This window comes from Pipistrellus kuhlii, unplaced genomic scaffold, assembly GCF_014108245.1.
Source record: "Pipistrellus kuhlii isolate mPipKuh1 unplaced genomic scaffold, mPipKuh1.p scaffold_m20_p_3, whole genome shotgun sequence".
Classification (NCBI taxonomy): domain Eukaryota; kingdom Metazoa; phylum Chordata; class Mammalia; order Chiroptera; family Vespertilionidae; genus Pipistrellus; species Pipistrellus kuhlii.
Window position 1 is genome coordinate 168684364 of NW_023425529.1, and position 288358 is coordinate 168972721.

Consider the following 288358-nt stretch of genomic DNA (forward strand, 5'->3'; position numbering starts at 1 on the left):
CTACATACTAGAGGTGGGGCTTAGTTTGATTGCAATGATTGTCTTCTTTTCAGTATACATACCTCACAAAAGATATGGGAAAATGTGATGATGTTTAAGAAATACTTTAGTTTTTAGATAATCTGTGTACCTGCCCTTTTTATGCTGTTTTCTGGGAGAGATATTGGAAGGATCAACCTGTGGGGTCTCCCTCTGGATTGTCCATTGTAGGCAATAACCCTCCATCCACCTCTACTCCAAAGACCTCTAACCTCTATTCAGATACTGCCCTGGCCATCCCCTTATGTCAAGCCAGAGTATGACATAAAATCTCTCTGGAGGCTCCAGGAGAGAACCTATTCCTGGCCTCTTCCAAGCTCTGATTGTTTGTCAGCATTCCTTGGCTTGTGCTGCATGTTGACATTTCTTTCTCTTCCATGCATCTGTCTCAAAACTTCCTCTGCCTCCCACCTAGAACAATACATACGACTACATTTAGATCCACCAACCAGAAACAGGGAAAACTTTTTCTCTCAAGATCCTCAATGTAATCAAATCTTTTGCCCTGTAAAGACATATTCTCTAGTTCTGAGGCTTAGGAAGTAGTGGGAGCCACCATTGGGCCACTACACCATCTCTGCTTTAGCATTATTTCTACCATCTGCCATCAATCCTCATAGTGTGGAATGTCTGTTCTTTCTTGAGCCATATTGAGTATAAGATTTATGATCTTCTATCCCAAGAATTATCTTCTAACTCTCTAACTCCAGATGCAATGAAGTACATGCGTGGCTGACAGTGATGGCCACCCTTTACTGTCTTAGTTTTCTTTCTTCCTTCCTTCCTTCCTTCCTTCCTTCCTTCCTTCCTTCCTTCCTTCCTTCCTTCCTTCCTTCCTCTTTCTTTCTCTTTCTTTCTTTCTTTCTTTCTTTCTTTCTTTCTTTCTTTCTTTCTTTCTTTCTTTTCTCTCTCTTCTTTCTTTCTTTCTTTCTTTCTTTCTTTCTTTCTTCTTCTTCTTCTTCTTCTTCCTCTTCCTCTTCCTCTTCCTCTTCCTCTTCCTCTTCTTCTTCTTCTTCTCTTCTTCTCTTCTTCTTCTTCTTCTTCTTCTTCTTCTCTCTCTCTCTCTCTCTCTCTCTCTCTCTCTCTCTCTCTCTCTCTCTCTTTAATTTCTTCAAGCCAGGAGATCAGAGCCCAAGGTCCCTTATCCAATGGGCTGAGATGTACTGTATCTTCCCTATCTGCTCCATCATCCATGCTTTCCCTGCCAGAGCCCTGACAACCTCCCACAGCAACACTATTCAGGCAATATAAAGTACTGCAGTGCTAATCCAAAACATTCCTTGGTCCCAGATGAGGAACATCAAGGAAGATTAAGAAAAGAAGCAACTAGTAAATTAAGGAACATTTCCATCTTCTATAAAACCATTAATTTCCCTGAACTAAAATTCATTAGAAAATAATGTGAGAAAAAAATGTTCACGTAGAGCTTCCAAATCATAGAAAACAAAAAAAATCCTAGTTGGTGAAGAATTATTATTCTAGGAAGAAGTTCTCTTAGGTCAGGAATCAAGGAAAAGCATAACTCATCAACAATAATTTAGATCTAGGAGCCATGAAACTTGGATTCTAATCCTAATTCTCTCACTAGCAAGTTATGCATCTGGGGAAAGTTACTTTATCTTTCTGGACCTCAGGTGACTCATCTATAAAGTGGGGTTAATAGCATCAGCTTTGTTTGTCTTACAGAGTAACTGTGAGGTTCAAATGAAATGGCAGTTGTCATAATACTTTGGAAAGCTTGAAAGCATCACATATAATGTGTGCCTTTCTTCTAGTACACAAACAGGAGCTTGAGCTTATGAAGCAAGACCAATATACAGCAATATTAACCTTGGCTTTCCTGCTGCCTCTCATGCTACTTTCCAGTAAGTCACTGGATTTAGAGTCTGTAGATATGGTTTTGAGTCACATCCTTAGTCTTATTGTGTATAGAAGATTGCAGATAAATATTACTATACTTGAACCTCAGTTTCTTTATGAGTAAAATGGGGATTCTTGTTTCTATTGAATTTAATCACATGAAATCATGTATTGAAAAAACGACTTTTTGCAATTACAAAGCACTATACAAATTGAAGTTCATGCTGTTAAGGTGATCAAAGACCCATGGCCCTTCTCTTCTGATGCTAAACAATTGACTAAAGACCTCTCACTCAACCTGACTCTAGGAGCTTATGGGTGGTTAGATAGCCTCCTTAACTCAGTGTGACAGTGGATGACACAGGAACAGAGAAGGCCAGAGATAGCGATTTGTTTTCTTTTGTGCATCTCATCAACTAAAGTAATATATTAGTCAGGATTGGATAACTGTTGTAATAAACAACAAATTGCCATTGACATAATACAACTAAGGAATACATGTCACTCATTTCACTGTCCAAAGCAGGGTGGTGGAAGAGGGCAGGGACCGTGATCTATGCAGTCATTCAGGCTCCAGGTTACTTTCATCCTGCCATCTCCTAAGCTTTAGTATCTTGTTCTTCATTTTATTCATCCAGCCTGTTAATGAGCAAAAGGAGAGTCTAGAGGACTATGTGGGAGGTTTTAGAGCCCAGTCCTAGAAATGCTGTACATCACTTTTACCTATACTCTGTTGGCCAGAACTCAACTACATGCCTCAACCTAACTTTAAAGCAAGTAGGAAATGTAGCCCTGAGGTCTACCCAGTATGAAAGGGAGAAATACATATGCTGTGAGTCTCAGCAATCTCTGCCAAAGTGGAAGCCTTTGGGTTGATTTAGAGGCATTCGAATTAGGATCAATTTTTTTTGGTCCATAGCCAAAGACAATGGACTAAATCTAAAAGATATTAGGCATTACTCAAAGAAAGTATAGTGTATGTGTGCACACATACACACATGCACACTTAATATCTAATGGATGGGTGAGGCTTTTAGTATTTATGTGAAAGTTGCTTAAAATTTAAATATATTTTTAACAAAACCAGAGGAAGCTGTAGAGTATCTCAGTTAAGGTATAAAACTTGGAGTCAGATAGCCTGGGTGCAAATCCCAACTCATCATTAGCTAGCTGAATAACTTTGACAAAATTACTTAATCTAGTGGTTTTCAACACTTATTAAAATGCATACACTCATATACGCACATACAATATATACACATAATACATGTACATATATATATGATGCATATATATGTTGTATACATGTAGACTTATAGAATCAATTTAATTGATTTTATACCTAGTAATGAGTCATGACTCAGTTTGAAATCACTGACTTAACCTCCTTTTTGTTCCAACTTTTATTTTTTTAATTTTTTTCTTGTTTAAAGTATTACATATAGTAGTACATATATCTACTCCCCCACCATTGAGCTTCCCCTAACTTCCTCTATCCTCTCTTATTAGTCTCAGTTTCTTCAATTGAGCTTGCCTTACGCATTGAACAAATTCTCATAAAGAATTTCATTTATTGAACATTTAATACATATTAGAAATTATTATTAACATAATTATGTCATTTAAAAACTATAGTTTGCCAAAATTCATATCACTAGTAAGAAAAAGTAGAGACATAATTTATTTAAGCAAGGAATTGTTGGCCCCTTTCCATGTTAGTACAATAGAAACATTTAATCCTTCTCTCCTCTGTACATTCAGTCAAATAGGAAATATGTATTTAGTATAAAATATGTACCAGACATTCTGATAGCACTGGGACTAGAAGGATGACTAAATCATGGCAAAGGTTCTTACACAGCTTGAATATCTAGACCTGTGCTGTGCAATGCACTGGCCACTTGCCATCTGTAGCTATTTGCATTTCCATTTAAATCAATTAAAAATAAATAAAATTTCAAATTTATTTCCCAAGTCACGCTAGTCAACCACAACATGTAGCTAGTGGCTGCCGTATTTGACAGCACAGATATGGAACATTTTCATCACCACCGAAAGTTCTGAAGTGTGATCAAAGAGCCTTGGTAGAATGGATATCTACTTTTCAAATTTGGAGAATGAAGAAAAAGACAACACATGTGAAATATGAGTCATAGCACATATTTTATTCATAGCACTTATGAAAACATATAATTACTGTATGTTTTTATTTGAACCATTATTTAGGTGTTTGTTTTGTAATCTCTTGGACTGGATTATCAGCTTCATGAGATCATGGAAACATGCTCTAAACATGAGACCATGGTAGGCTTTTTCTTTTCTGCATATGCAGTGCCTACCTGGTAGCATCATCCCTGACTTTATGCCACACTAGTCCTTGATAGTAACAATGCTATGGTCCAGGTGTACAGTGTTCTTCTTTGCCCACTCACATTCTGAAATCTGAGAATGGATAAGAAAAATCTTAGAAGGGGTGAGCTGGGATTGAATAGTAAATGGATGTAGGCAAATCTGGAGAAAGAGGATATTATGGGATATGAAATTAATATGTCATTAACAATCTCAATCAGAAATTAGGAAGTAGTAGTGTCATTGTACATCAATGAGACTGTGCTTGGTCAAGTTATAAGAGACAGGTTCAGTTTGCCTGCAATTGTTAGTGGTGGGAACACATTCTTCCTGACCATGTCCTCTTAGATTTGTGAATAAAATTATGCACAAAACTATTGCACAATAACTATTCAATAACTAGTTGTTTAATGAATGGTAGAATTCAGATGGCTTTGAATTAAACTATATGTATAAAACCCAGGAAGGTAAGCGCAGAACAAAGATTTCACATGTCTTGATATAGATGGGAGAACTTAGTCTTATATTACCAGCATGCTTTTTAAAGAAGGTTAGGACTCTGAAGTCCTTCTCAACTATCAATACTTCTAACATTTATTATGAACATTTGTTTCAGGGAGAACGGGATTTTGAGTTCCGACTGAGGAATTTAGGACACACCCCTTTCCTGTTGAATAGAGGAAGTGACAAGGCTTTAGTTGTGTATAAACAAGGCCTAATCATCTCCAGTATATTCTGGGGGATTATGCCCAATTTCTCTGAGGGTTGAATGAGAGTATAGATAGGAGTGAAAGGGAGTGGTTCCAAAGATAAACTCTGACTCCTTTCACTCTCAAGAGCCAGTTACTTGGTGTTTGTATGTCTGGTGATACCTCTACAAGAAGTTCAATGAAAGTGCTGGCATTTCATATTTATAACTGACTCTCTTCATCTAGACTCCCTCTGGGACTCAGGCAAGCAAACTATCTCTCATCCTTCATGATCCAATTCAATTTCCAGACTCTCCTTCCATGATGACTCAACTGACTATGCCCACACAAGATGTCCTCTCTCTCCTTTGACATCTTAGCATTTGTTGCCACTTTGTGACAGCTCTTGCCTGGTTGAACTGTATTGGCCAGCCTAGGCTACTCATGAAGGACATTGTAATAAACAGAAAAGTGGCCCCTAATGATGTCTAGGTCCTATTCCCTGGAACCTGTGGATAAGTTACTTTATATGGTAAAGGGGCATTTGTGGATGTGATTATGATAAAGATGGTGAGATGGTCAGATTGTCCTGGTTTATCTATGTGGGCCCAATGTAATCCCAAGGGTCTTTCTAAGAGAAAGTCTAGAAGGTCAAGTCAGGAGAGAAGATGGGACAATGGAAATAGAAGATGGAATGATGAGCTTTAAAGGTGGATCAAAGGGCCATGAGCCAAGGAACACAGTCTGTAAAAGCTGGAAAAGGCAATGGAATGAGTTTTCTAGAACCTCCAGCAGGAGATTCTATTGACACTTTCATTTTAGCCATAAGACTCATTTTGTACTTCTAACATCCTGATATGTAAGATTAAAAAATGTGTGTTGTTTTAAGCCATTCAATTTGCAGCAATTTGCTATAGCAATAATAGGAAACAGATACAGACACGCTCAGCAAACACATGTATGTCCGGATTAAGGCCTTGTGGGAATTCTTCAGGCTGATAGAATTTTGAACCTATTTGAAAAACAATGGAACAACCATGAAATTTTCATGCAATCTATAAGGAAAGTGTGGTTATATACAGAAAGCCCTGGAGGCTAACTATGAATGCAGTCCCAGTGTGCTCTAAAACTAGACAGAGACTTAGGTCTTAGCTCTGCTCCTAGCTCGAGGGGAGGACTTTGCAGTTTGAAGCAGTTTACAAAGAAAATCTATGTAGCTGCTACAAATCTGGGAAGAGGATATAGTTAATAATTCAGCTTAAAGTGGGTGCAGCCTGTCACTGTCATTGAGTGGCCTGTCCCAGCCTAACAGAGCAATTCTCCTTTCCTGCTGGACCCTCTCCAGGACTTTGGTGAAGGCAAGGCTGTTATCCCTGTGGAAGTCAAAAGCCTGAAGTGGTGAAGAAATCCAGTTCTGTCTGGCTCCCAGTTGGGATGCTGGTTGTTAAGCAGATTTCCTCTAAGCCAAAGAAGCACAACTCTGCCAGGGAAATCAAATTAAAACAGGAAGGTGGAGAAATGATCTTCATTAAAAGCATACCTGTCACACTATTTCTTCAAGCCAATTTGGCACAGTACCTTGCTTCTACGGCTTTTAATAGGTGTGAACTGATGTTTTATTTAACTGTCCACCTTCTCCTGGCTCCTGATGCTGCCTAGAAAAATAAGTTTTAAAATTTATTTCTGATTTAGCTGGCCATGAATCCAGGCTATTCCCAGGGCTATAGCCTCAGGAAAACATTAAAAAAATTATTTTTTTCAGAATTCAGAATTTCATTCACCTTTGAATCACATGTGGAACTGTCTGAACTCCATCTTTACTCTTTTTTTTGGGGGGGGGCGTGGTGTATTTTTAATTTGTAATAATCTTGATTTTTTTCTCCCCAAATAATCAATTAAAACATTTTTACTTTTGGAGCTAATTTGCATAATTTATATTTTTCAATAATATCTTTATTTTCATCCATTTTCCAACTTTACTGGTGTAGTATTACGTGAAGTTTTTTTTTTGTGTAAAAATATATTTTAATTTTTATTAAGTCTCTGAATTTGCCCTCTTTATCTTGCCTAGTATTGTATATTTGTGTTTCCTTTTTTATTTCTTAAAGATAAGTTAGTAGATTCATGTTTTGCTGTTTAGAGTTTATAAAACCCAAATTTATTAAATTTTGGTTTTATCCATGTGAATTTATTTCATATGTCTTTCTTAAAATACTTATTCTTCTTTCTGAATTAATACTAATAATTTATACCAGTTTCTGGTAAGTAATGATATTGTTTAAGGCTATGAATCAGGCTTTGAACACAATTTTGTTTGCATTCAGTAAGTTTGAAAGCAAAGGATTTTTATTGTTATTTATTTTTATAATTATAATTTTGACATTCTCTTTGACATGAGTCAAATGACTTAAAACAACACTAATTCTATTAGAGTTTGAAATATTTCAGTTCATAAATTATTTGTACTTCTGTCCTTTACATCTCATTTTGCTGCATTATGGTAAAAAAAGGTGTTAAGTGATCTTTGCAATTCATTTAAACTTCATTCACATTTTATATGATAAACTTTAAAAAATGTATCATTTGAACATAAAAAGTAGGTATATTTCTATTTATTAGGTATGGAGTTTTAAATATAGAATCCAAAATGAAATAATGTGCATTATAACTTTTTTGACTATATTATCTAGAATAGATATGTTTTATTTAAAACACTAAAGTCTTTTTTTTTATTGAATTTATTGGGGTGACACTGGTTAACAAAATTATACAGGTATCAGGTGCACAATTCACAGCACATCATCTGTACTCTGTATTGTTTTTTCACCACCCCAAGTTAAGTATCCACTCATCTATAGTTGATTTTGAACTGTTTAAGTTTCCTACTTCTAGTGTGTTTCAGTAAAAATTTTATTGCATTTTAAACAGATTTTCATTTTATATAATTTAATTTTATTCTACTTGACACATAAAGTTAGAGGTTAAATACACATTCATTGAGTGTTATGTCTTTATCATTAAAATAAGACCCTCTGTCCTATTTAATTCTTTAATTTTGAATTGAATTTTGCAAGACATAGTTTTAAAAACCCTGGTTCCTTCTGGTTTAGTTGCATGTGGTTTTTATTTTACTTTTAAATTATTTGCTATATATTTGCACATCATTTTAGCTTCAGCCTTAATAAATACCTAATTTATAAGTATGTTTTTTGAAGATTGAAGTTATGTCTTTTTTAAATCCCTAGTTCTTTGAATAGGTAAGTTATCAACTTATATTTATGCTTACAAAATATATATTTGATATTATTCTGTTATCTTATATTTTAGTTTTTGTATACCTTTTTCTCTTCTCTCTTTTTAAGTTAGATAATTTTTATTTAAAAGTAATTTCCTGTTACCTTACATGTATCTTTTGTTATATGTTTATGTCCCTTGTGGATCAGTTTCTTGAGAACTTCAGGCTATTTCTTCTGGTTGTGAATATGTTTAACTAATGTGTCAAAAGTTATTGTTATTACTTAAACTGAAAAACTAGATAAAAATATTAATTTATTTTTTCTATTAAATATATAGAAGTTAGGTTTGTTATCTGGGTTTTGTTGTTATATTTCTGTGTGGCTCTCTTAATAAAAATATTGCTTCATTAAATTATTGTCATACTTTAGTTATTATTTTTTATATTACATACCTTGTTCTTGAAGAACTAGATATCTACAATCTTTTTCTTCAATATAATTAGCAAAATTGCTTGAGACAAACTTTTTGTTAATATACTCTAAACGTTCAGCATTGGCTTTTCCCAAATATTTTTTATTATGACCTTTTTGTATTTTGAATAATTTCTCAGATTCTACTCTCAGGTAGGTTTTTCTGAGAATGCTATGCTTCAATCTTTAGTTTGTCTTTTTGTTGCTTTAAGGTGAGTCTGATTTTTTTCCATTGTAAGTTACTTTTGTCTGCTTGTAGTATTTTTTTTCTTTATTTTTGAAATTGAGAAGATTCTTTAGGATCTGTCTTAAAGTTTATGATAAATTATGGCAAATTTTTTCAGTCTGTACATTGAGAATCTTCATTAACTTTAGTTCCAACTGAGTTGAACATTTTCTTCCATTATGTATTTGAATACAGTTTCTATTCCACTTGTTTTGTTTTATTCTTCAGTTCCACTTACCACCTGTATGCTTGTTTTATGCCAATTTTGCATAAATATTTCTGGTTTTTAGTATTTTGTGATTTTTCTCTATAGTTTAGTAAAACACTGAAATCTTCTAATTACCCCTTCATTCAATTTGTTTAGAGTCTATTTTCTTTAATTTTCTTAAGAGTGTGATGCAATCTAAACTTTTTTCTTATATTTTTATTAAGTTTTATACTAGAGGATGAATTTCATTGAAAAGTTATTTCTATTTTCTGAATATATATTTATTGTTACAGGATTTTTACATGGATCTTAGGTATGTTTGTTTAATTTGTTTTCCTATTCGTTTTTTAATGAGTGAAACTCTTTCTGGACTTGCTATTTGCTGGACTGAAGTGACTTCTTCCTGTTTCTATTTTCAGTTTACTTGTATTCCATTTTAATCCCCCCTTTCAACTTCACTGAAGGCCTGATTAATGGATTGAAATAATTAGTTTAGTTGTTCAGTAGTCTAAGCGGGAGGAACTCAAGCCATGGGTAGCTAAAGAGTTTGGTGTGCAAATACAGTCACTCTGAAGTGTTAGAAACAACTGTATCATGGCTGGTTCCTCTTAAAACCATGTTCCTCCAATTAGGAAGGGTGTGTCTTTGTCACCAAGTCAGCATAGAACATTTTTCTCTTGTTTAGGAGGGGGGAAAGTGGCATTATTATGTAATCTTCTATCACAACCTTTGGGTTTATAAGGTACATTTGACCTCAGTCAGGAAAGAAAATCAGAATAGGGTGTCCGTTTTTTTTACAGCCTGTCCATATACTTAATCTTCATGTTAATAATTTGGGGATTAGAGTCTTTAAAAATAAACTCAATCTGGATAAAGGACTTAAACATAAGACAGGAATCCATAAAAATCTTAGAAGAATCCATAGGCAGCAAAATAGCAGACATATGTCGTAGCAATATCTTTACCAACACAGCTCCTAGGGCAATGGAAACTAAGGAGAATATAAACAAATGGGACTACGTAAAAATGAAAAGATTCTGCTAGCAAAAGAAACCATCAACAAAACAATAAGAAAGCCCACTGCATGGAAGAACATATTTGCTAATGTTATATCCCATAAGGGCCTAATCTCCAAAATTTATGGGGAACTCATACATCTTAAGACAAATGATCCAATAAAAAAAAATGGGCAAAGAGACTTCTCAAAAGTGGACATACAGAAGGTCAAGAGACATGAAAACATGCTCTAGGTTACTAATCATCTGAGAGATGCAAATCAAAACGACAATGAGGTACCAGCTTACATGTGTCAGAATGGCTATCATCAACAAATGAACAAATGACAAGTGCTGGCTAGGATGTGGAGAAAAAGGAACCCTCTAGCACTGCTGGTGGGAATGCAAACTGGTGCAGCCACTGCAGAAAATAGTATGGAGTTTCCCCAAAATATTCAAAATGGAAATTCCATTTGACCCTGTAATCCCACTCCTAGGAATATATCCCAAGAAACCAGAAACACCAGTCAGAAAGGACATATGCACCCCTATGTTCATAACAGCACAATTTACAATAGCTAAGATTTGGAAATAGCCTAAATGCCCATCAGCAGATGAGTGGATTAAAAAAAACTTTGGTACATCTACACAAAGGAATACTATGATGCTGTAAAAAAAGAAAGGACTCTTACCATTTCCAACAGCATGGATGAACATGGAGAATATTATGTTAAGTGAAATAGGTCAATCAGAGATTGACCTCACTCATTTGTGGAATATAATAAACAACATAAACTGATGAACAAAAATAGATACAGAGACAAAGAAGCACAAATAGACTGTCAAACTTCAGTGGGAAGAAGTTGGGGAGTAAGAGATCAACCAAAGGACTTATGTACATACATATAAGCATAACCAATAGACACAGACTAGGGGGGTGAGGGTAGGTGCTGGGGGTTGGGGGTCAATGGTAGGAGGTCAATGGGGGAAAAAGAAGACATGTAATACTATATATAATACTTTAAACAATAAAAATAAATAAATTATTATTATATAGAATTTCTTCATCTTTTCACAATATTGCATAGATTTCTTGGGAAGTGGGGGGTGGGTTTTCAGCCTTCGATGACTCATTTTAATTTGGACCACATTATATCTGACACATATTTCTCAGAGTTTAATGAATAAAGAAAGGATCATTCCCTTGGTTTGGCATAATATAGTATTTTTTTGTATTTTGATTCGTTTTGGATCTTTCAGGCAGTATATAGGGATGTTTATAAACCTTCACTTACCTTACAATCCTCCCCCTACATTCTTTATGGGATTCTGCTCACTACTTTGATGAGCATCTATTAACACAGTAATTTCTAATGCTGTCTCTCTTCCCTTATCTAACCTCATGCCTCTTTCTTTTCCCAGAATTACAGCTACCTCCCTTCTGAGTTTTGCATATCATACAAGACCCTAATAAAGTCTTAACCAACTATGTAAAATCTTTCTTAATATCACATTCAATAGTAATTTCTCACTCTGCTACATTTTACATCATCATCATCATCATCATCATCATCATCATCATCATCATCGTTATATGTAGCATTTGGTACCTAAAACATACAAAGATATAATATTTGTCCATTTGTTTTATACTGTATCTTTTCCTCAGTTTTATTTTAATTCAACATAATACTTTGCACACTATATGTTGCCATGTATTTTCAGTGGTTTATCACAAATAGTTTTAAGCAGGAAAAAGCAAAACTATCTTTTCAGATCCTTCCCCAATAATGACCCCCGTCCAACCCTTTCCTTTCCTAGTCTGACCACCTGGATTAGTCTAGAGTTTACAAAATAGTTTTTGTTTCTCTAAAGATTATTTGGTTTTAAAATTTCTCTGAAATCTCAATTTTAAAAGTCATCAGTCGGTCAAGTGTTTAAATATCTCCCCCAGCAATGTAAACAGTGAATCAAATTACCTATTCACTTGGGAGCTCTTTAATTCCTTCTATCCCTTCATAACTCCTTTGCTTTTTATTGTTCTCACTCATTTTATCCCCATGGCAAAAAAAGTTAAATGAGTCAAAAAAAAAAATGAAGCTGATTAGGACAGATGAACAGAGCTCAGGGAACTATCTTTTAAGCCCATCAAGTCTTTAAAACAGATCAATTTCATTTTCCATAGACAGCCTGGCACCTGAGGTATGGATAAATTTAAAACCTCATCAGTTATTACTTTCTGGCTGAGCTTTAGGTTTCTATTGCCAAACAAACTAATAGAAAAGAATAAGGAAGATGCAAGTTTTTTTTTTTTTTTTTTAAAGAGTATTAATAATTTCCTGATTTTCTATACCTCCTTCAAAGATCTCTTAGCAAATCATTTTCAGGAGGTCACTCACACACATGAGAGAGAGAGAGAGAGAGAGAGAGAGCGCGAGAGAGAGAGAGAGAGAGAGAGAGAAAACCAACTTCTCATTGAATATTCACTGACCCAATGGGTCAGGATGGTCAGGATGAGTCTTTAAGATTGCTGCTGCCTTGGGGTCCCTGTGGAAACATTCAGGTACTTGCTATTCTTCCTGGGCAGAAAATCTTTAGGAATTTATATTCAGCCACTTTTATCTCTGTGTGTCCCTGCCAAAGGCCTGCATTAGGGCCTGGCACTTTTTCAAAAATAGGATGCATGTGCTTTGAGTCCTTTTTTTCACAAGAGGGAGGAGACAAAGAGAATGAGACCACAAACTGGTGGTATTCACAGGTGAAGGTAAGGCCTGGATCTTTTGCCTGGGCAGTCAGCAGAGAATCTCAAAGCCTTATTGATGATAAACCTCAGGCTCAATGTCAACCATTCAACTCTTAGAGACTGCCTATATGTTGGGCACAATGCTGGATGTTTCAGGTACTCACATTGGCTGGAGGAGAAAGGATAAACTCAACTAGAGTATGCAGATAGCATATACAAAGTAAGGTCCCATAAAAGTCATGTACAGGGTAGGGTAAAAGTAGTCTGCAGTTACTTCTATAAAAAATAATACAATTCTATATAATAAAAAAACTAATTTGCAAATTAACTGAGCTGTGGAATGACTGGTCGCTAAGATGCTCATTGACCATCAGGGTGCAGAAGCTCAATGCAGGAGCTGACCTACTGTGGTCAGTCAGAAGACCTGAGCCGGGGTCACAGCTGGTGAGCACAGTCGTGGTGGTGGTTGTGGGACCCTCTCCCACCTCTGCTGCAGTTCTTAGCCATCAATTGGACATCCCCTGAGGGCTCCCAAACTTCCAAGAGGGTGCAGGATGGGCTTAGGGACCTCCCCCACTCCTCTGAGTACATGAATTTTGTGCACCAGGCCTCTAGTAATCCTACCTAATAAAAGAGTAATATGCAAATTAACCATCACTTCGCTGAAGCCACACCACACGCCATGCCCAGCAGCCAATCAGAACAACTATGCAAATTAATCCCAACCAAAATGGCTGCAGCCACAGAGAGCAGTTGAGAGGCTTGGGTTTCCCCGGCAATGGAAGCCAACCTTTCCACACACCCTGGCTGGCCTAGGCCTCCACTTAAGGATACAAAGTTTCAATTATAGAAGATAAATCCCAAGAAAAATGGTGGCAGCCACAGAGCTGGAGCGAGCAGGCTAGGGTTTCCCCTGGCAATGGAGGAAGCCAAGCTTTCCACCTGCTCTGGTTGGCCTAGGCCTCCACTCAAGGCTACAAAGTTTCAATTGTAGAAGATAAATAATTCCAGATACCAGGGCCTTTGCTTGGGTCACCAGGGGGCGTGGCTGGCCTGCATATCACCACAGGCCCTTTGTCCAGGCTGCCCCACACCCCAAGGGAATCCCCACCCTGATCCAGGACACCCTTCAGGGCAAACTAGCTGGGCCCCACCCATGTACCAGGCCTCTATCCTATCTAATAAAAGAGTAGTATGTAGATTGACCATCACTCCAACACAAGATGGCTGCCCCCATGTGGACATAAGATTGCCACCACAAGATGGTCAGCAGGGGAGGGCAGTTGGGAGGAACCAGGCCTGAAAGGAGGGCAGTTGAGAGGGACCAGGCTGCAAGGAAGGGCAGTTGGAGGCAATCAACCCTGTAGGGGAGGGCGGTTAGGGGTGGCCAGGCCAGCAGAGGAGAGAAGTTGGGGGCAAACAGGCTGGCAGGGGAGCAGTTTGACACCAATCAGACTGGCATGGAGTGGTTAGGGGGTGATTAGGCTGGCAGGCAGAAGCAGTTAGGGGCAATCAGAAGGAAGGCAGGTGAGCAATTGGGAGCCAGTAGTCCTGGATTGTGAGAGTCCTGAATATGTGATCGGATCTAAATAGGCAGTTTAACAACCCTCGAGGGGTTCCAGATTGGAGAGGTACAGGCTGGACTGAGGGACCACCTCCCCTCCCTCCACACACACCCCATGCATGAATTTCATTCACTGGGCCTTTAGTTAATAACAAAACAAGAATAAACTCTGTTCATGTACTCACAACTATAAACCTAATTTTGCTCCACTCCATATATGTAATCATTAGTAAATTTATGTTCTGAGGTGGGAAACATGTAAAATAAATAGAAAATAAGTCCCCAGTGATAAAGTAAGTCACTTCACCTAACCAGAGAATGTGGTTGTCCCTCTTGATCAATGGCTGGAATTCTCTGCCTTGGCATCCCTGGAAACCGCACAAATGGAAAAGGTAATGATTAGGAGGCTCTGAAGAGATGACAAGGAAAGTGGGAGATCCCAGGTAATTGATTTCATGGGTCTGTGGGAGAGGGAAAGATGGTTATGATTATTCCACAGTTAGCATTCTATCTTCCCGGGGAAACTTGAGTCGAATATCCCAGACATGCCATGGACCAGCAATTCCAGTGAGGGTGTAGATGATTTGTCAGAAGTAAGGAAAAAGTCAGATTTTGGCAATTTGGAGCAATGAAGCATGGTCTCTGCTAATCCTAAAAAGGTTTCTTGACCAGGTCAGGGCACATTTATACCTGGATCTCTTGAACAATAGCATCTGGTTTTTGTTATGTGGCAAAATATCCTTGAACACTAGAATAACTCCTCTGAAGGAAGCATAGTAAGTGGGTTAAAGGTGCTGACTTATAGTGTTCCCACCTCCATGGCTTGATGTCATTATTATTTGCCAATCCTACTGTATATTGCCCACTTCATCATTAATACTCATAGTCTCTTACTTTTCCCTCTTTCCTTTTATTCCTGTTTTGTACATTTGCTCTGAGCAGTAATTCTCAAGTATGGTTCCCAGATCAGCAGCAGCAGCATCACCTGGGAACTTATTAAAATATGAATTATCTAGACCTTATATAGAACTATTGAATAAGAAACACTGGGTCATATTCTCAACAATCTGGATATAATAAGTCCTCCAGGTGATTCCGATGCCTGCTAAAGACTGAAAACCACTGATTAGAGTTGGATTTGTCCTAGGCAGTAGCAGAAAGTAGCTCTCAAGAAAGGTAGTACATTTGAAAGAGAGGTGAGTGAATATTTATCAATAAAGTCTTCTTGATGCTCCCTGTGGTGGAGAGAGCCTGTCACCTTACAAATATTTCTTTTAATTAAACCTTTCACTAGGCATATTGCCCCCTGACTAAAGACTACATTTCCTGAGACTACATGGCAAGCATGGCCATGTATCTCAGTTTTAACCAATGGACTGCAAGTGGATTGGTCATGTGGAAGAGGTTATGCTTTTCCAACTATTTCCCAGTGGCAGTGAAATAAATGTGGTGGCCAGAATTATTGCAATTCTCTTGGACTAAGTTGACAAAGACTATATCAGGTTTGATTTCATCCATATGATTTTGGAATCATTATACAAGTCTTGGACTTATCTACCTCCAACTTACGTGAGTGAGAAATAAACTTCTACCTTATTTGAATTACTCTTTTCCCTCTTACTTACAGACAAACCTAATTCTAAATAATGCCATTTTTAGTGAATTTTTGTACTTCTACATTCCGAATCCTTAAGAAGAGGAGGTGATTGCATATCACTTGTCCAGTTGTATCATAGGAATTCAGAGCATTTGGCAGAAAACTGCCTAATTCATCCTCAGTTTAGATTTAGCTTATTGACTGCTAAATGAAGCAGTGTATGAAAGGTAAAAAATAATTTTCTCATAGGTTACTTTTTACTCTGCAATGCAGCACAAGCTGCCTTGATACTATGGGAATATTTAGTCTCTCAAAAAAGGGGTGAGAGCACTGGCCTGTTTTTCTCAGCAGTTAGAGCATTGGCCCAAGGACCTAAGGGTCTTGGGTTTGATTCCTAGTCAAGAGCATTACATTGGTTGTAGGTTCTATCCCCAGTGGGAGGTAATCAGTTGATGCATCTGTTTCACATTGATCCTCCTCTGTCTCTTCACCTCTCCTTCCTCTCTCTCTATAAAGATCAATGGAAAAAATATTCTCAGGTGACTATAAAAAAAGAGAGAGATTAAAATTGTTCTATCTCTTTTATAAACAAATTGAGCCTTGGGACAATGAAGTCACTTTCTTTAGATCATGTAATTGTACTGTGGGCTCCTTGGGGTTAAGGATTGTGTCTTATGCGTTGCATGCCTATAAAAATTGCTTGAGATATAGTAAATCTTCAATAAATTTTGTTAGATGAGTTAATTAAATGATAGATGCCTAAGACTAAATTTAGGTGCCCAATCTCTCAATGGATCTATTTTAGTGAGGTAAATTAAGTGGAGATTTTCAGTTATTTTTCTGAACTGAGTTTTAGACTTAATTTCAAGTAAAGGGGCAGGGGAGAAAGAAGTAATAGTGAATGTAGAATTTCCAAAAGGGATACATAATAATTTTATCATCATGACAATTTAAGAGTTCTTTACAGCTTTAGTTTTGCCCATAGTAAAGCTCTGGTAATTGAGGTGATTCAAAAAAATTTGGTCTAAATTTTATTTTTTTTCAGCCAGACTCTACTCTTTGATTGCTTACTGTGGATCATGTTAAGAAGAAGCATATTAATGATATTAGTCTCATATTTAACTCCAAACCTGCCCCATTGTGAAGCTCTGTCATTGACTTATTTCTTCCACCATTCCTCTCAAAGGTGAATTTTTCTTTACTTATAGATGCCATCATGGATATGACACCTTGCCAAGTTTGTGAGCTCAAGTCTTTAGTTCTAATTGCCTTTTGATGAGGAATTTAATCTTCCTAGATCTCATTCTCCTCATCTTTAATGTGTCAACAACACATTCAGAGCATTGGTAGAAATACAAAATGAAAAATATATTTTTAATTATCCACTGGATATTTTTAAATTTCCTTAATGTCAGAAAAAAACAAAAAAACAGAGTTTCCATGTTTAACAATTTCGTGCCCTTCTTCTTAAGGATTTGTCACTAATTTCTACTCCCACCACCACTGCTCACTTTAAATAATGCTTAAGTCTAAACTTATAGGCTGAATCATTTTTAAATACCAAAAAAGAAGAGTTGAGAAAATAAGCATAAAGAGTAAAATGCAATAAACTTGTATGATATACAAATGTCCATACATTTTTAGTGATCACTAGCTGCTAGGTAGTGTAACATATTGGCTGTTGAACCACATCGATAAGTAAAAGTCTTTGATTTTATGGAGCTTACAGTCTGGGTGCCTCCTTAACTCATTTCCAACTTGTACTTTGTGGGAGAGATCATCTTTCCCCTACTTTTCTAGAAACAAAGTAAAAGTAGAGACTTAAGAGAATAAGGGCTAGAGAAAAGAAATGTCCTTTCTAGGTAGTTTAAGACTGGTTTGAGTCTCCTTTCCAAACTCTTTCACAGACAGTTGGCATTAAGAAAGTCTACCGAAGGGTTCTGAGCCGTTCCCTATTTTTATAAATGTCATGCTAGAACTTGGCCAAAAGTAGAACTAAAGGTTATTTCTATTATATCTTGTACTGAGCTCACCATATAAACCAGTGTGATGAATTCAGTTTTATCACTCATAACAGAATGGAATCCATTTCTACTTTGCTGCTTGTTCTCTAGTTTACAACATAGTACTGGGATAAAATTAATTTGCCACATAGCAGTAGTATTCTCTCATCGAGTTATCATGAGTAAGGAAACATAAGAATTCAGAGACTTCTCCATCTAATCTTGGAAGGAAAGGTTAGTATCTAGGTATTCCACAGAATCCCTGAAAGTCCTCAGTTTATCATGGGGCTTTCATTTAGATGATATGAATTTAGGGAGTCCCTATGAAGTTAACCTCTTGTGAGGGAAACTGGGATATATAGACTGGCCATACTCAACTGTTCCCCAAATCTTACACTCTTACAATCTTACACTATTAGTGATACTAGGCCTTGAGAAATAAAAGATGCCATTCCTTGTATTCTTGATCCCTTCAGGTCTTTCCTTCTCCAAAAGCATTATTATCACCACAGGGCACTAGGGTACATAATGACTAATGCTAATTGAGTGGGCTATGAAGACTCTGAGGGAGTGAATGGGGTCCTTACTTGAGATGACTATGGAAGGATATAGTGGAGCTGAAAATGGAAGCCAGGGGATGAGTGGGATCATGAGAGAAAGGAAGCAGAAACCAAACTTCTCACAAGGTGCTGGGCTGTAACACTTGGAAGAATACCTGACTTTGCTTAAGCCTTGTTATCATCATTGGGTATTAGGTCTAAAGCTCTACTTTGAATATGTGTATTATGACTCCTATTCCCCGTTCCTGTAATGACAGATCTGTCAGCTGCTGTGGATGTTGGCAGGCAGGGTATGCAAGGTGAAGAGACCTTTCATCAGGAGGGTACACCCCTGGGATTCTTACACTCACTTCCCCAAGCATAAAACTTTTCCCATCAGCACACTTTCTTCTCTTCCCCACCTTGTCTACCACACCCCTCTCCTACCCAATGGCTCACTTCCACATCCTGAATGAATGCTTCTTTTCAGCAAGGGGATTTTTCCACCTGGTTGACTTGATGAAAGTTTTATGACTTGACATTATGTGAAAAAGAAGAAAGTGAGGTCAGTGTGTGTGTGTGTGTGTGTGTGTGTGTGTGTGTGTGTGTGTGTGTGTGTTTACAGGGGCAGAGGTTGCAGCAGCTAAAAAGAGCTGCTGAAAACTTTATTACAAACTAAGAGACGTTAGAAGCAATAAATCACTCATGTGTCTGTCATGAGGCAACAGAAAACAGGCTGGCTTTCAGGAAGAATTGGACACACGTGCACCTCCTCTACTAACAGTCAAGCCTGAAATTCTTGTGGACCTTTTCCTTTTTCTATTTCTCTCTTTCCTTAACCCAAACAATAAATAAAATCACTAAAAAAAAAAAGTGTGGAATAAAAGCAAAAGGCATTAGTTGCGTGGGAGGTGGGGCTTTTAGTTTTCCCTTGCCTGCTGTGAGAAGGTTGAGAAATTAGGCATCTGACCCAAGCTTCCTGAGTCAATGTATGTTTTTCAATTTGTGTGTGTGCATGCCTGCATGTATGTGCACATGTGAGCTTATTGTTCTTGAGTCTTCTTCATTTTTTCTCTTAATGGGAAAGTTGAAGATACTTTGCCATTACATCATTGCAGGTCCCTTCCAAAGAACACCAGGCTTTTTCACCACCTTCACTCAGATCTTGAAACTATCCATAGCAATAATAAAGAGAGTACCACACAATTTTTTTTCATACTCACTTTCTCACTCCTTGTCACAAATTCATCTATTTGCTTTGGTCTTCAGGAGAAATCAATCCCAAGAAAGATTTACTCAACCATCTCAACATAAGGACCATCAGTTATGTTCAACATGCCTCTGTTCTTCATTTTCCACAAAACTTCTAAGCCTCCATGGGTATTCTTGGTACCAAGACTCTCATCCCATAGAGCTCTGTACATAGCTAACCCATCAGTTTAACTAAATAAGGAGGACATTAGACTGAGCATTAGCAGCCCATGTAAGAAAACAAAAAAACCTAAGGCTGAAATTCCTCAGGGTTAAGAAATCAAAACCTAAGAAATCACAAACAGCCAACTAGGCTTTTTTAAATAAGGCAAATTCTTAAGCTAGAGCCAATCAAATGACTCCCTTTTTTTTTGCTTCCACATCTTCCTTTTAATATCATTCCTCTGTAGTGCCTGTCTGAGGAGCACTCTGAACCACTTCTGGTTTGGTGCTGCTCAATTCAAATAGATTTTTGCTTAAATCAACTAACATTTTTAAATGCTTCAGTTTATCTTTTAACACACATCAGGCTTTTTTTTCCCCCCTTCTCAATTCCTTCAAATCCTTCCCTAGTGTTGTTTGTCATCTTCAAAATGGTATATGTTCAGATTCTGCTTTCCTCATTTTCCTATTCTAGTTTAAGCCTGCTGCTTATAGGATGCTGACCTCTTGCTGTGCTCTCCAGTGGAGGCTTTCTCTCTCAGCACAGCCTTGGAGCAGAGTACTGCCACCTTTCCCATCTTCCAAGCTTCCAGGCTTTTGCTTTCACCTGCTCTTAGAAGCACACACCATCCTCCAGCCAGTTTCAAACTGTGCTTCTGGGGTTCCCATTTTCTTTTTAAAAAAAAATACATTTTATTGATTTTTTGCAGAGAGTTAGAAACATCATTGAAAGAGGAACATTGATCAGCTGCCTGCTGCACACCTCCTACCGTGCCTGCAACCAAGATACATGCCCTTGACCAGAATAGAACCTGGGACCTTTCAGTCCACAGTCCGATACTCTATCAACTGAGCCAAACCAGTTATGGTGGGGCCTCCCGTTTTCAATTAGTAAAGATTGAACATTGTTTCCTCCCTTCCTTTTCCCTGCTGTGACATGTTCTCCCCTCTCCCAGACTTTCTTTGTTTTCATGCTTGGTGACCTCAACATTAAGGTAAGAAAATCCTTCGAATACCCTGGACTCTGAGTTTCTTACCCTTCTTCTCAATACATAATGCACTTCTTCATTTTAGCCACACATTCCTTTGGTCAGAGCATAGTCTTTATCATTACCAATAATAACAGTACCACCACCACCCCTCACCCCCGCAAAAAAAAAAAAAATCTTGATTTCTAGCATTGATCACCACTTCCTAATATTTCTGCTCATTTTTTCTAAGCAACTTAACTCCAACAAATCTTTGGGATTACAAGGATTGCCAATTTATCAATGCTAGTTAAGTTTTCACTATTCTTTACTCCATCCACACTAACCTCAATTGTATTCTTTACCCAGCTTAGATTCCAAGCTCCATCACTACAATTACTTTTTTGCATACACCCCAAACACCCTGGCCTTCTCTCCTTTCATAATATTAACCTGGTAAAACCCCAGTCCTGAGTAAGTCCCACTTTCTGTCTATGCTAAGTACTGGGTTTTGTTTGTTTGTTTGTTTTGACATGAAATAGGCCTCATATTTTTTGGTTAATGATCTGTAAAAGGAGAGGAAATATGAAGCTGTTACAGGTTTAGGAAGCAAAGAGTGGCCTTCCTAATTGGCTTCTCTCAGACATCTTTAAAGGCATGGAAACCTCAGGAAAAGACCCTCCTTTGGTTTAAAGGGCTACTAGAGCCTAACAGTAAAAAATAATTATAATTGAGAGATAAGACAATATTTGGACAAAATGTTGGACTAATACAATATTTTTAAGGAACAATTTAATCTTTTTTATGATTCAAAAATTCATGCTTACTAAGAAAAACAAAAAAATAAAAATAGAGAGAAAATGCCAAAAATCATCCATAATTTCATCCAAAGATACCCATAGTGTTTCTACAATGTGTCTTTATATATGACCATAACACTTATAAATATAATATTTTATGCATGTTACAATTGGAATTATTCTGTGTCAGCATCATAAAGACTGACTAGTTTGTTTCACCAACTTTCTGATGCCTTCCTGAGACATTAAAAAAGGTAAATCACTCCTTGGTGGCCCAGGGTGAGTGATTCCTCATGGCACAATTTTAAAGGCTGCAATAGGGTTTGGTTCGGAACTCTAAAACTTAAAAACACCATTTGAGCTCTCATGACCAGAACATTATTGACCTAGCCAAATCCATGGAGAGAGAACTTCAAAAAGAAAATTTTTCAGAGTCAGGAATAAAGCTGAAGTTTCTAGAAAATGGTTTCTTTGCCTTTTGAAATCTGATTATTATTATTACTAATTACCAACCCCAAACTAACCCTATAATTATTATTACAATTACAAAATGTATATACTGCTTTAAAGTTAGGGGAAGTGTGACTTAAAGAGGCTTGATTACAAGGTCTGATTAAGTGCCAAGTACAAAGCTAGATTTTGACCAGTTCTTTTGTCTACAGAGCCAGTGCTGCTTCTGCTATAGCCTGCTACAATGGCTTATCATATGACAACTTCCAAATTCCATCTTCCATTTTATCTCATTTAATTCTTGCAGAAGTTTTTTAAATTATGCATTACTTAGCCTGAGTTCTGTCTTTAAACTTATCTGAGAAGACATGCTTTGCAGGTATAAGGCTAAGTCAATAACCTTCCATTTCTTAACAAGGAAAGCCCCTCCCTTCCAGTATTATAAAAAAAAATGTGCATAGGAAATATGCATTATCTCCTAAAATTAGGTAGGTAAGGAAGTTAGTGCACTCCTTTCAATGTCTATCCTTGGCTCTCTGCCAACTCTTCTATTCTCCAACACAGCCATTTAGAGAGAAATCCCTGGAACAGCTCTCATAACAAAAATCTCCACCATCATTTCACTCCCGGCTTCCCTGGCCCTGTAATTATCAGAATTGCCAAATTGCAAATCAAAGCTTTTCACAATCCACAAACAAGCCTCTCTCCCCTCCTCTACCTGGTCAGGGTGCTGTGTTCCTCATTAGCTGCGCCTGTGTTCACTCTGTTCCTGGTCTCTGGGGCGCTGCTCTCTGGGATGCATTTTGCAACATAAGCTATTCTCCTGCTCTGCGAAGCAAAGCAAAGAATTAAAGACAAGCCTGAAATTAGAGCTATCACAGCACTGGGATTCAGAGAATCATAAAATCATAGATTTATTTTAGTTGGAAGGAACCATAAAGATTACTTCAACCTGCTGATTTTACATGATGGGGAAATAGGTGAGGGTTGGAAGAAGGAGAGTATGGAGAGGAGCTTAGAATCAGAGATGCCCAATACTGCCAGTGATACTAAGTTGAAGACCATGGAGTGGGTGGTGGCTGATAGGAAGAATAAAGATCAACGTATTACATTTTAGAGTTTTCTAGCTGAAGTCTGGATCATTAGTTGTTACTGAAGGTTCTGTGACTGTAAGAGCCAAACATTTTAGAACCAGAACCCAGGCCACTTCCTTCCTTGCCCATCTGAATTTTGGGGAGGGTCGGGTCGGAATTCAGTCCATAACATTCCTTTCTCCTCCTCCTCCTCCTCCTCCTCCTCCTCCTCCTCCTCCTCCTCCTCCTCCTCCTTCTCCTTCTTCTTCTTTTTTAATTGTGTAGAGGGAAAAATTGGGCCTTAGAAAGGTTCAAGAATTGATTCTGAACATATGGCAAATTCAGCCAAAGCCTATACCCTCTGTTGGTCCATACCTGTCCTCAAAGCTCCTGTGTTTTAAGAGATCACACTCTAATAAGGGATGATTGATGTATTAGCAACTACTATTGATTATGCAAAATGCAATCATGTGTGTAATGCTGAAATGGGTAATGCCTCCCTACACAGGGACTAGGATGCTAGAGTGACCATTTCTGCCTCAGAAAGCCACATGTCCAAGGTGCTCCTGAAAGTCCTAGCCACTGTGTTCCCTTGCTCCATAGAAAGGCAGTATGTAGTGATGGAAAGAAAACTGAACTAGAAAACCAAATATACATGTCCTGGTCAAAACAAGCCTATGACAGCACTTTCTAGAGATGGGTTCCTCAAGACTGGCCAAGAGGAACAAGTGGCCCTCAGTCACCAGCTGCAGGCGGTGCAATCGAACCTGGGCTTGCTGAAAGGCCCCTGATTCCACAGAGAGCCTGGTTTCAGGAACTTGTTCTCAGATTTCGCTTTCTTTGGGGTAATGAGCTTCAACATGGCACTTGCTAACACTAACAAATGAGGCCAGTTGCAGCTCCACTGTGGTTCCCCTCTCAATAGTGGGTTGACAGGGAGAACAATGCATTTGTTTGGGGCTGTAGAGTCTTTGGGGAGGATCTGTCATCATTGTGGTGAGTGTCAAAGGGGTTTCGGGCTTCCTGTGACTGGCAGAATAAGGAAAAGAGAAAAGCAAGTTCAAACCTGAAGACTCTTTGAGCTTCAACAGGAGCAAACTTTGTTCTACTTAAAGAGCCTTTTCATTTTAACAGTTGCATACTTCCAATTAGTGGTGTGGGTTTTTTTTGTTTTTCTTGAAGGGTAGTTACACTATACAACACTATACATTCCTTACTATGAAATGGAGGAAGGGTATCTGCCTTCTATATATTTTCACACATTTACTCTAAAATAGAGCAATTGTTCTTTCCTTCCTTTCTTGTTGCTATTTTCTAGGCTAAAGGTGGCCTTGTGCCTTTTGTAAGATCATTTCGGCTCTCTGGAAGGCAATAAGCAGAACATGCTGACTGCCAAGCCTTTGGTAAACCTGCTCTTCTAGTAGCGGGTGACCAGGTGGGAGGGCTGGCAGGGGTCTCAATAATTAGGAAATTTACCCTGAAGCCTTGAAAGGAAGCTACTGACATCAACAGTTCTATTTCTCAAAAGATAGGCTCTTGATGGCATATGCAGAGCTGTAGAAAACACCCGAGGAGGCAGAGACACATTCAGGTGAAATTTCAACTTCCAATAGTTTACCTCTTGGCCACCCCTGGGGGAGGCACAGGGAACTTTTCTGATAGCAAGCCTTTTGCTCATAGGGCCTCTGTTTCCAGGTGATGCTCTGAGGGGATTGTGATATCAATATGCGTGAGTTGGGTATTATGTCACGGTTCTTGCTTTCAGACACCATTTCTGCCAGGTTCCAATATGACCTACTTTTTTGCAAGTCCATTAACTTGAGTGTCTCACAATTTCTATCCAGTTGGATGTGATGGCACCTGCTTATAACTCAGGGATGCATTTTTAAAAGGATGAAATTTAGAGGAAACAAAAAAAGACCCTGTGAAGTCATTTAAATTAACTCCACACCTTTCCTTCCATCTCCTTTATGAGGTCACTATCCAAAATGAGTTTTATTTTTCTTCCAAATTTGTTGGAAAGAAACTTCAATATCCATAAATCAGAGATTCTGCACTATGGAAAAGAGAAAAACAAAACACACACACACACACACACACACACACACACACACACAGTGAAGATTTATGAGAAAGAACTTGTAAAAACTAAAAAGGAAAAAAGTCTTCTTTGTGATCCAGCTCCTGCATTTGACGCAGGATTTTCTTGGGTGACACTTGACCTGCATTGGCTAATTTAATCCAATGATTATTTATCTGAGAAGCCCTAAAAATGAAGGATGTTGTGTTTGTATTAATCCATGAAAGAGATTGTTTGACCACATTTTATCTCTTCTGATAAAAGAGCAGATTAAAATCCCTCTCATTTTCTTCTGTCCACCTCACCAAACATCAGGCTATCTAAGAAGCATTTTAACATTTTGAAAACTATAAATCATGAATCTTCCTTCCTCAAGTTATTGAAACACTGGCTAAAGGGTCTTTGTTTACCCCTTACTTTTCTGAAAGAGTGTTCAATTAGGAAGTCAAGAAATTGGTTCTGCCACCAACTATCATGGATGCATTAATTAACACTGTTTTTAAGACCTTTCACCACAAAAATTCCATTAATGCCCTTTTCTGACTAGTGCAATCCAACTCCTCTTTTTTGCTTAATTCTAGTTCCATCTCTTTCATGAAGTTGTCCAGGGGCTATGCTCCCAAAGCCCCTTTGTTTTGTTTGTTCCTTCTCTTTGATGTGTCCTGTTTTTCCACTGCACTATTTTCTATTATTTTTTAAATTATTTATTTATTTTTAGTCCTCATCTGAGGATATTTTTCCATTGATTTTTAGGGAGAGTGGAAGAGAGAGGGAAAGACAGAATCATTCATGTGAGAGAAAAGTATTGAGTGGTTGCCTCCTGCATGACCTTTGACCAGGGCTTGGTCCAGGGAGGATCCTGCAACCAAGGCACGTGCCCTTGACCAGAATTGAATCCAGTATCCATCTATCCCAAGGGATAATAAGCCCATTGGCCACTTGCATCTAATGAATATGTCTGGGAGTGAGGTACTTCATGACTGATCCTATGAGATACTAGAGGCTGGTTGCACGAAGATTCATGCAATAGGCCTTCCTTCCCCTGGCTGCTGGCACCAGTTTTCCTCTGGCACCCAAGACCCAGGCCTTTGCCCTGGCCCCTGCCTTCAGTCTTCACTCCAGCTGGAGCACCACTTCTGTAGCTCCCTCCCTGCCCCCTTTCCCCAGCTGACTCCCTCATAGCAGGCATCCTGCCCTGCCTGGCCACTCTATGCCTACATGCCTGCTTCCCAGAGGCCCTAAGTAGCTGGGGAGCAGGGTTGCCACCATCTTTGTCAAGTTAATTTGCATACTCACTTCTGATTGGCTGGTGAATATCATGGAGTGACAGTCAATTTTGCATGTTTGTCTTTTATTGGTATAGATGGGTCTGAGGCTCCCAGGCCAGTGTCACTGCAGCTCTTCATCTTTATCCATCTGTCGGCCAAACAACAGCAACATCATTCTCTATTGCAGCATCACCCTATTGGTTCTCACTTACAACAATTGATTGAAAAATGACTTTATAAGCAATCTATGACTCAGAAGGATGAGTGTCTTGGAAACAACTGGTTGTGCCAATTGAGGGCCACAACCAAATTTGAATGTGAAAGGGAATTCCATAGAATCTTGCAAAAAAGTCCAAGCATAGGAATGATACAGGAATGCATGATAACTCAGAGGTGGACACAAGAAGGAGTTATCCAGGCTCTCACTTATCTCAATAAGTGAAACGTTTGGGCACCATCTATAAGGGATTCCTAATCAATAGCCTGGGAGAGTTCTGAAAAAAAATAAGACGTTTGTAATGCTTTTGGAACAGCTGCCTTCTCATGTGTCTGAATGGCCATGTGGTCCTCAACTTTAGTGTCCTTTTATGGATCCTGGAACTTGCTGTTCTCAGGGTTGGGTGGTGTCCCTGGAAACAGTGGACACTTTGACTTCTGTGCTGTGAGTCTACAATGAGGCCATATTCTTCTATAAAAAACCATAACGGTATTTGGCTAAGTTGTGACTTATGTAGAGTCCTATAAAACAGGAGTGACAAACTTTTTCTATAAATGTCTAGATAGTAAATAACTGAGGCTCATGGGCCTCTCAGTCTCAATCATAAATATTCAACTCTGCTGGTGTAGCAGAAAAGCAACCACAGATTACATAAAAACAAACGAGTTTGAAAAAGTTTATTTATAAACACTGGCAGGTAAACTTCATAAAATAACCATATGTCCTAACATATTCTTCTTTTGAGTTTTTTGAAGAATTTTAAAAAAGAAAAACCATTCTTTGCTAGTTGACCAAACAAAAATTAGAAAGCTGACCAGAGTAAGCCACAGGCTATAGTTGTCCAACCCCTGCTATAGAAGAAAACTATTTACTGTGGAAATCTGTCCTCCAAACACTGGGTGCCTATTTGAGCAGTCATCCTGACAGCCAAATTAGGGCATCTTTTCAAATCAGTGGGACTAAATGAATGAGAGCAGGCCCCTCTTACTGTCTAGAATGCAGTGTGTGGACACTGGTGTTGTTTCAGGTACCAGCTTCCTGCACGGAAAACACTGTCCTGCCATTAATAATCTTGGAGGAACACCTTGAAACTTGACTCCTGGAGGGCACATTGCAAATTGGCTCTAATGGCTTTTATTTCTCATTCTTGTCACCTCAGATCTAATCAGCTGTTTTGTCATTTTTAATTCCTATTTGGCAGGATCCTCCAACTTCCCTAGCCTTTTAGATAAAGGCCCAGAGGAGAACTAGGCACAGAAGCTTTTAGGGCTGAGGAGTGGGTCAGTGAGATGAGGGCTTAGTAGATCATGACCTGAAATGTTGGCCAATTCAGGAAAACCAGGAGAAGCTCTAAATCCCCGAAGAACCCCTCTCCCCGCCTCCCCCCCCCCCCCACACACACACACACTCCTACCCTCCACCTCCTTTCTGGGCTTCACTCATGTCCTGGAATTGCTTTCTCTGGGGGAAGATCTTTCACTCCTCTATTAGAAATGAGGTCCAAACTTTGTATCATTCTGTGTTGTTCAGGAAAGAAGGTGAAGGTCTGAAAGAGAGGCCTCTCAAATAGGCAACTATTTCTTAAGTAGAGCAACTGAGCTCTGGTCTAGCTCCAGGGGGACATCACACCCATTGGGCCCTGCCACCCTTGTCTATGGCTCGACCTTCCTCAGCAGGCAGTAAGGAATTGTAGATAATAAAAAATAATTCATTCAATAAAAATAAAATTCTAATTAAACACACAATAATTACAAATAGAAAAACCTAAGAAAATCTAAGTATTTTTTGTGTTTGCACAATGCTGAGCATACCTATATTAGCACATCTGATATTTACTATAGCTATGAATATTTTTGCTTTTGTTTTGTAAGTCAGAAAAGGAAGCTCAAAAGGCAAATAATTTAACATAGTTCACTGGTAAGGAAAGAGCAATTTACAAGTGAAATATGTCTTGCTCTCAGAATCTTAACTACTCATTAAATGGCTGTGCATCTTGGCCAAATTCTTTTACCTTTCTGAGTCTCTCAGCTCTGAAATGAAGCTTAAGGTTAAAAATCTATAAGCTCACTTCAATATCAAATTCTGATTCAACTTTTTTCACCCCTCCCTTTACAGAAGGGGGAAAAATAAACACATAAGTATGTACAGTAACTAAGTTAAAAAAAAACAAAACAACCCAAAACTAAAATTTCACAGAACATTTTTGAGTCAATATTTATTTAGTACAATCTATTATATGTCCTTTGTTATAAATCTATGATACTATCAAGAAATAATAAATTATTAGTGCCCATATTCTGCTAGACTTGGTAAAGGAACATTTTGGGGACCTGCTCTGATCTTTGCTTTCAAAAAGCTCCTAAACTATCTTGAAGGCAGATATAAATTAGAGCAAAAAGCTTCGCAATCAAAAATTTAAGATTCTGAATTATTTAAAAAAGCATTCTGCTTATTACATTGTATTAATTAAGACAGAAAAATAGTTGCTAGCAAGATTTTTCAGCAGCAGTTAGAGCTCTGGGCAGTTTGGAGTTTAGTTGGAACTTGTTTGATTCATCTTTGAAATGAGGGGTATATCTGTCTAATTCTGAAAACTAGAGTAGCCAATTAACTAAAGCTCCCATTCCTGGAGTGTTCCAATATTGAGTGTCAGACAGAGGACAGGACAGAGCTGGGATGATAAAATCCAAACCCCTTCCCTGAACACTTCCTGTATAAGCGATCAGAGTGATTTTTCCCCCCCAGCCAATTAAATACCAAAATCTAGGATCTCTCCCAGCAGGGTCATGAAGGGTATGAGGAAGGTGAGATCTCTAAATCAAACCCAGTGATGCTAGCCAATCAGTTCCCAGAGAGGACCCACCACCAATCGTCCCACAGGACAAAAGCTGCAGCATTAAAAACAAAGTCCAAAGGATCTCCTTTCCTGTCTTACAGACTCTAGCAGTGACCTGCTCTCAACTTCATTTATATGCCTCATTTGGGTCTTTCAAATATTGAATTTTTAAAATATTCATTGGAAGGAAGCCACTTGGGGACCTTTAAGTTGGGGTTCACAAATGATCCATGCCCAGATGCCTTTATTGCAGGATGGAAATATAGACTTTTTTCCCTCTCCTGGTTTCCCTCCACCTAAGTATCTCTTTATTCATTACTTTAATTACTGAATCATAAATTTCTTTAGGGGGTTACTTAGAAAGAAAATTAGCATCAAAGCTTGGCAGTAAATTCGGGGGCTTTTAGAGACAGTCCAAGCTGTTTCACCTGTGATTAATTAGATGATTTTCCCCTCCTTTAAGTGCCAGAAGGCTGTTGAGGTCTTTAAGCAGTTACATGACTGCTGGCAGTGCTGCGATTATGATTGATGCTTGCGTCTGGAGTCTGAGGCTACAGACTTGCTTTCGTTGGTGTGCGTGTGTGTGTGTGTGTGTGTGTGTGTGTGTGTGAGAGAGAGAGAGAGAGAGAGAGAGAGAGAGAGAGAGAGAGAGAGAGAGAGAGAGAGAGAGAGAGAGAGAGAGAGCGCACTTGAAAAAATGCCAAGGGTTTCAGAAACACAATGCAGTGCTTCTTTAATATTCTTGAGAGTACAAGTCTAGGATCTCCTATCAAAATATCTCGACAATTTCAGAAATGTTGGTTCAGCAGGCCTCTCCTTCCCCATTAGTCACTGCAGTCCTTTGTGGAGTCTCTGCCTAAGCTCTTTATGGCATGCAGGAAGGAATGCATATTTCAACAATCCTCTTGCCATATGTAAAGCAGAGCATTCACACCTGTTTTACCATTCTGCTCTAGTGAAAATCAGGAGGAAGAGAATGCAGTTTCTTTAGGTGACTCATTGAGTATAAAATTATCCCCAAACTCTGGCATAAACTCAAACCTTTTGGTATATTTGGAAAAAAGTTAGTACTTGCAGTCACAATAAATATGCTATCAAGTGTGCAACACAGAAATGTGGTGATTTATTGTAAGTGCAAGGTTATCATTGTTTCTTTTTTTATTTTATATTTTTAATGGAAGGTCATAAACAATTCATTTGAAATGCTATTAGAACAAATCCTATATAATAAAAGCCTAATATGCTAAGTGTTTGGTCATCCGGTCATCTGTACCAATCAAAGCATAATATGCTAATGATATACTAAGGCTGCTCAACTGCTCACTATAATGTGCACTGACCATCAGGGGGTAGGCACTCCAATTGGTAGATTAGCTTGCTGCTGGGGTCTAGCCAATCGGGACTGAGCAAGAAAGGCTGGATATGCCTTGGAGCCCTCCCGTGGTCCCTCCCTGGCTGGCCAACCTCCTGAATCCCTCTCTGGCCTCAATCATGCACCACACCCTCTTGCAATCTGGGTTGAGGAAACCCTACCCCTGAGCGCACGAATTTTGTGCATCAGGCCTCTAGTCTATCTACACTACTAAAAAAGAAACATGCAAATTGACTGTACCTCCGCTACTGCCCACCAGCCAATCAGAGTGAGTATGCAAATTAACAAAGATGGAAGTGGCCAAGGAGCTGGAGCAAGCAGGAGGCTTGGATTACCCCTAACGATGGACAAAACCAAACTTCCCACCTGCCCTGGCCATTCCTGGCCTCCACTCAAGGCTACAAAGTTTCAACTATAGAAGATAAATAAATCCCCAAAAATATGGCAGTGGCCACAGATCTGGAGCAAGCAGGAGGTTTGGGTTTCCTCTGGTGATGGAGGAAGCCAAGCCTCCAGCCAGCCTTGGCCTCTGCTCAAGGCGGTGCTGGAAAAGAAGAAGAAGAAGAAGAAGAAGAAGAAGAAGAAGAAGAAGAAGAAGAAGAAGAAGGAGGAGGAGGAGGAGGAGGAGGAGGAGGAGGAGAAAAGGGGCAGTTGGGTGTGATTGGGCTGGTGGGGGGGCTTTTGGGGGTGAGGGCAGTTGGGGACAAGCTGGTAGACAGGCATAGTGGTTAGGGGCAATCAGGAAGGCAGGCAGGCAGGTGAGTGGTTAGGAGACAGCAGTCCTGGAATGTGAAAGGGATGTCCGACTGCCAGTTTAGGCCTGATCCTTATAAACTGGCAGTAGGACATGACTGCTTTCAAGGGGTCCCAGATTGGAGAAGGTGCACAAATTTTGTGCACCAGTTCACTAGTGTATATATAAAAACGTAAGCAACCATCCAACTGGTAGCTATAATGTGCACTGATCACCAGGGTACAGATGCTTAATACAGGAGCTGCTGAGTGACAGCAACTTTGCAGAGTGTCTTCTCACACTCTGGGACCCCTCCCAGAGGATGTTGGACTGCTGGTTTTGGCCCAATCCCCGCAGTTTGAGGAACCCCACCTGCTGGAGGGACCCCACTCACTCCTCAGATGCCCCTGGAGCCTGAATGCCACCCCAGGTGTGTCTAGCTGGGGAGATACTGCAGGAGATTGGGTCCGGGCATGTCTGACCCATCTCACCCAGTCTTGCCCCACCAACCACCTTCTAATTAATTACCTTTCAATGTGTACAAATCCATGCACTTGGCCTCTACTAAAATGTAATTGTAGAAATAATTCTTATTTTACTTTAAAATAGTATAATCCCATATTTATTTTTAATTGAATGTATTGGGGTAGTATTGGTTAATAAAGTTACACAGGTTTTAGGTATACAATTTTATAATACCTTATCTGTATACTGTATTGTGTCTTTACCATCCCAAGTCAAGTCTCCTTTTATCACCATTTATCCCCTCTTTCTCTTCTACCTTCCCCTACCCCCCTTTTCTTGGACAATAATCATTACCATTGTTTCTTTATTTACCATGAGAATGAGGAAGGGAAGGGATCCTTCAAATCATTTGACTCAGTCAAGGTGTCAGAGCATTCAAGGTTTTTGTCAGGGGTTTTCTAGAGCCTGTATAAACTTAAACATTCCTATCCCTAGAACTGAGATCATTATTATGGAACGTATATTTCTCCATCTTTCCACAAGATCCATGACAACATTTAAACAGCAAATTAAATATCTGGTACTAACCTGCCCTCTGAGGCCTAACAAATATTAGTCACATGGGTTGGTTACTGAGATTTCTGTGTAGAGCAGGAGTTGGCCAACTCTCTATGCAAAGAGCTGGAGGTAATAATTTAAGCTTGCAGATCACAAGATCTCCATCACAACTCCTCAACCCAACTATCATAATGTGAAAGCAGAACAATCAAGAGGCAAATGAATGAACACACTGTGTTCTCATAAAATGTGTTTGCTTAACCCTTGCCTGGAGGGCTGCTTCTAAAACTTTAATGGGCAAGTGGAACACCTTGGGATCTTGGCCAAAAGCTAATTCTGATGCAGTGACTCAGAGGTGAGCCTGAGATCTGCATTCCTAACACCATACTAGATGGTGATGGTGTTGCTGGTCTGAGGAGCTCACTTTGAGTAGCAGTGTCTCCTTGAAGTATATCCTTCCTTTCTATGTCCCAGGCATTCTAAAAACACCAAATCTCAGAGAGCAGAAATGGGCCCTTAGTTCATTAGAAGTTTTGCTGCAGGGCTAGTATTAGGTGCATATCCTTCAAATCTAAAATCTTCAAACATTTCTACAGTGTTCCAGCTCTTGGAAGAACCCAGATTTCTCTCTCCTGAACATCAGCTTCCTTTTGTCACCTTTAAGATCTGTTGTTTAAGGTCTCACATTCATAAATGGACAGATGGCTTGGGCTGTGGTGCAGCTGCACACACAACTCATTGCAGTCATTCATACCAGGTCCACTGCCCAACTGCCAGAATCTTCCTGATCCCGGCGTGTGGGGCTCTAATGGCCATGCAAAGGGCAGTCTGGCCCCTGAATAATTGTCTGCAATGCAAGAGCTAATGTAGGTTGAGAGACCAATTAACTGAGCTTGTTTCTACTAACACTGCATCTGAACATCTATTATGCTAAACAACATGTATTAAGACATTTCCCTGCCACTATCATTTGCTATGGGACACCTCAAGACAGGGCAGGGAGGAGCTGATTTTCATTGTCTGTTTGAAGGGTTTCTCTCTGTCTGTAAGTACAGAGGACTGGAAATTTGGAGCTCAATTTTAGAACTAGAGAAATGACAATGCAGGGATGCATCTGACACTAACTAGTTACCTGCCCTGGATCTTGGTTCTTCAGGCAATAGGGTTTACAATCTAAGAAGCCAGAGAGTATTCCAGGCGAGGGATGCTGGTAATCCTTGTATATGACATGTCCATTCCGGAAAAAAAAAAAGGAAAACATTGAGCACTGAGATGATCAAAGGATACTTTCATTAAAACTGGGGGAGAGATTAATAACTAGAAGCTTTTGGGAGGAGGCAGATAGTTGTATTTTCTTATACAAGTTTAGTTAGTTTTGAATTCTATTTCTCCATTACTTCATCACAAGCTTCTTTCTTAAAATGTACTTCTTTTTTTTTTAAAAAAAATATGTATTTTATTGATTTTTTTACAGAGAGGAAGAGAGAGGGATAGAGAGTTAGAAACATCAGTAAGAGAGAATCATTGATCAGCTGCCTCTTGCACACCCCCTATTGGGGATGTGCCCGCAACCAAGGTACATGCCCTTCACCAGAATTGAACTTGGTACCTTTCAGTCCGCAGGCAGACATTCTATCCACTTAGCCAAACTGGTTTCGGCTAAAATCTACTTCTTGATTTTTATGTCAACACTTTGGTCTTAAAGTGGCCCAACTTATTTTATTGTATTCTGATTATGCAGCTCTTATGTACTGAAAATGCTGTGTAATCCAATTAAATGTGTAGAGTTTATAGTTTAGCTGGGAAGATTGGATGAATTAGGGTATCTACTGATTATTCAATCATTTTTCCAGCCAAAAAAGATTTGTTAATCACCCATTCTACTTTAGGCACACTGCTAGGCTAGAAGCTCTTTTCCTATCTTATCTAGGTTTATTGCTAGATGAAAAGAAAGGTAATCAAATGAGCAATAGTAATGCATTGTGATATATGCTATTGTATCTGTGATTAGAGGCCCAGTGCATGAAATTCGTGCAGGGGTGGGGGGAGGGGTCCTTCAGCCTGGCCTGCACCCTCTTGCAATCCAGGACCATTGGCTCCTAACCACTTGCCTGCCTGCCTGATTACCCCTAACCACCTCTGCCTGCCTGCCTGACTGCCCCAACTGCCTCTGCCTTGGCCCCTGCACTCGGGACCTAGGTTTCCCTCCTCTGGCCAGCCACAGGCAACTGAAACCTGGGATTCTCTCCCTTTGGCCAGCTGCAGGCATCCAGGACCCAGGCTGGCTTCACCAGGGCTGACCACAAGCACTCAGGACATCAGGTGGAGCCACCCTGGCTTTGTCAGGAAGGATATTCAGAATGATGTCCAGAAGATGTCTGGTCTATCTGGTCTAATTAGCATATTACTCTTTTATTAGTATAATAAGTACAGATAGATGCTAAGTGGAAGGGACATAAAATATTCCAGAAATAACAATAAAATTATGCCTGTGTATAAAAGTGTTAAAATGTAATATTGGTTTATAATGGAGTGTTAAGTACTCTTTCATTCCCAATGGTTCTTATTTTGAACTTCCAACACTATCCTCAACTCTTCCGACCTTCAAGAACAAAATCTGAGAACATGAGGTTTAAGCTCTCTCAATTTCTAGCGACTAAAATCTATTTATATTTGCAATTATTCCCACCTCCATCCTTCATATCTTATAGAAAGAACTATTATTTCTGTTCATAAGGTCATTCCTTTCACTTGTGCTCTTGACTGACCCTCCTGTCTCATCTGAGACTTGATTGCATCTGTGATTCTCTTTCTCTTTCACAAATTGGAAACTTCATCTTGATTGGTTCCTTCTGCACAGAATAAAATTTGATCAAGTCTGTTGTCCATTTTATAAATAAAGTCCTCCCTTAATCCTGTATCTCCTTGTGCCTTTTCTTGCTTTCCAAGCTTTGAATTCATGTTTTTTTTCACTTGTTTTATGCTATTTCCATCTTCTAATCACTGTTCTTCAAATACCTGCAGTCCCTAAATTCCCAGAAACTGATCCATCAAAAGGCCCTAACAATCCTCAGCTAAACATAATGCATACTTTGTTTTTGATTTCCCCTTTCTTGATCTTAACCTAATATTTTACTCTAAAGGCTATCCAATACTCTAACTCTTCTGTCTCTTTGCTTCTCCACCACTTAACTAACCGAACTTCTCCTGTCCTCTGTTGACTCTTATTTGCATGTGCCTTAAATGTTGTTTATTCCGTAGTCCTCTTCTCACTTTATACCACCCCTAAGTAATCCCTTCTTATCACCTGCTGTCACTTACTGCCATCTGCTGACTTTCAAAATGCATTCAAGTCAACTCCGCTCCTATGACCTTCAGCCCTATTTACCTGCCTCTCAGACATCTCAGCTTGCTCTAAACATAAGTTGTAAAAGTTCCTCCTGAATCTGATAATCCTTCTGTTTTGGTGAAACCTGTATGTTATCACCTAGTATCTTTTTTTTTTTTTTTTTTTTTTTTTTACCCTGACACCCAATCAATCAGTAACTCCTGTGATCTATATATCTTTAACATGCATCATAATTGTTTCTCCATTCCCACAGTTCTGAATTCAAGCCTCATAATTTTCATTTGGACAAGGGCAATTAGATTACTATCTGATTTCTTTGCCTCTGATTTTATCTCTTATTTTATACCCTTCAAGTCTATCCAACACATTGTGGGCAGGGTTACCTTTCTAAAATATAAATCTGATTAAAAACAAAAGCACACACAAACCTCCTGTGGCTGGCTATGGCCTGCAGTGGCTGTCAAACTACAAAGAAGAGGTTCAGCTGAGCCATCTAAGCAGCACCAGGGAAGAGGGTAATTAAGGTCTTTGAGTTTTATATTCCTTCTTTTTGCACCCCCTGCACCTCACCCATATTGTGTTGGTAAATGTTTAACAAAAAGATCTTAAAAATAAAAATAAAAATGAAAAAAAAAAACACTCAAAAACATTATTTGTAGACTTTGCTGGTTTCTATGGTGCAAATATTCCCACTATAGCCAATTTCAAGCTAGTAACATCACTGGAATTTGGAAGAAATGTTCATAGTTGACTCTCACAAGACCACAGCTATTGCTCTCTTTCTTTATACTGGGTATTTCTATGGTGGGGGACAGGTGAAAAATGCTATTTTTGGTCCATTGTGGGGAAGGCTTCTGACAAGCCTGACCTGGAGTCAGCAGAGCCCCTAATGAGCACAGGACTTGCTGTAGACTGTGCTGAACTTCAGGGAGAGGCAATGCCAATCATAAGCTGTATACAAATTGATGAGATGGCTTGATCTGTAAAAATGGTTGAGGTGGAATTGATGCTGATAACAGCCCTATGGGATTGTGTGTGCAAATACCCACTTTTCCACTCAGAGGCCACGGAGGCTCAGTAAAGGGCTGCCCTTGCTCCTGGGTGACCCACCACCACACTGATACCAAGCAGCTGGCCTACCTGGGGGCCACACTCCCATATGACACTACTTTGTTCTCCAAACCATTTTCTTAGCTGTGACCAAATAGATTACTCCTTTCTGCACAAGAATGTTTGTCATTGTCAACATCAAAAAACATTCCTGCTCAGCTCTGGCAGCACCTGCCTTATTGATTGGGTGCCTTCTGAATATTTCATCCACACAAAGCATTTAAACTTGTCTGACTTCAAAAGTAAGGTAAGCAGAGCCACCAAGCAATATAGCACACATCTAATATGATTATTTCTCTTCTTCTTGGTAATAATAGAATTATGCAAAAGCAGCCTTGACCCTGATTTTCTCTTCAGAATCAAATTTTTGCTCTCTGGAACTCATAACTCCTCACCCTCAGCCCATTCCCATGGCTTTGTAGTCTCATTCAGCCCTGCCACACTCTTTTATGTACCACCTTTCAAATCCAAGAGTTTCTTACCTATAAAGTGCTTCAAACTAATGAAAAATGTGACCAGACTCACATAGTAGATTAAAAAAAAACTAAGGATAAATTTCCCATCTTCAACTATTAATTATTTCTGAAATGTTTATTGATTATCTCCAATGTGACTGTAATCAGCTGAGGTAACTACATTTAATCGAATGAGTGAGACATCATCCATGCCCCAGGATTCTCCCATTTCTCATTGTCCTCTAGTTGTTTGGATCTTGGGAGGAGTTGGGCTCTGCCACTGGCTCTAGTCATAGGGATCAGTAATGGTTAATAGTCAGAGACCAAAATGGAGCCCTGGATGTGAAAGTCCAGAACAAAACAACTTTCCAAAACCAATACTCTTCTGGCCATATGACATTTCACATACTATCAAAAATATTGGTGATGAGATTAGTAAACACAGGGGAGATGTAAGGGCTGAAGATATCAATTTACATGTGTTTTAGATAGCACTGCTACTTTGATCTATGATTTCAAATGCCAGTAGTAGTAAACTCAGTACTGATAATTTTGTAAAGGGACAAGTCTATTTCAGTGTGTGTTAATTTGTGGACTTGCACTGAAGGAGACTTCTATATCAAATCCTTAACTATACAGGCTCCCTAAGAGTCAGAGTTACTTCTCCTCTTCTGATCAAGCCTCTGGTCCCCTCAGCAAAAGCCCAGGGCTTATTGAGTATGCGTTTTCTAGATTTACTATCAAAGTAAAACTTACTTTGAGGCTATTTGAGGAGCCAGGACAACAGAAACTCAGTCAGCTGAGACTGTAGCTGTCTGCTTTGTATTTTATGAGAATAAAGGTGACTGTCAGGCACTACAAAGCAACTACTGCCATCTCTCAACTATCTGTGCATTTTATTCCCATTTGTCAGGTAGAAGCAGATTGTAATCATTACTTTGTGCACCACTGTGCTAGCTGGATTTCATATCCCATCATCTGACACTGAATCAGCTTGTTTGTAGGCTCTTTCCTTAGAGCAGATTCAAGCACCGAAAACACAGGTAAAACCCATGTGTAAAATTGATCGACCACTCAGGAGAACTGTTGAACTATTAAGGTGATTGGCCTTTGCTGTTCAAAAATAATGGCACAGTTCCTGCTGTGATGGAAGACAGGCAGACACAGGGTGACACATGGGCTTAGCCTTTTCCTGGTTGCAATGGCTCTAGTTTAATCCTCCATTCCCAGTCCCACTGAGGTCACTGTGGAAAGCCCCACAACCTGGAAAGTCCCTGAGGAGATCTATGCAATAGGAATAGGAAGTCTAATTTCTTTGGTTCTATAAGATATCATTTTAAGTCATCTTTTAAGAAAAGTAAAAGAAAGGATACAAGAAGGAGAGAGTTATATACATACAGGCCTCTAAAAGCAAATAAACAATGTTATAGTATAGACTGAATGTGCTCCTTTTACACAATAACAGCATCCAATCTGATTTTCTAAGCCACTATACCACTATCTCTGCCAAAGAAGCCATCCATAAGAATGCCAGTGCACATGCCAAGAGTCCTTTTTCCTTCTTAACTCCCCCAACCTGTCACTCCTCAAAATGCCAGATGGTTTTGAAGTTCAAGAATAATTGAGTTCATTGGCATCCACCTCCATCATCTCTATGCCATACTTCCACCTGACCCCTGCATAGAATTGCTTTTGGCCAGAGTTTATCAAAGTTAATCATGAAAACATCTCATTTGCTTTCTAGCCAAAATAAGCTAGAACTTTTGTTTCTGCCATTATAGTTGACAGGTGTTCTGGGAGGGTCCTTTCACTGAAAGAAAAATATACCCTGCATTGGAAATGTGTTTTGAGGCATTGCTGGCTACACAAAAGGTGCAGGGATTCTCTATGGATTATAACTGAAGACAGAGAAACAAACAAACAAACAAACAAAAATTCATATACTATGGCCAGAGATGCAGCAGGTTGTCAGGCTCCAGTAGTGGACAGCTTGCAGTGATGCAGTTTGCCTAGGGGCTGATGACTATTATAAAGTTATTACTCAGAGACATTTAATAAGTGTTTCCACAGACCAAGATCAACAATACGCTTAAAATAAAATATCAGCAAGCCTATAGAATGCAGGCAAGTATAAAAGTCAGCAGAAAAAAAACATAAAAATTAGATTTCTAAGAACAGAAATATTGAAATCATCAGGCATTTTAGATATAAAATGCTAACAAAAATGAAAGGATCACAAAGATGCCCATTCAAAAAGATGCCCACTCTCACCACTTCTATTCAACATAGTATTGGAAGTTGTAGCCAGAGCAACTAGAAAGAAAAGGCATCCAAGTTAGAAAGAATGAATAGGTTATCTTTGTTTGCTTATGACATACGGTCCTATTTATAATAGCATCAAAAACAATAAAATACTCAGAAATAATTTTAACCAAAGAGTTGAAAGACTTGAAGGCTGAAATTATCAAACAATGTAAACTTTTGAAAGCTGTTTCTCTAATATCAGGAACAAGACAAGAATGCCTGCTCTTTACTCTTATTCAACATAGTATTGGATGTCCAAGCCAGAGCATTTCGATAAGTAAAAAAAGTAGAAGCATCCAAATGGGAAATAAAGAGTAAAATAGTTTATGTATGTTGATGACATGATCTTATATGTAGGAATCCCTAAAGACTCCACTGAAAAAACAATTAGAACCAAATTCAGTAAATGTATCCATCTTGGCACCCAATTTTTCTTTCTCCAATTTTCATTTCTCTGCAAGAGTTAAGCCTCTTTTATTAAGCATCCAGGTTTTAGAAGTCTTTACACAATGCAGAAATTAGTGAGGAGCAAAACATGAATGAAGACAGAGCCTCTGTTCCCTCCACACATCTTTTAACCACCATGATTACCAATCCACCATGAGGCATTTGACATCAACATTTTTCCTCACAAAGGATGTGGACAATAAGAATGAGAAAGCCTGAAGAATCCCATCCAGTAGGGTAATTGTCAGTCAAGAATCCATGTGCACTTCACAAACAGCATGGTTGGCCCTTCGAGAGACAGATTCTGGAAACTGAAACATCTCATGTAAACCTTTGAGAGTCACTTTTGCTTTGATATATTTCCGAAGGTGGAGATAAGTGCAGAAAAATGTACATGAAGCTAATAACTGATAGGCTATTTGAAAAGCTTTGCCATGTTCAGATTCAGAACAGATTTCCTTGGAGATGGGCACATCATTTTGATTTGCCTGTATTGGACCCTGGTCCAGGCTCAATGGTGGTTTGCTTTGTGTTCCAGCTGGCATTGCCTGGTGTGGCCAGCAGCATGCTGACATGGTCATCCCTGATGTCTGGGGATTTGTTGACCAGAGTCAAGACTTCCAAGTAGGGCACAGAAGGGTCCTTAGTTTAATAACTTCTGAAATGTGATAATTTTGCCACCATACAAGTCCATATCTTTGCCAAATCCAGAAGCCAGCTTCTGGAACAGGGAGGAGATGCTCAGCCTTCCTGACCCTCTCTCAGCACTGTCTTTGTGTTCCCTGAGAACATAGAATGAGATATGCTTCTGCATGAGGACCTGCGGGTACTCCACCACCACTGGCCATCATCCTCTTTCCATATGGTATTTTGATTTTGGCAAAACCATTGAAATATTCTTCCATGGTGACATAGATCATGTCTATAGCATCTGAGCCTACCAGCCTCTTCTTTGGCTTTAGCTCATTGAAATGTTGCTTCAGATCAAGAGCTCCTCTAGCAGGCTGCTGCAGCCTCTTTTGTAATGATGTCTCAAGTACCACCCATGTGTGGTTGCTCAGAGATACACCTTCTTGCATTTCATTTTTAATTACAAACTTTTTAAACTGACTAGATTCTGGCAGTTGCTGATGATTGCTTTTATATCCTGCCAGTTCTCAGGTGTTCTTCTTTATACAGCTGAGCCTCATCTTTGTATCTGTTTAGCTGGGAACACAGACTAGTGCCTTTGTTTCCAAATCTTCACATATTTGAGCTGCAACTTGAAGAATCTGTTCAAACATCTGAAGAGTGATGCCAGAGATTGTTGAGTGCTGTTACTCACTTTGGTCAGCTCCAGGCTCAGTTTCTTCTACCTGGTCTTTCCGGTCTGTTTCTAATGCTTTCCGCAGCCAGGCAATGAAGTTTGAAGTGAGAGTTGACATATACATGGGGAGCAGCTCAGAGACCGTGTTTGAAGAAAGCAAAACCTGAAGGGCATTCATGTCCACTTCCAGACACAGCTTCACATTTCCCACAATTTCTGTGCTTGGGTAGATATTTCAGACCTACAAAAACAGGCTTATAATTGCATTTGCTTCTAGATCTTCCAACTTGAGCTCCTGTATCTCTATACTAGGGCCTTGTGGTACATGTTCAGGTGGTTTCTGAAAACTTCTTAATAGGGAGAAAAACACTTAACCATCAGGTTTTTGGCAAAGATGAGATCATCCAGGATACTCTTACTTATGATTCCCAGGTGGCAGACAAACCATATCTTGTCAGACTCCTTGGTGTCTGCCTGTGTGCCCTCAATTCTAGTCAAGGTTCTGTCAAAAATGGCGAATATTCTCTCCTTTAATTTTTAGGCCTACTGGAAGGAACAAAGCTAGTTTTCTCTTTTTGGTCAAGTATACTGCCTGCAAGTGTTTCCAATTTCTTGAGCATGGTAATAATCATAGTTACTCTAAAGTCTTTACTTTATATCTGGATCATCTGTGGGCTGTATCTGTCTTCTAGATGCTTAGTTTTTGTAATTTGAGTCTCTCTGTTATTCACAGTAATTATTTACTTATTTATTAAAAAAAAAAAGAGTAAAGGAGACTATCAACATTGCCATATATCAGAAATTTAAAGAAAGCGAGGCTTGCTGGCCCATCTGAAGGCTAATTTAGGTTGCTAGAGAAAAGCATAACTTAAGACAGAGATAAGAATGATTCCAACCAGTTTATTGAATGCTGGATGATGTGCAGGGAAAGTATAGCAATTCTGTATAATACTAATTTCTGGAAGACAGAATTTATTTTTTAGTTATTAGGAATTACAATAGGAATTGATCACCTTGATTCAATCAGAAAATGGGAGCATTAAAACTGATTTCAAGGCTCAGTGAGAACTGTTTTAGTTCTAGTTTGAAGTAATCCTAAAGTAGGACCTTTCAAAACTCTCACTAAAAACAAAGCTTGCTCACCTGGGCCCACTCCCCTTGCCAGGCCCTGAGTGCCAGTTTCCACCTCCCTAGCCCTTGGAGGTTAGCAAAAGCCCTGCTTGGCTTTCCAGCTCCATAGCGAATCTTTCCTCCTTAGCTTCTCAGCCTCTCATGTTGAGAGTCTGAGGAATAAACAATTCCCTCTGGGTAAAAAGCAGCACAGAAAGTTATGCTCACAGTTTTCAAATCTCTTTCCTCCCAAACATAGTCCCCTAGATTCCAAGATGCCTTGATAACTTTCAACTCCATTTCCCCACTCCCAGCCCCATGAGACCGCTGAAAGCTCTTAGCCTTAAAATTCAACTTGATCTCTTGTTTAGTACCACTTACTACAGTAATTGGCAAATGCCTTGAGGGAAAAACTGTGTAGAATGGTGGACTCACCGCAGTGTTATTCTTTTCTCTTGGATCACAGCCTTTCAGTTCTTAATGTTGTTCTATGATGACTTCAAACAGGTATTAAAATTTCTTTTTATCCAGTTATAGTTTTTTTCCTTGCCACAAGGCTTGGTCTGCTACAACTACTCCATTGTTGCTCTAAACAAAAATGGAAAAAGCGTATTATTTTTATGTAAAAATAGGATTTTTTAATTTATCTGAAAATTAAAAACAAACTTGGCAACACTGGGTCCACATTCTTACATGGACATAATGGCTGGAGGGAAGTAGCCTCTGGCCTTTTAATTTCAAGGATATGTTCTCCAGTGTTCTTTTATTATTTGAATCACTCAGGAATTCCCGAGATTAAAAAAAAAAAAAAAAAAAGAAGGTCCCTAATCATGCTTTGGGTAATGCTGACATCTAATTGTGCTGTATTAAAGGAGAGCTAAAAGGAATGTGAGAATGCATAGTCAGAAAAGTAACAGGAAGATGAGAGAGTGTTATTTCCTGGAAGTCAAGGGAAGAAGTCGTTTTAGGGTGGCGATCCACTGGCCTGAATCCTGCTGAGATCTCTAGTCAGGCTCTACTGCGTGATTTCCATGTACCCACGACCAGAGAGAATATTTTTAGCAGAAATGAGGGCTAAAAGCCAGGTTGAGATGGCTTAAGTATCGCATCAGAGATGTGGGAAGAAGGCAGTGAATGTAGACAATGAGTGAAAAAGTCTGACTGTGGCAGGAAGGCAGGAGAAGGAGTGGTGTCAGGGGAAAGAGTGGGTTTGAGTGATATTTAAGATACCTCCTTCTTAGTGCATTCGCTGACCTTTCCTGGCAAACTTGCATGATGAAATACTGCAGAGATATTTTCTTGAAGACAAGACAGAGTGAAAGACAGCCAGCATTTTCACATCTCTCAAAAGAAAGTAGCAAGTCTTGCTGGGCTATCTGTAGGCTAATTTGAGTTGCTGGAGAAAAGAGTAAATGAAGGCAGAGAAAGGGCTGACTTCAACCATTCACTGGAGCAGAGGAGTCACCACCGCACGTTGTCAGAAGTTCTCCAACAGTCTGAGACAGCAGCACAGATTCTGCTTCATTTTTCCTCTTCAAAAACAAAAGGGATGCTGGGACACATCTCTCCCCGCCAACCCTAGCTACAGGGATCTGTTAATTGGCTCTCCAGTACAATTACAGAAGCAGCCTCCCTGATGATAATTGTAAATGACTGAGAAGATCAGGTTTACCTTGTGGTGTCCCCGGAGGCAGCAGTTAGTTTAGTCTGAATTTAGCGTCAGCTGCCCAGGTTCCTTTCTTCTCACGCAGGGGCTGACTCATTCTGTATTCTTTCAAACCCAATTAGGGTGAGGGCCTTTCCCCCATTTCTCCCTCCCATCCCCTGCAGCCCTCACAACTCTTCCTGGCTCCCCTCCACCTCACTTTCCAGCACTCCCTGAGCATGCCAGCCCAGATCTGAAGTTAGAACCCAGAGCTGAAATCAGGTGGCTTTTAAAGGTTGGGCTCTTTTGTTTTCTTGGCCTGGAAGAATCAACTCCTGGCTTTCAGTTGTAAGTTACTGTTCCTCCAGGAAACTATGCACCTTCACTGAACTCAAGCTCCCTTCACTGCTTAATAGCTTGAAGGTACTTACTAGCCTGAGGATTTGATAGTTAGACATGTTCCCATGTATCAGTGGTCTTAAATAGAAGTTAACAGGCCAAAGAGTTAAATGGAGAAGGTTAAAACCAAACCTCTGGCTCTTTCATTTTCCAGAATACACACTATGTCTGTGTGTGTATTTATATATGTACTAGTGGCCCATTGCAGGAAGATTCCAGCTTTGGTTGCTACCCTGCCTGCTTCCCTTCCTTTTCTGCCACCCAGCCCTCACCAGCTTCTGCTTGCTTCTCCGCAGCTTCACTCCCTTCTGCAGCGCTTGGCTTCTTTCTACAGAATCTACACTGTCTTCAGTCTTCCCTCTGGCCTGGATATGCAAATTAATCGCCATCTTGGTTGGGTTAATTTGCATATCCACCCTGATTGGCTGTTGGGAGGGGCTTGAGGATATAGGGAAGGTGTGGTCAATTTGCATGTTTCTCTTTTATTAGGTAGGATGCATATGTATGTATGCTATATATGTACATGTGTAACATAATGGTTATACATTACATATTTTGTGTATACCTAAACAAGTTATCTAATAGAGGGTATTTTTGCTCTTTCTCAAAATAACAAATGGTTAGCTATTGAGTAGAGCCCACTGTGGATTTGTGTTCTGGTTTCCTGTTTCAGAGAGTGCACTGGGATATGTATACCAAGGAGGATGTGAAATCTCTTTAGCTTTATGTTAGTTTACTCTATGACCATTATTTCCTAAATTTGCTAACTTGATTTTTTTTATTAATTTTTTATCTGTGCCCACATATGTATATAAAGGTTACAAATTAATTTCTTTGTACTGATTTTATGTATAGTTCACATTTTTATTGTGGTCAAAACATACCAAAATTTATCATCTTAATCATTTGAAGTGTATCATATTATACTTGTGTTTACTATATACACATTGTTGTATAACAGATCTCAGATCTTTAAAATTTTTTCATCTTGTAACATTAAAACTCTATATTGAACAACTCCTTTTTTCCTCTCCCAGGCCCCTGACAAATCATCATTCTCCTTTTTGTTTGTAAGAGTTTGATACTGGAGATTTGACTACCTCATAGAAGTGGAATTTTCAGTGCTTCTCTTTTTGTCCCTAGCTTGTTTCAGTTAGCACAGTGATCTTCAACCAGTTTGCCATAAAAGTTTTTAAAACATGCAATACTTGACTCTAGTCAGGGACACTGACCTCTTTTCCCTTAGATTGTCTTATAAAAATGACATTTCTTTAAAAAAAAAAATGACAATAGCCAACACAACAATAGCTGTCTGCTGTGAATAAATCAAAATTATAGGTTTTTTATTTTGTCACATTGACAAAAAAAAATCTATTTTTGGTGTGTCACAACATTTTAGTAATTGTTTTATGTGTGCCATGAGATGAAAACGATTGAAATTGCTGAGTTAGCATAATGTCCTTCAGGTTCATCCATGCTATATCATATAAAAGAATTTCCTTAGTTTTTAAGGCTGAATAATAGTTCATTGTATGTATATATTTTGATTTTGACTTGCATTTTCTTAATGATTGGTGATGCTGTCTTTTCTTATGCTTCTTAGCCATTTGTAAATTCAAGTCATTTGCAAATTCAAGATAATTTTCTAATGGGATTGTTTGGGTTTCTTTGTTGTTGAGTCATAGAAGTAGTCTCACTTAACAGATTTTTGCTTTTGTTGTCTGTGCTTTTGGCACCATATCCAAGAAATCATTGCCAAATCTAATGTCATAAAGTTTTTCCTCTATGTTTTTTCCTATGAGTTTTATAATTTTAAGACTTATACTTAGGTCTTTACTCTATTTTAAGTTAATTTTTGTATATGATATAAGGTATAGGTCCCATTCCATTTTTTGCATGTGTATGTCCAGTGTTTTCACCACCAGTTGTTGAAGAAGTATGCCACAGATTTTTCATATATATAGTCTTTTCATTATCATTTAGATCTCAAAAGTTTTTAATACCCATTTTGAAGTTTTAAATTGACCATGATTGATTAAGGTTTTTTGTTGTTGCTTTATTTCTAATTAGTGAATTTTATTTGTTGAGATCTGAGTATTCGTTACAAATGTTGACATGTATTGCAATGTGCTTGGTAGTATATCATTGGTTCATAGAGAATGGCCTTGTTAATGACTTCATAGATAATTAAAAATGTGTGTGTCTGTGCTAATAAAAAATGTCGACTTGCTACCTGTTAGATTATTTATTACCATCTACCTATAATATTAATCTCCATTAGGTCAAGCTAGTTAAAATTATATAGTTCATACTAGATTACATAAGTACCAATACTTTCTTCTTGATTTTCATTTTTTTAGAAAAGTATATTGAAATTCTTCCCTGTAATTGCAGATTTACCAATTTCTTTTTGTAATTTTTTCAGTTTTAGTTTTATACATTTTAAGGTCTTATAATAGACATAAAGTTCCAGAACTGTTATATTGTTTGCTAGCTAAAGATTAGTATTTTGTTTACAAAATGAAATTATTTTCCTCAGTAATGATTTCTGCTATAAAGTATTCTTTATTTGATACTAATAGTGCCAATACTTTTGGTCTGTTTTTCTGGTATATCTCTCTTATTTTCTTCCAATTTCATATTTTCTGAATTAGTATCATTTATTATATAAACAGCATATGATTGTTTTTAAATCTATTCTGAAAATCTTTATCCTTTATCCAACAAAATTGATCCATTTACATTTATTTAATATCTTATATACTTGTACTTATTAACCTTTGCTTTCTTTTTATATGCAATTCTTTCAATTTTCTCTCCTAAAAATAGTGTGATTTTTTATAAATTGAATCATCATTTTTTTAATTTCATTTTTTGTCCTTTTGCTACTTAGTTTTTATCAACTGATTTCAGTCATGTATTCTTCCTTTTCTCTTTAGAATTTATTCTTCAAAAAGTTTTATATGCTACAGTTATTATCTCTGCTTTTCTCCTGAATACTGCTTTCATCTTACAATAATTGTATTCAATCACATCTCTTTCATAATTCCTATATATTTTTTACCAATTAGTTCCAACATAGTCTTAACTCTTTTAAAATTACTACCATTACTATTATCGCAAATGATATTTGTTTATATTTACCTTATATTTATTTATTTATTGTTTAAAGTTTTACGTATGTCTCCTTTTTCCCTGCTTGATTCCCTCCCCACCCAGCCATTTCCATTCCAGGGAAGCCCCCACCACCCCAGGGTCTGTGTCCATTGGTTAGCAATTAGCTAAGTGAAATAAGCCAGTCGAAGAACGATAAATATCACATGATCTCGCTCATATGTGGAATGTAATGATCAACATAATTTGATCAACAAGAATAGATCCAAAGACATATGGCCGGGGGGCGGGGGCAGAGAAGTGGGGAAGGGGGTGGTGGCAGTTAGAGACCAACCAATGGACTTGTATGCATGCATATTAGCCAATTACTTTTTATTGCTCCTAATATATTTGTCCATCTTTTGGGATTCATTCTCTTCTTATTGAAGTATACTTTTTCTAATTCTTTTATAAAGGTCTCTAAGTATTCTTAGTCGAAACAGTTTTGATGGTCATTTTCAGGGGTGTCGAACTCAATCAGAGAAGGGGCCAAAATCTAAAATCCAGCCTAAATCGCGGGCCGAATGGTTTACTGAACAGTCATAAACTGACAATGTTAACCAGAAATGTGAATTTAAAATGAGTGGAACAATCTTTTCCTTAACAGTGCTGTTAACCAACTCACACGCTATCAAGCAAAACAGTAATATTGGTATCAAGCAAAACAGTAATATTAGAATGTACCTAAAATGCTCATTGTTTTGTTTTCTGGCTAGATGTCTGACACCGTTTTCCCCGGATCAATGAGACAATGTTCGGTTTTATTTCTTGGGCTGTAGCAACCCGCAAAACAGCATGGAGGTTGTCATCGGTAATGCGTGATCTGTGCTTGTTTTTGTTCAGATTCATTATTGAAAACATCTGTTCACAAAGATAGGTGCTCCCGAACATGGATAGAATACGGGCAGCATGAAGTCGGAGCTCTGCCATTGAGTCAGGGGGCAGTAGAGGGTAGAAGTCCTCAATTTCAACATCCTGAAACCTTGATTTCAGGCCACTGTCAGACTGAAGCTCGATTATCTCCATCTGAAGGTGATGGGGCACATTGTTGACATCAACTGTAAAAGGATTGGCAAAGATGTCAAAGCCTGAGTGCTGTGTTCTAAAGTCAGAGAAGCGCCGCTCAAATTCACTTAGTAAACGGCTAACTTTGGTAGCCAGCCGACTGCAAGGAAAAGTACCAGAAATAGTGGTTGAGATACTCAAACAAACGAAAAAATGGGCAAGATTGTCCTGTTCCAGTTGGGACTTCCATAGTTGAAGTTTACGCTGGAATGCTGTGATCATGTCAGACATCTTCGTGATGACTTGTTTGCGTCCCTGCAGCTTCAGATTCAGTTGGGCGAGATGCTCGCATATGTCACACATCATAGCAAAATCACATAGCCAGGCGGGATCCGACAGTTCAGGCAAGGGCTTTCCTTTACTTTCCATGAAAAGAGCAATTTGTTCTCTGAGCTCAAAAAATCTTTTGAGGACTGCGCTCTTGCTCAGCCATCTTACTTCTGTTTGGTATGGCATGTCTCCATGCTCTGCACCCACCTCCTGTAAAAACTGCTGGAACTGGCGATGATGCAGGCCACGTGCCCGTATAAAGTTAATAGTTTTAATGACTGTGGTCATTATGTCATTCATGTCCAGAACTTTTCCACACATAGCCTCTTGGTGGATAATGCAATGATAAGTAATCAAGGGTGTGTGGCAGTGACTTTTTTGCATTCTTTCCTTCATTAGTCCAACCAAGCCTTTCTTTTCTCCGCACATTGAAGGTGCGCCATCGGTAGTTAGCCCCACCAACTTTTCCCAGGGTAATTTAAAATTATTTATAGATTTCTCCACAGCCTCAAATATATCTCTACCAGTCGTCGTCCCATGAATGGCAGCTACATTCAAAAGTTCCTCAGTGACAGAGAGGTCGGTCTTCATAGCACGTATAAAGATGGACAGCTGCGCTGTATCAGTGTTGTCTGTGCTTTCATCGATAGCAAGTGAAAAAGCAAGATAACTGCATGCCTGTTAGGCCAGCTGTGATGATAGATTTCCTGAGGGTTCTTGAACTCTATCTGCAATGGTGTTTCTTGACAAACTGACATTTTGAAAACTCTGTATCTGGTCTGGGCATACTTGCTCACACACTTTTAGCATGCATTGCTTCAAAAAGGCACCCTCTGAAAAACACCTTGAAGTACGGGCAATTTCTTCAGCCACTATAAAGCTTGCTTTCACTGCAGCATCATTTTTCGCTGTAGCCTTTGTAAACATTTGCTGCTGTGATTGTAGTTTGCCTTTTAGTTCTTTAACAATTTTATGCTTTTCTTCCAAAGTATATTTGCCATACTTAACATTATGTTTGGTGTCAAAATGACGACGTATATTGTACTCTTTCATCACCGACACTGTCTCATAATACAATATACACACTGGTTTGCCCTCTCTAAGCACAAACATGTATTCATTTTCCCATTTGTCATTAAATTGTCTGCCTTCACCGTCAACTTTTCTTTTCCTGGACATTTTGGGATCAATATTGGCAGTAAAAGATGTAATTTATTGGAAATCTGCGTTAGAAGGAAAAAGTTGAAAACTGCACAGGGATAGCTTGATTTGGCAGATGGAGTGGAGAAAAAAAAAGTCAGTCAATAAATGCCTGGCTGGGTACAGATAGCAGATTCTGTTGCGATTTTTATGCCTGCACTTTATGCCAGGAACTGGCAGCTTCTGCTGTGTATTTTTTTTGCCCGCACACTCACTCTCTCCTCCGCTCTGCCACCCGCACAACCACATTGGATGCCGGACTATAGGTCACGCCTCCTGAATCTCAAGTGACTTGTTATCTATGCGCATGCGTAATAGATAGCAAGTATGGGGGCCAGCAAGGAGGCTGGCGAGATCACAAGCCTCCTATGTCACCGCGCGTCATTGTGATGGAACGCAGCGGAGTGCAGTGATGACAGCGCGGTGCGGGCCACATTGCAAGGCCTGGCGGGCCGGATTTGGCCAGCGGGCCTTGTGTTTGACATGTGTGATTTAGATAGTGCAATACTCATATTTTTACATCTGTTATTTTCCCCTCAGAATTGTTATGTTATTGGCCCATTATCTTCTACCTCCCCCCAGAGTTTCTCAATGGCAATCCCTTGGTAGAAAACCTACTTTTCTTTCTAAGTATGGATATGTCTGCATGTAGATTTAATTTTCCTGACCTCAAATCACTATACTTCTTATATCTTAGGATTCTTGTATTTTACAAATTCTAAAAATCTTAAGACTTTTTTTTTTTTGGGGGGGGGCATCTTCTTATCTCCCCACATAAAAATAGAGTTATTATTTATTTGTTGGACTTTTTCTTTCTTTCCTCCATGTCTTTTAACATCTCTTTTATATTTTCCATGTGTTTATTTCTCCATTTTACTTTTTAAGTAATTTCTGTAGATTTATCTATTTCTGATTTATTTTTCAACTTCTAAATTACATGTATAATTTAATAAACCATTTCTAGAAGTGAATCTTTTTCAACTCTGCCTGCTAATTTTTAATAGTATCCTTTACTTTCAGTATGCCTTCTACTCATATTTTTGAAATTTTTAAATCATTAACCATTTTTTAATGTATAAATTTTATGGTCTTTTCCAGATTGTTCTACTATCCAAAATTTGGGATCATACTAACCCTCTTGTCCAATTTGTCTGCTGAATCTATCTCACTTAAAAAGATAATTTTCTCATCTCATTTCTAACCTTTTATGAGCTTATTGTCAGTTTTTAAAAAGTATTAAATTCACTGCCCCCCAACCCAGGGAGTCCTGTTGGTCATGAGTGTAGAATTCTTTTCTGCTCAGTATTATTTATTTCTACCAGTTACCTCAAGGGGCCTATTAGTCTGGAACCAGATATTTCTCAGTTTTAAATTTCTGCCATGTAAGATATGAATTTGGATACTACAACTGCATATGATATTAGCTTAGAGCTTCAATTTCTCATGATAGGTGTTTTTTATTGGTTTGTTTGTCTATCTGTATCCCTAAGATAAATTTTCATATTCCTTTCTTGGACAAGTAGGGTGAGTGTGTTTATTAGCACTTATGCAGATGGACTGAACCTTCCCAGGTGATGGTTAAATTGGGTCTCAGTTCTCATCTATATGTCCCGGCTCCAAATGGTATAATCTCAGCCAATTATTGAACATTTCTCTATATGAATCCTATAGCTCTCACAAATACATTTTTTTTTTTTAAATATGAACTCCCTCTTGCTTCTGGCTACTTGAATTCACTTTGTCATTCTGCTGAAATCCTAACAGCCAGAGTGATCTTAAAAAGTATTAATGACAGCACATCATTCCATTATTTAAAACTATTAGAGAGTTTCTTATTGTGCTTAGAATAGAATATAATCTGTTTCTCTTGGTCTACAGAATCTTTCTTAATCAGGTCATGCCTATGTTTCCAACATCGTCACATGTAACTCTTCCTCTGGCTTATTCACTATGCTCTAACCACACTGGCTTTCTTTCTTTCCTTGAACAGTTTGAGTTCCCTTTTCCTATTATAAAAACAGTTTTTCTACAAGATCCCACCCTTCAATGGCCCCTGACCACCACATTTTCTATCACATCATATTCATTTTCTTCACAGAACTTGACACAATCTGTACTTTTGTTAATTTATTCATTTGTTTTATGAATGAATGCATGCTCCATGAAGAAAGCAACTTCATCTTGGAAATTCCTCTAACTCAGAATCTAACACCATGGCTGATACACAGTAGGTAGTGAGTACATTAATATATGTTCAATAAATGAAGAAGATGGAAGTTATGTTAAAATATTCTAGTTCAAATTCTTTCATTTATAAAATGTAAAAATTAGCTGGTAAAATAGCTGAGAAAGATTTGAGAATTTGCTCATGATCACAAATGTTTGAAGTGATACCTAAACCAAGTACTCAGCCAATCATTGAACAGTTCTTTCTGGTGACCACTCCACTGGGGATAGAAGAGCTATATTAGGAATTTGGGAAGACAATGGAGAACACAGGGTGATCCATCACCTCCATCACACTTAAATGATGTTTTGTGGAATATATACATATTAATTTCTTTGGAAAGGAAGAATATAGCTTTTATCCAATTTTCAAAAGGGTCAGCAGTCTTTAAGATAACTGCTGACCCACATATTGTTTACAAACTTCAAGTTGCTTGCATGTTTTCTCTTGTCTTCATATCATTTCTTCTATTAATAAGAATTGAACAATTGGTATGAATTAAGTATCCACTATATTGTCAAAGGATCTAGTTTTATTACTTGTATCAAAATGTTGCCAACTATAGGTAAAGGGCTTGGCTCTGAAGCTATAAAATCACTTGGCACATAAGTCTAGGAGTACTCTGCCAATTTTATTTATCCATAGTGGCAGTATGAGAGCCCAAACATTGGCTATGGTTGCATATACCTCAATATTTCTTTAGCCATGTTTCAAATACCCATTCCAATAAATACTGAAGAATAAATAATTTATTATTCTAATTAATTTGCTCTGTTGGAAATGAAATCATTTGTGGGATAAGATTTTACTCTGGGGAACTGAGTGAGACTGGGATGCTGAACAGATCAGTCAATATCTGTACAGAGATAGATTTTTGGATTTTGAATACACACAGGGCTCCTCCATACTTTTTCAGAAATATTTTGTTTCTGTTAAACCAGCTATGTGTATAAAATGGCCCAGGGAATGGGGAGAAAGAATATTGTTTATGCAGGAGATGAAAGTAGCATACCTTCCAAGGCCATGAGCCATTCCCCCTTCCTTCCATGAAGACAAGTCCTCCACTCAGAGGCACCTCACTCCTCAGCCATCAATAGTGGGAGAGAGTGGCAAAGTTGAACCCAGTACCCACTTTCTTCTGGAAATCAGGATGTGAGATCTGGACACAGGACAGTTTAATTTCCCATACACTTATAACTTTACTTATAAATTTGAAAATGCAGAATGTATTTTGCCATTTCTATGTAAAAAGAGAATGAAGAAGAAGACAGGTAAGCTTAAAAAAGAAAAAACAATATTTCCTTGGTTTCTGAAAACTTCCCTTACAATTGTTCTTTTATCCCACATAGATTAGGCTGATTTCATTATAACATTAGCTAAATAAAAATTTTATTTCCTGTAAATAATTTTTGTTTGTTTTATTTCTTTTATTTGTATGGTTGGAGACATAATATGTATAAGTACTGGAGTAAAAAAAAAAGTTTTGCATGCTGATTTGATCACTTACTTGTTAAATGCAATAATTTAGAAATACTAATGATTGTTTATCTGAAATTCAAATTTAATTGGGTATACTTTACCTGGCGACTTTATTTGTGACATAGTTTCTTTCTTTGTAAAATCTATCCTATCTAATAAAGGAGGAATATGCAAATTGACCATTGTGCTATAACAAGATGGCTGCACCCAAAGAGGAGGCAAGGATTCCATAACACAGGTGACTACACCCACAGCAAAGGCAGAAATCCTGTAACACAAGATGGCCATGCCCACAGCAGAGGCTGAGTTTCTGCAAAGAGCCTAAACGAGCCATCAGCAGGGACCTGAGGCTGCATGGCTCTGGGCTGGGGCAGGGGACCTAAGGCTGTGCTCTCTGCCTGGTGGGGCTGGACAAGGGACCTTAGGGCACACCCCCTACCCAGTGGGACTTGCCAGGGGACCTCAGGCCACAGACCCCACCCCAGCGCAGGGCCAGAGGACCTGAGGCCATGAGCCCACTATGTGGGGCTTTATAGGGGACCTCAGACCATATTTCCTGGCCCGGGCTGGGAGATCTCAGGTTGTACACCTCGCCCTGGTGCCAGGCCAGGTAACCTGAGGCCATGCTCCCCACCCGGTAGGGCTTGATATGGGTGGGGCTGGCAGGGTCTGTATCTAGCCCAATAGGGGTGGGGCCGGCCACATCTGGATCTTGCACAATTTTGAGGTGCATGTGTGTGAGTGGGGACTTGACTCTGGTTCCTGTGGCATGCCTGAGACTCTGACAGGAGTAAGATTTTCATATACATTTTACTAATTTTCTTTCATCTCTGACACTTCAATTATATAGATATAGCAATATTAAAATGTTTCCTTTAATTAATTCCCTTTTAATGTGCATGAATTTCATGCAGTGGGTCATGACTAATATTTCATGGCTAATATGCAAAGTATCTCCTCCAGAGTTTGACCAGAAGACCAGGAGTTTACTCACTCACTGTGCCATGTGCTGACCACCAGAGGGTGGTATGGGATGAAGGAAGGCCCTGGCCAGCAGCTGGAAGGCCTCAAAGAACCCTGATCGCTAGCCAGGTCTAAGGACCCTATCCATGCATGAATTTCATGCACCACACCTCTAGTAGAAGTAATAGTACAAATCAGCAAAGATGTTTTTTAAATGTTAATGAGATAAAAAACAATATGCAAAACAATTTATGAGAAATATGCTTTATTTTTCTTTCCTCTTCCCTCCCATCTATCTGGTATCTATGGCACAAGCAGGGATTGCTTATGAAGCTCATCATTACAAGACCACTGATTGCGAGTAAATACTTTCTGGATTTATTGAACTTTTCTTTCTTATGTTAAATACGTGGGTGAAATGACTTAAGATGAGGTTTATAGAGCAGTGAATTGATTCTTTTGGAATATGTTTGTTATATGTCTTTATTCTTGATTTACAAAATTTGGAAAGTTATATATTTCATTTTACTTGACCTCACCCAGCCACTCCATTCCAAGATATTCTAACATTCATTCTTGTGCTAGGCATATACTAAGGTCTTGGCTTTATACAAATTGGTTTCTAATTCAAACAAGCATCTCCCCAAATGGTTTTTCTGACCTCCTATAGTCAGAAGAAAGAAAAAGTATGAGAAAAAAAGAGAGAAGAAAATAATATGCTAGTTTACTATTTGCCAGTTTGAGGAGAAAGAATGTAAGATTTTTTTTTTAATTTGGAAGTTCTTTATTTCTTGCCTTCTGTGTCTATGTCCTTCTCATTTTTATTTTGATTGATTATATTCTCTGACTGGGGAGACCCAGAAGTGCCTGAGGACTTCTTTTCTTTTTTCTTTTTTCTTTTTTTTTTCCCACAGCTTAACACATTTTCTTTTTAAGGGACACAAAGCAATGAACTTCCTTACAGAGACATTTTAAAATCATATATTTATTTATTTATTGCACCAGATCCAGCAGGATTGGATCAGCCTTTTGCTTCTTCCCAAATAGTGTGGGCTTGCTGATCAACCATGAAGCAATGGGCATGGCAATGGCATGCTTCCATTCTTATTTATCTTGTTCAAAGTCACCATTTTCATGCCTTATAGATAGCTAGCTAGGAGCTTATGGAGAATACCAGCAGATCAAGTTTGAATAGGCACAGGCCCCGCAGGGGGCTCCTTCATATTTTCCTTTCCCGTATGTGTCTGGGGTGATAGTTCACCACTCTGAGTCAAAATGGATTGCTTAGAATTACTAACAGAGGTAGTCTTTTGCTCCCATAAAGGGACTAGTGCGCTCAATAGCTGTGTTGTGGTCTGGCCAACAGGACTGGCTGTGGGAGGGTTATTTATGCCTGAAGGTGCCTTTGAGGCCTGTGGTATTGTATTTATAGTTTCCCAAGAAAAATCGTTTTCACGACAAGGAATGTTGAAAGGGATGGCACAAAACACAAGGTCTGAGGGCAGCAGCTTAAACTCATTGGCTGGCCGGATAATCACAAACCTGTAAGAAAAGGCAAAGATGAGTCAGAGCTTCCACAGCTGGGACAGGGTGGCAATAGGCAATGGCCAAAGTGCAGCAGTCATCTCGATAGGCCCAAAGAGGAAATGCTACTGTTTCACTTTGCTTCATTGTTGTTGTTGTTTTGTGATTAGTATGTCTGTACTGGGTGACTAGCATAGTCAGAGAGGTCCTTGAGTAGAAACTGGAAGACTAGTTTTTATCCCCATCTCTGTCACTAACCGCTCTTATGCATGGCATTTCCATTCTCTGGGCCTTGGTTTTCTCATTATTTTAATGGGAGAGGGATACAGCTGTGGTTTGGACTGGTAGATCTCTAAAGACCTTTCTGACCCCAGGATTCTTTCAATATCCACTACACTAAGGACTTCAGCTAGCACAATACCGAGCACTTAGCCAAGCTTGATCAAAAGTGAAAGATCACGTGCACTCCAGATATTTCCATCCTGACTTGGGCCTACCCCTAATGCTATGCCACCAACTTTTACATGGAACGTAGTTTGATCAATGAGGAAAAGAAACAAAAATTAAACTAAAGTTGTATTTGAAACCTTGACTGGCATGTAACTACCCTGTTTCCCCGAAAATAAGACAGTGACTTATATTAATTTTTTCTCCCAAAGTTGCGCTAGGTCTTATTTTCAGGGGATGTCTTATCTTTCCATGCGCTAGGTCTTATTTTCGGAGGATGTCTTATTTTCGGGGAAACACGGTAGTGAGTATTGATGAGCCTTAAAAAACACCCAGAGACTGGACCTGCATGGAAAGAATGCAGGGAGGCAGGATGCCTTACACAGCATCAGACACAGAGCAAATCCTCAATGCAAATGAGTTACATTAACTAATACCCCAGTGCTCATGTCAGAATCAGGATAAACTTTCATGACTTTTCATTGCCACCCCAGGTGATCATCTCTCCTTTTGAAAACACCAATCTCAATTCAAGGTTGACTTTCTTTTGCTGAATAATCTTCCCACTTTTATCTTTTCCACTGAATCCTCTGTAACCTCTATAATATCCTAAACAAGGTCAACAATAATCACATACTCCCTTTAGAACAGAAATTTCATTTCCTTCCCTGCCATTCTCTCAGGTATGGACAGCATATTATCTCAATTACCATGTGCCACAAGTTTTCCAGATGTGTCAGGGGAGGGGATGGAGTTCAGGCAAAGAGAGGAAGGGTTGGAAGGGGGAGAGAGAGAGAGAGAGAGAGAGAGAGAGAGAGAGAGAGAGAGAGAGAGAGAGAGAGAGAGAAGAAGAAGAAGAAGAAGAAGAAGAAGAAGAAGAAGAAGAAGAAGGAGGAGGACAGGGATAGTCATTGCTGAGAGAAATGGAGGAGGAAATATCACAGGGAGTGGAGAAATAGGGAAGAAGAAGAAGAAGAAGAAGAAGAAGAAGAAGAAGAAGAAGAAGAAGAAGAAGAAGAAGAAGAAGAAGAAGAGGAAGAAGTAGTAGTACAGGGATAGTCATTGCTGAGAGAAATGGAGGAGGAAATATCACAGGGAGTGGAGAAATAGGGAAGAAGAAGAAGAAGAAGAAGAAGAAGAGAAGAAGAAGAAGAAGAAGAAAAGAAGAAGAAGAAGAATAAGTAGAAATTAGTAGAGTAGGAGAGAGGAGAGGACGTGCACGAAACAGAAGAAAGACTTCAAGAAGAAGAAGCTCCTCTCTAAAGAACTCCCTAGAAAGAGAGAGATATCAGCATAAATCATCCTCCCCAGTGCTGCTTCCAGAACATCACTGCCCCCTCAGTATCTTTGTGGTTAGGGCTCTCAGTCCTATTACGCTCCCTCTTGATTCACTGATGTCATCTATAGTACTACATGTTTATTTAGGCCTTTGGCACTTGGGACACCTCAATCTCTAGTGCCTCCATCATCTTACACACCTCTAGTGTCTATGTGGTTTATAAATCCAACATCCAGTCATATTTCTTTGACTTCCACTACCCAGTGAAGTGATCTTTATCTCCAAAGCACACTTTCCTAGACACACGCTGGATATTATCATTTCCTGATATATCTCCCCTCTAAAACTTTATGCTTCAATATATTATTGACCGAATAACTTGCTATCACTCTTTTGCTCTCATTCCCATGCTGAGTACATCTACTCTTTCACTTCATCAGGACTTCCAATCCTTTGTCCTTTCATATTACAGTCTACAATCGCTCCTACAGATCCACAGTAAACCTCTCCTACCTTTCCTCTTAGTAGTTAATCTAAACTCTTACCTTTTTCTCCACTCCCTGTGATATTTCCTCCTCCATCTTTTCTCTCAGCAATGACTATCCCTGTACTTTACTGAGAAACCCTAGTGTTATATAAAAATTCCCTTAGGCATATCCCATCATCTATAGCTAAATTTTCTTGGCATCCATTCTTGTCTTTCTTTTCTCCTACGTACAGAGAGATTATCTTTCCTTCTATTCAATATTACTCCATTTTGAGTAAATTGACTGCTTTCCCCTTCTTCCTGAATGACTTTCTATTAATCTATTTCTACACCAATATTTTTAATTTTCCTCTTTTATGGACTCCTATCCATTCCTACTGTATGAATATTAGTTCAGACCTACATTACTGTGTTGTTGTATACTGTTGTATACTCTCTTTTCTCCTGCTGTCCTCTATGTACATTTCCTATATCTTCCCCATTGTTGTCAGATTGATCTTTCCTTAAACTTAAATTTGAGTATGTAATTCCCATAATTAATATGTATGAAGCACAGTGGCTGGAAATGAGGCACTCAGTAAATATTTACCTAAGGAATCCAGCATAAAATAAGTAAATCTTTCCAATGTGAATAGTGGCATTTAACTTTAAAAATTACATAGTCAAAGATGGGAAGTTACAAAACAAAACAATGTAAAAAAATACAGAAAAAATAAACCTGATTCAAAATCTGGGTCTACATGTCAGTTTTCATTGGGTACAGATAGGCCAATGTTACATGGCTTATATTAGATCATAATTACCATGATTTATTCATGTCATTTACATGCATTCTTCCTTATTCCTACAGCATTATAATCTACTTCCTTGCACCCTTCTTTGCAACTGTGGACCTTGAGTTCTGGACCTCTCTTTCACCTAGAATAAAGCAGTTTTTGCTTTTATGCTTGGATGTGTGGCTAGCACTTTCCAAAGTAGTATACTCCCCTTTTGTGATCCGGATTGCGCTCCTCGTTATCATCTATCAGGCGGTATAGGCCAAGGCACAGGATTCCACAATTATTCAACAAGCCACAGAAAACTTGCCCAAATGTCTTTTTTGGCTGGGGAGAGGAGAGAAATACATGTTTTTTTTGGCACTTTAATGAAGCAATGACAAACCCTACTGGAGTGTCATTTGCCTTTACTTGTAGGGTTTGGAAGACCTGGACATCATCTCCTAACATCTATATGGTGGCACTACCAAGTGGCTTGGAAGTGAGGCTTGTGATTAGTTTTGATCATCTAATCCCAGTTTATCACTCTGGTCTTTCAAGAGTGTTTGGTGGGTGTGGTATGATGATTTTGGTAACCATTAGGACATAACAGTAAACAACAGGTTGGAATATTCCATTTTCAGGGAACATAAATAGGGTATTAAGTGACCTCCAGGGAATGATCTTCTTATCCCACTCAACAATAGATTATAGCTCCAAGTACTGCTCTTGACACTGCTCTCAGGGTATAGCCAACAAAGGCTCTAGAAGGGCATAGCAGGTTCAAAAACAGCAGCTAATGGGTTCAGTGAAGTAAAAAAAAGAGAGCAGTCTTTCAGTTCTCCCCAGTATAAAGGACAAGGTGAGGACCAGACCTAAGTGGAAAAAGAAAAAAGTGTGTTCACCAGTGCACTGTTATCTCTGATACTGACAAATTGTCAGTGCCTATTGTCCTGGGCATATAACCACTCACAAGTCAACCTTTGGTGAGGAACCCAGGACCACAAAAGGACAAAGGGCCGGACTCTATTGAAGAAACTCTGGAATGTTGTTTGCACCTGGAAGTCAGATGCACAGAGCCCGTAATTGTTGAGACATACCTGGCACAGAGGCTTGAAAGAGCCTGCTGCTTGTGAAGGGGGTTTTGCTGATGCCCTCTGAACCAACAAAATATGTTTCTTTATAAAGAGGCCTGCCCTAGTGGAAACCGGTTTGGCTCAGTGGATAGAGCATCAGTCTATGGACTGAAAGGTCCCAAGTTTGATTCCGGTCAAGGGCATGTACATTGGTTGCAGGCACATCCCCGGTGGGGGGTGTGCAGGAGGCAGCTGGTCGATGTATCTCTCTCATCGATGTTTCTAGCTCTCTATTCCTCTCCCTTCCTCTCTGTGAAAAATCAATAAAATATATATATTTTTAAAGAGGCCTGCCCCTACAGATACACTGGAGAGCTTAATGCAATGTCAATACAAATTAAATCCAAAAGCACTACACTGATCAACAGATTACTCATTCCCAGGCTGGACTCTATTCTGACCTTCCAAATGCCAGGTGGTCCACTGGAGTCTGCCAGAATCGTTTTCTTCTCCCAGTCTACTGTTCACCAGTTCAGTGGGCTAAGGAAACTCAAGCCTTTTCTGCTGGCTAGCCCAATCAGTTTCCTGATTTCCTCTGACCTGATTGGATTTCTTTAGTGTTTCAGGGAGAAGGGGCAGAGCTGGGTCAGCTTGCCTTAGAGGCGCCCCTGCTTTGTCACTGATAGACAATGTGGTCTCAGGTGAGCATTTGTTTCCCTGGCCCTTCTTGATCTATACAGTGGAACTAGTAAAAATGTTTACTATGCACATCTTCAGACAGATTAAGTGTGTGGAGGGGAGAAAGGCAGAGGGAGCAGTCAGACACAGGACAAATGCTCAGTAAATATTAGATTTACAATTATTATTGATACCCTTGTCAAAGTACAAGTTATTGGACCTTTCTGATGCTTCCTGAAGACTTGGATTTTTTTATCTGGAAGATGGGGATAATAACAACTGCTTTACCCACCTCCTGGCATTGTTAAAACAAATATGACACATGTGAAAATGCACTGCAAATTGTATAATACTCTTTGAATATGAGTTGTATTAATTTGTTGTTGTTGTTGTTGTTGTTGTTGTTATTATTATTATTATTATTTCTGTGCTATAGGCTGTCTACAAATAGCCTAGACCACTTTCATAAATTCAGAGACAAAAAGAAGCAGGAAACTCACTTGAATATCCAACAAAATGGATCGGTGTAAGGACAGGAGTCCCAGCTTACAGCGGTTCCTTCTGGACAACAATACATTGCAGCCGTTAGAAGGCCCGCCTAAACTTTCGCTTTTCAAATGTTGTTCCATATGGGAGCTTAGTCCTCCTGTCACCAGCATGTGAAGGAGCTCTAGGACATGATAATTGTAGAAGGCCTGGAAAGGAAGGACAGGCCATGTGTTAAGTCAGAAGAGCCAATTCCTAAACAGTGGATTTGTATAGTCTCAGAGAAATGAATCTGATGGTGCAAAGCAGTGTGTCTCATTATCATTATTAAAATTAACTAAAAGCTGGCAGTGTGGATAGGGTACTGGGTTAGACAAAGTGCAGATAAAATAACACTGACCTAGATTCTGCTCTCTTGGGGGTTATACTATAATGAAGAAAGAAATGAGTAATTATACTGACACCAAGTATATCCCCTGTCCCAAAAATGACAGAGGAGTATTCCGGGCCACAGATACCCTACTAATTGTCTACATATATTTAAAACTAGAGGCCTGGTACACAAAATTCGTGCACTGGGGGAGGGGGATCCCTCAGCCCGGCCTGCCCCCTCTTGCAGTCCGGGAGCCCTTAGAGGATATCCAACTGACAGCTTAGCCCCATTCCCTAAGCCATCAATCAGATATCCTTAGCACTGCCTCAGGGCAGGAGAGGCTACTGCCACCGCTGCACTTGCCTACCATGAGCGCCCCGTCCTCCCCCCAGGACTTGCATGTTCGTGAAACCAGCTCTCAGACATCCCCCCAGATTGCAAGAGGATGCAAGCCAGGCCAAGGGACCCCACTGGTGCATGATTGGAACTGGGGAGGGATGCGGGAGTTTAGCCAGCCAAGGAAAGTCCCCAGGAAGGCTCCTGGGCATGACTGGCCCATCTTGCTCAGTCCTGATCAGCCGGACCCCAGCAGTAAGCTAACTTACCAGTTGGAGCGTCTGGCTCCTGGTGGTCAGTCCACAATATAGTGACTGGTGGTGGTTGACTGTCAGGCCCCTGGTGGTCAGTGCTTGTCATAGCAAGCAGTTGAGTGGCCTTAGTATATCATTAGCATATTACAGTTTGATTGGTTGAATGGCCAAATGGATGACCAGACACTTAGCTTTAATTATATAGGATAGTCAATAAGACTTCTATAGATTTTCTTTAGTGGACTACTGATATTGTCATCCATACTTGAATCCATTGGCTGTGAATTTATTTATATTCTTTTTTATTGTGATCTACTTGAGTACAGGTCTTGTGTCACTATTTAGATCTCCCACAGCTCCCATGGAAGCTTTGCAGATTGTAACTATTGAATAAATTAATGAAATTTTAAAATCTTTGACATCAAAATGAAACCAAAGGAAGATATGTGTGCCAACATCTTATTCTGAAAGTACCTTGAGGTTGAAAAACTCTAGCCATTTTCTGAAACTTCTTTTTCAAAGGATTTTTAACTAATTCAGTATACACCAGGCATTAACATATATGCAAATAGCAATATAATATATTACCCATTAGGTTTCTCAAGTCTATTGAATATATAATATTTTAAATTATCTACCCTTTGTTTTATCAGACTTTTACTCCAGTAGAAATGAGGATTTATATGTTTATATATTACCTATATAAAATTCAATAATTTTGCTTTTATTATAAATTCTAGGAATTACATCAATTATTATTATTCTAGAAATTTTACTATTTACTTTCTCTACTCCCAAACTCAGGAACTTATTTCCTAAAGCCTGGGTTATAATATAGACCTCTTTATTGATTTTTGTTGTTTTTATTGTCATTTGCAATCTATTGTGCAAAAAGCTTCCAGCCAGAGATGTTTTCTGAAATAAGTCAGATCAAGTTCGCCTCCTTTAAACTTAAGAGTCAGTTCCCTGCTACAAAACCAAGCTCATCTCCTCCATCACAAACCCTCCAGGGCCAACATCTGAAGGAGCTCCAGACATGATAATTGTCCATTTGTAGTTGAACATGCCGTACATTGACTCCATCATGCTTCTGCTTTGGAACAGCTGGTTCACTTCTCATCAGCTTGGCAAACTCCAAGCTGGTCTTCTCATCAGAATAAAGTGATCCTTTCTTTGTGGTCCTATGGCCACTAGCTTTTACTCTATTTCATTCTTCTTTATTTTATGTTAGTAGCTTGTCTGAAACACACCTGAGTTTGAATCTTGCACTGGCACGTTCTAACTGAATACTTTCAGACAATTCATGTGTTCTTTCTCAGCAACAGTTTGATAATCCTTAAAGCTGACATAATAATACCTACCTTTGAGCACTGTCTGCAGGATTACGTGAGATATACAGCACAGGTTACTAAATCCTGTAGTCTTCAACATTGGTTCTCCTGTATTTGTATCACCTGGGGGGATATTCATGAGTGCAAATTTCTGGGATCCAAGCTCTACTGGGTCAGAGTTTATGGACAGACATGGGAATCAGAATTAAAGGGCACATTTGGTGGTTCTGACTCTGGTTGTCCTCAGATTCTGGGCAACACTTTCCTAAATTATGTGCCCTTTGAGAGGATGGACTGTGTCTTCTTAACATTCACACACACCCTCAGGAGTGCATTGAACTGGATATTTTCCCAAAACTGTAAGAATATTGACTGCAATTGGCAGTTGAAATTTAACAAATATACAAGTACTCTTAGTAAAAATGTAGAGGCTATTGGGACAAGGTGACTTAGGAAATAAAACCTATATAAACTCATCAGGAAAAAAAACAAATACACACACACACACACACACACACACATGAAAAAACACTTTTCGTAGTATTTTTGAAATTAAAAGATGACTTTAAATGCCTCTTCCACCCTAACATCCAGACTAAGAGCAATCCTGGGGTGATGGTCTCCTCCTCACATTTCTCCTCTGTTCCTTCTGGCTCCCACCCAGAAGCCTGCTTGTGAAGCTGGCTCCCCGAGATCCAGAGGGGAGCAGAGGATATAAGTAAAGGTTGAGCCACAATCTGTTTAAGAACAAGTGGCCATAGTGTGGTGATCAAATAATACTGTTAGAGTAATTCCCCACTGATTAAAGAAAGGAGTAAATTCCAGGGTTATCCTGGAGTCACAGGCTCTAGGGAAACATGTACTTGATATGTTTAACTGAGAGAGGCTTAGCTTTTGAATATATTATGTCTCCAGTTTTGACATCAAAAGGATTGGAATCTATATTGGGGAAACTAATGGTATTTACATGTCACCCTTACTCTATGATCTCTTCTGGTATTTTTACCATTTGGGGTCCTACGATATTGGCCTTATTGGTCTCTCTATATATTTTTTTAATTTTTCCCTCTCTTTCTCCCATTTATTATTTCTCAAGAAAATATAAAAAAAATGAAAAATGCTTGAAATACTTTAGGATTTCTAAACTTGAACAGTGTTTCTAATATAATCCTATTGACTAGAATTTGGACTTCCAGTGTTAGGAAATGTTGCAGCCCAAAGTGTTTTAGGAAGAGACAGGGATAGAGAGTTAGAAACATCAATGAGAGGGAATCATCAATCAGCTGCCTCCTGCACACCCCGTACTGGGGATGTGCCCACAACCAAGGTATGTGCCTGCAGCCAAGGTACATGGGCTTGAACGGAATGGAACCTGGGACCTTTCAGTCCGCAGGCCAATGCTCTATCCACTAAGCCAAACTGGTTTCGGCAGTGTTTTAACTTTTAACTATAAATTAAGCTTGAGTCCTCTTTCATAACCTGGACTATTAATCACATAGGTATTCACATCTTAACTGCTTTGTATTCTGAGAATCTTAAAAGACTTTAAAATCAAACATTCTTTGAGAAATACTTCTAATTTAGAATGAGGCTATATGGTAGGAAAACTGCAAATAACAAGATAAGTGACCTGGATAAAGTTATGTCACTTCTGTGGGCCTCACTTTCTTATAAATAAAAGGAAATGATCCCTAATTTGAGTCTAGTTCTGAAGTTCTATTGTAAAGCCACATGGGAATCCTGCTTCTGGGGCTAAGTGCCTCTCTATGTTTTCATTCTGATAGCATTGAAAAAATAGAGAATTGAAAGTGAATCTGAATCATACCTCACAGGAATGTTTCTCCAATGGGAGAAGGAGTGTACAATAGTATATACCAGGGGATACCTGAAGCCACAGTGTCAACTGAGTCAAGAGATTTGAAGGGAAACCACATTACATTAGGTTGAAAAGAAAAATCACAGGTATATCCCTGGAAAGTAGGAAATACCTTCTTGAAAATCTAAATACAAACTTCAGTGACAAGTTCACACCATGTTATTCAGGCTTTGCTCTGTCCTTGGGGCTTGTGTGTTCGATCTTCTTTGTGTTTCTTAAGGGCAATTTGGAGGAAAAGAAGGAGAGGCACCGTTATGTCTTTTGAGTATTCATGAGAAGGAAGAGGGCCCTTAGATATTAGGTTGGAAATCAAGAATGGTGATTTCATCTTGTTTCAAAAACTCCTGAGGTGTTAGCTGCCTTTTTCTTGGGAGAGTCTGTTCTGCATCCATCTGATTCAGCCTTGCCCTCATGGGCAGTATGGGCATCAGAGAAGGAAACATTTTTATTCTAATTATATTTTCTTATGACATAGCACCAGACACACATTTCTTGGTGCACTAAGCTGGGCAGAAGGTTGGAAGAGCCAAACCCCAAAAGAGCTAAACCCAAAAGATGTTCTTTGGGGAGGGGGAATTATGGAACACAATGGATATGCAAAATGTGGTGGAATGGCCAATTCCTATCTCCCATACAGAACTCCTGACTAGAAATTTTAAACCTGTCTCAGAGTTGAGGAGAACAGCATTCTGTTTGATTTATTTTATGTCTCTCTGTTGGTCATATGGTCTAACTTCTAGGGAAGCGTTTTCAATGTCTTCTTAATAGCAAAACTCCTTCTCCAAATCAAATTTACATAAGAGCCTCATATATGGCCCAGATGAAAGTAGAATAGTTCTGATGAGGGAAGGTGTGGGTGGGCTTGTCCTGGTCTCATCTTCCCTAGGTCTCCCCAGCAACTCCAGAGCACTCTGGGAGACAGGCTCCTCTGCTCAAAACACCAATATAATGTAGTGGAAAAATAGTCATCATCAAAAAGAGAGATTTCTGGAATGGCAGTCATTTGTGGTCTTACTCTGTAATCCTTACAAATTTGGGTCTGAAAACCAACTTGTCATCTCTGAGGGCTTTGACCTTTGGTACATTATTAACCCTCTGATGCTCAGATTCTTCATCTGTAAAATGAGGCTCATAATTGTATTGTCTTAATTGGGTTGATAGGAGAATTAAGTTAGGTAAGTAGGTATGTAATGCACTTAGCAAAGACCTTGACTCAAAGTGAATGCTTGAGATGTGGTTATTACTGTTCCTGTCACACATATTGCTCTATGAATATTATCTCAACAACAAAACTGAGCAGAATAAGCTGCCTTGAAGTCTGAGTTGGGAAAGATGCAGATATGATCTTGAGGCAGAAAACCATGATCATTAACAGTGTCTGCCTTGGGAGTGTACCAGAGCAGCTGTCGCCAACCTTTCAAGATCTCATGGACCACTAATGTCCACAGACTACCAGTTGGCAACCACTGCTCCAAAGGTTTCCTTAAACCAGTGGTGGCCAACCTTTTGGACTTCATGTACCATCAGTGGTCCATAGACCACCAGTTGGTGACTGCTGTGCTAGAGGGAATGATAGACTTTGGTTCCTTAACTGCTATCCTCACTTAAGGGAAGATCCAGATCTTTGCCTTCCTCTCACACTTCTCCACAAGGTGATGCTCTGATATGTATGAAGAACAAAATGGAGTGTTGAAAAATATATTCTGGAGCTACCACAGTGGCCCCAAATATTTCTAATACAAGAGCATACATTTTCTGTTCCTCTTTGAGGCTACGGAGCAGGTGTAAATCAGGAGGCTGACCAAGATCAAAAGGTCCTCAGAAGAGCAGACACAATGGAACTGTAGGCACAGGCCTAACTTTTGTGCTCTTTCTTTCTATGTGGCTTGATGACAGGAAGTCGCCTCCACTCTTAGAAGGCCAACTTGAGCCAGAAGTATCAGGTCCAGAAGGAAGACAAGTATGGACAGGGTTTTATGAATATTTTCAAAGGTCTAATTCAGCTTATCATAGCCAGAGACATGGGGCTGGATCTCTAAAGAGTATTGTGTGTTTATCTTGCTGAGCCATACATTATCAAGGATTCATGAGCTCCATATTGGGAAGAAACTCTAGTCTCTTTAATCACTGCTGGTCCCCAGAACCTAGAGCAGTGCCCTGTACAGAGTAACTGTTCAATCTGTATTTGCACAAAGGATTCGTTGGAAATCCTGGAATAGATGTCTGCTTGGTGGCTAAAGAGGTGCTGAGAGCTGAAGAACAACTGTGTAATCCAAAGTCCACTCCAAGGGAAGGGCAGTGGAGAGGGAGATTTGACTTAGCTCTGAACAAAACTCACACCACCAAAGGCCAAAGCTTTGCCTTGAACTCTAAACCCCTTTATGGATGGCTTCCACATCAGCTTGTGGGGATATTTTAAAGAAAAGAGAAGATAGCACCTCTTAAGCTCTGATACCAAAGGGACAAGGCACTGGAAGCTGCAAAGCAGATGCACTGCAGACCCGCTCAATTCCCCCTGGTATCAAGTGTTCCCACTCTTATGTTTTTAATCTTGAAAATGTAAAGATTTTGCTGTCCTTGCCAGGTAGTTGTGAGAAAAGATCAAATACTGTATGTGAACAAGCATTTTTGAAAAATCAAAGAGACTTTAGAATTGTGAGGCATTTTCATTATCTACCCAGGCCCTAAAGGACCCTCTCTCTCCTCTGCCAGGGATTTGGTCTTGGGGGCTCTTCAGCTTAGCTGCACTTACTGTGGCCAGGAGGGAATCCAAGAAGGAGCCAGAAAAGACCAAGCCAGTGGAAAAGGAGGTGCTGAGATGCAGGCTTGTTCCTGGGAGGTGCCCTTCCATTCCACCAAGCTGTTCAATAAAGTGGATGTTGGAAGGATTTTCTGCAAAGCAAAAGAGGCAAATAGAGAAAGGCAGACAGACAAGTTTAAGAATATAGGAATTGCCTTAAGAATATATGCAGATCATGTTGTGACCCCTTGATGAAAGGGTCTGATGGCTGCTTTGGCATCAATGTGGGATCTGCCCCTACTTCAAGACATGTTTTCTTTCCAAATATCTTCTTCATCCCTTAAATATATAAATCCCTCTTGGGCACCTTCATCATCAAGGGGATACCCTTGTACCTCAGGCTCATTTTCTCCATGGAAACATCCAGACTGTCATCCTCATATAATTTATCTATCAAACCAGGACACTTTGGAAGTAAAAGGGGCAGTCTCACTATGCATAACTCGGAGTTATAGTCCTTGTCATAATTCTAAGCTGCAGGTGGCTTGGTGTTTACCAGTTGCACTGGTTAATAATGCGAATTTTGTAATCAAAGAAAACACAATAATTTCAAGAGAAACATCAAAAGTGCTTTATTCAAAGTAATGTCCATCGCAAGCTACACATTTCCACTATCTTTCAGGTAATTTGTGGATACTGTTCCAATAGAATTTCTCTTGTTTTGAGGCAAACCATTCAGAGAACCAATTTTTCACTTCTTCATACATTTTGAAGTGCTGCTGCGAAAGTGTGTGTTCCATCAATCAGAATAAGTGGTAATCTAAAGGAGCAAGGTCTGGTGAATACAGTGGGTGGGTTAGTACTTCCCAGGCAAGATCTTTTAATGTGTCTTCAGCTTGTTTTGAAGTATGTGATGGTTATCATAAAGCAAAACTACTTTTTTGTGACTTCTGGCCCATTCTGGTCATTTTACGATCAAAGCGTGGTTCAAATTGATTATTTGTTGTTGGTAGCAATCAGTATTAACAGTTTCACTTGGGTTTAGAAGCTCATGATATATCACACCTTCCTGATCCCACCAAAACACAAAGTATTTTCTTATTTGGTCTAGCAGTCAATGTTGATGGTTGACCTGGATCAATCCATGATTTTGTGCCTTTGGGATTCTCAAAATAAATCCACTTTTCATAGCCAGTCACAATTTGATGTAAAAAAAAAAACAACAAACAAACAAAAAAAGACTTTCTTTCCTGCCATTGAAACTACATTTTACTGATGATTTTTCAATTTTCCATTTGTCTTTCATTCAGTTGATGTGGCACCCATTTTCCTTCCTTTAAAATCTTTCCCATTGCTTGTAAATGATCAGAAATTGTTTACTGAGGAACGTTTAATCTTTGTGCAAGTTCTTTTTGAGTTTGACACACATCTTCATCCAATAATGCTTATAATTGTTGGTCTTCAAACCTTTTCGATTGACCTGGATGTTCTTTGTCTTTCACATTGAAATTATCACTTTTAAAGCATTTAAACCAGCGTTCACAAATATATTGAGCTGGGACATGTTCACTGTAAGCTTCCCAAAGTATATGATAACTTTTAGCAGCACTTTTCTTCAAAAAATGAATTAAAATTTTCCACAAATGCTCTTTCTTTGGCCCAAAATTTGACATTTTTAAGTGTAAAAATATATATGATGTTAACACCTTCAGAAAATTTGACATATGAAGTTTAGAAGCTTGCTGAAAATACAACAAAATAACATGCATATCCAATCACATATATATCAACATATGTGTAACTCTATCTATTGGAAAAAAATCGCATTATTAACCAGTACACCTGGTACTTGGGTTCCTATATTATCTGGGTCCAGAATGAGTTAAAGCAGTATCTGTCAAAACTGAATGCACATATTAATCACCTGGAATTCTTATTACAATACAGATTCTGATTTAGTGGTTCTAGGATGGGGCTTGAGAGTCTACATGTCCAACAAGCTTCCAAATGCTACTGCAATTACTGCTGATACGTGGATTACACTTTGAATAGCAAGTGCTCAGAAAATTATCCTAACTGAGGCCAGTGCAGCAGTACCCTTGTTACCCATTAGCATATCTGTACTGGCCCAGGGCTGCGACTCAGACCCAGTGATCAGCTTCTGAAGTAATATGATAGAACGGGTCCTTGCTGGAGTGCCTGCAGAGGCACCGAAGGCCTTTGTTCTAAGGCTACTGCTTTAAAGATGTTTGTGCTGAGAATAACATTGAAAGGTGGAAATGATTCTCCCACCAGAGTAAAGAGAAAGCATGCTCACTGTCCATTATGAAAGATTTCAGTTCATCTCTTATAAAGTTGGGTACAGGTATCACTTGGCCCTTTTCATGTCACCTGGTGGGAACAAAGGCTTGAATAACCAGCACAAAATTGTTGATACTCTGGCTACTGCTCACATTCTGAGTAACTATTTTGTATCTCTGGGCCAGTGGTTCTGTGTCTTCTGCCAGCATCCATGAAACTGGCAGGCTAACCTGTCAGTTTGCAAGTAGCTTAAACTCTTAGGTCTTTCCCAGCTCTCGTCAGTCATAAACAGATCAACAGAAATCTACTGGGCATACCACTCAAAATACATTACCACCTGAGACTGGATTATTCCCTAATTCTTTAAATTATTTCTTAGTAAGTTTGGGAGAAATGATATACTACTAATATTAGTGAATAATTTTATTTGAAGAACTATATAGTTTTATAAAAGAGCAAGTCTAACTAGTACCAATCCACAATTCCTAAGCACACACAATTTCCTCTTCTTGCATGGCCAATCTTCAAAACACACACACACACACACACACACACACACACACACACACACACTCCCCCACGTATCCCAGGAGCCCTTGTCCAAATCCTGCTGTGTCATGCTAAACCAAGGGCCTCAGCTTTCCCAGGCATTTTCCTGCAGGCCACTGTACACTCTGTATCAAAGTACTGGCAGTTGGATCTGTGGCTCCCATGTCACTGTGACCCTCTCCAGACAGCCAAAGAACAGAAAACAGTGAGCTGGTAGGTGATTTGTTAGGCTAATCTGACAAGGGCCGTCTGGTGCCAGAAAGTCTTCAGTTGAACAAAGCTGTAAGTCCCTCGAGAGTGACCAGATGTACTTCTGGGCCAGTGAGCACCTGTCTGGTTCCCTCCCGGCCACTCTAATTTACCTTATAGTCTTCTAATCAGTGTCCTTAGTGTGGCTGCACCTTAGGGTTAGGGATGGTTCAAAAGGGTAGAAAAATAAAATTAAGGCCTAGCTGGTTTGGCTTAGTGGGTAGAATGTCACCTGTAGACTGAAGGGTCTGGGATTAGATTTTGGTCAAGGGCACATACCTCAATTTCAGACTGGATTTCCTGCTCTGGTTGGGCCTATGCAGGAGGCAACCAATTGATGTATCTCTTTCATGTTAATGTTTCTCTGACCCTGCCTTTCATTCTTTCAAAGTCAATGGAAAGATATCCTCAAGTGAGAATTTAAAAAATAAGTTATAAAATTAAAATAAACAACCTGGAGCTAAGAGCTTAAATGTAGTTACAAATAGGCTGGCTGGTACCAGTCAGGCTCAAGAGAGCTGAAATACTGCTTGGCTGGTGTGGCTCAGTGGTTGAGCATAGTCCCATGACCAAGTGTTCCCTGGTTTGATTCCTAGTCAGGCACATAATATCTGGGTTGTAGGATCAACCCCCAGCAGATGGCATGCAGGAGGCAAGCAATGAATGTTGATACATCAATATTTCTATCTCTCCTTCTTCCTTCCTCTCTCTAAAATCAATTAAAAATGTATTTTTTTAAAAGTGAGAGAGCTGAGATCCTCAGAACTGAACTTGAAGAGCTGCTGCTGCAGGATTCACTATGAATAGACTATTTGCTGTACTATCTGCTGTACTATCACTTCTGCTGTACTATCTGCTGTACTATCACTCTCAGATCACATGGTAGTGTCATCTATGATTCCTCTCTTGTCCCCCTGCTCCCTTTCTGGGACCAAGAGGTTTGTTTATCTAGTTTGGTTTCTCACTCAGCTTACTCAAAGTCATAAAATGCCCATTAAAAATGTTGCTCTACTATAGAATCCAGTCAAATTGCATGCCCAGGACCAGCTAATGGATTGTCTTTGAGTTTGTCCAAAGTGAAAGGCACTGTTCCCCTCTTTGGTATCTTACCCTTATCTCATCAGTTATTACAGTATTAACCCCCTAGTGCCTCCCAACCCCTCCCACCCCAAAGTACACAGGCACCTTCCCTAGCCTGCTTTCTGCCCCAAGGCTTTCTGCTTCATATCCACAAACATTTCCTAATGTGCATTTTCTATAAGTTGTTGGTGAGAGAGACAACAGCTTATTCTGATATTTCTGTACCTAGTATTATCTTTTTAGAAGACTATCATTCAGGACTAGAATTAAGATAACACAGGAACACAAAATTGAAGGACCCTGAGAGAGAGTGAAACCTTTAAGTCTGCACCTTGGTGCCTCCTAGTGCTGGTCCTGGTATCACTATAATAAAGGAAGGTGCCAGACTTAAAGTCCTAGATGGGTAGATAGGCTGGTATAGAAAGATAATTTTGGGCAATCTTCAAGTTCATGTCCCTCCCTTGGGATATTTCACATGAATAAGAGTGAACCAGCTGCTGGTCTCCCACTCCTGGGAACTGGAAGTGGTATTTATACATGCAGATGGTATTTCTGCACCCTAACAGCCAGATGCAGCAGGCTCTGCGGATGATGTCACCAATCCAGAAAAAAAAAAGGGTCAGTATAATGTCCCATCAAGCACTTACTGCTCTTGGGCCCATTCTGCTTCTGTTTTTGGACTGTGGATTTTCAAAAGAACCTTGGAACATCAATTCAGGATCATACAGATTTCTCCCTTGTATTTTTCTTGAAACAGGACTTACTCAATTCAGTGAGGATGGGGATTCTTCGGCAGTGTCTCTTTCTAATATCACAGAAGCTCTGCGAAAATTGGTCTGTAGACACAGATGACAACAGAAAATAAAAGAGATTGATAAATGTAAACAAAGAGGCTTGCAAAATGCGACAAGGATGGAGAAACATACTCTGCAACTTTATGCTTTGCAAAGGTCACTGAGGCCCAAATCCCAAACCCTTTTCTATATTTAGAAAAACAAAATATTTGGGCATCCGTGGCATCTAGTTTTTGGACACTGTGTGTGTGTGTGTGTGTGTGTGTGTGTGTGTGTGTGTGTGTGTGCGCGTGCACGTGTAAAGCTTTCCCAGTACTTGCTTATTGATAACATAAGTAAAACATGAGTGTTCTCCACAGTGTGGGCAATGGCTCAGACAGGCTGTACCTTTAACCACATCCATTTGCTTGTAGGGCTTCTAGGAAACTGGATAAGCAGGCAGTGCTGCTCTGTGTATGCACTTGCTAACACCGCAAGTGGTTTCTGGCTGCTGCTGCCATCTGCCTCTTTGAGAGCTTCTCTGGGTCCAGACACTTCTCTGGGTCCAGACATTATCTTTCTTCTTCAGCAGAACCTGCTGCTTCCCATCTCTGGTTGCAGCCTAGAATGCCTTGCAAGTTCCTTAAAGACTGGGGTGAGTTGCCATTTGTCACCTCTGCCCTTTGCATTCAGTTTACAGACAGATTTCCCTCCTGCATCAGGAGGTGAGGCCCTTCATTTTCCTCTGAAAGAGCCAAGCCCAGCACTGGCCCCAAACAGCCTTATCAGGCAGTGGACTGTGAAGAGTTTCAATAACTAGAGTTTTGGTCCCCAAGTTAACAAAAAAATAAAAAATAAATAAAAAGAAAGAAAGAAAGAAAGGAAGAAAGAGAAAGGAAATGGGGACCAGTTAAAACACACACAATCTCATCGAAAGTTACGTTTTAAGCCAAGACCGGTTTGGCTCAATGGATAGAGCATTGGCTTGGGGACTGAAGGGTCCCGGGTTCGATTCTGGTCAAGGGCATGTACCTTGGTTGTGGGTATATCCCCAGTAGGAGGTGTGCAAGAAGCAGCTGATCGATGACTCTCTCTCATCGATGTTTCTAGCTCTCTATCTCCCTTCTTCTCTGTACAAAATCAATAAAATATATATTTTTTAAAAAGTTACGTTTTAAAACTGTTGGCTACCTTTTGTAGCTTTTCTGAGAATTCAAAAATACTGTGAAAGTTAAAACTCCGCTTTTAATTAAAATCCCCTGCTCTAGGAAGAAGGTGAAATATTTTGAGGTCCTCTGTTTACTGAGCCAGATAAGTGATAGGCGACGGGAGCGAGATGTGAAATGAAGTGAGCGGGTTAGGTAAGACAGCCTGAGGGACAGATAAAAGGAGGGTGATGGGACAGGGGAAAAGAGAAAACCCAAGGGGAGATTTCTGTCAGGAAAAAAAAAACAACAACAAAAAATGCTTGTTCTGCAGTATTTACAGCCTGTTCCATCTCCCCCCGGAAATACTCAGTAAATGGCCACTTCTTGTGAATGGAGAGTAGAGGTGATTATGTTTCTAAAATCCACTGAAATTCCGAGTCATGCTTCAAGGGGGATTTGGGGTAAAAACTGAAGCTGCACAGGAAGCGCCCGGCACACTTGGATACAGTCAGCACTGGCAGTGACCTTAGCAATGCAGGCGAGGAAATGACAGCCCCGAGGCTAACATGGTTCACACAGCTGTTTCAGAAGAAGGTTGGACCTGAGTATATTTTTCCAAGTAAAGTAAGTCAGGAGAAAAAAGGCACAAATTATACGATTCTACTCATATATAGAATCTAAAACAGAAAATCCCAAAACAACAACAACAGAGAAACAAATGAACAAATAAAACCAAAACAAACTCTCAGATACATACAACAGATTGGTGGTCACCAGAAGGGGAAGTGTGAAATGGGTAAAATGTATAGTGAGAAACAGAAACAGACTTTTGGTGGTGAGCATGGATATCAAATTATGTTATGCACCTGAAACTTATGTTATAAATCTCAAAAAAAAGCAAGGTTAACATCAATAGCTAGAGCTCAGCTGTCCTAATTCACCAGTGAATCTTAGTTGTGATGAATTTGAACACGGTAAACTGTTGTTCTTTAAAAAAAATCAACAAACAAACAAACAAAACACCTCTGGGATTTTCATGCTACAGGAAGTCCTTGGGGAATTGAGATTCTGCCTTATTCTCAGAACTGTGCAGATGCTTTATCTGCTGGGTGTCCCTTTCCTTCCTTCTTTCCATTCTTCCTTCTACAAATTTTAAGAGTATCTATTGCAAGCTAGGACTGTGTAATCCCTGCCCCAATTACATGCCACATGTTGCAAATACAAAATATGTATTTTCAAGTAGTGATACATACTGTGGAAAAAATACACACACAACCTTTAAGGGCTAGTGATTGAGTTGTGGAGATGATTTAGATAGGGTTTGAAGGGAGGCTTATTTGACTTGGAATGAAGTCCCGAGAGGTGAGAAAAAGCCATCCATGCAGAGGGAATGGGAAGAAGGACCTAAGGCAGGAAAGAGCCAGTACAGACAGAATGAAGTGGGAGAAAATTCAAACTCCCTTTGGGCCTGCAAGGCCCTATTTTCCTATAATTGCCATGGGTTATCATGATAGGGTTTTAAGCAGGGAACTGACATGATCTGATAAATATTTGTAAAAGGTCCCTCCAGCTGCTGTGAGCAGTACAAGCTGTAAGGAGATAAGAATTATACCAGGCTCACAACAAATCTGTGAATCAATATAGTTAGATAACATTAGAAGAAACCGACTTAGGTTTTACAAAGCTTGCCCAAGGTTAAATGGCCTGTAAATGATGGAAGGGTTTTCATACCCCAATCGGCACCAACTTCAAAGTCAGGCCCTTTTAAGAGCCACTTTGTAGCCCTGATAAAATGTTCAAGGTTTGGCTGACATGTCCAGTAAAATATTAAGGCCAGTTTCCCTTCCAAGAGGCAGTCCTTCTTTGAACCCCACTTTCTGATTCCAGTTCCCTCTAGAAAAGGGTTTGGATCATCTCAACTTTCGAAGTTAAATGTCCTTATCGGATGCAGACATGTTCACGTTGGGTTAGCTGGAGTGGCTGCTTGAGTGTCTGCTTCTGACACCATCTGAAGGATAGCAACCACCTAGCTCCATCTCCTCTTGTGGAGCGATGGTTAAGTGGAATTTGTGTCAGATCATAGCCTGGGTGCATTTTACCAATGTCAATATTTCCAGGAGCTCACAATACACACAGCATTATACCTGAAATCTTCTTGGCTGGCAGGCTACTATTACAAAAGAGTGCTTAATTGTAGATTACCACAGTACATTTAAATTTCAGTAGCATATTAAGTTGTCAGACTTAATTACCGTTATATGTTTAGATTATGCCACAGATTATTTAGTTCAGTACCTAGGTTTGCCAACCTGTTCTTCTTGTGATGTGACAGGGCAGCAATTAGAGCATCGCTGGAAAAACCTACAGTTTTCCATGGAGATGGCCAGGAAGCCCGGTATTCTTACTAATCCTTCTGAGATTCTGCCCTCTGCTGTCCCCACACCCTCAATGTCCCTGGGAGAATCACTGTATGGAATAGCACTGTGGTCCTAAGTGGGCTTCATGTTTATTATGATTGTGAAGATGGAGAAAGGACCACTGATCCCAGAAAAGTCTCATCAAATATGCTAGGGTGAGAGAGATTTCTGATGTCAGTACTATAGAGATTTTGAGCCAAAAAGGTATTTGTCCTGTAGGATTGTCATGTGCATTGTAGGATGTTCAGCAGCATCTCTGACCTCAACCCACTAGATGCCAATAGCATTCCCCCAAGTTGTGACAAAACTGTCTACAGACATTGTCAGGTGACTCCTGGGGGCCAAAACTACCCTTGTTGAGAACCACAGTCCTAAGGAAACTTATCTCATGTTGATGTTCAGTTTGGGGGATGTTTTCCGCCTCCTTGTGGAATTTCACAATCCTTTATACTATCAACTCTCGGAGAGGTGTGTGTTCCCATTTCTACCCCTTATGGTGCAAGCAGATATTATCAGGCTTCGCTGCGGACTGGGGAAGCCTATTTATAAACATAGTGTAGATACCTATAATTCTAGAGTAATTGGTGAGGTTTCTGAGTAATGGTCCTTTGCTCAGAATGTGACTTGACTGATGATATAGCACCAGATAAGCAGATTAGATGACTTCTGTTAGGTAGCCTAGTAGAGCTGCCTGCAGTTATATTTCGCCATCATACAAGTGAGTATGATACCCATTAAAGAAATGGTGCTAGGCCTACAAAATAATTTTTCTCTAAACATTCCCTTTTATCTTTGAGGAAGAATCTATTCCTGCTTCTTGATGGCACAAGTAAGGGGTAGGCAAATATAGGTTTACACTTGTTATACAACTAAGTAATACAATAATAAATAAATAATAACACAAGAACAAACTGTATTCTGGATACTCACAACTGTAAATCTGCTATTGCCACCCTTGTACTTTGATGTGCCTTTATTTTCTCTTCCTCCTTTCCAGTCCCTTTTCCCTCTCCTCTACTTCCTTCTACCAATCCAGCAAGTTGCTGCTTCGAGGGCAACCTTCTAGACTAGGGGTGTCGAACTCAATCAGAGAAGGGGCCAAAATCTAAAGTCCAGCCTAAATCGTGGGCCGAATGGTTTACTGAACAGTCATAAACTGTCATTGTGATGGAAACGCAGCGAAGTGCAGTGATGACAGCGCGGTGCGGGCCACATTGCAAGGCCTGGCGGGACGGATTTGGCCCGCGGGCCTTGTGTTTGACACATGTGTTCTAGACTATAACAGGTTGGGCACATCATACAGAATCAATATATTTTTGTTGGATGAGTGAGATGATGAAAATCACTGGATAAAAAGGAAATCGGACTTGAAAGTATAGTGTTATATCTTTCTAGCTTATATAAGATGTAAAATTAAAAAGTAATAATAATAGAAAGGAAAAGTCATCCAGATGATTAATTAGGTGGTTTATATGTTCAGTTTATCTCATGCTTTCATGGAGTGGGCAGTTTGATTTGTGTATTGATGACACTGCCCTTAAGACGAACACTTCTCTGCCCAATTATAGAAAGTTGCAAGATGACGCATATAGTCACCCACACCTGCATATAATCACACTCCCTATACATTCACCCTCCATAGCCCTCCCCACACCACACTCATCCCATACCACACACAAATATTGGGTAAATCTAAGTGACCCTAATGGCTGAGCTAAGGATTTATGTGCAGCAAACAGCAGCATTTTATGGATCTTCAGATTTGCTCAGCAGAGGTATGGCCTACACTTCCTTAGTCTTAATTTTCAGTGTACATTGACATCATGAAGTGCTTTGCTTTTAGCTCTCCTTTGCGAAAGAACCCAAACCCTGAGAGCTGAGTGGAGTTTGGTTGCTTAGTGAAGGTGTGTCACATAGCTTACTTAGTTCACCTACAGAAAATTAGACTAGATTACTTGTTTATTCCTTTGTCCTAAGTATGTTGTATTTTCCCACCTAGCAACAGTGTCTAGAAGTCAGACAGAGTTCTTTTGGTTTCCCAGTTTGACTCATGAAGATTTTTATCTTCATCCATAGTAATGAAAGCCTCACAATGCTTTAGATGTCTGATCTCTCCAAGCTCCATGAAAAGTGGAAGAGTTGTAGTTGGCAGCTGTGAGTCCAGAGGACTAAGTATCCAACCTTGACACAGAGGATCAACACCCCTAAGGGAAATGCTGGATCCAGCATTTATTTTATTTACTTGAATTGAAAATCTGCTTTAGATACTGAAAATTATTCAGTAAGAGGACATTCATATTAGGTTCAGTGTCCAGTAGTCAATTTTTCAAGGGAGGCGGGTGCAGGCAGGGAGGAAGACCACAATTTTGTATTGGGAACTAATGTCAAGCAAATTTTAAGCACAGGAAATGTGTGGAAACTACCCAAGAGTTCAGTTCTCTGGCTCATTTGCTTCAATTCAATAAATGTGGTAAGCATCTCCTAAGTGACCACAAGTGTGCTAGGCACTGAGTGGAACACAAAGGAAGGAAAGACCTAATCTCCATCCTGGAGAGATCTTCACTTCTCACCATCTCATTCCATTTTGAAGTAGGATTGTGGCATTTTTATACTACAGAAGTTAGAAGAGACCTCACCTTAAAGATAATATTCTAAAATGCATGTATTGAAAGCATCTTGAAGAATGAAAGAATCATTCTTCATTCTCTCCACCGTGAAACAAAAAAATAATAACTTGAACATCTACAAAATCTGATGAGAATTCCATTATTAATAATATTTCTTGCTATTCATTATAATAATAGGCCAAGTTCTATCTTCCCTGATATTTGATTAGTAACTATGCTAATACTTGCAATTCTGTGATCTTACTTAAAATGGGAAAAGTACTACATGCATTCCATGTAGAAGAAGGGTATCATTTTTCAGTTGACTTAGGATTCTCAAGGACTAAACTGTCCACTTCTCCTCCCCATGATCAAAGTCCTTCAGAAAGAGGTTGATTCTCTTTTTTTATTCCATTCTCCCTAGCCTTTTCTTGTCAGGATGTTGTTCTTACCTGTATCTATGGGTGTCGGGTCAGAGTAGCTTATCCGCAGTGATCCTATGTTGAGGGTGGCCATGATGATCTGTGCGTCTACTGAAGTCTGGGAAGGTGACATGGATGAGGAGGACAAGACAGCACACATGGAACATTCTTCTATGTTGACTGCATGGAGGTCTGCAGTATAGAGTGCAGAGCCCTAATGAGAGAAACGGGGCAGAGGAAGAATTTCTCAGGTGGACAAATTTTATATCATGGCTCACAGTTGTGGGTGATAATTTTGAACAAACAACTCTCCAGCTTCCAAATGACTTGGTTTTAAGACTTTGTTACCTGGTATCTGACACAGTTAGCCTTACCAATTATTAATATCTTAGTGTGACTACATTTTACAGACCTTCTCCTGAGAGCAAGTCAGGATGAGACAAAGGAGGGAAGAGAATGGGGAGCCTAAATCCATTTAAATGACTCAGTTGGGAGAAGATAAATGAGGAAGGAAAATAGTAGTGAGAAAAAAAAATCAGAAAAAGGAGAAGTTATAGATCTAAAGGCAAACTTTCTATCCTCACAATTTTACTTGTAGCTGAACCCACTTGTTGGTTCCAGATTAACTAGCAAAGTGGTGGTTGCTTCTTTTCTTTGGTGGAAAAATAGGGATAGATCTAGCCCCACCTTCAGGTACCTTGGACTCAACTATAAGTAATTTCTAATATTAGTTGAATTGGAAGAATTTTGATCATTATCTTTTTTTTTCCTTTCTTTGAACTAATCTAAGGGTGTGGTGAAGAGAAACATGGTAACTTAAACACACACACACACACACACACACACACACACACACACACACACAAATGAAATTCTTGGGAAAATAATTCTTGAAGTTTGAAAAAATATTCCTTAAACACCATCAGAATTCTTGCATAAAAATCAAATGCTTTGATGCAGTTTCATGAGACACATAATGTGTTTTCTTTTAATCCAGAGAAATGGTTGCATATAATAGGATACAGATTTATGAGTGTTCAGGATAAATACAATTACAACCATAATACCACATACATAACTTACCCATTTCTCAGAAATGTAAACCTAATTCCTCCTTTTCATATATCTATCAGGGACCATGTGGCATTGCATGTTCTAGGAAAGATATGTCTCCAGAAAGGATGAGAAAGTTAGAGCATTAAGACTGACCCCTATCATCTTGGCATTAGACATTAAGTCAGAATCAGGCTAAAAAATGCAGTCTGATTTATATTAAGACTATAAAACATGGTCATAAACATTAAGCATGGTGGCTCCTGAACATAATGTCTGAATTTAAATCATAGTCTCACAACTGGGACAGGTTACTTACTTTCTCCATGCCTAAAATTCAACATCTTTAAAAATCTATTTCAGCGAGGTATTTTGAGGGTTAAATTAGTTAATATATGTAAAATGCATAGTTCAGCTTCTGGTACCACTATATGACTGCAAGCTAGCAGCAGTAGTAGCTGTAGAAGTAGTAGTACTTTTTATTATCATTTTAAATATTTACTATCCCTTATATAATACTTACAGGCAGAATGTATATCTGGGGAAAATTCCGGAGAAATCGCCATTCTCTCTGCAGGTATTCCAGAGACCCAATGAACACAATGTCCTTCAGCTCCTGCCGGGGATAGTTGCTAGCTCTCAAGGGCATTACAAAATTTTGAAGTCCCATTAGCGTTGAGTGGGCATCTCCAAAGATACAAGCCACAATGTGGTTCCGAAACTCATGTTTTGACTTGTCAGTTCGTTTCTAAGCATAAGCATGCCGGAATCTAGTCATTTTTAGAAACAACATGATAGTCCCTCAAAGAGGGCTCTTTCCCCTTACCCAAAGTATTTGAGGTCCATCCACAGGAGTACATCATAAAGATAACAGAATTTTGCAAACTGCTCATAAAAAATGGAACTTATTCACAGTGGGACAATTATACTTTGATCTTTTTTGTGGACTTCCTTCTTGTTTCCCCTTTATAAGTTTTCTCTTAGCCTGAGTGCATCAATTAAAACTTAGAGCAACATCATTCATCAATTCAATGTGAAATCACTGAACCAGATGTGGAAAATATCTTATTTTCACTATCTGTGTTTAGCCTTGTATGTGCTATAATAAGATTCAATGATATACTAAAACATTCCAAATTCTTATGCTAAACTTATGTCTTCCAGTGAGCCCTGAAAATTACATCAAGTTGCCCAACTTGTTGCAGTTTTCAGTGCATTTTCTTACATCTAAGAATTCATATTAGTTTGGACCATGTGAAATTCCCTTTTTATGCATCAAAAATGGTTAAATAGCAGCAATTTCACATGATATAACTTAGTATTTAAATGTAAACCATTTTTCTTAGATTAGAATAAGACTATTGCTAACATGGTGGTTTCAGCAACTCTAATAGTCTCTAGTTGATGTGACAGCTCTGACAATCTTATGCTTCTGATGAAAAGATTTATCATGTTTTTGTAAAAATTGAGCTGATACAATAGACTCTTTGCAGAGTTGAGAAAATTACTCATGGAAAGTGTACAAGCGAAATTAGAAGCCATAAAAAGTCCATTTGATCCCAAACACTTGGATATGTTGCATACTCTTATTGGCATTGCCAGTTATTAATATCTCTCCTATAGCTCTAATTTGAAAATAAAGTAATATACATAATGAAGACTTAGATAAGGGTTTCCCCACAACCATAGAGACTTTTAAAAGTAATAATTGTAACTTAAAAAAAAAAGGAATGGTATTCTTGAAGGAAATTTATTTCAGTCTTTTATGTGATTTCTTTCAGGAAATGAGTCACTGTCTCCTCTCATGGAGGTGGGGTAAAGTTGAGCATGTTCTAGATCTGGTTTGGTATTTTGGTTTTGCTATTAGTGGTTAGAGTATGAACAGAGTACTTAATCTCTCTGACTTTAAGTTTAAGTGGTTTAAAAATAAATAGAAGTTAATCCTGCTGTAGAAACTAAATTATATATTTAGGGTACAGTGTTCAACTCATTAACTGTTGTTCAATAATTATTGATCAAATGTGAATCATAGGGAATTCCTAGATTTTCAGAGGAGGACTTTTGGAAGATGGTGGACAACAAGTTAAATGTATTTAAAATCATTTCATGTGTTAATGTGTTTTACATGCCTGAGCACTTGAAGACTCAGAATATTTCAAATAGCTATACCATTCTCCCTCATGCCAGTCCATAGCTGGGTTAAATGACAAGCTTCTATGAAACAGGGGGTGCTGAAATCTAACAGGATAAATAAGTAACATCTGACATCTCAACAATTAGAATCTTTCAAATTAGCATATAATAAGACATACTCTCTTTCCAAAAGTAATCCCCATCTGAGGGGAAATCAAGATATTAGTCTGGAAAGCCTTCCTAAAGAGTGATATCAATCTTAACCAAATCTATTAAATAATCCTTTCTAGCTAAACCAATTAGTTTTAACTAGAATAATGAAGCCTCTAATAGTATTTAATGCAACATGTCTATAATCCAACAATTGCTCTTCTAAGTCAATCTAAACAATTAGAAACAAGATATATGGCAGAGTGCATTAATGGTCACAGCTAAAGAGGCAATTTCCCCAAGAAACTGTGGCACAAAACTGTCTTCTGGTTAAGAAAGTTGGTGGTCTTTGGGAAAAGAAAAGAATTCACTATTTGTCCTAAAGTAACTTAAATCAACCACTTCCATTTGACCCTTCTGTAAACTAAACCTAGCTCAAAGACTCCCTGAATTTTTCAATCTGGACATTTCTCCTATAGGGTCACAAGTTTCAAAACCCTTCCAATATCTTAAACTAGAAGTCCTTCTATACTTACCAAAGACTCAAGTTGGTGTCCTAACATATATTCTACACCAAGTCTCATAAAGAAAATAGCTATCATAGAAACCTGTTTTCATACTTCATAAGTATGTTCTAATAAAACATCTTCTATTTCCATTTCTCAGTCTTTTGTATGCCTCTATCTGCAAGCAACTTCCAAACCTTTCCAAAAATGTCCCTCCCACTGAAAACATTTTTGAGTGCCTGCTCAAGAGGTGTTTATTTTGCTGAGTTCAGAATAAGATATAATTGCTAAAATAGTGAGTTTTAGTAACCCTAATAATCTTCTTGCTCATATGACAGCTTTAACAATTTTGTGCTTCTGATCAAATAATTTATCATGCTTTAACAAAAAATTGAGAAATATTGTATCAGGACACTGGCACAAGGAGTGTGTGTGTGTGTGTGTAACAGAAAAAAAGCAAACTGAACTACTTTTGGAAATAAAAAAAATGCATCATTGTCAATTAGTCATAGTTGAAAATATTATACATGGTTCATACAACATGCAAGCAAATCCCTTTTATTAGTTAAATTTACCAAACACTGAGATTAAACTTGGGTTTCTAATTCTGAAAAATGAGAATAGATGGAGATCCAGATAGCAGGCTTTAGACTAGAGCCTCCACTAGGATACAAGACTTTTTATATTTTAGTTGCTGGCATTTTAGTGAACAGAGTTCATTATCTTGAGAGGATAGAGACAGGATTCTAATATCTATAGGGATTCACTCAAGTTGTAGGGGGCAGGCATTTAGGAGATGCATGCTTGGCTTATGTGTTACATATAAATATAGCAAACTTAAAAAAAAAACTACTATAGGGAATTCAAACTTTAAAACCAATAGATTAGGAAAATGTTTACCTATATAATAAAAGGCTAATATGCAAATCAACAAAACAGTGAAACTACCGGTCACTGTGATGCGCACTGACCACCAGGGGCATATGCTCAATTCAGGAGCTGCCCCCTGATGGTCAGTGTGCTCCCACAGGGGAGTGCTGCTCAGCCAGAAGCCAGGCTCACAGCTAGTAAGTGCAGTGGTGGTGGCGGGAGCCTCTCCTGCCTCCACAGCAAGGCTAAGGATGTCTGACTGACTGCTTAGGCCTGGGGGAGGGGGAACAGCCCTAAGCCATTAGTCGGACATTCCCCGAGGGCTCCCAGATTGCAAGAGGGTGCAACCTGGCCTGAAGGACCCCATCCCCCCACCCTAGAGTGCACGAATTTTGTGCATCTGGCCTCTAGTTACTTTATAAAGGAAAGACTGCAGAGTTCTGATAAATAAGGGGTTTCCTTGTGCATTTAAATTAATTAGATTTACTAGCAAAACAGTAAAGTTTTAGAACATTATTCTGAATAACTGACTCAGCTAAACTGTTATAGGGGAGAAAAAGTAGATGAAGAATCTAATTGTTTTAAATCCCAGGATTTTTACACATAGTCTTTGTAAAATGTCACATCTGGCTGGTAGGGTATGTGTTTTTCCTCCAAAATTCATATTTTACAATGAGAAAAGGCAGGTACTTATAACTAGGGAGAGAGTACCATTTGCTCTAAGAGAAATTTTATTTTATTTGAGATTTGGTGCAAGATCACCTACCAGAATCACCTTTTCCAAATGGGTTGCTTTACACCAGTAAAACATGCCGCTGCTATCAAAATAGTCAGATTCTTCCAAGAGAATATTCCTAAATAAGAAGAATGGAGAGTTAGCCTGAGGCCACATGGGGCTCTGGTGAAACACAGCCAAGATGTGAAATTAATTAGAACCTTGAGCCCAAAGGGAAGAATAACTTCTGCTTTCTGACACTACAGAATAGGACACAAGAGCTGAATGTCCAGACTATATCATAGCTCAAGATCTACTATACACTTTTGGCAAAAGTCACAAGGATTTTGTGATGTGTGTGTGTGTGTTTGTGTGTGTGTGTGTGTGTGTGTGTGTGTGTGTGCATCTCTGTTTGTTTAACAGACACATCAGACCTTTTACTTTAGTTTATATATGCTTTGAAGGTAGTTCTTTCTACTCTTAATTTTCCCCTAAGCAATCTACATAATAAAAGGCCAATGGCCTCAATGACCAAAATGACCAAATGAACAGTCATCAGGAAGTACATGGAGCACCTCTTGGTCCCTCCTCCACAGCCTACAGGTTCCTATCAAAGCAAGGTTGGCAGCCAGTGGGCAGTTGGGGTAGTAGAGGAGGAGGGTGGGCAGGGGAGGCAGGTATGGTTAGGGCTGAGCTAGAGGCATAATGACCTCACCACTGCCATACAGGCTGCAGATTAGGCCTGGAGAGAGGCCCAGAGAGAAAGGCAGGGCCTGATCTGCAGCTTTCACAGCCCAGAGACACTGACTGGCATAGAAACTGACCAATCAGAACCTAATGTGGGTGAACTGTGAAGGCAGAATCTAAGGTGAGGGTTGAGGAAAGGTTTTAAGGGCAACAGCTATTTGGTGTAAGATGTAAGAAAGCAGTTGAATTTTTAAATAACCAGTTTGGCAGTGCATATGGCTGGCTATCAGTCCAGATATAGGGGTTATGCATTTTTGTCTGCCAAGAGCATCTCTTCCTGCTGAAAAAGGCTCATTTACCCCCCCCCCCCCACACACACACCACACACACTCCATTTTAGCAATCTTATCCTATATAATCTATGTATACTACTAAAAGGGTAATATGCTAATTAGACTGGGTCAACCGGCCATCTTCCAGATGTCTGACTTCTTTCTGGACAAAGCCACAAGGTGGTGGGGGCTGAGGCAGAGGCAGTTATGGGTGATTAGGTCAGCAGGGGAGAGCAGTTAGGGATGAGATCAGGCTGGCAGGAGGTTAGGGGTGATCAGGCTGGCAGGGAAGGGCAGTTGGGTGCTGTCAAGCCTGCAGAGGAGGGTAGTTGGGAGTGATCAGGCCAACAGGGGCAATTAGGCTGGCAGGGAAACAGTTAGGAGTGATCAGGCAATCAGGCAGAGGTGGTTAGGGGCAATCAGGCAGGCAGGCAGGAGTAGGAGTAGTTAGGGGCAATCTGGCAGGCAGGCAGAGAGGTTAGGGATGATCAGGCAGGCAGGCAGGCAGGCAGGCAGAGGAGTTAGGAGCCAGCAGTCCCAGATTGTGAGAGAGATGTCCAATGGCCTAAACTGGCAGTCAGACATCCCCTGAGGGGTCCCAGATTGGAGAGGATGCAGGCTGGGCTGAGAGACACCCTCCTATGCACATATTGCATGACCAGACTTCTAGTAGTATCATAATGATATTATTGCTTAGGGGAAATTATGGGAGGTGTTTTGGGAACTTGAATATAAAATTTTAAAGGCTGTGAGGTCAAGGCATGGGTAGCATCTCTCTCCTTAAGTCAGTTTTCTTCCCCTCTCCTTTTGACACCTTTCCTATTGGTCTCTGTTGAAACATCCTTTCTGATTAAATGCATTTTGAATTATTTACAACTTCCATCACTGACCTGCATTTAACTAGATTCTGCTCTAATCTTGATCAGATCTTGGCAAAGCCCTCCATGTGATTACCCTATACTGCAGTTAGGCACAAAGTTTATCATATAAAATATTCAATCACCAAAAAGGGTTAGACAATCTTTTGAAAAATTTTACTCATATCCTAAGGAATGAATATTTGCTTGTTAGAAAATAAAATAAACTCTTAAAATCACAGAAAATTTAATATTCAAAAGGACCTATTTAAGTCAAGAGAATCTAAGTAGAGTATGCAGAAATGACATCAAAATACCTGGGGCTTAACACAAAACAGGTTATTTCTTACCTATAATAACTCAGGTCAACAGATTTGTCTGCTTCACACAACCATTCAATGTCTTAAGAGGACAGAGGCTCTACCATCTTAAGGTGACACACTTGGCACATATATCCTCCTCAGTCATTAAGGCAAGGGAAGAGAAAGGAACTGGAGAATCAAGCCAGGTATTTACGTTGTGGCCCAGAGTGGCATACATCATTTCTGCTCATATTTCATTGACCAGAACTAGTTACATGCGTCCTGCTAACTATAAGGGGGCTGAGGAATGTAGGAAGCAATTGAAATATTTGATGAGCATTTCTGTCTCTGAAAGAGATTTTAAAGAACACCCTTTATGTTATGGATAAATGACAAAGAGCTAACAAATTATAAAGCTAGTGCTTCAATATAATCCTGTGGTTGAGATTATTGGGGCTCATGACATCCAATTCTTTCCTTCCTTAGCATACAGGCAGTGGGAAGGGGCCACATGACCTGTTTTGGCCAATGGAATGTGGGAAGTGATGATTGACATAGTGAAAGTCCCCATGCTATTCTCAGGCTCTCCTCTAACCTGCCATAGAGAAGACCAGCCAGAATTCACGAGTGGCTATGTGAAGAGAGTGCCCTGGCCTGCTTGACCTGTGTTGCACATGCAACATGAACAAGAAATGCACACTTGTTGTGCTAAGCCACTGGGATTTCATTAATTGCTACCACAGCATAAGTCCAATCTGTCTTAACATAAATGCCTTTTCTAAAGAACATGTTCTGTGGAATATCAGCAACAGAAAAGATCTAAGGAACTGTTTTGTGTACTAGTCAAATAAATTTTGAGAAAAGTATTGCCTCTTTGAGATTCACACTACACTTTAGCATAAGAAGGTCCTGAAAAGCTTTGCAAAAATAAAATCCTATAAAGTTTGTATAAAAAGTGTTTCACACACTTATTTCACCACAAAAACTTTTTATCACTTATTTCATTATATTTAAAAACTAGAAGCCCAATGCACAAAGATTTGTGCCAGAATGGGCCTTCCTTTCCCTTTGAACCAGAGCCACCTTTCTACCTTCCTACTACCTTCCTATGCTGATCAGAGGCCCAGAGCAGCCTCATATGCAAATTAACAGCCATCTTTGTTGGTTACTCACTCCTGATTGGCTGTGGGCATCACAAAGGTACAGTCAATTAGCATGTTTTTCCATTATTAGGTAAGATAATTTTAACTATCCCTTGAAACCTTTTTGGAGATACACAATACTATTTTACACTAAAGGCTCTGCCCTTGTAATCAATAGCCTATGACAGAATTCTCCTGTGAGATTTTACTCTACATCCTAGGAGCAATACAACTGATTGCTCTCTGTGCTGAAGGGTTAGGGGTTTTCCCTGTGAATTAATATAGCTTATAATTCAACACATGGCCCAAAGTCCGAGACTCCAACATAAGGACAGGCCTTTTTTTTTTTTCTCTCTCTCTCTCTCTCCCTCTCTTTTTACCAGGTTAGTTTCTAAATTAATACCTTAAGTCATATTTCTTTCAGACAAAATAACTCAGGTAAACTGAGATTGAGGTGTCAGACCTAAAGTGATTGGACTGAGAGAAGACCCAGTTGGAAAAGCCGGAGTGGGAGGATGGGGCACTGCCAAAGGGTTTGGAAAAGTGGAGAGGCTAATTGCTAATGACACCAGCCAAGGCCTAGGTTCAACCCTTATTTTCCCCTCCATTTAAGACCTACTTACAAACTTAATGGATTCTAGTCATTTACCTAGCCAGAAGATGTTGTGATATAAGCCTCAAAGTCAGCTTTACCAGAATGGGTTACCTTGTTCATTTGAATTAAAATACCTTTTGTGGTTTAAATATCCCTAAGTCATGAGCCCCAACCCGGAATCTTAAGAGCCGCACAGGCGTGTTCTTCTCTCTCTCTCTCTCTCTCTCTCTCTCTCTCTCTCTCTCTCTCTCTCTCTCTCTCTCTCTCTCTCTCTTATTTATCCTTATTGTTGAAAGTATTACATATGTCCCCTTTTTTTCCTCATTGACTCCCTCCACCTACCCTCTCCAGGCTCCCCCATGCTGATTCTTTTAATGGTACCAGACAGAACCATGGTGATGGCTTTATGCCTAGGTTGTTAAAAGCAACACAGATAAGCCCAAGTCTGGTTTTGATGCTTATCAGAATTTGGAGAACTGACTATGTTACTACTCATTCATAGAAGCTTATTTTCTCTCCATGTGTTGTTTCCTAGACATCTTCCCTCAGATGCTGAAATAATGCATCCAGTTCCCTTTAGGGAGGTGGCTTCCTACACACTGCCCTCAGCACTCAAGTTTAAAACCAGTGCCACTACTTTCCTTCTGATCACTTTCTTCATCTTCTCCACACTTCTCCTCCTTGACCCTCCCACCCCCTATCCCACCCATAACGAATGAAGAGTCTTTAATCTGAAAATTAAATGCCCTTTGGCAAATGGAAGATATTCTTCTCACAAGCATATTTTAAGTTGACTCAGAATAGCAAATCATTCGCTATACACTTTCCTATCATAATAAAAGCAAGATCTATGTACACAAGCTGTCACAGACAGCTTTCTTCATTCTTCATTCATTTCTTTTTTCCTTCTGATGTTATGGAAAACAGATATGCCTCAGAGGAAACACCTGTTGAAGGCCTTCGTAAAAGAAAAGGCTGGAGGAGACCCACTTCATCATAAAGGCATCCATCTGGTGTCCTTGCCAAGGCAAAACCTGATGTAATTTAGTTCACCATGCCTTAACTAAAGCTCCCTTCTGCCATATGTCTTGCAAATGACATGATCCTTGCAGAAATATACCTTCCTAAAGAGACTAATAAATCATCTATGAGAATGTGCAGCATTAGCAGTCTTAGAACTTGGAAACAGGGATTAAAACATAAAGGCTGGTGCTATTGGGAGGAAAAGGTAGCCACAGAGCACCATCCAGGTCACTCAGAACACAGGAGAAAAGCCACATCCTGACCACAGGTAGAAACTTCCCAGGTGAGGGGTCTTTCCATGTAAGATAGCCCAGCAAGAAACACAGTGGGAATTATCTGAGAAGGCCCTCAGTAGAACATCTGTGGGATAAAGGTGGGCTGGTTTTCTGATTACATGATAGACTTCTTATTGTAGAAGCAATGCATGGTACTTCCATCTGGCATCATTCAAGAGGCTTTGAACCTTGAACTATCCTTACTCATGTCTCTGACATCCACCTTTGAAAGCTGATAGGTCACGTGTGGTGGGAGAGAACAGCCCTTACAGCCGGGGATGCTTGTGGGAGTGCAGAGCAGCATGTGAATGAAGCCTTCAGCCATCTTTGTGGATAACTGCCATTCTGCAGGCCACCCTGCTGCAGGAAGCCCATGTGCTATGAGCACACATTTGAACACGTCCCAGCAGAGGATGGCAGGCTCTTTCCTCTAAGCTTCATGGAACTATTTTGAAGAGAATTTTTATTCTGCCATATCCATAGTAGCTTACCTTGTATCAATCCTACCACTTAAAGGGGAATATAAATAAAGGACAATGCGCCTTTGGCTTACCACAATTGTGGTTTATTCTCTTTCTAAGGGAAAAAGCCTCTGTTAAGAAGGTGGGTAGGTTTCGGTGCTGGGTTATTGTTTCCTCCAACATACAGACTTGACTCTGATTATTTTTTAAAATGATCAGCCAATGATTATTATTTTTTAATGATCAGCCAATTTTTAAAATGATCAGCCAATGATCACTGCCCACAATTCCTACTAGAAAGTTCAAAAGGCGCCTATGTTTATTATTATTATTATTATTATTATTATTTTATTTTTTATTTCACAGGCCTCATTTTGGGATGTGATTGCAAATCCTGGCTTGTGACCATTCCATTTGAAACCTTAAAACCCCATAGGCTGCTTGTAAATTCTTAGCAGAGAGTTTTCTGGCCTGGATGCAGAACAATATATCTTTTGCTCAAGAGTTGAGTTAAATAAAAATACGAAGTTTCACAAAGTCTTAGCATAGAGAAAATGACAAGTCCCTTGGCTGAGGGTTGGGGGAAAAAGAGGAAAGTGTTCCTTTGTCCAGGAGTTTCCATGGCCTCCTTGGTTTAATCTTTGGAAAAAATCCTTAGTCTCAGGATGTCTTTGATGTTACTGAGGATTTTGTATCTTGAAGGCTGCAACTGCTCTCTCTCCAATGACTTTGTATTTAGTGACAAAGCTATTCAGTCTGTACTTAACATGAACATACTCATTTATTGTCAATTCTGGTCATCAACTTTTGTGGACTGAGAAAAAAGAAATAACCTAAAATTTGAAAGTATGAGGGCAAGTTGTATAATTAATGCTTCCTACTCTATCCTGATCATTTTCTCTCTTTCCCTTCTTCCCTCTCTCTCTAAATCTTACACACATATACATATATCCCTACACACCTAAACATATGCTATAGTCAGATTTAAGAATATGAACTTTTATGGCCACATTTCTATTTTATGTTTCTGGTTTCACCTGATTGCCATTTACTCATTACAAGGCATTATTTTTACCTTGGAGTGAAACTTAAGGTTTTAAAAAAGTATAATATTTTATAGTCAATTCCCCCAGGAACCTGTGTATGAGAAAGTGAAGAAGGGCTCCTGGAAACTCTGAGAAACTTTCAGGACTGTGGAGAATCTCTGGAAGGCAGAGAGCATGATCCACCTTCCCTGTTAGCAAGGCCTCTGCAGTCTCTTCCTTTCTCCATTAGAAAGGGAAATTATGCACCAGGTTCAGTGCCTCTCTCCAGCTTGACCAAAAATCCATGCTGAGACTCCATTGCTGGGTAAAATGAGAGATAACCTCCCTTGAAATCTCATGGGACATCACCTACCCTTTTGGCAACGTGGCCATCTCTACAGCACCATGCCCTTTTGGTTGCCATATGGGAAAATCTCAGGAGAGGAGGGGAATAGGACACCCTTATGGGGCAGCTGGGGTGACTGACTCTTTTGGGTTGCTCAGGACAAGAGGCTTTCAGGAGGCTTTCAGTAAACTGGCCACTCCACTGCCAGAATGGGGACACTTTTCCCTGCTCATATAAAAAGCTCCTAGGAAAGAAGGAAGAAAGGGGAAGGAAGAATCAAACTTGAAACTCTATGCCCAGAAAACTTTTTATGGTGCTCTCAGAAACCTGTGCACATCTCTATGTATGCAGATGAGTTTGGCTGGTATTCACTAGAAGAAAACACAGTTGGGTGGCCAGAGCCTGTATATTGTAAGAGAAGCAGGTCCCAGAGAATTATATCTTCCACTCTCCTTCTGGTCCCTGTCTCCTGAGTCGTTGCATATGCAATGACTTTTAAAGAGTCATGGTGGAATTATAAACTTTAATAGGAAATATGGTAGGTGTGTTTTTTTTAAATGTATAAATGTTATTTTTAAGATACCAAAATTCAAGGTATCATTGTATTCAGTGTGATATTATTTCAGGCTACACTGGAGAATGTAAACTGTGTTCTCTGGTAAACCAAATCAGCTGTGAAGAGTGTTCTGTTTGCCTTACAGAGCTGCTTTACAGATGGAGTCTATCAAATCCATAGCCTCTGTTTTCAATGTTTACAACTTAAAATCCCTGCAAGGAATTTTTTCCACTCCTTTGCTTGGAAGTTAGACCCAAGGTCAGAGTGGCTTCAACCCAGGTAAAGGCAAAAATTGGGTGGTGTTTCTAAGAGATAAATCCACATCTGAGCTCTCATTTGAGCATCTCTTCTAAGTTTTGCTTTATTTCTGATGAGTATAAACTGAAAAAAAATTTTTTTGCAGAGTATATTCTGTGAAAACATGCATGTAGGCATCTCTGAACTTAAATTGTTACCAGATGGGAGATCAATGAGAAAGATAACACATACACACACACACACACACACACACACACACACGCACACTCACACTTCCCTCTTCCTCACCCATTCCCCAGATGGGTCATCATTTAAAGCCCTTTATATTTTTATGGATATTGCATTTGGGATTTCCTACAATGTGAGGACAAATAAGGCATGACCTCAAGCAGCAGGTACCTTTGATAAAGGCTGGAGTTTGTGCCCTGAGCAGAAGAGCCTAGGGCATAGGCCAAGCTTCACATCTAATTGGAAACAATTCCCTCAGCCAATCTTTACAGCATGAGGTAGCATTTTTAGATGATCTTTCCCACACTACCCAAGAGCTTCTAAATACCAAATGACATAGTGAACATAGAGGTTACTTATGGACTGGGATCTGAACCATGACATGTTACTCTTACACTTTTACCCTAAAAGCACACAATGGAAACAAATGCAAATTTTAAACAAAATGTTTTCATTTGTTTATTTATTTATTTTTTTGGTGGTATATGGAGGTGGGAAGAAGAAATTTGAAATATCTGAAAACTAGCTCATATTTTTATTATACTGATATAGTCCGTAAGGTTTCATGGGATTAACCCTGGGTCAGAGATTAGCATGACAAAAATGCTTCCCTGATGCAGTAGGGTGAAAGGGTTGGCCAGGGCAATTGCTAGAAATTACTCCCCAAAAGAAATTAGGACCTGGAAAAACTAGCACCCATCTAAATGTCACTGGTGTGAGTGTGCACATGTGTGTGCCTGCATGTGTGTCAGATAAAGGGAGAGGTGTCAAATGGAAAGCGTATAAATTGTGCAGAGGAAATAAAAATAATTCCAGGGTCCCTGAATATTATTAGATTCCCACCTTAGAAATAGAAAGTTATTTATGAAGTTTTCTTATTCACATTCTTTAATTCTCTGAAATACCTGTGGCTGAATGTCAAAATTGAGACAAATTGTTAGTGTGCTGGTGATTACAGATTTTTGGAAACATTGGGAGGACCTAATGATGTGTTGAGGGCCACAGACTTTTAAAATTTCCTCACATCTGGAAGCCATCACTGGAAGGAAGCCTGCTGAATAAAGGCATCCTGAGTATTATAACATTTTACTTAGCACCAGTGACCTGTCAAGAAGCAATGGAGATAATGGAGATGGAAGCCACTTGGGATCACTCATGACATGGAGCCCTCCTCCTGCTCCATGTGTTACATGAAGGCTATTTTTAAAAAGTGGTGTGCCTTAATTAAAGGTGAAAAGTTAGAATTAAGGGTCTCTGGTGGGAGGGAAAAGATTGTGGTTAGCATTCTTTAACAAGAAAAGTGATTAAAATAAGGCTGCTATTAGGAATGAAAGGTAAGCATTGGGATTTTTAGTGGGAGATAAGGATCCCAGGGTGAGAGAGCCTTAATAAGGCAGGAAGGTCATGAGCGCTCTTAGACGTTTCCCGCACCTTAGCTCTTTAAAGATGAATCAGAACAAAAGAAAAGAAGTAGAATGTTCATACTATTCTGTTCACCTCTAATTTGGAATTAACTTTCTGCTGAACATCAAGTCCTTGACTTGTCTTATGTGTGACTATAGAGGTGATATTAATATCTGAATTTCTTGAAGCTGAGGCTGTTCCCATAAAGAAACAATCTGAATGACTCACCTCTTACCTCTACTAATTCAGCTCCAGAAGGAATTTTCAGAAGTCATTTATTGCCTTTCTAATATCATTTACTTAATTTTAGTTATTTGTTGGAGAGGGAGAGGGAGAGGGAAAGTGAGGGGGAGGGGAAGGGGGAGAGAAAAGAAAGGAGGGGAGGGGCGAGGGGAAAGGTAGAGCAAGGAAGGGGGAAAAGAGGAGGAGAGTGAATATAATTATATGAGAATATAAATATGATTCTCCAAATTTTCTGGGAACATTTCTCTAATTTAAAAATCACCACCAGCTCTAGCCAGGTGACTTGGTTGGACTGCCATCCTATATATCAAAAGGTTGTGGGTTTGATTCTTGGTCTAAGACATATCTTGGTTGGAAGTTCAGTCTAGGTCAGGTCAGGGTGTGTACAGGAGGCAACTGATCAGTGTTTCTCACTCTCTTTCTCTGCCCCTTCCTCTCTCTCTCTCCAAAAATCAATAAAAACATAGTTTCATGTGAGCTTTACAAATAAAATAAAAAAATCACACACACACACACACACACACACACACACACACACTCCTTTTGGCAATAAAATTCCTTTCTCATCTAAATATATCCTATACTATGAACCATTGTGGAGGCTGAGTTAGTGCTGAGTTTGACCTTTCTTGCTATGTCTCACAGCAGGGACAATATCACTCCATGATCTACCACTAGTCATCCAGAAGGTAGAATTTCATGCATGTACCTCTTCACTGCCCTTGTAGATCAAAAGGAAGATAGTACATTGTTAAGGTTTTTGGTTAAGGTCAGAATACATTGGCATCTGTATACAATTATATAGATGCTTAATACAAATATAAATAATATTTTTCCTTTCTGGTGAGTAGTTTCTTGACTATTTTGCAAGAATGCAAATGCTATCCTATCATCTCTTTCTCATCACTATCAAAATCTCCATGGAAACAAATTCCAACTTATGTCTCAGCTCTCATCACTCCATGAAAAGGTAAAGAAATCTAAAGAAGATTTCACAGAACCCAGTCTCTTCAATCTGACTACCTGTTAGGAACCCATTCTCTTCCACTCAGAATTCCAGGACAAAAGTCTAACAACAACCACATCAAATTTCAGGTGTTCTAATGATTATTTTATTCCGTTCTTTAAATTTTTTTTTTTTTTATTGATTTTTCACAGAGAGGAAGAGAGAGGGAAAGGAAGTCAGAAACATTAATGAGAGAGAAACATTGATCAGCTGCTCATGCACACCCCCAACTGGTACATGCCCTTGACAGGAATTGACCCGGGACCCTTCAGTCCACAGGCTGATGCTCTATCCACTGAGTCAAACTGGTTTCGGCTTATTCTGCTCGTTGATTGCTTTACCATATACACTCTTTTATTTTAGTGGAAAATTGAGATTATGTAACTGAAGAATCAATTGCTTTCTATGTGGGAACTTTATTCACCTCTACTTATCCAAGTTCTTTACAACCCTTTTAAGCTAAACTCAAAATTTTAGTAATAGTTTGAATGAGGATTATCACTTTTACAAAATTATCTAAAAATAATCTTTACCTATTTTTACCCATTATTTTCAGACATCTGATGTGATACGGGTCAACATTAACTATATAAAACAGAACTGACAATTTTTTTTTTCCTGTGAGGTTTAGAGTGTAAAAATGTATTAAGCTTTGTAGGCCAAAAGGCAAAACTATGATTATGTAGGTCATTCTGTAGCTAGAGAGAATACATTTTTAAAACTTTTCATTGACGGTACTAAAAATGTATTAATAATAAGTATAATTTTTGTATTACAGAACTACTAATGAAAAGGAAAGAATTTTAAAAGGGATTTTGCTTAATTGACATTTAAATTTAGTGTTCTCTATCATGAAAATCAATTGCAAAGGTTCATATGTTAATGCTGACCTTAATGTGATTTAACATATATCATCTTTGAAAATGTCTTTTCACACAGATAGATACTTACAAATATTGATAATACTTCATGAGCATATGATTGTAATTGAACTTATTCATCACATAGAAGGTATTTCTAGAATCCTGTTAGACTCTTCTCTTGATAGTTGCTTTTAGCATGTCATTATATACCAGATTGATGACTGGAATGTAAGATTAGGTGGACAACCCTCAACTGCAGTTATATGAACTTAAAAATAGAGAAATTTCCTTTGCACTTACATCAAGGTCCAGAAACACATACAACGCTGTTGGAACTGGAATTAGAAAATATATCCACTATAAATTTGTGTGGAAATAATGATCTCACTTTGCTTTAACTTTTGACATCATGAGACATATATAAAAAAGCTTGCCATTGCCCTGTCAGTGTGGCTCAGTGGTTGAGTGTCCACCTATGAACTAGGAGGTCACGGTACCATTCAAGTCAGGGCATAAGAGTTAATCCCTAGTGTGGGGTGTATAGGAGGCAGCTGATCAATGATTCTCTTTCATCATTGATGTTTCTATCTCTCTCTCCCTCTCCCTTTCCTTTCTGAAATCATAAAAACTATATTTTAAATATATTTTATTGATTTTTTACAGAGAGGAAGGGAGAGAGATAGAGAGCTAGAAACATCGATGAGAGAGAAACATCGACCAGCTGCCTCTTGCACACCCCCTACCGGGGATGTGCCCGCAACCAATGTAGATGCCCTTGACTGGAATCGTTCCTGGGACCTTTCAGTCTGCAAACTGATGCTCTACCACTGAGCCAAACCAGTTTTGGCCATAAAAACTATATTTAAAAAAAAGGCTTTGACATTACTTGTGATTGAAAGAAGAGTAATTATCATTCTAGTGACTTTATCATAGAATAAGTTCCACATATAAGCTATATTTCGTCTTTCAATTTTAGATTGATTTCATTAAGAAAAGTTATAAAACCTGCAGTGAATGCTGTTTTGAAGCCATTTTGTATTCAATAATAGTGACTGGTAGAAGTTTTCATTCAGAAAAATTTCAGTCTTGTCCCAGAATCCAAAAGATCACAGTAAATCTTAACTACTGCTAAAGTATTAAACTGCTTTGTGGTAGGGAAAGTCAGGATATGCATCTTCTATTTATGACTAAGATTCATAGAACTGACAATGGTGAAGTCCATGGGAGCAAAGGAAGTTCACCACTGACACTACTGGCTGAATAATTTATAATAAATTCAGATATTTTCTACAAAACAATCTGGTAATGAATAATACAATAAATAACCAGTCTTTGCACACCTTGTCTAAATTTATCTAAGTAGGAATTATTTTTACTCCACATGTATTTTACCACTATCATTTGTAATATATCTTAGCAGATTCCACTTCAGAATGTACTAAATTAGTGTTTTCTCAACTTTTTTGAATATATTTTCATAGGTAGTTGTGTCATGTAGAGTATTCAGGAGAGTAAATTTTTCAATTGCTTTAAACTCAGAACTGGTTGGAGTAGAATTTTATAACTTATTACAAATTATATTAATCAAGATGTTGTTACTCATAGAAAGATAGCTATATAGATCAATGGAATAGAATTAAGAGTCCAAGTGTGAACTCTTACTTTAATGGTGAATTCATTTTAACAAGGTTGACAACATAATTCAATGAGAAAAAGAAAAGCATTTCTAACAAATACTTCTGGAATTATTGAATATCCTCATGAAAAGGTATAAAGTTGGACCTTTGCCTTATACTTTACATAAAAATAACTTAAAATGAATCAAGGACTTAAATGTAGAACTAAAAGAAAAACTCTTAGAAGAAAAGAGTTATAAATTTTCAAAAGTTTGAATTAGGCAATAGTTTCTTAGCTCAAACACCAAAAGTACATGAAATGAAAGAAAAAATAAGACAATTTGGATGCTATCAAAACTAAAAACCTTTGTAGTTCCAAGTATCCAATGAAGAAAATGAAAAGGTAACTCATGAAATGTGAAAAATATTTGCTAATAAGGTATCTGGTAAAAAAATATATAAATAACTCTTACAATTCAATAACAAAAAGACAATCCCATTTAAAAATAGATAGCCCAGCAAGTCTGGTATAGCACTTGAGTAACAATCCAAGAATCAAGAGGTCACCAGTTTGATTCCCTATAAGGGCACATGCCTTGTTTACAGGCTTGATCCCAAATAACAGTATACATAAGGCAGCCAATTGATGTTTCTCCATCATTGCTGTTTCTATCCCTTCCTTCTTCTCTCTCTAAAAAATTCAATAAAAACATATTTTAAAAATAAAACAAAAAATGAGTAAAATTCTTGATAGATATTTTTCCCCCCCAAAGAAAACAAACAATGACTAATAAGCACATGAAGAGATTCTCAACAATCTCAGAATCTGGAAAATTCAAATAAAAATCACAATGAAATACTACTACACACACATTAGTATGGCTATAATAAAAAAGACAAACAATAATGAGCATTAGAGAGGATGTAGAGAAATTGGAACTCTTACACATTGATGGTTGTAATTGCAAAATAGAACATCCACTTGGCAAAATAATTTAACAGTTTCCTCAAAATGGTATCCAGAGAGTTGTCATATAACCTAATATTCCTATTTCTGGATATATATTTAAGATAACTAAAAATATGTATTCATACAAAAACATGTAAATAATTTTTCATTAAAATACTATTCATAATAGCCTAGAAAAGAAACTACTCAATGTTTACCAAATGATGAATGGATAAACAAATCCATTCCAGTACAATGAAATATTCAATCATAAAATGGAATAAAGAATAGTTATGGTACAACCTAGATAAACTTTCAAAACATGATGCTAAATAAAAGGAGCCAGAGCCAAAAGGCCATATACTTTTGTTATGATATATTCAGAATAGGAAAATCCATAAAGAAAAAGGAGACTAGTGATCGCCCCATATGGGCAGGGGTGACTGAGAAGTGCTTACTAATGACTATGAAGATTTCTTTTCAGAGTGATGAACCTGTCCTCAACTTAATCATGATAGTTGCCCAATTCTGTAACTAGACTAAATACCACTAAATTATAAAGTTTAAAGAGTAAATATTATAGTATATAAATTATATATCAATAAAATTTTCATTAAAAAGTAGCCATAAGAAGGAATGAAGCACAGTATTCTAATTTTCCTATAGTGTCAAATTTCCCTCTAATTCAATTAAGTATAAATGTCATGTGTACCATAACATATGTAAAATTACTAATAGTAATTGAATAATATAGAAGTTTTATAGACAATACATTTTTTCCACAAGGAATCATCCAATGTTTATAGGATTATTTCCATCTAAAAATTTTAAAAAAGTGGTATTTCTATAAGTCCTAGGTAAAATTATGCAGAATAATTCATTTCAAGAGTCTGACTCACTGATTTGAAAATACCTTGCAATTATTAGAGTACAACATATGACACTGAGATTTATAGAAGATGAGGGACTACTGAAATTTCCTCTGTCAGGCTTATAGAGAACCTTTATATATTTGATTGAGCACCATGAGAACAAAAATCTTATATGTGACCTGGTTTCCAGCACAGTGTCTGGCACATTGACATTACTGGGACATTCATTGAATTCCCAATAAATATTGTTGACTTACTTATTGAAGACTGGAGTAACTGATGATAGCTATTCACTGAATCTTTAAACTTGGCCAGTTTTGTTGCCACATGTTACTGATTTAAGAGACTTACAAATCCAGATCATCTCTCTTATTTCTAAGAAATTCAAGCTCAAAAAGAAAATTAAACTTCCTATAGCTTTCACTGTTATGGAAATTCATATCTACTTGTAGGTATATGGTGATTATAGCAAGATGCATTCTCCTCTAAAAAATAAGAAATAACAGGTAAAATTTAGAGTAATAAATACACATGATGAGCACCATTGACCATAGATGAAAACAAACCAAGAGATTAGGTAAAGTCCCCAGATTTCAGGGGGTCAGGGGAAATGTTTAGGATAGTAGGTTTAATATGATTGTTATTGAGCAAATGAATTGAATAATTACTATTCTTGAAGAAATGTTTTCTGAATAAACTCCCTTTAACCTAGGAGATGAAAGAGTTGCCAGAGTCAATATCACCTATCTAAACTCTTCCAATAGAAAACGTTTCCCTTGTTCCTGGGCTCAAACTAATTTAGCAAAGGGTTGGAAACATGACTCTGGTTCTGACATGTAGATGCAACAGCCATCTTATTAGCATGAGAATCATTCAACTAACTCATTTTGCTCTAATTGCATGTTCTTCAGGCAAATTTCTGAGCATAATCTGTCTATAATAAGTGTATTGAATAAGCACTACCTGGAAGGCACTGTGCAAGGCACTTCACAATTATTTCTAATGCTTATAGCAACCCTGCAATTACCTCATTTTCAGATGAGGAATTTTAGGAAGCTTGGTAACTTGATCAACATCCAGTTGTCATTGTTGCTTTGTGAATAAGGAAAGATGCTTTGGTCATGCCAGCCGGAGAGTTTAAGTTCATTTACAGTTTACTAGTGGCCTGGTACATGAAATTGGGGTGTCCCTCAGCCCCTCTCCAATCTGGGACCCCTTGAGGGATGTCCGACTGCCAGTTTAGGCCCGATCCCCGATCGGACCTAAATCGACAGTCAGACATTCCTCTCACAATCCAGGACTGCTGGCTCCTAACCACTTGTAGACAGTGACTGGGAAGGCACATGAGCATTTCTTTAATTATCGTCGGCTGAACTCAGGGCGATAGGCAGAGCCACACCCTGGGAACATGCTTTCCCAATGAGGCTGGACATATTGTCAGCTTGGCCTTCATATTAGCCCAGGTATTGGCAGCGGCTGGTCTAGATATGTAAATCCAGTCAAACACCAGGATTGCTAGGGCCTATTTAAGAATGCAAATCAGCTCATTTGATCCTAAGTTTTGGTGATACTTCCTCGTATTTGGGGGTATAAAATAAATGTGCTGCCAGGGCTCAGGGTCTTCCTTGCTGCCTCTCCATCAGAAAGAATGGCGTTCCACCTGGCTCCCAGCTTGTATCTATCTCTGCATCTTGCTTTCTTTCTTTCTATTATTTCTCAATCCCTGCCCATCTCTACTTTCCATGCTGAACACGGAAAAGGGAGATGCCCTACATATTTGGCCCCTGCCATATCTGGCTCTCGCAACCATTCACCTGCCTGCCTGCTTGATCACCCCTAACCACTCTGTCTGCTGGCCTGCCAGCCTTCCAGCCTGCTTGCCCCCAACTGCCCTCCTTGATGGCCTGATAACCCCTAATTGCCCTCCTTTCCTGGCCTGATCACCCTTAACCACCTCTGCCTCAGCCCTGCCACTATGATTTTGTCTGGAAGGATATCCAGAAGGTCTCCCAGTCTAATTAGCATATTAACCTTTTATTAGTATATAAATAGAGACCTGGTGCACTGGTGGGGACTGACTGGTCTGTCCTGAAGGGGGTCCTGGATCAGAGTGGGGATTCCCTTGGGGGGAGAAGCTGGCCTGGGGGAGGGGTCTGGGGCAGTTTTTAGGCTGGCCACACCCCCATTGAGGCTGGGGGGCATGGCCAGCCTGGGCGAGGAGCTGAGGACCATTTGGGAGCAGTTTGCAGGCTGGCCAAGCCCCCAGCTTTGTCTAGAAGGATGTCCAGAAGGTCTCCCAGTCTAATTAGCATATTATCCTTTTATTAGTATAGATTATAAAGTAACACGACCACTTCATTGGTATACATCTTTTCCTGGAAGGGCAAATTAAAGTCTATCAAGCTGAAAATCAGACTCTAGTGAATAGTATATAGCATCCTGTGAGAAGACTTGAAAGCAAGCAAATATTGCCTGCTTTTCCCATTTCAAGGTTGATATCAACATTTACAAAGTCAAAAGTATTGGAAATTATTTGAAAAAAAATATGATTCTGCAATAAAATGAACTCACTGGAGAACAAATAGGACATCATGCTATGTTTCAAAACAAACACAAATTTTATCTTGTTTATAGGCAACCATTTAGCCTAAGTTTTGATGGGTAGGTAATGATTTGTTTTTACTATCATTATAATGTGCCTTTTTCAGAATGTCATATGATTTGAATCATATAGTGTGTGGTCTTTTCATACAGAATTCTCTTAGCAAAATGCACTTTAAATTCATCCATGCCTTTTTGTGGCTTGATAGCCCATTTTTTTAAATTGTTGAATAGAATTCTATTATTTGGATACAGCAGTTTATTATCCATTCACCTATTAAAGAATCATTTCACTGCTTACAATTTTTGGTGTTTTTGAATAAGTTGCTATAACATTCACATGAAGGTTTTTATGTGGGCATAACTTTTCAAAGAAGTTGGGTAAATACCTCGGAGCACAATTACTAGATTGCATGGTAAGACTGGGTTTAATTTGTAAGAAACCACTAAACTGTCTTTCAAAGTAACTGCCATTTTGCTTTCCCACCATCAATGAATGAGAGTTTTTGTTGTTCTGCATCCTTAGGAGGAATTGGTATGTCAGTTTGCTGAATTTTAATCATATAAATAGGTAGATAGTGGTATCTCGTTGTTTTAATTTGCAATTCTGTAATGACACATAACGAGATATTTTCATATATGTATTTTCCATCTGTATATCTTCTTTGTTGATATGTCCTTTCAGTGATTTTGCCTGTTTTAATTGGATTCTTTTTTCCTTATTGAGTTTTAAGATATTTTTTTTTATTTTGGTTACAAGCTCTTTATCAGATACATATTTTATAAGTATTTGTTACCAATTTGTGGCTTGTCTTCTCATTTTTTGAACCGTGTCCATCAAAAAGCAGAAAATTTCCAGTTTAATCAAGTACAACTTAATGATATTACAACTTTTTTTTTCTAGGATATACTTTTGGTGTTTTATCTAAAAACTCATTCACAAACCAAAGTTCTCCTAGACATAAACTTTTAGGTTGGTATTTTTCTTTTAGTACTTTATGACAGTTTCTGACAAAAAAAGATCACTGTACAGGTGGGGGGAAAATAGGTTTACAGTTGCCCTGCTCAGTGGTTGAGCATTGACCCAAGGACCAAGAGGTCACCAGTTTGATTCCCGGTCAGGGCAGATGCCCAGGTTGTGGGCACATTCCCCAGTGGGGGCCATGCAGGAGGTAACCACTGGATGACCTCCTCTTTCATCAATGTTCATCTCTCTACACCTCTCCCTACCTCTCTCACAAAATCAATTAAAATATTTTTTAAAGTAGGTTTAGAATTGTTTGTATATAAAATAATACAATAATTAATAAATAAGAATACAAAAATAAACTCTGTTCCACTTTACTCACATTGTAAATCTAGTTTTGCCTCACCTACCATGTAATTTTTACCCTTGTTCCTTCATAGGGAGGGTGTTTCCCCACACTCTGACTTCTTCCACAATTTTCTCTTTGTCTTTGTTTTTCAGTTTGAATATGATATACCCAGTTGTAGTTATTTTATTATTTATCATACTGGAATTCTCTGAGCTTTTTGGATATGTAATTTTTCTATTATTAATTTTGGAAAATTCTCAGCCAGTATTACTTCAAATATTTCTTCTGCTCCATTCTCTCTTTTTTCTCCTTAAATACCAATTATGCACATGCTACACATTTTGATAATATCTCATATTTCTTCAGTATTTTCTGTTTTTCTTTTAATCCTTCCTTTTTTGCTTTCATAGAAGTTTAGGAAATTTATGATGACATGTCTTTAAGCTCACTTTTTCTCTCTTCTACTCTATCCAGTCATCTTGATAGAGAAGTCTATCAAGGCATTTTTAATTTTGTTATAGTATTTTTTCTTATTTCTAGCATTTCTTGCTAATTCTTTTTTAGAGTTTTCATATTTGTGCTTACCCTACCCATTTGTTTTTCCATGTTGTCTACCTTTTTTTTATTAAAACCCTTAATATATTAATTATACTCTTTTAAAATTCTCTAATAATCCCAAAATCATGTCATATCTGAGTCTCATTCTGATACTTGCTTTTTTTCTACAGATAGAGCTTTTTTCTTATCTTTTAGGATGCTTTGTAATTCTTTTACACTGAGATATGGTATACTGGATAATAGAAAAACTAAGCTAAATAGATCTGTAGTGTGAGGTTTTATGTTAATCTGGCTAGCAATTGCACCATGTTTAATGTTTGCTGTAGTTGTAGTTTCCATTGGTTTCAAATTGCTCTAGTGTCCTTGATTTGTCTCCTTTATTGACTATGGGTTTCTCTAGGAATTCTTTCTTGATTAGCATCTTGAGGCTCCTTCAACAATTCACTGTTGTTAAACGGGAACACTGTTAATATAGTGGTAAGTTGTGGGAGAGAACATCATATAATTTTGTGATTAAATCTCAGTTTCTTGGTGGAGTGTGTATCTTAGGGCTGTGATCTTCACAAGTGTATCTTAGCAGCACCCTGCTCCCCTCAGGTGACACAGGACAGCTAGAAGGGAGTGGAGTGGAAGAAATGCCACACCTCCATCCAAGGTCAGGCATTGGTAAAATCTTTTTCTCTGAAAGCATGTTTTTGTTACGTAGATTTCCTTGGGTGTGTTTCCTTCCCTAGGCCTGAGTTACTGATGGCATTGTTCTTGGCTCTTTATTAAGACTACTGGGTAGAGTTCCTGGAGGTAAAGCTCCCCAAGTGTGGAGGTCCCACTACGCATAAGCCCTCAGGAGGTTCTCATTCTACATCTCATCCACATGCAACCTGAATTCATCAAAATTACCACAAAAGTGTTCCTTCTCCAGTGGCTCCTTTCACAAGGATCCAGAGCTCCCTTGTAACTCTCCAGATTTTAGGGTGATGGTTTACCCAGTAACCTCAGTTTTCTGATGGGCAAAGAAAAGTCTTTAATATAATATCTTATTTGAACAAGTCATTTGTTGTTGTAAGGGCAGGAGTGATGATTTCAAAGTGTTTTATATGTCGCTAAAACTGAACATTTGACAATGGCCTTATTCTCTATAATGCAAGTTTCAGGGTCTGGTTCTTTTCTGTCACAGTATCAGGCAGCTCAGCTTTCAAATGTGGTTCACATCTCAGCACATCCGATCTACCTGTTTAATCTGAGAACTCCCCCTTCTGTAATTAAATGTACTTTCTTCATGGGTCATTATGATGTGATTTATGACATGTGTGTAATTGTCAGAATTACTGTGGGTAATTAAAATATAAAGTGAATGCTGCCAGAGGCTTCAGTCACTCTTGATGCCCTCATTAAAAATCAAGAACTGACCAAATTATAAATAGACTGGTTTGCACAAGTTCCCGGCAAAACCTAATTATGAAACGTATCCTAATTCTATCAGAACTTACTCCATTAGTCATGCAAATTCTGAAATGATTAAATTATTTTATCTGCTGGAATTGTGGAATTAATAATAAAGAGGTGAGTTGCAGTAATTTGATATTACTATGAAGCTTTATTATGTCATGTAATTTGGGTCATATTGCTTTACTTTCTGACCCCACATCCAACACAACACACACACACACACACACACACACACACACACACACACACACACACCTTTAAGCTATTATAGTTTAATGAATGGCTTAATGGTTTTAGTGGATTTATGATAACTTTTGTATGAGAGCTAAAACAAGGAGGAGAAGGATCTGAAGACTCTGGATGAGGTATTATGGTGGAATTGGAAAGAAAAAGACCCTGGTAATTATCATCAGGGGAATCCTTTCTCTCCAGAAAAGGCAAAGCACAAGGAGAAATCAGTTACTATGAGGATGTTTTCAGCTATGGCAACTGACAGGGGTGAATGATAACTTAAATCTTGAAGGAGATTTAGATGATCATATCTCATCTCTTGTCTAATTTTACACATAGGGGATTTGGACTAGAGAAATTACGGGGCTACTAGTGAATAAGAGAGCCAGACACCAAGAGAAATTACAGGGCTACCAGTGAATAGGAGAGCCAAAGTCCAAGCTTTTCTTTGTATAGGAGGCAACAGATTTTCTATGTATAGGAGGGAAATGGATGAGCATAAGAGTTTTTTCATCATAGGAGTGGGCAAGAGAACATTGAAGACAGGTCCATGACAGAGTACAGAAAGTGTAATTCCCTGACTGTTTACATTAGGGAATCATGGTCTCTTCTGAGATAAGAGATATCCTTTATATGGAAACACAGACATCATGGTGCCTATTCAAAAGAGGCCAAGAACTTTGATGATTCAATCAGTACATCTTTACAGGAATAAAAGTAAACAACAATTAAAAGATAAGGAAGGAAGAAAAGGGAGACATAGAATAAAGGAGGGAGAGGAGGTGGAGACAGGGAGAAATAAAAATGAGAACTGAGTAACTTTATAGACAGATGTAAGATTTAAGAGTTCCATATTTGTGTTCAATTAGACCCCTGGTCGGCAAACTGCGGCTTGCAAGCCATGTGCAGCTCTTTGGCCCCATGAGTGTGGCTCTTCCACAAAATACCATGGCCTGGGAGAATCTATTTTGATGTAATTGATCACTCTTGATGTTAGAAGAAGTTTAAATTTAAAAAAGTTTGGCTCTCAAAAGATATTTCAATGGTACTGTTGATATTTGGCTCTGTTGACAATGAGTTTGCCAACCACTGAGTTAGACTATGGAGGCTCAGCATTGCCAACTTGGTTTGCTTGGGGATGGGGTTTATGCAAATGTTCCTTTGTGAGGGGTAATGGTGAAAAGAGAGAGAGGTAAAGCTAGATATTTCTTACAGAGATACAGAAATTAAACTCCGTGTAACGGTGACTGCCTTTATCAACTCTTCAACTCCCTGAAATGTATCCTGTAGTATTCTCTCCCTGGGTTAATGACAGAAAACTTCCTGTGCTGCTAGAGAGTGAGATTTCAAATGAAATAGACTGATGAACAAGAACAGACCCAGAGATAAGGAGCCATGGGTCAGACTGTTGGACCTCAAAGGGAGGGTTGAGATAAAAGGGAGAGATAAACAAAAGGACTCATGTGCATACATATGAGCCTAACCAGTGGTCAAGGACAATAGGAGGGTGGGGGTATGAGTAGGGGGGTGGCGGGGGATGAGGGATTGGAATGGGGGTTGAGGACAAATATGTGATACCTTAATCAATAAAGAAATTTTAAAAAGGAAAACAAAGAAGAAGAAGAAAAAAAAGAAATACAGCAAAGCTGTGAACTTTGCCTAAAATGAAGCAGGGCTCTTTCAGGTGTGACTGGTGAATGTCATCATCTGTGTGGGTGTGTCCAGGTGACATCTTTGTGCAAATGAGACAAATAAACACACAGAAGCTCATATAAAAAGTCCTAGGGAAGATGACAAAGAAGAGAGGGTGGACAAGAGTCAGAAGTACAGTATCAGAGAATAGTCTTGGGTAGGGGCTGCTAAAACTCAGAAGATTTATACATAAATCACTATTAGTAAGGTAACAACTTAAAGAGATAGTGGAGGGAGGGCTTGACATAGGGGACCTAGGGATGAATAGATGAGTAAGAGGAGTAAAAGACAGTGATAAACTCAGGAAAATGAAGAGTTTATAGAAGAGAAGACTAGAGACTGGTTGTATCATAATGATGAAAATACCTACCTTTGAGAGTTGTAGCAACCAGTAAACTTTAAGATGTATGTGTGTGTGTGTGTGTGTTGTATGATTTGCCATTTCACAGCAATGGTATGAGTTAAGCCAAAAAAACATATTCTATTCCACATGTCACAATGATGAGAAGCCAAGCCACTCACTCAAAGTCCCGAGACAGCAACCACCAAACGCCAGTCACTGAGTTTCTGTGCCCATTATCTGCTCCTCTGCAATGTGCTGGTACTTTATAGAATGCTCAGAATGGATATAGTAGTGGATGTGGTAAGTAGGTGAGGAAAATTCACACAAACTTCCCCCCACCCCCATCCTCTTTAAAAGTTGGTTGGCTTTTTAGTTTTATAGTGGACTTGTTTCCAATGGTGGCAGAGCCGTAGGACTCCACAGAGTGGCTTGTGGGATAATTAAGCAGCTGCCTGGTCCCATTAGAGGAGGGAGAATAGCTAAAGACTCCCAAGGGCACACCTGGCTTCAATGTGTACAGGCCTGGTAGACCTCTGTTCTTGCCTCTTCCATAATGGGCCTCAAAAACTCCATGGGCCTCTTTTATTCCTTTTATGTAGATTCTAAACAATTCAGATTGTTGCACAATTCTGATTGCACAGAATCCTTTGTGTGACCCACAGGGTGCTCACACATTTGTCATTCAATCAAAGAACATGAATTCTTTTCAATATGTCTTTTTTCTTGTTCTGCTGTTTTTGTGTGGTTGTATTTTTTTTTTTTTTAACAAATGTCCCAGCTTTTTAGGAAGACAATATGACACATTCAACTCCAAATGTGGAAGTGTTTCAACAAGAGGCACTCTGAGAACGGCATTTGTTGTCTTTCCGGAGCCAAATACAGCCAGCTCAGCTCTTGCTTGAAACCCAAACAGGGTGAATGCCAGTCAGGGATTCCGACCAGCTGGTGGAATTGGCCTAAACAATCTGACAAAAGGGATCCCTTTTCCTCAACAGCAGCTTCTCTACCTCTTTCTCTCTCCTTTTTACTTGAGATCACACAGTTTTGCACTTGTCCTTCATACAAATAACTGGAGGGTGGGAATTATTCAGAAAGCTCATGTTCGACACCCCATCTGTTCATTCCTGACAGCAATATATAATGTAAGGCTATAAAAACTTGAAAAATAATGCAACATAAAAAGGGATTGACTCAGCTCCAAGAGGCCATAAATGGTAACAAATACCACAGGATGATTTATTTCATGCTGTAATCTTTACAGTAAGTCATCTTTCAGACATTTCCTTGTGACAGGTTTTAATAATATTAATGCCCAGAGCAATCCAAATCATCGCCAATAGACGTATTTATCAAGCTGCCAATCCGAGTAAATGAAATTCTATAAGCAATAATGTAACATGTTTAAAGGAAGCTAATAAAACAAGTCAGCAGAGAAATATTACTTCAAAGTATTCTCTCCCTCTAATCTAGCCATGTATGCTATACAGCCAAAATGCAAATCTTTGCATCTTGATTTATTGCTCCAAAAATACCAGTGACCTTTTCCCAAGCTTCTGTATATTCACTCTCACGCATTCATAAAGCCTGCAAGTGCATCCTGCCAGCTTTGCTGCACACTGGAGTGCTTAGCATTTATTGTTATGTTTGTCTTGCTTTCACGCAGGTACTTGATTGGCAGCTGCAGTGAATAACATCTAAGCTTCCAAGTCTTATTAAAATGTTACAAATACCTAAGCCATAAACTAATCTTTACAGTACCCAATTCTAGGCAGGCCTTCAAGAAGACCTGAGAGAGGGACTTGAGGAAAGACCTGATGGCTTACCAGTTGCCAGGAAAATTTCACTTGAGGAAAGCCAACCTGCATTTTCTTTCCATCAGGTTTGCTTTGCCTTGTACTAATTATTTGTTATTCCTACAGAGGGCAGTAGGCCAGTTGTTAAAGCTTTTGGTATTTCAAGCACAGCTCAAGATCTGCCTCCTGCAGGAAGCCTTCCTTATTAAGTTCACTAATTTCTGATCTCTAGCACAATACCTGACCCATCCCTCAAAGTGGCTTTGTAATTAATAAATTCGTAAAAGCACAATACACATCAAAGGCACTCACCAGATATTAGATGTAAATATGCAGTGAAATGATTTATGTGATCCATTCTCAATGAACTAATGCCTCATTTTTTCTTGCATATCACATGCATGCTCTTTGAGGATAGATTTACTACTTAATGGGCACCACAAGAGCTCTTACTATACCATTGTGTACTCTGTAGAAGACATGATATATATGTCCTATAATTGATGTGAGAGCATTTAAATGTATTCATGTATTAAGACTGTGGTTCTTGTGTTTATTGGAGTAGAGCCTTTGAAGTGTTCTACCATGCCCATTATTTGTACCTTTTTACTTCCTTGAGAACTACCTTGCCCCCCATACAATGGCCAAGTTTGCTTCAGATGACTCTACTTCCTGGATATGATTGGACAAGTCAGGGAATCTGACTGAACTGATGCAATCAGATACTTTCCTCCTGAAAAGGAAAACCGAGACACTGGGAGTCTAGTCACCTAGTTTGCAGAACTGGAGCGAGGATGTGGCTTTAGGACAGGAGTAGCCAAATTCTGCAGAACAGAGTTACTGAAAGTCTTTGTACCAAGGATCCTGCCAATTTGGCAGCTTTTATGACCCAATGGCAGTGCTTAGCATCCAGATCCTTCGTACAAAGTGTGTAACCACCTTAGGGCACACAGATTTCTACTGCCTGGCTCCAGTGTCACCAGGAGGCATACATAACCTTCTCCATTATATATTTTGTGTTCCATGATTCTTTATTTGACATTTTTTTGTCTTTATTTTAAAAGGATTTCTGTTACTTACAAGTACTGGGCATTAATCAAAATGTGTACATTTCATTGATAAATCAGCTTTATAAAAATACCACATGAGAGACGTATTTTTGTTTGAAAGGAGTCCATTCCTTATTGTGAGATGCTGGACTGTTTTTCAATGTTAATGAAATACAAAGACCTTTGCATCTTGGTAATCCAGGGAATTTTGAGTTAGTTTTGGAGTACCCTTGGAACATAGTAAGCATTTACTAGACAAAGGTGAGAAGGAAAACAATTCTAGGTATATGCATAGGCTCAAGAAAAAGAAGTATAGTGTTTATTTGGGGAAAGTGAGAGAAGATAGTAGTATTATTTGAGTTCAGAGGACTTTTGTGAGAGGCATGGGTCACATGATCAAGGGCAATGTTAACTCTTTTGATCTCATTCCTAAGGGCACTGAAAGATCATTGAAGGGAGGTAATATTGTCAAATTTTCACTTTTGATGCATCACCCTAAGTATAATATATAAGAATAGGAAAGAAGAGACAAGAGAGGATGGTCTTCCAGGTCAATAGCCATTTCAATAGCAGTCTAGCCCTAACCAGTTTGGCTCAGTGGATAGAGCATCAGCCTATAGACTCAAGGGTCCCAGGTTCAATTATGGTCAAAGGCATATACCTTGGATGCGGACACATTCCCAGTGGGGAGTGTGCAGGAGGCAGCTGATTGATGTTTCTCTCTCATCAATGTTTCTAACTCTCTATCCTTCTTCCTTTCTCTCTGTAAAAAATAATAAAGTATATATTTTTTTAAAATAGTAGTCTAGCCAAAACCGGTTTGGCTCAGTGGATAGAGCATTGGTGTGCGGACTGAAAGGTCCCAGGTTCGATTCTGGTCAAGGGCATGTATATTGGTTGCAGGCACATCCCCAGTAGGGGTGTTGCAGGAGGCAGCTGGTCGATGTTTCTTTCTAACATTGATGTTTCTGACTTTCTATCCTTCTCCCTTCCTCTCTATAAAAAAAATTTAAAAAAATCAATAAAATATATTTAAATAAATAAATAAATAAATAAATAAATAAAAAATAGTAGTCTAGCAAGAGAAGATGGTGACTTTGATTGGGATGAGAATTAAATGAAAAGGGTAGAGAGATTCAAGTTATTTTTAGGGGTAAAACATAGAAAACATGAGAAATGGTTCCTTTCAACCTAGTGCTCTCATCATTAACATCTAGTCTTGTACACTGTGATTCTCAGTGTGAAAAGCCAGCCCAAGGCTGGTACTTGATCATGGGTCAGGATACAATCTGAAGAAGGCTCCTATGCCCTGATGTTTTACATGCACACACCCATACTCCTTAGAACTGCTATGTCAGACCCTCTCTACTCTTCTGTTAGTTCTTGGCTTAGGAAAACACACCTGGAGAAACACTATGACAAGATTCAGTGGATGAAAGAGTGAAATGAAGGAGAGTAAAGAGTTAGCAAGGAGAAAGAGCCTGAGGCCACTCTACAGATCTGCAAGTAGAGATGACAAAATGTTGCTCACTCAGAAGTTACTCCTCCTCCCTTCAAGAATAAAAAAGATCCTAGGTGGGAAGGTAGACTTTGAAAGACCTTCTGGAGGGAGGTATCTAATAAGGATTTTTTAGAGATAATATGCTTATATGAATTATGAAAAAACTGGAGACCTGGTGGATGAAATTTGTGCATGGGGGTATCCCTCAGCCCAGCCTGCACCCTCTCCAATCTGGGACCCCTCGAGGGATATACAACTGCCTGTTTAGGCCTGATCCTACCTAAACAGGCAATTGGACATCCCTCTCACAATTTAGGACTGCTGACTCCCAACTGTTCACCTGCCTGCCTTCTTGATTGCCCCTAACCGCTTCTGCCTGCCAGACTGATCACCCCCTAACCACTCCTCTGCCAGTCTGATTGATGCCTAACTGCTCCCCTGCCAGCCTGGTTACCCCTAACTGCCCTCCCCTGCTGGCCATCTTGTGGCAGCCATCTTGTGTCCACATGTAGGCAGCCATCTTGTGTGTCGGAGTGATGGTCATTTTGCATATTACTCTTTTATTAGATAGAATATTTCTCATGAGTTCTTTTTGGCCCTAAAGATTAAGAGTAATCTGACATAGGCCTGTGACTTTGAAAAACATATGAATATAAAGTCACTCAGGATGGTTTCTACATGTTTTACACTTAAATATTTTCACTCCTTTCCCCTAAAAATTATCTGTTAAAAAACAAAACAGAACCCATATAGAGAAATTAGAGACTTACTTGCCTGAGTTCATTGATATTTTATTTACACACACACACACCCACACACACACACACACACCCCTCACAGCTTATTCCTGGGTGAACTTAAGGGATGCCGATGAAATCAATTAGTTTGGGTGGTGTGTGGGTGCTGAGAACTGTTTCTGGAAGGCTGAGCTCACAGGCCAAACAGATACTTGAACTGGCCCTACAAATCCTTCCCAGGTATCTTCCCTCCAAGCCATCTCTAAGTCTCTAAAAACTGGTTTCTGAGGTTGATCCACAGAAGAGTTTCTCAAAGGAATAAAACAGAATTCAAGGGAGAAAAAAGAAAAACACATTACCCATGGTTCTGACAGCTGAATACTTACATTGGGGGCAAAAGCTGAAACCAGTGATCTTTAGAAAGGTCCCACAGTATTCAGATTTACCCCTCAAAAGAGCAAAAGCCAGGTACCAGACTAGGCTGACTGTCAAATCTCACAGAATATTTCAGTGGAAGCAAATCTAACTAATCAGTAAAAAATGTTTCCCATGCAATATTATTTTAAGAGCTAGGGATAAGAATGTGTTCTTTACTTGTAATAATATGTGAATATAAAATATTAATCATGATGACAACATCAGTAAATAAATAAAAACAACATTTTTATGTTGGAAGACCATTCACATTGCTCTCAATAACTGAGCCATACCGATGAATTAAGATACTACTTTGAATCAAAGTCTAAGCTTGCCACTCTCCATTTCAGACTCATGTAAATCTTTCTAAAATATGTATATTTTAATGCATGTATGTAAAAAGGTGTGTAAAGTATAAAGGTATAAAGTGAATCATATACATACATATATATGTATGCATACTAGAGGCCTGGGGCAGGGATTCCTGCACATTGAAAAGAAATTAATTAGCAGAAATATTTTAGAGGCCAGGCAGGGATCAAGGGAAGTTGGCTCCATTGCCTGTCTGGCTTGTCTTGCCCAGTCCCAATCTGCCAGACCCCAGCAGCAAGCTAACCAACCAATCAAAGTGTCTGCCCCCTGGTGGCTAGTGCATATCATAGTGACTGGTCTAATGGTAGAACAGTTGAACGAATGTCCGGCCACTTAACATATTAGGCTTTTATTATATAGGATATGCACAGGTGTATGTGATTTACTTTATTAATTCTTAACACAAGAATTTTAATCAAAACACAAGAATTTTCCTCCAAAGACTAATTTATCCACAATATACACATTAGCAATTCTTAAAAGTACCTATTAAAAATTTCTTCCAGCCAAAACCGGTTTGGCTCAGTGGATAGTGTTGGCCTGCGGACTGAAAGGTCCCAGGTTCGATTCTGGTCAAGGGCATGTACATCCTCAGAAGGGGGTGTGCAAGAGGCAGCTGATCGATGATTATCTCTAATTGATGTTTCTAACTCTTTATCCCTCTCTCTTCCTCTCTGTAAAAAAATCAATAAAAATATATTTTTAAAAAATTTCTTCCATTATCTAAACTGAACATTTTAGAAGAAGTTTGAGACTGAAAATGATAGCTCCTCTTATAAACTTCTTTATGGTTTTTTCTTTTTTTAAACTAGCTTTTTCCCATTGGTTCCTTAAATGCAGATGAAATAGATATAATAATCCCCACATTTTGTTATGAAGAAACCAGAAAGCAGAGGGGCAGCAACCTGAGTTACAGTTGGAACTGGGATTAGAGTCCCAGCCGGTGGTAGAGGGGTGGAGCCTCACCTGCCACAAAGGCCCTGCAGCAGAGAAAGCCCAACTCAGCATACAGATGCCCGTGTCCCCTGGCCCAGGCAGGGCAAATGGTGTCATCTGTGACATCTGACCTCTACTCCCAGTCTGACTCTGAGAGTAGCGGAAACTCCATGTTTAAAAAAAAAATGAAAAGGGGATATTTCTCATCTTTACATAAAGATTCTTTACAGAATTGCATATAATAACCTACTTGTTTAGAGTGTAAAATAGAATAATGTTAAAATATCTACTATCCATGTGTTTTAAGGAATATGGCCATTGCTTAAGGGGAGGCAGTCTTGTAAATAAAGAAGAACGGTGAGGACTCGGCTTTTCCCTGGGCTTGGAGGAGAGCAAAGCAGGTCTCCAGTGAGCCTGGTTATTTAGTTTACTTTTTAGCACGATCTGCAGCAATATTTCAGAGTAAAATAAGTAAAATATCTGTTCCTTTTCATTTGGCAGCAGCAAAGATCTCAGGGAAAAATAAATACATAAGAAATATGGAATCCCCACGGTGTAATCCCAGGGTGTGGAAACGCACTTCTCTTAAATGCCTCCCTCTGGCATAATTGACTTTTCATGTGCATTTTAATAATGATATTTCAGCAGGTTGCAAGAGAATTTTTTTTCTTCTGTTGTTGTTGTTGATGTAAATTATGGTTTGGAAAAAAAGTGTTATAAATCTAATTGCATTTTCACTTATATTAACAAGTCAGCACAATCTCCCAGCATGTTTACTAAGCAATTCCAATATTTACAGCTGACCTAATTGGTTGTGGGGTAGAGGCACCGAGCAATGTTTTATTGTCCTGATAGCTGTGTATGTGCTGATGACAGCCGCTAAGGTATAAAACTACCCAGTGCCCCTGAAGCTTTGTCTGCCTTGTGTTTGCCTTCTTCAGCCAGCTGTAGAACTCGATAGGATGGAGGGAGGGGAAGGGAACGGAGTTCTGGAGTAAAGAGGAGAGGAGTTTGTTAAAGGTGCCTTTTCCTACCTCTGTCTTTCCAAAAAAAGATTTACCCAATTATTTGGAGACTGTTACAGACACAAAAGCTAACTTGTTCTTGGCAAGTTTGAAGAAAAAGTTATAGATGATTGCGTGAAAGCCAAAAATACACTGAGTAAACATCCCTAATATTTGATGCTGAGTTTAGGACAATTGTGGTCCTGCTCTTGACTTTCACTATCAAAGCCAGAGTGGTCTTTAGGAGCCAGGGATGGGTCTAACACAGGCTAGAAATTTTTATATTCTCGGGGGCTAATAAAAGGAAATAATTTCTATCCGGAAAAGAGCATACTGTTTCATTGGGGACAGGAGGTAGATTTACCTCTAACATTACTAAAGATGAGTTCTGCTGCAGCCTTGCCACCCCTCATATTTAAACTAAAATCACATTTATCTCTATGTCTTCTCTCTCCTACCCACATTGTTGGTTTCACACCACAAATTTAGAATGCTCATCAAATATTAGCAGAAAGCTACTTTGAGGTGAGTCTCCAGATCATGGGTTTGATTGCTTTGTAGACCATGCTGTCTTCTGTGTCATGATAATGGCTTGCATTTATTGAGAGCTTACTCTTGCTAGGAATTTGGCCAAGAGTTTCACATTTAATCTTCTTGCCGGCCCTGTGGGATTGGTACCTCTGTTTTTTATAGATGAGAAACCTGAGCCACAGAACAATAAGGGGATTGCTCCTGATCACATTAGCGTGGATGTCAAAGAGCTGAGATCTGACCTTGACAGCCCACTTCTGGGGCCCTTGCTATAGTTATAGGACTGGATGGTCTCCTCTTTGACCACTCTTGTATAACCTAAAAATAAACATGCCATAACATGCACTAGGCTTTGGGTTGTGGTAATGGATGTACCCGGGAGGTCTTGACGGGATGTCACCTAAAATCATACCTCCCCTTCTGGCTGATGCCTGAAATCTCCCAGTTAGGGCTCTATTCTTAGCTGCAGGCCTGGTTCCCTGATAAAAAGAAAAGCTACCCTTGGAAGGGCTAATATTGCAAACTTCTGTTTTTGCCAATGACAATTCAAATAGATGTTGACGGGGGCAATAAGTAGCTAGGAATTGTGAGTCCCTGAGAAGGGTGATAATAGGGTGTCAAACAGAGGGCAAAAAATGAGAATAAAAGTCTGTGGCAATTGCATAATTCATTCCCGCCCCCCCCCCTAGAAACTATGTAAGTCATGTCCTTATTCCTTGAACAGAGTTTTACTTAAAAAGCAGTGACTAAGCTTCACATGATTTTTCACCTTGTCTTGTCGAGTTGGTCTGTTATATATGACCCCAAACCGACAAGGTTGCACCCCTGCCTTTTAGGAGATTATACATAAGAAGGATAACATGTAAAAACATAGTACTTAATGCAAATAAATATATGCACTCAGTAAATGATCGGTTGTCACACTGTGATTTTTATGCCCATGTTATGAAGACTACTTCCTTGTCTTACTATCCAGCTAAATCAATGGAAATTTCCATAACCGCAAGTCCTAGGAGCATTTGACTTCATTTTTCTTCAGACCTGTCCACACAGTCACAATGAGGTTTTAAAAAGGCCTTTGTCTCTCCTTTATTGCAGCCTCCTAAGCTTGTCAAACAGACAGGGTGAGGGTGATGAGAGTAATGGAGGGATATGTTGAATTTTCTATGGTATTCTTCAGACACTTTTATGAAGCCTGAAGCTCCCTTTGTCTTCTATTTTCAATTAGTAATAATAAGATATTGTTTTTAAGTCTAAAATATAACTTACTCAATACATACTTGATAAATTATTCCCACGTATATGATATTTTGCTAGAGTTGTGGCACATTGCTTCTCAGAAATCCAATTTTTGCCCAGATAGGGACAAGACAGGAACTAGAAAAAAGGCAGTTGGGGAGTCTAAACCCATGGTTCCCAACCTGTTTTGGGCCATGCCCCACCTGATGCCCCCCTGTGACCTATAATTCTTATTATTCAAAAAGTGAACTATTTACTTGGAGGAAGTCTAAAAGGCCATAAACTTGATCTAAACAAGCTTCCAAAGAACATGGCAACCATGAAAGAGAAAAATAAAAGAGCAAAAGGACAGTTGAAATACTGAGGAAGTCACTAAGAAATTGTTAAAAAAATAATAATAACGAAGTCATATGAAAAAATAGCAAATAAAGTTTCAAAACACATATAAAGTACTAAAATGCATAAATATGTCATAATATATATTTATATACTATATATAAAGCCTCTAGAACCATAAGAAATGCAAAAAATTTACTGTTAATAACTCATTCTCAAATGGCCCTCTTAAATATCAAATTGCCCTCCTATGGGGCATGTGTTCCACACTGGGAACCTCTGTCTAAAGGAAAATACCTACACATTCTTTTGAAATTCTTTATTCTTCTACAACCCCTGCCAATCTAACCTGATTTGGAACTCAGGCTGGTTGCTCTTAAAAATATCATTTTTGTATGTGTAAGTCTATTTCTATCCTTACTCCCATATCTATTCCTGCAACTGTTATGAATACATATTGTCTAATTGTTTTCTTTGAAATTTCTAGTGAAACTTGATAAAAAGCTTATTAAACTTCATACCAATGGCATGCTTTTGATTTCCCAGTTATGGACTATATTTTACTCAAATATAAAAGTGTATGCTTGCTGAGAGGGAAACTAATTTAAAAGCATGGTATAAAAGAACAGAGAAAAAGTGCCTGCTCAGATCTCATAAGATCAGTTCTATAGAAAGCTTAGACAGATGTTTGGGACCATGTGCAGTAATTTCTTTGCAATATTCTGCCCCAGGGAAAGACCCTGGAAACTGGTCCTCAGTAAGAGTTCAGAAATCACAGAAGCTAAAGGATGATGTTTCTCTTGCTGAGATCATCCAGGGCATGGTGATCAATAAAGTGTGCAGAACTGGGAGTAAAAATGGAAGAAGGGTCCTGTTTAATTTCCTAAGAGAACTGTGTGTGTGTGTGTGTGTGTGTGTGTGTGTGTGTGTGTGTGTGTGTTGGAGTGGGGTATAGTGCCTAAAAGTGAGATGTCACAAGAACAGATATCTTAGGAGTCCTGCCTGGGCATAAATTACAAAGCATTGGAAGTGGGTGTCCCAGAAGAGAAACCACTTCTCCCAGTTGGATGGATTTCCCCATGCTCTTAGTGTCAGGACACTTGTACTAACATGCTTCTGGCCTGAGAGAGGATATCCTGGCAGTCCTTCTGAGTGGACTGTAATTTTCGTAGAAACTGAAATCTTCCATGGGATCAGTTGGGCTGGAAGGCACTTATAAGTAGCCAAGGAAGAAGCTGGAATTGCCATAGAAAAGGAATGTTTTGAAGGGAAAATGGCAAGCACTAGGCAGCCTTGGAGGTGGCAAAGTGAATTGACCAGCATGAGGCACTGCATTATAGATCTTCACAAAAAAGCCTATTGATATGTTCCATGTAGCTGATGGCCTATGAGCGATGAGTAGAAGAGAGTGAAATTTTGGAAGAACTTAAACTTCAAACCATCTCCCTCTGAATGTGAGAAAAATATTGGTTGCAAAGCATCTATTGATATATTAATTATAGAGGAATATGCAAACTAGTCAGAACACCCTCATGCAACAACTGAACAGCAGGCTGTGTTGGGCAACCACACCAGCAGGTAGGGCAGTGAGGGGGGACCAAACAACCAAACAGGCTGCGTAGGACAACCAACTGGCAGAGAGGGCAGTGAGGGGTGACCAAATGACCGAACAACAGGCTGAGTAGGGCGACCAGGCCAGCAAGGGGGCAGTGAGGGGCCACCAGGCAGGTGGAGGAGGCAGTTGGGGGGACCAGGAAGGCAGGTAAGCAGTTAGGAGCCAGCAGTCCCAAATTGTGAGAGGGATGTCTGAATTCAGGTTTAGCAGGCCTAAACAGGCAGTCAGACATCCCCCAAGGGGTCCTAGATTTGAGAGGGTGCAGGCTGGGCTGAGAGGACATCACCCATCCCCCTGACAAGCACAAATTTTGTACACTGTTCCTCTAGTGGAAATATAAGAGCCAATGAAATGTTGGCAGAGGGGAATGGGGGAACAGAATGACATCAACATGAACCATTTTCTACTTTCTCAATTTGTGTTAGTCGATACATAAAAACTTTATTTGTTTTATTTCATTCAACCCTCACAATATTTCAATTGTTTAGGTTCTAGTTTTATTTCTATTTTGCAGGTGAGGAAACTGAAGGTTAAGAGCTAATGAGAATTGCCCACTGGTGTGGCTCAGTGGTTGAGAATCGACTTATGAAACAGGAGGTCACAGTTTGATTCTCCATCATGGCACATGTCTGGGTTGCAGGCTTGATCCCTGGTAATCGGTGTGTAGGTAGTAAAGGTGTGCAGGAGGTAATCGGTGTGACCCTAATCAGTGAGTCTCTCTCATCATTAATGTTTCTATCTTTCCCTCTGATTTCATCTTTAGAATCAATAAAAATATAATTTTATAAAAAAAAGCAAGAGAGAGAGAGAGAGAGAGAGAGAGAGAGAGAGAGAGAGAGAGAGAGAGAGAGAGAGAGAGAAGAGAACCCTAAAGAGAATGGTCATCTAGGGCTTATGCCTGCTATGGTGACAATCCTCATAACTGATGTTTGTGGGCCATTTAACCTTTAAAGAGCTATGACTGGCTCTGGGACATCAGAAAAGAGAGAAAAATAAATAACATCCATGGTCTCTGGTATTTCTGAACAAATACGAAGAGCATAGAGAAGCTGATATTATAAATATGACCTTGGCTATAAGTTTCACAAAGACACAATGGGAAGGGAAGTTACCTGGGAAAGTGTGTTCAGATTTCAATATAGTCTATTGGAGTTGAATTAAGCAGACCCAGAGGGAGAAATGCAAGGGAAGGGCTGATATGCTCAAAGACAAACCTTTTTCTTAGAAATTGTTTCCTTTCCTGGCCCAGATCTAACATAGGCTGCTTGGAAAAGTCTGCCTGTCCTTATTTCACTTGTTAAATATCTGTCAATATCTACTTGAGTTTATAAACACCCACTAATAAAAATACTGAATGACTTGATGTGGATATTGTGTTATTGGTCAGTCATACTGTGACTTAAATTAGTTGTATCTAATTCTTTTCTTTTTAATATCCAATTAAAATCAGTTTTACTAAAGAAGTGAATTTTTATAAAGAAGAGGCAGAGAATAATGAATACTTGTGAAAAGATAAAAGAGACAGAACCTCCATCAGCACACCCAAAGTAGGGTGACCAGAATAAAGAAATTGGAAGCAAACAAAGGGGCTCGAGGAATGATTGAGATGCATTTTTGTTTATTATAAAATGTTTCAAGGTCTGTCCTGGCCAGTGTGATTTATTTGCTTGGAGCATTGTCCTGTACACTGAAGGGTCATGGGTTCCATTCCTGGTCAGGGCACATATTCAGGTTACAGGTTTATCCCTGATCCGGGAGCATCCGGGAAACAACCGATCAATATTTCTCTCTCACGTGGATGTCTCTCTCTCTCTCTCTCTCTCTCTCTCTCTCTCTCTCTCTCTCTCTCTTAAAATAAAGACATATATATTTGTTTTTTGCATAGATCTAATTTTATCACCCTGAAAAGGAAGAGAAAATATTCATCTTCTCTCATTTTATAATAGAACCGTACATGGGAGGACACTCAACCAACTGAGCCACACCAGCCAAGCCATGGTGATTAGTGTTTTTTCTTAATTCTCTAGTGAATGTGAACCTATCTTGCTTTTAAATTAAGATGTATAAGCAAATTAAGCATGATCATAAAGATTATCTGGATAATCTTTCACCATTTCCTACCTTATTTATGGGTTGTTAAAGCACATTCAAGGATCATCCAGCCAGATATAAGGCTGATAGGCCCATTCTGTGGATAGACCAGGATGTGTGGATCAATTCTCATTGTAGATACCTGCTTTAGAGTATTTTCTTATTTGTCACAGACAATGGGGGAATTAAAGACACTGGGGAAAATAACAGTAAGTTAAATTATTTTGTTTTAATAGCTGTCTTAAAGGATAGTGAGAAAAGCCAGTGAACCTGAATGACTAAAATTATATTTAAGGATTTTCTGCGGCTTTTATTATCCATGAATTGCCAATCCTCTATCATCACAAAAGATATAGCAAAGAATAAATATGGTTGGCGTACGGATCGTCTTCACATTATCCAAATAATTTTCCAATTGGTAACAACTTTGCATTAATGTAGACATAATGTTCATACACACACACACACACACACACACACAATATCAATAGTAAATAATGTATTCTTAAGGAATTTTAGATGTTATTTCTCACAGCACTCTACTTCTTACTTCTCATCAGATCAACTGGTACATGGAGGGTTCCAAGTTTGCCCCGTGCATCGCCCATGTGGATATCCTTCGAGGAGTTGAGATTCTCACTCTTATCTCCCTTCCCAAACCTCATCTACCATAAAAAACTTTCTGGAACAATCCATGCAATCCTCCTAACCTCTTCCTATTTGACCTTCTGCTAGAATCATCAATGAGACACTTGAAATGCTGCCTTATCTGTCCTAATCTGTGAGAAAGAATTAAGAACTCTAAACGATAGGCCTTGTGGAATTTTGATAGGCCTTTTTGATTGTCCTCTGGTCAATTTTATATGAATTTGTCTTGTTTACCCACTAGATTGCCTAGGAATTTAAACATGATTTCCATATCTACAAACACATCAAGCACAGTGCTGATCTAGCACTAGAGACATTCAATAAATATCTATTTCCCATACTTTTTATTTTTTAAATAAATCTTTATTGTTCAGATTATTATAGTTGTTCCTCTTTTTTTACCCAATAGCTCCCCTCCACCTGGTTCCCACCCCTTCCCATCCCCTTACCGCCCCCCACTGTCCTCATCCATAGGTTTACAATTTTTGTCCAGTCTCTTCCCTCACTCTCAAACCTGCTTTCCCCTGATAATTGTCAGTCCACTCCCTTTCTATGCCCCTGATTCTATTTATATGCACCAGATTATACTGTTCATCAGATTTTTTATTCACTTGATTTTAATACTCACTTGTTGATAGATATGTATTTGTTGTACCAACCATTTTAAAAGAAAATAGAAAGATCTGAAAGTCCCCTTGTTAGTCTGTAGCTGTCATTAAGAGTGAGGCAAAGTATAAATTCACAAAATTCCACAAGGCCTATCGTTTAGAGTTCTTAATTCTTTCTCACAGATTATCTTAGTCATAAAATCCTAGAATAAAAGGCAAATAAAGATATAAACTAATATTCCTAGGACTTTGATATTCCTCCTAGTGCAGACATGAAGTGGTGGCACCTTTGGTGGCTCAGACATTTAACACCTGCTTCCCCTGTAGAATAGGTACAGTAAAACCTCTGTTAAATTGACCCACCAATCTGGGATCCTTACTTGAACAAAAGGATGAGTTTTCTTATAAGAAAGAGGTGAATTATAGCAAAAACAATATCAGGGATTTATCTCAAAATCCACATATTTGGAAGGTTCTGCACTTACTACATACTCAACCCAATTTTGTACACGTTCTTAAATATAATTGATTATTTCAATAATAAGTAATTAAATGAGCACTTACCTCAGTCTGAAGTCAAGAAAAGTGCTTTAAATACCTAATCTCATTACAAAAAGTTCTACAAAGAATTAATTACTATTATACTTATTTAAGATATCAAAACTGAAGCACCTATTTGTTAAGCAACTTGTCCAATATCATAGAGCTTAGAGCCAGCATTTGAACTTACCTTATATAATGCCAGAGCAGAATGACTATGCTCTGCTTATAATACAGTATTTAATGGTACACAGTCATATTTTTCAAGCATTAAATATTTTCTTGGTATCAGATAGATACTAAACTATAATGTTGCCAACATATGACAGTTATTCATAATAAAGTTTATAGTAATAGACTTTTTAGATCAACCCTCTACTTAAAATCTCTAGACATGTAAACCCTCTCCCTCCAAACCTGTGTTCTAGTTAATCAAGGTTTTAATGTATTAAAGAGCTATTGGAAAAGGGGGGTGAGCAGAATTTACTGACCCTATTTTGCAGATTCTGAAACAAAGACAATTTCATCATCAATTTGTTGGAAAGGAGGGATATATTAATACTAAGAAAAGCCATTTGGAAGTAGTTGAAGTGCCATCCCAACCCACACTTCTTCTAGAGAGTGCTTAAAAGGTGATCTGAAAGAAACTGTATACATAACCTTTGGCTACCATATAAGTTATCTTAGGACTATTGGGGGAGGTATATTTACTTAGTTTAATGATATTGGGAGAAGTAGGGATGATTTCATGTTGGTGAGAAACAATTACATTGGTCAGTATAGAAGCTGATAAAGCAAATATTCTGGTTTCAGTCGAATTTTTATTGCCCTGGGGTTCTCAGAAAGCCACAGGGGACCAGAGTTCTTTGAGGCTCTTACCCGTCTGCAAAGCTCAAGTTGCTACTCGCAGTTGATTCATCCCTTGAAACAAAACCACGTATTGATGACACTTGGGATTCCCTCCTGCTCATGGTCATTGGCATTATTTTTGTCCCTGCAATAGCATAGTAATCTTAGTGAGTTGGAATAATATCTGTTCATAAGAGATTTTTGGAACTTACTAATGGCTGAGATATTTCTAAGCCCTTATCCAGGGAGAAGCTGGGATCCTTAGCTACACACTAGTTCTAAGAGGGTCAATTATAGAAGACTGTAATTTCCTTCTTTTTTTTAAAAATATATTTTATTGATTTTTTACAGAGAGGAAGGGAGGGAAATAGAGAGCTAGAAACATCGATGAGAGAGATATATCGACCAGCTGCCTCCAGCACATCCCCCACTGGGGATGTGCTCGCAACCAATGTACATGCCCTTGACCGGAATCGAACCTGGGACCTTCTGGTCCGCAGACCGACGCTCTATCCACTGAGCCAAACCGGTTTTGGCTGTAATTTCCTTCTGTAGAATTGAGAATGGGTGGAAAATGATTGTGAGGATTCAATACCATATTGTATGTTTGAAATAAGTACCTATTGAATTGCTGCTGTATTTTTCTAATCCATCACTCCTCCTATCTTACCAAAAAATTCTTTTGTAAAAAAATATATTTTATTGATTTTGTACAGAGAGAAAGGGAGAGAGATAGAGAGCTAGAAACATCGATGAGAGAGAGTCATCGATCAGCTGCCTCCTGCACAACCCCCCTACTGGGGATATGCCTGCAACCAAGGTACATGCCCTTGACCGGAATCGAACCCGGGTCCCTTCAGTCCCCAAGCCAATGCTCTATCCATTGAGCCAAACCAGTTTTGGCCCAAAAATTCTTGCTACAGATGAGGTATAGAGCCACTATAGGTCTCTAAGAAAAAAAAACACATGATAAAATCCCCTTCTCCCTTCTGCAGATGGTGCTTAGATTGCAATTCATTCTACTAGGACATTGCCACCTTTTAGTTTATTTCCCTTCGTGGCTTCTTTATTATTAATTCCTAGAACATTTGTAAAGTTCAAAATCCATAAATAATATAAAATCAAGTACTTTTTCAATCTGCAGATGGGGATATTACTAGGGTTTCAGAAGGTGATTGTGAGGATACATGCTATAATATTTGCAATTTAATAATAAAATGAGCAACATGAAGCTGCACTGAGGTGGCTGACACATGAGTCATTACTTCACAAGCACATGTTGACCATTCTTATTTCAGAACCCACATTCAACCTAGGAATCCTTTCAACACATCAGGATAGGCAACCTTTATTGGTCACTTAGCACCCAGAATTATGATTAAAAAAAAAAAAAACATTTAAAGGAGTGCTTTGGAAGTTAAATGCTTTTCTTTTACTCTTAAGAACCCTGCATTATCTGCTTCCCTGAACCTGTCAGAGGTGGGAAGATTGTCTGAGAAGAAGTTATCTAAGTGAGGATAAAGTCAAAGAATAGTCATCGTTGGTACTTCTCTTCTCCCACCCACATGAGTAGAGAGGAGAGAGCTGGCCTTTTCTTCTTGTTTCAATTTAAGAATCATCTTGGTACCAATACTACTCAGAATAGGGATTTCATGTGGAGCAAGGCTTTAAACCACATCGCACCAGGTTTAGGATAACTGCAGACAGAAAAAGCCACAAGAAAACCTTGGTATCCTCTTGTTTTGTGGTGATTCTTTCTGAACTATTGTAATCTATGGAAAATATCAATCGAGTCAAAACACACTTCTGGAAGAAGAGAGACATCCTTTGTTTAGGTGATTTGTCAGCTTAAATAATCAGTAATTGCATCACACAGGTGTGCTGGGAGCCAGGCTTGGCATAAGATAGCGCCCTACCTATAATCCTCAGAAGCCTCCACTTATTTATGGAGGCTTCATAGGGGCTTTCAGGTTGACGGATGTTTCCTTATTTCGTGGTTACCTTTTGCCCTCTGGGAATGGCCCTGGGAGGGAACTTCTGAAGAAAAGTCTGAGTGAGAACTAGTGTGTTACCAACTGTCAGTCTTTAAAGGCCAGCGGCTTAGTACTCGGGATAGAAGCTGAGCTGTGGAATGTAAAAAGCAACATGCTCAAACTGGCTTAGGAACAATGGAACTTTCGGGAAGTCTCTGCCTTCTCAAAGCCCAACTCTCCAGCCAACAACATTTGCCAGGCCCTAAAAAAAAAGCGTGAAATTTTTGCAAAAGCTTTGAATCTTTCCCTGAGCCATGCTTCATAAAATATCTTCTGAGAACACATTATGATCTGTATTATGTTGGAAGCTTTCATATTATTGAAGCACGTGCTTGTCTGTGTGGTTCAGAAAGAAAAGCCTGATGAGGACTGGAGAAGTCTCTGGCTGTGTGTAGGTGGACTGGAGGTAAAAGGTGAAATGCTTCCTTCCAACTCTGAATTCTATGATCCAAATGACCTTCAAAGAAGTCTAAAAGTGTTTACCAGGGTGCAGATTGGGCGATTGGGCAGTTAAGAACAAGCAACACTCTACTGTTGCCCTTGTCCCCAGCTTCTATGGTGCTTCAAATGTTTGAGAAAAAAGCAAAGAATAAAATAAAAAATAGGAAGACAAAATCATCTCTCTGAAGTCATTCTAAAACAGTTTAATCATTTTATTTATTTATATATTTTTTAAAAAATATGTTTTTATTGATTTCAGAGAAGAAGGGAGCTACCTCCTGCACGAGCCACACTGGCAATTAAGCCTGCAACCCAAGAATGTGCCCTGACCAGAAACTGAACCGTGACCTCCTGGTTCATAGGTTAATACTCAACCATTGAACAACACCAGCTGGGCTTATTTATTTCTATATTATCTAGCTTACAGTGTGCAAATAATTATTTTTTCATGTTTTAGACAAGAAAAAAATAGAGTGGATATTGCCTAGCTAGACTGATAATGTCTTGCCATGGCTTACTATGACTTCCCTATAGTTATTCTAAAAAAATGTTTCTGAATAAAGCATTAGACTTTAAAAAAAAAAAAAAAAAGGCATGACAGCTAATGACTGGAAAAAATGAAAGTCCTACATGTGGCCAATGGTGTAATTATCTCTCTCTTCCTCAAGGAGCGATTTCCTTGAAAGCTATGTGCAAACATTTTCCTTTCCTGGCATACATGATAAGACCACATGTTAAGACATACTTCATGCATGATTTCCATGCAGATAGCAATAATTCTACTCATTCCTACTTCCCTCAAAAAGTCTTATCAGGTGTTCAAATGAGTGAAAATAATTACTGAATTATTTGGATAATTCCAAATCTTCTCCAATTTACTAAATAGCGAATTTGTTGCAATTATTTACAACTTTTATATTTACCAATCATTGTGACACACCTAAAAAGTGATATTATGTATTATAGATAAGAACCACTGCTCTTAAGGGCTTCAGAGTCAGCAGGACAACAGATCAAGCCAATGTCTTAGTCTTGCAAATGTAAGGATTCTGTTTGGATCACCTATTCAAACTATTTCTAACTCTTTTCATACCCTCTTTTCAACTCAATTTTAATAATTCCCCTCTCTTTTAGGTGTGACTCCATCACAGAAATTAGCATTCTAAAGCAATTCTCAGGAGGTGGGGATCAGTGGTATTTGGCCATAACTTTCCTAAGGTCCATTTTTCATATTGTCCACTCCCTCCACTCCATCACATAGGATGATTTTTATGTGATCATCCTTGCCCTGGTTGAGGACCACTTCTCTAAAACCATGGGCATTAGAAATTTCAATGTTGAAATAACAGGCAGTGAACTCTGTAGTTGGTACTGGGAAAGTTCCTGGCCAATGACTTATCTAATTTACACAGAAAAGCAAAATGGCAATTACTCCTACTGCTTTAAAGCCTCACTCTATTGGTCTTCATGCTCTGCCTGACCACCATCATTCCCTCCCCAAAAATCAAGAAATGGGTTAAAGTAAGTATAATTTATTAGAACTTTTCTGGCAATTTTTATTTCATCTGTTTTTTATTGATTAGAAAAAAAATGATTTGTTTTATATCCCCTTAGGTAATCTGATAATTAATTTATGTGTAGTGTTTACTATTTGCCAGACAGTGGTCTTGATGCTTTGTATATGTATATACTCAATTTGTATACCTTTATATATGGATATTCTCATTTATCCCTCTGAGATGTGTAATATTATTATCAATATTTTACATAAACAAAAAGCATAGGGAGACCTTCAGTTATTTGCCCTAAGTCATACAGCTAAAAAGTAAATGACCAATGATGAATTCATCTTCTAACCATGGAAGTCTGTTGCCTCTAAAACTTTAGATTGTGCACTTAAGTGAGAACTCTGTGTAGTTTAGTTTAGAGAAAGGAAAGTAATCAATGATAGAGTAATTATGAATCATAGAATATCACAGCAATTTTCAACTTTTTTTAACTTCATGGCACACACAAACTAATTTCCAAAATTCTGTGTCACACCAAAAAATATATTTTTCCATCATCTGATGAAATAAAAAATAGGTCCAATTTTGAAGCATTCACACTGGAAAGCTATTGTGTTGGTTGTTGTCACCTTTTTAGTTGACAATCTAAGGGGAAAGAGGTCAGTTGCCCTGACTAAATAGTTGGGTATTGCATGTTTTTAAAGTCCTTGAAGCACACAGGTTGAAAATTGCTGGAATATCAGAATGGAAAGGTCCATAGAGGTGATGAGAAGTTCCCAGTTTGGAAATGATGACACCAAGACCCCAAAAGGTAACATGTTTGTCCTAAAACACCACTAAGGAGTGAGTGGTCAGAATTCAAGTCTTCTGCTTCTCATTCAGGATAGTAGAAAGAAGAAACTGGTGCGACCAAGCAAACTTAATTAACTCAAAAAAAGTGCCTCTTCCATTAATTGAAGGGAATAGACTGGGGATAGATACCCTTTATCTGGCTCTGAGATGTGAAATACTCAACCTAGACTTTGTATTAATCCAAAGTCAGTAAAATATTTATTTTGGCATCATTTTATGAAAGTCAATTCTCTGGGAGAACTTCCAGATATTATCATGACTTTTAAGTCTATAAGGCCAAGCAGTCTGCTTCTATATTGATGTACTCTTTGACACATTTGGGCTAAAACTAACTCTTCAGATTCAAATTCATGCTCCAACCAACCAGACCAGTGATCATTCCCATGGTACTCTGCTGCCATCATCTGGCAAACTGAAGTTAAGAGCAGCAAATCTTAATACCAGATTTATAGAGTCCTGAGTCAGTGGGATAGGCTTGGAAGGAGTTATGACTGAGGATTAGTATGGAGCAGGAAGAAGAAATGATTATATTATGAAAAGAATAAAAAAGTCCTGAGCTTAAACATTAGATTGTAAATTGAAAGTCTTACTAATTTATTATTTTGATACTATAAAATGCATGTCATAGACATGGGTAAAAATTGGCACATATGCAAAATGAACGCAGGGCCTCTCTCTTTAACAAAAACATTTCCATATTTATATTAGAGAAACTTTCTGCTTTTAAATATTTATAGTAAAACAGCACCTAAAAGTCAGTTAAGTAAAGGGGTGCTTATGCATTTTTGTAAAACATTTTATTTTGCAAAATGATTGATAATAGTGCAAGCATATGAGTGTGAATAATTTATTTGCAAAAGTTTTTATTTTTACACTATGTTTATAGGGCTATGTCTATTGCACAAAACCATGCTACATTTTCATACAATATAAAGACTAGTGGCCCAGTGGAAAATATTTGTGCACATTAAAAGGGAATTAGAGGAGATATTTTTAATATTGCTATTTGCCCTTTCTCTATAATAGAAGTGTCAGAGACTAAAGAAAATTAGTAAAATGTATATGAAAATCTTTCTCCTGTCAGAATACGGGGCACGCCATGGAACCCAGAGTCCAGTCCCTGCCCAACCGCACAAGCCTTGAAATTGCATGAGACCTAGACCTGGCTGGCCCACCCACATTGGGTGAGATCCAGACCAGGCAGGCCCCAGCCCTGTCAAGCACCGCTGGGCAGAGGGCACAGCCTGAGGTGACCTATCAAGTTCCGCTGGGCGGGATCATGGCCTGAGGTCCCCTGTCAAATCCTGCCAGGTGTGTGTGGGGCAGCCTCAGGTCCCCTGCCCTAGCCCGGTACTACGCAGCTTCAGGTCCCTGCTAATTGCTCATTATGGCTCCTTATGAGAACCCTGCCTCCCCTGTGGGTGCAGCTATCTTGTGATGGTGCGAGGGTCAATTTGGATATTACCTCTTTATTATATAGGATATGTACATTGAGAGGATACTTTTGACACATTTTTCTCTTTTTTATTCACACCTTCTTTAGTGAAACATTTCTCCTATTTAGTCAAGCCTAAAAAAATCTGTATTGTTATAGAATTAAAAAAGAATCTATGGCCCTAGCCAGCTTGGCTCACTGGAAAGAGCATTGGCTGCAGACTGATAGGTCCTGGGTTTGATTCTGGTCAAGGGCACATGCCCATGTTGTGGGCTCAATCTCCAGTGTGGGGCATGCAGGAGGCAGCTGGTCAATGAGTCTCTCTCATCATTGATGTTTCTCTCTCTTCTTCTCCCTTCCTCTCTGAAATCAATAAAAATATATATTTAAAAAAGAATCAATGTTTAATTTTTGAATCCAAAATAGGGTGTTAAAGGCCATTTATTGAACAATATTTTTCAGACTGAAGTATTTCAGGAAATTATATCTACACTAATAAAAGAGAAAAATACTAATTGACCATACCTTCACTACACCCATAGCCAATCAGCGAAAGTATGCAAATTAACTGAACAAAGCTGGTAGTTAATTTGCATACACAGGCACTGAGCAGCTGGGTCCTAGGAACATCCTCCAGAACCAGGCTGCTCCTAGCCTGTAGGCCCATGTTTAGGCCCTGAGCAGCAGGGGTCACAGAATGCCTCTTGGCCCCTTGCAGCCTATGACTGTAAGTGCCAAGCAGCTGGGGGCGGGGCGGAAACATCCCCGCATCACCATAGTCACCTGGGGTCTTGGTCTCAGGCTGGCAGTTGTGCATGGAACCACACAGTAATCTAGAAATATCTATATATATCTATAGATATTCCTAGAGGAGATATTTTATATAAATATATAAATATATAAATATATAAATATATAAATATATAAATATATAAATATATAAATATATAAATATATAAATATATAAATATAAATATATATACACATATACATGCACCAATTTTGTGCACCGGGCCTCTAGTATAAATGTGTGTGTGTGTGTGTGTGTGTGTGTGTGTGTGTGTATTAGAGGCCTGCACCCTCTCTAATCTGGGACATCCCTCTCACAATACAGGACTGCTGGCTCCCAACTGCTCGCCTGCCTGCCTTCCTGATTGCCCCAACCACTTCTGCCTGCCAGACTGATCACTCCCTAACCATACACTGCCAGCCTGATTGATGCCTAACTACTCCCTAACCAGCCTGTTTGTCCCCAACTGCCCTCCCCTGCAGATCTGGTCACCCCCAACTTCCCTCCTCTGCTGGCCTGGTCACCCCTAACTGCCCTCCCTTGCAGGCTTGATTGCTCCCAACTGCCCTCCCTTGCAGGCCTGGTCCTCCCAACTGCCCTTCTCTGCTGGCCATCTTGTGGCAGCCATCTTTTGTCCACATGGGGGCAGCCATCTTGTGTGTTGGAGTGATGGTCAGTTTGCATATTATTCTTTTGTTAGATAGGATACATATATATGCCCCAAACTGTCTTAGAGTCTCAAAGGGGAATTGAAATATTCAGAGAACATGGAGGCAGGGCTGAGACGAAGCCCTTAATTTGGCATCTAGAATGGCAGCCTGAGAAGCTCCATGAACCTGCTCCTCAGGGAATCTCTGGTAGAATTCATTTGCCTTGCCTGTGAATGAGATGGACTAGATAACTAGTAAGGCTGGTTTCAGCCATCAAGGACTGATTCTCAGATCTTGTATGCCCAGTAAGGAAATGTCTGCTACTTCTTGGCTAAGTTCAAAGGGGCATTTTAAGGAATGGGACCTATCCTCTTCTTCCTGGCCACACCCCCAGAAGCTGTGTCGAGGACAGCCGGGGGTAAAGTGCAGTTACCTGAGAAGTCTCGACGGCTCTTGAATTTGCAGCTACATTTTCCAATTAGCTCGGGAGAATGCACATCACTGTGACAGGTGGCACAGTAAAAGGCGGCTCTGGACAATGAAAGCAAATCAAGAATGACTTATGTGAGACTTAACACTAAAGGAGCATGGTGCTGACTCAGTCTGCCTGCCATTAACTTGTATGTGCGTTAGGATGTTCTCCCCATAAAGTAATAAAATAAAAAAAATTACCTTCTGACATCCTTTGCAGATTCAGCAATAAAGAACCCTAATGTGTTCTTTTGCAACTTGACCTGTGCTGGTGGATTTAGTATCAGACCACTAGAGACAAGAAATAAAAATAAGGCATTTTTTCCAGCCAATATTTGTACCGATATTTGGTGTTTTATTTTGTTATTACCAATGGATTCTCTAAGTTGCAGAGTTACTAGGACAATCCCCTTTTACTTATAAACATGGTAGAAAATGTAAATTTAGTATAGTTGATACTCTAATTACTGCTAAATATGCTGAGGAAAGGGAGGTCACAACACAATTTGTACACAACTGAGCAAAGGATAAGTTCTTTCTTGGACTATGTCTTGAATCTGAGATGGTCAACCAAACTCAAATATATAAAGCCTTGATAACTTAGGCTATCCACTGACATCTAGGTCAAGGCCATACAGTTACTAGACTTACTAGTGGTGTTCATGCTTAGGCTATTTGACCTTTACAATTAAATTATGTCTATTAACCAGTTGGGTTCAAAAGTTCCTTTTATTTGCCTATCCATTTTCTGAACCTGTGTATTTCTTCAGTCCACAGGCCAAAGCTCTAACCACTGAGCAAACCCAGGTAGGGAAAACCTGTATATTTCTTTCAACTTCGTTTTGGTCTCCTGATTGCAAGATTTTTGAGAGTAGGAACAACATGAATTGTTTGTATTTTTACATTACTTGTATATTTTGATTTTTCCATTTTCTTATGGGTTGTATGTTTAAAAATCCTGACTTATAAATTTCACCCATCATACTCTTGATGTAGTAGTCTATTATGACTGTTTCAGTTCCTGTTATTTCTTCCTGTTTGTCAGATTTCCTGTTTTTTTCAGACCTCCAGTATGAAGAGGCCTTATAACCCTATAACTCCTCGCACTTCATTTGTGCATGAAGAAAGTATTCCTTCTTTAAAACACACTCTTTTATATTCACATTGGAAAGAGGTTAAGTCTTAATTCTGGAAAAGCTTTTTCTGCTGTTCTGCTGTTAGGGTAAGTATTAGAGCCTCACAAAAAAAAAAAAAAGAAGAAGAAAAAAAAAAGACTTTTACAACAAAAGCTCTTCAGCCCAATACCAACAGTAAAAAGATACTGAGGAGCTATGCTCATGTACATTATTACCTGATACATTGGCTCACAGTTTCTGAGTATTTACCAACTGATATTATTGAGTGGAATGACTGCCTTAACTTTCAAAGAGAAAGAACATAGACTTGTATTTCTCACCCCAAATATCACTGGCTACTTTTCAGTAGCTCTTAAGTATACTTAGTTGATTCTTCATATTTCTTTTTTTGTTTGTCTATTTTTTTATTTAGAGAGAGTGGAAAGGAATGGGAGAGACACACAGAGAAAAACATCAATGTGAAAGAGACACAGCAATTGGTTGCTTTCTGCACATGCCCCAACTAAGGCCAGGGTTTGAGCCTGCAACCAAGGTACCTGACCTTGACGGGAATCGAACCCGGGACCCTTCAATTCATAGGCCAATGCTCTATCCACTGAGCCAAACTGGCTAAGGTTTTAAAGGAATGTCTTCTGAACTCTTATTAAGTATTTAGTTATGAAGATTAATATTTGAAAGAAGAGGTGAACTGTTGAAGATTTTTTTTTGAACTAGCATTATTGCTTAATTCTTCTCATTAATCATGGCCAGTTGTTTTATTAGAGAATGTTTGCTACTGAAACAATCTCAGGTTATTACCTAACTGGGTCAGGTCCAACTTCATCTCTTAGCAGGTGACAAATTATTCTTTAAGACAAATCTTTATGATTATCCAGGGTTTTTGCAAGATGTAGAGTATATTCAAGTGTATCAATTAGAAGAGAAAATAAAAGGTGAAAAAAGAGATTTTCCACCAGTGTTTCAATATACAGTACTCATCTAAAGCCCAGCCTTTGAGACACCCATTTTTCTTCCACTTATTTATGACTATGTGGATGCAGTACAGCTTGGTTATCAGATTATGGCTCAGCCACTGGAGAGCAATGTGAACTTGGGAAAATTAGTTACCTTTTCTGGGCCTCGGCTCCCTCTTCTGTAAGATGCAACTAATAATTGTGCATACCTCACAGCATTGTTGAGAGGATTCAAGAACTAATGTAAGTAAAATGCCTACAGCATCATTGGTCATGAACTAGCAAGCATTTAGGAGATTGCTATTATCAATATCTTTGCCAAATCAGGACTTTGATTCACCTTTTTGGTGAGAAATCAAAGTTAAGACTATGTAGAGCAGGTTCCTCTTTCATTGTGGGTAGGTACATACTACATAGGAAATAGCACCAGGAACTCTCAAATATATATAGAAATTAGTTGCTTAATAGATATTCATGTTTCTGGTGTATGGTGTCCTAATAGTCATTCTAATAATATTAGAAATGTAGGATGTCAGGATTGAAAAAGATCTTAAAAGCATTTGGTCTAGTCCTGACTGGTTTGGCTCAGTGGATAGAGGGTCGGCCTGAGGACTGAAGGGTCCCGGGTTCGATTCCGGTCAAGGCATATACCTTGGTTGTGGGTACATCCCCAGGAGGAGGCATGTAGGAGGCAGCTGATCAATGTTTCTCTCTCACTAATGTTTCTAGCTCTCTTTCCCTCTTCCTTCCTCTCTGTAAAAAATCAGTAACATATAGTAAAAGAAAAAAAAAAAAAAGCATTTGGTCCATTAATATCCAAGTGCCAGTGAATAAACTATGTCATGGAGCTTTACAAAATTCTCAGGCCTCACCCTTAGAGATTTTGATTCTGTAAAGTTCAGAAGCTGGGTTTTAGAATATATAGTCTTTAAAACTTTGTAAATAATTCTGATGTGTAGCCCAGGTTGTTGAAGGGCAAAAAGATGTTTAAACTTGATCAAGTTGGGGGCCAGTCTGAAACCCAAGTTGCCTGGTGTAGGTTTAGATCTTGTGATTTTTTCAGGATTACTAAATAGAATGTAGCCAGCCAGATAAAACTACTTGTTAAATCTGTTTAATGACTTGCTTTGTACTGTAACCAATGATTTCTTTTGCACAGAGTCCTTCTGCATGCTCTCCACTTGCACAGAACTGTTGTTCTTTCTGGCCTTTCACATAAAGTCATTCCTGTGTAGCCCGTGTGCTATCACTCAGAACTACTGAATTTTGTCTGTTTCCCTGTAATTGCATGGTTCCTGGTAATGTTGGTTTTAGACTTGGAATGGGTCTTAGGTGTTAACATGAGTTCCTCATTTTACAGATGGTAAAGACTCTGTCAAGGCCACTGGACTAGCAAATGATAATCAGGACTAGAATTTAGTGTGTTGACTCTAATTTAAGTTAGTTTTGCACGGAAAACCACACATCAGCCAATGTCTTTCTTGTCTCCCATCTAATTAAGCCCCCATTTTTAATTTCATCATCTTTTCTCATTATGTTATTGTAGCTGATTCTCTATTTGTCCTAAATTTTTATCTTTTTTCTGACATGATAACTTATTTTACTTCTAACATTATCCAATAAGGGTTCTCAGGCAATGCTGGTAACATTATCTCTTTCCTTCATATCCCCTATTAATAGCAGACTTTTTCTATTGATAGTAGACCAAATTCACATTTTGCCATATTTTACAGAATTGTTTTTAAGACCAGAGTTAGTGAGAACATTTTTATCATAAATACTTCTATTGTTATGATATGGCTTCAGGGTCAAGATTTGCAAGATCTTGCCAAAACTGATTTGGTTCAGTGGATAGAGTATCAGCTTGTCGACTGAAAGATCCCAGGTTCGATTCCGGCCAGGGGTATATACCTGGGTTGTGGGCACATCCCCAGTAGGAGGTGTGCAGGAGGCAGCTGATCAATGATTCTCTCTCATCAATGTTTCTAATTCTCTATCCCTCTTCTTTCCACTCTGTAAAAAATCAATAAAATATATATTTTTAAAAAGATTTGCAAGATCTGGTAATATATGAACAGGAACAGATGTGAGAGGATGACACCCCCTGAAGAGAACTGGGGATGGGTCTTAGCAGCAAAGGCAAAGCACCTATCCACCCTTTACAGTAAGCATGTCAAACTCGTGGCCCATGGGATTCATGTCTCATATATTTGGCCCATTTTAACCTGTGAGTTTGACATGCTTGCTAGGGTAGCCATGCTAACCACAATCACTGAAAATATACTAAATTTACCACAGCAGCCTGGGCTGCTCTCTACAAATGTCAAAAAGCTTAGTGATGGTTATATATTTGGAAAAGTCTTCATCATAAAGATTCTACTAAAAAAAAACAAAAAAATGAAGAGATTTGAAGCCTCATTGCTACCAGTACCCGGAAGGCGAGGATTTGTGCTGGATGGCTATAAGCATGAGGTGCAGCTTCACAAAGCAGAGCCTGCGAAGGAAGACAGAGCATCATGAGGAGAGGGAGGACAGGAGGCCACTATTTCACACTACTATGACTAACACTTTGTGCTCTGTCCCTGTAGGGACACTAGCACTTCAGCCGAGGAAGGGCCTCCCAAATATGGAATTCCCACTTGCAAGTGGATCCATCCTAAAGTAGCTCATAGCCAGCATGCCAACTGAGACAGAGATACAATTGTCCCACAACTTCTCTAAGTTGCAGCGACTCAGACTTAGTCTGATCTCATATTCTTATATCTTCAGTGCTTGTCATGGAGCCTGGCCTACAGAAATGCCATCAATGAACATTGTTGAAAGACTGCTATTGTGTGGGGGGGAAAAATGAGGAAAGGGTTTCTTTTAACTTACAGGCAAACTTCAGGAAAAGGGAGTCCAGCAAAGTCATCAGAAAGGCGTTGAGTCAGGATTTTGTTCTTCAAGCTACTTAAAAAGATTTTTTGCCAGGGCTGTTTAGGAGAAACCTGTAATATACAATCATGCCACATGAAGCGTTTGATATGGAAGATGGGATGCTATAATTCAAGTTGTATATTTTGCTAAGCAGTAAACCAGCACCCACTGCACTAAGGTGATAGGAAGAAGACTTGTCCTAGTGCTTAACTGGAGAAATGTCAAAGGAAGAACTAAAACTCTAATCTGCACCTCAACTTTTTTCACTAAAGATTTCAGAATGAAATGGTAGCATTAAGACTTGTTTTCTTCCCAGATGGCACCCAATACTCCTTGCTGAAAATTATAATTCTTCTTCCAAAATTTTCAGTAAGGTAGGTTGATTTTTGAGCCAGTAATAACATGGGAAGGATAATATATAATCTAAGTTGTCTCTCCCTGGATATGGCTGTTTAAGATTTCTTTTTTAAGATACATTAGTTTTCTCCTGACTACCTATAGGCACATTTTATTGTGTTTCACTTTATTGCATTTCACATATGTTGTGTGTTTTTTGTTTGTTTGTTTGTTTGTTTGTTTTGTTTTTTCAAATTGAAGGTAAGGCCCTCAATTAGCAAAAATATTATGAGCCACTTTATTGAGATACTCACTTTATGGCAATGGCCTAGAAGTAAAACCACAATATCTCTGAGATATGCCTGTCAACACATACCACAAAGGAAAAATATACATGGCTTTCTGCCCAGTATCAGAACCCTTCATGAGTTCAAATGAACTCAGAGGGCCATCCTGATTAATGGAAATGAAAATGTAAAAATCAAGGATAGCAGTAAGTTTCTAGAGAAATGGGAGACATGAAGGGCTAAATGCAACCAGAGGGGACAGGGAACAGCTAAAAAACTCACCTTGGTATTTGTGTAGAATCCCTCAACCTTTCGTTATGCTCTTTTTGTATCCTCCTCATATTCTCCCTCTGCTTCTTTGAGAATCATTACCAAACTATTCTGACATGGCAGGACAGGCTCGTTAAAGCCCAGAAACTCAGGTAAAAGTTTATAATCCCTGTGAACTCTGAAACATGGTAGCCATGGAGAGGAAAGGCAAATTCAGAAATATTTCTCCCATGCTTTAGGGGAAAAAATTAAAACAAACAAAAATTTCTGCCCTGCTAAAAAAGATTACCATGCTGAAACTGGTTTGGCTCAGTGGCTAGAGTGTCAGCCTGTGGAGTGAAGGGTCCCAGGTTCGATTCTGGTCAAGGGCATGTACCTTGGTTGCAAGCACATCCCCATTAGGGGGGAGGGTAGAGGAGGCAGCTGATGGAAGTTTCTCTCTCATCCATGTTTCTAACTCTCTCTTCCTCTCTGTAAAAAATCAATAATATACATACAACTTGAATATGGTGATCTTTATATATATATAAAGATCACCATTTCAAGCAATCTAGGCATTCCTCCTACCCTTCCCAAGATTCACCTAAAACCCCTGCCTTTTCCCATACTCTTGAATTTCTCTGTTTAGGAGGGCTCACCTCACAGTGCAGTTCATATCAATATTTAAGTCCTTATTGCCATAGAAATTGACTTAGTACATCTAAACTAAATGATCCACTTTTCAAAAATGCTAAACATGATAACCATAAAAATGGAGAAGATTCCTGAGTTAGTTTTTTAGTTAGGTCAGGAAGGGAAATGGGAAGATAAGATGAATTTTAGGATAGAATTGGGGAGCTCAAATAAATCGGTTTAATCAAATCTAATGTAAATTTAAGCTTGTAAGGAAATGCTTTGTGCCTAAAACCAACCAGGAATGCTCTTCAGACTATAATTTACCATCATATATTCAATATAGCAGAACAAATAAACAGCTAAACAAAAGCATATATTATTGATTCAATGCCTTTTCATCTGAGTACTAAGAACTTTCACAAATGTTAACTCAATATTTGGAAAAATCTGGTTATGATATTAATAACACACATTTGTAGATATAAAAACAGACAGAAAGCTCTAACCAGTTTGGCTCAGTGGATAGAGCATAGGCCTTTGGACTGAAGGGTTCCAGGTTCGATTCTGGTCAGGGGCATTCTTGGTTTTGGGCACATCCCCGGTAAAGGGGAGTGGGAGTGTAGGAGGTGGCTGAATGATCTTTCTCTCTCATCGATGTTTCTAACTCTCTATCCCTCTCCCTTCCTCTCTGTAAAAAATCAATAAAATATATTTAAAAAATAAAACAGTCAGAAAGTTAAGTACATAATGAGAGAAAAATGGGACCTAAGACACTGAAGTCCTGGCCATTAAAACTAAGTCAATAATTAATTACAGACTCTAAAGCACCAGGGCAGCATACAGAATTAAAAAAAATGTTGCTCTGACTCTACCCAGTTGAGAATTTCTTAAAAAAGTGAGTTTCAGGTTTTACTTCCAAAAAAAAATGATTATAGCCATAAATATCTCTCAATTCCAGTATTCCAAAAACCATCTCATGATGATTATTGACATATAATGATCCTCAGTGAGGAAGTTACAACTTCAGGTAAAAAAAGAAAAAGAAAAGCATAATAGGGCTGGGATTCCATTTATACCTTCTATATTTCCTTGAAAGAGATGAGGTCTTCAGATAGAAAACACATTCCTTTTCATTTTCTTTAGTCATAGAGATTAAAATAACAACTATCACAATAGACACTGCAGTTACCTTCCACTCTCTAAACATTCAGCGCAGAGAGGATTTCCTGACAAGCCATTTCCTAGGTCATATACAGTGACTGCTAATTGAAGGTTAAAGCATGGTCAGTGTGGTAGCATCATGCTCATTTCCTGATGCCTAATGGGCATTTCTATTTATCTGTATACATTTCTATTTCTCCTCACATTCACAGAAAAGACTACAGAAGAATTTTTGTTTGTTTGTTTTCCAGTTAGTATTGTACTGGCCAGAGCATCTTTCACTTCTTTTCTTTTTCCTTAATGGCACCAGAAAAGAAACTGGAGAATATATACAAATTGTTTGAACTTATTGAACAAAGGAAGTAAAGTGTGAAGAGAGACCAGGAGGGAAATTACATGTACAAAAAATGAAAGTGTGGACTATTAAATGAAGAGAAAAGTGGACAATAGGATACCAGGCCCAGCTGAGGATTAGAACCTTTCCCAGAGCATTTCATGGAAATGGCATTTACAAGGCCATACTTTATGCTATATTCATCCATTCTAATAGTTTCTTTTAGCTGCTTATTCTTAGACAAAGGTTTCCTAGGATCTGATGTGGAAGATTCTGAATAAAACTATAGTCTTAGGGCATAGTGGTAAGACCACAGATCAGACAGTTCTAGTCCTGTTACCCACTTACTATATGACCAAGTTAGTTAACAACACAGACCTATAAGTAGGTTACTACCTGTATTTCAAATGCATAACACATAGTAGGCAATCAATCTGTGGTCATTATTATTATTACTGTATAGAATGGCCCAAAGTAATCTGAATATTAGATTTTAATTATTATTTGTATTATTATTGCCACTTGAGGAATATAATTATCATGTTGAGCATTTTGTTTTTAATTTATATTTAAGCTAGAGGCCCAGCATGCAATTGAAATCATGCAAGGAGGCACCCCGCAGGCCACTGCCAGAGTCAATCATGATGGGCTTCACAGGTTGCCAGGACTTGCGCCTGACTTCTGCCCCAGGCCCCCACTGCCCCTCTGCCAGTGTGCACTCTGGGCTGTCTGAGCCATTGAGCCATCTCAGGCAGGCCCCCTGTCTTTGTTTCTGTCTCCACTCCAGACCTCACCTGTGTAAGCAACCTCCTCCTGTCCTGCCCTCCCTTTACAGCATCCCAGCCTAATTTGCATATTACCCCCCTCTCTCTTAAATGTTATGTTATTAATGGAGAAGTCATATATATATATATATATATATATATATATATATATATATAAATGTTAATAACATAACATTTAATTACATTTATTTCAATAACTCAGAGTGCTTCTACATTTATGAATATATTTACATTCATAATATCATAGAGCAGGTAGGAAGCAGAGTTATGGTCTCTATTTTGCAGACAAATATTCAATATTCTTTGGCAAGAATAAAATAAATTGCTCTTTATAAGGTCAATGCAGTATCTAGGAACTCAGTCTAGATCTCTCAATTCCTTCCTAGCTCAAAAAGAAGTCAAATCTCATTTATTTGGGTCTTCTTGCTTTCCTTATTTTTTTACATCAATTTCTGATCCTAATATGTAAGAACACGAGGATAGAGCCAAGATTCGACATCAGTTTACAATGTTACCTTACTGTTTTGCTCAAGAAATAAAGATGTTAGAAAGGTGCACAAGCCTGGCACCAAACAGCCTTGAGCCATAAATCCAAGTTTTAATTCAGCAAAACAGATGATGTTGTCTCCAATAGTCCAGTTCCAGCTGGGAATCTTTGGCAGAAAATCCTGTTTCATGATAGAAAGTAGGTCAAACATTAAAAATAAATATAACTTTAAAAAGTTGTTTCTAGATGAATGTCTCTATTTTACTTTAAAGCATTTATTTTGCCCAGGTCAGCACAAGTGATAAGAACAAATTCAACATTTAGAAGTGGTTAGTGGTCAACTATTCCACTTTTTAAAAGGAAACTAGCTATAGTTAAAAAATCAGGTCAAAGGGCTTAGCTAGACCTATGATTCTACATTGAATTTACAATCTCTTTTGTTTATTTGTTTTTTGGAGAGGTTTTCTTATAGGATATAATTGATAATAACATTATATTAATTTTGGGTATACAACATAATGATTCAATATTTATATACATTGCACAATGAGCAAAACAATAAGTCTAATTAACATTCATCATCATAGTGATTATTTTTTATTGTGATAATAACTTTAGAGATTTCTTCTCTTTGTAACTTTCGAATATATAATAAGATATTATTAACTACTAGAGGCCTAGTGCATGAAATTCATGCACTGAAGGGTGTGGGGGGGTTTCCCTCAGCCCAGCCTGCACCCTCCCCAATTGGTAACACCTCAGGAGATGTACAATTATGAGTTTAGGCCATAAATCGACAGTCAGACATCCCTCTCACAATTAGGGACTGCTGGCTCCCAACCACTTGCCTGCCTGCCTGCCTGCCTGACTGCCCCTAACTGTTTCTGCCTGCCAGCCTGATCACCCACTAACCACTCCCCTGCCATCATGATCAATTCCTAACTACTCTTCTGCTGGCCCTATTGCCTCCAATTTCCCTCTCCTGCCAGCCAGATTGCCCCCAACTGCCCTCCCCTGCTGCCCTGGTCACCTCCAACTGCCCTCCCCTGCAGACCTAGTCACCCCCAACTTCTCTTTCCCTGCAGGTCTGGTTGCCCGCAACTGTCTTCCCCTGCAGGCTTGGTCTCCTTAACTGCCTTTCCCTGTAGGCCTGGTCCCCCCAACTGCCCTCCCCTGCCAGCCATCTTGTGGCAGTCATCTTGTGCAAGAGTGTGATGGTCAATTTACATATTACATCTTTATTATATAGGATAGCTACTATGCTCTATGATTATATCTCTATGATTTTTTAATTGAAAGAGTGAATTTTTACCCCTTTCACCCATTTTGTTCATTTTGTCCAATCTCATCCCCTGCTTCTGGCAATCACCAATCAGTTCTCTGTATCTATGAGTTAAGGGTTTGTTTGTTTGTTTGTTTGTTTACTTTAGACTTGGTATATAATTAACATCATAGCAATAAATATTTGCCTCAAGAAACAATAAAAGTCTCAAGTAAACTCCCGTTGGTTGTCCTTAACTTTTTACTCTTTAATGTATCTTAGTGTGGATTTCTTTGGATTTTTCTTGTTTTGAATTTTCAGCTTCCTGAATCTGGATGTCTGTTTCCTTCTGCATGTTAGGATGTTTTCAGCCATTATTTCTCAGATATCTCTTCTCTTTGTGAGATTCATAATGCAAATTTTGGTCTCATGATGTTCCATCAGCTACTTAAACTATCTTCACTCATTTGCATTCTTTTCTGCTGCTCTGGTTAGGTGAGTTCTACTACTTTGTCTTCCAGTTTACTGATCTTTTCTTCTGATTTATCTAATCTGGCTAAGCCCTATAATGCATATATTCTTCAGCTCTGTGACTTCTATTTGGTACTTTCTCATACTTTCTACATCTTTGCTGAATATTCACTTTTTAAATCTATTCTTCTCCAAAGTTCAGTGACATTTTTTACAGTTATTTTGAACTCTCTGTCAGGTAAGGCACTTATCTCTCATTAACAATTTTTCTGAGATTTAATCTTTTTGTTATTGTTGTTAAGAACACATATTTCTGTTTGTTCATTTTCCTTTACTCTCTGTGTTAGTTTTTCTGCATTAAAAAAAAACATCAATCCCTCCTGTTTGGTTGGCATCTCTTAAAGGAATGCCCTTGTGTAGAAGATGAACCTTATTAATCAACCCTGACCTAGCTCTTAGTTGTCTCTCAAACTTTTGTAATTGTCTAATCAGCCTACTTTAGTTTTAGTGGCTCCCGGTATTTGATAGTGTCCCTGTCAGTTTTCCAAAGTAAAGGATCTTATTTATCACTTAGATTCAAGCTGATTGGAAGTTAGACCATCAGGCAGCAGCTTTTAAAGTATGCAGATATACCTCTTTCTTAATTTACATTCATAAGTGATTAACAGTCTTAATGAGACTCTGAATGTCACCCACAATTGGCAAAAACCTTTCAAGTGCAAACCCATTTGGAAGTATTAAATTAATCTATTACATAGATGTACTAAATTCACCTAGCTCTATAGACTAGATAGAATAGGAAGAAATAATACCTTGTTATGGGATTGAAGTATCTGTATAATGACTCTGGTATTAGGGCTATAGTTCTTGACAGAGAGTACCCTACATAAACAACAAATACATTTATCAGTGATGGGCCACATACAATAGTTTTGTAATATAATTCAATTCAGTGTTAAATTGATATCTGGGAAAGCATAATAAAATGCCATATTATAAGTTTCATTGTTATCACATTCTCTAAAAATGTTCTGTTTAATAGAATACCCACTAAAGGTGGCAGTTGTTTTAGTGACTTAGTAAAACAAATCAATAAAAAGGTCAGCTCTTGGTATTTGGAGATTATGGTCTTCTGGGACCAAAGTTTGAAAAGGAAATAAATCATTTTGTATATATATAGTTTAAACTCAAACACATTAATTACAAGAAAAAAATAGAGGTTGAATTACTATCTGTAGCTAGAAATAGCTCATAGACACTCTTTTCCAATGTTCTTAGTTTACAAATTAAGAAATTAAAGTCTGTGTCATTTTTACTATATCATACATGGTGAAAATTCTCAGCTGTTTCTTGCTCTTTGTAGCATCACCTTCAAATATTTCTATTTATTTTGCCTGGGGGGGGGGGCGGGCAGAAGGTCACCTGGGTTAGGAACACTCATTGCTATCACAAGGATAATTGAATTCTGTTACACAAGTCTAGTTCATACTCATAGATAGTTCACAGTTAAAGATGGTAACACTAGTTCTAGACACCTTAAAAATAATTTCAGATAGTCATAAGCACATCAAAATAAATCTAAACCATGTGCAACTTTTCACCAGAACTACTTGGGGGCAGGAAACTATAAGTAAAGTCTAATAATAGGGTTCACATATCACCAAGAACATCTCTATTTTTGAGGAGGAGGAATGTTAGTAATGATGCTATCTGAACAGTTATCACTTATCTCTATGTTTGCTTTTTAAGTTTATATAGCTATTATCTATATGAAAACTCAGCAAAGTATGTGGACAAGCCCAGAGACATTCATAATATTCTTATTTCCAATTACTTTTTCATATATCTGCACTATTTCGGGGGGGGGGGAGGGGCGGGAAGGTGTGCTGTGACATCTCCTGCTTAGTCCTATGTACCAGGCTTTAAAAGAGGCAGAAATGTATCAGCATTGGATCACAAAATACCACAGTGCCAGTTTCATACCTCATGATGTTTGAAGTGTCTTCATCATGGTAATCACTGCACAAAGGGTTGGCTATAATCAGGCATGCTTCCGCAGATTCCACCTATTCTTCAAGATTGGACAGCAACCGTCTTGTTAATTAAGTGGGGAATGCTGTGGTGTGCCTCTTTTGAGTTCTCTTATATTTGTTTGTTGTTGTTGTGTGTGTGCTTTCATAAAACTTCGAGTAAGAAAGAGAACACAGTACGGAAGGAGTTCTGATATGGATGCAATCACATCATGAGCATAGTCCTGCAAATGCTGTAAGGACTGTGAGGGCTACAGTGGATGAGTTGCCTAGGGCACAAGGTCTCCAACATAGATATTATATTGCTATAAAATGGGTAAAGTGCATAGTTACTTTTTCCTATCATCCCAAGCATCAATTTATGCCTGATGATAAGTAATACGATCTTTTAAAGCCATTTCCTGTACACTTGTTTGCCTTTTAGGACAGCAAAGAAAAGAGGAACTGGAAGTCTGCTTAACTCAAAGTAAGCCATTATTCAATTGTGGATGCTAAATCTTAAGATTATAGAAAATTATTGATGTGGCTCTCATAAAACCAAGGTGCAGGAAAGATAAAGATTATTCTGAGTCTATAATTTTCTGCTTTAATTCTTTACATGAACATTATAGATCTCTGCCTTTAAAAAAAAACTGAAGACTTTTTTGGTTTATATGATTCTGTGAAACCTATAAAATGAGAGAAAGCTGTCTTTGATCTTAAATGAAAGCTGTCTAGAGGGTTGGCCTTTAATCATTAGTTTTAGTTCCAACCTTAATGGGATCTCTGCTATTTTCTTTCATGTCTCTCCTATCAGAAGTCATATCAGTGTGCTCAGAAATTGGTAAATCTGTCCTCTGGTAAGAATTGCATTTGAATGGTAAGATCAAACACACTTTGGCTATCCATAATTTTTTTTCAGATCTCTTAGACTGTGAAAATAAAACTGCTCTAGGTAGAGAACTTAGTGAAATAAATAATTTAACTATAAGTTTATATAAACAGTGAAGTCTGTTTGATATTTGTCAAGAAGAAACTGGAGGACAATTACTGCATCTCCTTCATGATCAGTTTTTAAAATTGAGAAAGTTGTATTTTCCCAAATTTAAGGGTCCGGAGTAATGCCTTTGAAAGAGACTAGATCCTATCATCTTAACTGTTGTAGCTGAGGTTAAATATAAAGAACAAAGAAAAAATAGTTCTTACCCCAACTCGCCTCAGATCCTCCCACTTCAACGCCGATCCAGCAACAAAAGTTGCATAGGCCATGTAGCACTTAAATATTGTTTGCAATTCTAAAGAAGGAGGAACCCTGTACAAAGAATGTAGGACCAAAGAAGAAAAAGGATGATTGACTTAGATACTGTTATATTTATTTGTATTTCCTCTTGGAACACACCTATATTTGATTCATTTTCAATCCATAGATGAGTTTGAAGCTCAGGTCTAAGTTGTTAAAGGAGTAGTCTATGTGTAAACATTTGGGAGAAATTGCTGGTAGACATCTTTCAAAAACAATTTACCACCTTCTTCCCTATGGCCACAGAATCCACAACCCTCTCCTGTACAAAATAATTTCATGTTCTCCCTCAAAATGTCATCTCTTTATAGCAATCAGGTCAAAGTCCTGCATCTTGTTATCTTAAGGTCTAGCTATATGTGGATGAGGCTTCTCAGTTATAGCTCATCCTTAGCTGAAGACCTGTGAACTAAATTATTTCCATCTCCACACCCAACATGCCATGATAAGGAATAGAAAAATTGCAATAAACATTCCCAATCAAAAGAGGTGAGGGTGATGCTCAGAGGAGGCCACAGACTGAAGGGGCCTGTATTTGATTCTAGGCAAGGGCACAAGCTGGGGTTAGGAGCTCAATCCCCAGTAAGGGGCATACAGGAGGCAACCGATCAATGATTCTTTCTCATCATTAATCTTTCTATCTCTCCCTTTCCCTTTTTCTCTGAAATCAATAAAAAAATATATACTAATAAAAGAGATGAGGGTGGTAATGAAGGGCAAATATAAATAACCAGAAATTAATACATAGAAATTCTGAAATCCATCAGAGCACATACCATGAGGACCCCCTACTCCAGCAACAGAGGGTTGTATTTTTTTTTAGCCTAGTTTTGTCCTTATGAGCTAATCCATTGTTCTTCTTGATTCTTTTATCTTCCCTCTGACCCTCTAATCCATCCTTTCTTTTATCTAATAAATGCTCCATGTTTGAATTTGAGAAGAGCTTGATTTCTGTCTGTGCTGCATTGGAGGTCAAGAAGATTTTTTTTTTTTAATTTTGAACTCTGTTCCTTTACCCCAAGCTGGCAGTACATTTTATCAGTAAAATTGTATTTAAAGTATAGACAAGGCTCTATACATACTATTCAGGTTCATGGCATGCCCACAAAGTCATATTCATGATTCCTCTCTACTTTGAGAAAGGCAGGATTCTGGGAACAATGTCCTCACATTCTTAGAAGCCCTTTGGCTAACTTGAGAGGATCATCAATGAGTCCTACCTTAAATCTTTCTGAGGTCTTAACAAAGGGTCCTCAACTGCATCCTTGACTGGATCTTTACATTTGACTTTGAGGTCATACTTCATAAGTAGCATCTTGGATTTGATTTTTTTTTTCTCCTGAGGTAATTTTCCTCTTTAAGTTTTTTTTTTTTGTTTTGTTTTGTTTTTTTTGTTTTTTTTCCCCCCCAAGCTGGAGAGACTGTTATGGGACTACTATATTCCCCTTCGGTTCTGCTTGAAAATTAAGGTGTTTCTTCTTCAGCTCAATTTCCATGTCTTATACACAATTATACAGTGGCAAATGACACTCAACATTCTTTTGGGAAATTTTCTTAGCCAGCTTCACGACTGCGCTAGGTACATTTTCTATCTTCCATGTTACTTTTAGTGACATGGTTACCAAAATTCTGTTCTTCTTCCAGTACCTAATAAAAAATTCCTCAATGTTCTTCTGGCCTCTACAAAGAGTCTCCATGCAACCTTTCCAGCCTCTGACTACCACTAGTTTCAAGGAAAAGACTATATTTTTGGCTTTTGTTATGACAGCACCCCACTTCCACTAACCATGTTTTATTTCTGTAAAACAAGCTCTTCTAGAACTTCTTGATCTAAAACAGCAATAATATATTATTTCTTATGATTTTTTGGTTGGCTGTTCTTAGCAATGTAATTCCACATAGTATTGACTGTGGCCATTCATGTGGGTACATTCATCAGATTTTGGGAGCTTGAATGACCAAAATGACTTCACACACGTGATTGCTTCCTCAGCTACCAGCCTGGAGCAGGTGAGAGTTTCATGGGCCTCCTCCCCAAGCAAACTATTCTGACTTTTCATATGATGGCTTAGGGTTTAAGACTCTCTTGGAGTGATAGTTGAAACTGCCAACTGCTATAGGCCTGAAACTAACAAAGTTTTGCCTCTGCTGCATTCAATTTATCAAATCAAGTCACCAGCCATTTCAGATTAAAAGAGATCAATCAATAAAGTGGCCTTTATAGAGATACAGGAGAGGTAAGATATTAACATTGAACAAAATTGTTAATAGTGGAAATGAAATGATAGAAATAGAATTAGAATTTACTTAGGAGACAAAAGGGATGATATTGATGAAAGTATACATAGGATTTGAGGGAAACAGGAATATCAAAGACAATACTTTGTTGTTTTGCTTTAACTACAAAATATGTAAAGGTTGGTGTGAATCTTATATACATTTCCTTATGAGATAAGAATGTTACTTCAATTCTGTCTGACTTACTTATTGAGTGATTAACCATTTGGGGGGAAAAAGAAGCTAACTCCTTTCACATTACACCAAATCAATTCCAGAGCTAAAATATAAAATATTTCCATATGAAAACATAGAACTCTTATAGAAATATTTACTATATCCTAAAACAGAGAGGCCTAAGAATGTAAGAAAAGCAAAAAATAAACAAAACAAAAAAAGAAAATAAGTGAATGGATTGAAGTACATGTAAATAAAATACTATATTAAAATGAAAGCACAGAAAATGGAAGGGCAAAGTGGGAAAATATATTTATAATATATGACACAAAACAGTTCATATTATTATACACTGAGTGCTCAAAAGCCAGAAAAATAACAGATGAACAGCCTTATAGAAAATAGAGTAAAAAATAAATAAATAAATAAAGAGGAATTTCAAAATGCACACACACAAAAAAAATGTTTCATTTCACTGGGAACCAAAATTATAAAGTAAAATAATTAGAAATCATTTTGTCCACTTTAAACTTTTTTTGTATTAAATATGTATGTCCCAGTGCTGTACAAATATTTGACTTGGATTATGCTTGTGAAAACGTAAACGGCATGGAACAAAATATCACCTATTTGAACTTTAGATTCCCAATCCTGATAATTAACAGTTATAATTATAATTATGAAGTATGCTAGACATGTGTGCAAAATTATGGTAATATATAATATACGATTAATCAGTATAGAATAACCTTAATGATCTGGAATCACTTAATAGTACATACGTATACAGAAAAACGTCTGGCAAGATATATTCTCAACTTTTTTTCAGAAATTACCTCTGATCATGGGATTACTTTGCCTTTTCTTTTTGCTTCTTATTATTTCCTACTTTTTCTATGGATATTAAAAGGGTCATTTTCTCCCATTAAAAATATCCACATATATTTCAAGAATTAATTTAGAGCCTATGAGCCAAACAGATATACTTACTCTCCCAGGAAAACAATCTCAGTGTGAATCTCCCCTGACTTATGACGGAGAAAATTCCTCAGGAAAGCAGTCACACTGTCCACAGTGATGTTTCCACAAACCACAATGAACCTAGGTAGCAAGACATATTAGCTGGATCATCTGAGGAACAGAAATATCTTCCTGTCTAGATTTAGAGGTAGAAAATTAGCCTAAACTTAAGGTTTTGTCTTATTTTTGTTAATCCTCACCTCAGGATATTTTTTCCAATGATTTTTAAAGAGAGTGAATTGGAGGGGGAGAGACATAGAGAGAGAAACATCGATGTGAGAGAGACTCATTGATTGGGTGCCTTCCACTCCAACCCTCACCAGTCCAGGGACTGAGCCTGCAACCAAGCTACATGCCCTTGCTCAGAATCAAACCTAAGACCTTTCAGTCCACATGCTGATGGACCAACCTCTGAGTCAAACCGGCTAGGGTTTAAACTTAGTTTTAAATACACTTGGCATTTGAGTCACCAAGGTTTTGAAAATGGAAACACCCAGGACAGTATCTCCATTATACAAAAGCAGTGTCAGATTTCTGTCATCTCCAGTTTATCTCATACAGGGTATAACTCCACACATTTGAATTACATGTAGCTTTTTAGGAATACAATAATAACTATCATAACTGCTATTTTTAAAAATATATTTTATTGATTTTTTTACAGAGAGGAAGGGAGAGAGTTAGAGAGTTAGAAACATCGATGAGAGAGAAACATCGACTAGCTGCCTCCTGCACACCCCCTACCGGGGATGTGCCCGCAACTAAAGCACATGCCCTTGACCGGAATCGAACCTGGGACCCTTCAGTCTGCAGACCTACGCTCTACTGCTGAGCCAAACTGGTTTCGGCATAACTGCTATTTTTATGGTTATTTGTAACTTAGACTTGAAATATGTAATTTGATTTAACTTTGCACTTGAGTCTTGATTGGCTGATCAAGTCATTTCTTCACTGAGGAATAATTGAGGCTCAGAGTGTTTAGTTGAGTTTCCCATAGTTAAATGTTATGGCTGAGACAGCACTAGAATCTAGGTTATTTATCTTTATCTTCTGCATGTAAAATTATCTAGTAGTTAGAAAAAGTGACTGCAATGGAAAGAAACCTAGGAGAGGTGCAAAAATATAAGCATGTAACTTTTATGGTGTAAATTAACTTTTATGGTGGAAATTTCCTTAGGCTTAACATATAGATATGTTTCCTGCTACTAACCAATTAAGAAAATGAAAAGCATAATTTTAGTGCAAGTTTACCTTATATTTTCTAGACCTTACTGGCTGATTTAGCTTGGGTCACATATCACTTTCCTGAGATAAAGGGGTCAAACTTTGGCTTAAGTAATTTATTTCATTATTTTCATTCATTGCACTATTTTCTTAGTCCTAGGTCTGTCATGGTCTTCATCCATTATGTTAAGAGACCATGCCAAAAGAATTTGCCTATATTGTGCTTCTTTCCTCTACAGTGGACAGAGACTAGATAAAAAAGTATCACTTTGAATTCAAGATCTCTGCTGCTTTCTTTTCCCCCCCAAAGATATGAAAAAGCATAATAGAAACTGAGATAACATATATTCACAGAGAGAAAAAGGTAAAATCAAGTCTGTTTTCCTCCTGGGAACAAATGACTGCGGCATGAACAAAGGAGATCTGTGGAAGTACTGGTAAAAAGGCTGACATTGCTCCTCCTTCCAGCAAACCTCTGCCCATGAATGAGCCCCATATGGTTTAGAGGAGTTTTGGCTAAGACAACTGAATTATTTCAAATTCAAACTGTGGCTTTAATTTGATCTATTATGTAAAATTAGCATGAGTTAGCCACATGCTTAAAATGAATAACAAAGTTAGTAATGGATATAAGAGAATAGATAGTGATAAGGAAGGTCCAAATATTGTCACAATCAATATTTGATAGTGAATGACATTATCTGCCATTTTAAGTTGACTTAAAGCACTTATAGGCACCTCTGTCTGAGTTTGTATCAAGTAGCAAATGCAATCTTCTTGCTATTTATTTTAACACAACCTCTTTAGTGAATGAATGATCCCGCCAATATATTAACCTAGATCAAGCAATAGGTGTTTAGAAAGAGGTCTGCGATTAGTAGAATATCTCAAACGGTAAACATTATACTTGAAAGCTACTTACTTCTTTCCTTTGAGCACTTCATAGGAACTAGTGTATGTCCTCCTGCTAATGAAGAGTTCCACAATCTCAGGGATATAGTTTGCAAATAATATCTAAAATGATCAGCAAATAAAAACCTTAGGTCTCATCATTTAATATAAAGGATACTGAGATTATAAAGAAGAAAAGAGGTACGCAAAACATTGTCTAACTTATGAGGGACATCATTGTGAATGATATTTTTTAAAGAAAGACCATGTTTCTTTCTTACTTCAGCTTTTGAATTTGATTTAAATTAAATAAAATGCTTTCCTGAATTCAAAATGGTGGAACAATGAAGGAAGGATATGCAGAAAGGCAATCTTCCTACACATTCTGTCCCCTCATCACTACAAAGTGCCCTTCCATGTGTTATTATTTAGGACCCTAGGAGAAAAAAAGTATATGGGACAGAGCAAAGTTAAGGGAAAAATAAATGAGGGGATATAGCAGTGTTGGACAATGGAATATCAGAAAGGTATTAATAAAGAATGTGGTATGGTTTTAAGGAATTGAAATTAGAAACTTGACACACACTGCTGAATCATGTACAAATGTTCACTTATCTGAAGGGAAATGCTGGTTTGGAGAGCTTACTCATTTGAGCTGGAAGGAATAGAACTTCCTTCAGATCAAATCTCAAATTCCCTTCCTCTTTGGAGGAAAGACTTTAATTTGATGGGCCAAAGATGAAGGAAGACAGGCATGTCGATGTAGAGGCTAATAAGGAAAATTTACTCTCCTTTGCTGACCCTCCTCATCTCTGGCAACCAAGTACTGTAAATTACTTCATGTGCTCTGGGAGATGCAGTTTGGAAAAACATGGGATCCGTATATATTTTCATACTTATTTGACATCTGATGATGTAACATTCACTCTTAAAACTATACTGTTTTTTTCTCACCATTAACCAAATGCCTTTCATTTCTGTGCTACATTCAAAAGATATTAAAAATATTCTTCACCAAACTCCCCAGTGTGAAGAACATGATGAAGGTCCGTCCTAGGGATGTCTTGGGTACCACATCTCCGAAGCCAACAGTTGATGTTGTTGCCATGACCAAGTAAATAGATTCAAAATACGTTAAGTTCTGTGAATTTCTACCTTTGAGCCAGGGATCACCAGAATTTTCCACCTGTCAACAGAAAAGAATTCAGGAAATGGAATCCAATGGAAAGTTTATAAAAAAATAAGCAAGAATACTTAATTCAAAACAAATGAAATATTAAATGATTCATAGGCTGCTGGGAAGGGTTGATAAATTAGGGTAGTGATTGTGAAGTCTTGGTATTTTCCCCCCCACTGTGATTGTTGCTGAAATCTAAGAGGGCATGTAGCTCGAGCTCACATGTGGAATCCTCCCTAGTGTAATTTATTGCCCATATCTCTTTTCATATGAGCACATCACCACATTCTGGAGCCATCATGGACACCAAAGGATCTCAGGTTTAGTAATTACTATTCATTCTCATTTTTTACCAGATCAGGTTTATCTATCATTAAAGAAAGAAGCACAAAATACGCACTTCATTTCAGTGAACTTAATTTCATAAAAGCAAATACCTAAGGAAAAGCAAACAAATAAGTTTTCCAGGTTGCTTCCCCTACTCCCCAAAAATATTTTTTCAGCAATTAAAAATACTCTGAAAAATATTTTCTCTGACATCCCCCCTAAATCTCCATGTTTTAAGGAAACTAAATTTATCAGGTTACTTTTTTATATTAAATAAAAAGAGCAACTTAGGCAATGACACTATACTTTATGTATATATAATATATATAAATTTATTATAAATATACAATATATATTACAAATAACATATAACAATGATATAAAATATATACAATTTTCTGTTTTTGACATTTTTAGACATGTTTTCAAATAGCTTACATATTTCCTACACATATTCCTTTTCTATTTGACACAAAAATGATAAAATTCTAAAGATGCCTAAAAAAAGTAGGTTTTTTGTTTTGCTTTTCAGAACCGGAATGGAAGTTAGAAATAATGTAGTTTTCTCAGGCACATGATCACTTTGTAAAAGTGATATGTATGCCCAATGCTGACCCTAGTTTAAGTATGATGAGTAGGTTATGAGTGTGTACTCCTATAATATCCCAATCTGATGTAAAAAAGAAATTGTATGTCTATACTTAATTATCATAGCTGGTAGTAGAATCTGTTTCTACTGACTTTTGGAGTCTTCACTATTTTCTGAGACTATATATATATATATATATATATATATATATATATATATATGTCCCTCAGCCTGGCCTGTAGGGATCGGGCTGAAACAAGCAGTCCAACATCCCCCAAGGGGTCTTGGATTACCAGAGGGTGCAGGCCAGGCCAAGGAACCCCACCAGTGCATACATCCATGCACCGGGTCTCTAATTGTCCTATAAGAAAACTATATATATATATATATATATATATATATATATATATATATATATATTTCATACAGAAATACAAGAGTTACTTGGGATTGTTTCCTTTATGCAAAGCCTTAGAGTTTCTGTTAATAACATCTTAACACATGGTTTCAATCACAACCTTGTACAACATGTACAAACTAAATTTATTTTAACCTGGAAATTGCCTTCACAATAATTTAGCCCTTTAATGTTTAACTCACTATTTTTGGCAATATTACTTTAGTGTTTCAAACCTTTCCCTGTTCCTCCCAGCACCCCTCAAAGACATGGCAGCCTCTCTTGGTTGGCTTGTTAGGTCTGCTCTTCCTCTTAACCATATTAGCAGCAACCTCTAAGCCCAGGTGAGAAGGAAATTAAAGTTAAGATAAAGGATTATGGACTAATGTTAAGATAATGATCTATTTTTAATTCTTATTACAAAGCAACTGAATTTTTATGTTTTTAAATTCTGTGTTTCAGTTTTACATTAATGTGCTATGGAAGAGGTGGATACAGGAACACTCTCCCATCTTCTACCTCCACATGATTTGTATTAGTTACATTATTTTTACACTAGAGGCCCAGTGCATAAAATTTGTACACAGTTTGCCGAAACCGGTTTGGCTCAGTGGATAGAGCATCAGCCTGCGGACTGAAAGGTACTGGGTTCAATTCCGGTCAAGGGCATGTACTTGAGTTGCGGCACATTTCCAGTAGGAGGTGTGTGGGAGGCAGCTGATCGATGATTCTTTCTCATCGATGTTTCTAGCTCTCTATCCCTCTCCTTTCCTCTCTGTAAAAAATCAATAAAATATATTTAAAAAAATTTGTACACAGTTAGAGCCCCTAGTCCTGGCCAGAGATCAGGGCCAATCAAGTTCTCCACCTCCCGGCCTCCCAACCTCCTTCTTCCCTTGCTCCCTCAGTGCCCCACCACTGCCACCTGTCATCCAACATGTTCTATGCCACCACCCCCTGGTGGTCAGTGCACATCATAGTGAGTGATTGAGCTCCCGGTCAAACTCTCAAGGGGACAATTTGCATATTAGCCTTTTATTATATAGGATTATATGTGTGTGTTTGGTCATAATCACAATTCCCATAAAAGTTAGCAAGAAATGAAAGTAAAATACAAACATAATTAAAACAAATAAAATGTGACTTTAGGCCACATTCAGCCTGAGAGCCTCTCATTGGAACTGCTATTGAAGGCAAGAAGTCCTGTTGCCATAGTTTCTCCTTAGCATCCTCTTCCTCCCATTCTGTGATGGCAATAGGTGTCAACAGAGACAATTCTTCCTGGGAAGCCCATGCCCTTGGACCAACCCTCTGGCTCCAGGGACCTTACTGCTGTGATATTTCTTTCAGGAGAATCTCTTGTTTGCTTGTTTCAGTGCTGAGAGGGGAAATGGCTGGTTGAACATTTTTTGAAGGTTCATATATCACAATTCGCATTTGTAGTTTTATGTTTTTCTTGTTATTGCTTTAATTAATTTTGAGAAAGGGACTCACATGAAAACTCCTACTTTTTTTGTTTTGCTTTGCTTTTCTCAAAGGCCTCTTTAGACTTTTAACATCCCAGTTCAATTTCTACATTTTCTAGGAATTTCTTTCCTATTGCTGAAGTCCATTTATTATATTGCTGAATAATGTGGGCTAAAAACTAGCTTTATCATTAGGCAACGGAGACAGCTATGTATACAGATTCATTTCAGGAGAACAAATAAATTCCCAAAACTTCCCTTTACAACTCAGCAACACTTCCCCCACAATTCTCCAGCTTTTATACTTAAATTCTAACAGTGGCTTTGACTTCTTATTCTTTTTAAAAGTTCTGGAACCTTTATGAAGATGCAGAAATAAATGTTCTCTATTGCTTATACCTTTGAAGGGTAAGCTTTATTAGATCCTTTTCAGAGTGTAGGTTTTGAAAGCTTGAAGGAGGAACATTTATACCTTGAGGTTAGGAGATACATATTTGTCATAAATATGGGAGTGGAGAAAACCCTGAAAAGGGAACTAGAAAGATAAACCTCACACCAGTTACAGTGATGGAGACAGGAGCTTAGAAGGATTACCCCCATTTTTTAAAGAAAAGACATTTATGATGACCGGCACCATTATAGAGAGTGTGATGAGATGCTTACCAGGTGAATGAATCCTGCAGCCGTGAACCAGGTACTGAGCACTATTGATAACAATTTGGCAAACTTCAATGCATTGCTAGAGGAAGAAAGACAAAGAGCTGTTGGGTTCTGACAGGTCCCAGAACAACACAAATGCCTCATCTTCTAAAATTCTGCTACTCAAAGTAGGGCTCATGGACCTGAAGCAAGGATATGCTCACCTAGGAGTGCATTAATGCAGAACCCCAAGCCCCATGCCTGGTCTACAGATCTGCGGTGTTATAAGGTCCTCTGTCTGATTCGTATACAGGTTAGCATTGAAGATGCACACACCCGGTTACATACATTTGATGAAAAAACCTTAGATTTTGCTATGGTATCCACTGGCCTAATGTTATACTGCATTCAAAACATATTATATATGTATCATAATAAAGTAAATTTAATAAATCGCTACATTGTCTAAAGGAATTGTACAAATGTCAGTGTCCCAAGCATCCAGAGTGGGCTTGCACAATGATATTGAGTAGGTCACGGAACTGTAGTTCCATATTGCCAGCCTCAGCCCAGGATCTTTGAGTGAAAAGGACCAGATAAGCTCCTGCCTCCTAAATGAAGCCCTATCATTTAGGTGAAATCCTTGTAGGGCCACTTATTACACAAGGACATGCTTTTACCATCTTGAATTCGATATCATACATAAACATTTAGAAGCAAAATACGCCTGGCCTGTGATATTGATGTTTCTGATGAGAACACAGAGACACATGGACATATTGAGTGGGTAACAGAAGACCATACTGCTAAAACTTTAGAAGTACTCCTATATTGCTGCTCAAAGATAGTGTGAATTAATTTTTGAGACATTTGTAAGCAATAGTTCACTGCTGCTACTGGGCAGCTCTCATGCTCAGAGGGATAGTCTTAGGTCCCAGCCAGGAAAGACATGATTCATAACTGCAAATGTATAGAACCGAAGCCTCAGAATTGTTCTGAGTTTTTATTTGGGTAGAGGTGGTAGGGGAACCAAAACCTGAATGGACTTACACATTGTGGCTCTACAAAACAAAGAAGAAACAAAACCTTCAAAATGATTGCAAACTTTTCAGCTAGTGTGTAATGTTTACACAGTGGGAGGAAGTGAGAGAATACTATATTGGCAGCTCTAGGATTTTGTGGTTTTTTGCCCTGAAATTCTGAGGAGAAATTAGTTGAATTGAAGGTGAAGTTAGCTTTTTCATTTCCTAATCCCAAACAGTGAGTGAGTAGTATTTGAGGAAGGGCATTTACCTGGTCTTGATAGCTCTCAGAATTTGCAAGATTTGAGGGAGTTCTAGGAGCCGCAATGCTCTTAGGAACCTTAAACCTAGAAAGCAATAGAAAGGAGAATGCTGCCAAAAGAAGAGGGTTACTCCAGAGAGTGAGCTGAATTATCACACACTGGGGCGTAGTTACATTCTTCCGCTTCTTGAAATGCTCAAATATATAATAAAAGCCCAGTGACTGAAATGGTGGAACAACCAGAATGACTAGAGACCAGAACGTCTGGAGCCTCTTGCCCCAGCTGGCCCTGCCCCCCAGCAGGGACCCTCACCTAGATCTGGGGTCCCCAACAGGGCAGGCTGGCCGGCCTCCACCTGTGCACCAGGCCTCTAAAAGGGTAACATAAAAATTGATTTTAACGGTGAACAACCAGAATGGCTGCTCAACCAGTCACTATGAGGTACACTGACCCTTCCTGGTCCCTTCCCCTGGCCAGCAGGCTCCAATTGCCCGATGGCAAACAGGGAACTGGGGTGGGTGGAGGTGGGGAGACATGGCTGGGGAGCAGCAGAATGGCCAGCCTCTTGGTTCCTCTTCCTGGCCAGCAGGCTCGGATCACTTGATAGTGAACAGGGAGCTGGGGTCAGTGGCAGGGGGTGCAGGCAGTGGCATGCCAAGGCCCCTGCCCTTCAGGTCATCCCCCACACAGAGGGCAACCCGCAGCAGGAATAGGGCAGTGAGCTGTGGGAATAGCTGACCTCTTGGTCCCTTTTCCGAATTATCAGGCTTCAATTGCCCAATGGCTAATGGGGAAGTGGGGGGTGGGGAGGGGAGGGGAGGCGGGAGATGGGAGGGTGTTGAAGGGGGCGGGAGGGCAGGTGTGGGCAGCCGGAGAAGATGGCCCTGATCACAGGCCAGACCAAGAGACCATACCCATGCACGAATTTTGTGCACCAGGCCTCGGATAAATTATAACATTGTAGATTTAAGAATATGAGTTCTAGTTCAAATCCTAGCCCTGACCCTTAATAGGTGTTATAATCTAAAGGAATGCCCTTAACTTCTCTAACTCTTAATCTGTAAAATGGGAATTATAATAGTACCTGGGGTTGCTGAGCTAACAGAAAGCATATAAAAGCACTACTTACATTTCACTTAATTCTTCCTTAGGATAAAAAACAAATGATCTATAATCCATTTAAACTGTTGACTACAGGATATCTATAATATGCTTCTCACATTTGTATGATGCTTTACTTTATGTAGTTTTATAATAATGATAGCAATAAATATTTTATAGATAATAAGTAAAATTACATAAAATTAAAGTTAGAAAAAGCAAAATAACTCACATGCACTGACCACCTTAAAGACAAAGTAACTATAAATCTCTAATATGTTGTAACATGTCTAGATATGATGATCTATAGCTTTCAAAGACCAAGAGAGATTTTTTTCTTCTCTCCTAGTCCATGTGGGATCCCAGCACAAAGGGGCCCCGGGGGGATGGGAAACTGGGGCCTTGCCTCTCAAGTTGTGGAGGAGCCAGTCTATTAACAATAACAAATACCAACACCCTCTGTTCATCAGGTACATTACATTTCTAGGTACTGAGGTTTAAAAAACAAAGAGGGTTCTGAAAATATATTACAAAACCATACAAGTTTAGTGAGGTACAAGTACAGTGATGAATTTTTTTTAATGGCATTTGGGCATTATAAAACAAAATGAAAGATACTTGTGAATGAATGTTAAGAGAGTGTTGCTCATTCTAACTTTATACTTACCTAGCCAATTACTCTTCAAATAATAAGAAATAAATGTTGGTGGGATGGTAAAGATGTCTACAATTGAGTTCATCTCCAACCAGAACCTGACCTTGTCATCAGCTGCCAAAAACTATGAAATGGAAACAAAAGACCCCAAATTCTATTACCCTCAAGAATTTTTATGAACACTAGAGTGCCTTTATTTAGCTACATTTCATTCATTAATTGGAGTTTTGATCTAATTCTATTATGTACATATATATATATACACACACACACTTATATACACACATATATTTTTACATAGCTATATGATCTATGCATATATGTAGACATAAGGATTGCACCTTTAGTAGGTGTTCAATAAATGAACATAAATCCATTTTATTTTTTTTATTTACTGGAACTTTAAGTCTCATACTCTGACCTTTCTGCTGTTCCCAGAGTTTTATAATTATAGAGCTAAAACCCTCTGCTTATGAGCAAAGAAGAAACGTGATTTAAGGTGGTCTTCAATGGAAAAGGTACAGTTATCTACAAGTATGGTTGGCCAAGACTTGTATTTATGAGCTTCCCTATTTAGAATAAAAAAGAGAGTATTTCCAGATGGAGAGTTTGCCATAACAAGAAGATTTTGATGATCAGTGTGGTCAGAGTACGTGCTGAAGGACAGTCATAGAAATACACATTACAAGCATATGTATAAGGTATATTTTATCTATATATATAAAAGCCTAATATGCAAATTGTTCCCTTGGGAGTTTGACTATGAGACTGGGAGTTCAATTGCTCTCTGTGATGTGCACTGACCACCAGGGGGCGGCACAGAATGAAGAAAGGCCCTGGCCAGGAGCCAGAAGGCCTCATTTGGCCCTGATCACTGGCCAGATCTAGGGATCCTTCCCAAGCACAAATTTTGTGTCCCAGGCCTCTAGTATGTATATAAAAACTTGGAATGCACAAATACAAAAAAGTACTTTATATAGTTAATGGCACATCAGCTATCAGTGAAGCCAATGACATTTTCAGAGGCTTGTTATTCAGGTTCTGTTAGCTTGTGATTATTAGTAAAGCTTTCTCAAGGTATGTGGAAAGCCAATAAAGAGGGCAGTGTTACTGGGTAATGATATTTTTTAAAAGATCATTTTTATCTGTGTCAGAATTTTTGGCCTGGTTGACAGCTTCAAGTGCAGGTGAGAGAGCTATTATGTCTCACTATACTTTTAAAAACTTAGGACATAAACCCTCTAACTCTAGTGCTTGACAACATAGAACAATTGTATAATGAAGGCACACACAGATCTCTCTGTGTTGTACCTGTTGTCTTTGTCTGTTTACTCCCATTTCCAATAGGTACTTACTCTCAACCCAAAATAGAAAGTAAAGAAAGCATTGAAAGTCAAATCAATGGGGATGGTTTTGTCCTCATATGAAGAACAGCTTCCAACAGGGCTGCAAAGGAAACAAAGACAGTTTCTAAAGACATACATTTTAAAAGCTGTGTCTACATTGAACCAAATTAAAAGGAAACATAGGCAATTTTTTATTTATTCACAATGACACGTAAGTCCATATCTCAAGGAAATTTTCTGTGTCTTGGTAGTAGAGGTATGAATAAATAAAAACACTAGACTATGCATAGAGCTGAAAATAAAAGGAAAATTACCTGCTTTTTCTTTCCTAGAGTTTATTGCTTCTATTTCAGTTTTATCAGCAGGGATGCAGAGGCCTAAAGATTATGTGGCTCTTCTTGGTTTGCATGAATCTCTGTACAGAAGGAAGTTTAGGATTCTGTACCCTTCAAATATAGAGCTCCTCTAGATCAAATGAACTGACTCAAGCCAAATTAAAAAAAAAAATCCTACAAGATCAGAGTAAGGAATTCAGAAAGCAAAGACTTCTAGTTTCCCTAGGATCTCTAAAGCTGCCCAACTTCTGAGCCCTGAAACCCCAATTTTACTTCAGCTGGAAATCCAAGGAAATTCCCAGAAGATCAGCATGGGGTTCAGATTAGACTGGGTTCTGTTCAAGAAACCATTGTTGCTTTGTCATAAAAGAAGGAAATGCCTTCCGTGAAGAGCAGACAATAATTTGCTCCTTTATCCCAGGTGAGGTCTAGTATTTTCCTTTCTCAAGACTAACAAAGTTGTCTAAAATCTATGAGCAACACTGAAATGGACACAGAACTTCCACCTCAATATCTCAAGAGTCCAAAGGCATATAAAAAGAAAGCCCTCCTGCCAAAACTGGTTTGGCTCAGTGGATAGAGCGTTGGTCTGTGGACTGAAAGGTCCCAGGTTTGATTCAGGTCAAGGGCATGTATCTTGATTGCAGGCACATCCCCAGTAGGGGGTATGCAAGAGGCAGCTGGTCGGTGTTTCTCTCTCATCTATGTTTCTAGCTCTCTACCCCTCTCCCTTCCTCTCTGTAAAAAAATCAATAAGAGATATTAAAAAAAAAAAAAAAAAGCCTTCCTACGTGGCCCAAAGGAGAAGACAACTTCTGGAGGTGTGCAGTTCCAGAGATCATGGAATAGACATGGGCATGGCCTCCCAGCCACTAGCAATGCAGTTTGGCAGGATGCAGAAGCAATTCATGAATTTTTTGTGGAGTTGGTTTTAGTGTTTTCAGGGGGAATTAAGCACTTATCCTTTTTAATGAGCTTGTGAGTGGGAATATGTTTGAAAGTATATTAATCATTTTTCCTGAAAGAAAATTCTGGGTTCAAGACAATCTTATGTTAAAAACAGACACAGGTGACTGAAGATTTTACTTACTCAGCAGAATTGATGAAATAGATTATAAGAGACCCAATGCTTAGTACAAAGACAAGGATCACCTGAAAGAAAAATAGAGACAAATATACATATCCATTTTATTGACATAAATATAGATGAATAAACAAATCAATAAACCTGTGTTTTCTTTTTATCTTGCATCTACATGTGTAGCCATTTTTCACAATTCATCTATGTTAATATTCATTCATTCATTCATTCATTCATTTTTTAAAGAAATTGATTGGGCCTTTATAGGTATTCAATAAATGAACGTGTAGTCACTAATTTTATTTACTTAATTTTAACTCTCACACAGTTAATAATAGTTTGCCCTTCCTTCTGCTGCTAAAACTTTCTAATCTCAAGATGTCCTATAGCTTATTCATTCATTTACTCATCAACCATCTATTAAGTGTTTAATATAAGTTGTGTACTTTATTACACGTTAGAAAATGAGGGCTACTGGATATTGACTTGCGAGTTGAATTGCCAATGATGTTGTAGAAGAAACAGTCCCAACCATGACCATAAAAAGATGGTCAGAATTTTAACAGGAGGGAAAGTGCTACAGTGAGAAAACAAAATGAGTGCTATTAACCTGCAATGTTCCTGGTCTATAAAATAAGCAGGGCTTGTAGAATATAATTAGAAGTGTACCCATGCAAAACCCATGATGCATTTGGATGAAATTTTTCACAACCCCAGTGAATTTTCAGGTCAACTTCAGGTAACCAAATATTCCTTCACTTATTGCCAGTTTCCAAACCATTTGCTTCTTTAATATGATCAATCTAGTGTAGTATTAATAATACTACTAATAAAAATTAAGTTTATTTAGAATTAAAGTTTTACACACCACCAGCCCAGGTATTTCTGGAGCAGGTTACCTGTACTAAGAAAGAGGTCAATTTCTTCTCTAGTAACCATTTTAAGAATTTTTATTCCTAGTTGCCCACCAACGAGGCTATCTGTGGCCTCTGCAGAATTGTAGGTCAGTGTGGAAAAGTGGACAGGAAGGGAAGGTCAGAGTGGAAATGCTGGACTTGACTGTTCTCAGAAAACAATGTTCTCACCCTGGGGCCTGAGCATGGAAAGTGTGCAATGTTCACTTTCATGAATTCTTTCATTGCTCTTTGGAGAACCCAATTAAATTCCTTCAATAACTATTTCTTAATACATATCGTGACCCAAGTATTATTCTGGTGATTGGGATATACCAACAACCTATACACAGATCTCTGTGTATATGAAGCATAACTGATATGGTATGTTAGAAGGTATGTGCTAGGAAATAAAAAGTAGAGCAAAATAAAAGGGATCAGAACTGCAAGAAGAGGGGCAGAAGAGTTGCAGTGTTGATAATATTTAATTGCTATATGTCTCATTTGTGGTTCCCATGAATTGTATGAAAACATTCTCTCACTGGTTGCTCACAAACCTTTACTCTGTACATCTCACACTCCTATATTCTGTGGGAACCCTTACCCACCAAGTGCTTTCTTGATCGGGTAAGAAATGCTCTCACATGGGACCCACATCTTGCCCATGGACCAGATCAAGTGTTCTTTGCCACCAACAAACACTGGAAGGAGAGATTATCTTCAGTGTGGCAACTCCTCTGGCATAGAGCAGTTAGCCGGGTAGTCCCTTATCAGAAATGAACTAGATACCAGTTCACTGTGTCCCCAAAATTCAAAGAAATGCAAATTGCAATTTCTGAGTGGTCTCTCCTAAGCCTTTCTTTGGGCTTGAATATGAGAGGATATACTCCCATGCTTCTGCCACAACAGAACTCCTTCCAAAAATCCTTTTCTATTCCCAACCTACCCTAATTTACATGTGATTGAGTAATGTGCTAAGAGCTTCAACTGCATTTCTTCTAATTGCTTAGTAAGTGACAGTTTGCAGCTTATTTAAAACATAAGAATTATTGGCATCTATTGTATTTTATCATCTAAGTTAAGTGATGATGAGATAATGCTAGGCTCAGGAAAAATACTGGCAGTGGAGATACATATGTCAGCACATTAATAATTACTAATACATTATATTCATGAATTTTTAAATTTCTTTACATATGAACATATTTTTTGTCTTACAAATTTGATTTAAAAAAAATTCAAGCATAAATCATACATTGATAGGCTTCCAGAAAGATAGTGGCAAGCCATATGTTTACAAACCTCCAAAATGATAAAAATTTAACAAAAAGAGAAAAAAATTAGTTTTATTGAAGCTGAGAACATTATAAACCTTATGTCACAAACCTAAAGAACATTATCTAGAAATAATACACAATAAACAACAAAATGTATAGCAAACCAAAAGAAGGACTGGAACCTAAATGCTTGCAAACACTGCTCAGTGAGTCAGGAGAAAGTGAAAGGCAATTCTGAGAAGACCTCCTGGGTTGAAGGGGCAAAATCTGAAAAGCTAGCTACTTGGCAGGGGTATAAAGCTATTTACCTGAGGTACAGATCAAAGAAGGAGCCACAAAGCCAGAGGGCCTAGGAGAGACATCCTGAAGCCATGCAGTTGCTAAGGGGAACCTCTGAGCTAGGAGCAACACCACAGAAAGCAATCAGAAGAAACACACTCACACACACACACACACACACACACACACACACACACACACCAAACAAACAAACAAACAAACCCTGAAGAATTTGAGATGTCATCCATAGAGTCTCATGTGCAGAGCTGCTGGCCACAGACAGCATTATCCCTTAGGTATGTTTGTGTGGGAAAATGCATAATAAATTGAGGCTTTGATTTCCACAGTGGGCCTTAAATCCCCTGTTTAGTTGGTGGATAATTATGGGTATCTTCAGAATACAAGCAGCACAGGGAAGGAAGTGTTTCATTTAAAGTAATTCCTAAATCGCCCCATATTTGCTCACAGATGAAATTTCAAAGTCTAACCCACAGCAGGAAACTGGCTTGGGGATCCTGGGGGCCTGTAGCTGGCCAGAGGGAACAAAGCTGGGGTCCCAGGGCCTGTGGCTGGCCAGAGGGAAGCCTAGGTCCTGGGTACAGGGGTGATGCAGATGTGAAGTGGTTAGGGGTGATCAGGCCAGAAGGAGAGTAGTTAGATGTGATCAGGCTGTCAGGGGAGCAGTTAGAGGCAATCAGGCAGGCACAGTGATTAGGGGTGATCAAGCAGGCAGGCAGAGGTGGTTAGGGGCAATCAGAAGGCAGGTAGAATGGTTAGGGGTGATCAGGCAAGAAGGGGAGCAGTTAGGGGTGGGCAGGCTGGGAGGGAAGCATTTAGGGGCAATCAGGCAGGCAGGTAGAATTGTTAGGGATGATCAGACAGGAAGGCAGGTGAGTGATTAGGAACTAGCTATCCCAGATTGCAAGAGGGATCCTGGATTGGAGAGGGTGCAGGCAGGCTGAGGGATCCTCCATCCCCCATGCACAAATTTCATGCACTGGGCTTCTAGTTATAAGTATAAAGTCTAAAAAAACAAAACAAAACAAAAAAAACTATAATAACTTGCCCAAGATTACACAATGAAAGTGGAGGAGCAAATGTTGTGCCCATGTCTCCCAAAATTTACAACTACTTTGTAATTCTGCCCTTGGAACATAGACTAAATGAGCTTACTTATGTATCCAATACTCGTTCTCCCTTTTTTTTCTAACTGACATCCCATTTGTTTTTTAAGCCACTGGTATCAAATATTCAATTATGCAGCAAATTCAATATCTAAATGTTATAAAGACCAATAAAATTGATCACCATAAGAAGAAAAATTCCCCTGGTAAAATAACAAATAAATGTATTCTTAAGTCAATAAATGAACAAAAATCCAGGTACATGTTATTTATGAGACACTTAGAAGGAAACAAGACAGAAAGACTAAAAGAGAGCTAGGCTAAGGCAACCTAATGAAGTATGAGTAAAATGGAAGCAATGTTACACACTAATATTGTATTCTAAAATGTTCTAGCCAAAAACACACAAATAAAAAACACCACAAACAACTAAAAAACAACAACAAAAACAACCACACACAACACAAAATGGGACAAAAATAAATAGTTCACATTGATAAAAGGCATAATAAGTCAAGAAGATATACTGGGTAATTTTACGCAGTAATTGCTGTTATTTAAAATGTATAATTCAAATCTGTTGGAAATGCAAGTTATTTGACAAAACTGTATATGAAAATTTTTGACATTCCCCTTTCAATCAGTCACCAAATAATTAAGCATGTGGAAAATATAAATAACATAATTATTATAGTAGTGCTTATATAGCAAACATATACTACACATATTCTTACAAAAGTCCATTAAGTAGAGATAAAAATCGATCATAGAGCAGGCAACAAACAATTTCCCCATAAATTCTATAAACTAGATACCATAAAAGCAGTGATATCCATAAATTTTACCAAAGTAGAAAAGACAGCCACTCTATCCCACAGAAAATAAAAGCAGACCACATTCCTCTCAATAGACCATGAATCAAGCAAGGGAAATTAAAATTTAAAACAATGTAAAGATGAATTAGACATTAATAAAAATAAGAACATTACTTGCCAAAGTCTGTGAGATATGGCCAAAGAAGTACCTAAGGAAAAAATTTTTGTATATCAAATTCAACTGAAGAAGTTGAAAGACGAGGCCAGCCCGGACCAACTCTACAAAATATATCTTTTTAGAATGTTGTTAAGAATCTATAAGTTTGAAGGAAGAAACTCATGGCAGTGGATGGAGATAGGAATAAGGAAGAAACTAATTTTTTATTATGTACCTTGTGATACTTTTTAAATATTTTACCATGTGCATACAAAGACAACAATGAAATTATCCAGAAATAATCAAATGTGAATATTGTATTTGCTACCAGTGTTTTCTTTATCCATAAGATTAAGATCTATAAACTAAAGCCTAGTCTCATACTGTTTTCATAACAAAATGAGTTCCTGGTGCTTGATGGTATAATAAATATAAAATGTGAAATAAGAAAGGAAATGAAAAAAAGTAGATGAAGATACATTTCAAGGTGGTACCAAGGGTTTTTAAATTTAATTTAATTTTTAACATAAAAAATGGATTTAAAGTGTAAGGAGACTGATCATTTCTAGTATGTTTTATATGTTTTTCTTTTTCTAGAAGTAGCATTACATTACAAAAATGAGCAAAACCCAGCAAAATAAATTATTTAGTCAATTTTCCTAGCATCGTTTTTGAAATATTCTTTCTCATTTTCAGATGAATTGTGATGCTTTCTTTGCTCATTTAGTTATGTTTACTAAGAATGACAACTGTTGCTCTAGCCAAGGGCTTATTTTCTTAACTACAGAAAAAATTATACATTCAAAGAAAATACTGCACTTTACAGGAGATAGTTAAGGCAGAATATCCCAAAAAGTATAAGTCAGAGAAGATAGAAAAACAGAATGTGAACATAAAGTTGTGCCTAGAATGAGGCTAAAGGTATACACTTTTAAAAGCAATGAGTATAATTTTGGTTCTAAATGGTCTAGTGATCAGAGAAACAAAGAAACATAGTAAATTACACAATTAACAGCATCCTCCTCCCACCCCCACCCAAAGGAACAGATTGTTTAAGTCTAGGACTATATTTAGAACTAAATTAAATAGAAAATAGCCCAAACTCATAGAGACAACTGATACTTTGCCATGTTCTCATTTCTAGAAGGAACTTTAAGAAGGTGTCCTGTTTTTAAGATAAGATAATATTTTTTCCCTTTGATTATTGGAATTGGAATTTTCTGCCTCCTCCTTTCTACTTGTTTACTTTCCTCCTTTTTTCTTTTATATATATATTTTTTTTTTCATCATCTTCTCCTATTCCCCTCTCTCCCTTCTTTTCTTCTTCTTCCACTGTGTGGTTAGCCATGAATCCTCTTCAACATATTAAGGACATTAGTCTGTAGAGATTTTTAATTTGCTATCGTTTGGAATTTTGATGTAGATACTGTTTTCATTGTAAAAAGAAAAGTGGGTGTTTGTTTTGTTTATTTCCTATGTCCTGGCACTGTTGAGTTATCATTAGAGAAATCCAATCATTGAATATTTTTTTAACTAGGCCTTGAGATCATCAGGCTCTCCCATAGGAGGAGGGTGAGGAGGGGTAGTTGTGGTGATGTTAACATAGGTCTTTGATAATATCTTCGTTTCTTCCAAATATTTGATCAAAGTTACTTTCTTTTATGATCATTTTTGGCAATTTATATGGTCCTAAGAAACCATCTAGTTTTCAACTTAATTGCAAACTTTCAAAGTCCTTTATATCTATACTTATTTTCTTATTTTAATGGCTTATTTCATATATATTTGTGCTTCTCTCTTTTCCTTGTTTAGACTAGCTATTGATTTCTCTTTTTTGTTGTGTTTCAAATAATCAGCTGTTTTATAATTCATTAATTTCTGACTTTTCTTATATTTATTATGCTTTTATTCAGTGAGTTTTATTTCTCTGCTTTTTTGAGATTTAAACTTAATTTGTTTATTTAATTTTTTATTTATCAAAATGAATTTTTATTTTATGCACTTAACCCAAAACCACTCTCATCTCATACTTTAGGTCCAAGTGATATGTGGTATTTTCATTATTTTTATGCTTTAACTATACTAAAATTATTATTTTTATTTCTCTGAGTCAAGAATCAAAGAGAGATTTTTACAAGTTTAGCTGTAAAGCCTTTGTTTTCTGATTTTATTTAGTATTTGCTTATCTATTTATTGCACTTTGTTCAGTTAAAGTTGTCTGTACTTTGAATGTTTTATAGTTAGGATTTTTTGTGACCTAATACATGCTGAATTTTTATAGTCAATAGACACTTGTAAGTTTAATTTCTGTTTTCTGCATATGAAGTTTGACTATTTCAATCAGCTCTCTTTTATTAATTAAGCTACTGTATTCTTCTTTATGATGTTGATTATTATTATTCTATTTCCTGATATGAGATAACTGAGGTAAAAGTTCCTACTACTTTTGTGTTTTAGTATTTCTTCTTTATTTCTTATATTTTTCATTTATTCATTATTTTTAGGTTATAATTTTGGTGAGTGGTATGCATGATGTCATATTTTGGTTGAGGTTTGTTACATTTATCATTATCGTGGTTATGTGTTGAATGATGTTCTCCCAAAAATATATGCTGAAGTCTTTTAGAAATAGGGTCTTTGCAAATGTATTCAAGTTAAGCAAAGGTCATAGGATGAAGTCATCCAATATCACTGGTGATCTTATAAAAAGGGGAAATTGTTAGATTATATAAGATCTCTTACCCCAATGACCTTTCATACATTATTTCCAATATTACCATCTTATCATTAAACATGATTAGAACATTTGAAGAGATCCTTACCAAGAAATCCCTGTTATGATCTGAAAGAATTACAAAATCCTTTTCCAATAGATCACACTAACAGGGATTTGGGGGTTGCGGGGTGGGGAAGGGAGAGACCAAAACTTGAGAAAGAAAAGAAAGGAGAGGCATTTTTCCAGATGATTCTACATTATTTTCAGATTTTATCAAAGCAATTTTATTTCTGTACTTCCAGATAAGTTTTAAACATTAATTACATCTGAATCATACAACATTAATTAGAAAAGAGTAACCTTTTTATGAATTACAAAAAAGCAGAAATTCTAGCTTTCTTCTGCCTACTACTATCAAACCACCATCTGATGGCAGTATACCCTCAAATTACAGATTCCAGTTTTTAATATTTCATATCAAACTATACCACTAAAATGATGATCAGCATAATATTTATTTATAGAGCCTGGTATTTCAAGACAATGGGCTGTAAAAATTCCCATGGCATAATCTTTTCCCTCAAGGAGCTCACAGTGTACTGGGGAAAGAAGCATATGCACAGATAATTTTAACAACAGTGTTTAATGCATATTACAGAGCCTTAGAGACAAATTCTTAGCCTAATCCGGAGATAAGATTTTGCAAGGAGATGACACCTGGACTGAGTTTTAATATGTCCAAATTACTAAGATTAAAACACAAAGTAAAATTATAAATATTATGGAAGGGCAAAAAATGACTACTTTTTATAAGGAATAAAAGAGACTATTAGATTCAAAGGGTGGGAAAATAGTTGTACATTTCAGGCCAGATAATCCACTAAAGATCAATATTTCTTGAACATTTGATATATGCCAGGCATCCACAGACAAAATGTGCACAACTTTTGCCCTAAGAAAGCTTTTCTTCTGGAAGACAAGCTGACAATAAGTCCAAAATGTAATGCCACGTAATTATATTCGCACCAAAGAAGAGATAAGCAAAGCAGTGGCTACAAAGGAGAGACCCAGAAATGGCTTTGAGAGGCAGTGGTGTTTTAGATAAGGCCATTCAGGAACACTTTATATGCTTACCTGAGTGATAAAACTGCATATACCAACTATACTCATGTTTGTGGCTAAAGTCTGTTAGCAAAGTAACAATGAAAATGTACTTACCAACACTTGCCCCACAACGGTCTGTGCCGAAAGTAACATTTCTATACGATCACGAAATACTCCATGGAGGTAGAGACTTTGTAAATGTTTATTACTGCGGCTCCTTGTCAAGATTAGTTTCTATGAATGAGAGAAAGGAATTGAGTGTGACCTGGAACTTGGAGAAAGTAATCTGCTTATAGATTCTCCTGTGCTGTGGTATCTGCCAGAATTTATCCCACCTATTCCAAACCAGAGATCCCTGAAGTCACTCATTCAGTATTTCAAGAGATGGACTTTATTGAGTTTGCTTTGTACTGGCCTTCTGCACAGGTTTTTATCTCTGAATTGGACATTTTCATCATGCTTTCCTCACACACTCTTAAGTCCAGGCCCTTCAAACTGACATTATTGCAATGATCAGGTTTGGGAGCGCCATGTTTTTTCAGCTCTGGGAAAAGTGTCTTTTTTTTTTTTTTTAATAATATATTTTATTGATATATATATATATATATATATATATATATATATATATATATATATTTTTTTTTTTTTTTTTTTTACAGAGAGGTAGAGAGAGGGATAGAGAGTTAGAAACATTGATGAGAGAGAATCATTGATCAGCTGCCTCTTGCGCACCCCCCACTGGGGATGTGCCCGCAACCAAGGTACACGCCCTTGACCAGAATCAAACCCGGGACCTTTCAGTCTGCAGGCCGAGGCTCTATCCACTGAGCCAAACCAGTTTCGGCGGGAACAAGTGTCTTATCCTTTTCCATCAAGATACATGAACAAAGGAAAAAACTTACAAATTCATTTTTAGGTGATTACTTAGTATCTGCTTTTTTTGAGAGAAAAAGAAGGAAGTTTTAGCAATTTGATTCTGCTTTTAGTTCTTTATCTAGTATGATATCTTGCTAAAATTATAATCATTTCTCACATTTGCAAATTGCCTTTACTTATTATATTTGGCATTTGTATCATCCTATGATGTAGACAAAGTGTGAATGAATCCATTGTATATTGGTAAGGAAGTTGGAGTATAGAGAAATTCAATGACTTGCCCACAAGCAGGCCATCAGGAAAGTCTGGGGTCTAAGCTAGCTTCTGTGTCTATTGATGGTCTTGAACTACCACTGAGAAAGACACAGCATGCTGACCAGACCCTCTGGCTTTTAGAAAAGTTCACTTCGGATACGACCAGGGTTTTGAAATTACTTTATTTTTGTACTCATATAATATTTTCTGTATGGTAGAAGAAAAATCTCAGTAAATCACTATTGGATAGAGTTCATATCTCGATCAATGATTTGTCTTCTAATACTTATGATTCATCATGAGCATTCCTGAGATTTTTGATAATTGTTTTTTTTTTAAATATTCAATATAACATTAATATAGAACCCTCACCTTAATTTCATTATAAAATTGGAGGTGCCTTCTGTGGGAAAACAAATTGGCCCTAAGATACAATAAAATCATACTTACTAATATAGTAAGCCTTTGAAAAATGCACATTTAAAGAGAAAAATGATGACTCTTCAAATAATTTTAAAAGAACTTTGTCAGTACCCATATTTCTGGCATTTTTTACAATAGGCCAACTTTCCCAAAAGCTTAAGAGTAAATTACTGCACTCTTTAACTTACATTAACTTAACAAATTATTGAGAAGTCATTCAACTTTTATCAAAGTTCTCAAGATTCAAGAGCGGAACATAATAGTATTCTGGTTGCTTGGAGCTCATTTCTTTCCTTTTTGTAATATTTGCTTTCTATTTTAAATTAAAAGATACCTCTACACCAACAGGTAGACAGGAATTACATCCAAAGAAAGAAGCAACAAATACAGCAAATATTTATAGACAAATGAGTTCTCACATTTTTGTAACCACACGTAAATGAATTTAATGAGGAAGAAGATATATGTCTTAGAGCAGGAAGCTAAGAAGACTAAATTATTCTGCCAATTGAATTGTGCATTGAAAATAGGAAAGAAGGCTGATCCACCAAACCCATTCATGTACTCTGTCAATATTGTTAAGAAGTCGCTATTCAGCCCTCACCGGTGTGACTGGGTGAATAGAGTGTCGGCCTACGGACTGAAAGGTCCCAGGTTCGATTCCAGTCAAGGGCATGTACCTTGGTTGCAGGCGTATCCCCAGTTGGGGGTGTGCAAGAGGCAGCTGATCGATGTTTCTCTCTCATTGATGTTTTTAGCTCTCTATCCCTCTCCCTTCCGCTCTGTAAAAATATATATATATGTCAATAAAATAAAATTTAATATATATATATATATATATATATATATATATATATTTAAAAAGAAGTCAATACCCAGAACTATTTCCCCAATTTTTATGTTATTGCCTATAATCATAAATCTACAAATAATTAGTAACAGAACAAACTTATTTAACAACGGAATCTATGAACTTCAATATTGGTTACTTCTCCAATGCAGAAACCATATTATGAGATTGCAATGACTTTAAGTACCAAGTTATAAATTCTGTTATTTTGTGTCAATGTTTAGCATTAAGAGAAATGTTTTAAGCAACCTTTCAATATTAATTATATTGCACAGATGAAATGTGTTCTGTTAGGAAAGGTACCATAATCAGAGAAACAAACATAGTGTGGCAAACAATATTGGAAACAAGCCAAATATGGCATAATAAAACTCTCTGCTTTAGACCACTGGTAATGGAATAGCTATTATGTAGCATATAAGCAATGTCTTAAATGGGTAATAGATAATTATTCTCGTCATAATCATTTAACAGGTCATTCAATAGCACTCATTCTTGTAAAACTAGTTCTGCATGAAAAGGTCTCCGCATTTGAGGCTGGGTGTCAGGTGTGTGTATGTGTGGATGTCCATGTGTAGATCTGTGCAAATGAGTGTGTTTGTGGAATACAAAAGGCAGTACATATGAGAATGCATATGCATCATGGATGATGGATCTATGAAAGTGAGGTTGACTTTGTTTTTGTTTGTTTGTTTTTAAAAATATATTTTATTTATTTTTCACAGAGAGGAAAGGAGAGAGACAGAGAACTAGAAACATTGATGAGAGAAATACATTGACCTGCTGCCTCCTGCACACCCTCCACCGGGGATGTGCCCACAACCAATGTACATGCCCTTGACCAGAATCGAACCTGGGACCCTTCAGTCCACAGGCCGAAGCTCTATCCACTGAGCCAAACCGGTTTTGGCTGACTTTGGTTTTTCCTTTTTTCCTCTCTCATAGGACCTAGCACAATTTTCATTTTAAAATTCATTACAGAGGAATAAACAATGTTTGTGGGTATTTTTACTGTCAGAAAAGCAATCTGTTTCAAGAGCTAACATGTATCATCATCCATATAGTCATACAATAAGTGGTGGGATAAATGGCTCTATACCTAAGACCCTTGGAATAGCAGCCTAGTGGATCCGCCCCTTTCTAAGGCATCAGTTCAGAGCTGGCTCTCTTAGCCTGTGAAAACTCAGTGAAGCTTTAATTATTTCCTAAACACAAACACATGCCAAACCTGTCTCTGATCTTCATACAGTGGGATCCCAAATAAGGAAACTGACCAAGAGAATTCCTGTTCCCTTGAAGTTTTGCCATTTTTTTATGCGGAAAAGTAGCCGGAAAAGGAATAGGATGAGGAGTCCACTTAAGAAGGTCACTAAGGAGGAAAGAATAAATGCAGCTTGGATCTCAGTTGTACAGTATAATTTTCCAATTTCTTCCCCATTATCACTTCGTTGCTTGGTTCGAAACATCGGGAAGCTGAATGTCAGAATTCTATGATGTCATGATCACATGGTAATGATTCCAGGAATTAGAACTCAGTTTATTACAGAGTCTTAACACTGGGTGCCATGTAATGAGTGGTTCTAAAGACATGGGTTGACTAATGACTGAGATGCTGCCTCCTAGGATGCTAGTGAATGAACAGAAAGTTGAGATTCACAACATGGGTCTTCAGATGATGTGAATTCTAGATCTGGTTTTATTGTTCATTTTCTCAATAACCCTAAGGAAGTTACATTCTTTCTCGCTATGGTAATGGACTATCTACTTGGTTTGCACAGTCAAGCAATTTCAAAATAACTTTTCTTTTTGCATGAAATGACATCTAACCATCTGTGTATCAGTGAGTTAGTTGATTCTTCACCTTAAGAATGCCATATTCTCAATATAATCTTGCAAAGACAGATTATCGAACAATTTAGGATTTTAGCTTATCCTTTCAATAAGAAAAGCATGGTGTAGAGTACAGGTATTGCAGGGGGCAACTGTTATTTGAATCCAGGACTCTGTTCCTTTTATGTCTTCTTTTTGGGACCTTCCACTTCCTTTTTTTTTTTTTTTTTTTTTTTTATCCCTGTCCTGTCAACAAAACCTTTGGTTCAACAGAGGCAAAGTTCAGGATGAGAGCAATTTCTTGTTTTCTCTGATGTTTTCAAAGGTGTAAGAAATATCATGCCTTTCATTGTGCATGAGAGGTCAGCAAAACGTCAGAGTGGAAGGTCCTCCCAGTTATTGTGAAGACGACCTGACATAAGGTGATGAGACCTAGAAGAAATAACATTGCCCTGTGCACTCCACCATGACTCTGTTCTGTGGAGCAGACTATTTCTAGAAGAGAAGTACATTTCCTAGAACTGTTATCACAGTTATTTTGTCATGGGGGACGTAGATGACTAGGGAAAAAACTGCCTTTTGTGACTTGGGAAACAATTCAGTGTTCAGAACATGGGAGGTAGATGACTTTGAAGCAACTTTAACCTTCACTATACTCTTCTTGTACTCAGAGTTTAAAGACACAAGAATAATACCTACTTTGTGGGGTACCTACTACAAGCAGAATCTTTGTCAAGTGTATATGTGTGTATGTGTGTGTTGAGTATTATAGTAACTACTATGTGCCAGTTACTGGAGGCAGAATGGTCAGCAAAACAAACATAGTTCATCCCCTGAGGGACAATATAATTAGCCCAGGGAAACACTTACAATTAGAAACTGAAGGAGGTATGTGGGGGGAAATGTAGTGAAAGGAGGAATCTGATCTAGGTGAAGAGTCCAGAGACTGTGTCATGTCTGAAGCTGAGCTCTGAGGCACGAGAAGGATCCAGGGACAGGACCCTTGGTTGTCTGGAGAAGCTGGGTACATATTGCTAGACAGAAGGACTACTGTGGGCAAAGGTGGAAAAGAGATGGCACTTTGAAGAGGGTGGTTGATGCAAAGCAGTGATCCAAGAGAAGGCTGGCTATGTATGAAGGGAAGCAAATCATGAAAGGCATTGTGTTCCAGTTTAAGATTTTAAAAAAATACAGCCGAAACCAGTTTGGCTCAGTGAATAGAGCATCAGTCTGAGGACTGAAAGGTCCCAGGTTCGATTCCTATCAAGGGCATGTACCTTGGTTGCGGGCACATCCCCAGTAGGACATGTGCAAGAGGCAGCTGATCACCGATTCTCTCTCATCGATGGATGTTTCTCACTCTATATCCCTCTTTCATCCTCTATATAAAAACTCAATAAAATATATTTTTAAAAAATACAAACACACACTTTATCATTTGAAGGACTTTAAAGAAGGGAGTTAAATGATTGAATGCCAATCAGAGAAGGCCTTGGTCCAGAGTGAGAGGAGGCTAATTCAGTGAATGTGCTGGTGGGTGGGGCAAGCAGGTGGCCAGGATGGAAGGTCTCTGTACATCCCCACATGGAGATGAGCGTGAGGACTTGTCACTGCTGACCCTGCATTCCTGATCAGTACTTCTGAGTGGTGGTTGAAGCCTTTCACTGCTACCCTTTTAAAACTAGATCTAAGAAATAAACAAAACTACACTACTGAAGATTTCTTTCTTTCTTTTTTTTTTTCAGATGAATTTTTTAACATGACCATGATTTGATTAGAAAAATAGCTTTACTTTGTACAAATCTCTATAATTTACATTTAGGCACTCAAATATTCTGGGAAAATTATACTTTATAATGAGATTGAACATATGTTTCATTTTAAAAATTTACTTTCTTCAGAAAATGTGCCATACCTGAAGAAGGAAAGCACTTCAGTCTTTAAGTGTATATAGCAGCACTCATGAACATTTGTGTGTTTACTGCTTCTGAAAGTAATAAATCATATTGTAAAGTTCTCTTTTAAGGGCCTATATCCATATGTCATAATTAATGCTATAACCCTACCTTCTTCTGTTTCTATTACCAGACCTTTAATTCTTACCCCCAAGGAACATCCACCCATCAGGCAAATACTGGTGAGGACATACAAGGCCCCAGTTCATGCAGCTAGTCAGTGACACACCAGGTCTAAAGTCAAGGGTGAAGATGGTTTTACCTCCACAGAACACTTACATCACAGCAAAAGCACATCCCAGTGAGAGGCTTCTGGGGTAAATATCTTCTTATTGATTTCATGTATCTATCACTTTGGGAATGCTACTTAAAGTTCATTGCCTGAGTCACTCCAGCTATTTACATGAAGCTATTTTAGTCACCAAATCTTTTACCGTTCACCTTCATTTTTTTTATTTAACTCCTCAAGTTTCATAAAATGGGACAAATAGCATATTAAACACTTGTAGAGAAAGCTTACTTTTGAAAGATCATTTAATCCATATCCCATTTAGATCCATGATCTATGGAAATCCACTGTTTAAAAAGAGTCCTGTATTTTTTTTTCTTCTCTTTATTCTAAATAGATAAACCATAGCAAGGCACTATACTATAGAATGCCTATACTATTTTGGTGATTTTATTTTTAAAAACTATAATTTCTTGAGAGGCTGATATTATAAACAATGTAATCATATTTAAAATCCATACAGAAATCTTGAGTTTTGTTTTTATCTTTTTTTTTTTTCAAATGTGTTGGTTTATTTCTGAAGTATAAGCCCTTGACTGAGCTTCTTATACTCCCTCAACCTTCATTTTCTCTTCAGTAAAATGAAGAGGCTGGACTGGTATTTGAGATTCCAACCAGCTTGCACACACCAAGAATCTTTGATTGTATAATCCCAGATTATGTCTTTAAGAGATTATAATTCTTTTTTAATATTTCAGTGTCTGATCTCATTCCCCAGATGAATTCTTTTGGGAAAAAGGACAAGGAAGCTTATTTTCTCTTGGGGGAGAGTTTAGGGAGGATGCACAAAGCCATGGAAGAGAGTCCTGAACCATCTTCTTTTTAGTGTCACTGTCTTTTTTGTGTCCTTTATCCTATAAATTCTGCCTACTCTTTATTACTATCTCCTCTTAATCAATATTATGACTACATGTCTCTCCTTAGGGGCACCTCCATTAGGTTATAATTAAGTACTAAGTTCCCCTTCATAGTTTTGCACTGCTTTTTGTGTGTTAGCCTTCTCTGTACAACCATCTTCTCCACTAAATTCATCATTTAAAACACGAGTACATTCTGCAAATAACCAAAATTCTACAAACGTACTAACTGGTGTGCCAGAGAGATTATCCCTTCCCCTTCCTCTGACCAGTCTCCCATTCCTTTTTCTCACTGATTTGCTTTTTTATTTTATTTTATTATTATTATTTTTTTGGTGATTCAAAGTTATGGATCATTTTGAATATTTGCAAAGTGAGGGTTTTACTTAGTGAGTTTCCAAATGCAATGTGAAGAATTGCAACAACCTCTTTGTCTGATTTGTAATTCCTAATTATTCTACTAAATGTTTGGAGAGTGGTCTTCAAAAATCATAGTAGAAGTATAACAAAAAAAGTTAAGTGGTGAACCTCCTCCATTTGGCCAGTAGATGGAAGTATTTCATAGGTAATTAACAAGCAATAGGGTTTTGGTTCTGGGTTTTGTTTTGTTTTTAAGAAAATGGAGGACTCATCAGGAGTAGACAGGAGAAATGAAAAAGAGAAACTAAGCAAGGAAGACTGGGACATCCAATTCTATAAAATACAGGGCTTCCAAACTCAGTCTCACTAAGAACCTACATTCTGTTCAGGTCCTGTTTATTGTCTGTGACTGCCCCTTTTGAAAAAAATAGATGGATAAATTAAACTGTTGATAACTGTAGTTTTTAGGTTGTTGTTGTTTCTTTATGGAACCTTTTTAAAATTTATTTTTCATTTTTCATTTTAATATATATTTTATTGATTTTCTACAGAGATGAAGGAAGAGGGATAGAGAGCTAGAAACGTCGATGAGAGAGAAACATCAACTAGCTGCCTTCTGCACGCCCCCTCACCCAGAATGTGCCCGCAACCAATGTACAAGCCCTTGATGGGAATTGAACCCGGGACCCTTCTGTCCCCAGACCGATGCTCTATCCACTGAGCCAAACGGGCTTTGGCATCTTTATGGATCCTTGAGAATCCTAAAAATCTCACGGATCATGAGAAATGAATGATACAATCAATCTGTTCAGCAATCAGGCCAGCTGAACATCAAGCTGGTGGTTTCATTGGCAAAAGTGGTGTGTTGCTGCTCCAACCAGCCATTCTGGCCATGATTCCAATGCAGAGGTCATCATGTCAGCCTTTGCCCATCCTCTCTACTGCTCCTGTTTGGAATTATTTCTGATCTATAATACCATGGAATCACCAAGCATTGGTTGCATTCTTCCTCTGGGTACTGTGTGAGTGTATGTTTCCAAAATCTCAATTTCAATGAACCATGTGTATTTGAGTCTCTGGGTATCATATCCATCCAGAAGATTCTGTTGAAAAGCTGAGTTGTCACTAACAGCATAAGAAATGAAAGCCATTGTCTCTGTATCAGCTCCTCCTAAACTGATACCTTCATCCAAACATTCCTCTTCCAAGGCCCCTGTCTCCTTGCAAGTTTGGGGATGAAAAAACAGGGTCCATCTTTGGTTTGAAAATAACTCAGCAGGTTTTATTTATCTCAAGAGAAAAAGCTATGACTCGATAGATACAAAATAACTTTCTAAAAATCAAATTTATTTTAATCTATAATACCTATTTTAAAGAAAATCCAAATAAATGATATAGAGTACAAGCATGAGCCATATAAAGTGCTCTGAAATGGCTTAACATCTTCTAAGACAGAGCCTTGCTTCCTCATCCAGCTCTAATTGTTTTTCCCATCAAAGGGTAATTTCCCCTTTTTATTAGAATTTCCAACATTCTTCATCAGTATTGTGATTATAATTGCATTTCTCTAAAAACTGCCTCTATAAGCAATGCCCTTAATAGAGAGTTTCAATGTAACTGTTGCATTAATGCGTTCATTTCCCACCTCCCCTCCCCAGGATATCCTTGAAGTAAGAACTTTTGGAATATGCAAAAATTATATAGATTAGCATCAAGGTAGAAGAGTTATTGAGCATTATGTCTATTTATCCCTGAGCCCTACTTCTTTTAAAACACAAGGAAACCCAGGCCAAGGCAGAGGAATATACTTTTCAGTGAATGCAGAATTACTTTAACCAAATCCATAGCATTTGAGAGAGAAAAAGGGTCAACCTATGATGGTGCATAGTCATCAAAGATTAATGGTGAGCTTATTTAGTAATATATTTGGAACTCCTGAGTATTTTTAAATATATTTTTATTTCACTTCTAACAAGCCTTAAACTGATGGTAGGAAGAAAAACATACCACTGAAGAGAATAAAATCCTTTCTAGACAGGATAGATAATGAAAGGAGACAGTGGTGGCGAGCTCTTATTTGTTCATTGAAAAGATGAAACTCCATGAGATGGCCATCACTGAGCTAGTAATTCCCTTCCTCTCCTCATTTACAGTTTCTAATCAGTAAAAACAAGGGCCAGGTTACCCTTTTAAGTGTCACTGCAGTTACTCACCATAGCAAAGATTGCTCTTTGAAAACCTTGCCACAAGAGAGCAACACTGACTAACTTTGGCCCTGAAAACATTTTTTTTTTTTAAGGGAAAGAGATCTTTTTGCCTTGGAGGACATCCCAAATAAAATCTTCAACAACAAAAAAAATCATATGTTTGCAGGTCCTGCTCAGAATAGGAGCGGGGGGGCGGGGGATGGAATTTTGGGTAACAGTGAGATACCTAGGCTCTCCTTTTGTCTACCAATGCCTTGGCTCACCTCAATGAAGTTAAAAGAACAGATGTTTGGGGCTGTGCTCATGAATCTCATTAGTTTGGGAAAGGTTAGTCAGGGAACTTTACTTCTCTGGATTTTCACATGTCAGAGAGCTGTGACATGTTTTCGAAGTTAATCCTTGCCCTGAAATTATCATTGGATTAGTAAACTTAATGAAAGAAACAAAAAGATAAACCATTTTAGTGCATCTCAACTCAAAATGTCTTCTTCAGCATGGGGGCTTTTTGCTGCAAAGACCCCTTAAAGAGTAATCTCAATCACAGACAATCAAGATCCACTCCATAAATCAATAAATAAGCAAGAGAATCTTCAAAAATGTCCCCATTTAGTGTGCATTCAAAAGAAAGTTAGGAGAAATTTAAAGGTTTCCTCAAGAAAGACAGTGACGCTATAAGAAAGATGGTTCAGGACTCTCTTCCATGGCTTTGTGCATCCTCCCTAATCTCTCAACCCAACTGGATATAAGCTTCCAGGACCCCTTTTGATTTCTAGACTCTTCTTTCTAAACCTGTTCCACACATTTGTCATTCTTCCTCATCCTACCTGTCCTATATGATTCTCACTTCTGGAGTGAGGCAACAGTTGATAGCAGAGATGTTTAGAGTCTAGTACCCTTGCCTGGCCAACACCCACATAATCAGATCATTAACCTTTCTATTGGGTTTGGGGATCAAACAACTCCGCTTCCGTTTGCTGAGGGTTCCTAGTTTAACTAACATGCATTTCTACCAAATGGGCACTCTGTCACTTGTATTCTAATAGAAATCACCTCTACTAGAATAATTGACAGTACACAGTAGCTGGATTTCTCAGCTTTGATACAACCTGGCTGAATGAAGTATTAATAGATGGAATGAAATCAACCCAACATACCACTCACATTGTTTACAAACTCATTACTTACAGGGGAATCATGGCCTCTGCAGATGGTAGCTCCTCCCCTGGAGAGTCAAGTGGTCTTTTGTTACCAGTAGAATGTGCTCTGGGTCTTCAAGTTATCACTTTGAGTCTTGACTTTACTACTTACAAGATCTGAAAAGAACAACCAAAACTCCTGAGAGATAAAACACCTATGCTCTCTAACTCATAGATTGCATGAAGGTCCAGTTAGATACTATGAAGAAAGCACTGTAAATTTAAAGTAGTAAGCCCCCAGTGGGATAGTACTTTGGACACTCAATAATAATAGCTGTCATTTGTTGAACATAGAGTTTTTCATTAAGCACTTTATGAAAATTGTCTCACTAAATCATCACAACTGTGCATGAGAGATATACATTTCCCTGCTTTGTTGATTAAAAGTTTGAGATCTAGAGAAATTCAGTAATTTGTCAAAGGTCTCTTAGCTAACAAGGGTAATTTTAATTCAAAGTCCAGTCTGCAGTGTATTCTCTTGTGAAGGCTTCCATATACATGTAAAAATTCAGTAAAATCTATATGCTTTTTTTGTGTGTTCATCTGTTCTTATCAGTTTAATTTTCAGACCCATCCAAGTACACTAAGAGTTTTGAGGAACATGTTTTCCTTCTCTACATGACCATTAACCAGAATTACTTTAGGGACTGGTCTGCTGCAAACCACTGCCTTTATCTTGGGCAGTAAAATCTTCAGTATCTGAGGCTGTCTTCCCTACAGAGAGGTCAAGACTCCTTCCTTCTTTCAGACTATAGGGCTCATTGCCAAGGGGAACTAGATGCCAATGAAGGGTCTTTAATGGCCTTAAATTACTATCAGGATTGCCTCCACTGCTCTGATTTGGAAATCACATATCTAAGAGGAGCTCTTCAGTCTAAGGAGGAAATAAAGGATGGGGGAAGGAGAAAAGAGAAGGTAGAACACATTGAAGGGATGAGGCAAATCATCATACCTAATTACTAGTATTTTGCAGCCTGCACAGAGGAGAGCTCTTCTGAAAAGTCAGAGTAGGAGGCTGTGGTGCTCTGAAGGCACTGTGGTCTCCTGGGAGACAGAAGAGAAAGGACCCTGGGCTGTGGGCCCAGGCCATCTGGATGTACTACAATTTGAAGTCTCAATTTTGGAGAATGTTCAGAATGGGAAAATAGCCCCATAGCTCCCAAGTGCATTGGGAAAGGGGGACCGTCTATTGATACTCGGTGCCTGTATGGATGGAACTTGACTAATCCATCCAGGTGCAAGTTCCCTGGTGAGCATATGGCTGGCAGTGGAGGTTAACTTCTTGTACTTTGATCTTATTTTGATAAATAAATAATAAATAATCAGACAGCTGAGATCTGTAAGATCTACTTTAGACTCCTTCACAGCATCTTGCAGAATGTCTTCACATTTTAAATGATGAATTTAGTGGAGGAGATGGTTGTGCAGAGAAGGGGAACATACAAAAAGCAATAAAAAACTATAAAGAGGAATTTAGTACTTAATTATAACCTAATGGGGGTGCCCCTAAGGAGGAACATAGGGTCATAATATTTTTTAAGAGGAGATAGTAATAAAGACTAGCCAGAATTTAGATGATGAAGGACACACAAAAAACAATTACAGATAAGAATATGTCATGGAATGAAAGAATGGACAAAATGTATATGCAAAGGGGAAAGAAAGCAGAAATACTATCTTTGGGATCCAGCTATTTTACAACATCCCTTTATAACAGTTGGATGGATGGTAGACTTGATGATTCCCATTTTACTCTAAGATAGGAGTGAACTTGTCAGAGATCATAGACCTAATCAGTGGTAGAAGCTCCAACCCTTTGATCCCAAAATATGTGTTCTTTCCTTTAAACCATGTAACTCTTCTTAATTTCAGAGGTTGGTTCTATAAAACAGAGATGAAACTTATAGATAAATGTCTATAAAATTTAAAGATAGGGAGAGAGAGTAAAAAAAAAAAGAAGAAAAAATTAAAACCAGAAGAAAATACAGTTGCTATTTAAATGATAAAGAAAAAATTATTCTAAGCATAATGAGAAAGAAAAAAATAACAAAAGGAAATGAATTTCTTTGGTAATATGTAAATTAATTTTTCATAGTTGATAAACATAATAGAAATAAAACCAAGCAAAATATTAGTATAATTAATTTTCTCCAATTTGATACCTGTTATTAATAATTTATAACATTTTTAAAGAAATATATTACTAGAAAAATAAAAAACATTAATATTCAGTGACTAAGTATTGCAAACAATCTGAAAATTCTAATAAAAGGAACTTTTCTTTTCATAGTGACTGTAGTCAGATATGTTGCCTCAAATACTGCTGTTGAAAATGTAAATATCACAAAAGCATCAAAATATTCATTTCCTCTGATTCAGTTAATTCATGGTATCTTTTCTTAGGACCAATCACAACTTAAAAAAACAAAACTTTGAAAATATATTTTTTTAAATAAAAAATAATGGAAAGTACCTAAAAATTAAATGGAAAAGGAAAAATAATAAAGCCGAAACCGGTTTGGCTCAGTGGATAGTGTCAATTTCTGGACTGAAAGGTCCCAGGTTTGATTCCAGGTCAAGGGTATGTACATTGGTTGTGGGCACATCCCCAGTAGGGAGTGTGCAGGAGGCAGCTGGTTGATATTTCTCTCTCATCAATGTTTCTAGCTCTCTATCCCTCTTCCTTCCTCTCTGTAAGAAATCAATAAAATATTTTTAAAAAGAAAAATAATAAAGACATCTGTGGTAGAGTATTATCCTGCCACTCACAGTATGGAAAACTAATATAAAATAACATTTTAAGAGACCATATTATGAAATGTACCCTATTATCCTAATAATCCTATTTAATAGAGAATATGCTAATTGACCCTTATACTATTACACCAACAGCCAATAAGGAGAGAATATGCTAATTGACTGCCACATCCTCAAAGATAGCAGCACCCACAGCCACAAGATGGTGGTGCCCAGTCCCCTAAAGCCCTGCCAGGGTGCACTTGCCTCCAGAGTTCCCCAAACCCTTTAGCCCCCAAGCCACCCAGGGCCAGCCCAAGGTGCAGGCAAGTCTCAGATGGTAGCTGCAGAGCCACCCAGAGCCAACCTGAGGTATAGGCAACCAGAACTGGACGAGGCTTGCATTGCCAGCAGTGGCAGCAGCAGAGGTGTGATGGGGCGTTCCCTTCACCTGGTCACTGGGTAGCTTCCTGCTCCTGAGGACTCCTGGACTGTTAGAGGTGGCAGGCCAGGCTGAGGGGCCCCTTCAGTTCAGTAATTTTCAAGCACAGGCCCTCTAGTATTTCATAATATGCTTAGGACAAAATCCCTGAGTGTAATATAGTGCAGTAATACCTGTTATATTTTAGTGGTGAGATTATAGGAATTTTTTATTATATATTTTTCCTGGCCTCTATGGATCATGGGATTTATATCCCCAGTTTTTGATTATTACTCTAATCATACTGGGAAGCCTTTGAAGTGTTTTGAGCCAAGACATGACAACACATTTGTTTCAAAATCTCTGTAATGGGAAGAAGAGATGGATTGGGGTACCCTAATAGAAAATGATTGTCTAAGTCCAAGTGGGAATATGGCAGTGTGATATTGGATGATGCTGATAGGAACAGAGAAGAGTGGGTGAATGTGAGAGATCTTTAGGAGGTAAAAGGGAGATAATGTGGTCATGACTCTCCATGGGAACAGTGATAAAGCACAGTAGTATTTATCATGCAAATCTAATTGAAATTTATTTATCAGACTCAAAAATTTAACAACTGGCTGAAACCGGTTTGGCTCAGTGGATAGAGCTTTGGCCTGCTGATTGAAAGGTCGCGGGTTCAATTCCAATCAAGGGCACGTACCTTGGTTGCGGGCACATTCCCAATGGGGGGTATGCAAGAGGCAGTTGGTCTATGTTTCTCTCTCATCGACATTTCTAACTCTCTATCCCTCTCAATTCCTCTCTGTGTAAAATCAATAAAATATATATTTTTTTTAAAAATTTAACAACTGGTATTATTATAATATTAAAAAAAACAACTTTAAAATCTTCCCTTAACCAAAGCAAATTTATACCAAAAAAATATTCAAAAGTAAGTTCAAGTCAAAATAAATGACTTGTTCAAAATCCTGAACATATATATAACAGGGAACAGGTTTCGTCTCTATGTCACCATTTAGAATTCTGGCTTTCCGGCTCATTGGACCACATGTTAAATTCTTTCATAGTCTTCAACAAGACAAAGTTAGACTATGTTTTGACATACCTGTCTAATAGTTCTGTGAACTGGTGTTTGCTGAGGAAAAAAAGGAAGAACATGATGATTTCAGTGTTCATCTTTATTTTCTGCAAGGAGAGCACATAGTGGAATTTGCAAATGGTATATATAGTGTAATTTGATTCCTGCACTATACATTTACAATGCAATGTTCCTCTTTCCCATAGCATTTGCTTTGGATAATGTAAGAAATCAAAGATTTAATTGCATAAAATAGGGGTGTCATAAGAACATCCATTTTAATCTTTCCTCTCTTTTGTCCCATTAACAAGCAGAACCTGCTATAGTTGCAGAGCTTTTGTCAGACAAACAGGTAAGTACTGAACAACTATTTAAAATTGCACTGTGGATGGGGTTAGGAACAGTGAAATATCTACCTAAGCTAATTGGGATGGAGATAAGATAGGCATAGGATAATTTTTAAAAATAGACTGTAGATAATGTGTCTTACTGAGAATAAAAAAGCCGTAAGTAAAAAGCAATAGAGTAGATTCTTGGCATTTATGGATAACACTTAAAATCTCAATTATTTGGGACCATGTAATAGTAATTTTGTAGGGCTTATAAATTTGAACTTAATGGTCCAGAATGGGCTATGATGATTTTCTAGTGAGCAAAGTTAGTTGGCTCCTGAATATCCAAATTTTTGCTCTGTTCTCTACTTATCTATTCACTGTTGCTCATGGTTAAATTAAAGACAAAAAACACATTTCTAGTTTTTGAAAAATAACCTTGGAAAAAGTCAACAACTAAGTTTGGAAAGAAAGTTAAATGGCTATGCCAGAAAATAATATTAAGGACTCAAATGGTGAATTCATCTCAGAACTATGAGGTACTCGACAGAGAAACAAGAGTAAGCAATCTATGAAACTATTTCAGCAATTGCTTGAACTGGAATTTATTTTAATAGCTACATAAAAGACTTTAGTACTCAATTTATAGAATCATTAATTGTCTAAGGGGGTCACTTAAAATTTTAAGTCATACTTTATAGCATTTTATAGAGGAAGTGACATGTAATGGTGTTTTCAAATTTGAGTATTTGAGAACGCCTAGCGACATTTCTCTCAGGAACACACATTTCTTAAAGCGTTAACAACTTGATATAGAAAAGAACAAAATAATTTAGAGAAGATGCAGAATAATTATAAAAAACAAAAAATAATTCCCTTTATTCAGTCAGGTATGGGTCTGGAGATAAGGTAGCTAGCTAGAGTTCTAACTGGTTGAATAAGGGTAAAGATAATGAAAAAAGAGTGATGTGGTAATGTAGGCGGGTGGGTGGGAACTGCTAAAAGTGCATGATGTGAGTAAGCAAATTCCAGGAACTATGAATGAAGAGTTGAGGGATTAGAATTCTGGCCTGGTCTGCTCCTCATTAATTCTGTGACTTTGGGGAAGTCATTTATCCTCTCCCATCCTTCATTTCTTTTTGAGCCTTAATTTCCTCCTTCATAAAATGATTGCAGGGGCCTAGGTGATGCCTGAGCTATGGTTCATCGATTTTATGGCTTATAAGTAATCATACTATACTGTTTCACATCCTTTTATTCTCCTTCTATTGTGCATTAGATATTGAATATTTTCCATGTCACTAAAATTAAATCATTGTTTCAATGACTATGTAATATTTATTATGTTACCTAAATTATTTAGCAATTTCCTAGATATTTAGGTTTTTAATATTTTTATTACAAAAATGTTGTTTTTAATATAAAAATAGGTATCCTTATAAATATTTGTCCTTGTCTCTAGTGACTTGCTTGGATTGAGTCCTAAAAGTGAAATTCGTATATCAAAGAACATGAGCATTTTAAGTGTTTGATACTTACTGTCAGATCTCTCCTTAGAAAGCTCCTAACATCTTTATTCCCACAAAGCTCGTGGGTCTCTTCTCTTCCACTCATACAGTAGTGTTTAGCTTTTTAAAAATATTAGTTCAGTTGATAATTTAATATATTTTATCATTTTAATTTTTATTTCCCTTACATTTTCAAATAAAATGTTTGTACCTATGCATTTGTAAGTCACAGTTCTTTGTTTAGGACAGAAACAACAGACTAACACATTTAATTAACTTTTAAATGCACATGGAAACCTTCAAAAGATAATAAAGAACCAAAGCAGCAACCTGAGCAGAAAGCTTTTATACTTTTTAAACAAAAACACAACAATACACAATACATTTGTGGAAGAATGATAAGACAAGGGGTTTGTGCTAAGGGTGGTAAATGGTGACCAATTAACTAGGAAGACAGAGTTAGTTTAACAAAGGTTTGTTTGTAGGCTTCTCTTGTGCCATCTTTGGGTTGATAAGAGTCTGTCAGTACTAAAAGAATTTATATCCTATCTTTAGGCAGAAAGAGAAGAGCTTTTTCTGCATTTACTATTTCTTAATTACTTTCAGCTCAAGAATGTTTATGTCCAAGAGGCATATTTTGGGGTAACGTTTACTGGTATCCTTCATTCACTAGTTAACTATCTGTTGATGTCCTTTGACATTTTTTTCCCCATTAGAAAAGCCATCCTTTTTTTCTTTTTTTTTTTCAGAGTTAAGCATATCTTATTAAGGAAAATATTAATATTTTGGATCATTTATTTGTAACCCACAGGTATCCTATATTCTCACCAGACATTACAAGTTTTCTTTAATTCCACAAATAATATTCAGAGCCTTATTGATTAAGCACTTATGCCCTCTCCTCCCCCACTGTATTATTCTTTAGGATTTGGTTAGGGAAGTAGAGGAACTCACATAAATATTTTATTTCTCATATAAATGAGACCATATGGTTCTTGTCTTTCTTTGACTGGCTTATTTCACTTAGCAAAATAATTTCCACTCCATCCAAGCTGTTGCAAAGGATAGGATTGCCTTCTTTTTTTATGGCTTAGTAGTGTTACATTGTAAATATGCACCAGTGACAACTGTCAGAGGGAAGAAGGAGAGAAGGCTGTATGAAAGAAGATGAAGGGATTAGCCAAAACACACATATACATAACATATAAGCAAACACTGACAACAGTGTGATGATAGCCAGAGGGAAAGGGGGGTGGGAGCTAGGTGGAGGTGGACAAAGGTAGGGTTATTGTTTTTTGCTTGGGGTGATGGGTGCATGATGAGGTGTGCAGATTATGTTTTATTGAGTTACACACTGGAAACCTGGATATTTTTGTGAACCAATGTTAACCCAATAGAGTAAATTAAAAAATATATTTTTAAAGATTAGATAATCTTACCTTTCCATGATGACCACTCCTTTTGTTTCAGGATGGTGGAGGAAGGTAGGTTTCTATCTGTTTTTTGTTTTGTTTTGTTTTTTTAACCAGCTCTTTGAAAGAGATTTTCTACACCCGAATACTTGAGTTCCTTCACTCAGACAGCATAGGTGATCCAAAGGAAGAGGTGGTGCCTTGGCAGGCAATGGCCAGGCCAGCTTTTCACCTTTCTTAGAACCAGACTTCCCACAATCTCCAGGCTCTGGTACATTCTTCCAGACATAGTCCTTAATTTTCTCCTTTCTGTCCAGTCCATTGGTCAGATCTGAGGACACATTTGAAAAGTTCAAGGTTCACGTTCTCTCTTTTAGACTGGCTCATAGCGCCTTCCAAGTAAAAGGTTGATTTGAACATCCCTTTCCCTCTCCTGAGCATTCCATGGCAGTTGGACACTTATCAGCAGGTAGATGCTGGTCCTTAAAGAGAAGTGGAGGGCTCCCGGAACTGGTATGACCTCTGTCATGAAGACTCACAGATTTGTCTAACTCACACCCAAATACTGCTACATGATGTTTTCCAAAGTATAGAAGTCCATATTTTTGTAATCAAATTTAAATTGTGCACCTGAATTCTATATAATTTTATTAACCAAACCACCCTGATAAATTCAATAAAAAAGAAAAAAAGTCACAGTTTTCTTTTATGATTTATTCTGTCATTCTGCATTGAAAGTGCCAAATAATCTAAAGCCTTATGTTTATCTGGAAAAGACTTTCTATGAAAAGCTTAAGAGCAGAAAAGTAATAATTTGTCCTATTCAAAGTTTATAAATTCTTAGTAATTAAAATAGATTGGCTTTGGCAATTTTTTTAATCAATTGTTTAATCAAACATATGCATCTTAGAGTAGATAATCATAAAATAGACCTTATATAAGTATGTAATATGTAATAGAGTAAACACTGCATGTTAGTGAGAAGGAAGCCTATTATTCTATGAATAATATCTGGAAAATTGATTATTTTAGGTAAAATATCAAAGCAGAATTTCATAGAATTATGAAATATCGATACTTGTAGAGTTATTCTAACCCAATTTCAGACAGTAAATTTTATTTAAAATGTCGGGTACTGAATATACAACTGTGAATTAGACAAGGATTCTGACTTATTCAGGCAAGAGAAACATACACTAATTGAATAAAAATAAATTAATGAAAAGTTTTATAATATGCATGCTATGAAGGAAATTAACATGATGATGAGTTAGACAAGAAATTGGGAGGATACAGAATGCCCCATGATGGGGTGATCACATAAAGCTCCTCTAAGAAATGGCACCTGAGCAGAGGTTGCATGAATTGCCACCTCAGTAAAGGATTGAGAAAGGGTAACATATGGGGAGGTAGATGATATAAATAGGGATCAGTGGTACCCCTGTTATATCCCGATGGCCTATTAGAGGAGTTGGGATATTGCAGGAAGAAGTGGTGTGGAAGAGGCAATAGGAACAAGAACAACACTCATACTGCCTTATATGGGATATGACATAGGAGAATAAGGACCTTCAACTGAGAAAACTTGGGAGATATGAAGAGCCTTAGGAGAGAGCCAGATTTCAGCAAAGACAATGTCATGAAGAGCACATGTGTCAAACACAAGGCCCGCGGGCCAAATCCGTCCCGCCAGGCCTTGCAATGTGGCCCGCACCTCGCTGTCATCACTGCCCTCTGCTGTGTTTCCATCACAATGACAGTTTATGACTGTTCAGTAAACCATTCGGCCCGCGATTTAGGCTGGATTTTAGGTTTTGGCCCCTTCTCTGATTGAGTTCGACACCCCTAAGAGGATGATATGCTATTTCCAAGGTATACAGTGGAAGCTTTGCAAGGACAGAAAGCTGTGGGGAATGTATCAGATTATGAGGCATCCCAAATAGAAAGAGGGTGAGAGTATAGGTAATAGTAAAGAGATGAGAGTATAAATGGTACTTCAATAAGAAGGGAAGCAGGTCATTGTGGAATCAATCATCTCTGATGATCTACTAGAGTAAAGGGAGCAAATAGTTCCAGCTACGGTCCCAAGAAATTAACTAAATGATCTTGAGTGATTGTTCTTTAAAATTCCATATGAATCATAATCTTCAGTGGGGATAGGACTGAGGGAGGAGCCATAGGTGGGAAGTTTTTCATTGTGCGTGAGACACAAGCAGTTGGTCTTTGTACTTGTATTTGATATTATTTTTTATTATAATGGCCAGTGAGGAATATAGGAATTATTTCATATGACACTAATGCCACAAGTCTTAGGTGAAATTCTTTCAATGAAGAAAAGGTGTAAGCTGTCGTTTCTACTAAAGAGTTGTATAGAAGATATTTGTAGCCAATCTATTGATATGAGCTGTAATTATTTGTAAAAGGATATTAAGCCCCAAGAAATTTCACCTAATACTTGTCAAGAGTGCTGAAAATCATGTGTACATTTATCAGTTAGAGTTTTAGTTGTAAGAAACAGAAACTGACCCTGATAAGAAGAAAAGGAGTTAATAGAAGAATAGTAATAACTCACAGTAGCTTGGGCAGGTGAGAATTTTGCTGGACAAATAAGCTTGTAAACTATGTAGCCGAAGCAAGAAAAAAAATAGTGTGATAGTTTTGGTCTGTTGGAATACCAACGTCATTGTGGCAGGCAGCCCAAAGATGTCCAAATCCTGATCCCCAGAACCTGAGGTAGTTTACTTGACATGGCAAGAGGGGCTTTGTGGATGTATTTACTAGGGTGGTGGACACTAAAACTGATCCCATGAGCCCGGTAATAAAGAACTCTTCTTGACTGGAGGCAAAGGGATGTGGTAGGTAGAAGTCAGAATGGTATGAAGGATGAATAGGACTATGCCCATTGCTAGTTTGAAGATGGAGACAGCACTGATGAGGAGTGCAGGTGGTCTTAAGGAACTGAAGGAAGTTCCCAGATGACAGCTATACAAATCATGGGGACGTAACCCTACTACTACAAGGAACCAAAATCTTCCAACAACCTAAATGAGCTTGGAAGAAGATTATCAAGCACACCTAAGGCAAAGCAAGGCCAACACCACTTTTATTATTTATTTATTTATTTATTTATTTATTTTTAAAATATATTTTATTGATTTTTTTTGCCCCCCTCCCTCCCTCCCACACATCCCCTCCCTCCCCAGAGTTTTGTGTCCATTGGTTGTACTTATATGCATGTATAAAAGTCCTTCGGTTGATCTATTATCTCCCCCAGATCTTCCTCCCCTCCCTGCTGTAATTTGACAGTCTACTTGTTGATATACTGTCTCTATATCTATCTTTTGGTTCATCAGTTTATAATGCTCTTTATTATTCACAAATGAGTGAGGTCATGTGGTATTTCTCTTTCATTGATTGGCTTATTTCACTCAGCATGATGTTCTCCAATTCCATCCAGGTTGCTGCAAATGATGAGAATTCCTTCTTTTTTATGGCAGCATAGTATTCCATTGTGTAGATGTACCATAGTTTTTGGATCCAATCATCTGCTGACGGACACTTAGGCTGTTTCCAAATTCTGGCTATTGTAGATTGTGCTGCTATGAACATAGGGGTGCATATATCCTTTCTGATTGGTGTTTCTAGTTTCTTGGGATATATTCCTAGGAGTGGGATTACTGGGTCAAATGGGAGTTCCATTTTCAGTTTTTTGAGGAAACTCCACACTGTTCTCCACAGTGGTTGCACCAGTCTGCATTCCCACCAGCAGTGCACGAGGGTTCCTTTTTCTCCGCAACCTGGCCAACACTTGTTGTTTGTTGATTTGTTGATGTTGGCCATTCTGACAGGTGTGAGATGGTACCGCATTGTTGTTTTGATTTGCATCTCTCGGACAATTAGTGACTTTGAGCATGTTTTCATGTGCCTTTTGGCCTTCCTTCTGTCTTCTTTTGAAAATGTTCTATTTAGGTCCATTGCCCATTTTTTAACTGGATTATCTATCTTCCTTTTATTTAGTTGTATAAGCTGTTTGTAGATATTGGAGATTAAACCTTTATCAGTGGTATCATTTGCAAATATGTTCTCCCACACAGTGGGCTTTCTTGTTGTGTTGTTGATGGTTTCTTTTGCTGTAAAAAAGCTTTTTATTTTGATGTAGTCCCATTTGTTTATTTTCTCTTTAGCTTCCATTGCCCTAGAGGTAGTATCAGTGAAGAAGTTCTTTTGGCATACGTCTGAGATTTTGCTGCCTGTGGATGCTTCTAGTATTTTTATGGTTTCCCGTCTGATGTTTAAGTCCTGTATCCATTTTGAGTTTATTTTTGTGAATGGTGTAAGTTGGTGATCTAGTTTCATTCTTTTGCATGTGTCTGTCCAATTTTCCCAACACCATTTATTGAAGAAACTGTCTTGACTCCATTGTATATTTGTGCCTCCTTTGTCAAATATTAATTGAGCATAGTGATTTGGGTTGATATCTGGGTTCTCGATTCGATTCCATTGATCTATATGTCTGTTCTTGTGCCAGTACCAGGCTGTTTTGAGAACAGTGGCTTTGTAATATAGTTTGAAGTCTGGTATTGAGATCCCTCCTACTTTACTCTTCTTTCTCAGGATTGCTGTGGCTATTTGGGGTCTTTTATTGTTCCAAATGAACTTTTGGAGAGTTCTTTCTATGTCGGTGAAACATGTTGTTGGTATTTTAATGGGGAGTGCATTGAACCTATAGATTGCTTTAGGAAGTATGGACATTTTGATGATATTGATCCTACCAATCTATGAACATGGTATGTTCTTCCATCTCCTTACATCTTCCTCTATCTCTTTTTTCAGTGTCGTGTAGTTTTCCGCATATAGGTCCTTTACTTCCTTAGTTAAATTTATTCCTAGGTATCTTAATTTTTTTGGTGCGATGGTAAATGGAATTGCTTTTTTAGTCTCTGTTTCTGCAGTTTCACTGTTGGTGTATAGAAAAGCCATGGATTTCTTGGCATTAATTTTGTATCCTGCTACATTGCCAAATTCATTTATTAAGTCAATTAGTTTTTTAATGGAGTCTTTTGGGGTTTTTATGTACAATATCATGTCATCTGCAAATAAGGATAACTTTACTTCTTCTTTTCCAATTTGGATGCCTTTTATTTTCTCCTCTTGTCTAATTGCAATGGCTAGTACTTCCAGTACTATGTCAAACAGGAGTGGCGAGAGTGGGCATCCCTGTCTTGTTCCTGTTCTTAGAGGGAATGGTTTTAGTTTTTGCCCATTGAGTATAATGTTGGCTGTGGGTTTTTCATATATAGCTTTTATTATGTTGAGGTATGATCCTTGTACTCCCACCTTGTTAAGAGTTTTTATCAGAAAAGGGTGTTGGATTTTATCGAATGCTTTTTCTGCATCAATTGATATGACTATATGATTTTTATCTTTCAATTTGTTTATGTGATGTATCACGTTTATTGATTTGCGGATATTGTACCATCCTTGCATTCCTGGAATAAATCCTACTTGGTCGTGGTGTATGATCTTTGTGATGTTCTTCTGGAGTCAATTTGCTAGAATTTTGTTGAGGATTTTGGCATCTATGTTCATGAGGGATATTGGCCTGTAATTCTCTTTCATTGAGTTGTCTTTATCTGGTTTTGGTATTAGGGTGATGCTGGCTTCATAGTAGGAATTTGGAAGTGTTCCTTCCTCTTGGATTTTTTGGAATAGTCTGAGGAGGATAGTTTTTAGTTCTTCCTTGAATGTTTGGTAAAACTCTCCTGTGAAGCCATCTGGCTTTGGGCTTTTGTTTGCTGAAAGCTTTTTGATGACTGTTTCAATTTCTTCCCAAGTCACTGGTTTATTGAGATTTTTAGATTCTTCCTGATTGAGTTTTGGAAGATTATATTTTTCTAGGAATATGTCCATTTCCTCCAGGTTGTTCATTTTGTTGGAGTAGAGTTGTTCATAGTATTTTGTAACAATCCGTTGTATTTCGGTGGGATCTGTTGTTATTTCACCTCTTTCATTTCTGATTTTGTTTATTTGGGTCCTCTCTCTTTGTTTCTTGGTTAGTCTGGCTAGAGGTCCATCTATCTTGTTTATCCTTCAAAGAACCAGCTCTTGGTTTTGTTGATCTTATGTATTGTTTCTTTGGTCTCTATGTCGTTTATCTGTGCTCTGATTTTTGTTATTTCCTTCCTTCTACTTACACTGGGGTTTTCTTGTTGCTCTTTTTCTAACTCTTTGAGTTGTAGAGTTAGATCATTTGTTACACTTTTTTCTAGTTTTTTGCAATAGGCTTGTAAGGATATGAACTTCCCTCTCAAAACTGCTTTTGCTGTGTCCCATAGATTTTGGATTGTTGTGTTTTCATTGTCATTTGTTTCCAGGATGTTTTTAATTTCTTCCTTGATTTCTCTGGTAACCCAGTCCTTGTTTAATAGCATGCTGGTTAGTCTCCATGTGTTTGATTTCTTTGGATTATTTTTATTGTAGTTAATTTCCAGTTTTATGCCATTATGGTCTGAGAAGATGCTTGATATGATTTCTATCTTCTTGAATTTGAAGAGAATTTGCCTATGTCCCAATTTGTGGTCTAACTTTGAGAATGTCCCATGTGCATTTGAGAAGAATGTATATTCTGTGGCTTTGGGGTGGAATGTTCTGAAGATGTCAATTAATTCCATCTGGTCTAGTGAGTCATTTAGGATTGATATTTCTGTGCTGATTTTTTGTTTAGATGATTTGTCGAAGGGTGACAGTAGGGTATTAAAATCTCCTACTATGATTGTATTGCTGTTAATCTCTCCCTTAATGTCCTCCAGCAGTTTTTTTTATGTATTTGGGTGCTCCCGTATTGGGTGCATATATATTTACCAGGGTTATTTCTTCTTGTTTGATTACTGCCTTTAGTATTATGAAGTGGCCTTCATTGTCTCTTGTTATGTCCTTCACTCTGAGATCTAATTTGTCAGATATAAGTATTGCTACCCCAGCTTTCTTTTAATTTCCATTTGCCTGGAAAACCTTTTTCCATCACTTCACACTCAGTCTGTGTGCATCTCTTTTTCTGAGGTGGGTTTCTTGTAGACAACAGATGTATGGGTCTTGTTTTCTTATCCAATCTGTTACCCTATGTCTTTTGATTGGAGCATTTAAACCATTTACATTTAATGTTATTAATGATAGGTACTCATTTGATGCCATTTTTATTCTATACCCCTGTGTTCCTTCTTCGCTTCCTATTTCTTTATTTTTATAGTAGACCCTTTAGAATTTCTTGCATTGCTGGTTTGGTGGAGATAAATTCCTTTAGTCTTTTTTTGTCTGTGAAGGTCCTGATTTCCCCTTCAATTTTTGACTGATAGTCTTGCTGGGTACAGTATTCTTGGATTCAGACCCTTTCTTTGCATGACTTTGTATATTTTCTCCCATTCCCTTCTGGCCTGATAAGTTTCTGTTGAGAAATCAGTTGCTAGTCTGATGGGGGTTCCTTTATATGTAACTTTCTGTCTCTCTCTGGCTGCTTTTAAGATTCTAACTTTGTCATTGGTGTTTGCCAATTTAATTATAATATGTCTTGGCGTCGGTCTTCTGGGATCCATTTTGCTTGGGATTCTGTGAGCATCTTGGATTTGTGTGGGTTTTTTCTTCTCTATCTCAGGAAAATTTTCTGTCATTATTTCTTGAAATACGTTTTCCATATCTACCTCAGTTTTCTTTCCTTCCGGAACCTCTATTATTCGAATATTGTTTTGTTTTGCATTGTCCCAAAGCTCCCGTAGGCTCTCCTCCTGCTTTTTAATTTTTTTTTCTAGAAGCTGCTCTAATTGGGTATTTTTTTCCATCTTGTCTTCTAGCTCACTGATGCGATCCTCTGCTTCTTCTAGTCTGCTCTTGATGCTTTCTATTGAGTTCTTCATAGTAGCAATGTCATTTTTCATTTCATCTTGAGTCATCTTCATTTCCTCTTGGGTGTTTTTCATTTCCTCTTGGGTCTTACTCATATTGTCAAATTTGTCTTCCATTCTTTTTAGCCATCTTAAGATCGTTACTCTGAATTCTTACTCTGGTAGGTTGCTTGCCTCTATATCGTTTACTTCCTTTTCTGGTGAAGCCTGCTTTTCTTTCATATGCGGGCTGTTTTTTGGTCTCCCCATGATCTAGGATGTCTGGTTGTGTAGTTCTCGCTCTCCTGCTTTGATTTAAAGGCACAAAATACAACACAACCAGGTACAACACACAAGGCACTGAATAGAAATGTGTTTGCGATATTAATAACCACCAATAAGGGTGACTAGAACCCAGCTAACAAAAACATACAATCAAACAAAAAGCATAGGCAAATCAATCTTATAAAAGAAAAGCATACAACTTCAGTAAAGTTAACATTCAACATACAACTTCAAAGAGTTAGAGAGAAAGACTGTTTTTTTTTTTTTTTTTTGTTTTGTTTTGTTTTTAGGACAACTGCGAGGGAGGTGTGAATGGGTTTGGAGCAGGTAGTTGGAAATTAGATATATACAAGTAGGGTGAAATTTTAGGAGGGGTAGACAGAAGGAATGGGGGAAATCTAGAGCAGGAAAGGGTTAAGATAAACAGGGTATCAAAGGAAAAGATTGGAAAGAGGGTGAAGGCATAAAGGTAGGGTTGAGATAGATTAAAGCTTTGGAGAAAGAAGGATAGATAAAGACTGTAGAACAGTAATCCTGAAATTTACTATATATATATATATATATATATATATATATATATATATACACACACACACACACACATATATATATATATATAATCAAATGAAATAAAAATAATAAAAATAAACAAAAGAAAATAAGATTAAAAGGTAAATTAGTAGTAGTAATAATGTTGATTACATATACAATGTAATAATTATCAAGATAAAATCAAGTGAGGAAAAAGAAAAAAAATAGTTTTTTGAGTAAACATTGCAAATAATGAAAACAAAAATAAAAAATAAAAATTTTAAAATTAAAAGAATAATAATAAAATTTAAAAATTTTAATTAAAATTTGCAGTAATGAAGGTCATTCGCTTCCTCTATTGTTATGATCCAGTCCTGATTTTTAGGCAGGTTTTGCTTTGTTTTTATTATACTAGAGTCAATTTGTGAATTAGCCTCTGGGGGCAGTGTTTCTAGGTTGACTTCCAAAAGCTGGAACTATGGAGGGGGTGAGGGGGCAGGTCTGAGCAACTGGAATCTCCCGCAACTCTCAGATATCCCTCCGAGCCGGATCCAAATGTGTTGCTCTTTAGATATCTCCCCTGTTAGGAGCCCCGTCCACTTTCAAGGGTGACAACAGCCCAACAGCGGGGGCTTCTACTTGTAATCACTGCCCTTGTCCTCCAGCTTCCGTGAGCGCGCTCTGTGCGCGCAGGCTTTTTGTTTTCGCTGCGAGCGCTCTCCACCCTCTCCCCGCGAAATCTTACCTTTTCGCTGAGCAGTGGGGCAATACTGTGAGGGCAGGTGTTCGCACCGCCTGGGATCCGCATTCTGGGGGTCACAGATGCTTGGTGGTCGCTGTGGCTGTGGATATTCAGGCCTCTGACATGATCCTATCTTCCTCTCAAGATGGCGAGGTTTCCCCGTCCAAGCTGGTAGGTAGCTCTGGGCAGGGACACAGCCCTCGTGGGTGCTTCCCTGTGAGGGGCACCTCTGTCAGCAGCCCCCCAGCAGTTTCTTCTGGTGTTCACTGTCTCCCAGCTTGCCGATAAACACTCACAGCACAAGACCCTCAGTTGCTCTCTCTTTCTGCTTCGGGAGAGGGCTCAGAATCCGCCCATCTATTCTTCCACCATCTTACCTCCTCTCCCAACACCACTTTTAGATTCAGACAGTTTATTATTTACATAAACAGCAAAGGGAAAATTAGTCAAAGGCTCTGGCTCTCTATGGTCCTTGACCCAAACACCAGAAAGGATGCACTTATGCAAAAGGGATCAGATGACTATAATGCAAATTGTGGAATATGCCAGATCCTTGAATAACGTCATTTCATTCAATGTTATTTGGGTATAATGTTGATAGGATGCTGTAAGAACTTAACTCCTTTTACATCAATTCATCTAAGATAAAATTGTTTTTGTTATACATCATTTTGCTGAAGTTCCAAGAATATATTAATTACTCTAGTGAAGGCTTACTGTATCTCATTGTGGAGGAACCAATTCTAGGCTATAGCTAAACAGTTTTATGTCCTATAGCTCTATTTTGACAAGGGTGGGGAGGCAGGGAAGAAAGTTCCATACCTCATCATAACCTGGGTGGGAGGTGATGAGAAACTGTCTTATGAAAGCTTCCCAGGGGAGACATTGTCCAAGGAAAGATAGCCTCATAGAAACTCCTTAAGATGGATGATCTTCCCCTGTTCTGGGAGGATCTCAAGGCATTCTGCCACAACCCAGATAAGATGTGACTTAAGCCTTTGTCTGCATGGCCTATGTATGCATGGTGTCCTGGCAGAGCCATTCCCTAGTCAGATTCTCCCTTAGAATGTCAGATAAGAGCTCAGGCTGGCCACTACCTGGATTTCTTTCTTCTGAGATCCAGAGTGGTTAAATCAAGCCCACCAGAATTCTGATCTACAGAACTACAAGAGAATAACTTTGTGTTGTTTTTGGGTGCTGAGATAGTTGTAATTTTTATACAATTGGAAACTGACATGAGCTCTGAGTACCATAATGGTCATGACCTTCAACTGAATGCTAGTGCTAGAATTTCAGATATTGGTGTTATTGGAAAGTAAATGTGCGTGTGTGCATGCATGCGCGCGTGTGCACACACACATACACACACACACACAACCACACACATCTACTTTCAGAGAAGTTCTTTCCTATCTTGTTTCATTGCTTTATCACTTTTTTATTCAAGTTCCAGAATGAGTGCTTGTTATTGACTGTACGATCATGTGTCCATATGGTAACTGTAAATGGGGTTTGGGAAGGGAGTATTTGAGTTTCTACAGTGGAAGGTAGACTCTGCCTCTCATCAACTCATTATGGGAGGAAATCCCAAATACTAAAAGGAGTCTCAAATAATATTAAAACACACACACACACACACACACACACACACACACACACACGTTATGACTCTTATCATTGTCCAATTCCATGACAGAACCTGGGCTCTTTTGGTTTTACAATTTTAATATTTCAGGAGTATGGTGTTACCACTAAAAGTGGTCCCAATAAATCTGAAGCTGTAACATACACCTGGCTAATGTGGGCTTCTCTAGCTTCCAATTAAACAGAAAAGAAGGAGGATATTGGGCAAGGAAAGTGATATTGACTATCCAGGAGAAATATGTTACTGCTGCACAAGATGAAAATTTTTGAGAGGGTCACTATGTGAGTAAAACTAAGAAGGGCCCCTTTCACTCCTGCACCTGTGCATTCAAGGAGAAAGGGCTCTACTGCCACATGCTGATGTAGAGTGCATACTGAATCTGTGCACAACATCCTTATTTTGTGTGGTGTTTCATCCTAGTTAACAGTGTGTCTTAATAAGTCATTCCACTGTTTTACAGAGCTACTTGCTTCTGGATGATGGATGAGATGGTAAGATCAGTGAATCCTATGGGCTTGGATTCTTGCACTGTAAAGTGAGTTCACCGAAAAGTGAGTTCCTCGGCCAAATATAACGTTCTGTGAAATATTATTCTATTTTCTAAAATTTATTTGAAGCACTTCAGTTTGACAGTGTGAGGTGTATGTATATATCTAAATTAACATTAATCCATACTGCAGGGATGGTCACATGACATGTGAAGTATGCTACTCAATTTACACTTCAGAACATTTCGGAGGAAGTTGGTTAGAATTTGAAAACCTTATTCTATAGTTCATACTCCCCCAGGGGGCTGCGGGAAGTGCTTCACATATCACAGTCTGACTTAGTGCCAGAGGGTTTATTAATTAACATAAAAGAATATTAAATTATGTCATGGAAAAATGAATAGTATCAATATATATCAGCCAGAAACATTTGTGCAGAAAAGTCTACTCTTGCATGATGAATACTCCGACAATCCCAGCAGGCTAATATTTTTTTGAGTAGTACCCTCGGTCTAGAACTCCACTTATTCCCTAGTTCTCCACTTTATAGAGAATTCTTTGCTCTAATCAAACTTGAAAAATAGCTGTTTCTGCTATCAGAATATTTGGCATGGCAAGATGATCCTTTAATGCCAGGGGCTATGGCATGCTTAGATAGGACAGAATGGAAAGGCAGGGTGGAGAGAGAGTTCACTACATTTTCAGGACTTGATAATTTGCATGTTTTGATGCCTGTTCCCTAATAAATGTTGGTACTTGTGGCAGAATTAGGGGTGGTTTTTGCTTTTTAAGAAAACATAGTATCTAGCAATGAGAATGTAAGGTATCAACTGGTTCCAACCATCTCTAATCATCGGAGACAACTAATATTTACCGAAATACTAGTTGTATAGTTAAGTTAGCTTAGGTCAGCCTGAAGACATTGTTAGGGTGAATAATGCACTTAATGGGGCCACAGGTGGTGGAGGTGGCAGAGAGATGGTGGGCAGGTTCAATTTTCTGGTTGTTCCCTGGATGGTTTCATTGATATATAGGAATGAGCTGGCTTATGTAGACTCTGTTCTCCTTGTGAGTGGGAGTGGTGGATGACTGCTGCTGATAGTTGATACTAAATAGGTCACTTGTCACTGCAGTGCCACTCTCAAGAAGTTACTGAATCCTGACCCCAACCCACTAAGATCTACAACATCCTACAGATGCCAAATGATGCTGTGCTGTGTTTGAGTCCTCTGGGTGCTGGAGCCATATGATCATCTGAAGAGAAAGAGAATGTCCATCTCCCTGGTTCTGTGCTGACTCTCTGAGCACTTATTGAGTTCAGTCTTCCAATATCTCCCAAGGAAAGAGCTGTTTCATTTTGTGATTTTAACATCATTCTACACAAAGTCTGAAAAGCCAAGGAAACACGCAGAGTGGTAGCCATGGTTCCTTTACCTTATTACACCCAGTATCCCTGAATAATGTGCTCTTCTCCAGTCAAGAAACAAACACCCCATGCACATAAACTCACACAAACAAGATGCTAAAACAGTTTATGTGTGGGCAGAGAGGTGTTGCTGAGTCCCATATAACTGTCTTTTTAAAAAAATATATTTTATTGATTTTTTTACAGAGAGGAAGGGAGAGAGATAGAGAGCTAGAAACATCGATGAGAGAGAAACATTGACCAGCTGCCTGTTGCACACCCCCTACTGGGGATGTGCCCGCAACCAACGTACATGCCCCTGACCGGAATCAGACCTGGGACCCTTCAGTCTGCAGACCGACGCTCTACCACTGAGCCAAACCGGTTTCAGCTAACTCTGTCTTTGGAATGAGGTCAGAGTTACATTAATGTATACATAGGTGAAAAATAATATTTGGAAAAGATTAGTCATTATTAAATCTTGGGTTAAATTTCATTGCTGTGCTTAGTCTTTTAATACTTGTATACTTCAGAATACTTATTACAGAGTGGAATTGCCCAAAGGCAATGTCATATCTATAGATACCCTATGGTAGCTTATAAAGTGGTCACATTCCAGCCCAGAGAAACATTGGGTTGGGCCCAGGAAAGACAATGTTTTTAGTCTTTAAAAATAATGTGTTAACATTTTAAAATTAGAAATTTTTATTTTAAGATATCTGGACTTCTGGATGTATTTGAAAAATCAAACTGTGCCCTCATTTCACATGACAGTAATAGGCTATGACTTCTAGAGAAAGTATACTTCTATTTGTCTGCTTCATTCTGTAGGTATTTGTGTTTGTATTCTCTGCTTTAGAGCCTCATTAAAATGGTGTATTTGTGGAAGTATTAAATCTATAGAAATAAATTTCTTCTTAGGGGTTTTAAAAAGCTCTATAAATACCCTATCCTTGAACCTTAATTTCATCTTGTCCAGTGGTTTCAAAAAATCTGGCCATGAACCAGAATTCAAATGGCTGCAAGAAAATTAACTAGGGGAATTTTCTTAATTTGGATGATCAGTCCCCAACTGTCAAAGATGTCTAGCTTGTTTATTAAAATATCTAATGCATGCCCGGCTGGTGTGGATCAGTGGTTGAGTGTCGTCCTGTGAACCAGAAAGTCATGATTCGATTCCTGATCAGGACACATGCTCTAGTTGCTGGCTCAATCCCTAGTAGGGGTCATACAGGAGGCAACTGATCAATGATTAGCTCTCATCATTGATGGTCTCTCTCCTTTCCTCTCTGAAATAAGTAAAATTTACTTTAAAAATATCTAGGGAAATGCTCTTGCACAAATGTGTTGGAAATAATGAGCGTCCTTCAGCCCTTCTCATCCAGGAGTGGATCAGGACTGAAGGGGCATGGGAATACATTGACTACTGCCACTTGACTATTTAACAGGTACAGAAATATTGATAAGTAGAATTATGTTTATTTGCATTAATAATTCATTAATAATTTTATTTTGAACTACCAGAGCAGTCCATGAAAAGACCAAGAATGGTGGCTAATGCAAGTGTCAGATGTCTATATCCCATGCTTCCTCTATTTTTCTCTAATCTGTCCTCTGATAACATCAGCATCACTGTCTTGCATATCTGCTTGGTTCCACAGGCTTCTTCCAATTTTTCAAAACCTTTAACAGGGGGGTAAGTAATTGAGTGATTGTAGGGTTTTATATATCTCTAATTTTAGCTCTTGTACTTCTTCCTTTAATTTCCTCTGTCCACAGATATTCTCTGAGGTACTTGTACAGTATGAAGATAGAACACTGACATTTCAATGGTGAATTAAATTATCTCTTATGTAAACTTTGCTACTGACCTTGTTTTTCATGCCTTTGTAAGTATTTTTCACTGGTTTTTCAAAATATTTCCTGATTTAAAAAATATATGTATATATTCAGAGGAAGTGTAGGGAAGGGGAAAAGAAAAAAAAATAGGAGCTTCATATTGGAGTCCAGAATTATGGTGGCTTCAGGAATCTGATCAATGTCTCTATAAAAAAAAAATTACCTCACTCAATGCTCTATCAACAGCCTTACAAAGGTAAATCACTACTATCATAATAGGCACAGAAAAGCAATAATGTTCTGATATGTGGGCTTAATCAAAGGGAAAATTGCTAAGCGAGACTAAGTAGCTACCCATTGCTAGAAGACAGATGCTGCTCCTGTACATATGAACTAATGGCAAATGAAGACATTTCTCCTGAATTTTAATGAGTTCCTTTATCTGCATGAATATTTCAAGCCTCAAGTTTGATCAAATAGAGGAAGGAATGCAACATAACGTTTGTGACTTTGCTGAATGCTACCAATGCAACTGCAACCCTGATTAAATAAAATATAGGATTTAGAGCTTCCATGAAAAAGTCATTCATATACTCAGGCCCTCTCTTTTTTCTTCCTACCTCCTTCTGTCTTTTCTTGTTCTTCTCCTTCATCCCATGTTTCACTTATTGTTCTCTGCAAAACACCACCACAAGTAGAGTGAGTGGCTTAGAACAACAAACATTCATTCAACTCACAGGTATATGAGTCAGCACTTATGCTTTCAGCTTGCTTTAGTAATGCCTCTGTGGCCAGCTTCTGATCACTCCAGAGGCTCTGCTCCTGAGGGTTAGTTACTTATTAGCTGAGGTATTGAGAACAGTAGATCAAGCATCTTTTAATACACAGCAGGGTAGACTGTATCAGTTCATGTGGTGTTTGGGAGGTTCTGAGAGGAAATGAGTCATGCAAGTCCTCTTGAGCAGAAGGCTCAGAACTGGTGCAGTGTCATTCCTGCCACATTCCATAGTCAAAGCAAGCACAGCCAGATGCAGGATTAAGGAATAGATTATTTTTCTGCCTGAGAAGTCCGGTAAAGTCACATTGCACAGAGGCATAGATAAAGGTCAGAGTGGAGAATTATGGCATGTTTTATAATCTATCACCTCCCTCTTGCAATTTTCATGAGTCTCTTGGTGACTTACAATCATTGCAGTATTTATATGTGTAGATATTATAAGGAGTGAAAAAAGGAACAAAAATGCTATTGCTATATACAAGTTGCTTATAATATACTAGGAAATAAGCCATTACCCTCATCTAAGGTTGACAGGTATAAGTCTCTTCAATTTATAAGTAAAATATATATAATGGGGAAACATGAATAAAAGATTATTAGAACAAAGGAGTACTTGAACCATAACAAACTTTGTTTAGTTACTTTATAGCTCCCTGATTATTTCTACTATAATACAACTCTAAGTTCTTCTTAAGGATTTTAAAAGCCCCCTTTAATCTTGTACCACCCAATTTAGATAATCTCTTTGTTCATTTACTTTGATTTTTAAAATTCCACATATAAATGAAATCACATGGAATTTGTCTTGATGGGGTTTGGCCAGCCTGGCTCCAAATGGGGTGGATCAGGGCCAGGTTTGTCAAAAGGAGAAGGTGGGAGGTTGGCAGACCAGTCCACCCCTATCAGGGTCCAATTGGGGCCAGCCAGCTGGGGGGAGGGGCCAGCAGGTCCTTCCCCTGATTGGGGTGGGGCGCCAGTTGGGGGGGAGGCTGGCCATGGGGAGGGGCTATGGGCAGTGGGTAGGCCAGCCCAGCCCCTGATCTGGGTGATGGGGGCCCATCTGGGGCAGGACAGGCTGGGAGAAGGGGCTGCAGGAGGTTGGCTGGATAGCCCACCCCTTATTGGCGTGGGTGAGGGTAATCAGGGGTGGGGCCAGCTGGGGAGAAGGGCTGCAGGTCAACCAGAGTAGTGGGGGCCCATGACAGTGGGGGTTGGCCAGAGGGAAGGGCTTCAGGAGGTTGGCTGGCTGACTCATCTGGGGTGGGGTCGGCCAGGGGGAGGGATTGCAGGCTGATTGGGATGGGGCAGGCTGGCAGGGGAAGGGACACATGGGGTGTTGGCTAGCCATCCCACCCACGATCAGGGTGGGAGAGGCCTATCAGGGGCAGGGCTAGCTGTGGGAAGAGGCTGTGGGAGGTTGGCTGGCCGTCCCCTCCCTCCCCCCACCAAATCAGGCCAGGTCACTGGCCTCAGTGGGCATCATAGTGACCGATCATTGCCCTAGTAGGCTTGGCTCAGTGGATAAAGCATAAGCCTTTGGACTGAAGGGTCTTAGGTTTGATTCTAACCAAAAGCATTTATTTGGGTTGTGGGCTTGATCCCCAGTAAGGAGTGTGCAGGAGGCAGCCAATCAATGATTCTCTCTTATCATTGTTATTTCTGTCTCTCTCCTTCTCCTTTCCTCTCTGAAACCAATAAAGAAATAGAGTTGTTGTTTTGTTTTGTTTTAAATAGTGACAGGTCATTCTGTTGTGGCCGGCAAGACCCTGCTGAGGCAGGGCTCCAGGCCAGGGAAGGAATGAGCAACCAGACCCACAACAAAGAATGCAGCATAACTGTTAGTCATAAAATAGTTCTGTTGCAAGGCTCAATCCCCAGGCAGGCATGTCCTGTTTCCAGTAGCTGCAAGGCAGGACAAACAGATCAAACCAGGTCAAATAGAGACTGCTTAAGCTGAAAATAAACCCCCACCCCAGGTGTTGTATAAACTTTAAATGTTACTGTACTAGTGGAATTTTTCTATAACTTACAACTGATGTTTCTTTGTTAAAACTTTAGCCAATCATAATCTGCCAGGCATCCCTAAGATGGGGATAAAAGTAGCATGCTTAGAGTGGGTTGGGGCTCTCCTTGCTCGCTGCTGTGTCAGTTGAGATGTGAGCCTGGACTCGAGTTCATAATAAAGGCTTCCTAAATTCTAATCTGGCTTACCGGTGGTTGTCATTTGCAGGTCACCCACAACAATTCTGGCGTTCCAGTTGGCTCTGTCTCCCCCCACCTCTCTCTCTCTCTCTCTCTCTCTCTCTCTCTCTCTCTCTCTCTCATATATATGGCTATTCCGTTATATATATATATATATATTTTTTTTTTTTGAGAATGCCAAATGCACAAAATCGTGGGTTGATCCAGGTCAGCCAACCATCAACATTGACTGCAAGGCTAAATCACTTTGGAAAGAAGACAATGCTCTGCATTTGGTGGTATCAGGAAGGTGTGGTGTGTTATGAGTTTCTAAAACCAGGTGAAACCATTAATACCAATCACTACAGACAACAAATAATCAATTTGAACCAGGCTTTAATAGTAAAATTACCAGAATGTGCCAGAAGACAAGGCACATGATAATGCACCGCCACACACTTCAAACCAGTTAAAGACATGTTAAAGATCTTGCCTGGAAAGTATTAACCCACCTGCTGTATTCAACAGACCTTGCTCCTTCAGATTACCACTTATTCTGACCAATGGCACATGAACTTTCTGAGAAGCATTTCAAAACGTACAAAGAAGTGGAAAATTGGGTCTCTGAATGGTTTGCATCAAAACAAGCATTCTATTGGGATGGTATCTACAAATTACCTGAAAGATAGGGGAAATGTGTAGCTAGAGATGGACATTACTTTGAAAAAAGCACTTTTGATGTTTCTCTTGAAATTATCGTGTTTCCTTTTATTACAAAATCTGCATTATTAACAAGTATACCTGGTATATCTTGCACCTCTCATCTGCAAGGTATGAAACTAAATAAGAATAAATACTACACTATAAGACATATTTCTTACCTTCTAGAAGTTCACACAAATGTGATTGTCAAAAGAAAAGCCATACTTCAATTGCTGGTGATTTTATGTGATCTAAATGAAACAAATAGAAATATTCAGAATTAAAAAAAAAACAACACCACACTATTCTATTAAGATATCCTGTTATGCTTCTATAGGTAACAACATCATTTTGTGTGTGTGTGTGTGTGTGTGTGTGTGTGTGTGTGTTGGGGGATATATATTCCAGACCAAAAGTAGAAAAGAGTTCTTTAAGATATAATATATATTAAAAAAATAGCCAAGTAAATTAAAATCTAGAAGAAAATAAATAAATGCTTTGTCTCCATGGTTTATGAGGAAAGGAAGTGGTATTTTGAACTTCATATGTAATATATTTTGTGTACCTGGTTAAGAATTATGACCTCCTCCTAAATTAGCTATTAAAGCCTTTGACATAATATCCTGTGAGCAAGGTACAGAAGTATATTTGTTCAAAGATTCAGTTTTATACAGATTGCTTGAATCAGACACCAAACTGACTTCCTGGTCTCTGGTCTCTGGCCTAAGGATAACAAAGTTGTAAGTGGGACTAGGCCAGCAATTTTATTTACATGATGATCAAGTTTGAACTAAGCACTTCTCTAAGGACAATTCCATATTTATATATAAATAAATTCATAAATAAACACACAAACAAACAAAAATAATTATTGGCTTTGTAAGCTTCAAATTAAGTTAAAGCTAAATGTATTTCACTAGTCATTTGGATATTGGTTGAGACAGATTTTAAACATGGCTTTTTAGAATCTTTGAGTGATTCTTCGTAGGGGGATCAGAAGTTAGTGCAAGGAATAACAGTTGAATTGAAGACTTCTCTCTTGATTTCCAGCTGAAGTTTCTAGAGAAAGATTGCTTTTCTAAAATTTGAGACAGGCCCTCATTATCCCACACCTCCTCTTATTTTCTCTGATTTGTACTGAATGCTACTCTTTCATAGAAATTTCCTCAATGAAATATCCAAGTTCATCACCTACAAATTCTTCTTTCCACAAAACATTAGAACACAATTTAATCAAGTTTTTTTGACTTTGGAAAAGGATCACTTTCTCCATTCTCTCTGAAACCATACCAGAAACACCTTTAATGTTTAATTTCTACCAACAGTATTTCCAATGCAATCTAGGTTTTTGTAACATGCACCTCAAACCCAACCTCTACCCATTAGTCAGTTCCAGATCCCTCCCACAACTTTAGGTATTTGTTGTAGTAGTGCCCCACTTCCTAGGATCAAAATCTATTAGTTCGTTAGGGCTACTGTTACAAAGTAGTACAGATTGGGTAGTTTAAACAACAGAAATGTATTTTCTCACAATTCTGGAGATTAAAAGTCCAAAATCAAGATCTCAGTGAAGTAAGTTTCTTCTGCAGTCTCTCTCTCTGGCTTGTAGATAAATATCTTCACATGATCCTATCTCTGTGTGTGGCTGGGTCCTAGACCTAGACCTTCTTATAAATACACTAGTCACATTGGATTAACTCCCCAACCACCCTATGCAACCTCATTTTACCTTAATTACCTCCTTAAGGGTACTGTGTCCACGTAGAGTAATATTCTGAGGAACTAGGGGTTATGACTTAAAGGTATGACCTTGAGGGGAACTATAATGTAGACACGGGCCCTTATATAATATTTATTAAGTTGATGTATTTAGTTTTCATTCTCCAAATTATTTTCAGAGATAATAAATAATCAAAGATATAGCTTTTGGAATCAGTTTAAAAATCAACTAATGAAGGCCCTGGCAGGTAGCTCAGTTGGTTAGAGCATTGTCCTGATATGGCAAGGTTGCCAGTTTAATTTCTGGTCAGGGCACACACAAATATCAGCCGATGAATGCATAAATAAGTGGAACAACAAATTGATATTTCTCTCTCTCAAAAAAAATCAATTAATGAGTAAATATTACTCATAATAAAAATGCCATATATAATTTTAAGTGGTTACTATATGCTAAACAATGCATACATATTAACTATTTAAAATTAATTAAATGGCCCTTTATAAATTAAATTTTCCACTTGAAGTAGCACTTTTCAAGGAGCTATCAAAATTCAGTGTTATGTTTTATAATAACAGATGCTTAACAACTGACACAGATAGAAAACATAAACTTTGGATGATCCCAGTATTCTAGATTCTTACTGGACCTAACTGAAAATATTGTCCTAACCAATGAATGATAGGCCTTATTTCAACTTATTGTATTGGACCCATGGATTCCTTCTGTTCTGTCTGTAATGTTAGTTTCAATGATTAACTGGTATAGCCACTATCTTACTCCTCCTTTCCAGCACTTAATATCCCTTGATCTTTTTTTTTTTCTACCCAGTTAACAACTAAGTGGATTTTTTCAATGCTGCATGTTCCCTTGTTGGTAAATTAATAGACTTAGAGTTGCAATTTAAAAATAAAATTCAGTAGCTTTTCTTTTATTCTTTGGGACCTGAATAAATCAAGATCTGTCAGATTTGAAACCAGATTTGAATCAAGGTCTGTCCATTGCTAAGCACAAAGCTCTTACATTTATCCCATACTGACACTATGTGCCCACTACCTGATGCTATAAATAATGTGCACAATAATGAAACATGACCCTAATATCTCAAGAAGCTATTCATCCATTGAGGTAAATAGAGATGAGAATAATAACATGAATTACATGGTATTTTAAGAAAACAAAATATTTAATTTCTGAAAACTAGAGGAGTCCAAAAGTACTGGGGCTCTTTAGGTGGGTGACAGGAGAGATTTCAGGCATTGATATAGAAAGTATGAGAAGAACACTTATCAGAAGTATTGATAAAGTGGAACAAGAAGTTGTGGGGTCAGGCATGGCTGCAGTTAGTATAAGGGATTTGTATGTTTTCCTCCATCTTAATAAACCGGGGAATGTGTTCCACTCATCTCAATACAGGAGCTGACAGAACGGTGATCCTCAGAGGTGAGATGGGAGATGGGATTAAAAAATGACCACAGCTTCATTGTGAAATGCGATAGGGACTTAATAGATATTTTTGAACAGAGAGTGACATGTAATTACAATGTTTTAAAGAGAATAATAAAGAAAATAAATGGAAGAGGAACAATTGGAAGGGGGATGGAAAAATGATTGCATATTTTAATCAAACCCAAAAATTAATTGTGAGCTATTTGTGTTGTTTAAGGAATTAAAGGGTGAAATTAGAAGTGCTGAAGTGAACTGAATGAAACAAGTTCCTGATTGAATATGAGCTCCATGAGTGCAGCAATGGTTTATTCACTGCAGTATCCTCAGAACCTAGTTCAGTGCCTGACACATGATCAATATGCATTACGTATTTTTTTAAATAAATGAACATTAATATGATGGAATTGAAACAATACTTGAGAACTTTGAGTTGGGGTTGTAATATGAAGATTTGGTAAATACAGAGAGCTTGAGAATGTCCTACATTGTGCTATTTTTTATTGATTATGGTATCACATAATTGTCCTCATTCCCCCATTCTCATCCCAAACCTCTCCCCATGTATGCTGTCCCCCCTTCCTCCTCGCCCGCCCCCACTGTTGTCCATGACCACTGGTTAGGCTTATATGCATGCACACAAGTCTTTTGGTTGATCTCTCCCCTTTGCCCCCACAGTCCCCTCCCTTCCCTCTGATGTTTGACAGTCTGATCACTGCTTCTCTGTTTCTGGGATCTGTTTTTGTTCATCAATTTATGTTGTTCATTATTTTCCCTAGATCATGTGATAAAAGGAATTCCCTTATAAGAACCAAAACTGAGATAATCCATAATGGTTATGCTGAGAGGCAAATAAATCAGTCTGTAGTGAGTTCCTTTCTAGGTCAACAGTTGTTTTGAGTCCCAATTTCAATGTCAAACAGTTCCTTATGTGTACATGTCAGCCTTGGTATTTCAGATCTCGTTGGTGGACAAAGACAAATGGTGGTGATGCAGGTCCTATCATCTCTGGTTTGGTCCTTCAGCAATGTACAGCTTCTGTCTGCTAGTATGGCAAGGTGTTGTCAGCATCTTCCATCTCTGGATTGTTTCTCTTCTGTCTTCATGGATTGTGCTTTCTTTTTTTTTTTATATCACTGTCTTTAGATATTTGAGTGGGAGATAGATTTGAGGAAATAGTCTTTTAATTTTAAGTTGATTTTTTTACCCTGACTCTCATGTTTATTTTATTACAAAGAATAGAAAAGTGTTTTAACAGCTAAAACTCAAAATTTGAGCAAAAACTAAGTTCTTCAATTATTAGATAAATTTATTATCTACACTTTTCACATTTTGCACTTTTGTGTCATTGCTAATGGTGTCCCTTGTCACTTCTACTTCATCCAGTGAATACATATTCAGTGACCCAGATCAAATCCATTTCCTTCATGGCATCTACTCTTTTTGCATGGTAGGCTCTGGCAAAATCTACTCTTCTCTATTTAATGTTTCCATTGTCCTCAGCTAACTTGTTCCCCATTGTTCATTTAATTTCCCCACTGGATTGCTAAAAGCAAAAAACACTGAATTTCCTCTTATTATCCTGATTGCTTGTCACATGGTAAACAATTAATAAATGTGTATTTGGTGAAACCAAAATTATTTGAGAATACAATAAAAAGTAATCTCCATGTTATGTTGAAGAACCATCTGAAGTTATTTAACAAAGCATCCTTTATATGTGTTTTATGTATCAGGACACAGAACTCAGAATGAAAATCCTATTTTTCACATTTGGACAGTCCCTTGATTTCCTTGAGCTTAGTTTCCTCATATTTGAAATGAGAGAGTTATGCCAGATGGTTTCTATGTTCCAACTGATTTTGAAAGCAATTTATAACTCATAGACTATAGAATTGTTAAATAGCTTAATGGAGTGGTAAGAAGACATTCAAATACCTTCCGAATGCATATTTTCACAGACTAGAACCTTCTATGAAGCACAGAAAATCAAGAAATTTGCTGACCTGCCAAACCCTTACTAAGCATCAATCATTTAATGAATGTCTACCAAATGTCAGAAAACTCACAACTGGGGTGGTATTATAGGTGTCTACCTCACTTATTGATCATTTATCATTAAGTTCTAATAGCATTAACATATGCTGCCTTCATGCTAATAGAGTTTGCTTGACAAGCAACAATGATTTGCCCTTCATTACTCTAAAAAGATGAGTGTTAGGTGAAGTGAAACTAATTTCAGAAGACCACATTATTTATTCTAAGCCAACACATGAATCCTTACTCTAGAAAAGAAAATTCCCAGTTGGGGGATAATATTACATTCTATATGCCTTTCAATCTACTTCATTTGGTCCCTCATATGTACAATTTTATACTCATTTACATGTCAAGGGAGATATATTTTACATTTTATTAATCTTATTAAATTTTAAATTTATTTTAAAATTTTATGACAAAACTTAAATATACAGAACAGTACACAGTGCGGTGTAATGAATACCCATATGTATCTATCTATGAATCTATATATATATATATACATAGATTCAGTGTTTCCCAAACTTTTGACATACGTGTACCCCTTCTATAATTTTCGTAACACTGAGTACCCCTCGTACTCATGAGAACATAGAATTAGGCGCAGCTAAGCACGGTGCAGTGCATATCCCCACCAAACTCCGGTGCAACGCGTACCCCCACCAACCTCTTCCCATACCCCTGGAAGAGGTTGGGAAACACTGAATTGTAGATGAACATCTATGTATATATTAACCAGATTTTATAATAATTGACATTTTGACATTTTTTGCTTATTTTATTCTACGGGTTTAACAGTAAATTATAAATATCGTAGCATTTTAACCTAAATTTTTCCATATGCATTCAAAAAATAAGCATAATTCCTAAAATGATCATTAACAATACCATTATGACAACACAATATAGTATATGTCTTTAATATTACCTAACATCAAATACATATTAAAATGTTTCTAATTGTGCTCAAAATGTATAGTCCATGATAGAGGAAGCCAGAAAAATCACTTGCCAATTAAATTTTAGAGAGTTCAAAGATACTATCCTTACCAAATCAATAAGACACATGCTGGAGAATTAGGCAAAAATATCATTGGAAAACTGAATGGCACTCCACTTTCTATAGACCAAGGAAGAGACTAGGAGTAGTTCATACACAGGGGGTCTCCTTGGTAGCATCTGTTATCATAGAGTCAAGGTGGTTACACTTACAGCATGAAATCAAGTAGGTACAATTATTGTAATGAGTGTCAATGTCTGAGCAGTAGTTGAGAGGCTGGGCCTGCAGAGAGATATGCAAATGGTTATTAAGACAGTATTCTTAGAGGCAAAATAGTTGAGCAGTCACCAAGAATATTTTATACAGCAAATAAATGAAGAGTAAATGAGCAAGAGGCTGAAGAAAGTTACTCCACATACTAACTATTCAACATCCTTACTCAGTTTGTAGATGTGAGCCAGTCCTCAGACCCAGAAGCTATTCATTGGAGGAGTAGTTGGTCACCACAAAAAAGAATCCTGCAACACCCTGTCAAAAACATACAGTTGTGATTACACCAGTCCTCTCCAGAGGGTCCTACCACAATTTACTTGGTAAATGTATTTTTGGGAAAGAGAAATATGTAGACCTTTCAAGAAGTGTTTGATATTAGGTCCTTGATGATACTGCATCTCTGTAATGGAAATGTATCATGCCCCCATTATAGCGGGGTACATGGGGTTCAGATAATACATGGAATCTTGACCTGAACCAGACTTATAGTGAGTCCTCATGGTAAAGAGTAGTGTTCCCAAGTGGAAATATCCTGCTTTCAAAAGCAAAAAAGACCTAATAGCCTCTGTGTTTCCTTCTGAGTGATGAAGGGCTCCAAATGCAAAGCATCCTTTTCTTTGGAGAAGATTTCCAGTGCACCCAGACAACCACATCTCCTATGGTATGGTAGACCTTAGAGTATTTACTGGTGTAGGTTTCACCCTCTGAAGCACATTCTTACCAAGGACTTCAAAGTAATTGCCATTTTTACTCACTTTGATTAATTAGTATTATATTAATAGAATGGACCAATGTAATATTCTGGGGAAAGGCCAGGCTGTCCAGAGCCGATGATCATAGGCGTACCCTGTTGTCAGTCAGTCCTAGGTGAGCAAGAACTGCTTCTGCACTTCTTTTCTGATAGACTGGGAACAGAATGCATTTGCCACATCAATAGCGTGACTGCTACATCCTGGAAGGAGACAAAAATCTGAAGTGTGATAGTTCCCTGAGGCCAAAGGAAACTTCTCCAGAGGAAGGTGGTAGGAGCAGTCAGAGCTAACCTTCCCATGCAGCTGCTGGATGGGTAATGGGTCATGACGGGAGATGTACATGGAGGTCCCAGTAGATATTACAGTAATTCCCATATTTTTTATTGAGAATTAAGTCATATAAGATATGTGAAAACCAGAAAGCATTATTTAGATTTTAACATTAAATTTAGTTACTGGAGTGGAAGAGAAGGAAAGGAAATCTAAATTTATTAAGTAATATATATTTTGAAAAGTTCTGCTATACTGTCAGAGGCTTTTTCCTTAGTGAAGTGGATCAGGGATTCAGATGGGTTTAGCCGGATCATCTTTATATTTTTCCAGTTATGATACTCTGTGTGTGTCTGTGTTGTGAGTTCATTTGACTTTGTCACTTTAAGAGGGTTCTCACTTGGCTCCTACAATCAATTTATAGATGTGAATAGCCTTGTCCATATACAAAATACTGACACTTTCCAGCAGGGGGAAAGGCTATTACCAATAAGGATTCAAAACAAGGGATCTAGCAAGCTTTTGCAACCACAAGAAGCAGAAACCAGAATTTAAGCTTGTCTATGATAGTGTTCCAGCCAGGACTAAATGCAATAACACATATTGATTGACCTCACTCCTTTAGTCTTGCAGTTTGTGGGCTGAAGGCTAGAAACAATTTGATTTCTTTGTTTCTGCTTCCAAAAGGCAGACAAGTTCCCCTGGCCCTTAGATAGCATTCTTCTTCTTGAGGGGGAAAACAATATATATATGACATATATATTGATTTCAGAGACGAAGGGAGAGGGAGACAGAAATGTCAATGATGAGAGGAAGTCAGTTATTGGCTACCTCTTATACACCCCCACTAGGGATTGAGCCCACAACTTGGGCATGTGCCCTAACTAGGAATTAAACTGGGACTTCCTGGTTCATAAGTCAATGCTCAATCACTGTGCACACCGGCCTGGCAAAAGAGTTCATATGTATAAAAGGATTATCTCAAGCTTTGTCTTGGTGAAATAATAAAATCACTCACCCAATTTCCCACATACTTGGGGTGTAAATATTGGAGAAGAAACAGCTTGTCTGGGTCTGGGTTCTACTGTCGTCAAATGGAAAGTTTGGAATCAATAATGGAAAGTTTGGAATTAACTTCAAGCTCTGCAATTATTTCCTAGCACCTAAGATCTCCTCTCTGTACCTAGATGCTTTTAAAATTGACTCTCACAACCATTAGTTAATATATCCCACATTCAGTGGTATTTAAAACAAAATTACATTATCCTATATAATAAAAGGGTAATATGCAAATGGACCCTAACAGCAAAAGGACCAGTTGCTATGATGCACACTAACCACAATGGGGCAGATGCTCAACACAGGAGCTGCCCCTGGTGGTCAGTGTGCTCCCATAGGGTGAGTGTCATTTAGCCAGAAGCTGGCTCATAGCTGGTCTATGCAGTGGCAGCATTGAGTATGTCTAACAGTTTAGGCCAGCTCTCCGGGCCTAAGCCATTAGTCAGACATCCTCTGAGGGCTCTCAGGCTTCCAGAGGAATGCTAACTGCCAACTTAGGCTTGATCTCGCAGAGAGCAGGTCTAAGCTGTCAGTCAGACATCTCCCAAGAGGTCCTGGACTGCGAGAAGGCGCAGGCTGGGCTGAGGGACCCCTCTCTCCAGAGTACACAAATTTTTGTGCAGCAAGCCCAAATTTTTTATAAAAGTAATGTACTAAAGTTTTTCAGAAATAAGTTTTTCTGTAGATCCAAACACTTAAAAGTGATAGGCAATATGCAAAGTGACAAATTGAAACTAGAATCTGGGAGAGTAGTGTTCCTTTCCTCAACTCATTTGGACAAAGAAGCTAAATATTCTACTGCTGGCAGCTACCAGAATCAGGGGCTCCATGGAGGCTGCACCTGCAGGGAGGGGATTCTGAATGTAGACTTAAGACCAAATTGGGGCCAACCACCCACAGGTTAGTAACTAGGCTAGACATCACTAATAGAAGTCTAAGTTCTGTCTTTACATCATTAATGTAAGTCTGTATTCTGGTTGGGAACCTGGAACAGACTTGAGTAAGGACAGAAATGAGCCATTCTCTGAGAGTCAGGTCATATACCCAAGGAAACCATGTATATAAAGCATAAAAAGGTAATAAAATCTCCTATGTTCACTTGTAGCACTTAAATCCACCTCATGTAGGAGTTTTTATCATTTCATAAGGCCTAAAAGTCCCCAGTTTATTGTCAATACACAGTCTTCAAACTCACCTAACTCAGGTGCTATACTAAGTTTATAAGAAATATGAGTCCTGTCTCTGTGTAGCTTAATATAAAGGATACATTTGAAGTAGATTTATCCAGAACCATACAACTAGTATGTCTATTGCTAGGGAGGGGAAATGGGGGACATAAAATAGTTTTTATGAGCCTTGTGACCAATATTTCACCCAAAAGAAAGGATAAACAACCTAGTCAACAAGTTAGTACAGAGCACTTCAGAAACTTTATGTAAAATCCAATTATATGATGTTGTCAAAGCTTACAAAACATATTTATTCCAGCATTTGGTTTATTATTAATAAACAGATTGGCTTCCCAATAGAGGTGATAAGTACTAGAGTTGACTAACTGCTGTCTGCTTTTGTTTACCTAAACTCTCCCCACACACACATAGTCACTTTGCCTTGGAAGTTGTAATAAAATTTATATCTTGTGCTTCATTCCCATTTTAATATTTTGTTACTATTCAAGCCAGTGAAGAGAAAACAAATTTACATCATGATAAGAGCGCAGGCGGATGCTATCCATAATGTTAACTACACGTCACACGTGTAGATGTATTTTTTCTCCCTTGGGAATAGGATTTCTCATTTCTCCTCACTGTAGAGCAGCAACATTTATTGTCTCTCAGCAAAAGCTACCAGGCATTCACTGGATGGTGTGTTTTCTGAGAATAGAGTTTTACAGTTTACGGTTTCTTGTCTCTGCCATTAGCTGATGTGACAGAGATTCTCTCTGGCAAGAAGTGTGGATAGTGAAACGAGGTTAAATCATGCAGCTACAATCTTCTCTTTCCTGTCACAGCCCACAGGGACCCCATATCCAAGTCTAGGTACCTGTAACAGAATTCCCTGGTGGGCAAGGGGTTAAATTACTAAAAGTGCCAGAGGCCAAGAGATGGGGAAAAACTGGCAAGTGGAGCTTTATCAATTAAGCCAAATAGAATTCACATATCTGAACTCTGTTCCCTGAAGTGAAGTTTAAACCCAGAAAACAGTTTTTGGAACTTTCAGAAAATATTCTTGCTGACAGCATGAGAATTCTTGTACTCTACTCTCCACATTATTACCCCCAAGAGACTATCAATGAGAGACAAAAAACAAAAACAAAAAAAAAACAAAACAACTTTTGGAGAAGTTATTAAAATATTTTTTAAGGAGCGAATTGGCACCAACAGCAGTGTTCTGTACTCTTTTATAAGAATACTGAAAAACTAGCTTCTTTTTTAGATTTATAACCAGGTAAATTGAATGATTGTGTAAGTACTGTTGATGGTGTGGCATTACTGCCTGCTCCTAAAAGGTAAACTATGAAGCAATTTAGAATGGCAGGAAGATCACTGTTCTAGAAATTGGGACACCTTAGATTTGGTTCTGGGTCAACCATTTGCTAGCAAAATGGCCTTGGATGAGCCATACAGCTTTTCTGGAATATAGTTTTCTTGCCTGCAAAATACAAGGGTCTAAGATACTTACCTCATCCTAGCTGTAATTCTTGGATTCCACTGCTTCATAGTATATATTTAGAAGTAGTGTGGAGGGAGAGTGAATGAAAAAAAAGGAGCACAGATTTTAGTGCTAGAGAAGTTTATCTTGTTCATCTTCAAATCCTGGTTTCACTACATATTAATTAAATGGACACAATCGCTTAATCCCTTTGTACATATTTCTTGAGTTATAGAGAGGAGATAATAATGCATACCCCTAAGATTGTTGTATTAAATATAAATGCACAAAGAAAGGAAGAAAAAGGTTGACCATTTACTGGCACAGAATATGCAAACTAAAAATAGCAATTTTATCCCTTTGGTAGTCAAGTATTTTCACATAAAAGTTTAAATATCATTTATTTATGTACAAATAAATGAGAGACTAATATGCTTTAACTAAAAGAATTCATGACTAGAATTAGAAACTCTGGACTTAAATCCTGTTGTGTGGATAACAATAAAAATACAATATGTCAAAACTTATTGAATTAAAGTAAAGCTATTTTTAAATGTAATTTATCCTTTTAAAAGAAAGGCTATAAATCAATTATCTGTGAATCAAAATCAATGTGTTAGGAAAAGGACAGTGTGATAAACTCAAAGAAAACAGAAAACAATGAAACAAATAAGAGTAAAAATTAACAAAATAGAAACAAATTATAATAGAAAAAAAATCAATAACAGAAAATGTTGGTTCTTTAAAAAGACCAATTGAATTGAAAAAGTCATACAAGACAGATCAAGGAAAAAGGAAATACAAATCACCAATACCAGTAATGAAAACAGAAGCAAATTATAAATAACCTATACAAATTATATATTGTTAGTCTTACTAACAGCTAAAATTGGGAATGAATTAAGAATTTATTTTATTTTCATTTCTATCTAATATGTATGAAAATCATAGACAATGCACATAGGTCAGAAATAAAACAAAAATTGTAAGAATTTAAAAGGATGAATTAAATTGTCATTTTTTACTTAAGGCCTTAGTGTATGAATAGGAAACACACAAAAATATACAGAAAAACTAAAAGAAGTAATAATTTAATGAGGTCACTGGATTCTAAGTCAATATAAAACGATCAATTGCATTTTTATATGTCATATGAAATAAATTCTATTTGAAACATAAAAATAGCATTTATAGTAGCATAAATTACATCAATTATTTAGAAATAAATCTAATGAAATATGGAAAGGATTTCTACACTGAAATATACTTGTTGGGATAAATTTTTAAAGACTCAAATAAGTGGAAGAAATTAAGATGTCCATGAATTAGAAAACTCAATATTTCAAAATGTCAATTCTCCCACAGATCAATTGTTTAAATTCAAAGCTCTCTTAGTCAAAATTTCAGAAATATTTTTGCTTTGTTTTTCGAAACCAAAAAGTTGATTCTAAATTTTTTCTTAGAATTTTTTCTTGCCAAGAAAAGGCATGAAAAATTTTAAAAGAGAAAAATGTTAGAGCACATTCTTCAATAGTAAGTCTTGACATAAAACTACATAATTAAATAGTGTCATATTAGTGCAAGGAAATACAATCGGGCTGATAGAACAAATTAGAGTACAAAAAGCAACCCATACATAACAAAGTTGATTTATGAAAATGTTGTCCCTGCATAGGAAGCACGGAAAAGTTGTTCTTTGGTTGTTTACTCAATAAATAACATAAGGTAAACTGGATATTTATATAGAGAATCAATGATTCTCTCCATCATTGATATTTCTCTCTCTCCCTCTCCCTTCCTCTCTGAAGTCAATATTTTTTTTAAAGAGCTCTAGCTGCTTGGCTCAGTGGATAGAGTGTCAGCCTGTAGACTGAAGGGTCCCAGGTTCAGTTCTGATGATGGTCAGGTACCTCAGTTGCAGGCTCATTCCCAGGCCCTGGTCTGGGTGCATTTAGGAGTGTCTCTCTCACATTGATGTTTCTCTCTGTCTCTCTCCCTCCCTTCCTCTCTCTCTAAAAATGACAATGGAAAAATATCTTTGGTTGAGGATTAACAACAACAACAATAAAACAAATTAAAAGAAAAATATAGAATTGTATTTGTCAAATATATATTTGAAAATAAAAAGGCAAGCCACAGAGTGAGGAGGGTATTTGCAATACATATTTTGATCAAAAGATTCACAACTAGGTTGAAACCGGTTTGGCTCAGTGGATTGAGCTTCCATCTGTGGACTGGTGTGTCCCAGGTTCAATTCTGGTCAAGGGCATGTACATTGGTTGCAGGCACATCCCCAGTGGGGGGTGTGCAGGAGGCAGCTGGTCAAAGTTTCTCTCTCATCAATGTTTCTAGCTCTTTATCCCTCTCCCTTCTGCTCTGTAAAAAATCAATAAAATATATTTTTTAAAAGATTCACATCTAGAATACATAAATATCCTAGACAAATTAATAGAAAAAAAATTCAATAGAAAAAAAAGGTTAGCAGTCATGAAGAGGCAATTTACAAAAGGGTTATTCATATGGCCAAATCCAAAGGTGCTCAACTTCATTAGCCATCACAAATACGCAAATTAAAACTATAATGCAGTACCATGACACACCCACCATAATTGCCAAAATGAAAATTCCAAGTGTCAAGAATGTGGAGTAACTGGAACTCTCTCATACCCTGCTGGTGGGAGTGTAAAATGAGATATTCATTGTAACCTCTACTACAGCTGAAATATTCATAAACAGAACCTAGCATCTCCATTACTTATGATATACTTAGTAGATAAACACACATTCATGAGTATTCACAGTAGTGTTAGTTGTATTATCTTCACACTGAAAAAAAACACCAAATACCCATTAGAAAAACAAAAGGTGCTATATTTATAATGTGATACACTGAAAAGAGTTAAACTATAGCACATATGACATCTATGAGTTTCACAACAAGATGCTGAGTAAAAGAAGCCAGCCACCAAAAAGAACATGCATAACTGTTTCAGTGTGTAAAAAATTATTTTTTTTCTGTTTCTCTTTTAGGAACAGTGTGGTCTTTTGGTCAATATGTTCTAGGTGTTGCTGATATAATGGGAGCCCGACAGTTTTCTGCCTTCGAAGAAGTTGCATTTTACTTGATCACTTGTAGTTATGAGGACAAGGATCACATTTGATTCAACCTGAGTTCAACCTTCTCTTTTAATCCTCATACAGAGCGTTTCCAAGAAAGTGGCAAAAAGCCCTAAATTTATACTAGATGAAGATAAAGATGACACAAATTTCTCCTTTTCCCCCTTCTATACATCTTAGTGGTCAGTAAAATGGAGAGAGTATGTTTAAGGTAGCCAGGACAACGTTGAGAGCAAAAGATCTTGTCCTTACAAACTGAAGATAAAAAGTTTCAGGGTTGTATATTTAAAAAGCTTACAAAAAACTGGTGTTCTTCAAGCCTAATCTTTGAAGAGTTTTAGTCTATCCCTCCTTTGTTTTTTCATTATTCAGTCTGGACCTAACCCTAGTCCCTTTTACATTTCCACCTACGATGCAGTTTACAGCCACTTTGCTGGTGACTTTCCTGGCCAGTCCCCAAAGCTCTTAATACACATCCTTTTTTGCCTGTGGCTCCAATCAAAAGGGAAACTCATAAATTGTTACATTTCCAAGGTCACTTCCTGCAGGGTCTTTCTGTGTCAACGGGAATCTGTACACCATAAAGGTGAACTACCTGGCAATGATATTAGAACACAAGTAAAGGAGTGAAAATAATTTTTCTTTTACTACCCGAGAAATCAGTACAGCTGCCAAAGCATGTGGATTCTGATTAACCTTGGAGCTGGGCTAGCTGACTCCCCGGTTCCTCAATAAACAGTGAAACATTCAGAAACTTTTGAGTCCCATTCAGCATTCAGGGTGGGTGAAAAGGGAAAATCACTGGGGGAGAACTTAACCTCTTGAGCTCGGTAATGCTAAATTATTGTGGCTCATTAAGGATTATAATAAGTTATTCTAGTAAAAACAGTTTGACTTCACACAGAATGGATTTGTTTTCCTAATATACTTCTCACATTGTAAATGCTCACATGACAAAGAGTTCTTCCATCAGAATCAGACTCAAGGCTTTGCCCTAGATTTTGTCAGCTCTGTCATGGTTGAGCAGTGACATAGGATGGCAATTGCTTCAGAAAGGGGAAAGTAGATCTTTGCAGATTCTACTCATCAGCAGCAAGGACTCTGCAACATCTCTCTCAATAATAATAAAAACAACAGCAGTAAGACCTTAGCATGTATTAAATGCTTACATGGTTCTACATTTTCATGGCAAAAATCACTTATTCTTCACAACATGTCTATATGATATACGTTTAAAAGTATGATATACTTTTAAAAAAGGCTTTAGCCTACCCAATAAAGAGGGAATATGCTAATTGACTGCCCTGTATTTACATGGTTAGTTTTTCTGGTAACCAATCCCCATCCTAAAGCTACCAAGGGCTCTCTCCTTTTGGGTTATCTCATCGACATACAAAAGACAGCAAGAGCTCAGTGTAGGGGTGTCGAACTCAATCAGAGAAGGGGCCAAAATCTAAAATCCAGCCTAAATCGCGGGCCGAATGGTTTACTGAACAGTCATAAACTGTCATTGTGATGGAAACGCAGCAGAGTGCAGTGATGACAGCGCGGTGCGGGCCACATTGCAAGGCCTGGCGGGACGGATTTGGCCCGCGGGCCTTGTGTTTGACACATGTGGCTCAGTGCATAGAACTAAAAAAATACCAAATAATTACTTTTTATTATACCATGTATTTCATGCTTCACTGAGTTTGGTCCTGGTCATGTGACTTGCTTGGAACAATAAATATGGGCAGCAGTTACATTGTAACAGGAGGAAGTCCACATTTCTGCTCATATTCTTGAACTTCTGTCCTCGATCACACTGACAGCATCCCCAAACAGTGGCTGCTCTTTGAGCCTTGGTCCCAAAATGAAGGCTAGCAGAGTAGATCTGAACCTTAACTGCAACCTGGAGCCAAGACAGCCAGGCCTAGCAAAGCATTGCCTGATCCATAGTCCCATGATTAAGAAATAAATGTGTTATAACTACTGAGATTTTGTGTTTGCTGTGTGCCACAGTAAAGCTAGCAAACATATACATCAACAGGCATTAGTTCATGTTTATCCTTTGCTTAGTGCTGGATTTTAAACACAGTTGCGCCACATGTTTGAAATAAACCATTGTTCTCTAAGTTCAGAGTCACCATTCATTTAGATTTTTCTTTGCATCTTGAGTTTTAAGCTAAACTTTAAAAGGCTTCATTATAATTTACTCCTATGGCTCAGACCCTCTTAAATCCATCAAGTCCTAGAAATTAAAGGAATAAATAAGGAGTATACCTGTGGGGGGGGAAATCCAACAAGGAAGTTGCAAAATCCAATATGTCTGAAAAATGTTTCTTGCGCTATTCAATCCAAATGCCACTGGCAGGCTCCATCCCTTGTTGATAATACATTATGTCGAGCACTTATCAAAAATGCAGCCAACCTACAATTCAAACCTGCTCGCATGCATGGAAGCAAGGTTCCCAGTGGGAGATACCTCACATAACTGAGTCATCTATTAACTAAGAACAGCTAGTTAGGGATAGCAGCTCTCAAAAGGAAAATGGGGTTGGTGGTGAAGTACCTGCTGAAGAAGTGTATATGAGAAAAAAGAAGACAACAGGAGGGTGAGAAAGGAAAAATCCTGAAAAAGAAACAACTGAAGCTTGCTCTGTAGAAATTCAATCTGGTGTGTGTGTATATATGGATGTACTTCAAAGTGCAGAGAATCAAAGCAAAGACGGTGTTAGCCTACAGTAACAGGAGCACATGGCTCCGTGGCTGCCTGGTGCCGGGCAGGTGCTGGCTTTGGCTAAGAAGCAGAGAGAATACACTAGAGCTGCTTCTGAAAGCTTTCCTTGGATCCTTGGCATTGCCTGTTTGGGCTTTTGTTGTTTGTTTTCCCTTTGCTCTTGTTTTCCTTTTTGGCTGCCAGGCCAGAAAACTTAAGGCTTGAAAGCAAAGCCGACTCTGTCAGCAGGAAAATGAACACTGCAATGTCTATCCCTTTGGTTTGTGTGCTCTCATTACCATTGATCTTTTCTACCCCCCACAACCCTAAGAGTCAGAACGATTAATGAACAGCCCATAACATTAAGAACATGAAACAAATTTCTCCTTTGAATCATCCTTAATTATGGCTTTCTTAACTCATTTGTGGATGGCTGGGTTCAGGCCTTTGAGTTGTGTGTGGAGCTGCAAATGCAAAGCTATTGACAAACTTCAGTCTATAAATAGCCCCATTTCAATACACTCAGCCTATAGTCCTCTCTTTGAAACCGTTTATGTTCTTTGATGTACCACAACACTTCTGTCTGCCTTATTCTTAGTAATGTCTGTGGGTGTTGGACAAATTTAATTTTCAACCAGATTTTTTTTTCTTCCAATTTTGGAGACTGGGTCACTGAAATAATTGCCGAAGCTTAATATATTAGGATAGATTAATTTCACAATCTACTATATATCTACCACAAAGTGACTACAGTTGGGATGGAGAAACGTCCTGATTTTACCATTGTTTGCCTTCCTAGAAAGTTTTTTTTTTTGTTTTTTTTTTATGATGTAGGAAAGTAGATTGCACTTATCAATGGCATTGCATCTATGCATTAGAGAAAAATCTTTATTTATTGGGGATTAATTAAAGGAGTTTTCTTCCCAAAGCTGGAGTCACTCTATGTAGATAGTTTGTCATTATAACACTGGGTTCCTGCTTGCACTTCAGTTTCAAGCTCCTTCCTCTAGAAAATGGGTTTCAGTGGGGGGAAAAAGAAGCAAGGCTCAGGAGAGTGTGGATCATGTTTAATACACATGAGCCTTAGAACGGTGCCTCTCTGTGGAAAACTGAAGAGAGCCTGCATCCTGTAAAACAGCCTTCCATTTACACACACACTCACACTCACACACCTCCTGAAGGTTAATTCCCCTGACAGTCCTAAATTGAATTCATGCGTGGGGCCTGCTGGCCTGTCTGTTGAGGCACAGACTATATAAGAGATTCTCATTTCGCCTGACATTTCCCAAACTTGAGAGAGGGATGGCTGTGGAAAAGCAGCACTTGTCATGATCCATGGGGCCAGAAGAAAAGAAATGGAGGAAACATGAAAGCTTTCCCTGGGCGCCACCAAACTCTGCTGCCAGCCTCCTCCTCCCCGGCAAGCACAGATCATTAACATTGGTAATGTCCTCACTAAATCTGCTTGGAGGAAGTGACAAGTCTAATTTGTTACTGACAGACTGAAGGCTGGGAGTATGTTTAAAATGCATCGCTCTTGCTCCTGGACCCTCTGAGTTGCTGTGTGGTTTCTGTCAGGTAGGCTTGGTGTTTGGTTAAAGACTATCTGTGATTTCATCAATCTCTTCGGCGGCCTCCCAGAGGAAAGGCCTGGCGCCTCGGCTCCCTCCTGCTCGCTTCAGTCCCAGTAATGGCCTCTGCCAGCAGGCCTGGAGGTGCTGTGATTTGAAATTCAGAACCTGGGGAGGGATTTCTTAAGCAAGTAATTACCATTAATAATCAATAGCTTTCAGCCGGACAAATAATTGTGACAGATCTGGATAAGATTAAACTTGTTCCTTGAGACGTATAGATGTGGCAATAATGCTGTTTTCATTAACTGAAAGACATATTCAGGGCCTCATTTTGATATGCTGTAGTGTGATTTTAAATGAAACGAGGTGGACTTTAAAAACACAATGTAAATGAGGTCTGTGTGCAACAGAGATGAGTCAGCTTCCCGAACGGAAAGCTTAAGTCATGACCTATGACCTGAAATTATAATGAAGTGAATTTTATGTGGAATAGGGTGATAGTATAAGTCCAAAGCCAACTGAATTCAGATCAATGATTATGGATTTCAAATACCATCTGAAATAACCATTTGGACTATACATTGAGCAGGCTTCCTCTATAATGCAGATATTTGGCTTATGCAAGAAGCCACAATGAGAATAGATGAAAAGTAACCCAGCTATTTACCCTATACCATGTGTCTCTTTTCTAGTTAGAATTAAGGGCTCTGAGTCTTTGAAATCCATTCACGGAATTTTGGAAATTTGAGAACTAGAAGTGAGTTCCCCAAAATATCAAAGAAATTCTTATATCCTATGATAGATGTGGGGGTCAAAATTTAAAGAAAAATTCATGTTCATTCTTAATTTTACAGTTTTTAAAGTTTATTACCAGTGGTTTTCTCACTTTTACTACCAAACTCTGCTGTTATAGAAATTTAGTCTTTTACTACCTAATGAATTTCCCTTCAGTCAGAACCAAAAGCATTCTCAGCATGAGAAGAGAATATAAGCCAAATATAATGAAGTTCCTGTCAAACTAGGCACTTTGATAAGCATTGTACATACACTATCACATTTAATCTTCTAAGCCTATGAGCTATTTACATCATTGGCTCAACTTTAAACAAGGAAGCTAAAGTTTTAAAGATATTAGGAATTTGGAATTTCAAGAATTTGGAAATAAAACAAGGGGAAATCATGTAGAAAAATTACAGCCATATAAAAGCAAAGTTTATATAAAAACAGTGAAGGACTATTTCAGACAGCTCTAATTTGGAGATAGATATAACAAGAAATGCCTTTATTCTTCCTGAATATCAAGAGCACAAGTAAGAAATGGTCCCCATCTTTAAGACCTGAGTGTTATGGAAACAGGTTAGGGAAGGGTATGTTCCCAAAGGAGATAACCATTGGATTTGGTCAGGAGTAGGAATGGGAACATGGTAAGTCAATTCCATGGTAGACACTTCATAGAGTACAGCTTAGCTCAGAGGGATAGAGGGCCAAAGAGCCTGGCGAAAAGTGCAGTGTGACTGAGGCATAGATGGTGTCAGTTTGGTGAAGGGGAAAGGTGAGTAAAGGAAGGGAATGGAAGAAAATGTGGCTGGGAAGTTAGGTTGGAGTTAGATACTCAAAAGGTCTGGTATGTTGCTATATTGGGAAACCCTCCAGAAGAGTGGGCTTTAGCAGTACATTCTCTTTTTAAAAAAAAAATATGTGTATTTGTTTAGTCCTAGCCGGTTTGGATAGAGCATCAGTTTGTGGACTGAAGGGTGCTGGGTTCGATTCCAGTCAAGGGTACATACCTCAGTTGCAGGCTTCTCCCCAGCCCAGGCCTTAATCAGGGCTCCTGTAGTAGGCAACCAATCAATGTGTTTCTCTCACATTGATATTTCTCTCTGTCTTTCCCTCTCCCACTTTCTCTAAAAATCAAAATATCCTAGGGTGAGGTTTAAAAATAAAATAAAAATAAAAAATATATAAATATGTTTTTATTGTTTTCAGAGAGGAAGGGAAAGAAACAAAGGGATAAAAATATCAACGATGAGAAAGAATCATTGGTCAGCTGCTTCCTGCTCAACCCACACTGGGGATCAAGCCTTCAACCCAGGCATGTACCCTTACTGGGAATCAAACTGTGACCTCCTGGTTCATAGGTCAATGCTCAATCACTGGATCAAGCCAGCTGGGGCTAGCAGTACATTCTTTACTTTAACCTTTGAAATTGTCTACCCAGAGTCCCCATGTACTGCTTTTTTTCCCACCTCTAAAGGGGTCTAGAACTTTAGCTCTTGTTGAGTACAAAAGCTCTCTGATGGTACTAGACCAAAGGACTGTTTTATCTACTTACCACACTGGAGAAATCACTTCTGGGCATCAGTACCCAGCTCAGGACATTTCTCTTTCATCTCTTCCTTCTCAGTTTTCTCTTGATGTCTGAAAACATTGCACATGTTGCCACCAGGGCCACCACTAGCTTATACTGTGTCTGTGTACATTGAAAAAGCTGAACTTTCTCCCCTTTCTTCCCCCAACCTGATGACAACCCCACTGATGCCTGGCTTGGGTGACACAGATGTTTTTGTACAAAGAATACCCCCTTTTTCAGATGGATACAATCAATTTCAGGGCACAGGGCTACTATACTTGAGCTACCATTCTCTCTGCTTGGCCAGACATTGTGCCAAACTCAAATGCTTATGTGACCAGACTTTGAAGTCCCGTTCATCAGTTTCCAGATAAGCAGCACAATGGGATGGATCATCCTGCCTCAGAATACAGCAAACTTCTGCCCCTGGAATATCCAAAGCAAAGGCTAAATCATCACCACCTCTTAGTGATATTACAGGGAAGATTTCCATGATGTGGGGCAGTAATAGAAGAATTCTCAGATCTTTCCTCACCCAGACATTTTCCCTGCCTCATGACTTTTCAGAGCACAGTGGCAGCTAAGTGGCCTATTACCATTGAATGAAGGCCTGTAAGCATGTGAAGTTGGGTGCAAACAGTTCTTGGAGCACACGGAAAGGACAAAGTTCTTAATAGTAACTGGTTCCTTGAATATCAGTGCTCACTTTCTACCTCATTTTTTGGGAGGTCAGTCAGTCAGTTTGTCAAAAAAAAAAAAAGGATTTTTCAAAGACTAATTATTACATATTCATAAAATACTGAACATAGCCTAATGTATTTACTATAAGTTGATTGTCTTTATTTATTTATTTTTAAATATATTTTATTGGTTTTTCACATAGAGGAAGGGAGAGGGAGAGAGAGATAGAAACATCAATGAGAGAGAAACATCGACCAGCTGCCTCCTGCACACCCCCTACCGGGGATGTGCCCGTAACCAATGTACATGCCCTTGACTGGAATCTGCAGACTGATGCTCTATCCACTGAGCCAAACCGGTTTTGGCAGTTGATTGTTTTTAACTACTCGCCCTCTCTAAATACCAAACATATAGAGGCAGGGAATTTAGAGATTTGATAAGGTCCTGGCTTTGCTGTTAACTACTGTGTGATCCCAAGTAAGTTAGGTACACTACTTTTCTGGCTCTCAAATGACACAGCTCTAAAATAAAGATATTGCAGAAGTTGCCTCAGGTTTTCAGTTCATATTCCCTACCACTCTATTAGAATAAGCACGCATCCCACTTCTCCTTTAACCAAAAGTATTATCTTACAGAAAACTGGACCCCAAAGGCACTAAAAAATTCCCCTCCTTTCTCCTTTTTTGCAAGGAGAGGCAGCATGCTGACCACTTAACCCTTCCCCAGCAAGTGACACATCCAGCTGCAAAAAGCAAACTCTGCCTTAGAAGATTATTGAAATTGTTATTACTTCACTCTTATTTAAAACAAAAACTAAAAATCAGTTATAGCCCTCTGGAGGTTTGAATAGAGACTCATTCAAATCATTTGCTTCTACAACTGTTATGCACTGGGGTTCGCATATTGCCCTGTAGAAAAACACAGCAATCAGAGTACATTAATACAGAGAACTGCCACCAGTCATATTGCTACATGCTTAATAATGGCTCCATTGCATACGCATCGTTTTTTACTACATTATGCATGCTCAGGATTCTGCTATAGATTGTACACATCAGTCCACTTAAGTCAATTGATGTTTATTTTAGAGGATAAATATAAAGGTAGGTACACTAAGTGGAAAGCATGTTTATTTGTGTCAGGAGGCATATATGTGTGGCTGTGTATATTAATTACAACATTATTCAAGTGGTTCCTGTAGGGTTAGGGACATACATTGTATACAAGTCATTTAAAGTTCTTTCAAGTGGAAAATATTTAGATAAACCAAAAGCAGAATTCTAGTAAATGCAACATTGGTTCTTAAATGATTTAGTATTTATCTTACTTTTCGAGTTTTGTAGCAATCAACACAAAAATTGTGCTATAAATTGTAAAACAAGAGAAGTTGAACAAAAGACACCTTCAATTTATATGGACAAGATCAACATTAGACTCTTAATTCTGGGTTTTTGTAAGTGAAATAATAATTTTAAGGGCAAGGCAAATGGTCACAAGTGGATCTAGTACTGACTTCCCTCTGTCCAGAAACATACAGGGCAAGCGTGGAGTCTGTGTTTGACTACAGGCACGAGCTATTCTGAGTTCTAGGCCAGATTCTTAGACTATTTTTTAATTATTGTTTTTAAACAATTCTTGGGTGTCTTAATATCATTTGAAATTTTCTGGTTTAATTCCATATCACTTTGTGTGTGTGTGTGTGTGTGTGTGTGTGTGTGTGTGTGTGTGTGTGTAAAGCAGAAAAAAAAACCAAAAACCTTTTATGATAGATAGGGGCTGTTTAGAAGAAATAGAGCTGAGATTAAAAAATAGTTTATGCAAATTAGAAGCTCTGACTTTAAGAAGTGGGGTTTTGGGGAATTCACTGAGTTTTAATTTCCTCACTAGTAAAACTGATAGAAGATACTTGGAGAAGACACAAATAATATCTGCCACAAGTCCTTCCTAGTTTTGTTTAGGTTAAACAAGCTCCTATTGGTGAAGAGACGTTGTACTGTGGGAGTTCTTTGGTAAGAATGGGAGAAAAGCTATAATCCCAGAGAGGATGGGAGGCTGGCAGTTTACCAATATTGGGACTCAGTTACTGGATTTGAGACTAGCAAGGGCATAGAGGCTAATTGAAGCATGTCTTTTTTTTTAACCTAGAGTTCTTTAAATTCTCCCTAACGGAAAGAGGATATGTCCTAGTCTCTTCATGGAACTGAGGCCTGCAGATGGGGTCAGACCAAGGAATGAGCTGTCAGCCTAGGGCTTTACTGCTTAGGGAGGCATCCTAGCAATTCATATTGGATTGGTTCCCATGAACAAAATACTTAGAGGCATCAGTGGGTAAGACTTTAAAGGAGTTTAGAAAATGTAGGTACAATTCACAATGAAATAAAAATGCTATAAGCTCAGAACCAGTGAATATTCTAAATCATGCCTTTTATCAATGCCTCAAACTCAGTACCTTAAAAAAAATGTACCAATTAACAGTAGTTAAAATACTCGTTTTTATTTAAACTTTTTCAACTAAAGAATTAATTATTTCTAATTACACCTTAAATATAAAACCAATTGGAATAAGACAATGAGAAGAGAGGCACTGAAAATCTCATGCTGTGCCCACTGCTCCAGGACATGTAATTAAAAGTTACAAAATAATAATATCAAGATGTAAAATAAAACCAAGAAATTCCAATGAAGACCTACTCCCAATCCCCTCCCCATCCCCGAAGTTGGCTCATTGACTGAATGTGTTTCATGGGAAACATCATTATTAAAAATAAAGCTCTTCAAAACATCTTTTTGGTATTTCTGCTTTGCTGAGTACCCTAAGCATATGCTTTTTCTGCCTGTTGGGAAACTCAGAACCAACTGAACACACCACAGGATGTCTCCAGGATAGCAGGAGATCTTTTGTACTGTAGTCTAGGGAAGCAATGAAGACTCAGATTCAAACACTCGGAGCAAGAGAATGGAGGAAAGAAAGCCTAAAGCAGCAGGGGTCAGTCAGGGTGGGACTGTTGCCCTTTCCACACTTCTGAATAAGAGAGTCACAGAAGCTCCTCTGAAAATGCTGTGGCTGCACAATCACTATGTAGTGGTATTTCAGCAAGATTGATAGGATTACTAGCTCTTCCTTCTATAAAAATGAAAGAACAGATGTATTTCTGTTCAGTTATAATGTGAAGAATCAGCAGGAAGTTTAAAATGAAACAAATTGATAACATACTTTTAATCTCCCAGGGAAACAAATACAAAGATAAAGTCTGGCAGCCTATCCTTTTCGCCTCCCTTCTTGTTTTTGGCTGTGGCTTTACCATGTGTTGCCAGAAAAGATCTCCCAGCATCTGGTTAGAAGTACTCAAGTAACTTTCACACCTTATCTTCTAACAACTCTCTTTAGTCTCAAGACCAAACCTAAAAGGGTTTGTTGTTGCTGTGATTCTTGGGGGTGAGAGGCCCTGGAGAGTAGTGGGGATAAGATTTTGCCCAAGCATGGAAGGGTATGGATCTAAAGAATAGAGATCTGACTAAAAATATGTTATAATAATAAAACAGGAAAGCATGGGATAATAGTAGGTAATAACCAAAGAAAAAGGAAGAAACCAGTTATGGACTGAATTGTCTCTCGCCTTTCCCAATCCCCCCCTTCTCCACTCCCACATTTATATGTTGAAAGCTCTACTTGCTAGTACCTCAGAATGTGATTGTATTTGGAGATAGGGCTTTTAAAGTGGTGATTAAGATAAAATGAGGTTATAAGGTTAAGCCCTAATTCAATGTAACTGGTGTCCTTGAAATAATTAAAGATAAGGACAAAGACACACATAGAGAGAAGGCCCTATAAAGATACAGAAGAAGACAGCCATCTACAAGCAAGGAGAGTGCTCTCAGAAGACATCAACCCTATTGACATCTTTTTAAAAAAAATATTTCATTGATTTTTTACAGAGAGGAAGAGAGAGAGATAGAGAGTTAGAAACATTGCTGAAAGAGAGACATCGATCAGCTGCCTCTTGCGCACCCCCTACTATGGATTTGCCCGCAACCAAGGTACATGCCCTTGACCGGAATTGAACCCACAGGCCGAAGCTCTATCCACTGAGCCAAACCGGTTTTGACCCCCTATTGACATCTTGATTTTAAATTTCTAGCCTCCAGAATAGTGAGAAAATAAATTTCTGTTGTTTAAGCCAGCAGTATGTCTGAATCATAAAATAAAGTCTTCCAAGGATAAATAGAAACAAGAGAAAAGTAGCAGTAAGCTAGAAATCTACAAGAAAATGATATAAAATAAAGAAACAATAGAATGTAATTAAGAAAACAAGGGAATAATGGGGAAAGGGAAACCAAAGGCTATGGTGGCTTGCCAAGTTGGTGTGACTCAGTGGTTGAGTGTAGACCTATAAACCAGGAGGTCATGGTTCGATTCTGTCAGGGCACATGCACAGGTTGCTGGCTCAATCCCCAGTAGGGGGCATGCAGGAGGCAGATGATCAATGATTCTCTCTCATCATTGATGTCTTTCTCTCTCCCTTCCTCTCTGAAATCAATAAAAATATATATTTACAAATGGCCATGGTCGTATTACTTGCTGAATTTCTATGGAATGGAGAGAAGGAGGCCTAGAGGTACAGAAAGATACCTATAAGGTACAGAAAGATAATAAATTAAAACCAGAAAGAGTCAGATCTGCATTACCACCATTTGCCCACCATCCAAAACTGAAATATCATTGCTGACATATACACATAAGAAACTGTTTGACATTGAAATTGGGTCTCAAAAGAACTGTTGGCCCAGAAAGAAACTCACTACAGACTGATTCATTTGCCTTTTAGCATAACCATTATTGCTTGTCTCATTTTTGGTTCTTATAAGTGTATTTCCAGTAGGACATGATCTCACACAACTAGGGGAAATGATGAACAACATAGACTGATGAACAAGAACAGACCCAGAGACAAGGAGGCATGGATCAGACTGTTGGAACTCAGAGGGAGGGTGGGGATAAGAGGGAGAGATCAACCAAATGACTTGTGTAAATACTTATGAGCCTAACCAGTTGTCAAGGACAATAGGGGAGTGGGGCATCAATGGGGAGAGGTGGGGGATTGGATTGGGGAGATGAGAACAAATATGTGATACCTTAATCAATAAAGAAATTTAAAAAAAGAAAGTAAACATTAGGTTTTAAGTGTGCTTGATGGAAATAAAATGTGAATGTGTAGTTGAACTTTTTCACTTTTTTGAAGCTCCAAGAAACTTAAAATATTTGGGAAAATAAATATATGAGTAAAATGATCTTGATTATATGTAAGAAGCAATTTCAAAAGAAGAATAACAGTGGGGGAAATGTCATGAGGCTGTTATTTCTAAAATAACAGATTTATCCATAGGTAAGCTGGCAGTTAAGAATTCTGTTAATGATGATGTTAATCTGGCACATTTTCTATTCATATTGACACTCTCCAAAACAGAAGCATTGCTGATAATTTGCCCAACAATATGTCACACAAACTGTGGAAAAATGTCTGATAAGTGAGGCTTGAAGTCAATTGCTGAGAAGGGAAAAAAATGTGTACCAGATTTTTTGCAGATGTTCTCTGATCAAATTATGGTGTCAAAAAATTGTATGGTCTGTTCAATGGAGCATCCAGATGAAAAGACAGTTCAGTGGCTTTATAATCTGGATAAAAAAAGAATTTTGAAGCTGTGCTTATATAGGGTATAATTCACAAGTTCAGAGCTGTCAATGGTAGAGGCAACAGGAAGAAGGCATTTGACTTTTCAAATTACTTTTACATAAATTTACATGTAAAAGCCTGGGTACTAGATCTTCCTGATTTCTTATGTTCTATATCTATTGCGTAAATACTAAGATCTGCATGTCATCTCTATCTTTTTTTTTTTCTCAAGCAGTACCTGTTCTATTATATATACATGAAATGCTTGAACATTGAATGGATGAAAGAAAATATTCTATGAATTGTAGAATTTCAGTGTATAGAAGAAGATCACACACCATTTAGTGATTGTTCTTTAACTTACATTTCCATAAAACTGACATTCCAATGTTCTGAGTGATTTGAACAAGGTCACACTGCTGAAGACAATGGTAGATCAAGACTAGGACCCAAATCTAGCAACTTCAAGGTTCCTGGACCAATAAAATCTTTGAAAACTATGCTGGATGCTTCAATTAACATTTTTGTCACTGTTTTGAAAATAAACCAGTAGACAACATCCCTGATAAGATAAAAATCTGTATTTAGATATACATATGAGACATTATATCATATACCAAAAATGTTACAAATCTGTATTTGGAGGCCCCAATGCTTTCACTTATTCAACAAATACCTACTGAGCAACTAATTGAGGCCAGGCACTGCTCTAGGCACTGGAGATACAACAGTGAGCAAAGCAGTCAAGATTATCTGCCCTTATGGCATTTATATTGTAGTGCAGGGGGACACTAAAAACAAGAAAAAAAAATATGGACAATCAGAGGTAATACTGCTACTGGAAAAAAAAAATGATGTTTTTAATAGGGAGATAGATAGGGAGTGCAGGGCAAGTTAAAATGAGCTGATCAGAGTGAGGCTCACAGATAAAGTGATGTTTATGCAAAGGTGTGAAATAGGAAGGGGAGTGAGCTGTAGAGGTAACTGGGAGAGAAGCATTCCAGACAGAAGGATCAGTTCTGTGGAGCTGTTGAGGCATCCCCAGATTTTCGTCCTTTTGGAGGATCAATAATCATGATTGGTTGCCAATGTTCATTAAATTAAGGGAGTAGTAAGGGCAAATGCCACTGTCCTAGTCACTATGTGAGGTGAAAATAGTCTTAGGGGCTAAATGTGGTCTTTCACACTATCTTGATATATATAAACTGACTTGGAGAAGTGGATCAATTTAATGAACTGGTTGTTTGAAGATGGTAAAAGGGAACCTTTACTGAATTCAGTCACTAGCTAGTTGTTTTCTTTCATGACAGTTTGTATCTGTGGATACAGTATGAATGCTTAGGTTAAGGAATCAAATTTGGGCTAGAGATGCTGACTGGCATAAAAACTGACCAATCAGAACCAAATTTAGGTCAACTGTAAGGAGCCAATGGCTGCCTAGGAGGCAGAGCTTTTGACACTGACTGCCATAGAAACTGTCCAATCAGAACCAAATTAGCCAGCAGAGGAGGACAGTTGGGAAAGAGATCAGGAGGGCAGGGAAAACAGGGGCAATCAGGCAGGCAGGCAGAGGGGTTAGGGTCAATCAAGTAGGCAGGCAGGTGAATGGTTAGGAGACAGAGGTCCCAGATTGTGAGAGGCGTCCCTTATTGGAATGGGTACAGGCTGGGCTGAGGGAATTCCCCCTCCATGCAAGAATTTCGTGCACTGGGCCTCTAATATATATATATATATATATATATATATATATATATATATATATATATATATATATATATATATATATATATATAGCTTCTTAGTTCCAGTACATTAAAATGCATTAAAGTATGATTCATTTTACACATATGCAATTTACTTATCAGTTAACTACTCCACTGTGGATAATACTAAAGCACAGCTTGACTATTAAATTGGTGCATATCAACCCATGGGAGTTATCAGGCACTCCTCACAGTTAAATATGGATAGGAACAGGTTAGAGCTGAGCACTGACATTAAAAGGAGTAGCAGGGCAGAAGGGGAAGTAGCAGTAACTGATGGCTTCTGGAAATGTCTTAGAGCACTCTGAAGTAGGAGAGAGCTGCTATTTGATCAAATACTCCATTTTTGGATTTACTATTATATAAATAGAACCCACAATGAGACAAACACCAAAAATTGTTTTCCTTCAGATAACATTGCATTGGCCCAGCTTTGTAAGCATTTTCTCTATTTGCTCAAGAAAGAACTTTAGTTTCAAATTGGAGATATTTTGTGCAGAGAGAGTATGGGGTAGCAAGCTCTATCATAAGATAACAGGGGTTCAAATCTTAACTCTCCTACTATTTCCCCTTAGAGCAGTGGTTCTCAACCTTTCTAATGCCACAACCCTTTAATACAGTTCCTCATGTTTTGGTGACCTCCAACCATAAAACTATTTTTGTTGCTACTTCATAAATGTAATTTTTGCTACTGTTAATGAACCATAATGTAAATATATGTGTTTTCTAATGGTCTTAGGCTCTATAGCAGCAGTTCTCACAGGTTGAGAACCACTAGCAGAGTCACATAAGACCTTTGGAAATCACAGATATTTACATTATGATTCATAGCAGTAGCAAAATTAAGTTATGAAGTAGCAATGAAAATAATTTTATGATTGGTGGTCACCACAACATAAGGAACTGTATTAAAGGGTTGCAGTATTAGAAAGGTTGAAAACAACTACCTTAGAGGATCATGAAGTTAAATGAATTAATACACTTAAAGTGCTTAGAACAGTGTCTGGCACAGAAGAAAGGCCCGCCTGTATTAGGTGTCATTATTATGTTCCAATAATTCCTGGAATATAAAAAATAACAATTCTAAATAAGGTGCAGACTCTAACTTGTTGCTTAAAGTTCATTCTGGTATGACATTGTTAGGAGCAGTCCTGAGTTATAATTCCTGCTCCACCTCTGATAAGCAAATTCTCTTCCTTCAAATTAGTTTCCTCATCTATGAAGTAAGGGAAACCTGCCAGGCTGAGGCAAAGTGACAAAGGAAGGTTAATGCTAAAGTTCAGTAAGGACTGGCATTCCTCCTGTGTACCTTATGGATGCTTCATGTCATACTAGATTTTTATTGTACACTAGAAGCCCGGTGCATGAAATTCATGCATGTGGAGAGGTTTTCCCCTCAGCCCAGCCTGCACCCTCTCCAATCTGGGATCCCTCTCACAATCTGGAACCATTGGTTCCTAACTGCTCACCTTCCTGCCTGCATGGTCACCTCCAACTGCCCCCCTCTGCTGGCCTGGTCACCCCTCACTGCACCCCTCACCCCCACCCTCCTGCCAGCCTGATTGCCCCCATGCAGCCTGCTGGTCAGTTGTTTGGTCATCCCTCGCTAACGCTTGTGCCGACCTGGTCACTCTGCACAGCCTGATGGTCAGTTATTTGGTCGTCCCTAGCTAACCCCTTTACTGACCTGGTTCCCCCACACAGCCTACTGATCAGCCACTGGCTTGTCCCTTGCTAACCGCCCTGCCGCCTGGTTGCCCCATGCAGCCTGTTGTTACTGTGAGGGCATCATGACCAATTTGCATATTACCCTTTTATTAGTATAGATAGTTATGGTACTACCAGTAAGAGTCAAGTTATACTCTATATATTACATCAAGATCTACAAAATGTATATTTGAAAGCATAAAACTTTTATAGCATGAAACTTATTATCAGCAAAGATCCTGGAAATGATGTAGTCCAATCTTTTTATTTTGTAAGAAAATGAACTAAAATGAAGAAAAGCATGCTTGTTGTTTCTGAAGGTTACACAGTTAGTTAGTGACAGACTGGAAGCCACAGGTCTGTGACTAGGAGTTCAGAGCTATCCATCCATAGCTACCTATACAAGCCCTCTCACACAGGTAAGGTCTATTGTGATTGCCTACCATTTAATCTGAATAGTGAAGATCTGGTGATTTCTATTGCAAGTATTTTACCCTTCATTTTTTTATCTCCAGGGGCTTTGGATTTAAGACTAGTAGGTCTTTGTTATGACACATATTTTTACAAATATTTTAGTTTGTGTCCCCTGAGTGGTTGGGAATGCAGTATAGAAAATATGAGAAAGGGTGTGGTAGATTGAGAGCATTTGGAAAAGGAAATACAACACCATGCCCTTTGGAAGGAAATTAAGGGCATGTCTCATTTATTATATGGCAAATAGATGAGATTTTTTTTTAAATCTTTGAGTTAAGTATAATTATCACTCTATTTTCAGAGCCAAGATGAGAAAATGTTTGTAAATTACAGCCTAAGGTATTTTGCATTTTCAACATAGATCTTGGCATTGAAATATTGGTAAGATGTAGTAATATATTCAGCTCGTCAAGTGGTTATATAGTTTTTATAGCACCTGTATGTTTATTTAAATAATAAGTCTATATCTAAGATCAATACTTCTCAGTTCTATCAATTTAGTGAACAATTAAAAAAGATATTAGCTTGATTGTTCCCAACACCCTTCTTCCCAGTGAACTGATTTTAATTTATTTTACTTTAAAACTTCTCACTCATATAATGGCATATTTTAGACAAAATAAGTTTTTAATTAGTATAAAAAATTCTGGTGCAAATGTTCATTAATTTGAATTCTCTATGGTATGTAAATCTATTTATCTTGGAGGTGCACTAAAAAACTATGTTACTCAATCAGTGGATATTTTGAAATCATGGTGAATATTCAAAGAACTGGTATATTTTCCCCAGTATACTTAGTCTAACAATGCAAAGATGAGCTCACCATATCACAATCATGTGTTATTGGAAAAATTGTCTTTATTACATATATACATAACAACAATGTTTGAGTGCTTACCATGTGCCAAGCATGGTATAATGTATTGTACTAAGTAATAAGGATATTTACAGATATGCATTTATCAAAAGAGGAAGAGAAAGGGAGGAGAGATATTCAACTACTTAATTATTACAAAATATGTAAACAATGTTGACTGAGAATTTACTTTCCCCCGTCTTTCTTCAAGGTAGAAAAGGAATTTGGGTGGAACTTGGAAAGAAGTTACTCTTAGTGTTCATATTTTGTAAGTTTCTTTGGCTCCTGATTTTTAATTGGCGTATAGTAAATTCAGCTTCTCTTAAAATGAGTACATAATCAAGAAATCAGAAACAATTTCCCATCAGAAAACTTTATCAAGCCATAGAATTGTTGTTTATGGGAAACCTTAGAAGCTCTAGGTCTGGAGTCCTTTAGAGAGAAAAACAGATAGGGAGATGGTGCAATCCTGTAAATAACTTAGGCTCTGACTGTGTCTAGCTCTTTGTTCTGTAAGGAGCCTGGTGCATGTTGGGAGCTTAATGAATGTTAAATTACAAGTAACATTCTAGATAGCCTCAGGGGATAGGCTCTCAGTCCTAACAAGACTTTTCCAACTTTAATTTTTATGATTTGCTGCTGTGTAGGTAATAGTCATGAATTCAACAAGATCTATAAATGCTAAGCATTTTGTAGTCTCAATATGTCTAAGATAAGATTTCATGGAAAATAGCATTACAATGAGTACCTCTAATAGATGGCTCGGAGGACGATCTATAGAATTTCATATAGGGTAAGCATCATATGAAGTGCTAACCCAGGTTAATTTTAAGGCTAGATTGATTGGGAAATGAAATGAAATAGAAATAAGGAAAAGATCATTATCCTCCAAAGTGAAAGCTGCAGGAGGATTTAAGATGGAACAAAAGCAGAACAGACCAGAACTAGTTAATTAGATAAAAGTTCAAAATATATCAAACTCGTCATTTTGGTATTAATACACTACTGAAGTAATTCTGTTTTAGACAAAATATGGTGGTGAGATGTAATGCATGTGTGTGTATGTGTGCGTGCATGTGTTTGTGTGTGTGTACATGCACACACAGTTGACAGTGAGAATTCAGAAAATTAGAGGTGAGGTTAATGTATCTTTTGGATTAATGTAGTTATAATATAACTAATCAAAGAGAGAGTAGGTCATAAATTGCTTCAAGGGAATCATAGGGCAATAGGAGGCCTGGGAAGACTCTCTGAATAATAGTTTCAGAGCATCTGCTGTTCAATATGGTTAGAACCTTTTAAAGCCCCATTGTATAACTCACTTGTCATTTGGCTTCAGGAAGAGATGACAGATCTGCCAGGAACATACAGAAATACATTTTTATTTTTTTAGGGATGGGAACATGCCAGCTGTTCTTGTTATATTGATATTTTAACAATGCATTGATCTTTGGATTCTGAATATACCTGGGATTTTAAAATTTCATATATATGTTGAGAAAAAATATTACCTTAGCGCTGAAGAAAAAGAAAAAAAGGAAACCTGGCAGATGGGTTTGCATAGATAGCAAGAAGTCCTTGTAAAAAATAGGAAATACATGTTATATTTTCTGTGATATGCCTCATTATCTTTTCTCTGAGTTTTCCTTCACCTCATGAAATTAATTCAGGAATCTATACTTATAAAACAGTGTGGAGGAATAAGACTACTAAAGCACCACTCGTTAGACATCCAGATTTGGAGAAGTATAGATAGTACCTCATCTACTCTCCTTCAATGTCTCACCCATCTCCCACCAGCCACCTCCCACCATGGCACATACATCCCATCAGCTCTGTGAGTGAGCCGTTGATATTCAAAGTTATTCAAAGTTGCCTGGATTATTGCCTTAGCACTCGATTAAATTCTTACTCTTCCAGTCCATCTACCTACCAATCACTTGAGGAGATTTTCTAAAAGTTAATTCTGTTGGCGTGGAGATAAAGAAGCATTGAACAGACTGTCAAACTATAGCGAGAAGGCAAGGGAGGTTGGGGGAAGGGTGCTGTAAGAGATCAACCGAAGGACTTGTATGCATACATATAAACATAACCAATGGAAACCAATGGATACAAGACACAGCGGGGAGTAGTGGGGAGGTGAAGGCATATGCAGAGGGGTAGGGAAGGCTGGGGAGAGGTGAAGGGGGGAAAAAGGAAACATATGTACTATTATTTGTAATCCTTCAAACAATAAAAAATAACAATAATTAAAAAAATAAAAGTTAATTCTATGTTACCAATGCCTACCAAAAAACTTGTCTGTTCAATGCCTTTTGTCACTTTAGCAGGGGGTTTATGTTATGGGATTCACTGGCATTTCAGCCTCATAACCCTATGATTGGTCTCATGGATCTGCTCGCCATTCCTGAATGTGTCATAATTTTCCTTATGAGCCTTACTTTGTGATTGCTCCTTTATCTGCCCAGGATTTCATAGTTTCCCTCTTTCATATGAACCTGTTAACCGGGGAGTTCCCTTTTTAATTACGCAATGTACAACGGGCGCATACTCTTTCACTAGGACGTGTCAGTATGTCACGCCCAGTGGACGTAATTTTATATTATTGTGTTTTTTTATTTATACTTAATTAAAATAAATGAAATATATATTTTGTTTATTTATATATAAAGCACAAAGGAAAATACAAAATTACAAATAGAAAAGAATACCAACAAAAAAATGGAAACATCGAATTAAAAAATTATAAATTTTACAAACAATTATAAAGATTACAAAAATATTTTTTATTTCTATACACAATAAAAAATATAAAAAGTTAACAATTACAGAACAATAAACAAAAGCACACGAATAAAATAGAAATATTAAGTTTAAAAATTGAAATATAGATGTAAAAATTCAAAACTCAACTTCCGTGTGATATATTTTAAAACAATTGTTGATAGTGTTACCTTACAATCTGGACACCAATATGTAGATTCTTTCCTAACACCTTTTTTGTAGCAAACTCGGCATTTCCTAGATTTAGTTTTTCCTATATCGCTTTTCATTTGTTCTGGAAAATACCTTTCAACTAAGAGTGATGGTTTAGATGTAGAGCTGCTTGTTGATGTCTTTGGGTGGGTTTTCACTATGTTGTTATCTACCAATTTCTCTACACACTCTATCAAAAAATGTAATCGATCCAAATGACCTTTATCTTTTTTTGTATATAATGTATGCATTGAAGCAGCACATATCAATATCATAGAAAAAATTTTTTATAATATTTTTTACCCTATTACGGGCAGCCGTAGATATATATTGTTTCCAAGATAAATTCACTTTCAATAATAAAAGATTCATCTATGCATACTTCTCGTTCACATACATAAAAACTTTTAAACTTTTCTGACAAATTATTGATGATTGGATCAATTTTATATGTTTTTCTATTATATAAAAGTTGGAGATATAAAAAATATAAGTAAATTATATATAATACGAAAATAGGTAGGTAAGTGTAAGTACGTACCCGTCACTGCTCACCCAGAATACGTCCACCACTCTCAATAGCGAAATTATACTGATTCCCTCTGTGTCTTAAATTCATGTGGAGACATGTATGGATGACTAATACCTTTGTTATTTGGAAATATACATCCTGCCCATTTCAGGGCGCAACATATATTTCAAGGACGTATTCATATGTCCTACCCATACCCAATATTTATACATCCTGCTCAGTTAACAGGTTAAATCTTACTCATCTGTTTCTAATCATTCAGTTAAATTGTCAACATTTCTAGGAAGTCTGAACATAGAGTTAGTGATATCCTTCTGCATGCAATTCTAGTATTTTCTTCATCCCTGGCTGTTGTGCCTACAAATTCAGTGCCATTCTTTCTTGTTGGTGGTGGTGGCAGTTTTCTCTTGGTGTTGTGAACTTGTTAAACCAAGAAACATGGCTTACTCATTTCTGAATTACTTAGGATCTAGCATACCTTTGGTTATGGGAGGCGTTTATTGATTGAGCAGGATCCCCAACAAAAGCTTAGGGCTTATATTTGGGAGTTTCTGTTACTTTTTTGGCTTTTCCTTTCCAACATTTATTTTCCTATGTCAGCCCCAGATATCCAGTTTAAAAAAAATCTGCCTAGCCGAAACCGGTTCGGCTCAGTGGATAGAGGGTCAGCCTGCAGACCGAAAGGTCCCAGGTTTGATTCCGGACAAGGGCATGTCTGTACCTTGGTTGCAGGCACATCCCCAATAGGGGGTGTGCAAGAGGCAGCAGATCGATGATTATCTCATTGATGTTTCTAACTCTCTATCCCTCTCTCTTCCTCTCTGTAAAAAAATCAATAAAATATATATATTTTAAATCTAGCCTAGTTTCATATCTTTGTGGTCAATTCCTAAGCTCCTTAAATCCTGCATATTTTGAGTTACAGGACTCATACTTCAAATCATGTTAAAGTGACCCCTTTCATACTGCAACCAAGTTTATCACTGTTTGCCTATTTTTAGTTTCTTATTTTTATATTATCTCAAATACCATCGTTCTTGAGTCTCTAATCTAAGACATTTTCTCTTTGTTTTTCTCTCAAGGCCATTAATTTTTCATTTATTGGGGGTTCTTCACTGAATGCCAAGTATACTGCTAAGTGCTAGGGATATAACAGGTATCTGTCACCTTCAAGCTTAGAGTCCAGATGGGAGATAGAAAAAGTTAACAAACTATGGTGAAAACAATGGGATAAGTGCTTATAAACAAAAGAAGGATGTTATAGGAGCATATGGGGTGAAAATTTATCAAGATTCAGGGAATTAGTAAACACTTCCTGCAGGAAGGAATGTGTACTTTACTTCAAGACAAAGTCATAGTTAAGTAAAAGTATGGGACAAAACCATTCAAGCTAAAGACAATAGTAGCATATGGAAATGACATAGAAAAAGGAAACTGCATAAATTCAGATTTCGACAGAATACCAAGAGATGACACTTAGGAGACAAGATGAAATAATCTTATACACTGTTTCATGAGCCAATTTAAAGTAGTTTAAAATTACTGAGGAAAAGTGAGAAACAACTGAAGGGTATAAATCAATTGACGTGTCTTTCTCACATTGATGTTTCTCTCTCTGTGTCTCTTCCACTCCCTTCCACTCTATCAAAAAGAAAAAAAAATGAATTGCAAAAATACCCTTGATTGAGGATTAAAAAAAAAAAAAAAAAAGGAATGATGCTCAGGTTTCTGGCTTAGGCAACTATGCAGATGATGGTTGTGATGATTGTACTAAAACATGTAGGAGCAAGAATAGACTTTGGGCATTTTGAAATTAAGATGCCTTTGGGGCATACTAATGAAGATTTGTGGGTGTGTAGCTCAGAGTTAGAAGAAACATTTAAAAGTCATTAGCACTTAGATGTAAGTGAAATCAAAGGAGTGAGTTTACTAAAAAAGACAGAACACTGAGATAGGAGAACCTAGGATAGAATTAATGGGATGGGAGAAGAAGAAAGAATTCTCAAGAAAGACAGATGCAGGGCAAAGAACAATCAGAATCATTTAAGGCCATGAAGTCTAAAGCATCTGCATGGTTTCAAGAAGGAGTAGCTATCAATATCAAATGCTGCTGAAATATCAAGTGAGATAAGGGCCAAGGAATGTTCATTTCATTTCATTACAAAGAATAATTTGCTTTTAGTGAAGCAATGAGGATGGAAGTCAGGTAAATTGTATATGAAATTGTGAATGAGATTGAGAAATGCAATGCTTTTGAGAAGTTGCATTGTGTAAAAAGATAGAAAGCAATTGTTGGTTTTCACAAGTATCCTGGTTCAGGGACACTTCTAAGTTCTGACCACTTTCATTTTTCCTCCGTCCTTTGCTTAATTTGCATTATTGTATCTATTTAAGCCATTGGTTTAAAAAAACAAACAAAGACAATGGAACTGTATCTAGTCTAGGGTTAGGAGGTTTCTAGACAAAATCTCAAAGGCACCACTTCAAATGCCTTTTTAGTACCATAACTATTTTCTAAAAATCTCATGAATGGGTTTAATATACTAAAATAGATGTACTCTGAACTGTTCTGATTTAAGTAGGAATGGAGGGCTTGGAGCCCCTAACTCAGGTCTCTTTCCAAGTTTTCTGAGTTGGCCCCTCCTAAGCATTTCTAAAGAAAAGAACCCAGTGGGTCCAGGGAGCTCATGTTTAAAATCATTCCCTAATTCATGGGTTACTTGAAAGAGACTATCCGCTTTCTTTGTTCTGAAAATTTCCCCACAGCTTATTGCCAGTACATATCCTAAGACAGAAAAAAATCACAGATTTTAAAGGTAATGGCTATACCAGTAAATTTCAGTTCAACATCATTTAAATGGCATCTTAGTCTCAAACATATCATCTTGGTAGTTAATTAATTTTCTTACTATACTTGCCTGCTTTATTCTATCTATCCTGGCTGTTACTCTCTAGAACACATGTGTCAAACACAAGGCCCGCGGGCCAAATCCATCCCGCCAGGCCTTGCAATGTGGCCCACACTGCGCTGTCATCACTGCACTCCGCTGCGTTTCCATCACAATGACAGTTTATGACTGTTCAGTAAACCATTCGGCCTGTGATTTAGGCTGGATTTTAGATTTTGGCCCCTTCTCTGATTGAGTTCGACACCCCTACTCTAGAACCTTGGACAGTCAGGCAGGAAATGAGAGAATGAAGATGAGGGGCTGAGGATTCCTTTGTGGATGGCTCAGTCCATTGCCTCCTAGCTTCTCTGAGGATGCCAAGGCATGTCAGCAGATGAAATTTGAATGGTATCCCTGTTTTGACCAAGTATAAATTATGTGGTATTTTATAAAAATGACAGCAGCATAAATAATAGAAAATAACAGATATTTATGCAGCACGGAGTGCTTGAAAAAGCTGCCCAAAGTGAATAGAGCTGAGTATTCAGGACTTCTTTGTGTATGTAACTGCTGGCTGGCAGCAAGAAAATCAACCTACTGGGGGAATGAATGCAACCACAAATAAACAGAAAGGGAGAGAAACCACCTTGTACTGGAATAATAGTACATATTATGCCCTTAAATAGTTTACACCCTTTCTGGCAAGCATGGGTAAACCCAGAAGGAAAAGGAGGACAAAATGAATTACATTACCCTTCAGCAATACTTCAAATAAATACTGTTATCCTCATCTTAAAGAAGAGAAAACAGGTTCAAAGAAATTGAGTGACAATGTCCTAAGTCACAGAGCTGGTAAGTGGAAAAGCCACATCATTTTCAAAATGTCCTCATTACAACAGTGAGTTTCAACAACAACATTCTTCAGAAATGTGACTAAAAACTTAACATTAAGAACACAGGGCCGCCTTTCCTCACACATACTCTTCATAACAAGTTATACATAGAGTGTTATTCATGGTTACCTTGTGTTTGTTGATTGATACTTGGGTCAACTTAAGGGTTACATTTTTATAATGAAATCTCATCTAGTGAATGGGAAGATCTGAATGGTGGCATGAGGTAAAATATGAGGTGCCCTCAACACATCCAACTCCAAGTAAAGAATTCTAAAACCATAGCTTGTGTTTATACCATCAGAGTTCTTAAAAAAAAAAATGAAATTTTCCACTTTATTCCTTTAAAAATGCAAAAATTCCTCATTAAATTCAGTTAATTTGTCCTTTGTTCAGACTTTAGCTAGTTGTAATCTTTTATTGGGAGTATAGCAGAATTATCCAAATCCAAAAACTGCCTTCATTCCTTTCAATGATGGCAGGCGAAAAGTTTGTAAGAGAGTTCCCATACTACTGATTATCAAAAAAATGAAATTCACATATGAGCAATTCATTAAAATACCTGCCTCTGACACCATGAAAAATTTGAGGTGGACTCCCTCCTTTTCTTCATAGTTCCAGTCCAAGTGCTCCTTTCTAGCTATTATTCTATGACAATTTTTAGTGGATTTTATTAGGGTGCAAATGTTGGCAGTTGGCTCCACATAGTCAAAATGTCCTAGGAATGCCTATGGTCCTCAGTTATCTATTTTTAAAATATATATAATTGATAGTATTACAGATATTTCCTCAGTTATCTCTTGAAGGAATATTTATGTTACTGCTGTAGCCTAACTGCTGTCCAAGGTTCTGATACACTTTGCTTGATAGGTCATATGTTAAAACACCTTAGGAAATTATGCTCTGATGACCACACTGTTGAGATTGACTGTTCTAGTTTAATTTCTACCTCTTGCACTATTATTCTATATAGTATTTTTCTTGAATTGTGATTGGGACATGCTATCTTAACAAGGAGGCTTTTTCTTCCTTTAAATCAAGTGATTGTTAGGAAGATTGATTTGACAATGTCTGGAAACATTTTGGTTGCCAAAAATGGGGGTAGGGAGTAAATGCAGGAGTATTTCTGATATATAGAAAATAGAGACTAAAATGCTTCAAAAAACATCCTTTAATGCATAAGACAGACCCCCCCACCCCAAAAAAGAACTATGCAGTAAAAAATATCAATAGTGCTACAGTTGAGAAACTGCTTTTAATAAATCTCTAAACAATGGGACATCACCCTCCTTCTACCATGATAAGTTAGCTGAGTTCTGATGTCAGACAGAAACGCTTCTACAGAAAGGAGCATTTTAGTTAAGGGTTTGCACTCTAGTCAGATAGAAATGGATTTTACTCATAGATCTAACACTAGTTCTATGACCTTAGATAAGTTACATAACCTCTCCACAAGTCAGTTTTCTCTAGTGTAAAATAAGTAATGGTATTACAGTATTGGGTTGTATGAATAATCAGCACATGCACCCAAACTTCTTGGCACAAATCCTAGTAAACACAGTGCATATTGCTGTGATGATTGTACTTCTCAGATGAGTGTTTTATCTACTCCCTGTTCAGCATATTCAGATCAGACATAACTATGTCTTGATATAAACTATACTCAGAAGCATAAATCAAATAACATTCTTCAGTCAATTTTTTAGTATTAGCTATGTATTAGTCCACTGTTGCTGCCACAAACCCTTCCTTTTGCAAAGGGGGATTATGAGGATGACAGTAGTATGGTCAACATGGTTAGACACTAACATTTACTCATTCATGCATCACACCTAGCTGTAATTGCAGCAGGAGGAAAGTAAGGATGAATATATTTGATATGAAGGTGAAATAAATTTGAGTAAGAGTTGATTTCTAATAAAATACTCAGGGGACTGATTGAGAACATGGGAACAAAGACATGGGCACAGAGAAGCTTGATATGAAACAGAGTATGATAAAGTGACAGGGAAATGAAGCAAAGCTCAGAGAATTTTATGTCAGTTCCAAGAAGAAGAGACCATGTCTGGGTGGCAAAAGTTCTGAGGAGGTGGTGACATTAGGGCTGGACCTTAAAATGTAGAAATAGTTTTGTGGTGGAAGTTGTGGTGAGGGATGTCTATCCAAATAGAAGTGATAACTGGGCCAATTAATTATACAGAAGCAATAGATTGAAGTGATGGCTGGATCAATTAATTATACAGAAACAATTAAACATAAGGCATATGGAAGATGTGATTTGGTGAGATAAACCCATAAAACCAGGTAGGAACTGGTTGTAGAGGCCCTGGATGTTTCATAATCAATGCTCTTTGGAGCCCACAGGCCTCCACTAAGACAATAATTATTCCAGGGATTAATCACTGTTCTTAGGGTAGGCATATTGACTATGAGAAAATACAGAAGGGCCTGCCTCGCTTGGTGGAGCCAGGAATAATATTACAATAGAGGTGACCATTCAAAGAGAGATCTGAAATATGGTCAAAAGTTTTCTAGAAAGAGAAAATTTGGAACTGGTTGATAGGAAGATATTCTATGCAGAAAGATCAGAACAATGATATCAGGAGAACTGTTTGATATAACTGACCTAGAAGTGGTTGTAGGGATGTGAAAGAGGATAAAGTGAAAGAGTAGACTAAAGCAATATCACAGAAGGTTCTATATGCCACATTAAAGTATTTTACTATATTTCTGCAGTGATGGGGACTTGCAGAGCAGGTTTAACATAGGGAGTAATGAAGATATATTTCCCCCCCATTAATATCACTCTGACTGCACTGGGAAGAATGGGTTGAAGAGATGAAGACTGGAAAAAGGAGAGAAGTTAGTTAGGTAGACTGGGAAAGACTAGAGGAAAAAAAGCTAGTTAGGCAGATATCAATTGTTAAAAACCAAATGAAAGACTGAGTTTAGCAGTACTTGTGGGAATGCGGCAGGAGCAACTAAGTTTCAGAAGCAGAATTTTCATGACTTGGTAACTGTCAGAAATTAAGATGGAGGGAGAAATGTGTGGAGAGGGGAGAATTAGAGGTGACTCAGACACATGCTGTGATAATTATTAAGAGCACAGGCTCTAGCATCAGACTGTCTGGATTTAATACTGGCTATATCATATACTAGCTCAGGCAAGTTTTCTCATTTTTAAATTGGGGGTGATAAAAACTGTATCAACTCCATATGGTTGTTGTAGAATCTCCTACCATCCAAGAAGAACAATTAGCATACTGCTTGGCATATGATAAGTGTTCTATAAACATTAGATTATTAACTCCTCATTCCCCTTCTCTCTCATCTTCCTCTTTCTTCTTTTTCTTCTTCTCTTCTTCCTTATTACCCTCCTTCTTTCTCTTCTCCTTTTTCATCATCTTCTTTTTCTTCCTATTATTGTTTTTCATCATCCTCTTCAATTTTTGATCATCATTATTTTAAAATGATTCTGGCTCAAATGATAAGATGGTGAAACTGTTCTCTAATTTAGTAAAAGGCACAGGAGCAAATCCATACCTAATCTTTCCAATATATTCTGTTCATTTGCCAAATCCAGGCTTTAGTGAGCCACCAGCTAGTTTCATGATTGTGTAGGTAGGAATCAATAAGGTAAAGTGAACTTACTTTATATGCACTTTAAAAAAAAATAGCTTCTATTTTTTCGAGCAGTTTTGGTTCACAGCAAAAGCCACAGAATTTCCAATATGGCTCTTGTCCCAATTCATGCATAGTCTTTACAATTATCAACATTTCTCACCAGAGTGATGCATTTCTTAAAAATGATAAACTTACAAAAACACATCATGATCACCTCAAGTCCATAGTTCACATTAGGGTTCACTCTTAGCATTGCACACTATGTGGGTTTGGACAAAATATAATTACATGTACCAATAACTGTAGTGTCATAACAAGTAGTTTCAGTGTTTTAAAAATTCTCCGTGTCATCTCATCCACCCCCAAACCATCTCTTGCATTATAGTCTCCATGCTTTGCCTTTTCTAGAACAGTGGGAATCACACAATATGTAGCCTTTGCAAACTGACTTCTTTTTAATATGCACTTTTAATAGGTTCCTGCATGACTTTATATGCCCTGATAGCTCATTTTTTGTTAGTGATGAATAAGATCCCATTATCCAGAAGAAGTATCCCAGTTTCTTTATTCATTCACCTACTGAAGAACATCCTGGTCACTTCTAAGTTTTGACAATTATGATGAATAAAGCCACTATAAACACCCATGTGCAAGTTTTTGTGTGGACATAAGTTTTCAACTCCTTTGGCGAAATACCAAGGAGTGCAAATGCTAGACTGCATGGTAAGAGCATGTTTAGTTTTATAAGAAACTGCCAAACTGACTTCCAAAGCATAAATACCATTTTGCATCCAATCAGCAATAAATGAGAGTTCCTTTTGCTCCACACTCTCACCGGCATTTAGTGTTGCCAGTGTTTTGGATTTTGGTAATTCTAACAGGTGTGCAGTGGCTATTTCATGATTATTTTAATTTTAATTTACCTAATGACATACGATGTGGAGCACCTTTTCATGTGCTAATTTGCCATCTGTATGTCTTCTTTGGTGAAGTAACTGATAAAATATTTGGCCCATTTTTAATTGTGTTGTCATATGAACTTTTAATTTAATGAATTCAATTAAACATATTTGGCAGAGAGAGATAGAAAGCTAAAAAAAAAAAGGGGGGGGAGAGAGAAAGAGAAGGCACGGAAATGACAGGGGAAAAGAGAATTTAAGTAGTCAAGCTAAAATAACCTGAAACGCATTTGCTTCAGAGTTAAGGACAGGAAATGAGTGTTTAGTCACATTCAGTGGCATTCAAGTGTATAGAGGTATACACTTCTTAGACCATACAGTTCCAAGGTTAGGCCAACCCTTCATCTGTGCTCTAATGAAGAAAGAACTGTCTTATCAAGTGATGGGATACCAAACTTGTGAGATGGCATAATTTCCAACATGCCATTATCCTAAAAGTTTAAATGTATGTAATTTTTATTTTATGGGCTGACATTAGAAACAAACTTATATATAAAAATGTTCTCCTTTGATTTCACTTCTGTTTCAGCTTAGAAATAGTTTCTAATCCTAAATATTCTGCTTAAGGAATTCCCCCATAAAATAATGCTCATTCATAGTCTTCATGCTGAAAGCATTTATGTTCATTTCATAGTTTGATAACCTGAATGATATCTGCAGTGAGGTGATGGGTCAGATTTTCATTCTGGAATGTGAAACCCTAAAGATGTTTTCTTAGCAAATATGGATTAATGATTTTAGTTTTTTATGGAAGGCTTATGAAAAGGGAGATTGCATTAATGATATAGTGTCAATATTGTATTTTAGAGGACCTCATGGAAGGAATTTTAGAAATAAAATAGGCAAGTTTAAAGATTCTTAAGAATAAAGAGGATTGATGGGGGGAGGAATACATAGGTAAGGGCTTGGAGCTGCCAGAAGACATACATTAATAGAGAATAGAAAAGTGCTACAGGATAAGGGGAGGGGTGTGGTAAGACATATATTTACAGAGGATAAAGAAAAATCAGAGTATGAGGAAAAGGAAATTTATTTTCACAGAGGATAGGGAAATGTTGACAGATGCTGGAAGAAGGGAAACATATGTTCACAGGAGATAAAGGAATGTTGCAAAATAAGGGGAGAGGAAGGGGGAGGGCACCATGCAGGTTTTGGACTTTGAAGCTGATATTCTAAAAAAGAGTGACTTATTAGAAAAGCAGAGTCATAAAATGGGGAAGAGAGCATGAAGGGACAAAGAACTACAGCCTTTATAAAGCTTAGCTGAAAAGAGCTTAGTGGGTTACTCCCTTAGGAATCCCCTCTCTACATGGGAGTCTGTATTTGCTTCCAATAAATTTACACCCTTTTACTAACAAGTCCCTTTAATCTGAGAATTTTATTCTTCAAACTTCGTGAGGCAAGAACCCTCAAGGAGAGATCCGCTCCCACACTCCAGGTTTCACTCAGATAAGAGAGATAATAACCCACCGTTGATTATAAATATCATCATTTATATTTCTTTTTATATTTATACTTTGCACTACTGGTGACTGCCACATCATAAATAGCTCCATAAAATAAAGATTTCTTTTTCTCTCAGTGATCTAGTCTAGTCAGAATTCAAATTCTGACCCTACCTACTCCTAGCTGCAGAATCTCAGGGAAGGTTATTATGAAAAGTCAAAAAGTCAAATGGCATACTACATGAAAATACCATGATCAATGGAAAGTTATCATCAATCACTAGTTACTGCTGCAGTGGTGCTCATTGATGGATTGATGGTATTCTTCCCCGGGCACAAGGTCAAGAAGCTTTGCTGGGAAGGCAGGTAGGGCAGTGCATGGGCAGTGCTATGTCCAGCTTTCCATGGGAGGGCCCTCATTTTGATTCAATCCACTTCAGAGATATAAAAAGCTGCTCCAAATATATGTCCCCATTTCCATAATAAACTTAAAGTTGATCTCTTGGTCATTTCTACCATCTCATGGTAAGGAAGAGAGTTTTCAATCCGTTGGTTAGGGTACCAGCTGAGTGAGTGGATAATTCAAACTGAAACATGCAGTTTGGGGTTGGTTATATCCCTTGATCAAATGCACTGCATAAATGCAAAATTCTATCTTTACCCACAGTCTAGATGCAGCCTGTCTCTGTGGGATTTTGATTAGCATCAAGAGGGCCCACACACACACACCCTGGAAGTTGCACACAATAGAAATGAGATAGCCACCTCTTTGTAAAGCCTGTTTGAAAATCCCAGGCTGCATTGCTATCTATTTTACCCAAAACAGAGGAACAGTGTCAATTTTGTTTACTTTTTAAAAATAAAGCGAAATCAAAGCAAATGACTCAAAGATTCCTGAGCTGTTCTCCAGATTAAGGGCTTGTGTCAATTTCCTGAATAGCAAACACCATTTATTCTCTGTCAATTCTTTCTTACTGAGTGTAGAGGAATTTTATTAATTCTAAACCCAGTGATTAATTAAACTGATTCCTGGAGTCCTCCTTTCCTCCCTTCAGCTTTAGTGGTAATTAATCATGGCTTTTCCTGGTTTGTAATAGCATTAAAGTTGTGCTATATTATTTTGGTTGTCTCTTAGAAACTCAGTTGTGTCAGTGCACACAATGCCAAGAATAGGTTCAGAAATGTAAATTAACCTCAATTCACCCCATCCCCTGAAGGGAGTTCCTGAGTCTTTCAAGAGAATGCTTCCCTGTCATCAAATGTGAAATTATCCATTAGGACCCAGATGTCTGGAGCTTTTCACAGTGTTTTCTATAGGAGGCCAAATTATTTGAGGCAGGAAAAGCTTGTCTTGAGCAATGGCTTACCATTTTCTTATTTTAAATAGGATTTAAGAACTGCAGTCCAAAAGACAGTATCAAATAGGGAATATAATAAGAATTAAAATTTATAATTTATGTTTAGAAAATATCATTAATTTTATGCCCTCTTTCAAAATAAAGTGTTCAACTTCTTATCTCCCTCAAAATTCTTATGAAAATTAGGAAAGCATAAAAAGATAAGTTATATAACACTCATATGCACGCACACACCAAGTCAATTACTGTAACAATATGTAATTTCCAATGTTTGAGTGGTCTATGGTGACAAAAGGAGATGAGATTTATGATTGGTGACAGTTGCTGATACACATGAATAAGAACCATCTTTCTTTCCTAAAGAACTTTTAGGCAGAACCTTGTTCCTTCTCCACTTTTTGAACAAGAGATCCAAAGTCTGCAACAACAGAAAATTTTGAGGCAATTCCAGTATATTTTCTAGAATAAGAAGACATGAATTAGAAGGAGCTGTTGGTTGAGTGCTGAGTTTAGGAGTTATAACTTCAGCATGTAAACTATGGGGTGGAGTGGAGATAGGAGGAACCCTGGTGTAGATGGGCCTTTAGTTGCTCGTGTATTTCATTCATCTCCCTGCACATCAAAGAAAAGGAATGAAGATAGAAGGCACCTGAATAAATCCTGCTGTGCCTGCAGAGAAGAATACTTGGGGTAATGAGCTATAAGCTAGTAACCAGACCTGTTAACTTGTCCTCCAGTTGTCTTCCTGAAAATTGAATTCCATTCACATAAGAAAGCAAACTTGCTAGTTGTTCTGTTTAATGTGCTCATCTATTATTTGAATGGTATAAAATGAATTTTAGGCCTTTGGATTGGTTGAGAAAACCTGACCTTTCCCTTCTGTCCACAAAGGGCCTTTTCCCCAGTGAGTAAGTGGATTCCTTATAACCAGAGAAATGGTCCAGCCAAGCACACTAAAGTTTAAAAATTAACAAACAACAGTGATAATGTTACAGAAAATCAAAGGAGAACAAAGCAATACTTAGAGAGATGGAGTTACATTTATTACGTACTAGTCCAGAGAAAAACGTATCTCAAATTCTGGGCCCCAACATGCAGAAATTCTCCCTATTTATGTGATTTTACCTTCTTTTTCTCCCAAATATGGAGTGTTTCCAGCCCCCTTTTGTAAGTTCTTAAAGAGCCAGTGTGTACTGCTGCCTTGGGACCTCAACCAGAGGCCTGCCCTGGCGCCAGCACTGATAACCTTGTCTGGGGAAGGTTAAATTTACAGAAGCCAAATAGCAGGGTTAAAATTTCAAACAGCACTTTTCATACAAGATGGATGCTTCAATAATATAAAGCAACCTTAAATCTGCTATAAAGAAGGCCTCCTTTATCTATGCTAAAAACCTTTCTTCCCTCTATATCTCTTGTTAATTGAAATGTTTTCCAGCCCAACCAAGAGAATATTAACCTTTCTTCCCTAATTCTGTTATTTTTATGTACTCTCATTGTAAAATAGGTGTACTAGTAAGACTAAGTCATAGGATAGATTTTTAGAATTGAATGTGATAATGCACACAAGATACTTACTACAGTGCCCAAAACATAAAAACACCTCATACATAAAAACTTAGAATATTTTATGATTCAGAATTCTAATTTGGGACCAGGTCACACACATTGCACTGCCAAAAGAGGCCTTCCTTGCATTCAGTGAGAAACAGAAAAATCTGAGCCCAAAACCAACTCATAGCTGGGGTAGGGAAAAAGCATCTAAGAAGTTGGAGTATCACCTTGACCACAACTTGCAGGTGTTATATCCAATTTCACTGTATCCTTTGTGTTAGGCTATCAAATACCCCTGCTTTTTTCTTGTTAAATGAAATTGGGTTTGCTTCTCTTTCCTTCAGAAATCTAAGTAGAAACTAGCCTACATGGTCCACAAGAACCTTAGTTACCTGATCAGTGGGAGCTAGAAAATAATTCTCTGGCTGTCGGTGCTTGTGGACAAGTTGAGCAAGATATTTTTGGACACTCTTTGATGGTGTAATTTTGTATTTACTACTATGGCACATTGCTGCAGTCATGTGAGAATGCATATTCTTATTGCATGACAATAGAACTGTATCAGAAAAACAAAATTCTCTAAAGATAACTTCCAAACACCAATGGTTTGACACACAGAAGGATGTTTCTCACATGCTTAAATTCTAAATAAGGTGTCCCTAATCAGTGGGCAATTCTCTCTAAGCAATGATTCAGAATCCCAGATTCCTTTCATCTTGAGCAAGTAACTTAGTCACATGACCACACCTGATAAGGTAGTCTGAGAAATGTAGTCTGAAAAATGTTGTGTGACCATAATAGAGGGGAGACAGTTTTAATGATTAGCCATAAGACCCAGGACAAGCCAGTCTACAAAGTTCATTGAAAAACACATGGTCTAGAGATAGTTCTCTTTAATCCTGAATGAGCATACAAGATATACACACACATTCCTCCAATGAAACTTATAGAAAATAGCCAGGTAAACCTATAACCATACTTAAAACTCTGGGTCATCCAACCTATAAACATTATTTAATCCAGGAAACAGAAAAATATGATTAACAATGCCATACTCAATGACCTAGAAGGCATGGTATCTTTCAAGCAACTGTGGAAGCCATAAGACATAAAAATAAATAAATAAATAAAATAAAAAACTGTAGAAAATATTGCATTTTATTTTTCCCATAAATGTGTATGCCAAATCATTCAATACATTTTCACAGCTTTAGATGGCTTACATATCCAAATATTCATGATTGAGGCTTCTCTTCAGACTCCTTCCTTTTTCCCTCTGCTAACTTTTAGCTATACTTCTTTATTTATTCTTTTTAATAACTTTCAGAATTTAACATATCTATGTATATTAGAAAACTGAAATCTTATGATATTAAATCTTCCCATCCAGAGATATAATATATTACTCAATTTATTCAGGCTTTTTTTTTAAGTTCACTCAGTAAAGTTTTACATTTATTTTCATATCTCTGTACATTTACTTACAAGTAAAGTAAAATTAAGCAAGTCAAACTTCTTAACCTGTAAGTTTTCTTAATTTGATTAATAACATTATCTACCTTAAAGGAGAACAGACTAAGACTATTAAATAAGATTTATGTAAAAGCACTTATCACAGTGTCAGACATAATAATAGTTATTCAATAAATGAGAACAATTATAATCACTGCTAGACTTACTATAATATTTATTTGTTTATTTATATAAATTTTATGAATGTGGTCATTTCCCATTATTTCCTAATTGGCTTTGCAGATATATAAGAAAGACAGACTTTGTTGTATATTTACTAGATTCTAACTTACTAAGTTCTAATAATTTCTAAAGGTTTTTTCGGTTATCTCCGTTTTTCATGTTATTAGAAAATGTTATTACAATAATATAAATTTTAAATCTTCATTCTAATACCTAAAGTTTATATTAACCTTTTTATTATCATATTAGTAGCCCTGCACATGAATCCATGCACCAGTAGCTCTCTGCAGGACCTGACTGCTCTGTGCCCACTGCCCAGAGGCCCATCTGCGGCCAAGTGCAGAATGCTTTCCTCATTGCTGTGGCAACAAAGCAAGAATTACACCAGGCTGCTCATGCTGCCCACTCTCAGCAGCCATCCCCCTGGGACTAGGGGGCTCTGGTGGGGCTAAGAGGACTGGGCACCACCATTTTGTGGCTATGGACACCACCATCTTTGTGATGGAGTGATGGTTAATTTACATATTACCCTTTTATTAGATAGGATTGGTTAAAACTTTCAGAACAATGCAAATTAATGGTAATGATAGATGCTCCTACTTGTTCCTTGGTTATAATATATGACTATTTCTGTTATTGTAGGAAATATGATCCTGCTTGAGATAAATAATATTTACATTATTAAAAGATAAGCTTTTTCTCCTAGATTTTTTTTATATATTAGGTAGTTGTTTTAAAATTAAAAAAAAATGTTGCTTTAATTATTTTCCAGAAGTTTATTGTTTGATGTTATGTTTTTAATAAGTCTGATCTAATACTGTTTTGAGTTAAATTAATAAAATCTGTTGAACTACTTTTATATTACTGAAATGAATCTTACTTGGTTTTGATAGATTCTTCAATTAATGTCTAGGTTGGATTTCATATTTTAAGGTTAACTTGATCTATATACATGATAAGATTGGATTCTAATTTTTTAAAGCTCATTGTCAAACTTTTTTATTGACATTAATGCTACATTTATTAATGAATCATAACTTCAATCTGTCTATGTTCTAAAATTTTCATATAATATATATTCTAAAAGAACCAGCTGGGAGATGATATTTGCAAACATTAGTTCAAACAAAGGTTTAATTTCCAAAATATATAAAGAACTCAAAAAACTCAACACCAAACAAAAAAACAATCTAATCAAAAAGTGGGCAGAGAAGCTGAAAATACACCTCTCCCAGGAAAACATATGAACAGCATATACATATGGAAAATGTTTAACCTCACAACCTTACTGGCAATTAGGTAAATGTAAATCAAAACTACAATGAGATACCACTGCTTACCTGTTAGAATGGCCATTATCAATTAGATTTGGAATAATAAGTCTTGGAAACAAGACTGGTACAACTATGAAAAGTAGTCTGGCAATTCCACCCCAAATTAAATATATATCTACCATATGACCCAGTAATCCCTCTACTATATACCCCAAGGTCTCAAAATCATATATTCTCAAAGATATATGCACCCCTATGATCACTGCAGCATCATTCATGATGGCCAAGACATGGAAACAACTAATAGAAGGCTGAATAAAGAAGATGTGGTACATACACCAATACTACTCAGCCATAAAAAAGAATGAAGTAGCAACAACATGGATGGACCTTTAGAATATTATGCTAAGTGCAATAAGTCAGTCAGAAAAAGCTAGGAGCCATATGATTTCACTTATATGTGGTATATAAAACTGAAATTCATGAACACAAACAGCAGTGTGGTGGTTGCCAGAGGGTAGGTGGTGGAGATGGTGGTCCTACTATAAGGTGACAGGAGAAGATTTGACTTTGGGTGGTGAGCACAGAGTACAATATACATATCTTTTATGTAGAAACCCACACCTGAAACTTATATATTCATGTTGACCAATGCATTTTTAAAAAAAGACTCTTTACCTTTAAAATACAAACAATAAACCTCCCACAACTTGTTACAATTTACCCATAAGGCCATCTGGAATTAACACCTTTCTGAAAGTAATTATCTGGCATAATTTCAAGTTTCTTGTTAGTTTATTGTTTAGTCATATTTACTTTGATCTTCAGTCCATTTTTCAGTTATATTTGCCAAGGAAACTATTTCCCCAAGATTTTCTTTTAAGATCTAAGTAAAAATACAGTGTATTTTAATTAAAATGTTTTCTTAGTATTAATCTCAGTTTCTTTATCTGTAAAATGATAGAATGAATGGGGAAAATTTTAAAGACGATTACAACTCTAACATTCTATGACTATGATTCATAAATAAAGCAAGTCAGTGACTAATTTCAATGAGAAAAACAACAAACTTCCTTGTCATGTATTCATCTCCACTTTGCCAACTCAGTACCATTATCTAGGCTCTCACCACCTACCTTGTGAAATGATACCAGTTGATTTCATTTTACTGTTTCACCTCCTGAAATCTATGCTCAATATCAAGGCCAGATTCACCTTCATAAAACCAGTTTGCCTACAATTTCTATTTGAATTCAGCCCATTCTCACCTATCAACATTTGTTTCTGTGCTATTCCTGAAGTCCCAAGATTCATCTCCTTTGTGAGATGAATGAAAGAGCATGTTGCTCTTTGATTAGGTAGATTATTTGACTCTCCTCAGAAAGAAATCTGAGGCTTCCTGCATAAACTCTGGTCATGAATTTTCAAGGCTGGCAGTGGAGAATAGATTTCTACATGGTGGGCACCCTGAAGGCTGGCAGTGGAGAATAGATTTCTACATGGTGGGCACCCTGAACTTCAATGTTTTTCTCCATTTTTCTTTCTATTAATCTTATTCCTTTTTGGTTGCCTACTAATACTACAGTAAGCTCAAATGAGTTCCAAACTCTTCCTTACTTTATTCATGAAGCAGCAGAAAATAGTCTGTAGCTTAAAATAATACTATTCCATAATGAGATATCACCTCACACCTGTCAGAACAGCCATCATCAATAAATCACCTTATGACCTAGTGATTCCATTTCTTGGAATATATCCAAAGAAACCAGGAACACTAATTTGAAATAATATATGCATCACTCTAATAATTGCAGCATTATTTACAATAGCCAAGATTTGAAAGCAGTCCAAGTATCCATCAATGGATGAGTGCATAATAAAAGCTGCGGTACATTTACACAATGGAATACTACTCAGCCATAAAAAGAAGTAAACCTTACCTTTTATAACAGCATTGGTGGATCTGGAAAGCATTATCCTAAAGGAAATAAGCCATTCAAGTACCATATGATTTCAATTATATGTGGAATCTAATGAACAAAACTAAGTAGCAAATAAAATAAAAATGGACTCAAAGATACAGAGAACAGACTGGATAGCTATCAGAGGGAATGGGGTTAAAGAGCTGTTAAAAAAGGTAAATGGATTAAGAAAAAAAACAGTTGCCAAAACCAGTTTGGCTCAGTGGCTAGAGTGTTGACCTCCTGACTGAAAGGTCCCAGGTTTGATTGGCTGTGGGCACATCCCCAGTAGGGGGTATGCAGGAGGCAGCTGATCGATGTTTCTAGCTCTCTCTCTCTCTCCCTTCCTCTCTGTAAAGAAATCAATAAAATATATTTTTAAAAAAGAAAAGAAAAATCAACAGACTATTTCAAAGACACATGATAAAATGGAAACTAATACCAAAAGTGATAACTGACTAAATGAACTTAGTGATCATAAGCCTCATGGGATGCCTCCATGTGTCTAAAGTCTCTTATCACAATCATGAGAGTGAGGGGTGAGTTTTATGGAGAAGGCAGGAATAGTAGCCTGAATATTGCTCAGGTAGTGATTTCAGAATGCCTACTCACTCAAAATAAGCTTAAAATTATTGTGGTTTCCCTTCCCCCCATAGCCAGCTTCTTCTATTAATTCTCACCCAAAAGGGCAAGTGTGGGACCTGAGAATCTTTACTTTGTAAAATGTTCTTGGTGGTTATGATGTAACTGGCATTTGAACATCACTATACTAGACTTTTTAAAATCGAGGCTCAAGGTAACAGTCCAGAGAAATACAGACACTTCCTCACCTGCCAAAAGCTAGCCTCCCAGCTCCATTTCACACCCAAGCACATCTTTCTTCCTGAGATTATTAATAATGTGAATGTTAACTCCCGTTAGGGGATAACATCCCCTGTGCTTAATGGGTGACACTCCATTGCTTCAATGGATTAAACAAACAAGAGAACACTAAAACAAATCCAATTTATTCACTGAAAAATCAAACACAGACTACCAGAGAGAGTTGTGTTAGTATCCACCTTGCTCTCAATGGCTTGAAAACTGAGAGAGAAAACACTCACAGCATCTAATTCTAGAGTGTGGGAGAAGTCCAAATATACTAAGTTTTTCAGGAAAATTTAAATTCCTTACTGTGGCTTAAAAGCAGCATAAGACTTGAACCTCTTTTCCTCTCACACCTCATTTCCTGTTTCTTCTTGTGCTGCTCATTTAATTCTAGTCACCTTGGCTGCCTTGCTCTTTTTCCAAAACTGCAAATAGTTTTCTGCCTCAAAGGCTTTCACTTGAACTAGTCTTAATTCAAAATTCACCTCTTTGCAGTATTCATCCCTGATCTTCACTGCATGTAGCGTCAACCCTCATCACACTTCATTCTTTCATCTTCTTTTATTTATTAAGACCTGACAGTATTAGTACTGATATATTTGTTTGTTTATATTTTATGTATCTGTCCCACTAAACCATAAGCTTTTCAAAGTCAGGGATGTTGCTGTCTATCTTCCAGAGATTTCTACAGTAATATGACCTGCGGTTACCCCTACTGGTATTACCAGTTTCTTCTCTCCAATTCACACGTACATAAACCTTGATTATATTCCTAAAACCAAGTTGTTATCACGTGACTACCTTGCTTAGAACATTAACATGTTACTTATTACTTACAGAATTAAGTGCAAATTCATCACAATGGTGATTTGATGCAGTCCTAGCCTAGCTTTTACTGTGTATCATTCTTTCTTACCATTTCTCTATTTAAACCAAACTGTACTTTGCAATAGGCTCAAAATATGTATGCTATCTTTTCATCTTTTCCCACTGAAAAAATTTTTAATTCTCTTTGATTGACTGTGACTTTTACTCAGAAACCCTGGAGAACTTGGCATGTACCCCTCTATTGTACTTACCTTGTCATTTTTTTTCTCCTCCATTCCTTTAAAAGATCATGTTTTCCTCCTCTCCACATGACCCCAGCAGAGCAGCCTGACAGCAGGTGGACATTCATTTATTGAGCACCTGTTGACAGTAGAAAGATCAGTTGAGTGCCAGATCAGACATAAAATGCTACCTGACGTAGAAACTATTATTAATTACACTGTACAGATAAGGTTTGGCAACATCCAAGGTGACAGTAGTGGAGCTAGAATCCCAACAGGTCAGTCATTCTATCTCCAGAGCATATGCTATGGCAAAGACATACATAAGGCACTTGATCTGAAAGAAAAAATGAAGATACAGATCTATATTTCCTCATAATGAAGACAAAGAATCTAGGAAATATAGCATCTGGTTATTTTGGGTATGAATTTTAGAATTTCTATTATTCTCTCATGCTGGTAGCAAGAGTTTATCTCTGAGTCTTATACAACTTATTTATTTATTTATTTATTTGTAGTGATGTACTATACAGATTTACTAGACTATTCTGAAAAATATGCATTCTATATTGCTGTTTAATTGACTCACATGATATTTTAAGCCAGTCAACATTACTTATTCAAGACAATCAAGGGACTGGGGAACAATTAGCCAGGAGGCCTTGACAGCCAAAGAGTAAATTACATTTATGTGCATGCTCTGGAGCCAACTCAGAAAGCTCTTTAATGAGAACAAGGGCCATTTGTTCTCATCCATTAAACAATATCTACATGGATGTTGGTTGTTGGTTTGCACAATGCCCAGCTTTTGTTTTTACAGGTCACCATGGAGATTCCTCATACATATTGTTGTCTGGACCATTTGCTATGGATATTGAAATGTATCAACCTTTCAAGAATTTGGATTCCACACTAATCTTTTAAAGCCACTTTAGCACATCCTTATTAGCTATTTGGCCATATGGTGTGATTGTACAAATATTAAACTTGAACTTAGGAGTCTAGATCTTCCTCTTACTAGTTTATGATCTAAGTAAGTATAAAATAGAGAATGACAGATTTGGAAAAGTTTCCCCACTTAAAAACTGTTGCAAATGGTAGCTGTTGCAAATGATGCTGGCCACAAATTGATGTAAAGATGCAAGACTCTATAGTATAAAAAAAATCTAGTATAACTTGGTCCTTTCTTATAGTTTTCTATGTTATAACTGCTGGTTGGGAATGCAGACTGGTACAGCCACTGTGGAGAACAGTATGGAGTTTCCTCAAAAAACTAAAAATGGAACTCCCATTTGACCCAGTGATTCCATTTCCATGAATATATTCCAAGAAATCAGAAACACCAATCAGAAAGGATATATGCACCCCTATGTTCATAGCAGTACAATTTACAATAGCTAATATTTGGAAACAGCCTAAGTGCCCATCAGCAGATGAGTGGATTAGAAAACTGTGGCACATCTACACAATGGAATACTAGGTGCTGTAAAAGGGAAGGAACTTCTACCATTTGCAACAGCATAGATGGACCTGGAAAGCATTATGCAAAGCTAAGTAAGTCAGTCAGAGAAAGATAAATATCATATGATCCATTCATTTGTGGAATATAATGAACAACATATACTGATAAACAAAAATATAATAGATCCAGAGACAGAGAAGCATTGATCAGACCATCAAACCTCAGAAGGAAGGTAAGGGAGGGTGGAGGTAAGGGGGAGAGATAAACCAAAGGATTTGTATGCATGTATATGAACATAACCAATGGACATAGACACCAGGGGTTGAAGGCATGAGCAGGGGTTGGCAGGACAATGGGGGAATAAGGACACATAAATAATACCTTAATAAAGAAAAAAGAGATGCCGAAACCGGTTTGGCTCAGTGGATAGAGCATTGGCCTGCAGACTGAAAGGTCCCGGGTTCAATTCTGGTCAAGGGCATGTACCTTGGTTGTGGGCACATCCCCAGTGAGGGTGTGCAAGAGGCAGCTGATCGATGATTCTCTCTCATCGATATTTCTAACTCTCTATTCCTCTCTCTTCTTCTCTGTGAAAAATCAACAAAATATATTTTTAAAAAATAAAGAAAAAAGAGAAATAGATATTAAAATATATAAAACAATGTCTTGTTTCTTACATTTAGTAAAGAAAATGGATCAAAGTCCATTTTATAGTGTGAATTAAGATAAAACCGTGTGCTTCTGTTCCTGGATGATGCTGTTCTAGTAGAAACAAATAGGCTAGTTCCTCTGGACGTAAAGAAATAGTGTAACGTGTTTTTCTATATTTTAAAAAGTCTTCTGTAATTTCTTTTATCACAATTTTATACTTTCCAGCATACATATCTTGCATCTATTTTGTTCTGTATATAGCAAGTGGTTTTATTTTCTTTAGCATGATTATAAATGATACTAGAGGCCTGGTGCACAAATTTTGTGCACAGGGAGGGAAGGGGGTCCCACAGCCCAGCCTGCATCCTCTCCATTCTGGGACCCCTTGGGGGATGTCCTTCTAGGACTGCTGGCTCCTAACTGCTCACCTGCCTGCCAGTTTGATCACTCATAACTGCCTCTGCCTGCTGGTCTGATCACCTCTAACTGCCCCCCCCTGCTAGCCTGGTCACTTTCAACTGCCCCCTCACCAGCCTTGTTGCCCCTAACTACTCCTCCCCCACAGGCCTGGTCACCCCATAATCCCCACACTGCTGGCTTGGTCAACCCTCACTGCCTCACCACCAGCCTGGTTGTCCCATGCAGCCTGCTATTCAGTGGTTTGGTCACCCCTCACTGCCCCCCCTGCTGGCCTGGTCACCTCCAACTGTGCCCCCCGCCCCCCCGCCAGCCTGGTTGTCCCTTACTGTCCCTCAGCTGGCCTGGACATCCCCAACTGTCCCCCTTCCAGCCTGGTTACCCCTCACCCCCCCTGCTGCCCTGGTTTTCTTCAACTGCACCCCTGCTGTCCTGGTCACTCCTCACTGCCTCCTCACCAGCCTCACTGCTCCACACAGCCTGCTGTTTGGTCATTTGGTCATCCCTCACTGCCCCCCTGCTGGCCTATTCACCCCATGCAGCCTGCTGTTCAGTCATTTGGTAGTCCCTCAGTAAGCCTCTGCTAGCCTTGTTGTTCCACACAGCCTGCTGTTAGGTTGTTACTAGGAGGTCGTCCTGACCAATTTGCATATTACCCTTTTATTAATAGACATGGTTTATTTTTGTTTTCCACATGTGATTTGTTAGTATATAGATATGATTATTGTATATTAATCTTGTATCCTGTGATCTTGCTAAATTCTATTATTTCTGTTGTCTAATCTTCCTTTGCCTCTCTAAGTATACTTGGAATTACATTTAGGATCTACACAGCTAATTTCAACACCTTTAATTTAATTATAAGGTTATTCCTTGTATCTGCCAAAGATTCTTTTTCAAGTAAAGTCACATTGATAGGTCCAGGAATTAGGACCAAATCAGGACCTGATAACTTTGGGGTCACTTTAAATCTACCCCACTATGAAAGGCCCATTTCTATAATCCTTCTAGTTGACGTAACAACCACAGCATTCCACATGCTCTTCAGGCTGGCACCCATCTGTCTACATCTATAAATGGGCCTCACAAAGGTTTCCAACTAAAAGTGCTGCTGGTTTTAATAGAGACATATAGCATTACATGAGCTAAAATGGAAAAAGAAACTTTAGAAACAGCAAATAATCTTTCTCCTGTGACCTTTGTCCATTAAGATTTAGCTCTTATATGGGCTGCTTTATAGGATAGTAGAAGCAAACACAAACAAGCTGATCCATCAAAAGCACGTACGTGGAATACTTGTTGAAAGGCCTCTGAAGTCAATGCCCTGAGTTTAGGAGACAAACTGCTATAACCAGCGAAAGCAATTAGGTAGTTGAAAGGATTATTTCTTACAATAAGATACTTTCCTCTGTCTTCTAAATTTTATTAAAGTTAAAATTAAGACAGCAGAAAGTATAAAACACAATGCAACTGGTCCAGTGACTCAGATGAATGAGACAAATATATCTTATGCTGAAAATTACCACTGAACCAAGAAAATTAACTTTTTGAACGTGAGCAAAATGTACCTGAAAGGAAGCTTTCCTTTTCTAAGGAGTCAAAAAGGAGTGTATTGTAGGTGAAGGAGGACTGAGATGAGAGATAATAGACAAATTTTCATTAACTAAATAGATACTAGTATGTGACTTCATTTATCTAGTATGACATGAATTAAGATGAAGCAGTTAAAAATATGATTTCTGCCTGCCTGGTATGACTCAGTGGTTGAATGTCAACCTACAAACTAGGAGGTCATGGTTGGATTCCTGGTCACGTCACATCCTCAGGTTTCAGGCTTAATACCCAGTAGGGGGCATGCAAGAGTCAATCAATGATTCTCTCTCATCATTGCTGTTTCTACCTCTTTCTTCCTCTCTAAAAGCAATAAAAATATATTTATAAAATATAATATTATTTCCTGCAATCATTCAAGTTGCAATAGTGATAATAATGGGGTATCATGCTTTCCATTGTAACTTGCCCAAGAGCATGAACTTTTGAGTTTCAGAAGATAAATATAGATAGAATATTGCAACTGGGAATAATCAAAGAGAGGACAAAGGGATTCATTGCAGCTTTAATTTCTGCAGTTGGTTAATGTTTGGTGCTAATTGAGGTCAATGATGTGGATTCAATTCCTCTAAGGGCCAGATGGCTTTGCTTAGTTTTGGGGTAAAAGATTGCTACACTGGCCTTCCCCCAGCCACTTCACTAATGTGTATCATTGGTCCTAGAGGAGAAGAAAAACAAATCAGACTCCATGTCATGTGAACAGGTCAACATCATTATAGAACCCAGCATTTACAGAATCTCAGGGTTGAATGAACTAGAATGACCTTCACAAAGGAGAAATAAGTATCCCTTTTATTATACTATTTAAACACATAATACTTTCCATTGTTAATCCTTGGATTTTCTTTCTCTGAATGGGACATTTCTTAGGTTGGGATGATACATAAGTTTGATCAGAAAGGCAGAATTACTATGAGCTATGCAGAATCAGAGATGATTATGAGTTTGACCTTGTGAAATTCTGGGAGCTGGTTAAAGAGTCTGTGTAAGGCAGTTACATCTGCAGTTGGGTTTGAAGTCAGCAGGGCTGGCAGTCAGGAGGGAAAGATGATGAAAGTGGGAAGGAGGACAAAAAGAAACTCACAAGGTGACCTGCAACCTTAAGGACTAATTGGAACCTCCATCTGCCTCTCATTGCCTCCAGGCCCCTAGCTTCACTGATGTGAGGGAAGGGCTGCAGAAGAAGCAGGTATCATTCTCCACAGATTTGCACATGAACCTGGCCAAGACTTGGATAAATTTAAGGAAGAGGTCTGGCAAGATCTGGAGGAGACGAGAGCTCAGCTGCTGGTTCACACCAACATGAAGCTAGCAGATGAGAAGCAACATATGTGGGTTGCAATAGCACCTGCAATAGCACCTGCACCAACCTCAGGAGTGTAAAACAGTGGTTGTTGTTCCCAGCTTACTTCATTCCAAATATTATGTAAAATGTCAATGGAAATACTCAAGGGCAGGAATTCTGGGAAACATATTTCTGGCTCAGCTAAATTGACAGCATAAGTCTAAAGTCTACCGTAGATGAAAATATTACAATTTAAAAAGAGTCTTACAAAGTTTTATAAGTTCTATATGTATACCACAAATTTGTGAATATGAGAGTACAGAAATATGCATATATATTTATATAGCTGCCTTACATATACCCATACATACTAACACACAAAGGTCTCTTCTTCCTAAAAGAATTATTATTATTTTTGTTTTGTTTTGTTTTCTTCCAAGTGCTTCACCTGGGGCAGTTGGATAATTGAGTAATATAAAGCAGAGGTCAGCAAAATGTAGATTGAGGGCCAAATCTTGACCACTGCCTATTGATGTAAAACAGGTTTTCTTGGAACACAGCCACTTCTATGTATGTATTGTCTATGACACTGTCCCACTACAACAGCAGAATTTGGTAGTGACAACAGAGACCAGATGGCCTGCAAAGCAGAAAATGTTACTATCTGTCTGTTTGCAGGAAAAGTTTGCTGACTCGTACTTCAGGCTATCCATTTGTCTGATACAATTCTAAACCATCCTCAGACAGCCCCCAGCCTCCCTTCTCATGATCAGAAGAAACAAAACAAGGCCTCTTACCCCAAATATCTCCCCCCATTAAGCTGATCATTTTGACACAATTTTGAAATCTCCATTTAGAGAGTAAGGTAAGTTTCCAGATATAGTATAATAAAATAACCAGGATGCCACCAGGTTTTACACACCCACATTGAATGAGGTTAATATGACTCTATTGAAACAATTAATTAAGTTCACTTAGTGAACATAGGCGAGAAGAAAGAGGCAGAGAGGAAGTTAGTTTGGAGGTTCAGGACCGTGAACCAGTCAGTTCATTATGGGTTGGAAAGACTTACCTGGACCCTTAAAGAAAGAGATGGTGGCCAACTTGTGAAAATGGAATACAAGCTCAATCTCCCAGTTCATAATTTTGCTAAGGACCAGACTTGTTCAGAAGAGAGACTGCTTTGTCTCTCAGAGTACCAGCTGTGAAAATCAGTCCACGGCATCTCAAAATTTTGAAAGGACACTTCCAGCTTAAATCATAGCACTTCCTTCTGGATGTCTGCCCCCAGTCTATAGCTGTTTGCCCAAGTGTTTGATAGGTGAAACTCGACTCCATCAAGTTCATGCTGTAATTGAGGCTCCAACTCTCGGGTGAGTCTGCCTACTTCAAATAGGAAGACAGTAGCCCCTCAGTCTTTTTTCTTATGAATTTTTGCCACTGGCATCACTCTGGCCTTCTCCTTTCCATCTCTAATTGTGTATGCAGCCTGTTTCCTTATTTAGATGCCCGAGTTTCTTTCTGTAAATGGAAACTTTATTAATCAGACACAGGTGAAATCTCAGGAGTGTTTCCTCCTGGGAGGTGACTTTCAACTCAAGTCTGAAGCTAACAACATGGTAAATAAAGGTTATTTCTCAAGGTCTCGTGGGCTGGAAACAAGCAAAAATGAGAGCAAAAGAAAGGTCTTGAGTTAACTGTTGCAGGTGCTGTTCAGTGTGGCTGTACAGCCTATTAAATTTTCAAAGTCACCTTAGGAACACGAATGACTGTTCTTGCTGCTCTATCTGTGGGCTCAGTGAGTATACTTTGAGGCTGCAATAATGATGCAGCTTGCCCAGACTTTCCAAGTCAGCGAGAACTTTGACCTTAATCCTTGCTCTTGTGGATGTCCTATTTTCAAATGCTGTGATTCCCAGTCTGAGAAACAAAAGGAAGGGGTTGGGGCGGGGATCCCAAAGCATATGAAAGAATCTGTTTAACCTCTGACAGTGGAAACTTGTGGTTTCCAAGGAAATGAAATGCCAGGAAGTCACTAAACTTTCAAGAATGCAACACTTAATCCAAATAATCCAAAGGCAATCTACTTGGCAATCTAATTATATTTCCTTAGGAGGAAACTGCAATAGTGTTTGTTTGCATTTAATTGCCTCCCTTTAGTATGTTTGTGTTATACTCATTTCTAACTCTGTTCCCAATTTAAAGGTCCCTTGTAATATTTGATTTCGCTGTCCAGACTAACCCAGAGGATTACACTTGGAGTCATTCATAATAGGACAAGCAATTTTCTTATTTTGTGTATGTCAGAGTTGATGTCAGCTTCTTGAAACAATCGCTTTTCTTAGACAGGGAGAAAGGAAAACTATAGATTTAAACGGACTAATCTGCTTTGTTCTATTTATATATGGAAACACTGGCACTCAGATGGGGAAAATTCTATGCCTGTCTTTCTCCCATTATGTGTGTAATGATGAGGACAGAGGATACTAAGAGAACAACTCATCTTCAGCCATATGCAACAGAACAGAACCTGGTTAATGGTTAGATTCTAATGTGAGTCCCCATGCCTTGACAGCAGTGACAGTGCTATTTATACTTAATTGGAAATACTGCATTTGCATATTGTTCCTGAGGCTTTTTTTCAGAGATCTCAGAAGTGCTGGGTAGGGGTTGAGGCCAAAAGTTACTTCTGATTTTTGGGACAATCACACCACAACCTTGAATTCAAGTAATCTTGCTCATAGTGAGAAATGCAGATATTGCTTTCAATCCCAGTTAAGTGTTTCTCTTCTATCTAGCTCCAGCAATGTGATGAGATTTCAGTCCTTACTCCAAATATTTATCTTTTCACTTATTCTTCATTGGCCTAAAATGTCCTTCCCAGGACATTTAAAAAACTTTTTTTAACGTGTTTTTTTTTAACGTTTTTGTTTGTTAATCTTCACCGGAGGATATTTTTTCCATTGATTTTTTTTTTTTTTTTTAAGAGAGAATGGCATGAAGGTCGGGGGTGGAGACAGAAACATTTTTCACATTAATTGCCTCCTACAAGTTCTGGAGCAGGAATGGAACCTGCAACCCAGGTAGATGCCCTTGACCCCAAGACCATTAGGTGCATGGGCCAATGCTCTAACAATTGAGCACTTTTCTTTCCCTCTATTGTCCACTGCAGTGATGATGCTACCCCAGACAGATAGAAAGCAGACTTCCCTTATTGCTTAAATTATACCTGACAAAATATTGCTAAAATATCACCTCCTCTATGACTTTGATCCGAATATCACTCCTGACCCTGGGACCATGACATTTGGACATCAACTAGTCCTATGTAACAAGAGAGAAATATGCTAATTATCTGAGGATATAATGACCTGATCACGGATCTGCAAAAGGGTAGGACAGCGAACTATTGTAAAAGCAGGTGGCAGAAAGCTATAGAAGGGGGCAGGGCAACAAGCTACAGGAGGGTGGCAGCAACCTACTGGCACACAGACACCTGCACAGGGCTACTAGTTTTAATATAATATAATAAATGCTGCAGAACAATAGCCCTGGTAACATGGTGGGCTCTTTCTGAGCAGGGATATATTTCTCTTTGTATCTCCAATTTCTTTCTTTTTCTTTTCTTTCTTTCTTCCTTCTTTGTTTTTTGTTTTGTTTTGTTTTGTTTTGTTTTGTTTTGTTTTGTTAATTCTCACCCAAGGATATTTTTCCATTGATTTTTAGGGAGAGTGGAAGGAAGGGAGAGAGACAGAGCGAAACATCAATGGGAGAGAGACACACCAATGGGTTGCCTCCCACATACACTCTGACCTGGAGCCAGAATTGAGCCTGCAACCAAGGTATGTGCCCTTGACTGGAATCGAACCTGGGACCCTTTAGTCAGTGGGCTGACACTCTATCCACTGAGTCAAATGGGCTATGGCTGTATCCAATTTCTAACACAATGTTGAACACATTGCAAATGCTTGACAATATTTGTTAAATGAGTGACTGAATATCAATATTCTGGAATGTAAAGAGACATATTCTGCCATACTCAGGAAAGATGCATGTTACACAGAGTTTATTCCTTTCCTTTCTATTATAGATTCCATAGGTTGGAAAAATGAAAGATATATAACAATAGTTTCTCTTGACTCAAAGAGGCATATTGATACAATCTAGAGCTCCTGATAGCAATTAGGGTACCTTGGGTGCACCAAGCCAAACCAATCTTTTTTGTAAGAAGGCTCATTTGGGTTGAAATTATCTGTTAGCTTTAAAATTTTTCTCTCTAGTGAACCATCTTTGGGCTCTTGTAAAAAATAAATGAGAAAGTAAGTCAACAAATGAATGAATGAATAAATAAAACAAACAAAAAGAGAGCACTAATTAAAATGCATAAAACTAAAATGGTAATGGCTAAAGAGTACATGCAAGAATGAAAAATGTTAGCCCTTGCAAGGGAAATTAAAGCTGAGCTTTTCACTGTGCCCTTGGGGTCAGCCAAATGAGCTTCTACTACACATAAAATCAGTAATTCTGGGAAAAGGGGCTCCTGATAAAATTCTTGACCTCCTCTTTTGGTAAATTTGAAAGCCATAACTTGGGGATATTAGATATGAATATGGGAATTCTTAAAGGAGCTACTTTGAATTTAGGGAAATGTTTGTTTGTTTTTTTCCCTCTTAACAGAAGAGAAATCAATACATCAAACCAAAATAAATTTTTGACAGCAATTGTTTTTCAGTGTATGGTTGAGATAGAAGATATACTCATCATCACAACTTAACAGCTATTCCAGCAGGGGAATAATGATTGAGATTGCAAAGATTTAGCCTTAGAGTATGTTTTCCAAGATATGCTTTTATAATTTCCAAGAATATATTCGTTAATTTATTTATTTATTCAACAGATGTTTATTGAACCTATGAACCAGGAGATCAAGATTCAATTCCTGGTCAGGGCACATGCTGGGATTGTGGGCTAGGTCTCCAGAGTGACATGTGCAGGAGGCAGCCAATCAATCATTCTCTCTCATCAATGATGTTTTTATCTCTCCCTCTTCCTTCTTCTCTGAAATCAATAAAAAATATTTAAAAAAAAAGAAAAACCAAGTACTCAGGCATATTTCAAAATTCTTTTTTCTCCTTCCCCTGCTGAGAAACATGAGATTTTTCTCTCATATTTACTGCAGGAATCTGGTAGAGTTCTGAAAGATAAACCTTATAATATTTCGGGGGTCCCTCTCCTGACAATTGGGTTGCCTGGAATTTTTAGTTCTCAAGAGTTTTCCACAATGAGTCTCCAACAAGTTGTCAACTACTGTGTTTCTCCCAAAATAAGACATCCTCCAAAAATAAGACTTACTTACAGGTTTCCTTCTGAGTGAAATATAAGGCATCCCCCCAAATATAAGGGCCCCTAGGCTCTCAGAATGCTATTGTTAAACATGAGAGATTTGGTCCACTGATTCTGAAAGAAATGGAGTCACAAGAAATCCACCAGGAAATTCAGGAATTGGATTGTTATGATGATGTTCCAGAAGATGATGACATGATTGTCATTGAATAGATGAGTAAATTCTTGATACTGTAGGATTCACAGTTTGTCTGGTTTGTGTTGACAACTACTGTACTACCGTACCGTATACAGGTAATAAATTTCCTTTATTTTCATTTAACAATAAATGTGTACCGTATTCTTCTTCATGGAAAAATAAGACATCCCCTGAAAATAAGACCTAGCGCATCTTTGGGAGCAAAAATTAATATAAGACACTGTCTTATTTTTGGGGAAGCAGGGTAGTTTAGGTTTTCCTACCCTGGCACTGGTTCCTGCATTGTTTTCTATTAGTGTAGGGGTGTCGAACTCAATCAGAGAAGGGGCCAAAATCTAAAATCCAGCCTAAATCGCGGGCCGAATGGTTTACTGAACAGTCATAAACTGTCATTGTGATGGAAACGCAGCGGAGTGCAGTGATGACAGCACGGTGCGGGCCACATTGCAAGGCCTGGCGGGACGGATTTGGCCCGCGGGCCTTGTGTTTGACACATGTGTATTAGTGAGTGAATCTGTTTCAGTAAGACACAACTCTCTCTTCAGTCTTGGGGACAGTCTTTTGTTCTGTGTTCTCTCTCTTGTGAGTCCAAGATTTGTTAAGTTTTTAGTATGTTCAGCTTTTCACTTTATAGGATAGAGTGTTAACTTCTAAGCTCCTTACATTTGGAACCAGAAACCACAAGTCCTTTCTTCCCATTTTACTATTTTTGAAACATCATTTTCTTATTCATGTGAAGAACCATTTTTTTAAAAGTGAGTTGAGTTCTTCTACTCTGTTCTGTAAAATGTACAACTATTCTTCACAAAAATCTCCTATGGAGATTGTAGGTGTCTGAAGCCAAAACAACTAGATAAATGCTGCCATCAACTAGTTCATGGCTGCCATTCTATGCTGCTGCGACCTGCCTGAAGGCTAGGGAGCCTTCAGTGCTCAAACGTTTAGCATGAGTTAAATAGAAGACAGGCACTGAGAACACAGATGGGCTTTTGATGTCTTCCAATATTAACTGCTGGATTTGCCAACTTAGACCCTTCTCATTGAAGGTTATTAAAATAAATTCCAGGCGATCATTTTCTGTGTTAAAGATTCAAGTCTGTTTATACTGTTTATTCCTTATTTGTGGTTCCCTTTCATGTTTTGTCTGAACATCTGCACAGAAGTACTGGGAAGTCCTGAACATGTGAGGAGACCTCAAGCTGTTAGAGTCACGGAAGTTCCAAAGAGTTTATCTGGAATTGCCTGACAGAGGCAGTATTGAGATAATTACAGTAGGGCAGTGGGACTGGGAAGCTGCTCAACCCTATGGCATTATCTTTATGCCTTTACAAAAAAAAAAAAAAAAAAAAAAAAAGCCGGTAAACTCACCTAGTGTTTGCTCAGCTGATCAGTGTGGTCCAAAAATAAAAATAAAATAAAAAATCAAATCAAACAAACAAACAAACAAACAAACAAAAAAACACCATCTTTGCCACTTAGACAAAAGGTGCCTGCTTTTATAGCTTTTTCTGACAATTTCCTGTCAGATGTTTGCAAAGCTAGTCAGACACGCAGACAGGAGCCATCGACAGAACAAGGGTGGCATTTCAAAGAAAGAATGATGATAGGATGCCTAACAGTACACTCCAGAAATAAGCGCCTTTGAAAGGTAACAGTGAAAATTTCAGAGCATGAGCTTGGTATTTCACTGTGTAGTGCTAGTCATTGAGTCCTTTCAATGTCTCTCAACGTGAGTTCAATTATGTAAAAGTCGTAAATGCCAAATCATAGAAAGGTGAATTCAAAATTCTTATTTTACAGTTCCGAATTAGTATGGATACTTTTCATTAAAAAAAAGACATTTGTTTCACTGAGCTCTTGGTGCAAATATTGCTCTTTTATGAACAAATTGCAGCTAGAAAAAAAAAGATGTTCCCCACAGGAAGAAGGAAGGTATTACTTTGACATTCTCAAAAGCAAAATGAATATGTATTTTTGATAGCTACTTTAGAAATGTCTTCTTCGCAGTGTTAGAAACTATAGTTACCACTATTTGAAACTGGGCCTTAAGTACCAAGAAATAGCTTACCCATCTCTGTAATACAGCATTGATTAGGGAAGTAAGATACCGTTAGTGGCTAGATTGCCAGTTTTGGAGGTATATAATAGTGTGATTGAACTTGATGAGGGAAGAGCCAACCTTTTGGGCTGTTTTCATCACAACTAGACTATAATTCTCATAATGGGGTCTCATGATATTGGCATAGCCATTCTGAAGGGTCTTGGTTGCAGAAACATTGTTTACCTACCTCCTGCCTTAACTGAACTCATATACAACAATGAACTGATGTAACTTTGTTCATTCCCTCTTCAACAAGGCTTGGAATTTTGTTTCTATCATAGGTCAAATCAAATAAGTACTCTTTGGAAATTTCTTTCTTTCCTGAGTCTCAATTCATTAACCAGCAAAATTCAGAAAAATGAATTAATCCATGTGTCCCATCCATGCACTTCCTCTATTTCCATATCTGCCCTCTCAGAGTTAAAGTTAAAGATCTGAAAAATGCCCACAAGCCTTGCAAAATCAGGTTTCATGTTGTTGCTCTTCCACACATCTCTTACTATACTCTCCTTCAGTGCTGTTCCTCCAAATATATGCATTCTTCGCTGTGCTTCAAATGTGCCTGGCACATTCACCCCACAAGAATATTGCTCTTTCTGCTTCTTGTTTTGGCCGGCTCTTGTCCTGTTTTTTTTGTTTTTTGTTTTTTGTTGTTGTTGTTACTTTTTTTTTCTCAGAGCCCCTGCATTTTCTTTCTAATTAAAATTGCAGATCCTCTCTATCTCTAGCACATTCTCTCTTTGCATTTTTTGCTTTATTTTTTCTGTAGTATATCTGACATATAGTTTGCTGCACACACGAATACGAAGGAAATTATGAAAACTAAGGTTTTTACTTATTACAGGCTGTGTCCCAGGCCAAGAATAGTGCTTGGAATATAGTAAATGCTCCCTAATTTCTTAACTAATTCTTACTCTACAAGAAAAAGATTATTTTAACTCCTATTTTACAGATGAAGAAAATTAGAGTTTTAAAACATTCAGATATGTGGGGCTTACAGCCCACAGGTGTGTGGTCAGCAGGGACATAACCTCAAGCCTTTTGAATCCAGATTCATTTTATCTTTCTTACACTATTTTGCCTCTGTCCACCTTAAGAGGCTGCTATGAAAATTGAATTCAAAATTATTTGAAGTCTTTAAAAACTGTGATGTTCCAATTTTGTGAAAGGCAGGCTAAACATTATTTTTGTATCTTTTTTATGAAAACAAGAGGCAGGTTGTTCATTAAAATCAATTTATGTTTCCTCCATGTTGATTTCTGAAAAGCATTAGCTCAATTATATCCTTATGTCCACTAACTCATTAAAAAAAAACATCCAAAATGCTTTGGAATAAGAGAAGGGAAAAGATTATGATAGATGGGAAGAGAAGATGAAGAGAGAGAGAGAGAGAGAGAGAGAGAGAGAGAGAGAGAGAGAGAGAGAGAGAGAGAGAGAGAGGGAGAGAGAGAGAGAGAGAGAGAGAGAGAGAGAGAGAGAAATATGCAAATTAGGCCAGTATTCCATAACAGGTCATAACAGACAGGAGGAGGTTATATGCACAGGTGAGGCCCAGAGCAGAGACAGACACAGAAGCAGGGGGGCCTGCCCAAGCCAGCATGGAGGCTTGGGTGGCCCTGCAGCAGACACAGGCAGGGAAGCTGGGGGACAATGCAAGTTAGACACAGGTCCTGGCCCCTCGCTGTGCTGGTCTCCTCTGACTCCAATAGCAGCTGGTGCTGCACAAGTCAGGCGCAGACCCAGCCCCCCAGGGGCCCAGCCCCTTTCAGGGTGCCTCCTCACACAGCAGGAGGCAAGGTGCTTCCTTGCGCGATTTCAATCATGCACTGGGCCTCTAGTCTATAATAATAAAAGCATAATATACTAATTAGACTGGATGTCCTTCAGGACAATATTCCAGACTAAGCCAGGGCTGTGAGGGTTGAGACAAGCCAATGTGGCTGCTAGGGCCAAGCCGCTTACACAAATTTTGTGCATTGGGCCTTTAATATAACAATAAAAGTGGTGTTTTCAGTTCTGTTTGTTTGTTTGTTTGTTTCATTTAAGAAGTACCAGTCATTATTCTCAGTAGCTTCTAGCATCAGCCTTTGGGTTTGTTATGTATAGCTGAGTCTCAGTGACAGTAAGCATTTACCAAGACACCCAAAATTGCCCATAGAGGGAATTAGGCTTACTACCTTCTCTGAGCTTTAGTAAAAGCATGTGCTCTGATTCACAATTATGTCTCAGGTCAGCAACTCTGGGGATATGTCTGGTACTTTTCAGGTAGGAAACAGAAATATTCAATAACCAATTACTTTTTGTGTCAGAGGAGTATTCATTAATTACCTACCAGATGAGGGTGAGGGTCAGACACCATGCCATGCACCTGGAGTTGCAAATGAAATAGCACACCGTTCCATTAAGGAGCAGAATATATTTGGAGAGGTAGCTCAAAGTCTGCAATTAAGTCTGTGTCCAGTCAATGCCAGCCTTGGGTAAAAAAAATGGCACTTCTTTGGTTTTCTTCAAATAAATTTCACTCAAATTTCTGAGTGATGAATGTTTACTCAGGATTTCATAGAAAAAGTGGATGAAGGGTTTACATTAGAGAGCATTCAGCGGACAATGTGAAAACCCACCAGAGATAACACTGTTGTTTTCCATAGTCCCGTTCTGGTCCTACCACTCCTGGTATGCAGGCAGGTTATCTCCTGTACCCAACTCTCATGACTGACTGACTCCGTGTCTAATGTACAGTAGCTGTTCAACAGTGTTTATGAATGGGTAAATTATTTTTGTAGTAAAATACTCATAACATAAAATGTACTATCTTAATAACTTTTAGACACTCAGTTTAATGGTATTTATTCATATTGTTATGCAATCATCACCACCATCCATCTCCAGGGCTTTTTCTTCTTGCAAAACTGAACATGGTATCCATTAAGCAATAACTCTTCTCTCCTGAGCTCCTCAAAACCTCTATTCTTTCTTTTTCCCTATTTTTCCCCACATCTTAACCACTGTCAGTATTCTATTCTTTGTTACCATAAATTCAACTTTTAAAAATTCTATGTATAAGTGAGGTCATGCAATTTTTGTCTGTGTTTGGCTTATTTCACTTAACATAATGTCCTTCAGATTCATTCATGTCACAAATGGCAGGATTTCATTTTTTGTAAGACTAGATAATAGTCCTCTTGTTTTCATTTATTTATTCATATGCTTATGGATACTGAGGTAGTTTCCATGTTTTGGCTATTGTGAATTATGCTATCATGAACATAGGAGTTCAGATATCTCTTCAAAATAGTGATTTTATTTCCTTTGGACATATACTCAGAAATGAAATTGTTGAATATGATAGTTGTATTTTTAACTTTTGGAAGAACCTACACACTCTTTTCCATAATGGTTGTATCAATTTACAAGTAAATAATTGAATAAGAAAGTGGATGAATTAGTGATTTAAATATGAAAGCAATGTTTTAAGCAAATTAACTTTTTTAAATTTCTTAAATTCCATGACTCATTTTCTATTTGCAAAATCTGAATCCTTGATAAAACTATAAGTAAAGCATTTTTAAATGACTGCCAGAATCCTATACTAAATTATTAAAAAATGAAAAACTAAGAATACTTTTGTAAATAAATCAATAAATAATTAACAGTTGGGCACCTTAATCAGCATTTGTATATTTGGATTTCTCTAAATTGGGTTTATTCAAAGTTAATATGCATATGATTCAATATCTCACATCTTTTTTTCTTAGTTTGGAAGTTCAGGTTGACAAAGCAAGAATATATTTCCCTGTCAATACCCAGAAAGTGAAAGCTGCCAATATCTATCTAAAATATTCAGGAGGGAAAACTGCCAAAATGTCACATGGGTAAGGAACAACTTTCAATGTCCTATCAAAGGAGCACTTCAAGTTATGTATTGATCCCCACACAAGGAAAATATGGCTAGAAATTGAATTTGACATTTACAGTCAATAGCACTCAGATGTCAGTGGGGCAGAGGGTGGAAAAAAAAAAAAGATGACTTTAAAATTATAGTCATGCATTCATAATTACAATAATTAATAGAAGTAATTTATTGAATTAATGTTTTCGGAGTCTAAAGAAAATTAGCCTGCTACAGCATATTGTTGAAAGGAATGCAGAGGCAGGATCTCAGTTCTTCTAGACTAGTCTCTGCTAACTCATCTATGTTTCCCTCCTTATCCTGTAACTTGTGCCTGTTTCTTCTCTTTGGGAGGTGGTCACTTTTGCCTATGGGCTAATTACTACACAAGAGGCTAATATAAAGATTGGGCTATTACGTAACACAACTATGCTAAAAATGAAACTTTGCCTATGTTTGTTATCTTATTGATGTCCAAACATCTTAGAGAAAATACCCTTTGTGTTTTTATGGAGGAATGCTTTCAGTGGAAGAATAGCATTGCACAGAGTAGATACGTAAGGATCTGGACTGAATCAGCCAGGTGTCATTGGCTTCAGTAGTATCTACATTAGAGGTTAAAGGACACACAAACTGGAAATAACAAATATGTTCTTAGAACTATGAACTACTAGAGACTATGTTTGCATTGTTAATACTGTGATTATATATACTCTGAGGCTTCTTGTTCAACTTGGTGTGTTCCTTCTTTTCTCCCTGGCACAATTCTTCTTCTTCTACAACGTACATCATTGCCTTGTAACTTATCTGGTCTCAGAGTTTAAAATGTTGGGCGCTTGCTAACGTGCATTTACATCTCTGGCCATGAACTCATCTCAAACTTTAAATACTCTCTCCTAACACATATATTTTGATGTTTAATAGGTACCTTACACTTGACAAGCCTCAGGTCAAAGTTTGTGATTTCCCCTTCTCCAGAGATGGTCCTTTCCCAGTCTTCTTTGTCTCAGCAAATGACAATTCCATCATTAAGACAGAACCATCCTTGACTCTATGCTTTTATTACAACTACATACAACTTGCAACAGTTTCTTCATCAAAATACACAGAGTCTGATTAATTCTTACCATTTCCTCCCTAACTCCCTGCCTCAAATCGTCATCTTTCACTTGGACTTTTTCAATTACTTCTTTACTGGTTTCTCTGATTCTACCCTCCCCAATAACCAAAACCTATTTTCAACACAAAGGCAGAGTTGTCCTTTCAAACTACAAGCAGAATCACATCCCTCCTTTACTCTAACTTCTGTGGTATTCCCCCTCTTCACTCAGAGTAAAAGGCAAACCTATACAGTGGCCTTCCGGGGTCCAAATGAGCTCACTCACCTGCATCTTCATTCATGTCACCTCCTCCAACTCTCCTCTTTTCACTCTAATTTTGGCCACACTACGGTCCTTGATGTTTCTTGTACATGCCAAGAATATTCTCACCTTGGGATATCTTATTGTACCACTTTCTCTGCAAGTGATTCTTTCCCTACACATAATATTTGGCTTCGTTTCTCAGTTTATCCAGCTTTCTGGCTGTGTGTCATTTAATTAGGAATTCCTGGCTTGACAACTCTACAGAATTTGGCAAATAGTACATTCCCCCTTCTCCCTTGCCTCTTCCTCTTCCCACAGTCTTTATCTTATTATTTTGCTTACTGTTTCTTCATAGCTTTGATCACTATCTGATCTACTGTTTATTGGCCTGTTTATTTATTGTTTACATCTTCCCATTGAAATGTAAGGTTTTTGAGGACAGAAACATTTTTGCTATTTATTTTTGCAGATCTATTCCTAGTGTGTAAGACAATGCTTCAATAAATGTTTTGGGTGAATTAAATCAATTATAGTTATCAACCATTCCACAGCTTTCCAAAGCAAACCTGAATTTGCCAATTGCAGGAACCTAAATTTCACCCACCCAACACTGTCACTTGAATACTGCAGGACAATTACATTCCAGGTTTCACCTTTGGGTTTCCATCAACTATTTGTTATCAAATACTTAAAATTTTTTCATAGTGCTTTACAACATTCTATTAATTAATTATGGAGTGAATTAACACATGTCAGCTCATAAATGATTGGGCTCTATGTCCCGACCCGCGGGACAACAATGGGGGGCACGCAGGAACCACCTAAGAGAATGAATCAAACAAGGAACGCGGAAAGAATGGAGGCAAGACAAGGTTCTGATCAAGCCTCAGTTTTATTCTCTGAAATGGCTGTATTTATACAGCAGAGACAAAGGGGGGCAGGGCCGCCCATGCAGGGGGGTCTTTGGCAGTGTCCATGGGGGAGGGTCAGGAAGGGGAAGTTGCAAAGATGTGCAACATTCCAAGGTGCTACATTCCAAGGCTGGGCTATCTAGGGGGGAGGGTCAGGAAGGGGAAGAGGCAGGAAGACAGGAGATGCTAAGCCCCAGGTTAATCTTATCTTCTGGCCAAGCCCTCAGGGCACCACACAACCTCTGCTAGAAGGAACTTAATTCTATTTCCTTAAGACTGAGTTGCTTGCCTCAACTCTGCTAGCTCCCAACAGCTCTACATACTCAGACATATATTTTAGCCATATTCAGTATGGTAAAACAACATTGCCGATCTTAGATACTCTAGGCAATATATTCCCATTTTAAAAAATGTTTTCAGATAGGCCTGTGATAATGTTGGTAAAGTACCAATATTAACTGGTAGCTATACTGGTATCTGATTCCAGGAAAACAGGAAGAGTAAAAATCTATGATGTTCTCTTGAGCTCAGTACTAAACACAGAGCCATGCCAATGATTTTATTGATGAGTAGATTCAGATGAGGGGACATCTGTCCCTTCTGGTCAGAAGCCACTTTGATTCTGCTCTATCTAGGCTGCTAAAGACACTGTGCACAATATTATATCAGACATCTCCAATGATGAATGAAAACACATTCATGTATATGAGATAGACAGCTGTGTACATGTGTACAGAATGAATTTCAGAGCATATTTCAACTCCTCAATCCCACTAAGAGGAAATAATGTAAGCATAGAAAATATTTTGTTATTTCCAAACAAATAGCACCTCCACGCCCTTTTTTTTTTTTTTTTTTTTTTTTTTTTGTTCCAGACCAAAGGGACATTATCTGGGAAGGACCAGGTTAGAATGTGAATGTGAATTATGTTTTCTTGAAAGAATACTGAATTAGAATTATAGAGTCTTGTTCCTTACTTAAGTGGCTTTAGTATTGAATTTTTCTTCCTATGTTTATGTCAATCAATAAAAGTCATCAGAAAAAAACACGCACAAATATTTGAAAACTAAAAACATGGTACTAACAAACATTTAATCAATGAAGAAATAAAAAAATCAAAAACTATCTTGAACCAAATGAAAATAAACCCACATTTTAAAAATGTATGGGGTGCAGCAAAAAAAAGTTCTAAGAAGGAAATGTATAGCTAGATAGGTCTATCTCAAGAATTAAGAAAAATCTCAAATAAACAACCTAACTCTGCACCTAAAGGAACTAGAAAAAGAACAAACAAAACCTAAATTAAACAAAAAAAGGAAATAGTTAATATGAGATTGAAAAATTAATTTAAAAAAGAAGAGATCAATTAAACCAAGAGCCAATTATTTGAAAAGATCAATAAAATAGATAAATCTTTAGCCAAACTCATCAAGAAAAAAGAGAGAGCCCAAATAAATAAAATTATAAATGAAAGATGAGACATTTCAACTGATACTACAGACATATAAAGAATTATCATATCTGTAAATCAATCCATTTGACACATCACATTAACAAAATAAAGGATAAAAACTATATGATCAGAAGTTAGAGAAAAGCTTTGATAAAATGCAATATCATTTTATGATAAAAACTCTTAAAAAGTGGGTATAAAAGGATCATACCTCAGCATAATAAAGGCCATCTATGACAAACTCATAGCTAATGCCATAATCAATGGTGAAACATTGAAAGCCTTTCCTCTAAAATTAAGAGTAAGACAAGGATGTTCACTATTACCACTTCTATTCAACATACCAGTAGTGCTAGAAGTCCTAACTACAGCATTCAGACAAAGAAATAAAAGGTTTCTCAACTGGAAAGGAAGAAGTAAAGCTCTCATTATTTGTAGATGACACTGTACATAAAAAATTCTAAAGATTCTTCCAAAAAACAATTAGAGATGATAGATAACTTTGGTAATGTTTCAGGAAACAGAATCAATATACAGAAATTTGTTGCATTCCTATGCACCAATAACAAACAAGTAGAAGAAAAAATTTAGAAAACAATTTCATTTATAATTGCATCCAAAAGTATAAAATACCTAGGATTAAATTTAACCAAAGATGTGAAAGACCTATTCCCTGAAAACTATAATATGCTTGAAAATATTTATAATAATAAAAGCAAAATATGCTAATTAGACCAAACATCCTTCAGGATGAAGCTAGGGCTACAAGGGAAGCCCGGGTCCTGGGTGCCAGAGGGAAGCCAGTGCCAGTAGCTGGGGGAAGGAAGGCCTACTCTTGAATGAATTTCATGCATTGGGCTTCTACTTTTATAATAAAATTATAAGATAATTGAAAAAGAAAACTGAAGAAGATACAAATAAATGGAGGGACATACCTTGCTCATGGATTGTAAGGATTAATATTGTTAAAATGCCCTTACTACCTAAATTAATATACAGATTCTATGCAATCCCTATCAAAATACCAAAGGCTATCTTCTCAAAACTAGAGCAACCAATCTGAAAATTTACATGGAACCACAAAAGATCCTGAATAGCCAAAGAAATCTTGAGAAAAAAATAAAGTTGGAGATGTCAAGCTCCCTGATGGCAAACTGTTCTACAAGGTTAAAATAATAAAAACAGTATGGACTGGCATAAAAACTGATACATAGATAGATAGGATTAGACTAGAAATCCTAATAAATGTGTACTAATATGGTCAATTTATAACCAGAAGGCAAGAATCTACAATGAGGTAAAGAGAGTCTCTTCAATAAGTGGCAAAATTGGACAGATACATGCAAACAAATTAAATGAAAACACTTTTTTATACCATGTACAAAAATAAACTCAAAATGAGTGACTTAGATGTTAGACCTGAAACTATAAAAGTCCTGAAAGAAAACACAGGTAGTAAACCCTTTGACATTGCACTTAGCAATATTTTTATTGATATACTAGGAGCCCAGTGCAAGAATTTGTGCATTTTGAAAGGAACTGTGGGCAGCAAGGTTGTGGTGTGCATAGGGGCAAGTCTTGGCCCATCCTCTGTGCCCCTGCCCAGCCCCTCCCACCTTGGCCTCCAGTTCCATGTTTCCCAGCATCCTCTACTACCATTGCAGCTCCCATATGCTAGTGGCACTTGCCCTGCTTGCACCTGTGGAAACCGTGATTGAAGCTGGCGCCAGCAGCGGGAGTAAGCAGGGCCAGTACTATCAGTGGGTATGAGTGACAGCAGCTGCCCTGATTGTCCTTCAGGAGCAGGGGGAGGTAGAGAAGTCCTCAGGGGCCATCTGGTCTGGCAGCCACCACTCAAACCTTCTGGTGACGCCAAGCAATTGGGACTGGTGCTAGGCACTGGCAGCAGGTGCAAGCAGTGGCTTCAACTCCAGCTGGGAGTGTGAGTGGGGTTGGCACTGGCAGTGGGTACAAGCAGGGCCGGCACCAGCAGTGGGTGCGAGAAGCAACTGCTAACCCTGATCTCCCCTCAGAATCAGGAGGAGGTGGAAAAGCCTTAAGGGGCATTATGGGCCAGCAGCTACCACTCACACCTGCTGACAGTGCCAAGCAATTGGGGCCAGTGCTGGCCACCGGCAGTGGGTGTGAGCGCTGGCTCTAGCACCAGCAGCAAGTGAGAATGCAAGGTGTGACCAGAGCAAAGAATTTTCAGTAACCACCAGAAGCTCTCCCTAATGAAAACTACTGGTCTGGAGCCCCCACTCACCTGCTCCCCCATCCCACCAGGGCCGACGTTTACCATGATCTGCTCATGCCCCCTGGTGACCAGCACACATGATAGCAACCAGTTGTTCTGTTGTTCTGGTTGTTCACTGTTCAGCCAATTTGCATATTAACCTTTTATTATATAGGATTTCCTTAAGCAAGGGAAATAAAAGAGACAATAAACAATTGGGAATATACCAAACTGAAAATATTTTTGCATAGAGAGGAAAACCATCAACAAAATGGAAAAACAACTTACTGAATGTGCCAATAATATATCCAATAAAGAGTTAATATGCAAAATACATAAAGAACTAATACAACTTAACAAGAAAAGAGCAAACCATCCAATGAAAAAACTGGGCTGAGGCCCAGAATAGACATTTTGCATAAAAGGACATACAATGGCCAATGTACATATAAAAAGATGTTCAACATCATTAATAATCAGGGAAATGCAAATCAAAACCACAATGAGATATCACCTCACACCTATCAGAATAGCTATCATCACTAAGTCCACAAATAGCAACTGCTATCAAGAATGTGAAAAGAGAACCTTTTAACACTATTGGTGAGATTGTATGTTAGTGCAATCACTATGAAAAACAGTATGGAGATTCTTCAAAAAATAAAATAGAGCTGCCATATTATCTAGCAATCCAGCTTCTGAGTATTTACCTGAAGAAAACAAAAACATTAATCTAAAGGAATGCATGTTTATTGCAAGTAATAGCCATAATATGTAATCAATCTAGATGTCCATCAATGGATGAATGGATAAAGAAGATGTGGGATGCCTATGCAATGGAATATTATTCAGCAATAACAAGAATTAAATATTGTTATTTTCAGCAACATGGATGGATCTAGAGGGTATTATGCTAAGTGAAATAAGTCAGATGGAGAAAAACAAATACCATAATAACAACCTCACTTATATTAGGAATCTAAAAAATTAAAATAAATAAACAAAAAC

General features: G+C 38.0%; 1 protein-coding gene and 1 pseudogene across 1 annotated transcript; both read right to left on the bottom strand.

Annotated features, from left to right (window-relative positions):
• Positions 1–40832: 40832 nt before the first annotated feature.
• On the bottom strand, positions 40833–42355 carry LOC118729717 (annotated as a pseudogene).
• A 14060-nt stretch (positions 42356–56415) lies between these two features.
• Positions 56416–176064, bottom strand: KCNU1 (potassium calcium-activated channel subfamily U member 1). Its single transcript, XM_036457143.1, has 29 exons — positions 175873–176064; positions 172309–172428; positions 163839–163900; positions 162423–162513; positions 161080–161191; positions 159320–159395; positions 158051–158126; positions 154447–154617; positions 153463–153554; positions 151287–151397; positions 147749–147854; positions 146517–146599; positions 145346–145415; positions 142830–142982; positions 138485–138597; positions 138036–138104; positions 133723–133812; positions 133484–133581; positions 130509–130587; positions 85900–85987; positions 81998–82222; positions 80458–80635; positions 79262–79291; positions 75492–75501; positions 73820–73860; positions 68889–69028; positions 61981–62175; positions 59938–60074; positions 56416–56776 (listed from the first exon to the last, which is right to left on the bottom strand). Exons 1-29 carry the CDS (start codon positions 176062–176064, stop codon positions 56416–56418), a joined length of 3369 nt encoding a protein of 1122 aa, XP_036313036.1.
• Between the last annotated feature and the right edge of the window lie 112294 nt (positions 176065–288358).

Bases quoted from the DNA above. Each gene is read 5' to 3' on its own strand.
- KCNU1 (XM_036457143.1), bottom strand. From the start codon at position 176,064: ATGTTTCGAACCAAGCAACGAAGTGATAATGGGGAAGAAATTGGAAAA. The intron at 154,618-158,050 runs GTAAGCATCTCA...TTCTGTTGACAG, and splicing joins CTGCAGGATTCATTCACCTG to GTGGAAAATTCTGGTGATCC. The intron at 79,292-80,457 runs ATACAGGTAAGA...ACACACCTTCAC, and splicing joins CTCTGACCCGACACCCATAG to TAAGCAACCAAACTCCACTC.